Source organism: Antedon mediterranea, chromosome 6 (genome assembly GCF_964355755.1).
Source record: "Antedon mediterranea chromosome 6, ecAntMedi1.1, whole genome shotgun sequence".
Taxonomy (NCBI): Eukaryota; Metazoa; Echinodermata; class Crinoidea; order Comatulida; family Antedonidae; genus Antedon; species Antedon mediterranea.
In genome coordinates this window covers 20,470,081-20,685,978 of record NC_092675.1, presented here as the reverse complement: position 1 = coordinate 20,685,978, position 215,898 = coordinate 20,470,081, and the positions used below count along the sequence as shown (strand labels likewise).

Below are 215,898 nucleotides of genomic sequence, written 5' to 3'. Positions count from 1 at the left end.
CACCAAAAAGAGGAGAGGAAGGACACATTACCATTCCTTCCACTGTACCCCATTCACCACCCACCCACCAAAAAGAATACAGTACTAAGTAATATACAGTATCACATGAACAGCAAATATTAATCAATTGTTCTCATTTTATCTAAGTCAACAAATCTAACGCCCACATTATTTTTACAAAACTCTTGAGTTTGGCCATGTGAACAGCTGCTTCTGATATACGACAGAGATAACATTTAGAAATGTTGTTTTGTTGTAGAAAATACATTTCTAAAAAATGATATATGTATCATAAATAGACAAGATATATTAGTCAGTGTGTGACTTACTACAAAAAGGTCTGAAGATAAATCCAGTAGTGGATTAATTACATAAATAATAAATGTATAAATTATGTTAATGTGAAGCGTACCATGTAATTATATGACAACAATTTCATTCTTGTTTTGTTTTCTCTGCCGCCCCCACAAAATGGTCTCTATCTGCCCCAGCTGATACTCAATTTATTGGTTAACTGCCCTTCTAGGATACTGTTCCTAAATTATTTTAATTTTTGTGAATAAAGCAGCTCATAAATATTCTGATTTCTGTGGCGTACTGTATGTGTTTACCGATTTATTTGTTACATAACATTGTATTACAACTGTATTTTAAATTCCTCATTTATATATATGATATGATATGCAAATTAGCCGAATAAGAATCAAAATACCATAATATGGTATGTTATTAGCATACATTTATTTTAACATCAGGTGTTTGTTACATAAACAAAATTTATAAAGATGAATAAATATTATAAACATTGAAGCAGATGTAGACGTAAACAAATCAAATATTATGTAAGCAGTTATAGTTTTGGTCTAGTTCGTAATACCTTCATTCACAACAGAACATCTAGATTTGTTATTACTAGATCATGACTTAAAAGATCTACATGTGTAAGTCAGGGTTTACAATTATTTATATATGTTTAAATATTTATGTATTAACAGGTTTTATAAACATCGTTAAGCTTACAAGATTTCAAAATACTGTAACATAAATAGCATTTTTTCCAGTTCAAATTAATTAGACTCATCTTTATTTATAAAAATGACAAGTTGTTGTGCTGATCATTTGCTACTTCTAATAGGTCATACATTTTTAGTGTCAATTTGGATTAAGGATTACATTCAAATAAAAAATGCTACTTTAAGTAGGCAGGTATTATTATAAGCATAGAAGATATTATAGTGGTTCACTATAATATCTCTGTTATAAGCTACAAAAACACCAGCAATTAAATATTTTAATTGGCCTACTAATGACACATTATCTCCGTAAAAACATAGTCATTTGACAAAAGGTCTTAAACCTCTATAATCTAACCCAAGATTATAATTTCAAATATGTTAAAAATATTTTATCAATTTTTCATTGCTTAACTGTTGAGTCTCTATATAATTGATCATACCATGAAAGCCCATGGTTTAATAGCCGAGTACCTGCATATAAAACAGGACACTCATGTTCGACATTTTTTTAATTCAGATTTTCTAATATTTAAAATTACCACTGCATTATAGTTTAATAGTCATTTTTATATAACAACCATCACAGTATTTTAATAGAATTATGAGGGTAACTTCTATTAATTTTAAGCAGTATATTTCAAATGCATAAAGACATCTATATTAAACAAAACTATTTGTTTATTTTTTAAATTAACTCAGTATATACTTAATTTTTAAGCATTTATAAGCAAATTATTTTTTTTTTATGAAGCAGCATGTAATTTTTAAAATAATTTAATCTTTTTAAAAGTTATAAAATCAATTTCAAGAAATCAGGTATCACGTTAAATAAGGTTTGAGAATTTGTTACCTTTATTTGTATTAAAGATGCACTGTTACTCCATAAATGTAAGACAAATATTGATAAATGCATTTAACAAAAAATAATATTAAATAAGCATTCTTTTGGGAAGGGGAAAACCTATCCATAATAGGAATTTTACTGTATTAGAAAATACATTTGTCAAAGTACAACAAAACATAGATTAAAAAAAAGTTGATTTACAAACAAGGCCAAATTCTTAAATAACCATCCCTCACATCATTCATATATATATATACATACATTTATTTCTTTTTGAAAGGAGATACAGTGCATCATTAATTATGTGGTAACTAAAATATATAATTTAATTTCAAAGATTTAAGAAATGTTTTATACTATTGAGATGCAATATGTAAAATTATGTAGGCAAACATGTATTTAAAAAAAGGTGTGAGATGATGTAACAGTTATTTAAACAGTGAAATATCCATTCAGTTGGGTTGGCGTTCACACCACAGTAGTTGGATATCATTTTGTCTATCCATTGCTGGTATTGGCTTTTCAGTTTTCAAGATCAAAACTGTAAAACACCCCCCATCAGTTATATGTACAGTAGTGGTGGTGTGGAGATATTTCGAAGAGAGACTACAGCTTCTACATTCACACTAAGCCAAAATTCTGGTCCATTGGCTCCATCAAAAATGGTATTGTAGTTTTTAAGTATAAAGCCTTTCTCAATAACTCATTTGGGATTGTGTACAAACGTACATGTGTAACCGCAAAGCCTGAAAAGCATAACATAGCCCAGGGTTTTCTCCGGTAAACTTACCAAATTTGGGCCCAGTGTCAACGTAGCTGTACAACATGGTGCCCATACTAAAATGTTTTGTACGCTTATAAAGACACGGTCATCAGACTGGCTGAGAATTTGAAAATAACATCAAAGTACATAAAACTTTTTTGGTTGAAAACTATACACTCGTCTATGAAGCTATTCTAGCCAGACTTTTTTGCATTTTTGATTCCGTTTCCCACTGAACCCACCCCTCTGAGAACCACCACTGTTTGACATCTTTGTAAAATTTTAGTATGCCATTTTTTTGTAGTATATACCATTATTTAAGCGCAATATCAAATTGTTTTTAATTGTTATTTGCATTATCATGCAATTTAACCTTTACAATTGTAATCATAATTAATATGTTACATTTATCTTTCCTGCTCTATGTCTGTAGGATCAGATTGTATTATCTGGTAATATATTTGTTTGAAAATATTGTTTTAGAAGAATAAAATGAATACATTTGTAGATAGATACTAACATGTATTTGGAACATCCTTTTGTTATTTACATTTTATACTATAGTGGCTTAACACATATCAAGACACATATTAGTTAATAAACCAGAAGATACACAAATTCCAGATAGGGAAACTCCGAATAAAGAACACATTGAAAAGTTGACGTCTGAATCTATTGGAACATTTTCAGTTTTAAAAACATGGGTGGCATTTCCAATAAAATCTAGCCCTATCTTGAACGAAAAATTTAATTTATTCAGTGAAGTACATCATCAGATATCATGTACAGTATGATTGTGAAGTGAAAGCTGGAAAAGTCTTGGTATTAAGGAAAAGAAAGAAATAGCAGTCAATGACGTATGTAAATTGAGAGTCTCTTTGACAACTTAGCTTCTTTTACAAATCCTGATCTCACACTAATCGGAGCAATTGACCATTGATTAGCAAGAGACATTAAATAAGCTATGACAATGAGAAACACTCAACACACCAGGTAAAGAAAAAACATTGTACCACAACCTCAACAAAAGACTTATTTTCCAAATTTTCTCAATTAATTACCTTCTATTCATAGTTTTAAATTTAAATACAGAAAAAAAAAATTAGTTTTTTACTATTTTGTAGTTATGTAACTTGAGTGGGAGAATACTGTATGCAAAACCTCTTGTAATTTGTAATGCAGCTTAATCTGCATGGTGGATCTGTCCAGGTGTTATGAACTAAATCCACCTTTGGCTACTGTGCCAACATTTTGTTTTATTTTTGTAAAAAATGTTGCAATTCATTGTTCATATTTTCAATTCTTCATGCCCACATAATTCATTCATTCATCTTTTATTTCGGAAAAAAAAAATTAATTCTCCATAGCTCAAGAACAAAGGAAACAAATATATAAATATATTTTAAAAAACCAAACAAAACAAAAAAACGCCACATAGTCACAACAGTAGCTTCATCCAGATGTGGTTTTCTACTAACATGGTGCTGGCACTGCATGACCTAGGTTTATTAAGGAGCAGGCGTAAGGCATTGTTGAAGCACACCTTTAGTGCTTCCATAGATTTTACATTAAAATTTGCCCACAGAGAAGCACAGTATAAGTTATTACAATATGTTTTAAACAAAAAACACTTTATGTTTTTAGAGCATTTTGAGAAAGTTCTACATAGTGTATCTAATACACAATGACCTGTACTGTCGTTTGATATCCGGATAATCTTTCAAATCGGGTGTCAAAGTGTGACCCAAGTAATTAAAAACTCTAACAAAGGCAAGTTCCGACTCAAATAAGTTTAAAGTGGGAAGCTTTGACAATTTCCTGACTGTAGGACAGAATAACATACATACAGATTTGCTCTTGTTATACAATATATCATGCGTTAGTGAGAATTTTTCACACATATGAATTAGATGTTGTAAGGCGGAGGCAGATGGTGCAATAAGTACCATATCATCCGCGTAACTAAAGTTATTTAATTTTATACCGTGTAATTCGCATCCATTGCAAGACATACGTATTATGTGGACATGAAGAATTGAAAATTTGTGGAATATATACACAATTAAAAAATGTTTCATTTGCAACAATGACCATGATTCTTTAATAATATCAACTTTAACATTATTCACAGTTGACTATGAATGTCCGCCAAATGAATTAATATTTATTTTCTAATATCCTCCATCCTCATTAAATTGAAATAGTAATTAATCTAAACCCCTTACCTGAATATTAAATTGTAATTGAAGACGTGAAACAAATAATTAATTCTACTTGGCCTAATAAATGCTGTCAAATTAATATGGCAATGAAGCTCACGATTAGAGAATAGTATCAAATAGAAACTACAAATATGGTAGGTTTTTTAATTCCCAAATAGAGTAGAACCTCTCCTTTGGGACACCAATTAAAGGGACCATGGAACTAACGAGGGGAAATACAGTAGAACCTCTCCTTTGGGACACCAATTAAAGGGACCATGGAAGTAACATGGGGAAATAGAGTAGAACCTCTCCTTTAGGACACCAATTAAAGGGACCATGGAACTAACAAGGGGAAATGCAGTAGAACCTCTCCTTTGGGATACCTATTAAAGGGACCATGGAACTAACAAGGGGAAATACAGTAGAACCTCTCCTTTGGGACACCTATTAAAGGGACCATGGAATTAACGAGGGGAAAGAGAGTAGAACCTCTCCTTTGGGACACCTATTAAAGGGACCATGGAAGTAACGAGGGGAAATACAGTAGAACCTCTCCTTTGGGACACCAATTAAAGGAACCATGGAAGTAACATGGGGAAATACAGTAGAACCTCTCCTTTAGGACACCAATTAAAGGGACCATGGAACTAACAAGGGGAAATGCAGTAGAACCTCTCCTTTGGGATACCTATTAAAGGGACCATGGAACTAACAAGGGGAAATACAGTAGAACCTCTCCTTTAGGACACCAATTAAAGGGACCATGGAACTAACATGGGGAAATACAGTAGAACCTCTCCTTTGGGACACCTATTAAAGGGACCATGGAACTAACAAGGGGAAATGCAGTAGAACCTCTCCTTTGGGATACCTATTAAAGGGACCATGGAACTAACAAGGGGAAATACAGTAGAACCTCTCCTTTGGGACACCTATTAAACGGACCATGGAACTAACGAGGGGAAATAGAGTAGAACCTCTCCTTTGGGACACCTATTAAAGGGACCATGGAAGTAACGAGGGGAAATACAGTAGAACCTCTCCTTTGGGACACCAATTAAAGGGACCATGGAAGTAACATGGGGAAATACAGTAGAACCTCTCCTTTAGGACACCAATTAAAGGGACCATGGAACTAACAAGGGGAAATGCAGTAGAACCTCTCCTTTGGGATACCAATTAAAGGGACCATGGAACTAACAAGGGGAAATGCAGTAGAACCTCTCCTTTGGGACACCTATTAAAGGGACCATGGAACTAACAAGGGGAAATACAGTAGAACCTCTCCTTTAGGACACCAATTAAAGGGACCATGGAACTAACAAGGGGAAATACAGTAGAACCTCTCCTTTGGGACACCTATTAAAGGGACCATTGAACAAACAAGGGGAAATACAGTAGAACCTCTCCTTTGGGACACCTATTAAAGGGACCATTGAACTAACAAGGGGAAATACAGTAGAACCTCTCCTTTGGGACACCTATTAAAGGGACCATGGAACTAACAAGGGGAAATACAGTAGAACCTCTCCTTTGGGACACCAATTAAAGGGACCATGGAACTAACAAGGGGAAATACAGTAGAACCTCTCCTTTGGGACACCTATTAAAGGGACCATGGAACTAACAAGGGGAAATACAGTAGAACCTCTCATTTGGGACACCAATTAAAGGGACCATGGAACTAACAAGGGGAAATAGAGTAGAACCTCTCCTTTGGGACACCTATTAAAGGGACAGTTTCCCATGGAACTAACGAGGGGAAATACAGTAGAACCTCTCCTTTGGGACACCTATTAAAGGGACAGTTTCCCATGGAACTAACGAGGGGAAATACAGTAGAACCTCTCCTTTGGGACACCTATTAAAGGGACCATGGAACTAACGAGGGGAAATAGAGTAGAACCTCTCCTTTGGGACACCTATTAAAGGGACAGTTTCCCATGGAACTAACGAGGGGAAATACAGTAGAACCTCTCCTTTGGGACACCTATTAAAGGGACCATGGAACTAACAAGGGGAAATACAGTAGAACCTCTCCTTTGGGACACCTATTAAAGGGACCATGGAACTAACAAGGGGAAATACAGTAGAACCTCTCCTTTGGGACACCTATTAAAGGGACAGTTTCCCATGGAACTAATTAGGGGAAATACAGTAGAACCTCTCCTTTGGGACACCTATTAAAGGGACAGTTTCCCATGGAACTAACGAGGGGAAATACAGTAGAACCTCTCCTTTGGGACACCTATTAAAGGGACAGTTTCCCATGGAACTAACGAGGGGAAATACAGTAGAACCTCTCCTTTGGGACACCTATTAAAGGGACAGTTTCCCATGGAACTAACGAGGGGAAATACAGTAGAACCTCTCCTTTGGGACACCTATTAAAGGGACAGTTTCCCATGGAACTAACGAGGGGAAATACAGTAGAACCTCTCCTTTGGGACACCTATTAAAGGGACAGTTTCCTATGGAACTAACAAGGGGAAATAGAGTAGAACCTCTCTTTTGGGACACCTATTAAAGGGACAGTTTCCCATGGAACTAACGAGGGGAAATACAGTAGAACCTTTCCTTTGGGACACCTATTAAAGGGACAGTTTCCTATGGAACTAACAAGGGAAAATACAGTAGAACCTCTCCTTTGGGACACCTATTAAAGGGACAGTTTCCTATGGAACTAACGAGGGGAAATACAGTAGAACCTCTCCTTTGGGATACCTATTAAAGGGACCATGGAACTAACATGGGGAAATACAGTAGAACCTCTCCTTTGGGATACCTATTAAAGGGACCATGGAACTAACATGGGGAAATACAGTAGAACCTCTCCTTTGGGATACCAATTAAAAGGACCATGGAACTAACAAGGGGAAATAGAGTAGAACCTCTCCTTTGGGACACCAATTAAAGGGACCATGGAACTAACAGGGGGAAATACAGTAGAACCTCTCCTTTGGGATACCAATTAAAGGGACCATGGAACTAACATGAGGAAATACAGTAGAACCTCTCCTTTGGGATACCAATTAAAGGGACCATGGAACTAACGAGGGGAAATACAGTAGAACCTCTCCTTTCGGACACCAATTAAAGGGACCATGGAACTAACAAGGGGAAATACAGTAGAACCTCTCCTTTGGGACACCTATTAAAGGGACCATGGAACTAACATGGGGAAATACAGTAGAACCTCTCCTTTGGGATACCTATTAAAGGGACCATGGAACTAACAAGGGGAAATACAGTAGAACCTCTCCTTTGGGACACCTATTAAAGGGACCATGGAACTAACATGGGGAAATACAGTAGAACCTCTCCTTTGGGACACCTATTAAAGGGACCATGGAACTAACAAGGGGAAATACAGTAGAACCTCTCCTTTGGGACACCTATTAAAGGGACCATGGAACTAACATGGGGAAATACAGTAGAACCTCTCCTTTGGGACACCTATTAAAGGGACCATGGAACTAACATGGGGAAATACAGTAGAACCTCTCCTTTGGGACACCTATTAAAGGGACGATGGAACTAACATGGGGAAATACAGTAGAACCTCTCCTTTGGGACACCTATTAAAGGGACCATGGAACTAACAAGGGGAAATACAGTAGAACCTCTCCTTTGGGACACCAATTAAAGGGACCATGGAACTAACAGGGGGAAATACAGTAGAACCTCTCCTTTGGGACACCTATTAAAGGGACCATGGAACTAACATGGGGAAATACAGTAGAACCTCTCCTTTGGGACACCTATTAAAGGGACCATGGAACTAACAAGGGGAAATACAGTAGAACCTCTCCTTTGGGACACCAATTAAAGGGACCATGGAACTAACAAGGGGAAATACAGTAGAACCTCTCCTTTAGGACACCAATTAAAGGGACCATGGAACTAACAAGAGGAAATACAGTAGAACCTCTCCTTTGGGACACCTATTAAAGGGACCATGGAACTAACATGGGGAAATACAGTAGAACCTCTCCTTTGGGACACCTATTAAAGAGACAGTTTCCATTGGAACTAAAGCTCTGTTTACACTTTCAAACTAGTTTTAAAAAAAGTGTGATGTGCTCAAATATGGTAGTGTTATGCCTAAATATGGTAGTGATATGACATTATCATGTCTATATATGAGCACATCATATTTTCTTGTCACATAAAGTTTGATAATGTAGACAGAACTTTACAAAGTTAAATAATACAGTAGAAGCCCTTTCTTTTGATACCCAAAAGGGGAAACCCTTTTTGTAAAACAAAGTGCAATACAGTTTTTTTTTCTATATTCTACTTTGACAACTGAACTTCTTTTACAAATTCAGAGCACACTAAGGGATAGGGCTGAAAATTCATCTATTATTACTTTTCAATTTGATGACGTATTGTATAACAAATTAAGGCTTCCAGGCACATGCTAACCAAATTATTCAAACTCAAAATTAATTTTCTTGGTAACCATACATATTTTCCATAATCAAAATAATGAGATATTTTGTTTTTAAGATTATTTTTTATAATATTATTGTGTTAGCATTTCAGACTAAAAAATATAAAAAACTACTTTTCTGAGTCTTATTTGAAGTTAAAAGGAAAACATAATCAACATTGATTGTATTTTAAATTCTGTATTTCAATTTCTGTATTCACAAATTGAAGTTTAACAAATATATAAAAAAATATAAAATAAGTTATAGATATTTATTATCGTCCTCAAGCCTAACTGGAAACCTAGGAAATTCGGATTGGCTCTCTACGTACCTACCATGGAGGTACACGGCAACCAGCAGTGCAGCACCTACCCAGATCAGCTGCACACCAGGAGACAATCCTTACTATATCTTCAAACAGTGTACCAAGTTTTTTACAAAACAAGAAAAAAAATACTGTATTGCTTTAAAAATAAATAAAATAAGCATTGTATATTTACCAGACATTTAACAAGATTAAAAAGATTATCTTCACTCTGTTTCTTTATTGCGAAGTGACAAAAACTAGTAAATTAATCTACAGAATTAACATTTTCACGAATCATTTAACACACATAACCAGCATTTTCTCGACTGGCATTTTTGACACAATGTTTTTATTAAAAATTTAAACATATTTAAAAATACAATTCAATCAAACTCTGTAAATAATTTATTGAAACTACACCTTTACATTGTTGGCATATGCTCATAAATTCACAGTATTTATATTATATTTTTATTATATATTTAAAAACCATACAAATACAATTCACAACAATATGAAAAATAATAAAAAAATTAAAGATACCAGCAGGACAACAATGGAACAACTAAAAAACAGACTCAACCAACAAGAAACAAAAATATCTGAAATAAAAAATAAAAAATGGAAATACACAGTACAAGACTACGTAACAAAATATAGTTGTGTATAATGCTTGGTTCCCACTAGGACGCAACGCAAGAACGTAAGCAAAAAGTGTAAGAGAATATGATCAAACGTAAGTGAATTGATCAATCACAAGCGACAATTCGATCGCTTCGATTTTTCAATTCTCCCTAAAAGCAAACTTTTTGAGGTCCAAAAGCTCCTAATTCTTTTTGAGAACTAATAACTTTTTATTTTGCCTAATATCAACATTTTGAAATTTATCATGTCATCATCTGGATTTCTTTAAAAGTAAAGTTGGATCAAAACTATACATTAAACATATGTATATACAAAAAGCATCAATTTGTGATATTTTAAAGCGTATCGCAATGAAAAGCATTTGACGCAATAAATTACACGTTTGTCAGTTGTTTAACTTGTGCTTTGATTAATACTTATTCTGTTTTTTTTCTTCATTCATAATACCACTTGATTTATGGTAATTTTTTATTGTGACAAACCTATGTAGATAAATGCACTTTTTATCAAAAGCCGCAGATGACGATGGGGATAATCTTTAGTGAGATCGCAGTCTGATCCTATAAATATTTAAACATTTTATTTGAAATACAAAGAGCAAGATTAGGAATTGCAGAGAGATCTTGGGAGTAAAATATAAGCTATAATGTACTCTTTCATATTGACGCAAAAGTATGTATCATTGAATTTACGAAATTGCAGAAAAAAACCATGAAGTTTATTTTACTATTACAGCAAGAATGTCAACCACTGAACATTCAATTGAATTCAGCATTCCAATGGTTTAACGTCTAGACTAATGACTTGTTTTTGTCTTTGTTTAAGCAGTGTAATCAAACACAATTAAGCATCGTACTTATGGTGACATGCCTGCGAGTCAACAGCACTTTTTTTAATAGAATTTGAATCAAAGAGTTTCAATGAAGTTCTATTTCAATCTACTTAGAAAACAGAGATAATTTATTGTTCAGTTTAGATAAGAAACAAGTCATCACAAAACCTAGCATGCAATAGAATCAACTTGTACAATAACATCACTAGGTGTATTTAGATACACATGATTAATATGTGTACTTTTATGTATCCGACTCTTGTGGAGTCACCAACGAAATAGTTTATTATTAAGGCGATTGTTCAGTTTAGATAAGAAACAAGACATCACGTAACCTAGCATGCAATAGAATCAACTTGTTTAATAACATCACTAGGATAAAAATGATTAATATGTGTACTTTTATCCGACTTTTGTGGAGTCACCAACGAAATAGTTTATTATTAAGGCGATTGTTCAGTTTAGATAAGAAACAAGACATCCTGAAACCTAACATGCAATAGAATCAACTTGTTTAATAACATCACTAGGATAAAAATGATTAATATGTGTACTTTTATCCGACTTTTGTGGAGTCACCAACGAAATAGTTTATTATTAAGGCGATCCATGATTCATATGAGCAAGTGCCCCCATAAAAAATAAGCTATTAAATAAAGTTATTAAACCCGACCAGTAGAAACTTAACATTATTGCAAGAATTTATTGAAAGAACTGTACAGCAATATGTGTCATTTTCCCGAAGCATCTAATATAACAAAAACTAATCAAATGAATCGAAAACATTATACACATCAACACAATAAATATACATATCATTAAAAAAAATATATAGTTATAATTATGGTCATTGGTAAAAATAACATTTCTCTGTATCATAGAACATGGTAAAAACTGCATGGGAAAGTGCATCATCATTTGGTACAATCACCACTTTTTCAGTTTTGGCATAACGCTGCAGCCGCTGGTTTAATGACCCTTAGTGGCCCTCCAACGTTGGTCCTTGGGTTTTCTAATCATTTCCGACGTATGTTAATGCCTGTTTTTTATCTTGTTCTTGTTCAGGGGGGGCTCCGTAAGGTCCGGGGCACCTGGATTTGGCCACTGCTGAACAATTATAACCCTTTCCGCCATTGAAGTGACTTTCCTTGTATGCATAACACAAAGATGATTCACATATTATTCAAGTAAGATGATTTTTGACTTAAATCAAATTTCTAGTATAAGGAACAATACCTTAATATGTGTGATGGACTATAGTGTTACCTTCTTCTTGGGTTTCTTATCTGTTTTGGTACTCAAAATTACCTTATAAATTATCAATATAGGTAGGTACTTGCATGAGAGAGAGACTTCTTCAAATTGTCTGTCGATACATAAAATTACAATCATCATTGAAACGTCAAAAATAAATCAATAAATTTAATCCATTAATTAATAACAAGAAAACAAATTATATCATAATTATATACGAAAAATGGAGACTATTGTACATTACATTCTTTATCAATAAATTACTAAAATATATACTGTATAACACCTAAAACTGACATTATGCAAATTACCTTAACTATCACCACTGTAGAAGTGGTCAGGTTCAAGATCTATCCCAGACTTCAAAGCTCGCATTTTCAATAACAGGCAATCTTTCTCTAAATGATAATAATAATCCCAGTTAATACCAGGAGAATAGCCTAGCGACAGATTCTGCACAAACCCCCTATATATTTATAGTCATAGAGATATTATTTCACTATACACTTGCACTAAGAAAGCTCTGAAAATTCTTCTGCCTGTTTTACTTATCGTTTTGATTTAGCTTTTTGCTTATTTTATTTTGTATCTCCATTGAGATCCAGCCAATGTTACCCACAGCATTGTCATTTTTCAGTAATTTGCCTATGGATTTATTGGACTATAATATGTCATATAAATGTGTTCTAACAGAGTGCAATCAACTACAGTACTAAATTGAAAATAATTTAATTTGGTTTCATAGTATTATAAAGGATTGAAAGGGGATTGATACTGGATTAAAGCAAATACAATTATTTTCAATCTATTTAATACATTGTATAATTAATATAATGAAAATGATTCACACAGAGAAAAGTAAAATGTAGACAGCCATAGGGCAGGGCAGAGTGAAATTAATGTCACTCTTCCCAACTAGAGTTACCAATAAGCCCTGTCGTTACTCTGTTTTTTATGTTGGACCTAAGCTCTGGAGTGTTATCTCATAAGAGTTAAAAAGAAAATGTACAGTCTCTAGTTTTAAATACAATTACAAAAAGCTTTTAGTCTCTGAATATAATAAATAATTAATTAGTCTTTTTTCTTTTTAACTTAAACTGTACTTAAATACTACGTAACTTATTATTACTTATGCAAACGCTAAAGTTTAAACACTTATGATTCATTTATTTAATAATTTATACTATTGTTTTTTTTTTGTTTATTTGCTTTTTCAATTTTTTATTTTACTTATGTCTTTTTACTTCTTATTTTATATTCTTACTATGTATATCTTACTCATCATACTTGATTATGCTTATGTATCTTTTCTGGTGAGTGAGCCTTAAAGTTCTTTGAACTTATTTTCCCACCAGCCACACATCTTTTATATATATATATATATGTTTATTGTTAATTAATTATCATATTTATATTGTGTTGAAAATCAATAAAAACAAACAAACAAACCAAATTGTTTCACTGATACTCTATACATAGGGGTGGTTGTTTAGGCAGTAGTTGAACTCTATACATAGGGGTGGTTGTCTAGGCAGTAGTTGAAATCTAGACATAGGGGTGGTTGTCTAGGCAGTAGTTGAAATCTAGACATAGGGGTGGTTGTCTAGGCAGTAGTTGAAATCTAGACATAGGGGTGGTTGTCTAGGCAGTAGTTGAACTCTAGACATAGGGGTAGTTGTCTAGGCAGTAGTTGAACTCTAGACATAGGGGTGGTTGTCTAGGCAGTAGTTGAACTCTAGACATAGGGGTGGTTGTTTAGGCAGTAGTTGAACTCTAGACATAGGGGTGGTTGTCTAGGCAGTAGTTGAAATCTAGACATAGGGGTGGTTGTCTAGGCAGTAGTTGAAATCTAGACATAGGGGTGGTTGTCTAGGCAGTAGTTGAAATCTAGACATAGGGGTGGTTGTCTAGGCAGTAGTTGAACTCTAGACATAGGGGTAGTTGTCTAGGCAGTAGTTGAACTCTAGACATAGGGGTGGTTGTCTAGGCAGTAGTTGAACTCTAGACATAGGGGTGGTTGTTTAGGCAGTAGTTGAACTCTAGACATAGGGGTGGTTGTCTAGGCAGTAGTTGAACTCTAGACATAGGGGTGGTTGTCTAGGCAGTAGTTGAACTCTAGACATAGGGGTGGTTGTTTAGGCAGTAGTTGAACTCTATACATAGGGGTGGTTGTCTAGGCAGTAGTTGAACTCTAGACATAGGGGTGGTTGTCTAGGCAGTAGTTGAACTCTAGACATAGGGGTGGTTGTCTAGGCAGTAGTTGAACTCTAGACATAGGGGTGGTTGTCTAGGCAGTAGTTGAACTCTAGACATAGGGGTGGTTGTTTAGGCAGTAGTTGAACTCTAGACATAGGGGTGGTTGTCTAGGCAGTAGTTGAACTCTAGACATAGGGGTGGTTGTCTAGGCAGTAGTTACAGTATCTAGAAGGTAGTTGCCTACCAAATCATGCAATGAACCTACCTAATGAATAACACTTCTTCTGAAGTAATTCCTTGTCGAAGCTGAGCGATTTAATAGACTGTTTCTGAGATTGTACTATTGTTCTTAACATTAAAACCTCATGTTTAAGTCTTTCCATACAGTGGTATTGAGTTTGGTAAAAGTCTCGACTTCTCTTGGTCAATTTTTCAAATTCAAGCTCCATGGCATCCATGTCTAATAACTCATCGTTCCCCTGCATTAAGGTATGGCCTGAAAAAAATATTCATGTTGTCTGAATTTGTTTTTAAACATATCTAAAGCTCTGTCTACACTATCAAACTTTATGTGACAAAAAATGTCATATCACTACCATATTTGGGCACACACACCAAATACTGGATGGGGAACAAACCTATCATAAATTTTCATAGGTGTAGGTGCTGTTTAGGCCCAATACTGTGAAAGAACCAGGATATAAATCAAATACCCTGTGCATTAATAAGCTACAGTGCCGCTACTTGTTAATTTTGAATATGAAATATATAGATATTTTAGAATTTAATAGAATATACACGGCACTTGGTATGTTTTTTTATACTAGGCTGGACAACCAGTCTTAAATCATTAGTGTTGAGATGGAAGTTGATGTAGGTAGTACTATTTTTGATAGAGAAACCATACAATCATGGCTAAAAATGGATACCAATTTGCTAGCTCTACTCATGGTAGGTTTTCATTCACTTTCACACTGAAACAAACTTTTGATCTTAGACTTTTGACTATTATTGAGAGCATTGAATAGCAGCAGTATGAGAAAAAACTTTGTACCTGTAAAAGGTGGTAAATAACACATCATTGTACTATTCGTCCAATTATCTACAAGTTGTTCATATTTGCTGTTAAGGACTATATCATCTTTGAATCCAAAAGATTTAAAGAAGTCTACTGCACCAGGGTCAGCATATACCACTAACGAATCATATATCCCAACTAATGTAGTGTCTTTTAACATCTGAAAAAAAAATTTATATTTAATAATGATAAATTAGATTTTATGGACAATCTATTTATTCATGCCTTAAGAAATTTGAATTACACATTCCACAAGATATACTGTATGACCACCTGCAGACTGAAGACCACCTGGGTTAAGCATGGGTTTCCCTGGGTCAAGTATGGGTTTCCCTGGGTCAATCATGGGTTCTCCTGGGTCAAGCATGTGTTCTCTTGGGTCAAGCATGTGTTCCCTGGATCAAGCATGTGTCCCCTGGGTCAATCACATGTTCCCTGGGTCAAGCACGTGTTCCCCTGGGTCAAACACGTGTTCCCCTGGGTCAAACATGTGCTCCCCTGGGTCAAGCACATGTTCCCTGGGTCAAGTACGTGTTCCCCTGGGTCAAACACGTGTTCCCCTGGGTCAAACACGTGTTCCCCTGGGTCAAACATGTGTTTCCCTGGGTCAAGCATGTGCTCCCCTGGGTTAAGCATGTGCTCCCCTGGGTCAATCATGTGCTCCCCTGGGTCAAGCATGTGCTCCTCTGGGTGTAGCATATGTTTCCCAGGGTCAAGCATGTGTTTCCCTGGGTCAAGAATGTGTTCCCCAAGGACAAGAATGTGTGAATATAGTGTTTGAATGAAAATAAAAACTACTGCCATAAATTAAACCAAAACATTCATGAATTGAATCAAACATGCTATATCAAACTAAGCTAATCAAGATTAATTTACCTTAATTAGATATTTTCCAATGCCACATTTTCGACATTTCTTTCTAACACCCATTAAGCAAATCTGAATGATCTTCTCGCCGGGACAACTGAAATGTAAATAATTATATGATGATTTTTCTGTTACTTTTACAATACAATACAAATCTTTATTCTGGAATAGCTCTTTCAATACACAAGTACTGGTCTCTTAAAGATGTATTGTTCCTTGAAACACAAAAAATGAAGGTCAAAATATTCTAAATTTAAATCGGCCATATCAAAGTAATATTAAAGTTGTTCACTTTAAGTCGAAAATTTGAGCCAAAAACAACAAGTTTACGTAATAAACAGCCTAGGTAAATTAATTTGATTACATTTCGTCTGGAAAATCGTCGCGAGCGAAAGTAAACAAAGATTTCAAACCATGAGTATGCATTATGCATGATGCTAATTAGGATTGTTTACAACTCGTCACGGTTGAGAAGGTGTTTTCACACAGATCGCGAGGAAGTTTTATGATTATGCATACAGAGTAGCCAAACAAGAGCAATGCATTATGAGATATGTTTTTATCAAAAACTTTGACTGGAAGTCAAAGTTATTTTTTGAACAAAAAAACGTCTGTATTTCAATTAAATGATTTTTTTTTCGACTAATTTTTGGTGAAAGTTAATAACTATTATGATACTTCAAAATAACCCACTTTTTTTCGAAATCTTTTATTATTTATTTTTTTGGAATTAGTCAAAGGGACAATACATCTTTAAGAGGTCCAGATTTGGAAAAATACAAGAAAAATAAAAGCTATAAAACTATGTACAATAGAAGTTATACAAGATTTTTAATTTCAACTTGACTAAATGTCTCATATTTTTTACGGATATGTACAGGAAGATTATTCCATAAGGTTGATGCTCTATAATTAAACATTCTCTTTTCATTCAGAAGACCAACTTATCAAACCATCCAAAGGACGAGGAAATGAGAGTGTATTTCTTAGTACAAAACCAATGCATTCTACATGTTGCTTCAGTGACCTGACAGGAATCAGTGTTTCAATGTGGTAAGGCACTATTTGGTAAAATATATATTGTACTTACATATGTGATTTCTTCCAGGTAGCACATGCTACAATTTTTGATTCAATTCCAACAGAATCTTTTGCAATTGCTTCTCCCTTTCTACAAGCTTTCTGTCGCTTCTCTCGACGTTCATGCACTAACTTTAGAAATGTCTTAAGTCCTGTCGAATAGTCTTCATCTTCACTAATTTCAAATCCAAAAATATAATTTTTCAATTATAAATCTTACATTTTTCAACAAAAAATACCTTTATGGAATAGACTGCTAAAATTTATCTCAAGTATAAACACCTGTTGTAACTAAGATTCATATAGTTATATATAATTTAATCATATGATAATAATAATAATAGATAGATTTATATAGCGCAAATAAACGATGACTCTATGCGCTCAACAATAAAGAGAAAAGAGGGGAAACCAAAAGAAAGAGAACAAAAAGGCAAAAACACCAAGCTACTGTAGCACCCAAACTGGAGTATGGGTAAGGTACAGCAGTAGAAACAGATGTCAAATAACAAAAGTTATCATTTGTGGTTCATAGAAATATTTACTAGATAATTCTCCCTCATCCATTATTACAATTAAAGGATCTGTACCTGGAACTAGAATCTTCTTCATCTTCCTCCTCATCTGTGTCACTAAACACATCATCAAAGGTTCCTGGTCTCTCCTCAACATCTAAACTATCTTCCCCTTCAAATTCTGGCTTTAAAACAGGTTCATCGCCAAGCATCCCATCCTCTGGGGTATATTCTTTGTCATTTGATGTACAGGTTGGATCAGAAGATTTAAAGTCAGTATTTAAGTCATTGGCCTGGCCTTTGGTGTCTGTAGGCTCTTGTTTACATCTTCTTTTCGTTCTTTCTGTCAAGTCATTTAGTAATTCTGCAAGAAAAGAACACTAGGCCTAGTAGTTTAATATCGTCATTAAATAATAATCCCATTATTTTTTTTAAACTGAAAGTGAAAAATGTTTAACCCTGTGACACAAATTTAAAATATTCATATTATTTTTGTAATCAAACTTAAAATGCAACCAACCTGAATTTTCGCGAACTAGAATAATAGTCTTAGCATATTTGCCACACACTGTATTATAAAGTACTTCAGGTGTTATATCTGGTAGGCATACATCGTACAGACCAACAACAGCATGAAGAAGCTCCTTATTGCAAACCTTGAATAATATAAATCAGACAGTAACACAAGATGTACCAGCTAGGCCTATATTTTAAAATACTAGGCCAGGGCTATTAAGCTTATAGTTATACTCATGATGTGGGAGTAGTTTTATATCTAGGCCTTGACTAGGCCAACTACTGTATGCCCAAAGCCCCACACTTACCCCGGGAATCGCACTTTTGTTAGACGACGTCGACGAAACTAGGCCTAGCAACCGTCGAAATTCTATGATGATTGGAATGCACGAAATATCACCACTGCTAATAGTTCGAGCAGACGGTTCATATGAATCTCTGTTATTCAATCCATCTCCCAGTGTTTCAAAATGCTTCCAAATTAGCTTTTTTTGACGGAATTTCACCGTTTCTAAGCGAAACACCAACTGCGACATGGAAGCTGACATTATGACTGATGCATTCTGGGAATGGCTACACTTAAAGGACGCCCTCTGTTAATGTTAAAAAGTTTCTTCGGTTGCAACAATGCAATAATAAAGGAATAATTATATTCTTTTTTAAAACGTATTTTTCTTACCACCGACAAACAAGTATGACATCAATATTCAGATTCTATTGCTAACTAATGTTGACTAATGTTAAAGTTAATTTAAGAGTGAAGCAGTAACTGAATCACAAATGAAAGAACGTTGATCGTTTTTGTAATTCTTTATTATTCAGAAACATCTAAAAATGTCAACATTACAAATACAAGTAAGCACCACCAATATACCAAACCAATATAATTCTACGTAAAATTTCCAAATAATTTACCTATAACAAAATTGTGAACAATTGCAATTGCGGCCTCTAACAACATTACAATACAAAAAACAAATAGATATCATCAAACACATTTTGGTTGTTAAAATCTATCTATATAAGACTTATCCGTTTATGACGGAAACTAACTATAACTTAAATTCTTTCACTGGTTATTCTTAGTAACTGTATCTTTAGTAATGTAGTACTTTTTCTTACACTTGTAGTCCTAGCCATACTTAAACATGCACTGTGGAAGGCTGTTGTCCTGCATATCTTCTTTTTGTTAGAGCTACTCTGAGTGGATCTCCACATCGATGGCATTTGGTGTTAGCTTTACCCTCCTTTCGTGGTATGAACCAACAACTTACGCATCGAATTCGATACTTTTTGTATCTATAAATAACGAAGACAGACACATAATAAACACATTTATAATTAGGCCTACAATATACAAGCAATCGGAATATGGAGAAGCTGGGGGCTTTGTTAAACCGATAGGGCCTATTTGTTTGATAGCTGACAATTTGCTTTGCCAACAAGTTAATTGTGTTCGTACTTTTTCGTTTATTTGTATTGTATTTTTGATTAGGCCTAAGTTTAATAGTTTAAAGACTACCTTATGCCACAGGCATTGCATAGCGGAGTACCATCTTCAGCATCACGCCATAGAGGCGTCTTTTTGGTACCGCACGAAGAACATATCTTTCCTAAAACGGAGGTAACAAAAATACGATTGATTACAAATTTAAACATTGGCTCATAATTATGTTTAGGCTAGTTATGTCAAGGTTTCCAGAATATAAATACATTTACCTATTTCATTGTGAGTGTATGATTTCTTTGGAGTCCTTTTAGAGGGAATTATTTCAAGTTCAGAGATACTGTCTGCCGATGAATTCAATTCTTTGACTTTGTGTTGCTGATACGACTTGTATTTCCGCCTTATTAATCTGTTGTGAGCACATATTAATTAATACTCATAATTAAAATAAATATTTAGGCCTACACAGTAATAATTTCTCAATTTCTTTTCTCATTTAAGCCCCCGGTTAGTCTTTTGAAATAACAAATGATGCCAATTGGCCGGTTTGGGTTGGGAAGTGATAGGCTATACCTATAACTGATAAACTTTTAAATCATTTATACAAATACGTACGTACCCACTATAAGTACGTAAACGTATTCTTCCCTGGCGCAGCTCTAGGTAAAATGCCACACCTCGGAATGTCGGATCACCTTTTACCGCGCTTTTCTGAGGCCGTCTTGGTTTTCGTCTGCCAGCGGTACGGCTTTCATTGGCACGATTATTATCCTCTAAAATGCCTAAATTTGTATTATTAGGATCATCACAGATCCATCCACTTCCTTCATTACTTGATGGTGAATCATTTGAATAAACTTGGAACGACGACGTACTATTGCTATTAATATTACTATAAATACTTATAGGTTGGCTAAACGCATATGTGCCGAATGTGTTGTCGAAAGGAGGAACGAATGGGCGGATATGTTGTGGATGGTTTAAGATGTTAGCCGCATACGACCGCAAGTGCAGCCAGCTCCTGGAAGAGATAAATAAAATTAGCCTACGTAGCAAAAATAAACACAACTCTTTATTTGGGACATCCCTCTATTCAGAGGACATGATACCATTAAACAAACGAAGGGAAATAAATGTTTTAACATTGGACACTCATATCAAGGGATATACTTTTATTGGGTTTCTCTAATAGGCGGTTTATTCTATATGTAGTACACTAACTTGCTATAAAATATATGAATATAATGATAATGGTGATGCGGCAGCGGTGGCATGGTGTGAGTGATTGTGGAGGTGTTTGCGATGACAATATGATGGTGATACTTTAGTGACGATTATGTTGATGACGATGTATGGTACCGTCAAATATAATACTTGGAACACTGGTCCATCGTCTTCCAAATTACTGTAGGACGTGTGCTATATGGTAACTTAATTATTTTTTAATGAATGAATTATAAATGATCACACTTACCTAAGAATTACGTTCTCTGGTGAACAACTAATGTATTGATATACGTCGACACGATTGCCAGTTAGGCGATGCACATTCGACACCGGTAAAACACTACTCAGATTATCACCACGAATCGTCGCACTAGTAGCTGATCTTGCAGACGACAGATTCAGGTAACTATGATAGCTAGGAATTAATAATGGCCTACTATTAACAAAATATTCCATTATATTTGATTTCGGGGCTTAACGATTATGTACAACGCCTTCAAAATTTCAGTACAATCAGGTAACTGAAAGACGCACACGGCACCTGCATCTTCTTGTGTGTATATGCAAATAGCAATTGGTGGTGGAATTTACGATTGATCATTCATAATATTATTTGCATACAAAATATGTGGTAAAAGCGCAAACAATGATGCTTAACGCTAAATTGTTCACAATAAGGACAATCCTAGTGCATATGTTGTAGATTGTGTATCTTATGGGGACATCACTGTGGGGACCAGACCGGTCTGTGCATTGGTCTGTATATTTAATGTGATGCAGACCAGTTCGAAAGGAACCGACTCGATTGAGTGAATACTCATTTTAGTTACTCCATTATAATGATGAATGTCAGCAGGACGAGAAATTATTGTGCATTATTTTTTTCCAAATAACTATGCGTTTTAGATTATTATAATCTTGAGGTGCAAAGTTTTTAATCTTAACAGTTAAAGCAGAGAGTTCTATTCCCTGGTTAAAGATAGGCCTATTTGACGAAAGTTTCAATGTGCGTTAACACTTGATTTTGAAACGTTCGGAATCAAAATTATTGAAACTAATGAATGCTGCCTTTGTAAGTTTCTTGCGGCATATAGCATTCTGGCAGTGCTTTGGAGAATTTTACTGATTAATCTCTATCTATTGGTTCATATCTCAAAAGCACCCATCCTCAATAATCGCAGACCAGTTGTGCTAATAGCGAGCTTTTGTTCAGCGACGGTTGTTGACGTAATACGCGTTCAACTCGTCGCAGTCAAGTACCCTTCCCGAAAAGACTCGCTACTACAATATAACAATACACGTCACTCCTTTCTTTCAACCAAGGATTAATAACACTTTGCCTTAAACGTAACACACATTCCACGCAGCACAATTGAATCGTGCAAATAACGAGCTCTTGTTCAGTGACGGACGTTAAACGCGTCCACTCGTCGCGTTCGGTTAAAAATTACACAATCGATCAACAATAAATACAGGAACGGTATTTTATTACATATTATATACAAAAGATTTATAATCGACTTACATTAAACCTTGGGTCTAAATTAATAAGAATATTGACAATACTAAACTAATTATCAGAAAAAAATACAAATAATTTTACATCTATTCTTAACTAGATTCAATAAGCAGCAAACTTGCATCTCAGAGTCCTTACATAATAAATAATGGTAAACACGTGTCAATAGCATATATACATATTTCAGTATTAGTCACCCACTCCTTGGGTTTCAACGAGTTTGCATATTCTTAAGCTCTGTCTACACTACACGATGTGATGTGCCCAAATATGGTACGATATGACGTCATTGTGTCCATATATGGGCACATCACATTTTTTGTCACAAAAGTTTAATAGTGTAGAACCGAAGTGAAGAGGTTGGTACAGTCTCATGGCCAAATTATTAAAATACAAAAATGTTGAAAAGCTAGGAAATATAAAAACAAAAACACAGGTGAACAATTGTTATGTTATGCACATTTGCATATTTATGCACATTTGCATATATATGCAAGCATGTGGTCTGGTAGGAGCACATGCTTGCATTTTAAGTTCAGTAACTAGAAACAATTTGGCCATATTTTATACATTTTCTTTCTAAATATATATTAATCTTACAATTTCAAAATGTGAAAGAAATACAAAATGGAAACTACTATTATCAAATTATACTATTTCATTTTTAAAGATTCTAACTCATAACTTTAATTTACTGTTTTTTGAAATAAATTCATTCGAAAAAATTAACTGATCCAAAACACAAAAAATATTTCATCAAAAATCCTAATTAAGTAACACATTTACTGTTTTTTATATCATATTTACTCAAAGAAACTTAATAATTAACATTTAATAATAAACAATGTAAAAAGGTATGTCTGTAAAAAAAAATATTCATTCATATTTAATAAATGGCTTATTGCCACCTTAAACTGTCTTGACATATAACCCTCAAATATACATAAACTGCAACCTCAACCACTAGCCAACTACAGTACTGCTATGACTTAACAAATATCAAACTTAATACTGAAGATAAACAAACAAAAAACAAGATTAAAGCTGTGAAGAGTGACAATTTTCAAATGTGAAAACAATTGACATTTGACGAAATTTGTAAAAATGTATCTCTTTAATTTAAGCTCTGTCTAAACTATCAAACTAGACTAAAAAAGTGTGATGTGCCCAACTATAGCAGTGATATGACATCATCATGTCCATATATGGGCACATCACATATTTTTGTCACATAAAGTTTGATAGTATAGACAGAGCTTAAGGCATGAATGAACTGAAGTAGCTATTGTAGTACATATACAGTGGAAATAAGCAAAAAAGGTATGTGACTAATAGACAATTAACTTTATCCAATGCTTTACATTGCATTGCCTTAAGCTGCAGTCCCACCATCGGGTTTGTTCTTCATTCTTCCAAAGGGACTTGTATTGATTGATATGATGTCAGGAGAAGAGTGTTGCGATCCCACAGTTATTTCTTTACTTGGTCACTAATGACCTACTTTTTGAATAGAATGTCTATAAGCTTGCAATTTAGGGACAATCTTTGTATACTGTAGGTATATTCAGAAACAAAAAGCATATAAATGTATCTTTCTTATATATTTCTTTTTTCTAGGCAACACTTATTCTTATTTAACGCCGCTTTTCGTTTATCTCTGTCCTTATATTCTGGCATCAAAATATTCCATAACACTTCTTCTTCCCGATAATAATCAATTAGTTCTGTAGACAATTTTAATTTTGCCATTCTGATTTTATCTGAACTGTGCTAAAAGCAAGTGTATTCACTGGTCACCAAACCAAGAATGTTAATTGTCCTGTGGCTGTTCTTTTATACACAAGGGAGCAGTTAAAATAATAGATTTGACCCTAAAGGTGACTGGAAACAGGCACTTTCCATCAATCAATACAGTGTCCCTTTGGAAGACGGAAGAAAAAACCCGATATCGTGGGACTGGAGCTTTACTGTTGTATTGAAGCACACAATCTGATGAATTTTAAGCTAGTGCAAATCATAAATGGTTTAACCAAACCAAGAATTGAACCTTCAACCCTGGAAGCCATACCATTCTACCATAAACATGAAGGGATTCGTTCCATGTCATACTATTATGCCAGTTGTTAATCCTATGTCACAATTTGTGCATTCTAATTGGAAATCATTAGTTTGGTCTTGTATAAATTACCATCATACATCTAAAACTCCATCTTCTTTGTCTTGGTCTTTTTCACCATCAAACAGTTCATTTGCAGGTTCAATTCTGTGAGAAAATGTAAATTATTATACAAATTAATAACAAATCACACATATATACAAATCAAAAATATTTAGTGAACATCTTGAAATCGACCCTATAAAAGCACAAATAAAATCACTATTTTTAGCATAGATTTTGCCCAGTTAAGTAGCAGTGACCGTATTCACCATTCACACTTAGGCTAAGAGAAACACTTACCCTTAAAATTAAGAAAAATCTCTAAATCTAAAGTGCATACAATTTCAGGGAAACACTTGAATATTCATTAAATTAAGTGAAATATCTCACAGGTTTTCAACAAGACTACATAATTATTTTTCATGGCAAGAAATTTAAGCAAAATATTTATGTAAAGCAGCAACAGGACAAAGCATAAGGTTCAAAGGTTAGAGGGCAAAGAGTAAAAATGTCCAAACTCGAAAGAACTCAAACATTTACAAACAAACTTGTATTTATCACACATCTCTGCCACAAGTTTATGTCATGAGGAAATTGATTGTGAAATCAAATCAGTACTGGGTTTGATCTACTAGCATTCCTGCTTGCAACTAGGCATCCATTCATAGAAGCACTGATAAAGAAAGTCTATCTGGCAGTGACTATAGAAACATGACATACTTTAGCTTTAGTTGATAGAAGATTGAAATGTTTGTGTAAAGCTTTGTCTACACTATCAAACTAGTTTGACAAAAAAAGTATGTGTGATATATATATAGTAGTGATATGCTTAAGTATCAATCAATCAATAATATTTTATTTCTCAAATAAAACAAAAGTGCAGAAAACACTTTCTAAAATAATACATAATAAATGAGAAAAGGGGTACCCCACTGGAAGCTTAAGGTTTAAAATGTGGTAGCGATATGACATCATGTCCATATCATGGAGGAAATATATATATACCGTATATTTCCTCCATGTCCATATATAGGCACATCACATTTTTTAACATACAAGTTTTAAAGTGTAGACAGAGCTTTATAAATAGAGTAATACCTGTTATCTTGTTCTGTTTGGTCGTTTCTCGAGTCTGGGTCAGGTTCTTCTGTATTTTCTAAGCTTAGTAAACTATCTGGTACATGTTGCATTTGTACACTTGGTGCATGTTGTAAACATTTTAGATTATCTTGAACAGATTGCCTTACTTGATCTATGTACTGAAAACATTTTTATGGTAACCTGATTAAATACAGTGTTAATTGTTGTTATTTCTGGCTCTGCACTTATTGTACAGTAAGAAGTAGTTAATCTAGGTTTTAATACACGGCATTATGAGGCGATAACATCAAAGCATCTCATGTCGTGACCCAAGGCTGTGAGAGGGCCTTACCGTGCAAGGAAGCACACAAAAAAAGTGAGTGAGTGGCCGAGCGGTTAAGACAGTGGAACCGTAATTACGTAGCCATAACATCGGCAGGGGTTCGAGGCTCACTCACTCACTCCATGGTTCTGGTGGTAGAACGAGTCTTCTCGGATAAGGACTATAAACCGTAGGTCCAGTGTACACATCTAGCTCGTGTGCACTTTAAAGAACCTAGTAAATCTTTCGAGACGAGTAGGGGGTTACCCCGGTGTATTAGTACATCACACCCACTGATCACCAACTGGGCCCTCTGGGAGACCAGTCTTTGACTGAAGAGGTTACCAAGTATAAAAATAAATTTCAATTCAATTCAATACAAATACAAATAATAGAGGTATGTAGTAGAACACTCCTATTAAGGGGACACTTCCCTGTGAAACAAACAAGGAGAAATATATGTTTTTACAATACATTATTGAGGGAACAATCCTATTAAGGGGACACTTCTCTGTGAAACAAACAAGGAGAAATATATGTTTTTACAATACATTATTGAGGGAACACTCCTATTAAGGGGACACTTCTCTGTGAAACAAACAAGGAGAAATATATGTTTTTACAATACATTATTGAGGGAACACTCCTATTAAGGGGACACTTCTCTGTGAAACAAGGAGAAATATATGTTTTTACAATACATTATTGAGGGAACACTCCTATTAAGGGGACACTTCTCTGTGAAACAAACAAGGAGAAATATATTTTTTAACACTATATTATTCAAGAGAAAATCCTATTAAGGGGACACTATTCTGAATCCTGAAGGTGTCCCTTAATAGAGAATCTACTGTCCTAGGCTTTATATACACAAACAAATAATAGATATATGTATGTTTTCTGTATGCATTTTATTTAAAACAAGAATTTTGACTAATAAAATGGTATTTTTTAATGGCTGTTATACACTGTTGGATGGAAATTAAATAAATGTTTAAAAGATAAAAACATGTAACATATGCATTAAAGAATTAAACAAGCAAGTAACTTACTGCTCTAGAATTGCTGTTTTCTATCCGTGTAGTTGTGTCAGGATGTAGTGTAAAATCGTTCCCAAAATACTCAAAGTAATCTATAAAAACAATAACATATAAGAAGTTATTTCAAATGAGCAAACTAAAAAGTGTTTTGAAAATATTTCGAATAACTATTGAAAAAAAAAAGTGTTATTCAGCTCAACACCTATTAATAGGGTACTTTTGATTTGCGATGACCGACAATGTACCAAGGTCAGGTCAATCGATGTCGTCTGGACCTAGAAACAATCAAAACTGTGTTGAAATGGGGAGCACGGAAACTCAATATCCCTGTATGCATACAATGAAATGGCATAGTTTGGTTTGTCAGTTGTTGCATATCAAAAGCTCTCTAGTAATTAATCCCCCAAACCTCTAATTACTTCTTACCATTGTACGGAAGTTCATTGTTAATTTCTTCATCTAGCAGTAAAGCAGTTTCATATGTCCTAAAAAAAGGGATTATGAATTAAATTAATGAAAAGCAAAACAACATGAAAATATAAAGCTATAAGAATTACTTATTTCACACTAAACTAAGGATTTAAATTAGTTTTTTTATGGACCCACAGCAGCCACACAGTGCATTGGCTATCATGATAAAGTTGAATGCATATAAAGTAAATTTATTAATAATCAAAAATTGTAACATAAACCCTGTGAATACTTACCAACATCTTGCAACGTTTTTGACAGTATAGCCGCCACCGCCTAGTACTAGTAGAGGTAGGTTAAAAGATTTGATGTAATTGACACAGTCTCCGTGTCCTTTGATACTAAGATTGAAACAGCCCAGTCTATCACAGCCAAGGGAATCTGCTCCACACTGAAATAGCATACAATACAATTACCTTTTAATGAATACGCAATTTAAAGTATAAAATGTGTGTGTGTGTGTAAAAAATAAACTAAAACAAACTAATAACTATAGAACTCTCCAAGAATCAGACTTTTCTTGAGGTCCAAAAGCTCCCAAATTCTCTTTTACTATTAAAAACACATTCTCAAACTTTCTGGAAAACCAGGCAAATTTAGACCATCCCAAAAGTGTCCCATATTTGGGAGTGTTGACTGTACCACTTTTCAATGTTTGTTATAATTAAAGACCATTAAAGACATGCCTAAATATTATTTATGTGTGTATCATATTTTCACTGGCCAACAACTTTATTTCTAAACACTGTGAGAGATTGAGAGAGTTCCATCAAGTCTGATAAAACAAATTCAACCAATCAACATTTAATGCTTTGTTTCTATCAATGGTAAAGCAATACATAATACTGTAGGTACAGATTAGTAAGGACAAGAGTGTGGTAACATTTCACTATTTTTTGCACTGTGATTTCTTAAATAACAGTAGATGTAGTACTTATATGAATACCGTTATAACATAATATTAATAGTAAGAACAAGTGTGTTGTAACTGTAACATTTCCCTACTTTTTAGCACTGTGATTTTAGATGTAGTAGTTATATGAATAATAACAACAAGGCTTATTTGACTATTTAAAGAACTTACTTGTAAAACTATACAGGTTGGTCTGTAATACTCCATTACGCTCTGTATGACTGGTTTAAAGAGGTCTGAGTACATAGCATCATCAATACCATCTTTTAATGGCACATTGACTGAATAATATCGTCCACTTTCCATTCCTATTTCGTACATATCTCCTGTGGACAAGAAATTAATGTATTCTATAATAGGTTATATGTCTGAAATTGGGGAAACCAGGACCAATGAGTTACTAAACAAGCCTTGAATTATCTGTTTACTTTTGACATTTGCATTTTACTTACAAGTAAGCCTAAAAGCTCTGTCTACACTATCAAACTTTATGTGGCAACAAAATGTGATGTGCCTATATATAGACATGATGATGTCATATCACTACACAATATTTAAGCATAACACTACCATATTTAGGCACATCACACTTTTTTTTGTCAAACTAGTTTGATAGTGTAGACAGAGCCTTACAAATATAGCATACCTGTGCCAGGGAAGAATTGGTTACCATACTTGTGGAAGGAGACAGTCATGACACGATCTGTGAGGTAAAACGCTTCTTGAACGCCATCTCCATGGTGAATATCAATATCTATATATAGTACTCTGGGATGGTATCTAGGTAAAGAAAATAATTATACTGATTTCAAGTGATAAATTGTTTGCTAGCAAGTTATTTATTTGGAATACTGTATTAGATTTACGACCCTTCTTATTCTATTAAGTTGCCGAATTAAACAAGTTGCAGATTTTGTAACTATAAACCTACCTTCCTAGGTAAGTGGCTGTGTGTGACAGTGGCTGTGTGCGACAGTGGCTGTGTGCGACAGTGGCTGTGTGCGACAGTGGCTGTGTGCGACAATAGCTGTGTGTGACAGTGGCTGTGTGTGTGACAGTGGATGTGTGTGACAGTGGATGTGTGTGACAGTGGCTGTCTCTAACAGTGGCTGTGTCTAACAGTGGCTGTGTGTGTAAAGTCAGGGAATTTTTCCATGACATGCTTTCTACTAAATTACATTCTAAGATATGAACATTCTTGTTGTCCAACATACCACATTTTGGATACATTAAGATAAATTGCTAAGGTTAATAGAGGAACACAACTTGTCTTTACTATAGCAATGGTCTGACAAGCCCATTTTATAGCAATTTCAACAGTGACACTAGTAACAATGTACAAAGAAACAATTTACATAGGATTAATTATGGCACAGTAGAACAGTTAATAATTAAACTGATAAAACTCACTTCAATAATTCTAATATTGCAATAACTATGTCATTAACATAGCAAAACCCTGATGCTTCAAACTTTTTGGCATGGTGTAGCCCTCCAGACCAATTGATAGCTATGTCGCACAGCTGCAAAATAAAATATATTACACTTGAATTAAGACTGTTATTCATTCATCTTCACATTTATTTCAACAAAGATACATAGTATATAATTGTTACAATTACAATATAAATTAAAACAGGCAAAATCATTCCTTTATCATCTTAAGGGAGGTTATAGATATATTGTCCGCTAAAATTTTTTTAAATTTTCTTTAATATGCCATTTTAATGTCGCATATAAGTTATTTACTTTGACCAAAAACTGGATTGAAATAAAAAATCAGTTACCTGAATAAAATGTAATTTAAAAATACGAAAAATACTTAAATTATTTGTCAGACAACGGTTTTTGGTTAAAATTAAATGTTTCTTTTGTTTTCAGAAGTGAATATTTAAAACTAATTTTATTAATCTTCCTTTAAACAAAAATTCAAAGATAAACAAAACTTACATTGTTATTGAGCTTACAAGCACCTTCTAGGGAAGCACCGGTGTACATCGAACAAAAATCAAAGAGTCCGGGAAAGACGGGACAATCGTCTCCTACATTATAATGACTAAGACTTTTGGTATAATTTTGTATATTTTGGGGAGTTACTTTCTGCAGAAAGTCTATGTAATCTTCGGAATGAAACCGACACATATCATGAACAGTAGCTTTGTATGGTCGATACACCTAAAAGAGAGAAAAGATAAGATAATTATGATTAATTATAATAAAAAATATATTTTTGTTGATACATATATTTATTTAGTGCATGCAATGCCCTACAAAGGTTTATCATTAAAAAAAATTGAGGAACCATCTTCCCATGTACTGATGGAAGGCAGTGCACTGTGCCTGTATCATATTAATTGTACAGTATAACAGTATACATTAAATTTGTACCTGTAACTTTTTGTATAACCCATAATGGAGTACCAAGTTGTGTGTCAAGGCAAGACGATGTGGTTTCATCGGATGTCCAGGACCTGGAAAATAAGAGAAAATACTATATCGTGTCAATTTGTTTTCTTTGTTCATATTTTTCTACTACTATTCAACAGATGGTAGCGGTACAATTCGGCCTTGCAGACGATTCGGCACACTTAAATTTATCGGCTTTGATATGCATTTTATAAGCATAAAATAAGCATTTTCCCCCAAACTTTATTTTTAGTGAGACTATGGGGTAGTACTAGTAGGGATAAAGATGCAATAAAGCAAACAAGTTACAAGTTTTCGAAGTAATAAATTGAATATAAAATCACGTTTTTTAGTAATTTATTTTATATATTAGTATTAGGCCAATATCAACATTGTCAATATCAAATAAAATACGGATTGTTAAACACCTTTAAAAAACGTGACAAATGCCAACAAAACAAATTCGGTCTAAAGTGAGACGTTTCGGCCCAAAAGTGGTAACAGAGTGTATATAGGCCTATCAATATCATCATAATAAATGACTGACAATTGATGATTAATTCTAATTACTTGGTTTCATGCTAATTTAATTGACAGACAGGGAGAGAGAGAGACCTTGCTTGGTCTTTGAATGGATTAGAAATTGAAGAACATATAAAAACAAAGCCTAATCATACCAATCACAATATACTATGGCCTAGGCCTAGCTAGTGCCTATCCTACTACCCGTGAATGCTATCCCAATTAACTTTCGCCCGGATGCCCAGACTGACCTTTGTGGGCCTAGACAACACAGACATAGGCGGTTTAATCATTTATACAATAACATTTCTTTTCATACGAACCATAGTGAAAGTTCCCCACGTCAGCATCGTAAAAGTAAGAAATAGTCTTTTTGGACATAACTATTTTTTATCACTGAAATCTGTGATTTTTACCCGAAGCCGCTTCTTTTTTGACCGCAACATTAACAACAAAAAGATTCTTTTAACAAAAACTTACTATGGCACGCAAAAATGGCATTACTATATTTGTTCATAGAGGGACGAATTCTTATCCAATAGAATTATCCGAAAAGATAGTCACAATTTATAATCAGAGATTATGAACCATTATATGATCATTCATTGTTTTTAAAAATTTGACTGATTTCTTTTCTTTCTCAAATTGTGCCTCACCTTTGATATAACATCCAGGAACAGATAGACCCAGTAAGTAGTAAGTAAGATACTTATTGCTTTCCAAGAACAGTAAAATTTATATAACAGCATAAAATCTGAATGAAAATATAGATACATAGAATACTACAAACAAAGACTTGAGAAAAAAAACTTGGAAGGCCAAAAGGCTTCTTTCAAAGGGGTCCCTACAGGATTTGATGTAAGCACAAAACAAGAAAGTTTTGTCCGGTGGTCAGCCCTTGACTCAGTGATATTTTGAAAACCCTTTGAACCTCCACCACTGCCATCTCTCTTTACAAGCATATAGCCATATCATTAATACATGGTTTGCTCATCACATCATCAGCCTGTCACTAAGACAGTATTTATGAATAAAATACTGTAGGCAAGTACTGTATATTCAGGGCCGTACGCAGGGGAGGGGGGTGGGTGTGACCCTCACCCACAAATTGCAAAAGGTCCACATTTTATAGGGTCTTAAAATAAATAAGTACTCAATATTATGAAAATGGTACAAAATATATTAATCCGCACCCACCCAAATAAAATCCTGCGTACGACCCTGATATTCATACACATGTCTGTAAACAAGTTGTGTTCCTCCAGAGACAAGTAGGTTCCACCAATATATTAAAACAAATTACAAACAAACAAAAAACACAATTTTAAATAAAGTGTTAGAAATTTATTTCATTTTTTGAAGTACATAAAAAGCTAAGCATTTTATTTAGGGATATTTGGGTACATATAAATAACATACCCAGTTTGTTTTATTAATAGTATTTAATGTATGTACATACAGATATTTCAAAGTAATATTTAAGCATATATACACATATAGGCGCATCAAAAGCCAAATTAATTAGATACAAAAAGAAAAACATGAAATGCATATATACATATCTACAGTTTTATTACCTAAATTATAAACAACAATATTTTGCATTAAACCGGACAATTGATCAAAGATAAAATGTAGATTAATGCTTATTTTTTAACATGTATTGCCTATGGGCAAAGTAATTGTTAACAGTACACTTTATTTAAACTGTGTTTTTACAACAAAAAAGACATTATCCCATTTAGTTGTCAAGTGGCATTATGTGTCTAATTAGGCTGGAGCTGCATAACACATTTTACATCACCAAGAGTGAGAGAATTTGGGTTACTATGCTGCATAAATGCAAAAGCTTGTTTAACATAGCTTGGCTGCTTATTTTGATACTTGTTATAATTTATAAAGAATATCCTCAATAAGAATAAAACAAGTACATAATTTGTTTTGATTGATGCAGTTAACATTACAAAGGAATGCGTTAAGAGGGGCATTTAGGGTTATCTTTAATAACCTACTCATTTAATGTTTAATTAATCTTTAAAACGGTGTCCCTTTAATAAGATATCCATAATTTCCCTTGCTTAGTATGCTGCTTTAAGAGAGTGTCCCTTTAATATAATAAGATAGTCCATTGTATCACTTTAATAGGAGGCCCCTTTAATAGGATGTTTTCTTATTATGATGTTCCATAGCATGTCCCATTATTAATTTGATAGGATCCTTGTAAGATGTCCCTTTAATCTTCTACTAATGTATCCCTTTAATAGTATCTGTTTTGTATAGGTCTCCATCTCTATAGGTATAGTCCATTTAGCCTTTAATTAGAGACCTTTAATGTCTCTTTAATAGACGTATCTCTTTTTGGGTTACCCATAGTATTACCAAACACACCAAAAGGTAAAGATTATCTAAACTCACATCGTATAACTTAATCTTAATTTTACATTTATTATAACATTAACTTTAAATTGATGCAATTTCATATGGCCATGAATATATATCTTGAAATTTTAACAACTCTTAAAAAATGCATACAAAGAATTCAATTAATTTTGTCTTTGATAAATCAATGTTTTTTTCTCTGCTTCTTGTTGTTCTATGTAATTTATGCTTTTTGTATTATTGTTTTATTTTTCTGGATAATAAATGAATATGAATATGAATATAATATCATGAAATCACATCTGGTTAAAGCAGCCTAACTGTATATATTTCGTATGGACAATTATAATATACAAATTGAACTACGTGGAATTTTTATCGCAAAAATAGTTGAATAGAAATACCGATTACTTTCAATTTTAAGCAATAGTCTTCTTTAACTATCAAGAATTGTAATCTTTCATTATCTAAAAATAGACCTACTAATTCATCATACAAATTAATGTAAATTTTGGAACATTTTTTGCCACTAATAAAAGTTAGTTTATTAATCAACAAAAACAAAGACACATTATAAGTATTTAATTTAATAAAAATAAATACTTGGTTCCCACTAGGACGCAAAGGTAATTAAGGTATTATTATCGTCCTCAAACTTAACCCAAATCTGTTAAATATAATTGTGTACCATACTCCATTATATTTCACAACAATGATGATTTGGAAATAAATAAATATTGTAAATTTTCCTATTCTATGGTTTTAGAAGCCAATACTTGAAATTAATATTTTAAATGGAATGTCTAAGTTTTTTTTCCTAATGGGTTTAAAATATATTATCTTGCTAATGTTTTGCTAATTTCAGTTATAATGTCCATTTAAACCCCTTCAAAGCTTGTGATTGGTCAATTTGTGCTGCGTGTACACAATTGGATTGCGTCCTAGTGGGAATCAATCAATACTCAATCAATAATCAATCAATAATCAATCTTATACTGTTACTTGTCTTGTTATTAAACCTTACAGTACAATTTTTACACTTTTACCATTTATTCAATTTCAGTTCAATTCAAAATAACATTTATTTATATGTGGACTTTGTTCTTAAAATAACTTATCCATTTGTTCCAAACTAATAATAATGCATATTTCAAATTGATAGGCACCGAACAAATTCCAATAATAGGGTAATGTATATAAATATTGATGTTATACATAATAGGTGGGAATGAATCTTTGAGATTCTGTTTAAAATGGAGACAAATAATTGTAAGAAATCTTTAAAAAATACTGTTTTGTATTTAAAAAATATTTATTATATCAAGATATTGGTGGGATTGTAATACAGTATTAGACAAATCAAATTAGAAATACTGTATTTGCATTTCAATTAAGGATAAAAAACAAAAACAATACTTATGTTGTTTTAACAGTACAGTACATATATACAATAACATATTCATTGCACCTCTTATGTTAATAATACAACTTAAAATAAGGCAATGTACTTTATATATTAAAATTCATTCCTTAAAAAAAACCCACTTTAATATAATGAAAAACTATGTTAAAATATTGTGATCCCTTTACCCCTTATCTAACATTATTATACAATACTGTTTAAATATTTAAAGATTTGCATGGCAAAAACACTAGTAATCTATCATGTGGTGGGATGTATATGTATGTGTTTGGGAATGCCATTGGTGGTGTGGTTAATCAATTATCTCTTATGTCATTCTTTCCATCTTGATGGATTACTAAGTATATCAAGGTGTTCTTTGGCAGACAATACTGTAGAGAAGAAATCTTCCCGGTTTTACGATAGAATAATACTTAAGTAAAACTATACATGGACATTGGTATGTGGTCTCTGCATTGCCAATTCACTCTGTTTATACCCATGTCTGCAGTAATATCTTTGTGGTCGCTATAGCTATCACATTAGGTTGAAAATGTAGTGTAGTATATTACAGATAAAATAAAACCAATGGCATTTATTGTATAGTTTTACAAATAATTACAAAAAAACTTTATATTTCAGTAAACTTCTATATTATAAATTGCTAGATTCTCAACTGGGCTACCCTGTTTGTAGGTCAGTTAATTTCTGATCTAATGGGGTTTGGGTATAAACTTAAAAATGGATTACATGACATTATACAGTATTTTTGCTATAATTCTTAACAAAGATAATAGAGGTTTTTGAATTGCACAATGAGATTACCAAGGCTACAAAGCACATGCACATGCTCACAAACCATTCTATGTTATGATAGCTTCAATCACTACTCCAAATCTTTAGTGTAGCATCTAAGTCTACAATAGTTCTCTTATTTAACCATCTACAGTATGATATTCAATATTCTCGCAATATTCAAACCCTAAATGTGTTCTCTGTTTTTACATATTTTACAATACTATTCTTACAATGTTACATATCTTATTACATAACAATAAAATAGCTACTATTTAGTTTTGGTCAAACATCGGTTTGTTCTGTTGGGTCTACTTTGGCTGTTCCAGTTGAACGAGTTTTCGATGACGATGCAACAGAACTCTCTGACATTGCTTTTTCATTGTTCAGGGTTACTTTCATTGGTTGTGGCTTGTAAGCCGAACAGTGACTCTTTGAGCTTGAACTGTGGTGCGATTGTATAGGCGATGCGGGCCCAAGTAACGGCGCTGTACTTATGTCGTTCTCCGTTGTATACAGATGCGTACCGTTATGATTTGCAGTTGGCATGCCGTCCCAAGATCGCAACTTTGTATAAATGGCTTTAAAAGATGGCCGACGTATAGGCACCTCTTGCCAGCACTCGGTCATGAGGGCGTATACGTGTGGAGGGCAACCGCTCGGACAAGGCAAAATATGACGTGTCCGTACCATTTCAATTACCTCTTGATTTGTGTAACCAAAGAACGGCTGTAAGCCATAATTGTAAACTTCCCATAAAACAACTCCAAATGCCCACACATCACTCTCTGTAGAGAATCTACCATAGAGAATAGCTTCTGGAGACATCCATCTAATTGGTAATAAAACCTGACCCTGCATGTGATAATAATCTGTAGAATATATATCTCTTGACAGACCAAAATCTGCAATTTTAATTGTTAAATTGTCCCCAACAAGGCAATTGCGTGTAGCTAAGTCCCTATGTACAAATCTTAAATTTGATAAATAGTCCATGCCAGCAGATATCTGGATAGCCATTTTAAGAAAGTCGGCTTGATCTAAGGAAGACAACGTATCATCATCTGCACTTCCGAATCCAACATCAGAATTAGGCGAATGTCGACTAAGGAATTCTCTAAGATCACCTTGGTTGACATATTCAAACACCATTGACATTGGCTGACCTCGCATCACCACTCCCAAAAGTGATATTATATTTGGATGCTTAAGAGATGCCATGACTTCAGCTTCATGGTAAAAATCCTCTTGCATTTTTGGGGTCGTGTTTGGTTTCAGTGTTTTCAAAGCAACAGGCGTTACGCTGTACTGGTGCTCGTATCCAATCAGGTCACCGCGAAATACATTTCCAAACGTACCTTGACCAAGCACTTCATGAAATTTGACAGCAGCTCGAGGAAATTCATGTACCTGAAAGCAATATAATAACATAGGTTTAAATACAGTATAACCTCTATTGAGAAGCCACCTTCACCAACAAACCATCTACTTAACTGGGTGTCACCTGAATAGGGGTTGGCTGTAGTGTTAACACATATATTGCCTATTGTTGGTTTTTTTAGGAAAGTTTCTTCCTAATAGAGGTGTCCCACGAATAGAGGTTGGCTGTAGTGTTAAAACATATATTGCTATGGATATGTTTGCAGGAAATCTTGACAATTTTACAATAGAGATCAAACTAAATTTGGAGATATCAACTATAATCATAATACCTTTTAAAATGTTTGTTTCTCTTTTAGTAATTACTTACAGAAGGTTTTTGTTGCATGGCAACAGCTTCAACTGCATTGTGGTCTGTCTGTAACAATCTTGACTGTCTCATACAGAAACATATACACATGCAGATGACTATTAGCAGTATCAATGCAATAGCTGGTATCAATATGTAAAGTATGTGACTCTCACTAGTTGAACCTGTATATGGTAAAACAACTGAAGACAAACATTTTAAATGTTTAAAATTTTGAATTATATATTAAATATTAAATTATTAATTATATAACATATATATTTCTTTATATTTATGCAACAAAAAAGCCCTAATAATAACAAAGCCAAAAAGATATTTTTGTTTTTCATTCAAAAGTAACATGCAGTCAATAATTCAGTTGTGTACAAATTATCAGATACAACGGACTCTCACAAAGCCGGACTCTCCGGAAACGAGAAACTTCCCTATTTCTTACTTTTCTTGAAGTCCAAAAGGTCATAAATTATTTGTTACCATTAAAAACACATTTGCAATACCAGAATTTCTGAAACACCAGACATATTAGACAAGCCCAAGGGTGTCCGTCACTGTTTTTTTTATTTTATTTTATGTCTTTAGGCAATGTGGCCAAGGATTACCAATAGTAAATTAATCACTGTCCTATCAGATAGGTGGTAATCCCCCTGATACAGGGGCTATTTTGTGAACCAGTTCACCGGGGTAACCCCCTAATCTTCTCGAATGATCTGGTTTCTTTAAAGTAGACACAGGTTATAACTGTGTATACTGGACATACGATTTATAGTCCTTATCCGAGAAGACTTGTTCCACCACCAGAACTAGGAGCGAGTCAGCCTCGAACCCTTGCCGATGTTGTTGGCTCTTTAGGTACGGTAAACGGCGCCCTGCCTTAACAGCCATTTGACTCTTGTGATGACACTTTGCGGATAGCCTAGTCTTGCTTAATGAATTTAAAATAGTACAATGTGGGGGTAGAACTGACTGATTCCGACATCTAATACTAACTTCCATAATTTGTTGAGTTCTAATTTCTACAATTTGGCCCAAAATGTTTCAATCTCTATGTATATCTCAACATCACAATTCAAAAATTCAGTTCTTGTCTCTGATCATCATCATACTTAAGTTTGGTTCCCATTAGGATGTAACACAAGGACGTAAGCGCAACACAAGCGAGTTGACCAATGGCAAACGACAGTTCAAATAAAACATCGCTCGTGATTGGTGAAATCCCTTACATTGCATTACATCGTTTTGTTGCGTCTCTAGTGGGAACCAAGCTTTAGAAGTCCTGCTAACATTTATTTATAGTTTTAAGAACTTACAACATTTTGGAACATCACATAGCTCTTGATAATTTTTGTTAACAGGATAGCACCATGGTCCTGCCAGTTGCCTACCAGGGTTACGACAATAGTTATGACCTCCAGCCAGTTCTGGGTACTTCCCTGGACTTAAACGTGGTACTTGCTGTACAAAATAATAAAAAAATTTTAACACTAGAAATATTACAGTTGAAAATGAAATGAGATTGGTCAGTCAATGTTCTACTTGTTTTTATTATTATTTTATTTAAACAAATAGTGTTATGACTGCCAATAGTGAATTGTTCACTCTCTCAATGTATATGTAAAAATTCTATACACAGAACAAACATACAGTACAAATATGCTCTAGTTTAAACCTTGTATAGCTTTAAACCACTTTACTCACCAAGTTTGTATTCCACGGAGCACATACCAGCCCAGATTTGGTTATATTCATTCGACCCAAGTAGTTCTCACCACTATTGTTATAACATGTATCATCTAAGAAAAGACATAAATATTTATTTCTTTAATTTACATCCAGAAAAATGAAAGAAAAAAGAAATTTTGAATATTCAATTTTAAGAAAATCGATTTAAAAAATGAGTATGAAATAATTAAAAGTACAAAAAAGAATGTTTTGGGGAAGTCTCTATACGCAATGATTCTTTTCCATCAAAATTGTTTATTGAAGAATGGGTATTAAACATTGAATACAGTAGAACGTATACTAAGGGACACCTTGAGACCAACAAAATGTCCCCTAGAGTTCGTTTCACAAGAGAGTATTCTTGTCCCTTAAAAAGTGGTGTCACCTGAATAGGTGTGCGCCAAGGGTGGATTTCCACTGTAATTGTAAATTACTAATCTGTTTTCTTACTTCGAATCACTTTAACATGAGGAATCCCAATACGTATGCAGTTTGCACTTTCTTTAGATCCGGCAACTGGTAACAATTTACATTGTGGTATCAACTCCGATTGGGCAATAGCATATTCTTGCCGACATGTTACTTTCTCGAGCATTTCACATTCATCTCGACAGATTTCTCGTGGTTGACCGTTCTCATCGCAATATGGGAATGTGTAATGACAAAGAGATGGAATGACATGGTTGGAACAATCCGGACTTAGATCTTTACTTCGGAAAAGAAAGGAAAAGGCAGCAGTCAAGCTACTGTCTATGTCTGTCAATGTATGCCCTCCACCAATAAACACAGTCCTATTAGTCAGGATCTTAGAACACATTGCTCCATTGTACACCTGGCACATACCATAATCTGGTTTTCTAAAGAAATGAAAATATAGAAATATTAATTAAAATCATCGGATTCAGCCATTTGCAAAATTTATTTATTTATTTTATTCAATCGAAAGCAACAGCGATAATTACCACCACTAACAGGTTTGATACAAACAATGCCAGGACTGTTTAAAGCACCTTGATTGGTCCTAACATTGATCAAGGACTTCTCTCGTCTAGTGCCCACCTTCACCGGAGGAAAGGCAGATACTAGATGCAGGGGCTGCCATAAGAGTCAGCAATGCACCATTTCACCATGGGTGGATCCTGGGAGTAGCCCTTGGGGCTATTTTGATATCTATTTTTATATAATATCTATTTTTGCTGTTAATATTAAATGTAGCGCTCCCTCGTCCGCCCTGTAATTGTGGATTGTGTGGATCCGCCCTTGTTTACAAAATGTAGAATTGTGTAATCCAGTTTATGCACAAAGGCAGAAATAGTTGCGGCATAGAAAATTTAACATGGGTATAAGTCAACCCAGGACATACCTATTGTAATATTTTATTTTCATATTATATAAAAGAATATCAATTATTTTTGTGCAAGTGTACATTAGCTTTACTGAATAAAAATTTGAAATGCATTCAAACACAAATGAAGGGGTGTCTAGAAAACTCAGATCTCAGATATATCTGAGTTTTCTAGACACCCTAAATGAAGGTGTGAAAAAGGTATGTTATAAAACAGTCAATAGTAATTAAATATGAAAACACTTACCCTTCTTCTGGCCTGTGTGGAGCTGTAAACAAAACAAAATAAAGGCAGAGAAGAGTTAAAGAGTATTTACATAAAATTTATTAAATGCGGTATTGTCTGTCATGATTTTGAAATAGGGAGACAGGGGCCTAAAAATTGTAAAATTAAGTTCTGAACCTAATGTCCTATCTTTTGCATTGTAATTCCCATAATTTAGGAGGAGCGACTAGGCCCCACTTGTATCTGCTTACGTATGGAAACTGTCATTGTTGTCTTAAATTTATGATAAATTTCAAAATTCCCATGGCCTACACTACATGGCTATATCATCATTTTTCAGAAGAAAAAAAACTTACCAATTTTAACATAGAGTATCCCAGTAACTGATCGTTTTCCAACGGAATTTGTAGCATCACAGCGATAATAGCCAATGTCAGTTGTTTCTACGTTTTTAATGGTCAGTCTTGAACCCCACTCAAACTTCTGTATCTTAATGCGTTTACCAGTCTGTGGTTCAATCGGTGCATCATTTTTGTACCACTGATAGTAGGGTTGTGGATTACCCTGTATAGCACACTTCATAGTGGCTTTATCATTAGCGTTCAATGTGGTATTTTCCATATTGTGTACAGTATGAATGTACTTCCTAATCAAAATCAAATAAATAACAATCAATGAATAATTAGATGTTTTGCCCAACTAACTCTGACGTAATTTTTACTTTATACTAAGTACATTTGAGAATACTTGCGAAAAAATTCGCAAATAGTTCTCGGGTGGGACTCGAACCCACGATGATTGAGTAATTAGATGTTTTGCCCTACTCCCTGACGCAAAAACTACATTTACAATCTTGTTGGTGCAGTACCCGCTGCTTACTTGGGCTCGAATCTAACCACTAGCCATCAGCGCAAGCTCGGTGGTCTAGAGGTATGAACGCCAGGCTAGTGATCTGGAGGTTGTGGGTTCGAGTCCCCCTTGAGAACTACTACTAATTTTTTCGCAAGTATTCTCAAATGTACTTAGTATAAAGTACAAATTACGTCAGAGTTAGTAGGGCAAAACATCTAATTACTCAACTCCCTGACGCAAAAACTACAATTACAATCAATGAATATGCATGAATTAATACATTTTAAATTTTAATAAAAGAAATAAATAAATTAAAAACAACAGCTCGAATCTAGTCTAGTCTAGGCAAGCATGGTGGTCTAGAAGTACGAGTGCCAGGCAAGTGATTTGGAGGTCTTGAGTTTGAGCCCAACTTAGAATTTCTATTCTCTGTATTCTCAATTGTATAAGGTACAGTTATGTCATTATTATTTATTATGAAAATGGTGAGGTGAGACAATTCATTTTAAATCCATCTTTAAATTTTGCCCAAAATGGGAGTAGAAAAAACTCTTAAAAAAAAAAATTAATATATTACATCACTTACTCATCTATTGGTGGTCTCCACTCATTAGTTACATCTGTGAAAATAAACATTCAATAAAAAAAAGGTATTAAATGTTCCATATATGGATGTCATAAAATTATTTTTTAAATACAAAACACTCCTTTGGGACAACACTATTCATTTTTATGTTTTAACGCCAATTAATAGATATACCTATTAAATGGACAATTGATTGGCTCCCAAAGGTGTCCCCTTAATAGGGGTTCCACTGTAGCAAGAAGAATGCTTGTAAAGCTCTGTGTACACTATCAAACTAAAAAAGTGTGATGTGCCCAAATATGGTAGTGATATACCCAAATATGGTAGTGATATGACATCATCATGTCCATATATGGGCACATCACATTTTTTGTCACATAAAGTTTGATAGTGTAGACAGAGTTTTAAATTACCTATTCAAATACACAGGTACAGTTTAATTCAGTTTTTAAAGTAGCATATTTAATTAACAGTGGCTTCCGCTCGCAAAACATAATAACGATCTGTCATAGATCACTGTGTATATAGACAACATTGATTGACAGCGTGATATTTTCACACGATGAGAATGCCACTAGTGGTATTTGCAAGTTCCGAATTAATTGTAACGTGATATAAATTTGAAAACACCAATATGTCTGGACAGGAAGAATACAGCTATAATTTCAGTTATTTGAAATGTTAGAACGTGGATCATAATGTCATTGCACACGATATTTCCTGATCCAAATTAGACGCCACTATTCTATCAGCCTGTTTCTACTAACAGCAAATAACTGATTATTAACTGTGTGAATAAATGAACCCCAATTTCTTGGCAGGAGGATAGTCGGACAAATTTCAAATAACTGGTTTAAAATCTCATTTTTTAACTCCGCCATGTATTAGTCGATCGCGTGTTTGTTAGCAGGATTACTCAAAAAGTTATTACAAGATGTTTACCAAAAAATTACAGATAGATTTGAGGTCAAGGACCACTCCATTAAATTTTGGAGGCAATCCGGACCACGGTCCCAACTCTGGACCACTTTTTAGTATTATTTTCAGACCTGCTAGTGTTAAAAGATAGGAGAGAATTTTCAAAAGCCGGCGAGCAGTCTTAAAGTAATAAATAAATAACAAGTAAACTGAAATTGCATTTTCTCGAGAAAAACTTCATTTTTGCATAAGAGGCAAGAATTATAATTTGTGATTTGTAATTTTAAAACATAATTTGATTTAATTTACAGGTTTTTTAATACGGGTAGTTTTAAAAAACCTATTTCTTTCAAATTTACCCATTTGGTATTAGTTTTACTGTTCTATTGTTAGTTAAACTATTGTTAGTTGAAAGGCTGGTGTCCCCTGGGGGTGGCTATAGTGTTAAAACATATTTTGGCCTTTGATCATATCATAGGAAAGTGTACCTTTAATAAGAGTGTCCCAAAGGAGGGGTTCTATCGTATTATTAAATGATCTATGTCATATCCTTACTTGTTAGAACAGGCTGACATAGGTTACCCTGAACTGATCCAGAAAATGGCAGCTCTGAGCATACAGGTAGCATTACTGACAGAATATCATCATGTTGTTCATCGGCATAAACATACAAATTGGAGCAGATGTCCCTTTCCAGTTGCATGCAGTCATTGAAACATAGTTTATGTACTGTGTATTTATTAGAGGCTTGTTGAGTACACAGTGGGAACGCATCAAGACACATTGCGTGCATGATTTTCTGCCGGCACGATGAAGACACCATGGACAAGTCATTGATCTTGCCAAATGCTTCTTGAAGATTTCTCTCAATTTCCTGCTGTATTGTGTTGGCTTTCATAAATACGGTTGTTTGTATAAATTGAAGTACACATACATCTCCTTGGTATGACTCACAGCGTGCTTCAGTACTGTAAAGAAAAAAACAAAACATAATGCGTAAAACAGCTATAATAACTGTTTGATTTGTATGTTGAATAATACAAAAGAGATTTACAAGTTTTATTTAATGTTGAGTGTATTTGTCTGTTCTTAAATTACTACCTGTAGCAAAATTTCATTAATTTACATGATTTCTGAAAAACAAGGTTCTGTTATATAAAAAATAAATAAAAACCCTAATGTATTATATACCATATAAACATCATTCATTCATTCTGTACATGAAGAGTCTGGGTTACTTCATCATGTTTGTAATTTACAAAACTGTGATGGTTACAATAGGCTAACATTAAAATTAAATATCTATATACACCAAGCTATCAATCAATTTGTTAATCTGTTAAGACTCAGAGCAAAAACGTACAATTTAAATAATAACTGAAGAAGACAAGGGTGTATTAAAAACTGGTTTGTCTTGTTTTAAGGGTACAAGTCACTATGAGATTTGATTCAATGTTAATATTGTTTGTTACTTTAATGTAAAACAGGATTACAAAATATTTTGGTAATAGACCAGTTGTCTACTGGGCCGAAGAGGCGCAAGAAATCATGGGTTGGATCAATTCTAGAGGTTTTGGAAGAGAATGACTTGTATATAGTTATTAGAGTGCACTTTTGGTGTGTGGAGTAACTGTTTGCAAATTACACCACATCAGGCCTTTTTGATAACATGATTAACTTGGAAAATAAAGTTGCAATCAAGTTGTTTTATTTAATACAACCAACAAATTTCCATAATGATGAAATCAAATTAAAAAATATGATTATCCTCTATAACATAACCCTATAATAAATTGCTTTATATTGTAAAACCATTCCAATCTTTACAACTATCCTCTGGCACTTTGACCCAAGGGTTGTGTGATATTGTGTGAATAAGCTTAAGGGGCTCAATAGCATTCAGTAATTTCTTTTCCTTGGGGATTTCTTCATTTCTAAGTTATCCAGTATACATGCTACCAGTCTGTCTGTACAAACAAAGTAGGCCTGGGGTAAAGTTTGTGTACATGTCTGACGAAAAGATTAACTCATGCTTGTGGTCTCATACATGAATAGTTAAGATTCACTTTATTCATCATCCATATTTGGTAATAAATGATAACCAAAAACATTTGTACACAGTAATTTATTTGCCAAATAATTGTAAAGATTTAGTTTTTGTACATACCGGTAGTAATTCATTTGCCAAATAAATGTAAAGATTTAGTCTTTGTACATAGTAATTCATTTGCCAAATAATTTTAAAGATTTAGTTTTTGTTTTATGTTTATGATTTATCTTACCTTGCTACTTCTTCTTCTGTTACAATATCTTTAAAATAAAGAAGGTAAAATACATAATATTAAAATGAAAAATGAAGGAAACAAGAGTTAGAGCATTCCGACATTGTAACATATAAAATAAAACATTACAAAATAACTATTTAGTTTATATTCAGAGATTTGTTAAATATTACAAATGCAAAATGTGTATACTGTATTTTTCTTTCCACCCTACCCCCATTTGCCAAACTTCTCTATAACTTAGCATGTTCTAAGTTGTGACTATTTAGGACTACATATATTTTGACAAGAGTCAAATATCAGTATCTTGCAATATGGGAATCAATTCAATTCATTTCAATGGCGGTGCCTGTAAGGGGTGGAACTGATCATGTCCCAGCCACAGATAAACCCTTTGATCTCCGGAGTTCATTATACTGTTGATAGATTGCATGGGTTTAATACACTTACTTGGATCTACTGACAAAAGTGCTACTGATTTTTCAATTCCAGCATCATTTCTTGCTGTGCACTGTATAGTTCCTTCATCAATAATATCAATATTTTTTAAAGTAAGTCGTGATCCCCAATCATACTCTTTAATAACAAATGATCCAGTGCTTTGTATTAACAACTGGTTGTTCTTGTTCCATGAAAATTCGGGCTGGGGGTTTCCAGATGCTTTGCAGTGAAACTGAGCACGTCCACCAATAAATGCTGTGATATTGTTCAATGGTTGATCCATGCGAATATACTGAGATGATGGACTGTTAAGGCTGAAAGAAAATAAATTTCACATAGAGTGAGTTGCCGGGTGGTTAAGAGACTGGAAAAGTAATCCATAGCCTTATGGTAAGGGTTTAAGGCTTACTCAATTCATGGTTCTGGTGGAGATAAAACTATGAACAATAGTGTACATAAAATGCTCATGTGCACTTTAAGAACCTAGACACAAGAGGGGGTTCTGCAGTTTCATAAAACCACTGTTGTGGACAGATGAGAGAGGGGTAGAATTAGGAGTACTGATATGACATGACTCTTAGGGCATGTTTCTATTGAAAATAAAAAAAGAACAGTTTTTTGGAAACCGGTTTCGGCTGTTGTTTATAAATAAAGATCGCGTTGCAGCTCAATTTTTAGTCCAATAAAACCGGTTCCGTCCATGTGCGTTCGTTATGAATGACGTCATTATATACACCACAATGCACTTCGTTAGGCGGAAGCGCGATTGGATCGAGGTTATGTTTACTTTTTTTCGCATAGCGCTATCCCCAAGAAATAGCATCCATTTCATCATAGAAGGGGGAATTATTACCTGAAACGTTATTGTGGTCCTTGGTTAAAGTATAAAAATATGTAGGCCTAGGCCTACGTGAGTCTTTCTTCCGACTCCTGACAAGTCCTCTCATCTTCTTCCCTTCACATATTTTTTACGAACCTCAATGGCATCGGTCAACATTTTTTAGTTAAATAAAATACTCACTATCTAGAGAAATAAAAATGACTTAGGCCTACCGTAGGTCCTATCGCGCGGGTTTGACTGCAAGTTGACCGCAATCGTCCCAGTGCAGCAGACTGCAGAGTTCAGTTTTTGAAGTGAAATTGAGACCGTGATTGTGTTGCAGCTAAAAATTGCTCCGTGTAAACCGGTTTCAGAACGGTTCTTTGCGATCGAGACAGCAATCAATTGGGGTTTTTGAAACCGTTTTTAAGATCGGTTCTTTTTTGTGGTTTTTTGTGGGGACCCATTTCTGCTGGCATGAAAAAACGGTTCTTGAAAAGAACGGTATTCAAAACCGTATTCTCTGCTCTATAGAAACAGGCTCTTAGAGGAGAAGCATGTAGTTGAAAAGTGTATCACCCAAGTCCACAGCGCCAAGTTTAACATGTCCCTATTCCCCAGGAGTATCAGTGTCTAAAGGGCTCCAACAACTACCAATAATAGCGTAGACATTTGGTAAAATCTGGTAAAATCATTAAATAATAACTGCTCTCACATTATAGCTTAAACATTTAAGTACATATAATTATATATTTCTGTAATTATAAGCTAGCTAAATATTTCACCTATAGGTTGGAGTATAACTAAGTGACTCCGTCAGACATCTGCTTGGAAGGCATTAAGCAATGCAAACCAAAAGGCTTTACAAGCATGATTTGGTGTACTGATTGATTTCAACAGACAGTTTCATTTATTCTGTGGTTATGGCTCACAGAACTTTGAATGAACAACTGGCATACATCATATATGCTGTCACAATAACTGCTACTGAAGTAACATTGTATCAAGCTGTTATTTTCATACTCTTAATTTGTGTAATTTCACAAAAAAAAAATCTGAAAACAATGAAGGCAAGGCGAATAAGGAGTGTAAATGATAAATGTTGTGGATTACCGTGTACTAAAAATAGAATACATTGAAAACAAGTGCTTTAGGGTATATATGGAAATCTGGGACGTTAAAATTATCAATACAATTATATATATTATATAATATTATATTATTATTATTTTATATTATTATTATTGGACAAATACCAGATATTAAAATGTAAAAATATGTGATATATAATGTATGATAGATACAAGAAAAAAAATAATGAAAAAAAAACAAATAAAAAGGGTTATATTATAAAGATGCCTGCTTTGACATCCCGAGGGAATGACATTTTGCTCGAGGGAATATATATTTTCCAAAGCGCAATTGAGGAAAATATATTTTCTAAAGATCAAAATATCCTTCCCGAAAAAATATCATTCTGATCCTTGCAGCGGTAGTCATGTGAAGCAGTTTCAACCAATCACGTTCATGTTTTTACAAGGCTATGTAATATAAATATATATGCCTAAAAAGGTATACACAATTATAGATGGTAAATAATTAATGAGTTTATTACACTTTGTTAGTATTATTGTAATGTATGCTTTTATGTTGAAATGAAGTAAAAGTGGGACACACCAGCAAAAGGCCCATTATACAGCTCTACAATTACGTAAACTTTAAGTATCAAAGTTCTAATAAAGATTTGATTTAGGTTTGAATAAGATTCTCACCTTGTAATTGACTGCACAGTGGATGGTACAGACATATTTTGGCCTTCAACTAACACCTCTGAAAATAAAAATAAAACAGAAATGAGCTAATATTCTACAAATGATTGGATTATCATCATCATCATCATCATCCTACAGTATACTGTGCAGTACCTCATTTTAAGTATAGTCACACATTGAATTCAATTTTATTTTCATAAGATACATCATATATAATATAGCATAAGAGTTTTTTTTTAAAGTAGAATGCACTGGAGAAACTTAAATTGAATTGAAATGACCCCAGAGTGTCCAGTTATAATGTGCACTAGTACACTGGGGTACTCGTCTTGAAAGATGTACTAGGTTCTTTAAAGTGCACATGAGCTAGATGTGTACACTGGACCTACGGTTTATAGTCCTTATCCGAGAAGACTCGTTCTACCACCAGAACCATGGAGCGAGTGAGTCTTGAACTTTTGAAGATGTTATGGTTACATAATTACGGTTCCACTGTCTTAACCATTCAGCTACTCACTCACTCACTTGTCACATGTGTTTTGTAAACATTTAGGAAGGACATAACCAAATGACATCCCTTTCCTCTTTCCCACCTGTATGACGCGCTATACACCTGAATTCACATGTGTACAAGACACATTTTCACCTGGTTTATATGTAAATATAGGCAAGAAAGTTTCTACATAAGAACTTTCCTCCAAATACATATCAATAATTGGAGACAAAATTAAATGATTCTTAAAATATTGGATATTGGAATTATTTATATATATACATAAATCCAAAGGAGAATTACTGAAAAAATGACAATGATGAGGTGGATATCAATGGCTGGATCTCAATAACATAAGCAAAAACCTAAATGAAAACAAAAAAACAGCCAAACTATTTCTTCGTTTACAGTTCATTATTCTGTGACAAAGGTGAAAAACAACATTTTAACAAAAGCTCATAACAATTCCAAATGTATCAACCATAATTGTTAATAAATAAATGCCCCATTTAACTGACAGTAAATATAAACAGAAAATTATCAGAGCATTTCATCTGCTTTGTACGGTTAGACATTTAAAAATGAAAATCGATTTTTTGAACGTCAACACAAAATTATCTCCTAGTAACATTCATTATGTGTTGCAGGTTCTCTCAATAAATTGCTTTGTTTATGTTCATTCAAACCATTATTACTTTGTTGAAAATATTTTCTCTCAAGTGCCACCTGGAATCTTGCATTCAAACTGCAGATATGGATGCAGGTTCAACCTAGAGTAGCATCGAATGAGCAGTGTTGACAGGTTTGATGAAAAAATGATGCAATTACATGTCTAAATGGGACGCAGATGAAAAATTAGGACCACACAGTGCAAAATAATGCATACACAGTGGATGATATTACATAAACATTAGAGGAACGTTGATGAGCAAACATTTTGATGTGACATTTGTCAGTGAAGCGAATGACATTGTCTCCTTGAGGGATAAGAGCAACTAAATCAGGGCTTATCATCTAATATTGCTTTCAAATTGTTGTTGCCCGACCCAGCCGACTCAACATTTGTGGAAATCTAGCGTCGGCTTTGTGGGTCCAGCAAAATATAGGACATCAGATTAAGTTCAGCAATTCATTTCAATAATTTTACGCCTTGTCTCTCGTCCCATTTTCAAATTATAGATTTGCCACTTTTTAAGTTCTTATCTTGATGATTTTGTGGCTATAGGTTATAGTGCCACTCGACTCAACGTTAAGGATCTTTATATTTTGTCACAATTAATCACAATTTAACAAAGGATTATAGACTCAATTTGCTAAAAAGCACTTTCCAGCATGCATCACATTCAATTCTTCTAAAACCATCCATTATGTCCAATGACAAAATCCTATGCAAATTTAGACTACAGATACAAACTGTATTGAAAAATAATGACCACTCCAAGATTAAATATATTGAATAAAAAACCATTTACTATGTCATTAAAAGAAAATTATTATTTATAATATTCATACAAAACAGTCTCATGATTGTTATTTCAAAACATGATAAAAAACAATTATAATCACATCAGTGAATTTCCCTACTTAAAAACAAAAATAATTGACAGTGTTGTTGTACTAGACTGATGATAAATTATAAAAATCTCATAATGTCTTCGAGTTGACAGCATAAAAGTCAAGAAAGAGGGTTATAATAAAACAAGAAAACATCTGGTGAAATTAACAGTGGCTTTGGGAATTTATTTCCAACAAAAAGTGAACCACAAAACATATCAACGGCCAGGCCAGTTGGCTACTTCATGTTTCTATTGGCCATAAATCAAAAAAGAAAACAAAAATAACAATGTTTCCAACTTTTACCTACTTGTGTCTCAGACGGATCAACATAGTTATTGTGTAATAATAAGATGTATATCATATTGTATATCAGATGGAGCCCATCTGATCTGATGGCGGATCCCACTTTCAAAGAAGATGAACTCTCAGATCCAAACTTTGATGCCTGTTGGTGGTATATCTACTACTATACCCCAACTGGGAAAGGCTTGCAAGGCCAACATCACCATTAGTACCTCTAGACAACTAAGGAGATTCCCAAAGGCAGTGTGCTATTAACTTCATTCAGGCATGCGTAGTAGTACCACATCACTGGACATCAGTGAGACTGCTAGATATTTCAGATGCAGATTCATGAGAGGCTGACAGTGACAAAAATATCATATTTATCCAAATACTGTATGAAACAGATGCATAATGAGAATTAAAAAGTGCAACTGTTAAAACCTAAACAAGAAATATTTCTTACAAAAAACGCTGCTCGACATTTTAAAATTAATCATTGTTCTTTCTTCAGATATATTTATGACTAATTATTTTTTAAAAATACATACAAATCAAAGATAGTTCTTTAATTATGAATCACATGCCCATTTAAAAATGGTCAATTTTGAACTTTAATGTGCTGTGTGTGGGTGTGTGTGTGTGTGTGACCTCAACCTGTAGGCATGCAACTGAAATTCCTCTAGAGACAATGTGACTTCACAGCGGTAAAAGACTCTCTTAAGACTCTCTTTTCCTTGACGTTTTTTAGGTCCAGCAGCTGGGATCTATAAATTATAGTCGAGTTTACAAAGTCGCAAAACTGTCGGCCTTAGATACTGTAACTGCTGCTTGCTTTAGCTTCTGAATGAGTAGTCCTCATGGGACGTAGCTGGTCAGAGCTCAGCAGCGTAAAAACCTATATCTAAGAAAGCTAGCACTGCATCATAAACATCTTAGTCCAGTCTGTATAGTACTTAATATAATGTTATCCTTTATCGCAATTAGATGAAGTAGAAGCTGCCTACAAATGATTATTTGGTTCACAGTGACAAGGCGTTTACACTATTTTCTAGAGAAAGTATTACATTGAATCTCGCAAATGTTATCAGGCGACAGTGAGTCTTGTGTTCTTTTTCTTCTTGAACTTCCTACCTGTAACAGTAATCAGATCTTAGTAATCACAAGATGATGCTGTAATATACCAATTTCCTACTTAAAAGCAATCAATTTAAAAACAGCACATTTTAAACATTCTCTGAGGTCAAATAAAAACGATACAATATATTTTCAATTACGAGTAATGTTTTTTCTGATAATTATATAACAGTATCTATATAGTATTGATAATTTAACTGAGTTGATTGAAGTGGAATTTTATTTTTCTAATTATAGCGGTGTTATTTGATCTGTCTTCCTCATTTTAATGCGTTTTCTATCTACTCATGTTTTTATAACGCTAGTAGGAATTTTATTAAAGCCACTTGCTTTGTGTTGTCTTAAAGGTATCAACAATCAATAACAAAAACAATCATAGATATACCATTATTTCAGTGATTTAAAATGTACCGGCATGGCATGCTGTGTAATGAAACTATAGTGATAGCGAATTCAAGGGTATTTATATCTTATCCATCAGTATCATTCAACATCAAAGCAAGTGTAAGGTTGATACTAAATTGCCTGGAGACTGTTAGGTTCTAGGTGGCTTAAAAACCCTTCACTTCCGAGCATCAAGTAATTATATTTTCAAAGTACATTACTTTACTTTGGCAGATGGAGTGTAGTTTAAATATATAACGCATTAATATGGACATACACCCTAAAGGTACTTACTTTAAGCTTTAAATATTGAATTTCAAACCATATCATTTATCGGATGAGTTCTGTTGGGGGAAAACGTATGCTATATATATAAAGAGTATAACCAAACTAGATGTTTGCTCTTTACTCTAAAATGTCAGATTCCTTGTATTGTTAAGTGTTTAATTGCAGTTATATGTTACAGTTTATGGCGTTCACGATACTGGCACAAATGTAGTAAAAATCTTGAAGTTTAGTTTTCAACCAAATTTGAGGTTGTCGAGGAAATAAAAATCATTTTGTTTATTATGATCAAGGAGGTATATTAAATACTAGCTAATTGGGAATGATTGGAATGATACTGGAAAGATTTTAAACTCCATTTGAAACACGTCTTGGTACAGGAATCTTTGAAATATAAAATAAAAGCATATGTACCACATGGCTTGGCTCAACTTTTTACTTATAAAGTACCCCAACACATCCAACGGCATTTTATTAAACTAATAATACATTCACAACAATAACACACTTACTGATTACTGTAACTAATTCCTTTTTTAATTTAACTGCTTCAGACATTTTAATCTATTCTCATTAAATCTTCTTCTCAACTTAGAAGTCAATTCTGTTTATAATACTTGGAGTAATGATACCAATTCCCCTTACAGCTAAAATACCAAAAATAAGCAACACATTTAATATTCAGAATTAAAATAATATTGAGAAGGTGTGAAGATTACGGTACAAAACCACCTTTGTGTTTCTTGAAAAAAATAAAATTAATATGCACAATGCACAATCTTAATTGTTAAATGAATCAGTAGAATCAATAAATTTAAAATGGAAATACCTTTGGCACCAGAAAAGTACTATCTTCTAATAGGAGAGTCTCTAGAATAGGAGATGGTCGTAATTGGAGAAAACTTTCCAAGAAACAAACAAGAGGTATGCTTTAACACTACAAAACGGGGCAAATAATATGTTTTGCTATTATACCCCCAATTCAAGGGGACACTCCCAAGAAATGAACAAGGGGTCATTTAAATGTTAACACTACAAGCAACCCCTATTTATTATTTATATCTCCTTATTAGCCCCTTATTTCTTTTTTTTTTTTAATCTCTGGCCGATACAAAAAAAGAAATCAATAAAACACTATAACAACTTCCTTTATAGTATATAAATCAGAGAAAACTGTTAATGTAATTATACCATCAATTTTGTGATAACAGGCAAGTTGACATGGTCTTTGTGTCAAACGCACTCATTTACAGAATAGAATCTACATGTTATCCAATATAGCATATTACTATTTCCTTAGGCTAGATGAGTCATTAATAACATTCTTCTACTAGTCTTTCTTGTCCTATGGTCACAATTACAATATGATTCTGTATTTGCTTGACACTGCATTGTGAAAATAGCTGACATATCATTACAGAAATCTGGAAGATCCTTGATATGTACTTGGAAAATGTTACAAATGAAAATTGAATTATGATGTTTTCTGTGATTAAATAACATTTGTGTGTCCTATTTTTGTAATAATTAGTCAAAAATTGCAAACTGATATCGGTGAACATTGTATCATTTTAAATTTACCTGGGGCAAATCCAGTGTTTTACAATTAAAGAAAGTTGATCATTTATTTAAACAATTTTATTTACCAGTATTTGGCATAAGATCTAGTGGTAACATTTACCAATCACATACATTAGATATTTGTATTCACTTTTGCATGGGAATTTTAAAATTTTAAATGTGTTTTTCTTAGCCGAAGTGTAATTGGTGAATACAGCCACTGAACTTCTAAAGCATTTGGAAAACACTATTCCTTCGTCAGGGGTATTATGTGATAATATATTTTTTAAATTATTATGTCAATAAATGTCAATAAGCTAATGCAAAATCATATATTATAATAGTAGAATTTAGTTTTTTCCTAACTGTAGATTAGTTTATTCCTATCAAATCAAATTTTCAAAAGGTTTACAGATATCTATGTCAGTCACATGTCCAATTTCATTTCACAATTTCAGTTTACTTCATGTTGTCAACAAAGTATAACATCAATGCTGTAATTACTGGAACTGCCACGGATGATCTAGCTATTGTCAATGGTCATTCCATCTATTCATTCAAAATTTTACAGTTGTAAAAATTAAGAGTAGAAAGAAAAAGAGAACTTCGATCGATCTCAACAAATTTACTGCTAGTTCTAGTTTGTGAGATGGTGACAGAAATATTTCATAGATTTTAACACTAGTAATAAACATTCACAAGATATATATGTTTTTTTCTAAAACCAAGAGTTAAAGACAAAAAATACTGAAATGGCACTATAGTATATATACAGAGTACTGTAGTAAGTGAGGCTACTCAATTTGACAGGGGAGATCGGTTATATGTATTTAGTATGTAGTCTTGGGACTAGTAACCAAAACATTTTTATTGTATTTATTCTCGTTGAAAGTGTGTCACTTATTAAAGGGAATTGTAAGTGATCAATTGCAACTACACACAACATAACAAACGCACATCATACGTACAAATTATGGACGTACGCACATACAAACATCCGCTTGCTTGTTACAATGGTTCCAATTGACATAGGAACCAAAAAAACCATGAATATCTATCTATATCAGTGTGATTTCCGTTCTTTGTGGGATGGTGACCGACAACACAGCCATGGATCATGCTGGTAATAATTAATTGCATATCAAATTAAAACAATGCATCATTAATGCATAATGTGTAAAGTAAGGCTTTCGATATAGTAATGCATCATTTTCAGCAAGATATTGCCTAATGGAATTTCAATGAAAGTGACCACAGAATGGCAATGAATAGAGAAAAATACTGACAACATAAAAGCATGAATAAACCTAGAAAGACTCGTTTGTATATACTTTAAAGTGAAAATATAGAGGTACTACTAATGGACGCTACTTGGAATTTAATTTATACATCAACCCTGGAAGATACATCACTAGTAGATAAAAGTTTGGAAGAAAGCATTAGGAATCAAATCTAATGTATCTTTGTCATATATAGGTTCAATTGAAATAAGCTATAAATAATTGGAAATCATCATCAGACTTATTGCAAAAATACTAATACGTTTGTTTGTATATAAACTTCCATAATCGTATATTTCACATATGATTTAGAGTATGTTTGCCATAAGAACAGGATTTAATTGTTATGACTGTTTTTTGGTTAATTAGATGTTAGATCTTCTAGGTTGTTGAATGGGAAAGATAGGGTGAAATATTGGCATGAAATTTCCCCATTATTTGACCTCAAAGGGAGTGGGATAGGGAAAGGAAGAGAAGAACTTAGCTTTTCCCCCACACCCCTTCTCGGAATTGATTTAGATTGACATAACAGCAGAAATAAAGACATGCTTCTTCTACCTTTAGTCTGACATTGAAAGATTTTCTATTTGAGGATATTAAACATTTAGAGCATTTTTAGATTAAAAATTACACTCATGCAAGAAAAGAATAGTTTTTGAGTAGGATAGTCTATACCCGCTCAGTCATAAATATTGAAATATACCATATAATAAAATTACATAAATACTAAATATAGGTTACATCTAATGTGAAATTACTATTTTTTTTTTCATTTACAATACTCAAACGAGGTTCTGTAAACTACAGGAAGATGATGATGATGATTTTCTTTTCTTTAATTATTTGCTTTGCCTCATCAAATGTAAATAAATTTCCCCTGTGGTGGTTATCATTATTACTTAAAAAACTCCATGAAATAAGCTTTCTCAACTTGGGACTTAAGATTAGTTATTTAAGTTAATTTCATTTTAGTCATTAAAAATGTCTGACTTGAAAGGGGAACCAAGAGTACCTAAAGGGCCGATTGTGTGTCTCTCTCAGCAACAGGTTATACAATCAAAGGAAAAGTTAGTTAAGCTTTAAACCTGAAGTTAGAAACAGAGTTTGAGAAATATGGGTTGTTTTTATTATGGAAAGGTAGGCTATAAATAAATATAAATATATATTATTAATGTGTCATTTATTATTAACCATGTAGTTGAATGAATTTCTAATAACTGTGTTGCTTTCTCTTGATTGAAGAAAGGTATAGGACAGTATGTAAAGTTTAGCTGGCCTCATTTAAATAGGGAATTCACATGACTTTATTTTGGTTAAGGGATTTAAAGTGTTTATTATCAAAAGTAAAACTTTGCAAAAACATTAGTGACAATAAACTAATTATTTTTTGTCAGCAGTAGCATCGTGAAATATGCGTTTTTATTTAAAAAGTGGTGCTTCAAGATTTGTTCATAATGTTATAAATTTATAGGAATTTTTCTGATTTTCAATGACTTACAGTTATAACATGTTCCTTACAAAAATGTTTCAAACTTGCATGAATAACTGAATTTCCTATCTTATAACATTACGAAAAAGTCCTTAGAACCTCTTTTTGAAAAAGTGGTTTATTTCACAATGCTCATTCTATTTTACCACTGACGAGAAAATAAATAAATAATATTATACCTACAAATGCTTTAAGCATCATGGGTGATTTCACCGCTAGAATACAGTAAACCAATTGTGACCTGAAGTTCGGGTTATGCTAAATGAGAATACTAAAATCACAAGCTGAAAATTAATGCTTTTACTACCAAATAAATTATAATAAATATTTCAATAAAACGATCAACCGGTAAAACCTTTCCTGAATGTTTCAACCCACATTTTTTATCAAAGTCATTATACTGCAACCTAATTCGACCTAAGGTTATGCTGAACAGAAGACGAAAATGTAATAATAAAAGAGGAAATGTTACACATTAGAAAACAAACTCCTCAGAGATGCATTTAAATCCTTGAGCATGTGTTAACCCAGGCTTTCAAAGTAAGAGGTTGACCCGAATTAGGCCTAAAGCTAGCATTTTCGTACAATTACAAAGTACTTTATTGTTCTTATAGACATGGTTCATTTGCCATGCACATCCATCACCTGTCATAGACATTTGTCATATAATGCATTGCTAATAGTTGCCAGAACGAATAACAACATGGTCTTTTAAAGAATTGGCACAGAAATGTAATTGAGTTAAAATGTATGTTCTGTGGATGCTGAATGATTCATCCTACTAAACATTAATAGACCAACTAAAAGAAAAACATTCATTTTAGGTTTTCTATATATTGCAGAAAAAGTGCAAACACGGTTAGTTTCGCTGAAACAAAACAGACTCACTACGGTTTTGTGTACAGAGACATACTGTATACGTTAGACAGAAAATACATGACTTGCCAATTACAGGATGGGAAAGCCATGGCAAATCAAATCTTGTATTAAGCTCTATCTACACTATTAAACTAGTGCCCAAATATGGTACTGATATGCCCAAATATGGTACTGACATGACATCTATGGGCACATCACATTTTGTTGTCAGAGCTTAAGGCTTTGGTAGCGATGCTGTATTGGTTGTAGGATTTGAACAAGGAACCTGGAATTATTACGCAAGCATGTTGACCATCAAGTCACAGTTGCACTACTGTATCATTAGTATTAGATGGTCACACTTTTAATCTATTAATCTATATAATATGGCACATTACATACGTTTGTGATTAGAATGCAGTGATAACAGGCATGACAAAAATAATAATTTAAAATGAATAACAATTGTCAATGTAAGAACTGTAGGCCTAACTAGCTTAGCACAATTTCTGGCTATGCATAGAGTCCATATAAAAGATAATAAATAATGGAGGGACAGTTTATTTGATGCTGTCTGTCCAAATGTGTCAACATGGCTTGAACATTTCTTATTACGAATATTAATGAGTCTGGTTTTATTATTGATTTATAGATTGAATATTTTCAATATCCAATCAGTAATCAAACAACCATTATTGCATTAAATCTTTTTACAGTTAACTATTAAATACTTTCAAAATACACTACAAGGTCAGATTCATTTTACCCTCACTTAAGAATGCGCAACTGTATCGCCAATGCGACTGGCTGTCTGTCCCCATGAATAAAAACAACTAGACCATTTCATTTGAAATATCTAGACAATATCTAGACAATGGTAATTATGCATGTGGGTCTGGATTTGTGTTGAAATACAATTATAAAGTATTATTACAATATATCTATCATTAGGTAATGGTATCTAGAATTACATGGTATATAAATTGGTCATTCTTGCAATTGTGTTTGGTGTTTTTTCATAAAATTATTATTAGGAAAATACAGTAAAGCCCATATTGAACAGAACACCTTCAGGACCCAACAAAGTGTCCCTTGAATAGGAGTTGCCTGTAGTGTTTAAACATGTATTTCTCCTAGTTTTTATATTATCATGTCCCCTTAATAGTGGTGTCCCATAAGTAGGCGTGTCCCAATGGAGTGGTTCTACTATAAAAAACTAAAATGTAATTTTTTTTTAAAGAAAAAAAAACCATTTGTGTTTTAATTAATAGTAAACGGAATATGCCACTTCCAACTTTAAATAGGCCAACTGAATTTGGTATATTTTATGTTCCATTTTGTCATTTGAAAGAATAGAGCATGCCTTTAGTTATTGAATGTCTAGTGCCTAGGTTGAAGCCCACTTAATGGCCATATCTTTTTAAACCAATATACACACTAGATAATAGGGAAGCTAAAATAAATACTAACATTTGAATAGGTACAACACTTTAAAGGCTTAACAATGAATTTCTTTAGTATATCGTCAACCAAACAGTTTTTAAGATTTTAAACGTTTTAGGTGTTTGTACTTCAATAATCTCTATTGTCTATAATACATTACTAAATAATTTACATCCTAAGATTAGACCAGTAAACGTTTTTTTCTTTTTCTAGCCAAATCTAATTTTAACAAATATGACATTTACTAGCCAAAACTGGTCAGATAAGGTATTTTTACATGACTGTAATAGATTTTACTGACCATCGGCCAGTGGACCTATACTAAAGAGAACGTTGCTCTAATGTGACTTGTTAAGAACATAAAAGCAGGCGTATTTGCAAATTTGTACAAATGGCACTCCTCAAGTCATTCACATTTAGTTTGTAGAAGATTTAATTTTAAAGAAATTTAAGATGGGCTAAAAATCATGCACACCTCAGAGGCATTTTAGGAGTGTGCTAAAGCGAGTGAACACACTCCCACGCCTCATGAAACAAGGCTGGTATAAGTCAATTCAATTGAAATTGAAAAATTTTAACCAAACATTCAATATCATTTTGGCATTTATTTGATAAAACTATGGTTATTGTAAAAGGGTATTTCAAACCAGAAATTCGTAACTTTTAAGTTATATGCAGTGAATGTAACACAATCTTGGAGATGTTGGAAATGTCCAGAAACATGTTATAAATCGAACAAAAAAGCAATTAGTTTGTGTGCTGATGTACGTGCAATTAATATTATAAATCCCATTTGCTGGTTATGGTAACTCCAAATGCACATCTTATCATTATTATTTACCTGTATGCAATCAGTAAATAAATGATAGGGTATTCAAATTGTTAGACTTAGGGTAGTCAATGGTTTGAGTAAAGTCCAAACTACTGTACAGTATATTTTAAACTAGAAGAACAAAATTACAATTTGATATATATTTTATTCGCATTATTAAAGATAAAATCAGATAACAAAAATAAAGTAGGTTTGAATTGTTAATAATGATTTTATAACGATGACAGAAGCAGATGCACAGATATGATTTGATATTACTTCTGAAAAGCAGAAATAGAAAGAGAATTAATATTTAATTTTTAAATCAAAAAGTTGATTCATTTACTGATTTATATTCATGCAATTAAAAGAGTGACATAGACAACCCAGATCTAGCAGTCCTGCAGATATTATATATGAATAAAAGTTATTTTTATTTTTATATTATTATTATAAGTTAAGTTTTTTGTGATGAAATTTTGTATTTTTGTATCTAAAGTCTTGCACTATAAAACTTCAAACAAAAAAATGTGTTGTGCCCATATATGGACACGATGATGTCATATCACTACCATATTTAAGCATATTACTGCCATATTTGGGCCCATCACAACTTTTTTTTTTTCAAACTAGTTTGATAGTGTAGACAGAGCTTAACAGATTCAACTGCACCTAAACATATACAATCATAATGGTTGCATAAAGGTCTTTAATCATCAGAACAGGAAACAATTTGTTAAAATAAATAATATAAGAGAGAACGTTACGGGGCACTGGGGTAGAAGTAACTACAGTAACAGGACTCCATCGCGGCTATCGGCATTTTCAGCACAAGCTTTGCTTTCTTAAATCTGTGCCTCCTTCGTCTTGTATATTGTAAGAAATTATATTTATGATTGTTTATGAATGAAGGAAATAAATAAATTTTTCGTGAGCGCAGGTATAGACTGTTCTAAAGCCCTAAATAAACTTTAGAAAATATTTTTGCTTTTCATATACTTTTATGTTTAATTTCGGTATATGTTATACAATTTTCTGCCTCTAATGTAGGCCTACTATTAAACTGAAGTTAAAAAAAGAAGGCTGATTCTTGTAGAGGAACCACCAAGTAAATATGGCTTGATGGCCCACCTCAATACATTCATGACAAAAGTGACTTTGTTGCTTGGTATATTTGATTTTCCTTCACCTCACGGTTCTTCAGAAATTCCATGTCATATTACAACCTCTGTGCCACACTGGCCAACAAATCACATTTATGTTCACATGTCAGCACATTTTCATAAAGTACATTGCCATAAATCACAAGTTATGATAAAAGTAACAAACTTGTGTTTCTATCAATCAAGATATGAAACATCATCTCAACTGGGTAAATGACATTAATATGATCATACCATTGAGGCATAATTCATAAGCTACATTTTTAGATATAATAAATCTTTTATAATTTATGGATGACTAACACTTTAAATTAACTGGAATGCTTTAAAAATATTTGAAATATTGTTCAAATATAATCTGAAATAATATTTCCATAAATGTCTATTTTATTTTTATTATACTAACTTAACATTTGAAATATTCCATTAATTAAATACTCAAAAGAAAATCGGTATGTTAAATGTTGCGTCCCCCAATCGAATATTCAAAATGAATGTTTTAAAAGAATGATTTTAAAAGATAGTAATCTTTAACAGTCAAAATTCAACAAAGAACAACCAGTAAAATTACAAAACTGTGTTTTACTATGGTGTTTTTACTGTACAAATTTCTGTCTGACAATGTAAATCCTAAAATCTGCACCTGGTACATTTTCCTTTCATCATGGTATTGATGCATAGCCAACTATATTAGTGGTACATTTGCTGGGTCATGGGTTCGATTCCCAAAGGGGTTAATAATATGCTTTTTAAATTTCTGGAATTTTGGATTACCCTAGAAGTCGACATCTAAAATTCCAAACTTTTATGTCATGTAGAACACGCTAGGAACATACAGTACTTTTAGGCATATTATATTATTTATATAGTAATACACTATATGAATTGCAGTTATATAGAGGCATATTGAATGTACTGTATTATATCATTATTTTAAATGTAATACAATTTTAAGCTCATTTTCATTAAAATATCCTATTTCTAAATAACTATATATATATTTGTTACCAAAAATAAAAAAATATATATCAGAATAACAAATTCCATTGATATTTTCAATTGGTACATTTTTGTGTTCAATTTATTTTATTTCTTAAGATTTAAATTTAAACGAAAACGAAACGAAAAATCAAACTAAAATAGGATTTTCTTCCATTTAGTAAAGAGATTTGAAGATTGTAACCTACCTAACAAGATCATTTTCACTCTTATTCTAAAACCATAAAATAAAATAGATAGGATAGTGATTAAATGTGCTTTTGGCAATTCTTGGCAACATTTATCCATTGTGTCAAATGTATGGTAATCCAGGACCAAAAAGTTTCCTTTGGGAAGTATTTCCTGGTTTCTGTTAAATTTGAAACAATACATCCAGAAATTAAAGACATCCTATAATTTGTATTGGTATATTACACTGTATATTATAGTTAAAGTGCATTGTATAGACAATGCTATTTGCATACTTAAGATCCAAAAACTTCCTTTGCCAGTTCAATGTTCAGTTACATCTAACACAATTGCTTAAGTATTTTAGGAAATTACAAATGTTCGTAGAGTACAAACAATTATAAATAAATATCATAAATATATCACTTTAATTCAATTTAATTAAAAACATAATACATCTAAATGTTAACATCTCGTGGCCAGAGGTCAAATTGCTAGTTACAAATTACATTAGTAAAATTAAACATTAAAGAAAAATGAATAAAAAGAAAGAGTCTGAGAGAAGAAATTAGAACACTCCTTTGGGACACCTCTATTAATGGGACAGTTGGTGTAATACAGTATATGTTTTAATACTACGGCCAATTGTAGGGAGACACCTCTATTAAGGGGACATATTGTTAGGCCTTTGAAGGTGTCCCTTTAATAGAGGTTCTGCTGTATAAACTGTAATATACATCTAAAATCTGTTTTTATTTATTTAGAATCTTAATTGAGATCTAACTACTATTACTTTTAAACCTACAAAATGCATTTTTCAGTAATTTCCATTTGAATTAGTATACAATTTATTTTTGTATAAAATGTATCCAAAATTGAATGTACTTAAAAAGCTAAATACAGTTTACTCTATTTCTTCTGTGGCATTAACAATTTTATGATATCGTATTATGCAACTGTATCCTTTCAATTGAATTTTCAATTTCCTATCCGCTATTGTTCTCATCAGATCCGTTCATTCATGAACTACACGGATTCATAATTCCTTTGTGACGAAGTAAGAAATTATATTTTTAATGACGATGCCCGTGTAGTATAATACTAATATATGTTATTATTATATATCATATAATTATATTATAAGATGTGGAAAATAACTAAAACAGTAATAATATTTTGATGATATTGGGGAAAAAATTATCTATGGCCTATAAATATAAAAAAATTAATTACCAATATTTGGTGATAAGGCAATAATAAATAATAAACAAAAGGAGGCAATACATTGAATACAGTAGAATATCTATTAAGGGACACCATCACAACCTAACAAAATGTCCCTTTTATAGGAGTGTTCCCTGGATAGAGGCTGACTGTATTACTATATATTATGTTTTTTTCATTTAAAGAATGTCCCCTTAATACAGGTGTCACAAACTAGGGACTATACTGTATTCCTAATAACATATTTGATGGTATATTAATTTATATGGGCCATCAGTATGAAGATAAATTATGTACTTTATTTTTGTTTAAATGTGGTACAGATAAATTATGTTTAATTAATTCTAAAATTCAAATTATTTTTATGAATAAAATAGAAAAGGTATAATAATAATAATTTAAATTTAATTTAAAAACTATAATAAATTATAAGTTTATTAAAAATACATTTGTAATGTCTACAATAAGGTTGACTTCATCTTCACCATAAGGCTGACTAAATCCAGCATAAGGCTCTGTAGCAGTCGAATGGAAATGATCATTATTCTGTATTTACACTGAAGACAATTTAGGCTGCCTAAGGACAGAAATTCAATAAATCCAGCCATTATCAATACAGACACACATTGCCATAAGGTAAATTATGTGTGCTTTCCTTATAAAAACATGGCAACCATATTTAGGGATGTTAAACCAGTACACTAGGAAATAGTGATACTCTATGAGAACAAATTGACAAAGCAGATGTAGATCTGTATACTTATACTAAAAGCAAATAATATAGCAAATAATAAAACAAAGAAATAATTTTAAAATTACTGATACATGAAAGCTAATAGATGTTACACAATTAATTAGAATGTAAAATAATATGGAGTAGAACTCAAAAAAGACATCCCACAAAGTGTTCCCTTTAGGGTTGTCTCAAAAGAGCCATTCTACTGTATAAATCTAAAAAGCTTCCTTAGACACCCTTTTGTCCATTTCAGAAACTCACCACAAATAAAACAATATTTATAAGAAGTACATAAAACTCAAGGAGGCACATCAATTACAGATTTTACATAGATTTATATATAGTTACATATTATAAATAACACATTTCGGGCAAACAAAAAGAACAGAGTTTTAAACAAAAAAAATCATTTAATTTATAATACTAACATAATATGACATAACCTTGTGGAGCATAAGTTTTTTAGAATAGAAGAAGCATTAGTAAGTCCAGTAGCTATTTTAGTATAGCACCGCTATAGGATTTTTCTTCTACCTATGTTATCAACAGAAATGCTCAACCTCCAAAACTGAAATCATACTAGCACATTTATTTATCCTCCATTTTGTCGATGGGCACATGTCAATGTTTTCTATCAATCCATAAACCTAAACTAGACATGTAACTCGTCACTTTGACGAGTTAGTTATCCGCACGACAAAGGCCACGTGCACGTCATACGTTAGAATATTGCACACAGAAAAAGATTATGGCAATATGACCTGAACTGAAGAATATGATATGTTGTTATTGCTGAATTCTGTTATTTTTTGTCATATAGTATACAATATAATCTGTATACATATTACATACAGTGTAGAATAGGTGAAATGACTGGACCCGCCATTTATTCCAATTTTTAACATGGCGACGGTATCAAAATGAAACACTAAGATAGCAATTTCGGAAGGAAATTATCTCGGCAACAACATATTAATGTGTAGAAGAAATTTAAATACGTAAAATATTGATGCGCGCTCTTTTAAATGTAATAAATTATGACGCAAAAGATGAAAATACGACTTTTTTTATTTAACTAGTCATATGATGACATCACAACATCCGATTGGCAAAATTTTCACATGATTTCCTATCTACAATCCAATAGCTACTAGAAAACGTTTTAATCGTGATTATCACATTTTATTCTTACGAGCTATAACAGATTAAAATTTACTGTAAAGATGAAATTAATGCCACACGTAATTTAAATTTTTAGGCATGATGACGTCATAAAAATTAAAATATTTTTAACTCATGCGAAAAATAGTTGATTGACCTAGACAATATAAAAATCGGGGTGAAAATGGAAAACGGCTAAGTTGAGATGCGCTCTATTAAATGTGATGACCTATAACGAAAGATACAAAAATCATTTATTTTATATTTGCGTGGCCATACGATGACGTCATAATGTCCGGTTAGCCATATTAATACATGATCCGATATATACAACTAATCAACTTCCAGAATATGTTATCCACAAAAAGTTGACGGTGCAGTTTAGAAATTACGACTGTTTAAAAAAAGGCATAATTTTGACAAATTTTTGAACTTTTTCATCAAAAAAGCGCACAAATTGTTCAATTCGACGTGCTCATATGACGTGATTTTAAGTCGAAATTGTTTAAAAGTTGATAAAATTACTAAAAAAAGCTAGAAAAACATAAATCACGAGAAAAAAATATGCTTTCAACGCTACATGCGCACCGCGCACCGCGCACGTAAAAATTTGCGGGTGCGTGGGAATTTTTGACATGCTTAAAATTACATGAAACGCGTAGAAAGTTGATTAGAAATTAATTTTGCGCATTGTGAAATTTTAAATGCGCGTGCGCGCGTAACTTTGTGTGAAACATGCCATTTTTAATCCACAGAAAATTGACTTTTGATATAAATTAAATTTTCACCAAGTCTCAATACAAATCGACTTTTGGTTTTTAATCTATGATCAATCATTTAAATTCATGAAATTGCGTGCAAGTCACGTTGCGCAACTCTGACGTTTTTCAAAAATAGGAGGTGCACAACTTCACGTAAATGTCTATATTTTGACAAAGTTACGATATGTTCTGTTTACACATTTTAGAGAAACAGGGCTCACAAAAAAAGGAAGAAAGACAGAAGAATAATACAGAAAAGGAAAAAGATCGCATACAATAACAAGGAGTTATCCGCCAAGTGCGGATAACTAATTAGAACTTCAAACATCATGTGGTTTTATAAAACCTCACTACACATGCTAAAGAAGATGATGATGTCTACCTCGACAGCTGCCACACAAAGGAAATCATTTTGTTTACACTAGTATCAATATTGCTTGAACAGGATAGTCAAAATGACATAAATGTTGTACTTATCTATATTAGAAGGTCTTTATAATAAAACACAACAGGACATTTTATTATCACAGCATATATGAGGTAAATTAATGTAAAAAGTACACCAGACAATAAATAACAACACATCCTCTATTTTGCTATGATAATATCAGATGTTAGCCACCCCCTTAACCAGTACATTACGTTAAGCCGGTCTGGGCGCATTACATATCCTCGCTGGAACACTGAAAGCCTACATAGATCCTTTCTCCCATCTGCTATGAGGCATTTTAATGTAATGTGGAAAAGATAAACGCAATATATATTTTAGCCGCTGTATTTTTAACTCAATTTGTATTTTTTGTGCCCTCTTTTAACTTTTTATATGACATCTTGTTCTCAGTTTTATGTGATTTTATTCTTTTTTACTGTTTGTGCGACAATGTTTTTAGACAATTTTAATGTGTGTACTTTCAGCCTAAGTTTCAAGCCATTCATGAGTTTGACAATAAAAGTTTATTGAATTGAATTGAATTGAAGAAAGGGATGTCATCCACGTACTACTAACGGTTCTTAGAGAAATTTATCTTGTGTCTAAAATCATTTTATATTCTTAATTCTATCTGCTTTTTATGTTATTTCTTTAAAATAAGTGCTGATTTTTGTTTTTATTTCTGTTGGAAAGTTTGCTAGCCTTATTACTGACTTCACCTTGACCAATTCGGTCACCAAACAAGAAAGTAGACGTTTGAAAGTACAAGACAAGAAACTTCCAAAAGCTTCCAAAAGAGGAAGCAGATATCAATTATTTTTTATATTTATGTAGTTCTATTAGATTTAGTATATTGTTTTATTTCAAACAAATATTCTGCAAAACAAATTTCTTCTAATAGTTTTAGTATCTAAAATAAATTATCTTCAATTGGAAAGTACATAATTTCAAGTAACTTTATTTCCCATTAAGTGTAGCGTAATAAAAGCTGTTAATCTGTTATCATACTCATTCAATTTGTTGTGCTTATGACCTATTTTATGACTGTTTGGATGTAGTGTTAGTTTAGTAGTAGTACTTTATGTCTATAAATACAAAATTAACTAGTTTTGAAATTGTCATTCACAAGAAGTTTGATGATTTGTGTAAACTCCATGTACACATGCATAAAGTAATTTAAATACAGGATGTATCAAAGTATTGTATTATGTTTTCTTTACACCCATTTCTTAAGAAAGCAATGTTGCATGATTGGACACGTATGTGAGAAACATGAACTTTGGACCATATTAATTATATATCCAACAGAATATGCTTTACCTTGTCCTTTGGATAACAACCTAGGTACTCCCTTGTCCTTTGGATGTGACATAAAGTTGTTGGTACTTGTACATTCAATGTAAATGTGAATGATAACAAACTGGGTATGCTATATATTAGACAATATGCTTTAATCTTAATTTATCATCCTTCAGATGAGATGTAAAGCTGTTGGTTTTGTGTACATACTGTACGATGCACACATGCATGATAAAGAACTTGATACGCTAAAAGAGTAGGGGATTATCACCCAGTCTGATGATGATAGGCGCTGTGACTGTCTGTAGAGGGGCTAATCCAAATATCAACTGAGGCTGAATAATTAATGACGATGACATTTCTAAGAAAAACAACCTGAATATGTATAATAAATATAAAGAATGGATAAAATGACATTTCTAATATTTTCTGAGATGGTTTGTAAGAAAAATAATAACTTTGCTAACAAAGTTAACCCAGATAGTGAATAATCCTAATGAATGTATTACCTGTAAAATCAATTACAATCATAACTATAGAAAACAATCATAATTGCATTAGATACAAAATAATCGTTAATAAATTATTGTATGCATGATTAACTGTCAAATTCGTAGTCCCCTTGGACTTTAGCCTGCGGGGACAACTACCAAAGTGATGATAATTATGCAAATCTTAATTTATTAAACATTATAGAAGTCTAAATTTCATTCTAGGATAATTGTAAATACAAGTTTCTCTCTAATCAAGGACCATAATTTGGACCATGACCATTTGTTTTTTAAATTTTGATCTCCATTTTGAATAAATACATAACTAAATGTTTCTTAGATTAAATAAATTATATAGGAGCAGTATCATGTCTAGTGACAATAAACTTCACACAGTATCGAGTCTTCTGACAGAAACGTTCATCCTTTATGGGTTAATGTATAGTGTCTACAGACAGCATTTTTTTTCATAGGTTTCATACTTTCCAATTGGTAGACCTTGGTTCAAAACCAATTTCAAGTCATTGAAAAAAGACCAATCGTTACATTTTTTCCAATAAATGCACCATATTTTAGAATAATTTATTATACAAAACAATTAAATAATTGACATTTTGTAGTCTGTTATCAAAAATTATTCTTTATTCGTGTAGGACGATCAATTTTATTTTGATCCCCATGTATAGCCATCTCACAAACTTGACCAAATGTTAGAAAGAGCAGATGGACATGAATTTAAAAGTACATCACACATAAAAAAACAAAGGCATAAATGAGAAATCAAAAGCAGAACAGAATATAGTGGTTACCATTTCACAAGCTGGAATACTCCTTTAGAATATTATAAAAAGATATAGCCTAGAATGATAATGTGATTCTAAAATAGCCTACTGATTATGTGATTATTACCGATTGCAGATTGACAGCAGTAAAGGCAATTTTAAAATCTGCTTCCAAATGACAAAAAATAAAGATTGATGCGTAATTACGGGAAAAGCGAAATCAAGTGTATATTGACTGGCGCCAATAATATAAATCCCACAAAAAAAATCAGCCACCTGCCTTCATCGTTACTCTTTTAAATGACAAATGATAATATATTCTTTCCTCCAAATTTAACATTGACAAATGTAAAAGAAACATAGCAATATGTTATAAGATTAAATCAGGAGGGGGGTCAGACAAAGGAGGGTCAGATAAAGAAGGGATTAGACAAAACAGAGACATACTCCTATAAACATACGGTAATGTAAGCTTTTGTCTGTTTGTTATTTTCCAATGTTCACAAATAAAATGCTGATTGATTTATAAAGAAACAACATATTCCTTTGAGTATAATGATAACAACATGTTGAAAATTAATCCATGGTAATAAATTGACAATGCAAACTTAGTCCGAATCATCATTATATCTGGATTAAGTTAATCCTTTTGCTATCATGAAGAAATAAACAGAAAAAAATAAATATTAATACAATAAAGTTAGAACCGGAGACACCGGATCCCTGAAAAGATGAAGACTTAACGGATGCTAACTGGGGTACTTACACACTGTTCCCAAGTTAGCGGTTTGGGTGTTTGCTTGGTGGTGTTCTCTTTTTTCTCTCTATTGTCGAGCGCATAGAGACATCGTTTATTTGCGCTATATAAATACCTATTATTATTATTATTGACTAGAGCTTAAAAAATCTTTTGAATTACTGTTGGGTTTTAAGAATTGTCTGTTTTGTTAAACAGTAAACCAGTAAAAGCCTCTTTTGTGATATCCTAAGCAAATTCAGGGGACACTTTATTAACAGGACAATTTCCCTAGGAAAGAGACATACTGTAGCTAGAGATTCCTATTCATGGAAAACCTTTTTATTAAGGAGACATTTTCTATGAAATGAGCAGATCAACTGTATTTCTACATAGTATGTTGTTAGGTTAATTTTTTTTTCTATACAGATCAGGTGATCTATTTATAACTATTAAATACAAAAGGTAATTTTATTGTTGAAATATGACTTGTAATGAAACTGTTATAAAGTAATCTGGTATAATTAGAAAAGCAAGAGATATCAGACGAAATGTCATTTTCTCCTTGCTTGCGCATGACATTCTATCTGGCGCCAGTCAATGATATTAGTTAAATGGACAAATCATAGGTCATTAACCGGTCATCGTACGAATGGGCTGAAACATAGAAGGATGGGTCAAATGACAATTTAATACGTCGTTTATGACAGAAGATGGAAAATACATTATATAATACTTATTGTTCTTGAAAACTGTAATGAATGATAGAAGTTCAAAAGAGTTATATTATATGAATTTCCTGAGAAATTAGGCGTGGGTTAAACTGCAAGTTAATACATCATTTATGAATAAAGAAAATAATAATATTATAACATGTAGTGTTCCTTGAAAAGAATAATGGATGAGAAAAGTTTATAGGAGAAATAAATGAACGGAAAGCCAGAGGGATGAAATGTATTACACAATGACAACAAAGCAGATAAAAGTTAAATGTATTATTCAGGGGGAAAACAGTTTGGAGGTAGAAATTGTTTTTAAATGATAATACAAATGTGTTTAGGATAATTGATATAATTTATACATTTTAATCAAAACTCATTCATCATTTGATTCTTTTGTAGCATTAAAGAAAAGGAATTAGTTGAGAAAATGCCTCAATAAAGTATAAAAGAAAATTGTAACATAAATAGCGATGGTGCCTTTAGTTTATGAAATCTCATTTTGGCTTGGCTTTGCTCCATCCATGCAAAAGGTAGAACGTTAGTTAGTCAATTCAGTATTTTTTGGCCCAAGAGCATGATCTATCTATCTATCTTAGCTTGACTTTGCTCCATTGGGGTGGGAGGGGGAGGGGAGAATAAATTTAGAGGTATTTAGGGGTAGAACTTTGGGTTCAGTTCAGCCGTTTTTGGCCCACCCTTGTTTTTTAAACCCTGGATCTGCCACTGAACATGTTACTATTATTATTCGTCCATCTTTTTGATACAGCATTTTGTTTCTACTTTTTTATCTATATAAAAATTATAGCAATTCAATATGAATTAATTAATTGATACTTCTTTGGAAGTAAGTAAGGAGTCTAATTTTAAAAGAAAGATTTTAGACGCTATATAGTTAAGTAAATGTCAAAATCTATAGAAAAGTATTAATTATTATAGGAAAAAATATTAAATTATTCAAAACTACAATGTAATTGCTACCTTTGTAAAACAAAATAAAAAGACCTTGAATTAAAAAAAAAAAACAATGAAAAATAATTGAATAGAAAGAACGGTTACTCAAATTGAAACAAAATACAGTATTGAAATATCAGGTTTCGAAAAACAGTATTTGATTTTATAAAATAAAAATTACAGCTTTATAGTTATATTAAATTATCTTTTAAATCAAATTTACATTTAATTTTGTTTGTATCTTCATCATTTCCACCTACTCTATACCAAACTATAAAATGCTTTTAATTTATTTATAGCTTTATATTTATTTTTCAAATTATATATAACTACGCAACACAATACAAACAAATAAACAAATATTTATATTTTTTAGTATTTTTAGAAAAGATTAAATCACTGAAACCGAATGTACTGTAGAGTACAGTTTAACTTTACACAGAATCTAGGGCACTTACTTTTATATCCACAGACTACCTTCGTACTTAAGACAATTATTTTATAATCAAATGTTTTACTCAACAATTATTTTAGTCATACTTGTCCATTAACCATTTATTTCGCTAAGTTGTTTGAATGCTCAGTTCACTTTGATATTACTTTACTATTTTTCAAATGCAACACTTTAATGTATTGGTCAAACATGACGTTATATTGAGACTCAAATAAACGCAATGAGATTCTAACAATAGAAACATTACCTTCCAATCTAAAGCTGCACTATCAAACTTTATGTGACAAAAAAGTATGATGTGCCCATATATGAACATGATGATGTCATATCACTACCATATTTGGGAACATCACTACCATATTTGTCAAACTAGTTGATAGTGTAGATAGTTCATAAAGTATCATTCTGCTCAAATAGCTTTTGCTGATAGCCTAAGAAATTGTGACATTATAAGTGCTGAACTTAAGTTATTTATTTCCAAAATTTATGGGGGCTTAACTGCGTATACTTTTTGGTTCCCCTTCTTTTCCCACGTTTTGACCCACCCCTGTTAACAGGCACTAAATACATTTTTTTAGTAGATTGGTTTCTATATTAATATATTAATAGATATTGTTATTGGTAATCTTCATGGTTACGCATAGTTAATTAATTGACAATCTTACTATAAACACCACTTTAGATAATTACATTTTTATTTTATGAATGACAAAAATCAACAAAGAATTAGGTTGGCGGAGTGACCTCATATCAAAGACTTTTTGACTGAATGACGTGAAATGCATCCACAACAAAAAATTAATCAACATTATGATCAACTATGCTTTTCATCAATATGCCTTTGATGTTTGCAATATGAAGCTACCACAATACCAGTAGGTTTGTATGGAGTTTTTCCTCAATTTCTCTTAATAAACAAGTGACAGGGGCGCCAAAAGCGTAGCCGTAAAATCGGCACAAATTCAAGGCGCTCCTTTACCATTTCGGAAGCCCAGTATAGACATCTGGCTAGTGTGCAATTCATATAGTATATTCATAGTATATCTTTCGTAAGAGTAGGGTGTATGCTGTTGTTACTGATCCATTTCAGCCCCTGTCCAACGTTGCAGACAGACAAACGAGCGCCGTTTGGTGGCTGCTGAACATGAAAGTACCCTCAAGTGGCGATGTAATTAGTTGTGTAACATTTATCTACTGTAATGGTTATCATTGTATAAAGCACATAGCAAACACGTATCCAATATCTATCCATTAAAAGACAAATATGAATATGTTACATGAACAATATGTCAACAACGAAAGTGCACAAAAAGACGTAAGGAAAATGTATGGTCAAAAAGTACAGTATTAGTTGATTACACTTTTTTCAAAGAAACGCCAGTATGGAACTTGTGAATGGTACATGTAACATATCTTCCTTAAAACTTATGAAAACACATTTAATTTTACAAGACCCAACCCATTCCATGCACTAAGTTTTGGAATTGGAGTGGCACACATTTCTGGTCCATCACCTCTCATACAAACAGATTCCAGAATAGTGTTTACCCATTTGTCATTAAGAGCACTGAACGTTAGAGAATGGTGTGTCAAGGTTTTTGTACTTTCTATTTTTTTTATTGTATTGTGCTATTTCAGAGCAACACAATTTTTCTATGTACAGTATTTTATGCAAATACTATAATAAATGGAATTGAATTATAGCTGTAATGCAAAATAATTCCTATCATGGTTTTAAAAATAAATGTTTTTTTCATGATAAACAACAACATTATAAATTTGTTTTAAAGTTATTCTCTTTTCTTAATATAGAATCTACTAAATTAAAAATCTAATTAAATTAGAATTATCAATTTTCAATCTATAATACTATTAATAGATTGCAAACAGACAGAGGCATATCACATGTAGAATAACAAGCAATTACGGATATCATAGCCACAAACATTGACCTAAGCAGCGCTGATGCAAATTTATTGTGAAGTGGATATGCCAGGAATCATGCTGTTTTTATAATGAAGTAAAATGAAACAGTTGCATTCTTCCACAGTTCAGTTGATGTATCTTAGGTAATGTTTCTATTTTATGGTTGATTTGATGGCATTTTAGATGAACTTTTTGTTTTACACAGTAGTTAGAACTGGGTAGGAATATTGGAGAAAGAGACAGCTGAGCTTGATTAGTACAAAAACCCTGCTTGTTTTGATCGTTAAGGATTAAAACAAAGTCTTAAAGTGATGTGAAAACAATTGAAAAAGATCAGGAAGAATGAAGAAGTTCAGGAAAAAGGAAGAAAGTAAAGTTCAAGCCAATACACAAATAAAAGTATGGGGATGCATTCTTATCACCAACCAGGGTTCAAACTAATGAACATTTATACCACCCCTAAATGTATCTTTACAATTTGATTGGTTGATTTCGTATGATGTATTTTCTTTCATTTCAATGGTTGAATCTACTACTATGCATGTTAATATTTTGTAACAAAATTGATATTGTATGCAGTTAGCCTAAATATTTTTTATTTATTGAAAGTTTAGAAAATTCATTTTTGTTCGTTGAAATCCTATCCTATTTAACTTTGCTTTGTCTCATTGAATATAACATTTGATTTTTTATAGCAAAGAATTATTCTCCTCAATCCACTCATAAACACCCATTATTTGTATACTATAAGCCTGCAGTTGACAAAAATGGTTCCAAACTTTCAAGTATGGATGTTTCAAGGAGATTAAATAAGACAAATATTTCCTCTAATCCATTTATCATACAGAAAAGCTTGCAAACAATCGAACTCATTACTCATGAATCAGTATTCAAAAAATGCTTCACATCATGCTAGCGCCATCATTTGTCAAACACAAACATTTGTCACTGCAACTGATCTTGAATATGTCTCGCATAGTAGTAATAAATAAATGCAAAGGAGACACATTAAATTAAAATAAATACACTTTTTCTAAATTAAATAGATATTTGATGTTTCACACTTTGAGCTTGTTTTCATTTTCTCAAAAATGTCGCAGCTTCCCACAAATAGTTGTTAATATTTGTTAAGTTAAATTATTTGTGCTAAATTCTTAAAATAGTGCTATAAAGATATTAATCTGACAAATCTTTCTAAGAATTTGCTATTAAGATTAATTAACTTTGTTAACGCTCTTATGGTAATCTAAGATATAAAAAAACTTTGAGCAATGATATGGAATTATTACAACATCTACGAAAAACATTACTGATCTTCAAGAACTGCCTCATTAAATCTCAGATTAACTTTGCTTTACCAACAAGTCAGTTAATCCCCAATGCTCCAATCATTTTGCAGAAACGCTCTCTTTCCGTAACATGCAGAAAATGAAAATCCAATTCTGCATTAAGTAAGTAATGCAAGGAGGTTCTTCTTTAAGTTTAGATTTACTTTCTCAATTTATTGAGTTGCAGATGACCTTTTTATGTTTACTCAAATCATAATTAGTTTTTAATTTTCGACACAGATCCAATTATTAAAGACCGTGTTTGTTCGTTGCTTCTCTTGAAACAAATCAATTAACAGCAATCCAATCGGATAAGGTAATTATAATTAACCTGATTCTTAAACATTTCTAATCAGTTTTGAAATAAGCCGTAAGATGATTAATTATTTAAGTATGAAGTAAACGAGTTCTGGTTACAAAGAAGATTGAAATAATTGTTTGATGGGCTTTAGGAAAACCATCTTCAACTCCATCAACAAAGTAATGACAATCTATATATAGGACAGTATTCATACAAGTATAAAACAATTATTATATTTTAAAATATCTTGCAACTAATTATTTTTTTAATATGACAAAGAATGAATCACAATATTTGCAAAGTAACATATTTGAATGTGGAAAGACATCTATTTATATTATAATTATATTATACTTATTATTTTTGCAGTAGAACCCTTCATTTGAGACACTCCTATTCATGGGACATTTAAGGGGGAAAAATGCCATGTGAAACAGTGAATATTTCCTGTGAAACTAACAAGGGAAAGTTATATACTTTAATACCTCTTGAAGTGACACTTTGTTTAATTCTTTAAACTTTTAATTGAGGTTATTTTTTATTTATCAGTAGAATGTTTGGAAAAACTCCATCTCTTTATCTTAAATTCATAAACAGATTTACATTAGGTATGCAATTGCATTAAAGATAATTAACATCAAGATTTATAAATTATCATAAACTATATTCAATACAAAACTTGTTTACTAAGTTGTTTCATAGTGATTTGAAATACTATATTAAGATTAAATGTATTTAATAAAATGACATCATTTTGATGACTATCTTGAAAAGTAGGACACCAAAAGCTCACCTTTTCAAGCATTCATACGATTTTAACAAGCTGTAGACAAGCTAATGGCGTAAAACATCTTAAAGATGATATTAAAAGCCTTGAAGGCATCTCAAAGATGATATTAAAGCGATTGAAGCCATCTCAGAGATAATATTAAAGGGCTGGGCAGCTACTAATGAAATGTAGCAGCCAGTTTCAATGGTCAATTGCGTATGTGTCAATATTTGGTAAGACCATTGAGCCTGCAACTTTATCCTTTTTAAACGTAACCTAATATGAAGTAGAATGAGTCAGGCCTTTATTATAGCCAATAAGTCCATTACTGGACTAACAGAATTAACAATTCTCTAATATAGAGTAAACGTACTATTCTTAAGGTCAGTGTATAACATATGTAGTCTGGAAGACCAGAAAGTTTTGTTTGTAATATCTTGCAAATTTTAATGCTAATATTCAATTATTCAGTTAATATTTGTATTGGTATTAACAGTTTATTAGTGTAGAAGATCACAATAAATCTAGAAGAAAACACAAACCACCTAGATATATATATATAAATCATACTGTAAATTATAGAAACAGTGCTCATATTCGGAACATGATCTCATAATCGCGTCGAGAGGTTGCAGGTTCGAAACCAGCCAGAGACATTTTTTCATACAACTAAAAAATACGGAACTTTCGCCAATGAGCTATGCTCGACACGATTATGAGATCCTGTTCTGAATATGAGCACTGTTTCTATAATTTAGAGTATGATTTATATATAATTTACACAGTGCTACGCAAAACAATTGATTTAGATATATATATGTTTATGGCTGTGGCTGTTTACTTTATCGTTTTGATTTAGCCTTTTGCTTTTTTTTTGTATCTTCATTGAGATCCAGCCACTGATACCCACAGCATTGTCATTTTTTTTCAGTAATTTGCCTTTGGATTTATATATGTTTAGTAACTTTTGTTTATTATGTCCGAAATAAAGAGAAATTAAATGAAATATACAGAAAATTACTTTATTTATAAACTTTGAAGATAAGAAAATCTATAAGAATAAGAAAAAAACCCAAACCGATCTACAAATGCAGAATCTTCAACTTCATAACATATCAGACATTCTACTATAATAGACAACTGGGCTTTCATAGTATAGTATTGTTCAAATCTGATTGGATAGTGATTTTTGTCTATTCTCATCTTAGTAAAAGGTACGTGGAACAGCACTAGTTCTCAAATGTAACAAACAACAAAAATTAAATCCAAAGAGAAGAGACATTTTTTTACATATAAATTTCACAGGCACGTACATAACCTCTTTCTAGTTGGAATAATCCTATGTAGTAACTTAAAGTTAATTTGTTTGAGCTTGTTTTCCTTAATTAATTTTATTTTACGCTCCCAGGTTAATTTCCAATCAATTGTAGTATTAAAGTACAACTGCCATTTTATTTGACATTTTGGTTCTATACCTTTTTTTCTAATAAAACAGTTATACATTTGCTTACTTATTATTTTACATAATTTAGTAGCAGACTGAAACTTAATAAATTAATAATAACATTCTTTTTTATTTAACATAAAATTTTTATTTAATATATATATCCAAATAATAAATATTAATATGTCCAAAACATCTGTGTTTAATTCTTCTTTTATAATAGTTTAATATTAGAATATCTAGAAAATTAAGACATAGATAATTTAACTTTATGAGTTCAAAGGATATCAAATGGTATGTGTACTATATTTTGTGTCTGTTTAACTCCTCCCGATGGACTGTGCTGTCTACTAGGTTTCTCATGATGCATTGATGTAGACAATTTATGATAGAGTTGAGTATAGAAGATGTGATGTACTAAAGTGAAATGAAAATTAATTCATTTAAAGTTGACTTGAGGTAAATGAAAAAGATGATTAAATTTAAACTTTACTTTATCACTTCAGCAGGCCGTCACCATCTCCTTACACATTTATAGAATAAGATCGTAATGTTACACTTTAAAATGAAATGTAATTTTATGATTCAATGATTTCAATTTACAAAAATAATAAAACATAATATATTATATTAATTATACTGTCTTTGGAGTTTATTAAATTGGCACCAACTAATCTCAATTTAATTATACAACCACTTTAAGTTAAACGGTATTACTTGGATCTTATAATTGAATTTGATTATCATTATACAGCATTAGTACAAACATTAAATAGATGATTCTACTAAAACAATACATTTGACATTGTTTCTAAAACTGTATCTTTTTAAAGCATTTTTTGCTAAAACCTCTTAATTGTTATTCTAATTAAAACAATTTAGTATCAAATTATAAATGTTTCAATCAATTATAAATCACGAAACACAATAGAATTTTAACTGTCTTTTATTTAAGCACTTTAAAGAATTTAATGGGAGTGGTATACAGTGCAAACAACTCTAAGCTGTGTAAATTGTCCTGCATATAGTTGACGTCCAACCCAATTCACAATAAATGTCTGATGTTCTAAAAATCAAAGTAAAATAAAATCACATTGTAAAATAAAATCATGCCAAACAGAGGTAGAAACCCTGTTAAAGCGACAAGTTTGAATAAGGGATATGGAGTTAAATATCATATATTGCTTTGGTATGTTTCACAGGAAAGTGGCCCTCAATATGGGTGTCAATTGATGAGTTTTTCGGATTAGAATTTAGAATGTCATATTCTTTGATGTATATGACTTATTATCTAATAAATATTACTATTAACATAAATATGTGTTGTAAAGCTTTTGTTCATAAGATGAGTCAGACCATTATACAAATCAATTCTGACCATTAACCTTATATCGAATCAAACTTCTTTCGTTTGCTAATTAAAAAATATTTTATACAAATATCAAAGATAGTTTAAATGTCATAAATTTTAATCAAACAATATTCACTTTCGAAAATCATTTGAGTAGGCTGAATACAACAGTAATTTATGAACATAAAATATTATTTTACAAATCTTTATGAGTTGAATGGGGAGAATATTGTTATGACTAACTTTTCTATTTAATGAGTAAAATAAGACTGAATGAATTTCAATTATTTGTATTATAACACACTGATGTAAACTTTGATTCACTATTCAATTAACCCCTTGTTTCTATCTTTAATCAATTTCTAGGCCATTCAAAAACAGTGCTCCCATTTTTGTCAAGCTGAGATAATTACAGACAGCATACACTACAGGTTGGTTTTAAACATGCAACTGACACTAGGCTCACATTCTCACATTGCACAGAATTCTAAAACCATAGTACAAAAAATTGCTGCCATCTGCCATGTAATAGAATCATTGAATAGAGCCATTAAATGGAATTTTTTCCATGGAATAGAACAGGCAGTGCACATTACAAGTTGGTTTTAAACATGCAACTGACACCAGGCTCACATTGCACAGAATTCTAAAACCATAGTACAAAAAACCATGCCCATCTGCCATGTAATAGAACCATTGAATGAAATTTTTTGCCATGCAATAGAACTAATACTCATGTGTGTGTTATAATAAACCAAGTAATGTTGACCCATCTCCAAAGAACCCATTTTATGAATATGATATAAATGATAAATTACCCTTTGGCATTTCAAAGCCAAACCAGGATATTGTGATGAGCATAAGAATCAAAAAGCTATCTGCTAATAGTTCAAAGTATCAAAATAGATGATTAATTTCTCTTGATCTCAATATTTTCAGAAATGAAGCCTACATTTTGGATCATGAATGTTATAGATATGATTCTAATTGATTACCTTCTGTTTTGATGTACCGACAACCTGTGTTAATGATCACAATTAGAAGCAAAACATTCATCTCAACTTACTCTATTCAACATATTGTAACCATGAACAATGATTAACCTATAGAATGCACACTAATTTTACTGCAAGGACTTTTTAAAACAAGTGACAAAAAGTCAAATGATCTTCGATGATTAAATTTTGTATTCAAAGTTTTTGAAAGAAAAATTCAGTCGGCTTAGTTGCGGCTACATGATTACTTTGCTTGAGGATACTTTTAGAAAGATGATAATTACATCCGCAAAATGTATAAGATTTAAGATGTTATATAAAGGTGTACAAAGAAGCATTTTGAAAAAGGGTTTTACCATATTATATATCTATAAATTAACTAAATTAACCAACCTAGAAGTGGTATTGGTCGTTCACGTGTGTCTATACCTACACTAGATAAACTAACTGTTCAAAATCATATCTTCTTCTCAATGATAGATTTATTAATAATAATTTGATATGACTCTACTACAATAAAACCTCTATAAATTGGACCTAACAAAGTGTCCCCTTAATAGAGGAGTGTCCTCTGAATAGGGGGTAGTTATAATTCATTTGTTTCACATGAAATTGTTTTTAATAGGTGTCCTCTGAATTTCTACATAAGTATATTCTTTTTCCACATAAAAGCAAACTTTCTTTCTTTCTTTTTCTTCAACTTTAGATACTGTCAGATCAACTTACATTTATTATAGTTTTAATTGAATATTATCTATTAGTCTCAAAATGTGTTGCATCTAGTCTTCATCAATGCACCTGCTTCAGTTTCTTATATTCACATCCCATTAATAGATTGATGCTTTTTTATCTGTTAAGTTAAAATGGCAGTACTACATTACGCCATTACAATAATACAAGCCGACTGACTTCGTGCAGCAACATTAAGTAATGTATATTGATATGTAATGCTTAATAATGTTTTAACAATCTAGAAACATGTGAAATATGATATCAGTAAATGTTATATGAATGTAATATAATATTAAGATGGAACATTACATGCTTTAATTAGAAAGCAATTATACTGTAAAACACTGCAAAAACTAGTAGAACATTGTAAATTTAAGTATGAGAATATAAGATTCACAAACACAACACCCCTTCCTTTTCTTCAGCTCCCACTTTCCTTTTTAATCTGATTAAGTTTTAAAATAAAATTGATATCTAAATATATATTAGATAAACTAGATGATGTGGATGTGGAAAGCTAGTTTGGTATCTTAAATATATTTGTATTGGTATATAGTAGGCCAATCTAGGGAGAATATTCTTGGTATAATTTCAAACCATCACATTATAACTTGTACACAGCTATATTGCAAAGTTGTTGTCTTTTTTTAGGTAGAGGGGGGTGGGAGAGGGGTTGTGTTTTGCTGCTGTTGGAATTTGACTAAATCAAATTAAATTATTTAAACTGGTTCATAAAACATAAAACTTTAATTCACAAACTAAACAAAGTTTGACCTTGCATTTGCTTATGGTTAATTTCTCTTTTCTCTTTTAATTCTAAAACTCCAAAAATGAATTCCTTATATGTACACTTTTTATTCCAATCATATAGGGAAAGTAATTTGTCTATGCTGCAATCTAGTTTATTCATAACTTGTTTGTTTTCTCATTATCATCATCATTCACCGCAAACAAAAGAAATTAACACATTTAAAGTTAAGCTTCCAACTTCACCACCACAGCACTTAAACATCACGTCCGATTAATCAATTTTATGCCCATTGGTTCCAATATTTAATTATTGAGATGGAAAAGTGATTACTTTGACAAGCATCGTGAGAGAATATTGAAGGAATTCATTCATTCACACGTCATTTCGGTTGTCTTAATGGGTTCCGATTGGTGATCTATCTACACACGGGAGCAATCACTTAATAAATGTTTACAAAGTTATCAAATATTAAATTATTTCCAGTTTTATTATGAATTATCAAATTGTAATTTAATTTTTCTTACAGGGATGAATCAACACCAAAGAAATTCGGTCTTTTCAGTTAGATACCAAATTACATGAGTATAAAATTATTTAAATTGGATTATAATTTGAAAAATTACATACAGCATATTGGGTTATCTATATGTGGTGTAATTTAAGAACATATATTAAAGTTATTTTAAAAGAATAAATACATTTTATTTCAATCATTTTGATTGATGAAATCAATAAATAAATTTAAAAGTAAATAAACAATAAAACATGATTAGTCATTTAATTTGTAATGTACGCATGTGAAAATAAAATATCAGTTGGTTTCATTTATCATTTTAAATTGTAGTATAATAAAACATTATTTTTCTCTAGAGTGCTATCTGCATAATACTAATAAAATAAAAGTGAAGAATGATAACGCAGCTAGTCACAAAATGCTTTAATGTTCGTAACAAATGTTTATAATGTAAGGTGTGTGTAGTCTAATGGTTGACATGCTTGCTTAAATCCCTAGAGTCATGGGTTCTAGTCCTGAGTCACTATTTCACATTGTTACTACATAGTAGGCCAACCTAAAGATTATACACAGAATTGGGTTGGGAAACAAAATGTTGTATAATTATACTTAATGTCTCATCATGTAAATTGTTGATTAAATTTCACTTTTATGATCTTTTTATCAATATACATTGTATTGTTGACCTCTCTGTTACCTGAATGTTTGACATGAAAAGATGGCTTAAAGTTGTCTTTTGAAGAAATTGGTCTAAAAACATATGTTTTACTATATTCAAAAGATGCCATTCTAAAATCTTTTCAATTACTCAAAATAAACAATAATAATATATCATAGGAAGGGCTTAAACGTAGGAGGAAGGCACTACTGCTAATAATAATATTTTTGTTACTGTTATGTATATGTTAAGGGGGATGTGGATAGAGGTGCTTTTCACCTGTTCATCACTTTCTTTCCGCTGTTTTTGTATGCAGTGATAAAGTTTAATAAATAAAAATAATAATAATATTGTTAATAATTATTATGTAGGTATGTATGTATAAAATCTGATAAAATGGAAAATTTGGGACAATTGGGAGGTTTCGCAACCTTACGAATACGATAACGAAAACGGATACGTCATACATTTGTGAAACTTTGAGCTGATCCCCATTTCATATTCGTAAAGCGTATTCGTGTTGACGAATATCACCAGTCATATTCGTAACTACAAAACGAGTATAGTTTTTTATCTATTTGCACATTTTGCATTTGAATCAGGAATGATTCATGATTATAATATAATTATACTTTCATTGAAAGTAATTTACTAAAGTAATTTACTAAAATGCCAAGTCAATTTTGATAAATAGCAGTTTTTAAAGTCCTCACTCGCTTTGATGTTACGCTAGGCCTAGGCAGCCAAGCACCAAGCTACACGTACCTGCGCTTTGCTCAAATTTACCGCAGTCATATTTTGGACGCGCCTCAATATTTCGTTGCCATGCGAAACAGATTTTTTTATGGCTTACGAAAACGAATACGTGTGCGTGACGTATCCGTTTTCGTTATCGTATTCGTAAGATTGTGAAACCTCTCTAATTGTATCAAAACAAAGAAGCAGAAGAAGAGTTTTTCTCTCAACCATTGTAGGTACATTTGTGACTTTAACTGATGATGAAAAAGAGTAAGTAAATAATATTAATTACATCAGAAGATAACTTTACTTTAAGTACACCACCTCAGACAGTATAACAGTTATTGCAGCCAGACAAGATTTACTATAAACAGTCATCGTTAAATGAATATTCTATAAAAACAAATGCAAAGTAAATTAAATCCAAAAATACATACATTTATGTATAGACACACAATTAGCATTTATTCAAGTCATGTTTATTAACTGGGGACAAAGGCAATTACTATACAAAAGGGTATATTCAGATAGTTATTAATTTTTAATATTGGATACAAATATCATCTTAGATATGCGAGTATATTTGTTTTATTAACAATAATATCATTGACATAGACAAATGTCTTCTTAGTTCATAGCAATACTGACAGGACAAAAGCAGTTTAGGACATAAGGAATAATAGCCGGTAATGTTGCTATGGAGATAAAGCATGATGTCTGAAAGCAATGTGGGGCAAGGTGTTAAAGGGTGTTCACACATGGAAAGTTTACATTTACTATGATACTAAAACAGCAATTACACATGGCTAATGTTCAAAAGGACATTTAACAAAGGCATGAAAAGAAACTACTTCTGATAGGCAATATTTCATTTATTGAAAAATGTAACAAACTGGTTTGATTTCTGTTTGAAGATTCATTAATTTATTTTCTGTACTTTTTACTTTCCCTTTAATATTTAATTAAAAGGAAACTTTTTTATATTCTAACAATCACGTCAAATAGTGCAATGCTTTACACTAGTAAACATCTATTTCTGATCAAATTTAGAAATCGATTCAAATTCAATTTTACGTCTTGTAAAGAAAAGTGCATTTTCACATCTTCTACTATATATTTAGTACATATGGATGTGAATTCAAGGGTACATTTCTAGAAAATTATTCTGCTATCAATGACTAATAGAACTAGTAAAAACTACACCAATGGAAATATCTAGTCTATGGGCCTGTTTCTGCTGTATAGCGCCAACATTTTTAGGCCGACCACATTTCTGCTAAATTATCTGTGCCCTATAGAAAATGTGGTCTGAAATAAGGCTTAATGTTCACTTAAAAACAGATACAAACAGGAAAACATTGACAGTGATGTAGCCACAAGAAATAAAGTGGTGCAGTTGGCACGAGAAAAGAGAACAATCTCTGTTCAATCCACTATGTTGTCAAAGGCCTCTGTGAAAAAATGGTTAGGTTTATCAACCGTACTGGTGGCTACGGCCCTGCAAATAGATCTTGATACACAGGTTGCAGTACCTTAACCAAAGAAAATACAGTACTTGAAATATACAGTACCAAAGAAGTGCAGAGAATGAATATCGTGTGTATGGCATTTGATTGATTCTGTATCCAATAACATGGGGAGTATGTCGCCGACAGTAAATTCATTATAAGATTGATATGAATACCTTATAAGATTACAAAAAAATAACCCCATATTGTTATGTTAGGATAACATGGGAAAATGTTGGCGTCTACAATATGCGTTTTGAAATGCGCACCTTACAAGATTACAAAAAATAACCCCTATTTAAATTGGATAAATAGTGCATTGTCATTCTATCACTGATAATAATGTATATCTATACAAGATTAATCCAAGAATTCTAAAAGTACAAGATATGAGAAAGTTGAAATTTGAATAAGATGTTGTTGTTGAAATGATGCATCTAATATGAGAATATACTGAAGAGGTTACCCAGTATAAATATATATATTTCAATCAATCAATCAATACTAAACCAATGGTTTAATGGTTTAATGGCTAAGTGCACATCATTTTAATTTGAGTGATATGTTCAAGATTTACAAAACTAACCCCATTTTCTGTAGTTCCCCTTTCACATCGCCTAGCAAAACTCTGTTTATACACACCCGAGCATTAACACAGGCATTTTGTACTGTAATGTGTGCCCCAGTATGTGTAAACTCCAGAGTTTTGCTACAGAATTTGAAAGAGGTATAAGAAAGAGGTAATGGTCACTAAAAAGAAATATGGTATCAGAAATGGAAAAACTGTTGATATGAATTAATATAAATATGATGTATTTTGTACATATTGAAAATTAATGCAACATATTATTTCTCCACATTGGAGAATTAAATGGATACCAGTACCAAATTATTGGCAAATGGCTACAAACAAAATTTAGTATCAAAATATTAAGAAGACAACGTCCAACGAGTTGTCATGAATATCAACCAAAAAAAAATAATATAATACTGTATATTATTACAATGTTTGACTGATACATAATAAATGCTGGTTTGACTTGAAATTAATTTCAAAATTTAATTGAGTTGTTTACAATGATATTAATATTGACATCAGATAGTATGATACCTTTGCATATAGGAGAATGTGTTTAGTAGGCTTTCAAGCTACAATCACTTAAGCCTATAGAAGGGTCAAACTGTACATGACTATGTATCATCAGAAGCATACATTATCAAAATGCATATAGAAAATCCTCTTCATCATGAACTAGTTATTAAACACAGTGTAGCACACATGCAACCAGAAAAAACATATTTATAGAGTAGGGGAGAGGGGGGGGGGGCATACAATTGTAAAAACAAATGAATTGTGGACATGGTGTCATGAATCACGATTTTTATCTTCTTTAATTAAAATTGAAAAGACACATTTTTCTACATTATACTTATTTTGTCATTTAGTTTTTATTAAGAAATGACAACACACTACCAACCCCGTTCTGGTGGTGTTTAGCGTTTAGCCCATGTTGGCATCATTTTTTCTTCTTTCCATAGTATAAATAGATAAAGTAAGATAATAATTGCATTGTATATAAAAAGGAAAGCCCTGAAATACCATGTAGGCTACTCTCTTAATAGTACACAGCACAGGTGATGTGAAGAGATACAGCAAAGAATATGAAAACTCTGTATTGTATTGAGAATGAAGTTAGCCAAACACATACCTGAAAGACAAAAAAAAAAATATAAATAATTATATAAATCATTAGATTATTAAAAAACAAATGGGAATCTATCAATACACTACTTTATGAAAACCAGTAAATCTTTCAAAACCAGACTTCCAATGGGTTCTAAACTATTTAATATGATATTAAATTGAACACACACAATTTCTGGAATAGCATCTGTTTCTGCTGCATATGCATGAAATAAACTGTTTATTTCAAAATCAATTTAAAATATAATCAACTGCATTTATGCTATATTTGTGCTCCAACCATTTAAAATCGTTGACGGAAATCGTTGGCACTACCCAAAATGCAATGCAATTTAAAGTCATTGCCGTGTAATTGACTCAAGGTCAGCGGCTGTCAATCAAATAATCGTTATTTTGCGCTGCAACTAAAAGTTTCATAACATTACTGTTAGTTAAATGGTGTACAATCAGAGAATCAATTGTGTGTTTTTAACCATTATTTTCATGCTGCCATTTAACCGGTTACTGACAATTTTCTGTTTCTTCTGCCAAGAAAATGGGGGTAAATTTATTCATAAGCAGTTATTTTTTCACAGCAGAAACCGAACCAGGTCAAAGATGGACATGCATTGGGAGAGTTGACTATCACAAGCCCCTTGGGATTTCTTAGAGGTCCATTTCATAGTTAAAAATATGTTTTACTCCTTGCTTGTTTTTGTTTGTTTATGAGATGAATAAAGAGATTTATGTTATATTTCTGTATCTAATAAAAAAACCATTCATAATAACATTTGTCTGTTTTGTGGGCAAACTAATGTTCAGTTGTTGACAGCATCTTTTTTCAAGAAAAAATAGAGGAAGTATGTTTACAGAAACTGTTTTTAAACCTTGCTATTTTCCTTATAAACGAGTTCAATGTATTCATAATTAATTTTTTTAAGCAGACTATGCTATTTTAAAATCAATATGACGTTAAATACACAGACTCAAACACCTTTTGTATATTCTTATGCATTTGTTGTTGTTGCATTGGAGCGAAATCAATTTTGATTTCTGACAAAGGAAGAAAAATGTTTACTTTGTAAATATATATAACGTTCTATCTGGAATATTGTAACAAATGAAAGAAAATATTGCATGGGAGGTAGAGAGATAACAATTTACAGTACAGAACATTTACATTACAAACAACAAATACTGTTTATCTTTAAAATGTATGGTAACAAAACAAAGGCATTACTGTATTCGGAACAGTGATGTTTATCTGATGAATCTGTTATATTTTATATCTATAATATTGTAAAGAAAGTTTGTTATATGTTATACAAATTTTCCTACAATACAAACCCATACACATGAGTATAATGAAATACATACAACTTAAAATTGTCAGAATTTATGACAAAAGTGAATAAGTTAAATACAAATGATCTTCATCATTCTAGTTGTTTTATTCAATTGAAAGTAGGTGACAGATAGTTTCTTTGAATATCAAGCACATTATAGAAAAAGAGCTCATAAACCTAATTTTAAACAATCTACAAGTATGCCATCATAAAAAAAAACATGTTGACACGTTTTTTCTTACCCAATACCAAAACCATTTTCCATTAGGGTACTGTGTAATTATTGTTTATAGTCATAAACATAGAAATGCATTCCTCAGAGAAAAATAGCTTAACAAAACATTTTTCCTAGGGTCTGTTTCTGCTGAAAAAATCAAAATAATCGATTTTTTCCAGTCACCGCAAACCACAAAAATAATCGCGTTGCAAGTGAAAAATGCTACGACTTTAATCGGTTATTCAGGTAATCGGTTTTTAAAATCACGTCATCATTCCCCCACAGCGCAGTTCAAGTTATGAAGGGCCGATGAGAGTTGGTTTGTTTACATCCTATCGCTGCCTAAAACTCTCACATGTAGGATTAAAAATTACTTTTACGTAAAGCTATTATTTGTAAAATAAACATCTAGGCCTACTACCGTATCACATACAACAGAATAATGATGTTATATTAATAAGGACACGTCGGCGAGAAAAGTTTGTTTCGCCGTTCGTTGGTTCTACCTCCGGCCAGCTAGGCCTATATATATTTCTACCGAAACAAGTCAACAGACAACAGGCCTAAAAAAGGACATGTAAAACATTGTTAGCCTGGACTAAGTGGGATGTAACGGTGTACTTGTAACACACAATCATGGAGTCTCTCGGTATAATTCTCCCCCACAAAATAATACAAATCAAATGTTAACATATGATTGTTATTCGGTCTACATCGCGATCATTGTTTTGCGGATCGTCGTCGATATCGCGCAAATAAACAGCATGCTTTGTGTGACGTGAATGAGTTTGCCATACTCTAGAGGTCAGAGTTAGGTCAATAATCGCTATTTGTGTTGCAGCTCAAAACTGCTCCGCAATAATCGGTTAAAACAAGAAATAATCGATTAAAAACGCAATGGATTGAGTGTTTTTAATCGGTTATTTTTAATCGGTTATTTTATTTTGCGCCGTTTCTGCTGCCCAAAAATAATCGATTAAAAAAATAAACGGTTAATAATCGATTATTTCTGCTCAGCAGAAACAGGCCCTTAGAAACAGCATCAGAATCAATATTAGTGGAAAGACAACCATTGTTAATAATGAGATTTAATATTAAGTAAAATGTTAAGAAGATATCTCATATAGGATAACAATTTTCAAAATTCATTTTAATGCCATACGGTAGACTCCTATATGTGCTGATCTGGTAGGCGCTGCACTGCTGGCTGCCGTGTGTCCGGGACGAGGGACGAATTTCCTCAGTTTCTAGTTAAGCTGGATGACCAAAATAGTACATTTAACATTAAGGGAACAACATCTGGAACCCCTTTTAGGGTGGCCTCTGAATAAGGATTGATTGAAGTAGTGTTAAAACAAATTTTCCGTCCATTGTTTTACAGAAAATTGTCCCTTAATAGGCAGTGCCTGTGTTATGCTAAATAATATACTGTAACATCAATTTTTTTCTAGATTTTGAAAAAAAGTACAGTAACCAATATCAAACCTACTTTTAATGAAGGACATATCTGAATATGTAAAAACAATAGAAATTAACTGGAATTTAGATAAATTATTGTCATTATTATGCATATATGCATTTAAAAACCATAAAATTAAAATTCTGAAATTTAACAGAAGTTGTTGGAATAGAAACTATCATTTAGGAAGTCATTAAAAGTTGTTATAGTGAGATCAGTTATTCGCATGTATATTGCAGGTGAATTACAGAAAATAAACAATAAAAATGTATTTATAATCACGACTAACTTTTATAGTTATTACCATATAAGGGCATGTTTACAATAACAATTACCTCAAAATACAGTATTATTCAAAAGGATTGAAATACATTGGTTATCTTGAAGAATCAATTTTTACTACAAATCATTACCCATAATGCGTTCATTAAATGTAAAAATATGAACAATTTCAGCAATTCTCTAGCATACTACAGGGACATCAACCTCGCTGGATAAAAATGGATAAAAATAGTTTAATAAATGAGGCTTTTTCATCAATTAGTTTTCAATAATGTCACAGAAAAAAGTCATTTGTTGGTTATTAAGAACATACTTAATCATTACACTAATGCACTACAACTGTTTATTACCTATAAATTATAATACAACATGCAATATTAAAAAAAATCATAAGTCTGGTTAAAATATAGGTTATTTTGGTTTTTATGTTGTAGTAGTTCAATAGTTTATAGCATAATATTCTTGAAATGATGCTGGTTGTAAGGTTATTCCAAACATCTTTATATTAAAGTGGAATGTTTACTCCAAAAGAAGCTCAATTCCTCAAGAAAAATGTATACTGTCATGGCTACTGAGCGAATCAGATGCTACTTTAAAATGCCTCTCAATCTCAGACATGCACCCGTCCCCATGCATATACGTCAAGAGGTAATACCGTATGTAGATAATTACCAAGGAAGTGTGTTATTCCAACTTGAGAAATATGGGTTGGTATAATATATGGATAGGATAATAAAAATAAATTTTACTGAGAGATTTAAAATCTGTGATGGAAATTCCCAATTAGATGAGGGATGGGGTCTCAAGCATTTTTTATACGATCCAGGGTCAGAGGTAAAAATATCTACAAGGAATAATCATTGCCTTAATTATCCTAAAATTATTTTTAAAAATCACTCATTGTGCCAAACTCGTAGCAAAATTATGATAACACATTTGTTCCAAAAAATGTAATAAAAAATCACCCAAAAAATGGCAATGGTTGCTGACTATGGTTCAAGTTTTAGGCACCTTCGAAAATGAACTATGCCCATCTTTACACTGTATACATTGAGGCCACATCTGAAAATTGAGGTTAAATCTTTAACAAAAACCTATGTATATTTATAGGCAAATTGTTTTATTGATTTGGCTTTTGCAGTCAGTGACCGTAACTACTGATGTGTGAATTTTGAAACATTATCAATATCAATGTTAATTTTTGTCTGGCAAAAGCTGGGTATTGAAAAAAATATTATCTCATTTTATATATTTATTTATGGACAATAATAAACCAGGGTCAGTTAAAAGGGACGCACTTGGGTTTGATTGGCAACTGTCCATTTAAATTACATTTATATTTTTCCAGTAAAAGTGATTTCTTGTAAAATTCTTTGCTGCTTCTACTGATGAAAATGTTTATATCTACCAAATTTCTGCTAAATCAGTAGGTGGATGGTTGTCAGTAGGTAGGTGGGTGGTTGTCAGTAGATGGGTGGTTGTCAGTAGGTAGGTGGTTGTCAGTAGGTAGGTGGTTGTTGCCAAAAACGTTATTAAATAACCAAAATGACGCTTAGGTGGTCACATGTTCAATATGCTACATCAGTTGACTCAAGGTCAAAGGCGGTCAATCAAATAATCATCATTTTGCGTAGCAACTAAAGTTGCTCCGTGATGAGTGGGTGCTTTTACAGCACAGTTTTTTTTTATACTTTCTGTCTTTCCATCAGTCTCAAGATGTTTTGTGTTGGGCCATGGCCCGTGGTGTCCTCTTGGTCGGTTTGTGGAAATTTTTAATAAATAAATCTACACTTTGGTTGTAACATCTATAATACAGCTGTGTAAAATTATGAATCAATGTTACAAATACAATTTGCTTGTAGAAAAACATTGACATTAAAATTACAGATAAACCTTTATGCGCATATTCATAAAGAACTGTCTGTTAAATGAAGAATGTTACACTCAAATCTTTAAATCTTTTAACACAAGTCGCAGTAAGATTATAACTTGATTAATCTGTCTGCTAGTCTTGATTTTTGTCAGAAAAAGTTTTTGATTTAAAAAATGGATTTATAGAAGTAGTAGTACAAAATGTATTGTTCTACTGTACTGTATATTACACAAGCGTAAATACCGAGGGACAGTCTCAATCAACCACCTCACCTTATTCATTTTTATATCCTATATGTACCTGTATGGATGCATGGATATCTACCTATAAAATTTCACATTAATCTTTGTTCTGAGTGTTATTATGAGAAACATATCAATAATGTTTAACATTTTCTCAATTTTGCCTTAAGGGGAGTCAGTTATTTTGCCCTAAGGGGAGTCAGTTATTTTGCCATAAGGGGAGTCAGTTATTTTGCCCTAAGGAGAGTCAGTTATTTTGCCCTAAGGGGAGTCAGTTATTTTGCCCTAAGGGGAGTCAGTTATTTTACCAATTTTACCTCAGGTAGGTCTACTGTACCTGAAAAGTAGGGCTGTAGTTAAATTGTAGGTGAAACATCTGTCTCATATATTGCTGATGGGTATGATGTTTATTAAATTAGGAATTTAAAGTATTCTGTACAATTTTTTTTTATAGTAAATCCAGATGAGTTTAATAAAAAAGTTGAAGTGAAATGACAAATAGATGTGGTGATAGGTTTGTTTTTTTCTCCAAAAACTAAAACATTCGGGGATGTTGAAGCTAAAGGCTTGGTAACTAAGGGCCTATTTCTGCTGGATATCGCCTATCGTTTATTCCAAAATAGACCTAAACTTGAATTTCAATATCAACAGCATTTCTGCTAATTTTGTGTTTCCAAATAACAATTCAGTGGTTGAGGAGTGGGAAGGCGGATAATCATTATAAAATTAACCAAAATGCAATGCTCTTAGTGTATTAACAATTATTTTCTTTATTTCTATTTCTAACAAAGGCATTTACAGTATCCACACCAAATGTCACAGTCATCAGTTTACACACAAAAAAAGTAGTTTTATGTACACTTAAAAATCAATGCTATATATTTTAATAATACATGTGCCAATGATAATTGACAATTGCCAAAGGTTATGCCACTTCATAAAAGACAATGAATGTATCATAAATTTAAATTAAATGTTCTGGCAATAAACAAACCATTCTGATGAATATTAATGACTTGTCTACAAAATTCTGAAGTGTCTGTTAAAAATTAAAGTTAAATTTCTTCGATTTTTGCTCCACGGCTTCTTGTAAGAAATCAACAATTTTAAAATGAACTTGTAATCAAATTGTATACCACTCATACTGTAATGTTCACACCAAGATGTTGGCTTTTGTTAGGCCTAACATTTGCAGATGCAATCTTAAAGCAGCCTGGACATTGTGAAAGGGAACCACTCTGTAACGCCTGTTTATACAATGAAGCATAGTCAAATTATGGTCAAACAAAGGAAGTCCAGTCAACAATTCTCCACATTTATTTTGCAATTTTTGTTGTGCAGCTTTTCACATTGGAAATGGTAAAATGAAGGGGTCTAGATATGCAATAAGAAAACTTTTGGTTATTTCAAAACTATAGCATATGCATATACATATGGTCATTTAAAAAACATAACAAAATCGTTGGTGCATAACAAACATTAGGCCATTGACTTCCATTAAGCCGCCATCAACTGATAGATTAGTTTAATCCATGTCCATAGTGTAGAGCAGGTGGTTTAAGTTAATCTACTACTTTGTTATACAGCAAAACATATTCAAATACTGTAAAATACACAATATTGGTCATGAATTGTGAACATTCTATATAAAAATTCAAGCTGATGCTACAAACGAAAGTAATACTTTTTCAATCATCTGAATAATTTTGTTTTAAATTGTCAACATATGCTGCTAAATTATTGCCGTTTATTTATATAGGGCCATATAAAGCAGTCTGCTAAACCACAAAACACACTGATTGTAAAATCAAATGAATACCACTTATATTGACAAAATTTACAGTTATACTGTAATAAAACCTTTCACAGCAAAGTTCTAATGAAAAAAGTCTTATTTCATTGCAATAAAATGAAAATAAACAACTTAATTCCTCATCCTCATCGTCTCTTGTTATGAAAGCCAGTTTAAGCCATAAATCTATTGTCCACAAATGTTTATTTTGCATTTATTTATTTTAATTTAATTCTAAATCTATATACTATAACTTAATTTATAGGTCCATGAAATACTGTAGCTGCGACAGTACTATTGTACATTTTAAGCCCAAGACCAGTGTAATCCTCAGTGTTACCTATTTTCCAATCCTCTGTGTTAACCATCTTCTACATATCTCTTATTCATTGTTTTAAAAATATCTCATTTATTATTAGAATTAAAGACTTCGTGTTTTAATAAATAAAGTACAATCAATACCAAACACGTTTATATGTCTGGTTTTCTAAGAAGTGGTTTGGAATGTCTTTTTAATGGAAAAATGATTTTAGGAAAGTTTTCGGATTTCAGAGAGTCCAGTATTGGGAGAGTCGACTGTATAACCATCTTCTATTACACTGACCACCATACGTTGTATATATTTAATATGATATTCACAGAACTGGTTTGTGTAGAAATCACTGTCTTTAGTGGGTATTGCTAAACCTCACAAACCTAAAAAAAACATTTGATTTCTACACAAAACCGATCTGTGAACTCTCATTATAGTACTGTAGTTCCAAAAATGTAAGGCAACCACATTGAAAATGCGTAAAATTTGATAATAGGAGCTAGTGGACAAAGAAAAAAAAAACATCTGGTGATCACTGTCTGGTAGTAATGTCTGGTAATGTTTTTTATAAAACAAAATATAGGACGCATATTTATTAGAGGATATTTGTGGTTGAATGTCTCTTATGCAGCCATCCATCATCATCCTCCTCATCACCATCAGTCAACAGGCTAAAAAACCACAGCCTATAATTTGATTTACATAACCCATACTACAAGAACTACTTGAATTTACCAGTCAATATCCAAATTATGAGAAAACGGTAAACAAATACAAATGAAGTACTGTACACGCATCCTGCTTCCGTGGTGGTGACCAAAAGAAAAACTATGCATATAACCTATATTTATAATAAAGTCAATTATTAAAACTGTATGCATTAAATGTATTTTAAAGCTGATTAAAATAATCAATCATAGATTATGTAACGTTCTGAGTGTTAAAGTCAAAAGAAAGTTTGTATGGTACTGAGTCATTGAGTCAAGTCATTTATAATCAATAAATCAATCAATCAGAATATGTTATAGAGATCTAGGACACTTTTTTAACCTTTTGAGTGCAAAGTTGCATTCACACCCCATCCGTTTGTGATGCACATCATCTAATACACATTTCATTTTAATTGGTCTTCTTTTTTCTTATAATTTAGGTTACGCTGACTTGAAAATATATCTTGCGCCTTTATTTGGAGTACAACATATTTTGTTTTTATATAGTTTAAAGCACAATTTGCCTATGGTTCTTAGTTATATCTACAAAAATAATACACTAGTAAGTAAAAATGTCTATGGGCCAATTAATTAGCTAATGTTCCCAGCATTATATTTGGCAAGTAATGGCCCAGTGGTCTTAGCTGTCAAAAAAGCCTGAATTTGTAAGATGTTTTTAACTTCTCTCAATTTGCAAAAAAACATGCTTAATTAAAGTCTTCAAATATATATTTAAGATTATTTCATTTACATTTTCATTTTGCATTTTATAAGTTCATTTTTAGCACAATAACAACTGTACAGTAGACCCCCAGTAATAAATTATATGTGAGACAAAGTCCTATTATTACTGTATTATCACAGTAGTCTACCCATATACTCAGGTTCATTATTTTGTTAACTAAGTAATTACAAAATGATGCATTACAATAAACACATAGATACAAGATATAAACCTAATCACAGGTTGTAATCTGCAGATATTAACAAAGAGATGAGTTACAATAAATCTTAAGATTAAAAAACATTAATTGCAAAGTTAGTAGCTCAAGTTGTAGCACTTTAGTTCTATAAGTTACTGTATTTGGTCGGATGTTTTTGATCTACAGGTCGTGGGTTCAAGTCTCACCGGAGTGTTACGAGTTACAGAGTACAGACTCCTATTCAGCAGACTTTCCCAGGAAATGAACAAGGAACAATGCGTTTGACCACCCCGACAACTCCTATTAAGGTGATACTTTTTAAGGTCTGAAGAGGTTCTAATCTACTACTACATTATATCAAAGTGGGCAAAACTAATTCCTCCCTGACACAAAGCTATACTCCACAGTAGTTATACAATTATTATCACTGTATTGTTGGTTTTTTAAAGATTACAAAGATTAATGTGTTGATACTTGACTTTCTTTGTTGTATACAATGATATTAATGAAGGTATTGTGATTTTTTTGTTGCATTACTTTCATTGTATTTTTTATTTTGTTGTGTTTCATTGTATTTGTTATAGGCTACGGGGTATAAGGAACCTAAAGAAGATTATAGAAATCTTAAGGAAGATTATAGAAATCTTAAGGTAGATTTGATCAAGAAATTTATCTTATCACAAACATTTTTAGCATCCTATTTTATAAAAGGGATAAATATGACAGGAGAATTTTTGTTTACAGTATACCTTTATCATAATATTAAGTCTATTTTGTGCCTAGCTTACCTGTATAAACCGACAATATCCCCCTGCATCATAATGGACTAGTCCACAACCACGCCCTCATCTTGTAATGTTCCAACGTACCACCTTCTTCATTTTACCTTCCCATTGGTGATTTTTAATGTATGGTAGATTTCACTTTATTAACATTTATTTCCATTAATGGTGCATAGAAAAATTATTATATAAATTATGAGCATAGAATCAAGTTCAAAGCGGTTTGTTGTTTAATACACATATGGCTCAGGTCTTTAGAGTAAATAAAGAATTACCACACAAAAACATATAAACAAACATATACATATAATATTAAACGAACAGGCTGTGCCTAATAGTGGAATCAACCCGAGATAAATACAGAAGATCAATGTCGATTACTCAAACAGTAAGAAAGGAGGCTTATAAAGTTGATATAATGATTTCAGACATGGATTGTTACAGTCCGATCCTCTGGTTCTAATGGTATTGAAATGTTAGCACCATTTCTGTATGTTGGAGCAACATATTTTCATTAGAATACCGTTTGCCCTAGGCTACAATAATGTTTGAAACAAAGTATTTTCCTAGCATAAACCAATTACCATGAGTATCGCTGCATTGCTCGCTGTAAGTGACCAACAAGGGATCACAGTTGATTAATCAAGCTTACTTACAATAACATTCATAGTAGCTTTAAGCTCTGTCTACACTACAGTATGAAACTTTATATGACAAAAAAATGTGATGTGCCCATATCTGAACATTATGATGTCATATGATTACCATATTTGGGCATATTACTACCATATTTAGGCATATCACTACCATATTTGTCAAACTAGTTTGATAGTGTAGACAAAGCTTTACACCGAATATCTTCGTCAGTTTAGCATAGCGAAATGCTACATATAGCACCATAATATTGCAGATTTATCAAACAGATAGCAAAACACACGATTTTCTAGACTTCAAATTCAGATTGTTATGATCTAATAAATAAAAATATTCCTTGGCTTACTCAAAATCTAGAAAATAAATGACAACAGACAGGCTAACATACTCTATTTTGAGTGGTTAATCAACAATACAAAACCAAGTTTTCTATTCCAAAATTGATCAGTAATATGGCTAATCAAATGTTATGGTTTTAATGAAAGTATTTCATGGCTTACTTAAAATCTAGAAAATGGCTAGAGACTTCAAAGTATGGATAAACAGTTGCAAGGTTAATAGATCTATCATACTTTAGGTTGAGTTTAGCTAGCAATTATTACTGAGGTATGGTGCTCCTGTTTTGACAACTCTGGGCTAAAAGTGCCTATGAACTCATTAGCTACCACCCCTGCTGAGAATCCATATAACACACACCAAATAAGGTACTAACTTATAAGTAATTGCCCTCTGATAAAGTCATTTATTGACTAATTATTCTCTACTGCACACTTGCTTGACTTTTACCTCTTAAACTTGACAGCAAGCCTGTTCTTCAATCATTATTTATAGTGACATTTGTATGACTATCACAAAGTTTGTTCATAATCATGGTTATAATTTTACTAGGCAATGTAAAGAATAGCTATATTTTCTATAAAAAAAGAAGCAATTTATTTAGATAAATAAAAAGTATTAAACTAAATCTAATCATAACAACAACAATTGTATAAATTTGACACTTTAAAACAATTGTATAAACTTGATTTATCTAGCAATCAATTAGTGATGATGATTCACTCTCGGTTTTGGGAATGGAGCATTTATGTTCATGCTTGCAGACCTTGACATTACTCCCGGATTTGTATGACTAATAAGCTCCTCACAATAATAGGCCTACCCCTTAGTCATGGAAATAAAGAAATTAGTGGGGAAAGTTTGTTTACAATTTTTTGGAGAATGAAAGTTTTGCCCAAATGTAAACATTAAATTTGTGATAGTTATTTGTGTTAGCTGTTCTTGGCCCTAGTCGCACTATTGTAATGATGCATAACAGCGTAGCATATAAAAATTTACTACTAAAAAAATAATTGACTATTAAAAACACAAATATTATCCAAGATCATCATTTGCCTCTGGTTGTACCCTGGCTTTCGAGTTAAACTCGAACCCACCACTTACCCTTTGCCTACCTTTAAGATGAGTAAAATAAAGATAAATATTAACTATAATATAAACATACCTAGATAGACAAGTTTTCTTAAACCTAATATATTAACTTAACCTTTATACTTAATCTTAAAAATAATTCTAAAATATGAGAAAAGATTATGAAGTTTATTCGTATCTTTGATGGATATGATGGATTTCAGTTTATAATCTGCTTATGTTCTTGTATGCATATATATTAGAATACAAAGCATAAAATGAATTTCCCAATATATATCGACATACTTACACACTTTAAAGTAAGGCACTTACAAACTACTGTTGTGTCACAGTAAGATTTCAGTACCATACCATACTACAGTCAACTCTCCCAATGCTGGACACCTTTGGGCTTGCCAAATATGTCTGGTTTTCCAGGAAGGCTGGTATTTGGAATGTGTTTTGAATGGTAAAAATGAATTTGGAACTGTTTAGACTTCAAGAAAAGTCTGGTATTGGGAGAGTTGACTGTACTTTTAAAAATTAGTACAACATGGAGGGAATAAATATTTATTTCATCTATGGTTACAAGGTTAAGAAATATAAAATAAACAATAAAAATAACTATTGTACTATATATATTATTTATTTATTCTTGCTTTTGTCTTTGTCATTCAATTTTTTAACAATATAGTACTGTACTACTTTTCAAAGTGGTCTAGTTACATAAGGTTAAAAAGTACAAAATAGACAAGGTTGAATCTTCTTAATATTTTCTGATGGTATGTTATATAGATGGCTGTCCAATAAATCAATAACACTTAATTGACTGACAAATTTAGATCAATAAAGAACAAAACTGGATTGTGATTTATGAGGTACTGAATAAAACTCTTCATTAGCTCCATAAACTCCTTTTCACACTACTGTTAAATCCTTGTTAATCTCTTACATTAACCAGTTGTTTACTAATGGATGTGCAATATTGTGCCATGATAGATAATACAGGTCCTGTGTCATGGAAGTGTACTATTAAATTTACAAAGATGAGTGGTAATGGTAATACATAGCATAAAATGAATCCCAATGCTGGACACCTTTGGGCTGGCCAAATATGTCTGGTTTTCCAGGAAGGCTGGTATAGAAATATGTTTTGGTATACATATATAGAATCTATGTTATTCTTAATATGACCATTTACAAACATAGATTCTACATGGGACAAGCTAAAGCAGTTTTCCGCTTACAATTACCTCTCATCTGTGTAAATTGGCCTTTATATGGTTTGATATTCGTGAGGCCTATAAATGTAAATACTTGGCGAGTTATAAATATGCGAGGACATCCAAAAGGGACAATTTTCTTGGTTCCAAAGGTGTTTCACTGTATTTTAAATTAAAATAAATTGATATTGACATTTTATATATTGTGTTTGTAAATATAGTAACAGATTAAATATTTCACAGTGTATTACCATAAATTTTATGTTTCAAAAAATGACATCAAGGGTTCAATACCCCTTTTGGTTTTTAAAACACAGCACAGCACAGACCATGCATTCTATTATAATAATATACACCTTCTTCTCAATTTCATTATAATATCGAATGAATGCATTTGCCTGAGATTATAATAAATAAAAAGGATTATATTCATTTGAGTAAATTTCAACAAAAACAAGAAATAAAATCCCTTCAAAGTGGCATTCCTTTTATGAAATTTTAAAATAGAAATTTCAAGGCTATCATGATAACAGTCAGTAGTTTTATTGTTTTCTGAATAATGCTTGTTATCTGTCGGCGCCTTTTTATATAGGACACAGTAAATATAGTTGATTATACTTTATAGGTCAATAGATGCAGGCCTCAATAAATGACACAAGTTCAGTGTACTGTACTTTTACTATGCAGTCAAATATTACCACTGGTACTACTACTAGGCTTAAAGCAAATAATAGTAACCTAAATAATGTTGATGATTGACATCAACCAACCACCTTTGATGTCTAGTCTAAACTTAATTACTCAGCAAAATTCTTCTTCTTATTTGGCTATTGTATAATACTTGCTTTGAATGTATGTTTGTTTGCATGAATGTCCACAAAAAAGTTTTGAAGTTGTTTAATTGATTTACTGGTGACATCACAAAGGTTTATTATTAAAATCTTGTGCTATCTGCAACTTCAATATGGGTCGAAATATTAAATAGCACGACCTCTGTCGCTCTCTGCATTTTGGCAAGAATTTCACTGAATTCACTCAATAAAATGACATTTATAACCCAAATATTCCTTATTAAACTAGTTTGACATCATCATGTTCATATATAGGCACATCACATTTTGTCATATAAAGGTTGAGTGTAGACAGAGCTTTATATATTTGATTCTGCTGTAAACAAAATTGAATAACTGGTGTAAATTTTCTTGCCAGCAAAAACTGAACCAATTAGCTAGCTAGTGAAATTCTCACAGTAAAGTAAAGAAAGACAACACACCAAGCCTTTTTTTGTATGTCATTACTTTATAAATTACTGCATATTTTAAACAAAATTAAAGTTCATCATTATTATCATTAAACATCTGCTGATAAGAAAATCTATATTTTAAAATAATAAATAAAACTACTAAATATTAGATCTAAAATGTTACAGCTGTAATTTTCATATTTTAGCCATAATAAAATAGACAACTTTCATTGAGAAAATGATTTGCTTTGTCATATTAGAGATTACAAAAATGGCATGAGTTCGGAATTAACTGACGACCTTTAGGTCAGGGCTTGTGGGTTGCTAAACATTCATTGTGAAGTCACTCTGCTAAATCCATATCTACATTAGCTTTTTCATTCATATAGTATCAACAATGTGTTTTAAACAGAATAACTGTTTAAAATGCATACTTTTCAGCAGCATTGAAATTGACACTATTATAATCAATAATAATTACTTGATTGAGGAATTTGCATAGCCTATAAAATGAATGCTTGGTTTTTCAAATGACATAAATAAATTGTTGAACCTAGTACATCTTTCGAGATGAGTAGGGAGTTGCCCCGGTATACTAGTTCACACAGCCACTGTTGTGGACAGAAGAAATAGCGACCTAGTTGGCAGCACTGACTTCGTATGACTCTTAAGGGAGAAGCATGTATTGAAAAGTGTAAGTCGACAGCGCATTGAGATGACATGTGGATGACATTGTGGAATGCATTATATACATTTAACAATCATAAACATTACATACTGTAGTAAAACTATACAATCATTGATACAATAGAACATTCAGACCCAACAAAGTGTCCCACTCTGAAAGGAGAATTTTATTCTAACTGTAATTACAAATTTGACAAACAATAATGGACTCTGATGACTAATACTAGTGTTATAATCATGTTTAAGTAAAAGGATTTTATAAATATACTATAGAATATTGATTTTATTTAAAGTTGAATTCATCTTCGCAAAGAATCACATTAAAATAAATTGCGTGGCAGAAATGACCCATACTAAGATTCGGTGGAGCCTGTGTCTAATTGCTAAAAATACTGTAGTAGGCTGCTGTGAGGTTACGGACCAATGAATTCTGGCATGCTATTAAAGGTTCAAAGAAAGTACCAAGAAATTGTTACACAGTGTGTTAATGTACTGTACTGTTTAAAGTCACTGAAATATTTTATTTCCCCCTTTCCTCACAATAATACTAAATAAGAAAGATGCAGGTTCAATTATTTTCTTTTTTGTTTTATTCGTTTTTTATACAAATATTTTATTTCCCCTTTCCTCACAATAGGAAAGATGCAGGTTTAATTATTTTCTTTTTTGTTTTATTCGGTTTTTATATAAATCAACTGTCAAATTCTGTGGTTTATTACATTTTTTAGCACAAAATCAAACAAAGAAAGTGAGAAAAAAAATTATACAAAGATAATCAATCAATATTTCTTCAAAATGAAATTATTTTCATTTTCACTTTTATCAAACTAGTTTTAAAGTTCATCATTTGTGGGTGGGGATATTGGACAGTAATAGACAAAGACACCTTTAAATATATAACTACTGATTATCAATTATAAGCAAATTTACTGTGATCTTAACCTAGTTTTCTAATCTATTACAATAAGTACAATATAAAATCTATATTTATTTATTAGTCATTAATCTAAATCAATAATTGATCTGCACTTAGAAATAGAAAGTTTTTCAGGTTCTACTGTATTTATAATATTGTGAATAATTTAATTACATAAAAATTAATGTTTACAAAATATGATATCCATTGTTGAGCTAGGGCCAGCTGTACTTTCGTTTAGTGAAAATTAACAACTCATAATATTGCCCGAAGTACTTAGAAATATATAATAGGAATATATTATTATATGAATAATAGAAATTCAATTACATGTAATGTTTATGAAATTTTCATTGTTGAACTAGAACCAGTTTTAATCTTAATTTAGTGAAAATTAACATATTGATACTAACCACTATTCTCTCGATTACTACTCTAGGAATATTTTATATAAATATCAAAAGAATTTCAATATATGTTTATGAAATTTTCATTGTTGAACTAGGACCAGTACTTTTCGTTTTCATTGATAGAAATATTAATATTCATCCGAGTTGTTTATGAATTCATATGTTCATGTGATTAAAGACCAGACTTATTTTTTTTTCATAAATGGAAATATTAATATTCTCACAAAAGTAGTTATTAAATGTTTATGAATTCATCTTTTATGTCCATACAGTATCAAGGACATGCAGTACTTTTTTTCATAAATGGAAATCATTTAAACTTTTATATGCTGGTTACATTTGTATGATAATAAAGGACACATCTTTATTTACTTTTAATATGTACCTGCATTAATAATGTTTTGTCATTTTTGTCTTGTTTTTTTTATTCAATAGCTTTAAAATTAAAACTTTACACTATTAGTTCTGTATTAATATTTAGTTGTTGTGTTTGTAATATAAATTATATTATTTATTATATATAAAAATAATAATTATAATTTTCTTATTTATTATTATCATAACCATTTAGCCTATTTATAATTAAATTACTACTGTATGGTAAAACCTCTAATGAAAAAACGTATGTTTACTACCACATAACAAGCAACACTTTCAATAAACATTATTATTATTTTTAAAACATCACAAATTTCATTGGTTTATTTTATTATATTTTTAATCTATGAATCATAGGCAAGCTAGTAGATTATTAAATCTTGGTTCGTATCTTAAATGACGACAATCTAGTTGAAATTCCTATGGTTTAGCTTCTAGGCTAATTTCCTAAACTTCTCCACAGGTTCTTTTGTCTACACTTATCGTAGATATTTTATCAGTGGGCGGTCCAATGACTCTGGCACACTTCATGCCTAAAAATATAGTAATCATTTAATTATATACAGTATCATCTTTACTTTAAAATTTGATAATTAGAAGACAGCCAACGTCGGATCCACGATATTGAGGGCGGGGGAAGTAGGGGGACTAAAAAAATTTAAAATTGTGCTTACAGTAGCTCAACCTGATGTCCTATATTTTGCATTGTAATTTCAGAAAGAGGGAGGTGGGGAGGGGAAAGCGCCTAGATAATAATAAGATGGCAACGATATCTTTAATATCTAAAAAATACCATGATTAATCTTATAATATTTGGTTTATTTTGTAGTTGTGTACTGTGAATGTTAACCTGCCCATTTCTTGCAATCCAATACTGTGTACATCATTGCTTTTGTCAAAGGAATATTTAAAATGTTACACCAATATGTACTTAAAACCAAACAACAATTCAGACAAAATAATGGATAGGTTGTTTACTGTGTAAACAATAGCTACTGGTTTGTTTGATTCTTCTCATCAAATAACAAAGTTTGAGAATGCTAATGGTTTAAAAACAGAAATATAATTCAGTCTTCCCTGGGTACTCTAGTATCACTACCTATGTATTGTATAATGATTATATAATTATCTACTTTATGAAGTAAATAGTATACAAGATTTATGCTGAAATCACAAATTAATAACAAAGTTGAAAATAATCTGATAAATTACAATTACAAAAATGTTTTTTTCTTTTTGGCTTTGACAAGATTCGAACCAAGCACTTCTCAAATCAATTAGACAGATTTATATGTGCTATATGTCAATATGTTTTTTGTTTTGCAATTAAGGCAGAAACGAAGAGACAGGCAAAGATATTTTGGTTTGGTTTTTTTGGTTCTAAGCCTAGACTAGAAGCTTTCTAAAATCATGCATAACAAACAAATGGTTTCCCTTATTTTTCTACAGGTCTCCTGACTGTCAAATCTTTTTAGCTACATGTTTGCTTTACCTTGATCCTTAACAAAAATCCTGCAAACGAATTAGTCATTTTAGATATTAACTAGGTAGAGACTAATAACTATTACGACAGATAATGAATGCATAATAAGCTAAAGTAGGTTGCTCTTAGTTACGACATGTAACGCAGCGCATGTTCCAATGAAAGCACACATGACATACGTTGTCAATCGATACAGTGACAAAAGTTCAGTACAATCAGGGGATAAATACTTTAGTTTTTCCTTATAATTGTAAAGTTATATATATTTAACTTCGAGTTAGGATTACTGTAGGATAAGTGCCACGAAAGAGTGTAAACTTCAACTAGCTTCAGTCTGCTGAGTAACTTTATTTGAAATTAGTAAAAAAAACAATTTATTTATATTACTGTATACCAAATTTCACCATTGAAATCCAATGTGCTCAGGCATTCAAAATGATGGTAGTTTGACTTAACAACATTATAACATTTTATTTCCTTCCAAAAAAACTTGGGGTAATTTATTATGGTTTATAATATTCGCAGAAACAGGCCCTACTGTAGGGAGAATGATTGACTGAAATTTGTTTTAATACTATATTCTAAATAAGTTTATCAAAAAGTTTATGAATTTATATATACAGTAAAGGACAATTGAGCCAATAATCATACCAATAATATGCATAAAATATTCTTACCACTAAGTTGAATTAATGTGTTTATAACACAAAAACTTAATAATATTACATTGTTTTAATATTTAATAATGTTTAAATGATTTTTTATTTTTTGAAATTTAAATGCGTTTTTTCCAAAACGACTGAAAGATACACAACAAAAATAGGACAGACATAGTATTATGCCCGAGGCTTGTATTGTTGAGCAAAAGAGTGGTTTATAAAGAGAATCAAGATATTCTCATTGGTGTCAAAAGACTGCTGTTGACCCCTACTGCCCTGGTATATTTATTACTATATTTCGAGGAGTGAGGGGGGAGGGGGAGGGGTGTATAATGCATATGCATGTTAATGTCGGACTGTTCAATTAATTTGCATTGCCTTTCCCCATACTCAATGGTTGCTCAGAAAGTGAAGTTCACGAAAAAGTTTTCTTTGATTTTCGATTGATTTATTACTTCATTTACTATACTAATTTTAAAAACGGGTGCTAATCGATTCTATTGTATTAATAAATATGATTAAAAACACGTTTTATGAACAATTATCATGTTAAGTGACCTGGAAAAATACCTAAGCAACAACTCTCACATGGCTAGGCTAAAGAACCTGACACTCTTCTCAAGTTCTGGTGGTAACGGGCTTAAAACGGTATCGCTTACCTGACACGATGATGATGGTCATGAAAATCCAAACAAAATGTCCATTAAATTGTCGGTACATGATAATCTCTTGGTAAAACAGAGAACCTGCTAGGATGTTTATGAAGAATGCAGTCCACACAGCATCTAACGATTTAAATCGTGCGTAAAAATCTAACAATTTCCGTTGTTCATTCGATCGTAAGTACTGCTACCACAAACTAAACTTGTTTACAATCTTCTGTTGTTCAACTACTGTTCAAGCGAAAGAAAATGATATAGAGGGCGCATGTGCGTTAATTTAAAAGTTTTCACTTATTTAATTACAGAGATATGTAAGCCGGCTATATTATATCGTTGCTTATTTATCATGAAGCTTAAAATATTTATATTAAAAGATAAGATTTAGATTGAAAGTTTTTTATATGCATATAAATTAAATAAGAAAAGGTCACTAAACACACAATCTATTGATAAATTTAATAAAAAATTAAATTTGGATTCTACAAGTGCATTTATTTACAACCAGAAATACATAATCCAGACAGTAAATACATTATTAGTACAACCTATTAATATGTCTTAAATAAAACCGAACCAGATTACATTGTACTGTACTAAATATTTAAACAAATGAGATTTACAAACCATCAACCAAATATTACTGATCTATTTTCAGTGAATTTTTAACATAAAAATGGTTCAGAATTGCCATATTGTAAAGACCTTAAAATGTTTAAAGTTTCTTTAGACCATTTTGTTGCTAGTGGTTTATCAATTCTGGATCTCCTCCCCTAAGACATATCTCTGAAACCTCATTAACTGTCTTTAATGATGGGATTTTAGAGTTCATATTAAATCGAAAATAAAGCAATTAATTAATAGATAGATAATTGTAACCATCTTTACTGTACATTAGAATAATTATTATCTGTTGCAGACATCTGAATGTTTCTTTTTAAACACAATTATATGGTACACTTTTCTATCTATATATCAATATCTCAGGCCCTTGCTTATGCAGCTTTCCATTATTGTAATGAGACTACAATAAATATAAAAAATCTGGAGACCGCAATTTGATGATGAGTTGTTTCACTTTGTCCAACTGACTTTGGGAATATCATAATGTTCTGATAACTTGTCCAAATTTTGATTAAATTCCTGAAAATATAACAATAAATATTATAAATATTATTTTGTGGAAAAATACTGTCTGGATTATGTATTTCTTTTACAAAAAAGCAAAAATTACAATATATATAAAATATTGCTACCTCAACTCTTTCTTTGTGTTTTTTCTGAGCTTTTTCTAAAATTCTCTGTGCTTTCTGTAAAAAGAAGTAAACAAGTACAAAGTTAAGTATAATATCTGTTTAGCAAATAGAAGTAAAAACTTAATTTGATATAAGCTAGTAGTATATTGGAATATTGAATCATGGACAAATTATTGTTTAGATAATTCCTCCATGATTGAATGTAATAAAGTATGAATTGGAAATACAAAATATCAATATCTACATACTACTAAACGAATAAATGTTTATAAATGGCAGTGTTGAGACTGTGTAATCAAAGTAATGTTCTGAATAGTGAATAACTGACCCTTTTCTCTTGGACCCTATCAAAGGCAATTTCCGCTGGGGTTCTTTTTTCTCGTTTTACTTTGGTTGGGACGTCTTCCTGTGAATCTTGCGCAGTTGTTGGTACTTGTTGCTCTAGTTTCTTCAGCTTCTTACCTTTTTTCTTCTTTCTAAAAATATGACAAAATCATCATGAAAATTGCTTTAAAAGTATGTTTATTATTTATGAAAATTAACACTCTAAATTGATAATGCTTTACAGTAAGATTTGGTAGGGCCTAGTGTATATTAGTAGTAAATATTATCACAAGAACAAATCTTTAATTGCATTTTGTAGGCCTTACACTTACGGGAACTTACAGTTAGTTACACAAAACAACAACAGCTGCATGCTGAACTTCATTTTTTAACAATGTCCTTTTTTTAAACTTACCTACCTTACCTTTAGTGATATTAAAACTCTTCTCTTAGTGTTTTTTTTTTTTTTTTTTTTTTTTTTTTATTCAGTATATTACACAGAGGCGCCTTACAAGATGGAACCATCTTAGCTTCAAGGCGCCTCAGATTAACAAATACAACATTTTAAAATAACTAACAGAAACATCAATTAAATCTTCCAGAATTAACAAGAAATTGTTGTACATAATAAAATAATAAAGCATTTTCACAATTCGAAAGAAGATCGGAACCAAAAATAAAAATTTCACTTAAAAATGTAAAATTAAATGTTAAAGAAAAATCCTTGGCTAAGATATCCTCAATAATTGAGTTAGCGCTTACAAGTAGAATATCTCTTTGTGTATTATAATTAGGGCAGTAACATAAGAAATGAAGCGGATTCTCAACATTAAAGCCACAAGTACAATTTGGATTGTCCCGAAGTCCATGTAAGAATAAATGCGAATTGAGACAGCTGAAACCAAGTCGGATTCTAGTGTGAATTTGGTTAATCTTCTTATCACCTGTATCATAATAAGAACGTTTTTTTGTTTCAAACAAATTGGATTTCAGTAGCAATTTTTTAAACTCAACAAGAAATGAGGAATTTTTTATTTCATTATTTAACTCATTCCAATTCGTTATAATAGATGGGACAAAAGATAAACGATATGATGTGGTCTTACAAAATGGAATTATTATATTTCGGATGTTACGCAAGTTATAAACTTCAATATTGTCAGAAAAATTAAATAAGGAGTAAAGATACACTGGTGTTAACTTATGAATAATTTTAAAAAACAGTATTAGGTTAAGAAATTGTCTACGTTTTTCCAATGATAACCAGCCTAATTCTTGTCTTAATGCATTATGACTTGTATGTTTCCACGCACCAGTACATATTCTACCTGCAGAAATCTGGATATTTTCTAGTTCATCACTTAATTTAACTGGGATATTACACCAAACAGGAGCTGCATATTCCATTAATGGTCTAACGTGTGATATGTAAATGTGACAGAGAGCCTGTCGAGGTAGAATATGTTTGACACGACGTAGCATATTTAAAGATAAAGACGCTTTGTTGATTACAGAGTGTTTGTTATAATAATAAAATATAGGCCTAGACTAGGCCTATTTCTGTCAAAAAGTTGTTTTTGAATGTGTTTACTGACTGAGTGCAAAGAACAACATAATTAAATTAGGTATAGAGTTCCATAGATTCACAATTGCTCTGGGACTTACTTCTTTATGACGTGATCTGAAACACCTTTTAGTTTAAGACTTCCTCCAGCACTTTGGTATGGATTGGACATTTTAATTTTTTCTAGGCTAGCCAGCTAGGCTAAGCACTACCAATTCTCTAGAAAACTACCAGTACAGCACAAACGCCACAACACAAACAAAATTGCCATCTGAATTGGATAGCCCCCTCTATAGTTCTAGGCATGCATGCCGGCACTCTCTCTACACACCGTCGAAAAATGTCGTTGTTTTCGGCGAATTTCCCTTGCTAACAAAATCGTGTTACTTACCCTGTTTAAATTTAAGTTTAGGAGGGCCTAGGCCCATTACAAAGGCTGCTTAATGGCTAGAGAGAATAGGTAAGTCTATTTGATATTACGACCGCAGCAATTATAACAAATTCCGCTTTTAAGTAGGCGGTTTATTCTAAGCTCCTCAGCTGGCCTGCGTCGATTGTCGGTATCTGCGACACCGGCAGTCCTCACCTCATATGTACACCCTCTCTAAGCTTTGGTGGTTGATTCGCTCTTTTGAGATAGCTGGTCATTCAAACCGATGTTATTCAATTTTTGCTAGACGCATGCAGCTTTTTACATTAGTTTATTATTACTGTTGTGATGTTTAATATAATTCTAAATATGAATTTTCCCACTCGCACTCTAAAGTGCATAGTCTGCTATCTCAGTGATTGGCGCATTCGCTGGTCGTATCTCATATAAATAAGCCATAAACCATGATGATATTTTTGGTGTATGCTTTTAATCTTTCAGACAGTACCGTAAACGATCGCGGTCAGCCAGTAGTGAATCTGATTCAAACAAAAAGAGCAGCAGAAAACGTTCACGGTCTCGTAGTAAAGGTCGCTCAAGAAGTCGTGAAAGAGACAGAAAACGTTCCCGCAGTAGGGACAGAGAAAGAAATCGTGATCGGGGCAGAGACCGTGATAGATCTAGAAGATCTCGTTCTCGATCGTATGAAAGGCAACGCAGAAGGTGAGAGGTTATAAATATTTAAAAATTGTCATAATATTTTTAATTTATGATGCATCAAATGGTACAGTACATATAATGAATATGTAGTATTAAAGTCTACCTAATAAAATAAACAATCTCATTTTTATTCTATTTTCAGCAGAAAAGCTAATTACTACTGTAGTTGTTGAATGACAGCTTGCCACTCCTCCAACAACTTTACTTTTGTTTTTTTAGGAACTTACCGCAGACAACTTTTATCAGACGCTCAAGAAGTAAAGACAGAAGTCGAAGAAGGAGATCAAGATCCAGGAGTAAAGATCGCTATCAAAATAGTCGAAGTTATGACAGACGACGATCTAGGTCACCACGACGTGACCGACGATCGCGGAGTCGCAATAGAGATCGGGATAGAAGATCGATGTCTCCCAACAAAGACAGAAATCGTAGCCGCAAGTCTCCCTCAAAGGGCAGAGATAAATCTCAGGAAAAGGATAAATCAACTAAGAAAGATGATCTGGTAAAAGAAGAGAGCTTTACGGTCAAGGAAGAAAAAGACGATGATAAAGGAATGATGTTGGTAAGTTAAAGAGTAGAACTGACCTTTTAGTGACCTTTTCTGGCCTTTTAGTGACCTTCTTCTACTGCTGGTAAAATTGTGAAATATTGGATTACATCATCATAAATACATTTTCCATGCTTATTTGGATAAAAAGATATTGGCATTGCCCTATCTGAGCTATTCAAAAGTATGGTCTTTGAACATCCTTTGAAATAAATGGTAACCACTCTACTACTACTATACTTTTTTAGGAGCAAAAGCGATTGGAAGAGATTATCCAGAAGCGAAAAGAAAGGATAGAAAAATGGCGCTTTGAACAAAAGAAGTCTATAGATGTTAAAAAGGAGATTCTTAATATAATTCCATCATCCAAAAAGAAATGGAGTTTAGAGGATGATGCAGACGACGAGGAGGAAGATGAACAGGTACTGTAACACTTGGTTGGTTCTAGGTAATAAGGATTTTTTTGGCGACCTATGACCAAACTAGGACAGGTCAATCAATGTTTTGTATGACCTCATCATTCATTCATTCAGGCTTATCGCCTGACTTTATTTACTTTAGGCCTCTGGCCCCTAGTAATTAACAAAAGAATAATTACATTGAAAAATAAAGCAATTTATGGTCACAAGATAAATGAATTAATTAATTTCGTTCTCTAAGCAAAACATATATCTTAACTTATAAGCATGATAAATATATTTAGATAGATTATCAATAATTATTGGATCCTGTGATGACATTAAACGGCAGAATTTAAAAGTATTTGGATTTTCAAAAAATAAAGAAGGTATAAATTTTGTTCTGATTTCCTTGTAACGAAAGCAAACCGTAACAAAATGATATTCATCTTCAACTTCATTTATATTACATGTAAGCCTTCCAATAATAGAATCTGTGATCTTGTTGACAGCTACATAGTCATATTCATATTCCAGTTAAACATGAGGTTCAACTGTATGATAATAGTACCATTTACTGTATGATAATAGTACCATTTACTGTATGATAATAGTACCATTTACTGTATGATAATAGTACCATTTACTGTATGATAATAGTACCAGTTAAACATGAGGTTCAACTGTATGATAATAGTACCATTTACTGTATGATAATAGTACCAGTTAAACATGAGGTTCTACTGTATGATAATAGTACCAGTTAAACATGAGGTTCAACTGTATGATAATAGTACCATTTTTGTGTAGGTAACTGAAGAAAACCAAAATGAGAAGGAAGGAGAGAAAAGTATTAAAATAAAAGAAGAGAAAGAAGATGAGAAAGAAGTAAAGAAAGAAGAAAAAGACGATGACATCGATCCATTGGATGCATTCATGCAAGGAGTCCAGGATGAAGTGAGAAAAATCACTAATACTGATCGTAGCCAGAAAGGTCTACCAGCTATGGAAGAGAAAGAAGATGTAAGTTATACAGGTCAATAAAATAGCTGTTATGGGCGCAATAACATTCCCCAATAAACAGAAAGGTGTCAGATGAATGAGAAAGAAATGTAAGTTATACAGGTCAATAAAGTAGTCGGTATGGGCGCAATAACATTCCCCAATAAAGAGAAAGGTCTTAGATGAAAGAGAAAGAAAATGATTGTAAGTTATACAGGTCAATAAAGTAGCCGGTATGGGCGCAATAACATTCCCCAATAAACAGAAAGGTTTCAGATGAAAGAGAAAGAAAATGTAAGTTATACAGGTCAATAAAGTAGCCGGTATGGGTGCAATAACATTCCCCAATAAAGAGAAAGGTCTCAGATGAAAGAGAAAGAAAATGATTGTAAGTTATACAGGGCATTAAAATAGCCGGTATGGGTGCAATAACATTCCCCAATAAAGAGAAATTTCTCAGATGAAAGAGAAAGAAAATGATTGTAAGTTATACAGGTCAATAAAATAGCCGGTATGAGCGCAATAACATTCCCCAATAAAGAGAAAGGTCTTAGATGAAAGAGAAAGAAAATGTAAGTTATACAGGGCATTAAAATAGCCGGTATGGGCGCAATAACATTCCCCAATAAACAGAAAGGTCTCAGATGAAAGAGAAAGAAAATGATTGTAAGTTATACAGGTCAATAAAATAGCCGGTATGGGCGCAATAACATTCCCCAATAAAGAGAAAGGTCTGAGATGAAAGAGAAAGAAAATGTAAGTTATACAGGGCATTAAAATAGCCGGTATGGGCGCAATAACATTCCCCAATAAAGAGAAAGGTCTCAGATGAAAGAGAAAGAAAATGATTGTAAGTTATACAGGGCATTAAAATAGCCGGTATGGGCGCAATAACATTCCCCAATAAAGAGAAAGGTCTTAGATGAAAGAGAAAGAAAATGTAAGTTATACAGGGCATTAAAATAGCCGGTATGGGTGCAATAACATTCCCCAATAAAGAGAAAGGTCTCAGATGAAAGAGAAAAAAAATGTAAGTTATACAGGGCATTAAAATAGTCGGTATGGGCGCAATAACATTCCCAAATAAACAGAAACGTCTCCGATGAAAGAGAAATCGTGTTTGGCAAAGATGGGCAGGAATTTTCCCCATCTTTATTTCAGGTTCCATGTATGTGTAGGCTATGTGACATATTCTACCCTTATAAATTAATCAGAACTCTGTGAATTTAATAATAGATTATTTGTATCTTATCTTTTTTAATCTTATTCTTTAAATTCACTTTTGTGTTATAGATGCCTCTTGGTACAGTCAGTATTGTAACAGGAGTTGCTAAAAAGTTACAAGTACCACACACTTCTAAGATACTCAACAAAGGAGAGCTCATGATAAATGATCAGGATGCCATGGAGGTAAGTGAAAAGTTAATTTTGACCTTTAACCTTAACAAAATTTACTGTCCATGTTACAGGCCATAGTGAGGGGTTAAAAACAGACAAAGCAAAGATGCTTTAAATATAATTATTTATATAAAATATGACTGTACTGGGGAATTGGGGTGGGTGGTGAAAATTGGATATTTCAGGCGAGGTGAAAGCCTTGTCTGCCTCCTGTATATGTAGTTTATGTTTTTAGTTACACCAAATTTTTGTGGATGTTTTAGTATTCTTCAGAAGAGGAAGAAACAAGTTTAGCTGACACGATGAAGAATGCACTGGAACTTAAAAAGAAAAAGGAGTTAGCGCTCGTAGACCACACTACAATCGATTATCAACCATTCCGCAAGGATTTCTACATAGAGGTGCCTCAGTTGGCAAAGATGACAGCAGAAGGTGGGTGAAATAAAATTGTAGATTAAAAAGTTATTCAAGAATGCCCAATTAAATTTTTATGCTGAGAACAAATTCATACTACCCTTTTATTATTGTCACTACATGAATGAACACCTGATTTATGTATCTAAAGCTTGGTTCCAACTATCGACGCAACGTAAGAAAATGCCCTTCCAATAATTGTGTTTGCCCCCGCCTGCGTGAAATCAAACCTGCGAAATTTGCAGCACTGTTGCGTCATCGGTTCCCACTTGTGATTACGTCTGTAGTGGGAACCAAGCTTTACTAAGCTGATCAATTTGCTTGAATGATTATTAATGTGTGACAACACATTTCATGAGCTCTGATTGGTTGGGTAATTTTTTGCTCAAGGAACTTAAGGGAGATTTTTAAGCATGGCGTAATGGCTATGTGCGCTCACTGGCTAAACCCAGGGGCCCCAAGCATGAGCCCAATGCAACTACCCAGTGTTGAAGAGCCCTGAGTGCTCAACCTGGGGCAAGCATGAGCCCAATGCAACTACCCAGTGTTGGAGAGCCCCTGAGTGCTCAACCTGGGGCAAGCATGAGCCCAATGCAACTACCCAGTGTTGGAGAGCCCCTGAGTGCTCAACCTGGGGCAAGCATGAGCCCAATGCAACTACCCAGTGTTGGAGAGCCCCTGAGTGCTCAACCTGGGGCAAGCATGAGCCCAATGCAACTACCCAGTGTTGGAGAGCCCCTGAGTGCTCAACCTGGGGCAAGCATGAGCCCAATGCAACTACCCAGTGTTGGAGAGCCCCTGAGTGCTCAACCTGGGGCAAGCATGAGCCCAATGCAACTACCCAGTGTTGGAGAGCCCCTGAGTGCTCAACCTGGGGCAAGCATGAGCCCAATGCAACTACCCAGTGTTGGAGAGCCCCTGAGTGCTCAACCTGGGGCAAGCATGAGCCCAATGCAACTACCCAGTGTTGGAGAGCCCCTGAGTGCTCAACCTGGGGCAAGCATGAGCCCAATGCAACTACCCAGTGTTGGAGAGCCCCTGAGTGCTGCTCAACCTGGGGCAAGCATGAGCCCAATGCAACTACCCAGTGTTGGAGAGCCCCTGAGTGCTGCTCAACCTGGGGCAAGCATGAGCCCAATGCAACTACCCAGTGTTGGAGAGCCCCTGAGTGCTCAACCTGGGGTAAGCATGAGCCCAATGCAACTACCCAGTGTTGGAGAGCCCCTGAGTGCTCAACCTGGGGTAAGCATGAGCCCAATGCAACTACCCAGTGTTGGAGAGCCCCTGAGTGCTCAACCTGGGGACTTTTCCCCCTGCATTTCACCACTGTTTGCCTAGTGGAAAACATTTTTGATGTTTAATGAAATTGTATAGCGCATTTCACAGTGATGAATGTTTCAATGTATTTATTCATTCATTCAGCCAATTATCCATATCTAGAGTATTTCTTTCTGTCTACACTATCAAACTTTATGTGTCAAAAAAATGTGATGTGTCCATATATGGACATGATGATCATACACTACCATATTTGGGCATGTTACCAGCATACTTTGATACATCACACTCTTGTTCTCAAATTAGTTTGATGGTTTAGACAATCAATTGTTTGGGGGTTTTTTTTCAGATGTTGAAGCTCTACGTGAATCAATGGAATCAATCAAGGTACGTGGGAAGAATGTTCCAAAACCAATTAAAGAATGGGTCCAGTGCGGAGTCTCGAAGAAAATTCTTGATGTCTTAAAAAAGTATGTTATATTAATAATAATAATATTTTTAAATAATAATATTAATACGTTTTTTATATATTTATATTTATATATATTTATATTTATTCACATCATACAAACAGTACAATATGTGTAAACATAGAGATATTATATAATATCTCTATGGTGTAAAGGAGCCAAAAAATAGCTTTTGCTAATCGAGGATTGACTCCTATCACAAAAAATAAATTAGTCAAAATGCATAAATGTTATCGCTTATTGCACAATGCTTCTAAGCGCTTCACATTATTACCCCAGTCTTTTGGACCAAACACGATGGAAGCATACATAAATTCATATAAATTTACAATAGAATCTTTATTAAGGAATAACTTTGTAATATGTATGTCAACAATATATATGTAAATGTACATAGTAAATATCAGTGAGAGTGTTATATGTATTTGGGTTTTATTAACAGGAACAAGTATGAGAAGCCAACACCGATCCAAGCTCAGGCCATTCCAAGTATTATGTCAGGTCGAGATTTGATAGGAATTGCTAAGACTGGCAGTGGGAAGACAATGGCTTTCCTCATCCCAATGATGAGGCACATCCTAGACCAGGATCCCTTAGAGGCAGATGAAGGCCCCATTTGTAAGTATGGACAGAGGTCATAGATTAAATTGACCAAATTCACTAATGACCAAATACAGTGGATACGGAGCTTATAAGCATGCCAAGATTGAAAATATTTGTCTAATGTATTCTTCCATGTTGTTTACTTGCTAATATCAATCAGAAAACATTTTTTGTTTAGGAAAATTGCTAAGGATAACTATAAGCAAAGAACTTATAACACAAGAATCTCCTGCTCGTCCGAAGCGCGTAACAATTTCGAAAGGCATTGTGGGATAGAATAGAGCTAATGGGTGGCGCCATTGTGAGCCATGGAGTAGCGCGCCCGCATCAAATTAGAAAGTCAAAATCATAGAGGGGATCTGCTAATACTATAGGGGGTATAGAGTAATTGACTGAGCCCTCTATAGGAATTAATAGTTTTGACTTCCTAGTTTGGAGGGGGCGCTGCTCCATGCTGTGAAATGGCGTCGCCCAGTTTGACCTTTTAACCCTGTACTTCCGATACTGTGTTTTGAATGCAAATTGAAGAATAGGAGATTCTTGTGTTATAAGTTCTTTGCTATAGTATAAGCGAATTAATTCACTATCCTTCTTAAATGTTTCAATCCTGTTCACATGACAAACATATAAACAAGTTGTTATTACAAGTCTTTTGATTGATTGTTTTATAGCGTTTATATATGTATCTTATGTTGTTCAATGTTATGTTGTTACAGCAATGATTTTGACACCAACACGTGAGCTAGCCATGCAGATTTACAAAGAATGCAAAAAGTTTACCAAGTCACATGGTCTAAAAGCTGTCTGCGTCTATGGTGGTACTGGGATTAGTGAACAGATTGCTGAGCTGAAACGTGGAGCAGAGATAATTGTATGCACTCCAGGTCGAATGATTGATATGTTAGCTGCTAATAATGGTATGATAACTATTATAACATAATATGTAACATGTATCCTTAGCATTTGATTTTTGTTAATTCGCATGCCGTTCAGTATTATTTCCATTGCACAGCATAAGTTCTATTTAATGGTTCTATTACACCTGTGTTTTTTACATTAGAGTTTGACGCCCCAAAATAAATGAAAAGTGGTCAACGTTTGCCCATTGACCCCCTTAAATCTATGTTATGAAACCACTCTTAATTTGATCACCTATAAATGCACATATCAAAACCACCTCCTGGCATGGTAATTATGCACCATATTATTCCATCACACCCCACCCCCAAGAATCATCCTCAAGCCGCTGTAAACTTGTTTAATTCCAATATTATCATTTATTCATTATATATTTATTCCTTTATTATTATTCATTTATTCTTATAGGGCGCGTTACAAATTTGCGACGATGTACATACCTAGTATTAGATGAAGCTGACAGAATGTTTGATATGGGTTTTGAACCACAGGTATGTTTGTAACTTCAATAACCAATTGAAATATAGAATACTACATGGAGAATGACCATCAGGACAATGTAGTAGTTTTATTAGGGGCAGTTGTCCAAGGGGTTGTTTTCCAAGAGGTAGTTGTCCAAGGGGTAGTTGTCCAAGGGGTTGTTGTCCAAGGTGTAGTTGTCCAAGGTGTAGTTGTCCAGGGTTGTTGTCCAAGGGGTAGTTAGGGTTAGTAATGTTTTTCGGGTGTGAATAATTAAAAATAAAAATAAATTAAATTTGTAACATTTGGTAATTCAGGATTTGAGGTAAACCAAGATAATCAAATATTATTGACTAATCCAAAAAAAAGTTTTAATATTTAATCTAATGTACAGGTATGATATTGTTTCAGGTTATGAAAATAGTTGATAACATTCGGCCCGATCGTCAGACAGTCCTCTTTTCAGCAACATTTCCACGTCAAATGGAAGCGCTAGCTAGAAGAATATTAACAAAACCTGTTGAGGTACAAGTTGGAGGGCGTAGTATCGTGTGCTCCGATGTTGAGCAACATCTGGTATGTCAAAATATATTTTTCAGATTTTCTAAATATTTTTGTCTTTCTCTCTGTCTCTTGCCAATTTTATAGAGTGTTGGGACAATGGTTACTCCAACTTCACAATTTAGTTGGATGGATATTGATAGTTACAGTGGTTTAATCCATGATTTTGAAATAGGTAGTGGTAGACTGAATTGGTTACACCCCCTCCCCCCTGAATCCGCTAATGAAAATTTATAACTCAATGAAAGTTTACTGGGGAACAATAATACAATGCTGTGCTGTAGATATCTCTATCAAGATATTTAATAAATAAGCAAACAAAATCTAAACATACTGTAGGAGTAAAAGAAACAAACCACAATATTTTGTTTAAACTATACCTTGTCAAGGCCTTTCATTTCATTATTTATTCGGTCTATTTCAGTATATACATAACAAACAAAAATTGGGGAGACCAGGGTCAACCTAAGTGAACTTAAACACTGTAGCTGAGCATGATACATTCTTATTTACAGATTATTCTTGAGGAAGAAGAACAGAAATTCCTGAAGTTATTAGAGCTGTTAGGTATCTATCAAGAGAAAGGCAGTGTACTTGTGTTTGTAGAAAGGCAGGAATCTGCCGACAGGCTGTTAAAAGATCTAATGAAGTCATCGTACTCTTGTGTTTCACTACACGGCGGTATTGACCAGTACGATAGAGACTCTATTATCCAGGTATAGTTTGTACTAGTTATATTATACTGATATGTTTGACTAGTTGATTATCCTATTGTATCTAGGTAAATGTCATAATGAAATTTGGAGAGTATCATGGACAAATTCTTACAACACTGTCATATGTTTTACACTAACCCTTAGTAGTATTTCTATTGTACAATTCCTTTGTATTCTAACAAGGTTCTTCACAGTAAATGATGGTGATTGACGTTGACATTAAATCTGTTGATTTTACAGAACAAATTTTATCTTTATGAATTAATGAAGCAATGTATCATACCTATAGCTTGGTTAGATTTTCATCATTCTCTAATAAAAATCATCTTAGACTATCCAGTCTATACCTTCCTTCCCCAGTGACTCAAAACTTAACATCCAGTTAGGTAAAAAATGCCATAGGTAGTAAGTTTACTAAATTTAAGAGGAAAATAACAGTTTTTATGACATGACATTCTACATACATAAAAATGTAAACGATTATTTAATTTGACTAAAATGATTAAAATTTACTCAATTTCTTTTGTAAGGATTTTAAAGCAGGTAATGTTCGTCTGATGGTGGCGACATCAGTAGCTGCTAGAGGTCTAGATGTAAAGCAATTAATCCTAGTTGTCAATTATGACTGTCCAAACCATTATGAAGATTATGTTCACAGATGCGGGTAAGAAAAGAGGATGCTTTATTATAAATTAAGTTTTTTTTGTATTGTTTCACACAACACAATATACAGTAACAGAACATAAATAAATTAATAAATATAATTGTGTGAGAAGGACGCAATAAGCCAAGGCTTTAAGTTTGGTCCTCCAGATAAACAATCATTAATATTCAGTAGAACCTCTCCTTTGGGACACCCCTTATTAGGGGACATTTCTATTACAGGGACACTTTTATTGTGAAACAAACTGGGGGAAATATATGTTTTTACACTACATTGCTAACCCCTATTCAGGGGATACTTTGTTGAGTGCGAATGGTGACACCTTTTACTGTATTCATTTCCTTTAAAATGTTTTTCCAAAACACAGTGTTAATAATTATTAAGTTTTTCTTTAAAAACTACTACTGAGCCAAAATCTAAAAGAAAGAAATACGGTTATGTAGAAATTCTTGTTTTAAAGAAAAATGAAATTGTAGGTATTTTTAGGTTTATAGAACACTGTACAGTTAATTTTACTTAATACTTGATATCTTATTTACACTATTTGTATTACAGGAGAACTGGTCGAGCTGGTAATAAAGGTTTTGCCTACACATTTATATCACCTGATCAATCCAAGTTTGCTGGTGATATCATCAAAGCATTTGAAGTCAGTGGCCAGAAGGTTCCTACAGAACTTAGTGATATCTGGAAACAATATGTTGAAGACCAGAAAGCAGTATGTTGATTGTGATAAAGTTACCATATATGGTCAAATATAATCTCATGTTTGAGTATAAACCCAATCCTTCAATCCATTGCTAATGCAATCTTGGTATGACCCCACTGCCTAATGTCAGGTTAAGTATTGACACAAGGCATATATACAGTAGGTAGTAGGTTATGGCACCAAGTCTAGGACCTAGGTCCAGTGTGTGTGATAGATTGCTTTGCCTTGTGGACTAGCTTGGCAAACCTTGCTCCCGATCCTTGTAGGTAAACAAGGCCATATACATGGCTGCAGTCGCATGCTCAGATTTGAGTTAGTGTTTACCTACCTAAGTTTTTTTAATAGTTGATATTTAGATGCAATGAATGGATATAATTTTTTAATTCAACAGAAAATCTTTTCCTTTAATTCTTCAATCTAAAGTCTCAACATTAATTTATTGATCAATACAAATAAAAAGGAGCAATTTGATTAATTTGGATGTACTAGATGAATGTTCTAAACCAATTTGTGTTTTTTAATTAGAGTGGTAAAGAAATTCAAAAGAACAGTGGATTCAGTGGTAAAGGTTTTAAATTTGATGAAACTGAAAGGGAGCTTGCAAATGAGAAGAAGAAGTTACAGAAGGCTTCATACGGATTGCAAGATTCGGATGAAGAAGAACTTGGACTTGACGTAAGAACTAAAATTATTAGTGTTTTTATACACGATTTGCCTTTCATTATTATTTTTTTTAGTAACCTAAGGAGACCTGTTTTTGTTCTGCATGATTTAAGCTAACCAATCATAATAAATCTTAAATACACAATGTACATCCTTAGGCTGTTAAAAATTGTTCAAGAAATTTGTTAAGGCATGTGTGAAAGGATAAATCATCTTGGGAGATCAAAATTGTTAATGCAAAGTTAATTAAGTGTGAAGACGCTATTAAAATATTTAATACATTTTTTATTTTGTTTTTATAGATCGATGAGAAAATTGAAACCATGTTTGCAGCTAAAAAACGGGTGAAAGACATTTCAGCAGCGGAGGCTGCAATGGGCATCTCAAAAACCGTTGCTACAGACTCAACGACGGGTGTTAGCACAGTCAATCAAGAAAAACTTGAAAAGGCTAAACGATTGGCAGAGAGGATTAATCGTAACTTAGAGGGAGATAGGCACAATGTCGTACAGCAAGCAACACAAGCAGTGTTGAAAGGTGGAATTATCACTGCTCCTACAGTTTCGGTAAATTACTTTTTTCTTTTTTTTGTGTATCAGGTTTGTGTAGTGTGAAGGTAATTTTGTAGAGAATTTTAGAGATTTTACAGTGGTCCCCTCGGGACAAAAAAAACACACTAGTGAGAGGCCTGTTTTTTTTTTGTGTTCTGAGATGTTCAGAGTTGTTGCATGTGTAATTTCCCTGGTATGTTACTGCATATATAGACCTACTTACCTTAGTATTAACTGACCAATCATAATTATATGCATAAAAATCAAATAGCACCCTAACTATACAACAATACATTCTCCCAAGATTTGAGAATGTGTGTATGAAAGCATATGATATCAAAATATGCTACAACTTGTTGAAAGTTGTAATAAGCAGTGTGAAAGGGGTATAAGAATACCAATTTGATAAAGTTTACACTATCAAACTAGCTTGACAAAAAAGTTTGATGTGCCCATATATGGTAGTGATATGCTTAAATATGGTAGTGATTTGACATCATCATGTCCATATATGGGCATATCACATTTTTTTTGTCACATAAAGTTTGATAGTGTAGACAGAACTTAATAGTAGTAAAATACTAATTTGAAAGTGTGAATCTGTTTCAGGCTAAGACAATAGCAGAACAATTAGCAGAGAAACTAAATGCCAAGTTGAATTACACTCCCAAGATTGAGGAAGAGGTTGTAGAAGAACAGAAAGAAACTTGTAAGAAGTACGAAGAGGAGTTACAGATAAATGACTTCCCACAGACAGCAAGGTGGAAAGTTACATCTAAGGTAAATTCAATTAATTGAAATTATTACTATTATTAATAAGACAACATATTACTTCATTTTAGACTTAATTCTGTTTATTATGATAAAAAACTAAACAATTTCAGACACAGGGATATAGTAAAATATAAAATCATAATGTTTTTATGAATATTGTTTAAAATAATTTTTGTTATTTAGGAAAATTTGGCACAAATCCAAGATTACAGTGATGCAGGAATCACGATTCGAGGAACGTTTATCCCTCCTGGAAAAGAACCCAAAGAGGGAGAACGAAAACTGTACCTTGCGATTGAAAGTAAGATTTTAACCATCATATTTTGTAATATTTCTAGTTTAAATTATTATTTTATATTACAACTGTGCTTGTTCTTTAAATAAATCCTTACTAAAACTCTGCATAGTTTTGCTCAATATCGTACAAGAGAGCTTATTTAACTATCTTCGTTAATATTAGTATACAACTATACATATTAATTATGCTGGGTAGAGGTGCCAAAGACATTCAAAATAGTTCCTCCATTTAAGCTTATTTTAATGCCTTCCACCCAAACTCATTTTAACCCCAGCTAAAAAAAATGCCAACCTTTAAAGATTTATTGTCCCCCTGAAAAATAATGTTTTAAATTGTTTGTTGAATATGCCATTTTAATGTTACATAATAGTTATCCACTTTGACCAAAAATTGGATCTAAACAAAATTTATTTACCTGAAAAAAAACTAATTTAAAGCAAAAAATGGTCAAATTGGCTGCCAGTTACTGGATTTTTGGTAAAATTTAACTATTATGTTATTTTATAAGTGAAAACATTATTTTTTGTTGTTTCTATGGAAGTGATTAACTTTATTAAAACTACAAAATAACCTAATCAAAGTGTGATTTAATTAATCTTCATTTTTCATGTTTTTGGGGGATTTGGAAGATTTAATTTTTTGACCACCACTCCTAACCTTCTTAGCCACACAAACTACTTAGCACATACAAGTAAACTATCTGCTTTTGAAACAGAATGATTTTAAAAGAGTAATTATGTTTTTCTCGTAGGTATATCAGAGTTGTCCGTACAGAAAGCAAAGGCAGAAATTATACGACTTATTAAGGATGAGCTTATTCGTTTGGTAAGTAAACACTTTTTCAAAGCAAGCAGTCATATAGTAAATACATCAATATTAAGATATATATGTTATTATATTTATTCTACCTATATAATTATGATATAATTATTATGATATATTATGATATATATGATATATTATTATTATTATTATATTATATTATGATATAATTATGTTTGCATCCTCTCAACTATTTTATGTTTATTTGAAAGCAGCAAACAATTTTTACGTGACCGAGTTTGATTTAGAAATGTCAGAATATCCTGATTCTGGCATGTATTCAATAAAACTAGTTTTTTAGGTGTATTCATTTCAATTTTGTTGTTGACCTCGTAGAATAATTTATTCCACATGAAAAACATGTCAGGAATTACATAGTTTGATTTGATTGCAACTAAATAACAATTTTTTGTACATTTACTTTTTCATTTTCAGCAAAATTCATACCAACCAACAAATAGAGGTCGTTACAAGGTTATTTGAGGTCATCTACCATGTCAGCTACATATTATTCCTGTCTGTATTCTTGTCACCAAAATCATAATTGTTTTAACTGTTTATCAACACCATCTATGACTTTGCTTTAGAGTGACATTTGGCATATGCATCATGTCATAGGTCACATTTGGTGTAGGTTAGTGTATTGGTGATATGCATTACAACACTAAGGTCCCAATATAATTAGTCTTTTTATTAAATGTTGTCACATTGAAGGCTGTGACATGTCCTCTAATGATTCCAGAAGCCAACTGAAATGACTATGAGCTGCGATACCCTTTCAAGGTTGATATGTAGTTCATTACAATTTAGAAACTAACCCCATTTCTAAATTTACAATGGCTACTATACTATTCCAAGTGGTATATTAGATTTCATCATTAATAGTTAAATCATGCTAATTGATAATACAGCTGCAAATAATAAGCTACTTTGATAACTGCAGAGGGCAGCATATTTAAAAGCTCAATCGGGACAAACATTTTCATCTAGGCTAGCGCAATGATGTAACTTGCGCACCTAGATCGGACTTTTTGTCATGATTGACCTTTTAAATATTGCGCCCTGTGGAGTTATCGAAGACACTTATTGAAATGTTTTTAAAGATATTTGGATACAATTAAAATGTTGGGTTGGAAGGAATATATATTATATTATGACTGTCTAAGAAATAATAAATTAATTATTAAATCACAGTGATCAACATCAACAGTGAGCATTCTCTGAGTATCATTTTGTTTTAATCAGGGGGGAAAAGATACATAATTTGGGATGAAAATAATTTATAAGTATTTAATGAAGTAGAGACTGGTGATGAAATAATTATATTTAAATCCTCTTTTTATGTCGCATCAACTTATTTTGTAATAATAGCCAAAACTTATTATGATCACCTTTTTAGAAATCTTTTCTATAGTCTAGAAATATTTTAAGTAAATGCAGTTTTATAAACATCAACAGAACATACAGTACAATACAAACTATTGGTTCATAGAATTTAAAAAATGTCTTGAAAATATTGCGTTTCATTATAATACATGATGTGTGTGGATAGTGTGTGCATAATGAGTGGACATAATAAAGTGTGTACATTTTTGTACACTTGTTGCGATAATTTTATCAATTTTTACTGTCATTTTGAAAGTAATATTAAATAAGATTGACAATAACTTTGTACATGATTGTTCAAGTGTTTTTATTTATACACTGTGGTTTGTTTGTTTGTTTTTTGTTTGTTGCTCATTCATCAAATACAATATCACATATGTACAAATGACACTTTTCAACCTATACAATTTTGGAAGTTGATTTGGTTACCCATCTTTATCGTGACAAGAGTAAACGTTTTGCCAGAAGTGATGGATTATTATTATTATCCTTAGTTTTAGGGGTTTTTTCAATTATTTTTTACGCAAAAACACTAAAAATATATCTTATAGCTCTCTGTCTACACTATCAAACTAGTTTGACAAAAAAAGTGTGATGTACCAAAATGTGGTAGTGATATGACATCATCATGTCGAGTGGGCACATCATTTTTTGTCACATAAAGTTTGATAGTGTAGACAGAGCTTTAGACATAGTTATTGTGCAACGTTATTCAATTACCCGTCCTCAACAAATAACATACTTTACTTTGTAATTTTGTCAGTGATAGGCTCTCTGCTATTAGAAGTGAAATTAAATAAATAATAAATAAAGCCAAAAAACTTGTATTAACCATTTAATTTAATAGCAACAGGAATATAACAAGAATTATTTCTTTTTAAAAAAAACGCCGCTTGTCTTTTTGACAACAATTTTAATTATTGTTCTTCAGAAATAATGATTTATCAAACACACAAAGTATCATAATTGTTGTATTCATTGAACGTCTGTGCAAACAAATATACATTCCTGTTATTCATGATTCATTATTAGGTGTATATGAACTTTGCTTTATGTTATAGAAATGATTGATTAAGTAGTGTGGTCGGATACATTACAAGGTGCACGTGTGGTTCACTTAATGTGAATCAATTCAATCATAGAACATGAAACATGGAATGTAAAGTATGTATCTCACGACTACTGAATGAAATATATCAAGCCATTTAACTTACCCCAACTGATGTTTGTTCATATAGTTGAATGGAAACATGATTGGAATTTATTTAGTAATTGTAATTCTGACTTTCAATTCAAACGTTATTGTTGTTTTATGTAGTTTTTATCCTCAACTGGTCTACATACACTAGAGACTAAAGCTTTGCTATTGTGGACTTCAGCAAACCTCTGCAGTTTGCCGAAGTTGAAACAGGTCTACACTAATGTTTGCCGAAGTTTGAAACAGGTCTATACTACTGTAGCAAACTTTGCAAAATTCTTCTTCTTCTTCTAAATCTGTGTACAGAAATGAAAGAAGAGTTTGTAATCGCCAGTTTATACATTGTCCAGAAGAGAAATTAAAACCATTTCTTCGAAACATATTTTTCTTTCTTTCCTTTTGAATTATATAAATGTTACATTAAATTAAACAGGACAGATGCTTGAAATGAAATACGTCTATTTGTTTTGTTATTAGTTTATACATTTATTTTAGACAGCGGTACAAATTATTTTATATATTACATTTATAAAAATACAAGATTTTCTACCTGATATTTTTCTGTATATCTACGATTTTGTTTCTATATTACGATACAAAAATAATCTAATAACAAGTTTTCAAATTTACAATATGAATACAGTATGTGAAATGTTATGTTAACATCCGAATCATAATCCCCTAATGTCCATCAATCAATAATATAGACGCTCAAACTTACTTAAGTTTCACAATATTTACCATATATTTACAATCATATATGAATATGTAAATTGTTATGTTGACGACTCCAGAACCCCTAATGTTCAACAATACTTTAGACAGAATACAGAAGTTTAAACTCACTTAAGTTTTACAATTTTTATACAGTATTTATAATATGAATATGTACAAAATCAGGAGCTCCCTAATACGCTCAAACTTTCATAAAATCTAAGCATCGATGAAATCGAGCATATATCTGGTCTGCTAAGATTTAGAATACCGAACAAACTAAATCGAATAACCTAATTGTGTGTATGAAATCAGTCAGAAGTATCCGTCAAATATTGGAAATTAAAGAAGTTACCGTACATTTGTACAAAATAAGTATAGTATAGTATTGTTTGTTCCTTTTAAAATATATATAAAAAACTGAATGAATCGGTAGAAAATGTTAGCATTAGTGATATTAAGCAACAACTTTGTACTGTCAGAGACAGTGCTGAGTTGCTTTTCATGGCTGGTGTACCCCGGTAGCCTGGATGCGATCTTACTCCTTGACAAGTTTGGTTTAATATTTTGTATATCTTTTTAAGAGACACTTAATCACAGAAGTAAGCGACACTTATTCACAGAAGTAAAAGTCTGAAAGATTTATTGAAACATCTCCTAAAAGTTTTCTTTCCTGAATTCGAATCCAAACTGTGAGCTCTTTTTACTGATGATGTCACCGAGTTCTGGTACACCACAAAAGAAAACCGTTACTTTTCCTTGTTTTGTATTTCGAATATTTGTAAAAACCTATAAATAAGAAATATAATATGCCGATAATATGGTATCGCTACTGTAAACACATTTATGAGGAGAAGAAAAATATGGTAATAAATCATTAGTACAACGTAATTAACCATGTTTGTATACTATATATGTAGTTTAATAGTACTCTAGTTTATAATAAAGCTAAGTCTACACTATCAAACTGGTTTGATTAAAAGTGTGATATGCTCAAATATGGTAGTGATTACCAAACAACCAGATGCCCAATCACAAATTGTCATCCAGATCAAAGATTAAAAATTATCGCATTTATCCGATAATTATCCGATTTGAATGAGATAATTATCGGTTAATTTTTTTTTACATGGAATCGGTTAAACCCCGTTTCCACCGACAGTTTATCGGTTATTACCTGGTTCCAATCAGGTTTTCCTGGCTGCGTCCGCGTCATCAGTCCCGTGATGGTGTCTCTATTGCTCTTCTTATGTAACAGATCAAGTGCCATGTGCAGACCAATAGCTTTGACGTCATTCTTGTTCAACGCTGATGTCATATAAAGGTGAATGTTCAGGAATCGGTTTGATGGTTCAATAATTTGCTGTTCCACTTCAATCTGGTTGAGCAGACTTATAAACCACTCGAAAGATTTCTGGTCCCGATTAATCCAAATAAAATCAACCTAAACGACATAAACACGAAATTATAAGTACTTCGTCAATATTGGTATTTTACAAAAACATACAATGTTGATAGTCTTTAAACGGAACTGTCCGAAACAGAAGGGACATCTCAACAAAACATCCGATTCTGCAGCTGTCATAAGGTACAACTTAACTGACTATTGCAAGTCATTTTGATACACATAGGTTTTTTTCTCAATGACTTACTTACAAGTCAGTTCAGTTGTACCTAATGACTAAGATGTAAAATCGCGTGCTCTTCTCATATCAGATAAATTCATGAATATTAAATACCGTTTATTTCCTTCATTGCTCATAAGCTCACTTTAAACATGCAATGGTTTGTAGTCTTTCTGAAATACATTGTCAAAATCTACCTTCTTTAATCTCATAATTGTTGTCGTGTCTTCGACCCATGCGTGTTTGCAACTGGGACACGTACGTTTCGCTACTTTGTGTCGTTCATGGATACTTTGAAGGATTGATGCAAATGGTGTTACGCCAATACCGGCCCCAATCAACACGGCATGCTCTGCTTGGAAAATATGCTGAGATGGCGCACCATATGGACCGTCTATGTAAATCTAAATAAGAAATCAAAACATCGTGATTAATACAATTTAACTCAAATTATTTTTTTAAATCAATGTTTCTGCTCTCTGACTCATGTCACTTTACTAAGTGATTCAATTCAATCAAATTCATTTTTTCTTTATTCACACACAGCACGTCATATAAAGTGGATAGTCTTCCCTTTTACATGACACACACTATTTAATGTGTATGCAGTTGTGTCCGGAGAGACCAAATAAGCCCCAAAAAACTTTAAGATTGGTTCCAACAAAGACAAAGAATGAAACTTAAAAAATAAAAAATATACAAATTTGAACAAAGCTTCTAGACAGGGACACTAGACAGAGGTTACAGACGGTCACTATACTACCAGAGAGAAGATGGGCGATTAATGTGATAGTAATCCCGAGTTTCAGATATCCAGAACCAGAAGTAGCCTACATCGTTGTTGTTCTTTCCATTTCAATTTAAAACTAGAGCTTACCTCTATACCTGTTCCACACGAAGACGCGCCTTCCAACGCAACATCCAACGAGTGTTGCGTCAAACGTCTTCGTAACGGCTTTGGTTTCTTCGGTTTGACAACTTTTTGATTTGTTCCACCAACCTCTTTTCGTTCACTCGATGTCCTAATACTAGGCAGTGCATTTTTATTATAATCAGAACGCTGGTTCATTGAATCAGTTGCACAAGTCGGATGTATTTTGTTTAATTTAGATTTGTTAGCTTTTGGTTTTACAATTGTCTCATTTTCATTGCGCACAGAAATACCAGCAATCGCATTCTTCCGGCGTGGGGAGCGTGGCTCTGGTTTTGCCGTCGTGTTCATAGACTCTTTATTAACACTGTTTGGCCTACGCGCTTTACTTTGAGGTTTCTGAATGTTTGTTTTTAAATTTTGTGATTTTGACAACTCATTTTGATTCTTGTTACTTAATATATTATTACTTGACAGAGTTTTGTCTGATTTTACACTCTCTCCCCTTGAAGTGTTTTCTACATCATTACATATTTCAGATGTGACAACAGAAGAACAAGATCCTCGAATGGTAGATCGAGAGCCGCAGTTTGATGCTTCTTCTGCAAGTGTTGTTAGATTATTTTCAACATCTGTTAATTGTAAAACATGCGTTTGTTGTTCTTGACAATCGTTTATATGTATCTCAGCAATATGGTTCGCATATTTTACATCAAACTGGTTGTATAACTTCTTAGTCCAATTTCCCATTGAACGAATATGCACAGATAGAAAATCTGCAATGTAAAAAACATGATAATGATTGTATTGGATTTAATTGAATAGAGATTCAATCATGTTGATTATTAGTGAAAATGGATGTTTTTTTAACTATCGATAATTTGATAAGCTTACGTCTTCTATTAAAATTCTTACACTTACTTTGTTGTTCTGGGGCGCTACTGACAGTAAATGGATGCCATTCATGACGTGCTATGCTTGGGATGTTGATGTAAATGTACTCTCCGGCTTGGAAAGTGAAGTTACTAGGCCTAGGAATCACAAGATGTAGCACCTTCGAATTAAATAAAGTGGGATTTCAATTCAATGTATTTTAACTTTATAATATGCTAGAGTTAAAAATTAAAAATGATAAGAAAGAGATTGTTAAGCAAAATTAAAAGATATAACAAAAAAAATAATTTGCAATTGATAAAATGATAATATTAGTACTATAATAGCCATATTGTATTACCTTGTCGGGCAGTACCACGGCTTGATTAATACATATCGTTCCAAACTTTGCTTTTCTAACGGGTTTCATTCTAAGTACACGTTCTACAACATAAATCCCTCCTGGAAGCGTGAACCACATCCAGAACCTCTGCGCATGTACAATTAAGAGTAACCACCATATTATAGATAATTGATGAGTCCAATAGAATACCTATGGAAGAGTGAATAACATGGATTAGTAATTTTCCTATGATTCTCTAATTTAGATATATACCCAATAATGCCTCGTCACTATCACTACTTTTAAAATCGCAATTTCACAAGTTGTTCGAAACTTCGAACTCTAAAAATTGCAAAGCAAGTAACCCATAAGGATGCAGTTCCAATCATGGTACTATGTTGATTATACAGACCTTAAAAATGAAAACTTAAAGCAAACATAATCATAGACGCTTTTAAGGCTTAAATAAAAATGAGAATAGTCATTTTCAACCACTAACAATTGTGTGACTTTGATCTCAACTGAAATTTATCATCATGTTATGCATGAACCACGTGGGTTATAAGAATACTTACTTGAAAATAACCTTTCTGTCGCACCAACGATACCGAACATATAGATATAAAAATAAGTAATACCAAAAGTAATACTCCGGTGATATTTGCTGTTCCTGCTACCCATCCGATATCTGACTTAAGTGTGAACAGGTACTCTATTATCGACAACGCCGAGTTCTTATTGTCACAGTTCACTAAAAAAATAACACATGTGTCTGACATCAATTCAAATCAGGCGCGCTAGCCAGGCTACCATAGTTACAAGATAATCAGTGGCCTACGGTACTTACAGAAATTCATGACGTGTGCACCAGTGTGAATGGTCGACAGTAGAATGATTATGCAGGCTACTGATTTGTGAAGACAGATATGCTGATCAATTGGTAGATAGTGAGCTAAACGTGTCCCTCGTATCAACGTTAAACATTTCCTCAACATTAGAAACAGTAGCAGACTGCCATTGAAGTCTAAACACGCGCCTGAATATAAATACAAGTGATATATTATTTATAGAAGCAATACAGGTAAGATAGTTTAGGAAGGGCCAGACCAAAAAGCCACACTACTGTACTCACATGAATTTTCAAAGAAAAATTGCAATAATTTGGACATATTGCCACACTGGATTGAGACAGTCTGGAGAAAATGATATGTAGAAACATTGAGGAGAAAAAGGACGAGAGAGGAATTATGTGATGTAGCAAAACTCTATGCATAATAAAGCACAGTATTTCATCACAACGACAACTAGTATAGATAGAAGACGTTGATTAAAGTTTAAACACACTCCTTAATATAAATAATAATACAATACTTTGGCAATCTAGATAAGATAGGGTTTTGAAAACCCAGGCTAATGGAGGTAAACTGACAAAAACCAAGACGTATAACTCAAAACTACCCAAGAAAGAGATAAGTCAGAACAAGTTATAAGAAAGTGTAAGAAACCCCCTCATAGATGTAAAAAGAGAGCTACAAAAACAAATGCTTTAACTGTAGACATAGACTTAATAGTTTTTACAGTACTCCTCATACTCACCACATCCTTTGGCAATACTAAGCCAGAAACACCCAATATTCATTTGTGTAATTCGCTGATAAGCTCTCACAAAGAGAGCTACATTTATACAAATATAAACCACAATAAAGACAAGCAAAGGCAAATTGTTGCGAATGTATTTTCTTCGGAAACATTTTACAGAGGGCTTACAACGTCGCTTTACTGGCGGTGGATGTAACCATGTTGCAGCACTGTAAAATAAAATAATAACGATGCATGCATTGAGGTGTAGATTTTATTCTCACTTTGCAATTTTCATGTTCACTAAAATCATCATTTATCTTTATGACCCTTCTGTTCCCTGTTGTATCACCCAGTAAGTTGAGATGGGTATAATATATTAATTATCTATCTATACATTACGTTTATTAGGGCCTATTGTACTTTTATAAAATAATGAAATATCAATAAGTCAACTGAACTAAAAAGACCAACTATAGCATAGTTTACCCAAATCAACAAATAGATATATATTTTAAAATATCCTTTGGATATATACATTTATTTCTAGCCTACATGTTATAGAAAACATACCGTATATCAACTTATAGCTGGATGTACTCACCTTACAGTTAAATCAATAAACTTATAGCTAGATGCACTCCCCTTACAGTTAAATCAATAAACTTATAGCTAGATGTACTCACCTTACAGTTAAATCAATAAACTTATAGCTGGATGTACTCACCTTACAGTTAAATCAATAAACTTATAGCTAGATGCACTCCCCTTACAGTTAAATCAATAAACTTATAGCTAGATGCACTCCCCTTACAGTTAAATCAATAAACTTATAGCTAGATGTATCCACCTTACAGTTAAATCAATAAACTTATAGCTAGATGTATCCACCTTACAGTTAAATCAATAAACTTATAGCTAGATGTACTCACCTTACAGTTAAATCAATAAACTTATAGCTAGATGCACTCCCCTTACAGTTAAATCAATAAACTTATAGCTAGATGTATCCACCTTACAGTTAAATCAATAAACTTATAGCTAGATGTATCCACCTTACAGTTAAATCAATAAACTTATAGCTAGATGCACTCCCCTTACAGTTAAATCAATAAACTTATAGCTAGATGCACTCCCCTTACAGTTAAATCAATAAACTTATAGCTAGATGCACTCCCCTTACAGTTAAATCAATAAACTTATAGCTAGATGTATCCACCTTACAGTTAAATCAATAAACTTATAGCTAGATGTATCCACCTTACAGTTAAATCAATAAACTTATAGCTAGATGTATCCACCTTACAGTTAAATCAATAAACTTATAGCTAGATGTACTCACCTTACAGTTAAATAAATCAACCTATAGCTGCATGTACTTACCTTACAGTTAAATTATCAGTAATATCAGGATATTTAGCGAGCTGAGTTTGTAATTCGTCGAACGTGATTGCACCGTTATCGTCTTCGTCAGCCTCATCAAATAAAATGCTTGTAAGTTCTCGTAAAGTCTCATCGCTTAGCTGGATTGCACTTTCAGCCATACACGATTTAAGTACTGTATATAACTCGTCATAGTCAATGGTCCCATTACCTGTAAAGAATAAAGGCGTATCGAAAAACTTCCAAACCAATTTGGATTCTGAACAATTTTATTTGTGATGTAAAGCAAAAAGTTCAAGAACTTGTTTCCACAGTTCTGGCAATAACTCGTCGTAGCCAATGGTCCCGATGGAGGCCTATCGTAATACCGCCGTTCTTTTCATGTTGGCATTATCATAACTTTCTTTCTCTTCAGTTAACCTCCAGTATTTTTTTTCTCATTCTGTATTTCCTGATTTTATTGATAATAGAAAATGAACAGGAAACATAGGAACTAAAAACATAATTGCTTTTCATACATTGCGTGTTGAGCACGAACTTTTGAAGAAACGACGCATGCGTAATGATTTAAAAATAAAGCAGTAGAAGTAATGTAGGCCTACGGTTTCAATTCAGCTTCCCTAATTAATTAAAAGAACTAGGTTTATACCACAAGCACTATTTTTTTCCATACTCACCGTCTACATCATAAACTCTGAACAGAAAGTGTAATTTATCCCTAGATGTTCCGTGAAGTAGAACGCCCAGTGCGTCTAGTAGTTCGCATAAACTTATTCCGCCTGACTCGTCGGTGTCAAATAGTTTAAAGAAACGTTCGGCAAAAAATGACTATTTTTTTTAAAGAGGAAAGGAATAATTATAATTGTGACTTAACAGATGGTATGATTTTTTCCGCGTCAGATCGTCGTAAATCGTGTAATGTAAAAGAAACAACAAAATTGAAATAAAATACAACATGGGACAGAAATCTGATAAATGTTATCGGAGATAACAGATTAGGAAAATTAACTTTAAAGGCCAACAATAGGCAAATTTCAACTCCAATTAATGTCTTTTTTCCATGAAATTAAATGGTACAAGTCACGTGAATGTAGTTTTTCTAGAAACAGATGCCAAAGTTGATCAAAGACAGGTGTGGAATGTCCGTTCACATGAGCTACAGGTAAACTATTAACGAAGAACACAACTAATGTTATTCATAACTATGAATAATAAAAGAAAGATTCTAAATCATATTTAATATTTCGGCACAACACACGGTCTCATTGTAAAACACTATCATTTATATTGTTCAAATTACCGTGACCCGTCAAAGTGGTATAACAACTTTACAGGTAGAGTTATGATCGTCGTAAACTGTTAGCTATAAAGTTAACAGCGATTCTTTACTTCTCACAAAGTTATATCTACGGGAAGCCATTGGAACATGTTAATTTATCATCACACATTAATTAAGTTAATACAACATAATTAATTCAAATACTTTTGTGACCTCACATAACGTAACAGAATGATGTGTAGGATAATGTGTGCACTTTGATGTTTACATATTAGGCCATTTCGAAATTAGGCCTACCGAGATGTAGGCCTACTGCAGTCTCTTTGTATGGACACAAATGTTAAATAAATATAGCAAAAATGTCTCGTACTGCGCCCCGTATACGTCTCTCTAAAATATTGCATTACCTGTCATAAAATTAAAAGGTCGGTGTATAAGTCGAGTGTTTATGGGAATAAACGAATTCCTTCGAGAACACATATTTTAAACGTAACACAACAGAATATAAATCATCCGCACGTAAACATGGTATTTTAACAAAAAAATATTTCTTGAAATTTATTATCTCTGTTTATAACTTTGGATAGAATTATGAAGCTTATGAATAGAAGTAGTGTTTTCCGATTCCGACAAATTCTTACCAAAGTTTCTTTTTTTCGTGATAAATTGCTATTTCATATTTTAATAGGCATAAGAGGGCATCATGAATAAGGCACAATTTGAATAAATAAAAGCCTACGTAGTAGGACTATACGCTCTTTTCAGTATCCTTTTGCATCGACGTTATTGCGTTTTCATTGCCCCACCCTCCTCCCCGTCACCCCCTTCACTGAAACCAACAATACATTTGTTTATCTGTCGAGTCAAACACTAGCTGATGGTTACATAAGTGGTAGAATGTATTATTTACCTTTATACATGTATATAGGCTATGTTCACATTACACAATGGTTAATGATCTATAGGCCTAAGTGCAAACATAGAGTTTACTATATGGGTATAAAAGATAACGATGTTTGAGCGATTTATCAGTTTATGATTTTCAAATTTTAAATTAAAATACCTTTTTGATGTTGAGTGCCTTTTGAAAGTCATTTAAATAAATTTGACCATCTTCGTGTGCCACCTGTCGAAATTGTTTCTCGCACCATGACAACCATTTTCCATCATCCTTATCCATAACAATGTTCTGCACCAAAGTAAATAAATAAATAAAATGTCTTATACAGATTTCGCTTCATTTAAAGTGGAATTACATTGTATATATGTATAGAATCTTCGAGTGAGTTGAGATATTTTTTTAATTTTTGTCGGAAGGTCACATATTTGATTTTTTAGCATCCACTCGTATAAGTGACGTAGGCATAACAATAAATCTTGAAGAAATAATTATTTTTAAAAGTTTATTATTTTTAAAAGTCACACTTTGTATAGTATGTTCATTATACCAGTGAAGAGTGTAATTTCACTCTTCCTCGATTATACATATGTATACAGTATGTCCAACCTTGTATAAAATTAAATTCCCTAAATTATACCATAACTATTTTAAGAAATAGCACAATACATTGTTGTTAGCAAGTTCAGTCCAACAGTCTTGGGACCAATTTTAGATAACTAGATCAACTAAAAAAGTTCCCATAACAAAAACACCACTCTATCCAAATCCGAGGATCCTGGCCTCATATATTATTTTAGCATTTTTAATCATACAAGATGGAGTAAAAGCAGTTTTCTGTTTGGGCTTATGCTTATTACTTGCTCCTATGAAATGTAAAAACTTTTTCCGAATAAATATTATTATTATTAACACATGGAACTATGGTATTTTAAACGGTGGTGATTGTAGACGGCATTATAGCTGTTTTTTAAAGTTGTGTCTTTTTAGAAAATAATTAACTATTTAAAGCAGTGTAGTTAATTTGCATACTTTCAAATTATTATAGTTTGTTGAGACCATGGAGGTATAATTATACCTCCATGTTGAGACTAGTGAAAACCTAGGGTCCATGATGATCTAATTTGCATCATTTGTATGTTATGACATATCTAAATAAATGGTTATGAATACAATTTAAATTAATTTGTAATGTTTTTAATTTCTATGAAATCAAAATATATTAAAAGTGAAAGGTCACGTCAGAAAGAGGTATATGGATTTATACAGTATAACGAAAGTAGAAATCTATATAAACACCATAAATATATATCAGTAGGCCAGATGTCAAAATGCACTATACTGTATATCAAAATACGCCTAAAGAGTATATAGTGTATAGTCCTATTATAAACAGTTGTTACATATGGATTAAATGAAAACGTACATACCTGTGAAGAGTGGGCGACGTCGTACCTCTATAAAAAGAACTAAATGTTGCTCATTAGTGGAAAGTAATAAGTGACACAATAGCCTGTTGTTCTTGCGAGCTGACTGACCGTGAATGTGTTACGAGCCTTGTACTTGTACCGTGAAATACGTGCGCGTTAGAGCATAGCGTGTGACACTTGAACCTATTTTATTGCGTTCCCCTGTAACTCTATCGTATTTTAGACCTTTACGTCAGATCTTGAAATACGAGCCATGCGTACAAGTTTGCTAAATCGGGCTAGTTAATAGAGGGTATTGTTTAGGTGAACTTAATTAGTTGCAATCGTCATATTTATTACCCCGTAAACCAAAAATATAAAAAAATCGGTAAAAACAAAAATTAAGAAACAAATTAAATGTAAAAAAAGAATAGTCACGAATGCGAACTGGAAAAAATAGCCTCAGGAACAACTAAGTGACATGACGTATTGACCCACGGACAGTCAGCAATTGACCGAAATTAATGAATTTCTCAATTTAATGTAAATATTTACAGGGTTTAATCAGAGATGCTACAATCTTCCTTCTTTACTTTTATAGGCAACATATTATATTTTTGTTTATTTATATGGATAACGCCTTGACCCAACAACAGCTCGAAAAATTTATTTCTTTTCGCATATACCACGTAAAATTACAAATTCTTTTCTAAGTAAAAGAATTTTGGATAATATAATGAGTGGTCATTATACTTGACTGTTTCCAGTTAATACACATTTATAGAACCGTTAGTCAGAGATTGATTCCACGATTTGTCAATTATTTACCATAAAAGATACTTGCTAATTACAAATTATCTTAAATATATCTTTCAGAGTAGGCCTATACGTCAAATCTATACAAACACACGTTTAAAAATTAAAAAACAACTCTTATATAATATTCAAAAGTAACTTTTTTTAAATAAAAAAAAACGTTATACTTTAAAGTAATTTTTAATGGAAAAAGTCAATTCTTTCCATCCAACACCTCGTGGGTTGTCGAAATAACAAAAAGGCACATTTTACCTTTTGGATAAACGTGCTGATCAGCTTTAAATAAAGTTTATCTTTGTTCTTCAGTAACTATTAGCATCTTGAGCTATTTAGCCTTTAAACTGATGATGTAAATAATACCGACCTTTCCTCCTTGGGTCATGATAGGCTACAATGTAGCCCCGACCATGTGAATTGTTGCTGTATAGTTATTACATTACATTAAAACTTGCATACTACTAGAATGTTCTGCTCATAAACTTTTTACTTAAGTATCCTTAACTTAAATTACATCATTATGAGAATAATAGGTCATGATAATACTCCTTTTGTCACCATGAATTCCCTCGGGCCCAGTAGATGTTATCTGTGTTTTTATTAGGAACGTAATAATTCGATTTTATTGAAATATTTATTTAATATATCAATTAAATAAACGACAAACTGAACACTCAAATACAATGGATGTATAACTGTATTATAATATTCAACAAATCAAAATAATGTAGAAATATTGGTGGCGCTCTTTATCACAACAAAAGTTGAGATAGAATAGAAAAGGTATAAAACTTTTAATTTGTTAAAAGTGAATTAGATTTAGAGCTACCTAGACCAAATAAAATAATTGTATTTAAATAAATAAATAAATTATGTCATACTAGGCCTAGGCATGGCATGCACAGGCAGTAGGATCCTAGGCTATAGAATATTACGTAGGCCTAGCCTAGCCCTTATGATAAGCCTGTCAGGCAGCAGGAAAAATTAAAGAGAGTCGGCAGGAATCCGGGACGATTCGGTCCTTAGAAAATTAGGCCCAAAACGCCTAACATTTTTACTGAGCTATATAATGACATTGTGAAGGATTTCTGTGCACTGTACAACTGTAAATATGTATACATGTTACATTAACCTAAAATTAGTCAAGCTGTTCTTTTTAATTTGCTCCATTTTGCTTTTTGAATGATTAATTAATTGTGTTTAGTCATGTCTAAATTTATCCACTGATGACAGGATATGGTAATGGTTGAATGAGCAGAGGCAACACAACGGAATCATCATAGGCATGAAGAGAATTGGTATTTTTTTTCAATGTTATTTTATTCTCCTTTTATATCATACAATGAAATTACATCTATTTTTTAGTAGTATATTATTTTTTTTAATTGCATCACCATATTAGTATTTAGTTCAGTGTTATTAATTACTGTTTGATGATGTCAGTGATAAATTAAGCATTCTGATATGTTATCACTAAAAAATACCTAATCTAAACCTATGCCTTGTTTTCTATCTTTGTAGCAGCTTTATGTTCAACTTAAACTTTACAGAAAATGACATCGTCAGAAAAACCACTAGAGTCATCCTTTACGGAAACCCTCAGACAGTTATCAATAGAAACTGAAGACCAACCCAATGAAGAAGACAATGACTTAAGTACATCTCTTTCACCAATACCTACCACAGATGAGCCTCTGCATTTGTTAGTTTTACCTACAGAAATCTTACTTGTCATCGTGGGCTTTTTGGACCCAAAGTTTGTAATTGGAAAATTAAGTTTGGTATGCAAGCGGTTTCATAAACTCGTTTCTCAGGATGCTATTTGGAAGATGCGTATTAAGAAGACATATACAGGACAGTATCCAGTCATAGCAGGTACAGTAGTGCCCCTCCTATTCAGGGACCACCAATATTTATTTGGATACTTTCTGGTGAAATGAACAAGGAGCAATATTCATCACAGCCAACCCCTATTCAGGGGACACCATTATTTAAGGGAAACTTTGTTGAATCCCAGTGGGACTTATTGGATGCCAACAGTGTTTCTAGGGTTTTTAACAGGGCTTATTAGACTAAGGTTTCTTGTTTTATGTAGCTTGATCAAATGAGAGAAAAGTTACTTTGTTCGTTCGACTGTAAAAGTTTCAGACATGTATGCTGTATGTCTTTGTATACCGGCAATATAATGTGTTGTGTTGTAATAAAAGCATACAGTAAGTACAGTACTATGGAATTATTGGTCTTTTTTAAGCTCTGTCGACACTATCAAACTTTATGTGACAAAAATGTGATGTGCCCATACAGTATATGGACATGATGATGTCATATCATATTTGGGGATATCACTACCATATTCGGGCACAATACACTTCTTTTTATCAAACTAGTAATAGTGTAGACTGAGCTTAAGCCAGATTGAGATAGATTATACAAATACGTTTTCCTTCTGATAGTTGATGATGGTAATTTTGATTGGGGTCAAGCCTGTTACCAAATAGAGAAAGATTGTTCACTATGGAGTAATTATAAAGAAAATATGGACTTTTATTCTTTAAACTGTGGACATATAGCATCAGTAGATTCTGTGTGTCTGTTGCAGGTGAATATGAATATTTTTTAAACATTGTAGTCTTTATCAAACAAGAGAAGAGAATTCAGTAAATTCTTTAATATATTAAAAAATATGCTATGATATGAAAATATCTAGAAATAGAAAAAAAATATTTTCAGAATGACTAAGATGAGGGTATATCAAATAATTATAAATGTACTTTTAAAGTAAAAATAACTTTTAACATAACATGACACGAATGTCCCGTGGTTCAATTTTATGATATATCAAGCAGAAAATTCTGAGTAAATCAACTGTTTTTACTCTCACATATATTTTCTCATTTGTACCATATTACACATAATTTATCAGAACTAAACCTTTCCTGATATTTTTATGGTGCACCTGTCTTACCCGCTAGATACTTTTGTTTAAAACTTAAAGTTTATTTTACAGAATGGTGATATATGCGTGTCAGGGTCCCGTGACCGTACTATGAATGTTTGGGACCTTCGTAAATTAAGTAAAACAACAAAAGCAGAAAGTGCTTCTGTGAAATCCATCCAAGCACATAAAGTAAGTAAATAATGAATAATTTCATTTCTGTGAATTAAATTTATATAATCAGATATGTTTCTATTAATCATGGGAAAATGGGATTAACGTGGTTTAAAGTTCTGTCTACACTATCAAACTTTATTTGACAAAAAATGTGATGTGCCCATGTGCAGGTCAAGTCGGCCCTAAACCGTCTCGGCCAAAGTCAAGTCGGCCCCAAGTCAACTCGGCCCCAAGTCAACTCGGCCTCAAGTCAACTCGGCCTCACGTCAACTCGGCCAAAAACTAATCGGTCAACTCGGCCACAATAAAGTATGGAATGTAAAAAGTGCTTAATATTATTATGATTCTTACTATCCACGCTTTAAAAAAAATGAATAAAAAAAAATATATAATTAAATAATATCATATAAAAAAATGAACTCATTGCCAATATGAATATAAGTACCCGCGTGTTACAAAAACACGTGCAGGTACCGCATTTTAGTAAATCGAAGACGGAGGCCTACGTTCCACCATTTGGCCATAGAAAAAATGATTGTACATCGTTTTTGTCCATGATTTGCGTTTTAAAAAAAGGGGAATCCCCCGGTCAGTGAAAACACGTAGCAGTTGTAGATATCGAAAAAGCTGCCAAAGGCGCAGGGAGGCGCAGCTACGAATTGTTTTCAATTGTGCAATTTGAAATTTTATTAAACGTATTAATAAAGGAAAGTTGGTGAAATCATTCCTATTTTTTTTGCTAAATATATTATTGTCTAAATATTAATATTCATTAAAAGTCAGAATTATTTATAGTTAAAAAATTGTGAAGAAATATTATTTTATCAATCCCCTTCATTTGCACTTTTTGCGTTCCATACTTTAACGGGGCCGAGTTTACCGATTATTTTTTGGCCGAGTTGACGTGAGGCCGAGTTGACTTGAGGCCGAGTTGACTTGAGGCCGAGTTGACTTGAGGCCGACTTGACTTTGGCCGAGACGGTTTAGGGCCGACTTGGATCGAAACCGGACATAATGATGACATATCACTATCATATTTAAGCATATCACTACCATATTTGAGCACATCACACTTTGTTGGTAAAACTTGTTTGATAGTGTAGACAGAGCTTTAAGAATCCTATTATATTGAAGTATTCTTGCTTCTAATTTGATTCCTAGAGTGTTATGCATGAATGCATTTTCACATTTTATTGTAAAAGTATGTCCTTTCATATTTTGTGTAACTGTAAGTTATAACTTAAATTTGTAGGGATGGGTGTGGTCAATGACTTCATTTGATAATATACTGTGCTCGGCATCATGGGATTGCTGGTTGAATTTCTGGGATATTGAGGCAGATTTCAAGAAAGTTGGTCAATTGAGGTAACATTTTATAATCTTTTATAAAAACTTGATTTAATAGAGACATTTAGGTTGAAAACATGACTGAAAAATTGATTTTTATTTTTTATTTTTAAGAGGTAATTCTGCTTTTCTATGTCCAGTACTACAAAAGGATGTTGTGATGTCAGGATCATATGACAAGCAAATATATATGTATGATAGAAGAAGTAAGTCATTATAGTAATATTTGCGAAAACCTGGCACCTCACACTGATATGTCATAGGTCAACCTGGCACCTCACACTGATATGTCATAGGTCAACCTGGCACCTCACACTGATATGTCATAGGTCAACCTGGCACCTCACACTGATATGTCATAGGTCATCACCTGGACTTTACAAACCATCAAACTGTGTCGAGGACTAGAGCTAGGAAGCACATCCTAATTTCTCTGCATGCGCTCAATGAATTAACATGATCTAGTTTGTTCCTAGGTCATCTGTCCTTGCAAATAGAAGCTCCTTATTATATAATAAAACTTGTAATTGTATAAAAGGTTAAAGATAGAAATAAATAAATAATTCGCAATATTTGCCTGTATTTATATTCTGTTTCCATTGCCTTTTAAATTGATTGCTAATTCATTTTATTTGTGTTACTAACTAAAATGTAATTTACAAATATATAATTACATGTATTTAGTATTCATTTATAGTCATCACATTTTTAGTGTATCATATTTTTATAAGTCTATTTCTCTTTTTATTGTGTACTCGTTTTTGTAATTTTAACGTTTTTTGTTTTTGTCGCTTAAGTTTATGATAATAGGACCCCATTGGAAATAAGTTGTTTTTTCTGACTTTATGGGATTTTCTAGGTTTCTTGTGTACTGTGCAATACTTTACATGTTTCTATTTGTATTTTTAATCTTTGTCTTGTCATTTTATGTTGAAACCTGAATAAAATAAAATAAAATTAATTCTCTACATTTTTAGCCGATGCTTTGATTTCCAAGCTTCGTCACCACAAGAAGCCTGTTTTGTGTTTGTCAGCGGATGAACATTACATCGTGAGTGGCAGTGAAGATAATACTATCGGTGTGTATGACAGGAGAGCCAATCGCCTACTCAAGAAAATCAAGGTAACTTTATGTAAAGTAAAGGTGAGTCCCGTGTTCTCTGAACGTAGGAGAATGATCTGTTAGGAGCTCATTGTACTAAGCCTCAGCATTATGTGGTAGGGTGGCCAGTTCTTTCCACGCCGCCTTTTTTCTCCCTAGTATTTTCAACCAGGTACTCATTTACAGCTGAGTGGACTGGGAGTTGTCGGGAATTGAACCCGGGTCTATCTGTATGTCAGTCAAGTGTCCTAACCACTCGGCTATCCAACTCCGGCTTTATGTATTTACTGTATTTTTAAACATATGTATGTAAGGCATGTATACCTGGTTTATAAAAAAACACATTAATTACATACATAGTTACTGTATACACCACCTGGTTCAACAGGTGAGACAATGTAGGGAACAGCAAATGATTCAAAACTCCCAGCCTTATTACAGTTTAAAAAACGCCTTAGTATGGTTAAAAAACTTTAGTACTTTATGTTTAACCAACTGACTCAAGGCATATATTTGCATATTATGGTAATTATGATAATAATGTATATTATAACCCTAACCCCCATATCCTAAGGATGTTCACTCACAGCATACAATAGGCTATAGTACTATTATTATTATTATTATTTATTGCCAAAAACCAGTTACAAACAAACAAAACACAGAAACTAAGGGAGTAGGCAGGAACCTAAAAGTGAACCTAATCACTATAACAAGAGTTCAGGTTCCGTAAGTACTAAGTACTAACATTTTGGAAAAAAAAAATTGTAGTTTTACACCTTCAGTTCATGTTAAAAGGATTTCGTTCAGTGCACACTAACACCATCATGAGTGTTTCATACCTTTATTAGTTCATTGTCTATATAAACTGAATTGAGCAATAGTTGAAATATTTATAATCTACAGATGGAGGCTTTTCCAATGAGTATGTCCTACTCTAACGGTCAACTATGGGCCGGACTTCGCAATGGTGAAATTAATGTTCTTGACCCAACATATGGAAAGTTTGACATTGTTCAGGTAACCATTACTATATTAAGCCTATCAAACTTTATGTGTCAAAAAAGTTTGATGTGCCCATATATGGTAGTGCTATGCTTAAATATGGTGGTGATATGACATCATAATGGGCCCATCACATTTTTTTTGACACATAAAGTTTGATAGTGTAGGCAAGGCTTTAGTCATAATCAGTATGTATTTTGTTGAATTTAAATCGCCATCAAAATCATCATAGTTTCTAAGATTAAGATTTAATTTATTCATTTCAGAATTATAATATAGGACATAATGGCAAGATCACAGGTATAAATAACAACACTGGCTGTATTATCACAGCAGCCACTGATAAAACATTAAAGGTAAAGTAAACTTCTCTGCTCTTGCGGCCAAAATCCGACTGGGTAGCCTACGACATTCGGTTTGAGATGTAAACGGCTGATTAATTGAACAAAAGTTTACTCTAGAATAGTAAACATTATGTAAAACAATTATGAATGTTTTGTACTGTTCTATTCAACTGGACTACACCTCATTGAATAGAACAGTTAATCAACTTATGAAATCATTCTCCCCATTCAACCCACATAAACATTCATTATTTGTATAATTATTGTTTAGAGATGGTGATTTAATGTTACAGTCTTCATTGAAGTTTCTTTTAAGTTAGTTTTCTACAATTCTATAAATTATCTTTTATATTCACACCATTATTCTACTTTACAGGTGTTGTCACCATGTCATCCTGTGTCTGAATTAACCACCATTGATGAGCAGTTGCAAGAGTTGACCGACCTACACTATCTAAACGGTGTCTTAGCTTGTGGCTGCAGCGATTTTACATGCGGTATATGGCGACCAAAGTCATTCTGAAACCTTCACACAGATTGTGCAATATGTTAAACTATAATAGAACCTCTCCTTTAAGGAAAACACCAATTAAAGAGACTTTCCTGTGAAACAAACGAGAGGAAACTATACTTTGTTGGGTCCTAATAGGTGTTCTAGTGTAGCTAGTTTTTTCAAAGGCAATTAAACAAATGGATTCCTAATCTTAGCTTTAACAAAGATAGCATGTAGTACATATGCAAGGGGTTCCAGCTACCTCAGTCTTTAGATAAATTTTAATGAAGCAATATTAATGAACAATCATTTTTGGGCTGGTTTATATAAATCAAAGAAAACAAATTAGGGTCACAGCATGATGTTAAAACGGCAAACATTTGTTGAAAATGATTATTACTATAAAGTACTGTATATATGAGTATTATGTGCCAGGGATGGGGTGGTGAAAATTCCAGATTAGGCAGTCATGCTCGCTACAGCCTCACAAATAATTGACCAAAAATATTTCAATCATTTATTATCAGTCTTATTGATTATGGTGCTTGCACCATAGCATGTTTTTAATTGTGTCTCATCTCATAGTGTTTGCTCCCACCATTATTACATATTTTACACAAGGTATGATATTGATGTATATTATAAATTTTATGAAATAATTGTTAACATATTTTTACTTCTAAGTTCTAATACAATAGCCATCAAAGTATACCAAAATGAATTCCTGTTACTTCAGTCATTATGCTAGGCCAGGGTTCCAACTCTCTGGTTGTTCATGTGCCAGTTTGATTGTTAGCTTGCAATGTTACAAAACTCTGTTTATAATTTTAAAAACTTAGTTAATTTTAGTTGTATATCTGTTTGTTTTGTACTAAAGTATTTGCAAATAAAATACACATCAAATGCAACAATTGAGATTGAATATTTATTTTTCAAATGTGTTAATCTTAAGACTAGATAATATTATTTAGGTAAAACTAACTTACTCTACTCTATGCTTGATAGTTTAATGGAATTCATTTGATTGTATTAAAATTATCAATAAAGTTGTCTGAATGTACATACAGTATACTGTACATATAATGATACTGGACATGAGGAAACTATAAAAGCTTAATAAATAATATGAAATTAAAACTAGAATATATATTTTGTATAACATACTAAAATGTAGAGAAACACTAAAGCACACACAGTGATAATGCTGAAACACTATTTTAACACCTGTTTAACACCAAGTACATATAGGCCTATTGCTATTTTCACATTACCATAAATTAGAAAATTGATTGAGATTGTTCAATCTGATATCAAGAATAGTTTAAAAGCACCAAATTATTTTTATTAAAAAATGTTATAAATAAAATAATTTATGATCCCAGTTGGACATGTATTAAACAGACACCTTTGGGACAGAATAAAGTGTCCCCTGAATAGAGGTTGGATGTAGTGTTCAAACATATATTGCGCCTTGTTCGTTAAACAGGAAAGTGGTCCCTTAGGTGTAGGGGTTCTACTCTAATTATCATTATCCTGTCATTCAGCAAATTATAGATTTAAAGGCAACTTTGAAATGAGTGTACAGGCAGTTATAACTTGTATTAATACGGTATTAAACACCTGCTCATAGCAAGTTGCTCCTGAGAGTCACTCAACAAGTAACTTAAATGTGAACACTTGCTCATGAGTCAGTTATGAGTGACTTATAACTTGTGAACACCTACAATTTTGATGAGTCACTCATAAGTGATGAAAACATGTAAATGTACTCATGAATGGGAACGGACATTAATCTATCCAAGCCGGTCATGGATGAGTAGTTGCTCATGTGTGACTTACAACATGTGAACATGACCTACAGTACTTGCGAGTCACTCATAAGTGATAGAAAACATGTAAATGTACTCATGAATGGGAACTGACATTAATCTATCCAAGCCGGTCATGGATGAGTAGTTGCTCATGTGTGACTTACAACATGTGAACATGACCTACAGTACTTGCGAGTCACTCATAAGTGATAGAAAACATGCAAATGTACTCATGAATGGGTTTATTGAAACTGACTCGCACTAATCTAGCCTGTCATGAATGAGTAGTTGCTCATGAGTAACTTACAACATGTGAACAACTGCTCATGAATGACTAATACCAGGAAAAGAGTTATAATGTCATTCTTTCCTGCTAATACAAAATGTAAATATGTCAAATTTGGAGTACAATTTGTTTTTTTTTAAGAATGAGGCAAAGCAAATCTAAAACCTATCTAACATGCACCATAAAGTTATTGCCAGTTTTTATGATTTGTCCACATATATACTACCTTATCTTAGTAGTTAAATTATAAAGCAAGTAGCTTTGCCTTTAAATCAATCATTTTTTAAATATTAATTATATAGAAAAACATGTATTTATGCAATGTTACAAATGTAAACAATATAACTAATGCATAGCAATTTTAAATAAAATGTGCATATAAAGTGTAGATAATTTTCCATTTTTTTAATAAATAAACGGCAAAACAAAAAGAAAATTATGAAAAGTTTACTAAAATTTTAAATTGTATAACTACTAAATCATAAACAAATCAATATTAAGGTCATTAAATTTTCGTGTCAACGATCTTTTAAAAATCACAAGAGGAATGCTAGAGGAACACACTGTAAATTACATTGATTTAATAAATACACTACACTATCTATGTATTGAATTATACAGCACATTTCAACTTGTCTATTCACACTTGTTGTCTATTCACACTTGTTGTCTATTCTCACTTTTCATTCACCTTCTATTCTCACGATTTATTTCGCACTTTAAATACACTTCTTTGATTGGCTAATAATCAGGTGATTCATTCTCCACTAACTCTGCATGTATAGTTGATATATCCATGAGCTCTGCCATGTGAAACTCATGTTCATCATTCTTTTTTGTTTGTGTCGGTAAAAGAAACAGAATGCCGACTGCCATGAACGCATGCCAAATACTGTGGATATATTGATAATTGTCTTCTTTCTCCAGAAGCGCGTACAGTAGAAAGCCGATACCAGCTAGGCACAATCCTGGTAGCAGTCGAGTCAACCACAGCTTCTTCGAAGGGTAGCATGCTTTTAGTCTACGGCACTGGTAACTCTGTAAAAATAAATCCACATTTAATCACCTCTAAAATCAATATATCAATATTCTTATGGTAGAGGTTATTGGAACAGACGACCATGCATGTTTTCTATAGATCTGCTGGAACGTGAGTGTAAATGCATTATTTTCTACCGACAATGTCGACCATGCTTTGTCATATCAGCACACTATGAAAATAGGCACACTGTCGACACGCCAATAGAAAACTTTACATTAGAAACACACCATGCTAATTCCCTTTTTATACACAATATAAAAATATTAGCATTATTTTATTAGCATTATTTTTATATTATTTAAAAGTAAGTAAGTTTAAAAGTTTAATTTCTTTCATGGCTGTGCAATTAATTTTAATTTAATTTATTAATAATTCATGCGGTTCAATGTTTTCACAAGTAGCCACAAATTCTATCCCCGTACTTGTAACTAACACAGCCTTGAAGTCCTGTGCTGGATGCATACATTAACACCATTACTAATTAATACCCTACCACTTACCCATGATACAATCACTATCACCAGGCCTGTTACGGTGGGAACTAGTGCCGCCCACAAACTAAACCTGTTGTAATTAACACCTACGGTGATTCCAAACACAGCTGAAATAAATCAAACCAAGTACGTAACAATCAAAAGGGTCAGTACAATTATATAAAAGTTTCATTTTCTCTTCAACTGTTAATTGTGCTATTTCCATAATACTCTTAGTATTGAAAATCGTTACAATTTGTTTAAACTTACCTAACATTGTAAATGTCTGCTTTAAGCTGTCTGGTAATTTAGCCATACAAAGCAGTGTGCAAAATATAGCCATAAACGATGCGTAGAAGTCACAGTATTGGTGTGTGTTATAGTCCATTATACAAAAATTGCCAGCGTCACAAGCATGGTAAAACTAGGTCAAAAATGTGAAAAATAAAGTTATACTTTATTTGATTTATTTGAAAAAGCACTAAAATTAGGTTAAAACAAGATGTATTTTGTTTGGAAACTCTATTGAGAGGAACTCAACAAAGTATCCTTTAATAGGGATTGACCGAAATGGTTAAACATTTTTTTTGTCACATAAAGTTTGATAGTGTAGACAGAACTTTCGAAAAAGATACTTACAGTGGAAAAAAACATTGTGCAGAAATACACAACAGCCTCTGGAAAGAACCTCCTGTATATGGCCAAAATAATTGATGGAATGAAAAATAAATTACTAAGAGTCAACAGTAACACTTGAACTAGGAAATAAGTCCTTGACCAGGCCTCAGAATCATCGGTACAGCCCCAGCCACGATAATCTGCAAAAGAAAGACAATTTTTTAGCTCTGCTTACACTATCAAACTAGTTTCACAAGAAAAGTGTGATGTGCCCAAATATGGTAGTGATAGACTTAACTATGGTAGTGATATGACATCATCATGTCCATATAATGGCACATTTGTTGTTACATAAAGTTTGATAGTGTGGACAGAGCATTAGATAGAAGAGCAAGGTTTTCTTCTTGCATTGGACTAGAACCTAGGACCTAATACACATTGTGTCGTTGGACCAAGAAATCAAATGAATTAATAGTATTTGCTAGGTCTTGGGTCATCACAACTTTGGTTTCAAGAATTCTTACCATTTTTGCAGGTGCAATAAGCATATGAAAGACCAGCATCATAACCAACATGACAAGTGCCATATTCTCCACAATCATTGATGCAAGGAATTAAATGAATATCCAATATTAAGAATATATCACCCTCACAATCCATCTCATCGCTACAAAGAAAATCAAAATTGATTCCAGTAATTAGGTTAAACAATATAAATTTTTCAACTTTAACGCAAGGGAGGAAATTACTTGGCATGTGATTTATCGGAACTCATTTTAAAAGTGGCGGCCTAAACTGAACTTTTACATGATTGCACTTAAAATTCAATAAAGCACAAACAGTAAAACCCTGGGGAACCTATAGAACCACAGTGTCCCCTTAATACGAGTGTCTCCTCCTAAGAGGTGCTTAACTCTAACTGTATTATTTAAAACTTTAAAAAAACTGTTTGATTATGGAAGTTTTCATTCACCCAGGTAGAGACTATCAAAACAACTGAACTTTACGTAATTGTGTGTGGTAATATTTCACTTCATTCATTTCCAAAGAGGTTTTACCATCCCCCTGTGACCTTAACATCCGGTCACAGGTCAATAAACTTTATTCACTTAATATTATACCCTAGTTGGCCTTATAATGCATCTTGGACAAAACATGAAACACAATTTTTTTTTTGTTTATTTATATTTTTTTTTACTTTTTAAAACATGTGGATGATGGATTTGTGGATGGCAAAAAAAAACACATTCTATAAATAAGAAACTTACTCATCATCGTCGCATTGTGCCGACGCAGATATATACCATGTCCCCGATTCAGGAAATGGAACAAACCATGTATCTTCTAAGTCAGTATTATTTAAGTATAATATGTTTTCGCTGGGACAGTCTATTTCTCCATCATCAGTGATAGGTGGTAGCGTATTTCTATGCAAGCATAGCTTTATTGATAGAGCATCTGTACTATTCATCTGAAAAGGAAAATGTATATAAATAATAATATTACATCATAAAAAAAAAGAAGGGAAATAAAAGAACTGAATATCAAAACAACAAAATTAAAAATTATGATAAATCAAAAATATAAGGTAAACAGCTGGAAGAAAAGATAAAATTATGAAATAAGAAAATGATTAATATTAATATTGAATCAGCACAATGACTTACCGTATTTTGCTATTTAGTGAATATTTTAATTTTTTATATGGAATTTTTTATACACTTTGGGTTTAATAAACTGATTTATATCATTTAATAATAGTTTAAGGTTTTTAAGATTATATAAATGTATCTATAACATACCCACTATTTGTGCCATTATTACTAAATATGCTTCATTCTTTCACAGATCTCGTTGTAGATATTTATACCAGAACACTCATAAGTATATAATCCTAGTTAAAATTATTTTGACTATGGCAGAACCCCTCCACACTTTCCCAAGACAGAAAAGGAAATATATGTTATAACACTAGGTACAACCCTATTACTGTATTATACAGTATCAAATTTAAAATAAAATATCTCAGATATTACCTCTGTATCAAATATTCCAGCATATATCTTGAGAGTGCCACCAATATCAATGAAAGGTCTTACTTCCAGCGAAGTGATTAGAGGTTTTTCAAAACTAAATTGATATAGGTTTGTACCATTCCCTGTAGTTCCGTAAAAAGCAATGTTAAAAATAGAAGACAGGTCATGTGACTCTAACTGGATCACCTCGGGGCACTGCATTCCGCCTGTGTCCAGGTCGTCGGAGGACGACACTTCATACTGTACATTGTAAAGGTACAAGTCCATAATATCCTTAAACATTTTCACGTCTGTTCTTGAGGCACTGTACCCATCAGCCTCATAGTTTGTGTAGTATTTATTATTCTGACAAACTGAAAAAAAAAAAGAATAAAAAGAATTTTTCATCAGGATTATCAAATAATTTAATTTTAGCAGCTATCAGAGATCTTTATTTAAAAACAATACAGATAATAAAAAGAAGAGCAATTGAAATCGGTTTAGTAGTTTTGACATAATCTTAGTATAAGTAACAAACGAACAAACACACAAACAGACAGACAGAAAAAAAATACTATTTCAATGCTAAATTTGTGTTATGATCTTTTGTATATGCTACACAACTAAATATTTCTCTTACCTGTAGCTTGTAGGGTAATATTAAAAATCACAGTTTGATTCACAGGTATTTGCTGGGAAACCTCCACCAATAAATAATACCACACTTTAGTCTCTGGATATTGGACGTCTATTTGACATTCACCATCATCCTTTACTGCGGACGAGTTACAGTATACTGAGCCTACGTTCATTGGTAATGCATTTGCACGTGTGGTTATGTTCAGGGGACACGCTTCATCGATTTTACCATCTTGGTGTTTCACATGACAACCACTGACCATGAATTTAATGCTTCCAATCGTGGGCGCAACAAAATATCTGAAAAAGTAAGTAAGAGTTTTATGGTACAGTAACTAAAAATCACAAAAGGTTGGAAAAGTGAAGTATGGCCAAACAAGACAAGGCGCTCTACAAATTCAAAATAAACCAATTTTAGGCTTCCACTCGAGTATGTAAATGTGAAATGTGTTTTCATGTTGTTAAACAAACTAAAGCCTTGTCTACACTAACTTTATGTGACAAAAAAATGTGATGTGCCCATATATGGACATGATGATGTCATATCACTACCATATTTTATAGCATATCCCTACTACCATATTTGGGCACATTACACTTTTTTTGTCAAACTAGTTATAGTTTAGACAGACCTTAAGACCTAGTATTAGAGACTAAATAATAAATTTAGAATTATAGAACACCTGAATATTAATATACAGTATATATAATGATATTGTAATATAATGATTGTTATCACCATCGTGAAACCGTTTGTAGAGTGCAACAAAGTTGTTTTAATTTTAGTAATTTATTTATGTAAACATTATAGGAATAATTGTTTCGTTCCAAAGCAATAACAACAAATTGCACCCTAGCAGGAGGTGTGAGGATGACCCGAAATGTCGGGAATCTCCCACGATTATCTTGCATAGTGTACCTAAACATGGTAGCATTGCGAGCAGCATCTAATGAATCTTCAACAAGAGCTGAGTCTATAAGTGTTGTAATATCAGCCTCAAGAATACTTAACATCTGTACTTCTATCCCATATTCACAATCCTTCCCAAGGCCCTGTACAATAAAAACAAAAAGATGTAGACATAAAAATGAATTTGTCATTACATATTGTCAATTAAGTAATCAAAGGATAGAGTCTAGAACTCCTAGGATCCAAAAACAGTCTGGTCTTAAAAACTAACAAGGATATGTAAACATATTTAGTAGTCTTAGGGCGATAATCAGTGTTATTTTTATGTCTGAGGACCCCAATGGAAATAAGTTTTCTTTTAAACTTTCTTGGGTTATTCCTCGGTTCATTCTATTAATATTGTTATCTTGTGCTTTTTTATATTTTATGTTTGTCTTTGTATTTTTGAGTGAACCGAATAAAACTGAACTGATATTAGTGGATTGGTGAAGATATTTGCTTACCAATGATTTAAGCTTTGTTCTCACTTGGATGCAGCGCAAGAACATAACACCAATCACTACGCAATAGATTATCTGTTGCTTGGTCAACTCACTTGCGTTGCGCCTACAGTATGTCATTGGGTTGCATTCAAGTTTGAACCAAGCTGAAAGCTCTGTCTATACTATAGTTTGACGAAAAGAGTGTGATGTGCCCAAATATGTTAGTGATATACCCAAATATGGTAGTAGTATGACATCTCCATGTCCATATATGGACACATCACATTTTTTTGTCACATAAAGTTTGATAGTGTTCTTCTTCTTACCTCCTGTTTGATACGATCATTTCCATCAGATTTGATATACGCCCCTAAGAACCAGTAGCCAGGGGTAGGATTGTCAAACACTAACGTCATATTAGACTTCATGGATTGTTGGTCGACTTCTGATGGTCGTAGGTAGGTGTTATCTGGAAATGATGATCCATCTGGATTGACTACTGGAAAACTACCTTGATGTATTTCTCTGTGAAAACAAAAATTAAATTAAGAATTTATTAATGTTGAGCACTCAAGTGTAATGTAATGAGACATTTATATAGAGCCAGTTCATTAAGATCAGAGCACTGTGGACTTAGATTTTACATCTTTTCAACAGAATTCTTCTCCCCTAAGAGTTCCAACCTGTCACCGGCAACCAACTATGGCGCCATTACGTCTGTCCACCACAGTGGCTCAAAAATATTTAAAGCGCCATAGAACTCATTCTCTCACAGAATTCAGAATGTCTACAAAAAAAAATACTTACACCGTCAGGTCAATAGCATCGCAATTTTTCACATCACTTACTAGTTGCGTAAACACCATACACATAATATTGACCTCCGATTGAACTGGGAAGTGAAACAACCCAATGTTATGATAGTTGCTATAGGTACGGAGTTTCTTGCTTTCTTGGTACATAAGGGTGTAAGCACTGCTTGGAGAACCTAAAAAAGATTAAGGCCATGTCATGTCATGTATGCGTGTAATTTAAAAATAATAAATAAAATGCACATTTGACCATACCATTTGCATGGTTGACTGCATCGAAAGTTAGTTGCCCAAAAACAGTTCAGTCGATCTCCATGCATGTAAATTAGTTATATTTTATCGGGGACTACAGTATTTGGTGTAAAGGATATCAGTTTATTGGTATTATCGGAAACAGAGAACTAGATCTGTGGCAATTGAACACACACAAACGTGCGGATAGAAAATAATTACAAACAATCTATACCATTTTGGTTGGCTGTATTGATTGTCAATTTGCCCAAAAGTTATTACCGTATTTACCAGTATTTGAATAATGCAGGAACAGTTATTGTTTATTCGAGGGAGGTATTTATTCCAAACAATATTTATGGCAGACGTTTAATATTCAAAGAGGGTATTTTATTCTTCAACGAAGGTGTGTTTTGTATAAATACAGTAAAATTTAATATTTATAATATTGACTGTAAAACAAAGAAGATTATTATTTAATTAATACGTACATAAACAAAATTCTGTTGGAATAAGAAGCAGCAAAACACCAAAATGCCAAATAATTGAAGACATTTCAACAATTATTTACTCTCTTTCTGCCAGCTTGTCTCTCCTGTCTGATGATGATGATAGCCAGAACCTTAGTTCACTCACTCAGCTTCTTCCTTTCTGCGATTAAACAACAAATGCTACATTTTGCATTCAAAATAAATAAAACTGATGTTCAAAGTCCTGGTTGCTTAATGACGTATACTACTGAAAAACCATGTGACTCATGAGTAGTAGGGCCAATATTTTATAAGTTTATTAATTTCTTAACCTACAGAAGATACCTTGAGTCACTGGCGGATAAAGCAAAAATGTCCCTTACAATTGGTTATAAATGACACATAGGAAATAGGCCTGGGCAAAAGGGTAGGCCTGCAAAAAGTCAACAAACCACCGCGGTTGGCATTTCCCATCTTCTTAAAAAAAAGTATTTGGTAGTGTACAGTATGTGATGCTGCCATCTATGTTTGCTGCCCTCTCGCGACCTATGTTCACAAAAAGATGGCTGCTTCCATGAAATTGAGAATGTGGAAGTCAGGTGGAGGATTTTTCGGTCGGCAGCTCCAAAAACTAGGTAAATAATTCTAGTAATATCTTACCCTTTTAAATATGACATGATCCCTTATCCAATGATGATATATACAGAGCTCGGCATTGTTTAATATGTTAGATAGGTAAGCCCCACTCACTCAACCTACCATGCAGCCAGGCTAGGCTCCGTATGATCGATATGATTGATAACCCGCGATGAAATGGGAAAACTAACAGTATTAGTACAGTATCGAGTCATTTCGCCCCAATGCACATTTTATACTTCTCTGCTTTTTTAGTTAATTAACGCCGAGTACTGTATTATTATTAGAAAACTCAATACATAGGCTAAATTTATTTTTTTTTAGACATAACTTTAACAAAGATAAGATATTAATTATTATTATTATTAATAGTATTTAAATTCATTTAGGCTAGGCCTACAAAGAAGGCCTACTGTATCTTAATCATAATAATTAATAATACTATTACTAAGCTCTAGGCCTATGTATTCTCTATAATATTATTATTTTTTGTTTCAATGTAATAGGTGAATACCTGAAAGCACTTGCCTTGGACTACAAAAATGTTGCCAAAGATACTGTAAGTGATGCGAAAGCTAGGCCGATAAAAGCAAGCATCTACCTTATAGCTGCTGCCAGTTTAGGTTATGCAGCTCACCGTAACCCCAGTTTAGAATTCTTCAATCAAGAACTCTGTGAAGCGTCCAATGATCTGCTCCTTGTAGGTGATCGAACCAGGAACTTGCAATCAAATAACCATGTGCAAATGTTATTAAAATACAGGAGTAAAAACATGATTCGACGCCAGAATTTTGTGTTCTTCAGCTTAATATGGTATGATAATTACGGAAGTGAAGTTTCACTGTATAATGCAAACTGCAAGCATTTGTCTGTTGGGTGGTTGGATTTGTATGACCGTTATTTGGATGTTGGCGTTCTTGGACGATGGCTTTTCTTAGAGAAGGCAATGAAAGATTATGATATAAATGATGAAGAATTTAAATGAATTCTCAAATGAATTCAAAACATTTTATGTATTAAAATTATAATTGTGAATTGTAGTTATTGTAAATGTTTTTATTATAAATACAAATTACTGGAAACGATAGACAAAGCAAAAATATAAAAACATAAGTTGTGAGAAAATAGTGTGAAGATGATTAAAACACAAATAAAGAAATTGTATTATTAATTATACTTTTGTATTAAAATAATTAGTTGTTTTTTATGTATGTGTATTATATTACTATCAATCAGAAGATTTTCAGCAAGGGCAATATTTTCTCATTCTCGCATTATCTTCTAATTCTCACATTCGCATTATCTTCCCATTCTCACATTATCTTCACATTCTCACATTATCATCACATGCTTGCATTATCTTCACATTCTTGCATTACCTTCACATTATCTTCACACTCTTGCATAACTTTCACATTCTCGCATTACCTTCACATTCTTGCATTACCTTCACATTCTCACATTATCTTCACATTCTTGCATTACCTTTACATTCTCACATCTTCACATTCTCGCATTATCTTCACATTCTTGCATTATCTTCACATTCTCACATCTTCACATTCTCACATTATCTTCACATTCTTGCATTATCTTCACATTCTCACATTATCTTCACATTCTCACATTATCTTCACATTCTTGCATTACCTTCACATTCTCACATTATCTTCACATTCTCACATTATCTTCACATTCTTGCATTACCTTCACATTCTCACATTATCTTCACATTCTTGCATTACCTTCACTTTATCTTCACATTCTCACATTATCTTCACATTCTCGCATTATCTTTACATTCTTGCATTACCTTCACATTCTCGCATTACCTTTACATTCTCACATCTTCACATTCTCACATTATCTTCACATTCTCACATTACCTTCACATTAACTTCACTTTATCTTCACATTCTCACATTATCTTCACATTCTTGCATTATCTTCACATTCTCGCATTATCTTCACATTCTCACATTATCTTCACATTCTCACATTACCTTCACATTAACTTCACTTTATCTTCACATTCTCACATTATCTTCACATTCTTGCATTATCTTCACATTCTCACATTACCTTCACATTAACTTCACTTTATCTTCACATTAACTTCACTTTATCTTCACATTCTCACATTATCTTCACATTCTTGCATTATCTTCACATTCTCACATTATCTTCACATTCTCACATTACCTTCACATTAACTTCACTTTATCTTCACATTCTCACATTATCTTCACATTCTTGCATTATCTTCACATTCTCGCATTATCTTCACATTCTCACATTATCTTCACATTCTCACATTACCTTCACATTAACTTCACTTTATCTTCACATTCTCACATTATCTTCACATTCTTGCATTATCTTCACATTCTCACATTACCTTCACATTATCTTCACATTCTCACATTATCTTCACATTCTTGCATTATCTTCACATTCTCACATTACCTTCACATTAACTTCACTTTATCTTCACATTCTCACATTATCTTCACATTCTCGCATTATCTTCACATTCTTGCATTATCTTCACAATCTCACATTATCTTCACATTCTTGCATTATCTTCATATTCTCACATTATCTTCACATTCTTGCATTATCTTCACATTCTCGCATTATCTTCACATTCTCACATTATCTTCACATTCTCACATTATCTTCACATTCTCACATTATCTTCACATTCTTGCATTATCTTCACATTCTCGCATTATCTTCACATTCTCACATTATCTTCACATTCTTGCATTATCTTCATATTCTCACATTATCTACAAATTAACATTAACTTCACTTTATCTTCATATTCTAATGTTGTCAACATAATATAAGGTAAGAGCAGTCGTAATTTTTATCTAAAACTCTGTTCAGAAAAATATAAAACACGTTAAATTGATTTGTTTATAGCTGTGTAATACAGTCATTATTATTTGTGTGGTGGCCTGTATACAATGAATACACGTCTAAAATCAATAACTAATAAAGTGTTTATTTTTAAATTTTGTTTTTCATTGATACACATGACGGGGGAACACATCAACAATCGACACCAAGCTGTCAACATTTTAGGTAAAAAGCGTCACAATTATTAACTACAACTCTATCCACCAAACTGTCATTTATTTGTTTTTAAGTGTGTAATAATTTTTATTTTTTTTATAAATACTTTCTGATGGTGACACGACATAATCAAGTCTATATTAACATTTTAGGTATGAACATTAATCACGTTATATTACTGTAGTCTAGCTAAGGCAATCGAAATTGTTAGAGCCTTTATCAAGTTATACCCACATTTGTATTGTTTAATGTTATTATGTTTAAAACTATGATAATTCTTTATTTTCATTATTTGGCGAGACTTATCAACAAGAAGTCGATATGATGATGTTAAAGCAACATTTTTCAACATTATAGGTAAAGACATTACATTTTTTTTATAAATTTGAGTTTGAATTAAACTGAACAACCTGAACACGTTTTAACAAGCACGAATGTGCAATACTCGGGGTACAGCGAAAGAAGCTGTATACAGACGTATACAGTTAGAAAGTAAAGAAAATAGGTTTCGCCAGGGCTCAAACCGGGACCTTCTGCGTGTTAAGCAGACTTGACAACCACTACACTACGAAACCTCTTACATTAAAAATGTGGGTTACAGAAAGTTTTTTAATCCATTTAAATTACAAATAAATGGTAATAAGCACAAAGCAAAATAAACATGTGTAAAAGTGATAATTACCGATTACACAAAATAAGTATTTTAAAAAATAATAAAAATAAGATATACTCTGTATAATTATCATATTGCGTATACAGTACTTTTCACCATAAAGTTTAAAAAAAAGGTTTCGTCCTCGAACCAGGTACCTTCTGCGTGTTTAGCAAACGTGATAACCACTACGCCAAGAATCCGCATATAACCATATAACTACATAACGCTGTGGTGTGTGTCACACATTGTGGCTTCTTAATTAAACAAATTAATTAACAAAAAATTAAAAATCCGGCTCTATAGCTTTGAGGACATGTCCCTGTAGTATGTTCATGCCAAATCCCAGCTCAATACTATAACGAATAAGGGAGGAGTAGTACTTTAAAAATCGCACTTTTTACTCAATAGTGTCCAGATGGAGGAAGAGAAGGAGAAAATGAGTAAGTACTAGACTCGGGTACCCCGAGTAAAAATATAGCCTACAAATGCTAGTTGAATTAGCCTATGCGTTTTACATTACATTTTAGGTAAATACAACCACTGACGGTTGATGTTTGAAAATTCCATTTTAGCTTTTAAAATTAAATTAAACGTTTTACAAATATATAAATGCTTGTTTTGTTTATACTTTGAAATTCTTTTTTTCTTTTTATGAATTCGCAAATTCATAACCAAGAATTTAAAGATGGGGTTTTAATATTTCAGGTAAAACAACCAGTCACAGTTAAATTCAAGTCTAGATTGTGACATTTCAACAATACAATTATGTATTTTGTTTATACTTTATATATTTTTTTCTTTTCATCTACGGGAAACAACTCATCACCAATAATTTTAAGATGGTGTTGTAATATTTCAGGTGCAACCACCAGCCACAGTTAAATTCGAGTCTAGCTTGTGAAATTTTAACCATGCAAATATGTATTTTGTTTACACTTTATAATTATTTTTTCTTTTCATGTACTGGAACCTATACCCAAGAAGGTAATACCAAGTGACCACAGACTAGTTGTTACTTTAACGTTGAGTCTTACCTTGCTTACAGATATGGCATTTATTTTATCTGTCTTGTCTTTTCATGAATACGTTTTGATGGAACTATCTTACAAACTCATCAAGTTACTGTATATATTATCAAAGAGGACTTTTTATTCTTTTCTTAAATGAAAATCGGCCGAAGCAAAATCTTTTTGCTGGATGCACCAGAAAATTTACATGCAAACATAACCAATAGCACATTTAAGTATCTGTAACATTTGAATGTATTTATTTAGGTGGTGTATATGTAACAGAATGAAAGATGAGAATATAGAATCGTGGTATTTTAGCTGGTATGCCTAAAATGATTGAATCCCCTGGACATTTTAGAAGTGGAGCTGTGGCTTGGTGGTTATGATAGAAGTGGAGCTGTGGTTATGATGCTTGGCTACAAATCTAAGGCTCCTGGGTTCAAGTCATGTCATATGTCAGGGTTTTTTTCTCATGAAAATTAACAACTCCACTCCCAAAGAATATTAAGTCTTTGTTTATTTAGAGCATCTTGTGTATATGTTTGTCATGTGAATGGGATTGCCACCTTTGAGAAGGATAGTGAATAAATTCACTTTTGGTTATCCTTGGCAATTTGCCTAATATGAGAATAAATAAATAAATATGTTAATAATAATATAGTACACTAACTGGTAACTGTGTGATGTAGTATATACATTATAGCAATCGATTTTTTTCTATATATTTAATTTCTTCTACAAATTGATGTAAATAAATATTGAGCTATAAAAAGCATTAAAATTTGCTCTTTTTTCGGGGCTTCCCCTAAATGTACGTTCGCATTGAACTGACCGCAACGCAATTGTTAAATACTGAAGTGAATGAAATCGGCAACAAAATGTTATATATCATTCTGTAATTAGTCACGTGATTAGAGGGAAAAGGTATGATCGTTTTGCTCATTGGTAGCATGCTACATTTGAGAGTGTATTTTCCTTCAAATTAGAGGTGCTATTTATCATGAATTTTATGTGCGCGAGAGTACGGTACCATTTCCGGGCATCTTGGGCGTCATTTAACAAGGTTCGCTTCGCCACAGGTCCTGTCGACGGCCCTGGACAAGCACCTTTTTCCGCCATGTGCACAAACGATCACGTCTTGCGCGAAGCGCTATGTTGTGACGCTTTTACTCAAAATAGGCCTATGGTGAAAATGTCACCCTTTAATAGGCTAGTACCTCAGTTTCCAACCAACCAATCGACCATCTAGAAGTGTTATAATTTCAAAATCGTCTCAACTATTATAATAGATTAACTTACTATTAAAATGAAATATTAGTTTTTATTAATATTAGTACAATGTATTTCTATGAATAACCTAGGCCTATAACTTGTTAATTTAACACTATCATTACTACAAAGATCTACCGTTTATAGTAGTAGTTTAATATTTTAAATAATAACAATAACTAGATTTAAACTCGTCACTTTGACGAGTTCGGGTTATCCGCGGAAATGCAACATGCACATACGTTAAACTATTATAAACGTCGACAATTATTATGCCATCCTATGACATGCTTCCAGAAAACTGAGGAGCTATAATAGATTCAAAATTGGCATTATTTTGACAATATTTCTAACTTTTTCAACTAAAACGCGCGCAAATGGTATAAATCAACGTCATATAACGAAGTTTCTTGCACATCTACAGCTACAGGTCAATCTTATGACAAAGTTATACAATCATATGTTGACCAGAATTAGAGATACGTTGCCAATAAAATTCCGGGAAAGAAAGAAGAATAAGATAGACAAAAAATGTATGTACCTGGGGAAAGCAATAGCCATGCTTGTTTAAAAAATGCTCTTACTCTATTATTAATTATTTAATTATGGCGTTCTTGGACGATGGCTTTTCTTAGAGAAGGCAATGAAAGATTATGATATAAATGATGAAGAATTTAAATGAATTCTCAAATGAATTCAAAACATTTTATGTATTAAAATTATAATTGTGAATTGTAGTTATTGTAAATGTTTTTATTATAAATACAAATTACTGGAAACGATAGACAAAGCAAAAATATAAAAACATAAGTTGTGAGAAAATAGTGTGAAGATGATTAAAACACAAATAAAGAAATTGTATTATTAATTATACTTTTGTATTAAAATAATTAGTTGTTTTTTATGTATGTGTATTATATTACTATCAATCAGAAGATTTTCAGCAAGGGCAATATTTTCTCATTCTCGCATTATCTTCTAATTCTCACATTCGCATTATCTTCCCATTCTCACATTATCTTCACATTCTCACATTATCATCACATGCTTGCATTATCTTCACATTCTTGCATTACCTTCACATTATCTTCACACTCTTGCATAACTTTCACATTCTCGCATTACCTTCACATTCTTGCATTACCTTCACATTCTCACATTATCTTCACATTCTTGCATTACCTTTACATTCTCACATCTTCACATTCTCGCATTATCTTCACATTCTTGCATTATCTTCACATTCTCACATCTTCACATTCTCACATTATCTTCACATTCTTGCATTATCTTCACATTCTCACATTATCTTCACATTCTCACATTATCTTCACATTCTTGCATTACCTTCACATTCTCACATTATCTTCACATTCTCACATTATCTTCACATTCTTGCATTACCTTCACATTCTCACATTATCTTCACATTCTTGCATTACCTTCACTTTATCTTCACATTCTCACATTATCTTCACATTCTCGCATTATCTTTACATTCTTGCATTACCTTCACATTCTCGCATTACCTTTACATTCTCACATCTTCACATTCTCACATTATCTTCACATTCTCACATTACCTTCACATTAACTTCACTTTATCTTCACATTCTCACATTATCTTCACATTCTTGCATTATCTTCACATTCTCGCATTATCTTCACATTCTCACATTATCTTCACATTCTCACATTACCTTCACATTAACTTCACTTTATCTTCACATTCTCACATTATCTTCACATTCTTGCATTATCTTCACATTCTCACATTACCTTCACATTAACTTCACTTTATCTTCACATTAACTTCACTTTATCTTCACATTCTCACATTATCTTCACATTCTTGCATTATCTTCACATTCTCACATTATCTTCACATTCTCACATTACCTTCACATTAACTTCACTTTATCTTCACATTCTCACATTATCTTCACATTCTTGCATTATCTTCACATTCTCGCATTATCTTCACATTCTCACATTATCTTCACATTCTCACATTACCTTCACATTAACTTCACTTTATCTTCACATTCTCACATTATCTTCACATTCTTGCATTATCTTCACATTCTCACATTACCTTCACATTATCTTCACATTCTCACATTATCTTCACATTCTTGCATTATCTTCACATTCTCACATTACCTTCACATTAACTTCACTTTATCTTCACATTCTCACATTATCTTCACATTCTCGCATTATCTTCACATTCTTGCATTATCTTCACAATCTCACATTATCTTCACATTCTTGCATTATCTTCATATTCTCACATTATCTTCACATTCTTGCATTATCTTCACATTCTCGCATTATCTTCACATTCTCACATTATCTTCACATTCTCACATTATCTTCACATTCTCACATTATCTTCACATTCTTGCATTATCTTCACATTCTCGCATTATCTTCACATTCTCACATTATCTTCACATTCTTGCATTATCTTCATATTCTCACATTATCTACAAATTAACATTAACTTCACTTTATCTTCATATTCTAATGTTGTCAACATAATATAAGGTAAGAGCAGTCGTAATTTTTATCTAAAACTCTGTTCAGAAAAATATAAAACACGTTAAATTGATTTGTTTATAGCTGTGTAATACAGTCATTATTATTTGTGTGGTGGCCTGTATACAATGAATACACGTCTAAAATCAATAACTAATAAAGTGTTTATTTTTAAATTTTGTTTTTCATTGATACACATGACGGGGGAACACATCAACAATCGACACCAAGCTGTCAACATTTTAGGTAAAAAGCGTCACAATTATTAACTACAACTCTATCCACCAAACTGTCATTTATTTGTTTTTAAGTGTGTAATAATTTTTATTTTTTTTATAAATACTTTCTGATGGTGACACGACATAATCAAGTCTATATTAACATTTTAGGTATGAACATTAATCACGTTATATTACTGTAGTCTAGCTAAGGCAATCGAAATTGTTAGAGCCTTTATCAAGTTATACCCACATTTGTATTGTTTAATGTTATTATGTTTAAAACTATGATAATTCTTTATTTTCATTATTTGGCGAGACTTATCAACAAGAAGTCGATATGATGATGTTAAAGCAACATTTTTCAACATTATAGGTAAAGACATTACATTTTTTTTATAAATTTGAGTTTGAATTAAACTGAACAACCTGAACACGTTTTAACAAGCACGAATGTGCAATACTCGGGGTACAGCGAAAGAAGCTGTATACAGACGTATACAGTTAGAAAGTAAAGAAAATAGGTTTCGCCAGGGCTCAAACCGGGACCTTCTGCGTGTTAAGCAGACTTGACAACCACTACACTACGAAACCTCTTACATTAAAAATGTGGGTTACAGAAAGTTTTTTAATCCATTTAAATTACAAATAAATGGTAATAAGCACAAAGCAAAATAAACATGTGTAAAAGTGATAATTACCGATTACACAAAATAAGTATTTTAAAAAATAATAAAAATAAGATATACTCTGTATAATTATCATATTGCGTATACAGTACTTTTCACCATAAAGTTTAAAAAAAAGGTTTCGTCCTCGAACCAGGTACCTTCTGCGTGTTTAGCAAACGTGATAACCACTACGCCAAGAATCCGCATATAACCATATAACTACATAACGCTGTGGTGTGTGTCACACATTGTGGCTTCTTAATTAAACAAATTAATTAACAAAAAATTAAAAATCCGGCTCTATAGCTTTGAGGACATGTCCCTGTAGTATGTTCATGCCAAATCCCAGCTCAATACTATAACGAATAAGGGAGGAGTAGTACTTTAAAAATCGCACTTTTTACTCAATAGTGTCCAGATGGAGGAAGAGAAGGAGAAAATGAGTAAGTACTAGACTCGGGTACCCCGAGTAAAAATATAGCCTACAAATGCTAGTTGAATTAGCCTATGCGTTTTACATTACATTTTAGGTAAATACAACCACTGACGGTTGATGTTTGAAAATTCCATTTTAGCTTTTAAAATTAAATTAAACGTTTTACAAATATATAAATGCTTGTTTTGTTTATACTTTGAAATTCTTTTTTTCTTTTTATGAATTCGCAAATTCATAACCAAGAATTTAAAGATGGGGTTTTAATATTTCAGGTAAAACAACCAGTCACAGTTAAATTCAAGTCTAGATTGTGACATTTCAACAATACAATTATGTATTTTGTTTATACTTTATATATTTTTTTCTTTTCATCTACGGGAAACAACTCATCACCAATAATTTTAAGATGGTGTTGTAATATTTCAGGTGCAACCACCAGCCACAGTTAAATTCGAGTCTAGCTTGTGAAATTTTAACCATGCAAATATGTATTTTGTTTACACTTTATAATTATTTTTTCTTTTCATGTACTGGAACCTATACCCAAGAAGGTAATACCAAGTGACCACAGACTAGTTGTTACTTTAACGTTGAGTCTTACCTTGCTTACAGATATGGCATTTATTTTATCTGTCTTGTCTTTTCATGAATACGTTTTGATGGAACTATCTTACAAACTCATCAAGTTACTGTATATATTATCAAAGAGGACTTTTTATTCTTTTCTTAAATGAAAATCGGCCGAAGCAAAATCTTTTTGCTGGATGCACCAGAAAATTTACATGCAAACATAACCAATAGCACATTTAAGTATCTGTAACATTTGAATGTATTTATTTAGGTGGTGTATATGTAACAGAATGAAAGATGAGAATATAGAATCGTGGTATTTTAGCTGGTATGCCTAAAATGATTGAATCCCCTGGACATTTTAGAAGTGGAGCTGTGGCTTGGTGGTTATGATAGAAGTGGAGCTGTGGTTATGATGCTTGGCTACAAATCTAAGGCTCCTGGGTTCAAGTCATGTCATATGTCAGGGTTTTTTTCTCATGAAAATTAACAACTCCACTCCCAAAGAATATTAAGTCTTTGTTTATTTAGAGCATCTTGTGTATATGTTTGTCATGTGAATGGGATTGCCACCTTTGAGAAGGATAGTGAATAAATTCACTTTTGGTTATCCTTGGCAATTTGCCTAATATGAGAATAAATAAATAAATATGTTAATAATAATATAGTACACTAACTGGTAACTGTGTGATGTAGTATATACATTATAGCAATCGATTTTTTTCTATATATTTAATTTCTTCTACAAATTGATGTAAATAAATATTGAGCTATAAAAAGCATTAAAATTTGCTCTTTTTTCGGGGCTTCCCCTAAATGTACGTTCGCATTGAACTGACCGCAACGCAATTGTTAAATACTGAAGTGAATGAAATCGGCAACAAAATGTTATATATCATTCTGTAATTAGTCACGTGATTAGAGGGAAAAGGTATGATCGTTTTGCTCATTGGTAGCATGCTACATTTGAGAGTGTATTTTCCTTCAAATTAGAGGTGCTATTTATCATGAATTTTATGTGCGCGAGAGTACGGTACCATTTCCGGGCATCTTGGGCGTCATTTAACAAGGTTCGCTTCGCCACAGGTCCTGTCGACGGCCCTGGACAAGCACCTTTTTCCGCCATGTGCACAAACGATCACGTCTTGCGCGAAGCGCTATGTTGTGACGCTTTTACTCAAAATAGGCCTATGGTGAAAATGTCACCCTTTAATAGGCTAGTACCTCAGTTTCCAACCAACCAATCGACCATCTAGAAGTGTTATAATTTCAAAATCGTCTCAACTATTATAATAGATTAACTTACTATTAAAATGAAATATTAGTTTTTATTAATATTAGTACAATGTATTTCTATGAATAACCTAGGCCTATAACTTGTTAATTTAACACTATCATTACTACAAAGATCTACCGTTTATAGTAGTAGTTTAATATTTTAAATAATAACAATAACTAGATTTAAACTCGTCACTTTGACGAGTTCGGGTTATCCGCGGAAATGCAACATGCACATACGTTAAACTATTATAAACGTCGACAATTATTATGCCATCCTATGACATGCTTCCAGAAAACTGAGGAGCTATAATAGATTCAAAATTGGCATTATTTTGACAATATTTCTAACTTTTTCAACTAAAACGCGCGCAAATGGTATAAATCAACGTCATATAACGAAGTTTCTTGCACATCTACAGCTACAGGTCAATCTTATGACAAAGTTATACAATCATATGTTGACCAGAATTAGAGATACGTTGCCAATAAAATTCCGGGAAAGAAAGAAGAATAAGATAGACAAAAAATGTATGTACCTGGGGAAAGCAATAGCCATGCTTGTTTAAAAAATGCTCTTACTCTATTATTAATTATTTTGCTGCTGTTACAAATAAATCAATTTTATAAATAAATTACAAGACTTTCTTTAAAATAAAATGAAACGCATGCTTATAATTTGTAAATCATTTCATTCATTACAATATATATTTAACACCTAGTGTCTTATTATTCATTTGCAGAACTTGTAAGTCGTCTGTAGTGTTAGTAGAGCGATTCGCAGTATCATGAATACAGAATCTTCCACGATGACTGATTACAGTATACAATGAAATAGGATCAACATTTTAATTTAGTGGCAGAAAAAAAACATTTATTTTGAAATTAAGGGTGTTGCCTGGGTCCGCCCCTGTTTCCCATTGCAGAATTATATCGAATCCAAATATAGTTTGATGTATTCTAAAGCCCTGTCTACACTCTTAAACTGACAAATATATATATCTCTTCGGAGATCCAGCCTCGTGAATAAAAATACTGAAAGATGAGGGCGTATCAATTTGATCTCTGGTGCGCGTGCGTACAACTGAGGACTAGTGCTGTTCCGCCGTACCACGCCGAGAATGTTAAAGAGTCGCTATCCAATCGAGTTTGAACAATACCGTGGTCTAATGGTTAGGACATCTGCATATCAAGCAGGCGGTCCGAGTTCGAGTCTCGGTTGGGGCGACTTTTTCTCATTCTCACAGATTTCCTCATCTTTATCGTTTCAAATTAATTAATTAAATTTCAGTATATCACCGGGCGGTTTCGAATTAATGTTCATTGCCGGCCTAATGTGTTTATATATATATATATATATATATATATATGCATATCAGTACCATATTTGGGCACATCACACTTTTATGTCAACGTAGTGTAGACAGAGCTTAAGATAAGTGACAGTAAATTTAAAATAAATCACATGGAAGACATATAAATTATAAACATTGAATGATGGTAAGAGTTTAATGTCCAGAATGCAACACGTATACAGTATATAACAATTATAAATCATACTACACAACTAAATGGTGAAAGTACCGTACAGTAATAGAAGAAAAACTGAACTTTACATCCTCTTGTTTTTCCCGAAAATTATTTTGAAATTAATAAGAAACGTAACTTAAAAAGTATAATGCTGTACCTCTAAATACTAAAAAATAAAAAATGTTGTTTTCTTTACAATTTGAAAACTATTCTAACAGATCTTTACCACACATGATGATCACGCAAAACCAACTGGACGCAATCCGGACCAGGGATCTCAATTCTGGACGACTTTTTATTATTTAAATCTTGCTGCAAACCGTTGCATTGTGTGACCGTCTTTTAGATCTTGTTGCCACCAAACTTTGCGGTGGGAAGCAGATATTCTTTATTGCGTGTCTAAACTTCTTGCTTATTAATCCATAAACAATCGGGTTTACAGAACTGTTTAAACTGGCTAGAATTCGATTGATATAATATATAATCCAAAAATTACTTGGCAATTTTAGATCTAGAAAATGTTGAAATAGGTTTAACAGCCGATATGGTGCCATACAGAACGCATATATCACCACGATTGTCATCAAGATCTTTATCATACGGGCTTTTGCTTCGTGCGCTGCGCGTGCGGAATCTTCTGAGATGTGATCTTGGCCAACACGTCGCAGTTCCATGATCATAAGTATGTGTAGAGTGATTGATATTGGAATAACTATAAGAACCAGTAGCTGCTCAGTTACAAACAATGTCACGCATGATCCTCTTGTTGGATCACATGAATACAGATACATTACATATTCCGGAAAGTCTATGCCATCGCTTTCGGGCCATATTATGCACTTTTTCTCCAGATGAGCAGTAAAGAACATACGACTACTGTATAAAGACGTCAGCAGCCATATAGCGATGCATACCTTAATTGCTGTTTTCTTTGTGGATGTCAAAGATCTCATGGGCTTGCAAATGCAAAAATAACGATCAAAGCTTACAGCTATTATGATAAAACACGATGCTAAAATACTCGAGCTACGTGTAAACAAGAACAATTTGAGTACACCAAAAGGTATACCCGATGAATCGGCTTGAACAGGGCTAGTGGCATACTGGACCCAGCCTCGTAGATTTTCCGACAAGAGATAAATAATGTCCGATACGGCTAGAGCTAGTAGATACATGTTTGGGGATGTGCGGAGAGTTTTGTCTTTTGTGATAAGAGTAATTATAATGATATTACCAATTATACCAATGGCGACGACTGTTGGCAAGAAACAAAATAGAAACCAGCGGTCCAGACTTGAATACATGTAATAATTTAGTTGGTCGTGATAAACCGTTTCACACACTGTTGTTGCCTCGGTAGTTAGAACATCATTTGCTCCGTATCCTGATGAATTCCAGAATGTAGTCTCCATCTATAAAAAAAAACAAATTGTAGTTCTCTTTTTAAATCAACTAATCAATCAATTAGAATCATTGTATTTGTCAAAATAACAAAACATTCAATCAAAATAACATTTATTTCCATCATTCATAAACAAAATACATATCTTACAATATACAACATGGAGGAGGAGAGCACCGGTCTAAAAAAGTAAAGCTTATGCTGAAAGTGCCAACAGAAAATAATACTTGCAATTTAAAAACAATAACTTTTCAGTAAATGAATAAAACACAACAAAACAAAAAAACTACAATAAATTTCTTTAGGCCTAATGTAAACAATAATAGTGATGCAAACAAATCCAACACAGCTTACAAATTCTAGGACCAACTCCAGGTAAAACTGACAACAAAATCCAACACAGCTTACAAAGTCTAGGACCAACTCCAGGTAAAACTGACAACAAAATCCAACACAGCTTACAAAGTCTAGGTCCAACTCCAGGTAAAACTGACAACAAAATCCAACACAGCTTACAAAGTCTAGGACCAACTCCAGGTAAAACTGACAACAAAATCCAACACAGCTTACAAAGTCTAGGACCAACTCCAGGTAAAACTGACAACAAAATCCAACACAGCTTACAAAGTCTAGGACCAACTCCAGGTAAAACTGACAACAAAATCCAACACAGCTTACAAAGTCTAGGACCAACTCCAGGTAAAACTGACAACAAAATCCAACACAGCTTACAAAGTCTAGGACCAACTCCAGGTAAAACTGACAACAAAATCCAACACAGCTTACAAAGTCTAGGACCAACTCCAGGTAAAACTGACAAAAAAATCCAACACAGCTTACAAAGTCTAGGACCAACTCCAGGTAAAACTGACAACAAAATCCAACACAGCTTACAAAGTCTAGGACCAACTCCAGGTAAAACTGACAAAAAAATCTAACACAGCTTACAAAGTCTAGGACCAACTCCAGGTAAAACTGACAACAAAATCCAACACAGCTTACAAAGTCTAGGACCAACTCCAGGTAAAACTGACAAAAAAATCCAACACAGCTTACAAAGTCTAGGACCAACTCCAGGTAAAACTGACAAAAAAATCCAACACAGCTTACAAAGTCTAGGACCAACTCCAGGTAAAACTGACAAAAAAATCCAACACAGCTTACAAAGTCTAGGACCAACTCCAGGTAAAACTGACAACAAAATCCAACACAGCTTACAAAGTCTAGGACCAACTCCAGGTAAAACTGACAACAAAATCCAACACAGCTTACAAAGTCTAGGACCAACTCCAGGTAAAACTGACAACAAAATCCAACACAGCTTACAAAGTCTAGGACCAACTCCAGGTAAAACTGACAACAAAATCCAACACAGCTTACAAAGTCTAGGACCAACTCCAGGTAAAACTGACAACAAAATCCAACACAGCTTACAAAGTCTAGGACCAACTCCAGGTAAAACTGACAAAAAAATCCAACACAGCTTACAAAGTCTAGGACCAACTCCAGGTAAAACTGACAACAAAATCCAACACAGCTTACAAAGTCTAGGACCAACTCCAGGTAAAACTGACAAAAAAATCCAACACAGCTTACAAAGTCTAGGACCAACTCCAGGTAAAACTGACAAAAAAATCCAACACAGCTTACAAAGTCTAGGACCAACTCCAGGTAAAACTGACAAAAAAATCCAACACAGCTTACAAAGTCTAGGACCAACTCCAGGTAAAACTGACAACAAAATCCAACACAGCTTACAAAGTCTAGGACCAACTCCAGGTAAAACTGACAACAAAATCCAACACAGCTTACAAAGTCTAGGACCAACTCCAGGTAAAACTGACAACAAAATCCAACACAGCTTACAAAGTCTAGGACCAACTCCAGGTAAAATTGACAACAAAATCCAACACAGCTTACAAAGTCTAGGACCAACTCCAGGTAAAACTGACAACAAAATCCAACACAGCTTACAAAGTCTAGGACCAACTCCAGGTAAAATTGACAACAAAATCCAACACAGCTTACAAAGTCTAGGACCAACTCCAGGTAAAACTGACAACAAAATCCAACACAGCTTACAAAGTCTAGGACCAACTCCAGGTAAAATTGACAACAAAATTAAACTACATTATCTCATATTTAAACATAGTTCAATAATCTTTTAAATTAGAAACAAAATGTGCTTGGTGGATGAATTATTGATGATTGAATGAACTGAAATCCATAACTAAATATTCAGGCTGAATACACACATAAATTATCAAATAATATTGCCGAATGAAAAAAATAACATCAGAGAGCAAAAGAATCCCATAAACACAATTTAAACTGTGCTCATTTATATATTTATATTATTTAGAAACTTTGGCTACTTTATCAGGCCAGTAAGTTAACAAAAATGGTCCTTCATAGCTTTATTCCTCTGTGTTTCACATTTTTGTTTTTACATCTTGTAAAACGTATCAATGCATTATTGTACAATCTACATATATTTTAATATATTCCTGACTTTAACTAAATTGTATTTTATTAGATGTGAGTATTGTCTATTACAATTCTGCAAACACTTTGTGAACTTAATTTAATTTCAGAGTAGACGTGACTACATTAAATTGTTGTCATTTTCAATCCTGCAAATCATCTACTTCTTATTATTCTTAACATAAATACAATCGCAATAACTGTGACGGGTATAGCAGAACCCATTAGTGGAAAAGACGTTTGAATCATTATGCATGATAAAACGTACTCGTTCCCATTAGCCTACTAGTTATGGAAAATCTCCATTTTATGGATAAAAAGCATCTTACTTAGCACTTTATAATAGTCGTAACAAAATTATATTATGTTAATTTAAAATATAATACACTGTAACTATTGTATACTGTACGCTTAAATGTAAGGATAACGTCATCAATTAAAGATCACTTTTATTATGTTTTTTCAATTATTTTTATTAGTATTATTTAATTGGTGTAATATTTTGGTTTTACAAAACCTAATATAAACTATACATTTGTTTTTACGATGACATAAGCGGGAGGTAAGAATAAGGGGGTTGATTTGATTATGGATTGGTGTTCTGTCTCGGTTGTGTGGTAATCGGAAGAGAGCACGGAGGTTAGATTAAATAAATAATGATCTTGTTCCATCTTTGTTTCGTCAAAAGTAGATTTAGAAGTGAGAATGAGGCCGGTATAATAGAACATTCATTCTCGGAGTTTGAAGTTCAACTTTATTTATCAATTATTGTTTTCATATAGTTAATCATATTTATTTTTTTAATTAAAAAAAATAGTTTATCCTATTTATATAATATAAAATCTATCATGTATTTACAATCATCATTTGATGACAATAATTTTGAACATTCTGAACAATGTAAAAAGCTGATACCTTTCTATCTACGAAATGCTGTTAGCTAAGGCTAATTATACATTGTGGCGCGCATTTAGGCCTAACGTTTCATCTCCAAGTTCAAAGTGAATATGCCTATGTAAACAAAGTCAGTATTCAATATTTGTATAAAGTCTTATTTATAATTTCATTTCATTTTCTCCAAATTATCGAGTTAAAATTAAATGAAAGGTACAGTTTACAAACTGATTCATTTGTTTGTACTTCACTGTATTGCTACGTTGATAATAACATTTATTTCTTTATTAATTTTATTTCAATATTTTACGAGGGTGGTCCATCCAGCCGAAGCTGATCATAGGGACCCTAAAAAAATACAACATGATTAAACACACCATGATATGATTTTAAAACTAATATGTTACATAAACGATAACAAGTAAGTATAACTTACGTTTATTTCTTACTGTTGCTGCCTTCGGATATAGGAGTTTGACAGCAGTAACACAGCAACTGTGTTGTTGACGAGCTTGTGTTTGGTATGCTAGTGATTCGTATTTCCATGAAGAGAAAAAAATTCCTAACCAATAACTTGAAAGATGAACTTATTTCCTCGAGCAAATGGTGGACTGATTGAAGGTAACACAACTCTATCACAATTGATGAAAGAGTGGAGATTATAATGAAATTTGGCCCGTTATGCATTAAACAAGTCGGCTTCTTTGACGTTCAGTCACTGTATATTTATTACGATCATGTACTTCTAATTTTTAAACTGATTCAATTTATTGATTGTAATTTCTTACGAGTGGGCCTGACACAAATAACTCCCGGACGCACCAGACCAAAAGAAAAAAAAATGAAATACGTTCACGGAATTCGAGTTTTATCCATGACCTGAGCGTGAACTAAAACTGGGTTTACATAACGTTACGTCACCGGAGAAATCTACGTGACGTTGCATTTTTAATGTTTAACCACGATGACGTCAATAAAATAAACTTGAATGATGGTAAAATTTATTTTAGTCTTAGCAATTACATAATAAATATTGTAATTTGGAAGAAATCGAGCACTTGACACTACAAGATTATTTGTTTCATGAGTTCCAGTTTGTTGACTGAATAATTCCAGAGGGACATTAAACAAATGAATATCTCATGGGAAGGCGACCTTTTTAGAAAAGTGAGTTTGTGTTCCGCTCTAGCCTTTTCGACACGAAAAAAAAAAACTAGACCTGATGATGTTGAATTGAATCAGTGTTATAATTTTACGATCTTAATTATTGCATAATAAACTATTGTGGCGCCATATGATTAATATACAACAAATCATTCCATATTTCATAATTTAAAAATCTTTCACGTATACGCAGATTTACTACTATTTGAGTAATAAAAGTATAAAGAAAATGAACGATTAAACGAACTAAAAAGATACAACAAACCATATTCCATATATTTCATAATTTAAAAATCTGTCAACTATCCGCAGATTTACTACTACTTGAGTAATAAAAGTATAAAGAAAATAAACGATTAAACGAACTAAAAAGATACAACAAACCATATTCCATATATTTCATAATTTAAAAATCTGCCAACTATCCGCAGATTTACTACTACTTGAGTAATAAAAGTATAAAGAAAATAAACGATTAAACGAACTACAAAGAAACGAATGAAAGAATTAAAGAAAAAAACATCAATAAAGATAGATGAACGTGGAATAACATGAACTATTCATGTCATTCTTCTTTACGCCATTCTTCTTTAGGCCATTCCCCTTCAACGTAAATTTGTCATGTTCCAATAACCTAAAAAATAAATCTTCGGTAGCCTACTTGTCCTCCAGTCAGTAACAGCTGGTGGGAGCTGACAGCGTGCTAATAGGCCTATATGTTTACTGTCTACAGTCTACGTCATACATCAAACGCTATCCCTACAAGAAACGTTCCAAGAATTCTGCCTAAAAACCATGTTGAATAATGAGTAAAGTAATGTATTTATTTAAACACACGTACCCTACCCCGAAATGTATTAACATCGTAAATAAACTCTCTTTCCTACACTTCTTCCCATTCATATACAATATACAATAACACTTGAATTAGGAAATTGTGTCATTTACATTTTAAACGCCCACCTTCGAATAAACGTCTCCCCTAAAACCCTCCTGAACGTTTATTCCAACGGTATAGCCTTCTCATTTATTACATTATTAATATTATATTCATTCATAACATATAATTAAGGATGATGACATCCATTCAAAGAAAATGATATTGTATATGAAATAAGTAACAAGCGTATGCCTATTAACAGATGACCTCTCTTATATTTAGTAAAGTCTTAAATTTCATGACATTATAGCAGGCAATTTGGCTTGACTTGGTTTGATTAGCGCATTAATATGGAAATTGAGTATACCGCATGATTATTAACTATCATTACAATCACTAATGTTATTGTTCCTCCTGGCATGTTAGGATTACACGTTTGAATCTACATATTATATATTAATTCTATAGTGCAAGTGCTCGATTTGTTGTAATATGATATGTATAATAAAGAATATTGAAAATAAATATGGTCTCATTAAGTCAACTGTCCTGTTTTTATGATCATGCTTCAAAATCAGGTCGAATTATTTATCGCTGAACAATTTTATGGGGTTAATAAATTATAGGCTACAAACCGATCAAATACATTTTTTACAATAACGATTGATCAGGTAAAATTGCCAATCATATTAATATGATTCATCATCATACACAACCAACAAATCAATCTAAATCTTGAATACATAAATATTTTTAAATATTTATGTTTTAATATTTATGTGTTAAAACAATCAACCAATCACAAACGTTCGATCGTGAGTCACTTTTTAGCGGCCTAATGTAAAATTTCGCACTAACGCATCATTTAATACCACATGTGCGACCCAGTAGTAACCAAATTAACAAAAGTTTTTTAGCATCAGAAATTATAAAATAAAGCCAGTACAGTACACCTGGCAATATGACACATAATGAAGAAAGAACACATTGGTTAAAGGAAGGAGCCATAGGCTTAGGAGGTAACACTTCTTATTTAATATGTTACATTTTGAATTGTTCCCATCATCATCTAGCTTAGTACAGTCTAGGCTAGGCCCCAGCTGGCCGCATACCGGTGGTACTTTACTCGCGCCTACAGCGGGCATGTGAGTGTGGTGTACTGTGTGGCCTAGGCTAAGTGGTCCCAGACTTTATATATACCGGTAAGTTCATTATCTATGTCTACTAAACAAATCTTGTTATTTACAGGTTTATTGGTGGTGGTAATGAATTGACACCAATAATTTTGCAATAACGTTACTTTCCACAGACTTCTCTATCTGTGTGGTAATTTAAATAAAGAATTAAAGACATGAAAAAAGGAAAAATTGTGACTATGGCCGTGTTTCCGCAGGCATACAAAAATTATCAGTTGATTTTTTAACCAATCAGATCAGATCAGTCATCACCGAACAACTAAAGTGCCCACCACACAGCACAACAATTTGTACTTCAGGTCAAAGTTTAAAATTATCTATTTATTTAATATTTGATAATTATCTGATTTGAATTTTTTTTTTCTCACAAGCGGAATCAGTTAAACATCGTTTTCACAGCTTTTATTAGTTAATTATCGGTTAATATATTATGTTACAGTTGGAGTGCTATATGGTCTTACAAGCGTGTGTGTTGGTCATCCCTTTGACACGGTCAAGACCAAGATGCAAGCTCAGACTGGATTTGAAAGTGGAGGCATGTACAAGACATTCACTAAAACCATCCGTAATCAGGGATTCATTGGTTTATATAGGTAGTATTAGTGTAACTGTGAATGTCCAAATTAATAACTGTTTTCAGAGTGCCATTACCTAAAAGCTTCAGTGCAAGCATGTAGCCAGATGGTTTGTGGGTTCGAACAAACGACGAAACCCCCTTTTCCTGAAGTGGAAGTATGATAAATTTGCCAAACAAACTACCTCATGATGATTTTTTCCCATCTTGTGAAAAAAATGAAAACCCCCTTTAAAAATCCTAGCTACATGCTTGCAATGCATTGTGCATAAAAAAAAGTAAGTTGACCTTTTTCTTGGTCATGTTGAAGAATTTCATAAAATGATCACCATGAAGCAGCGCATTTCTACAAAGCAATAATTTAATAACTCTTGAGGTTTTAGATTTGTTCATCTACTCACCCATACAATTTGTTGTTTTTTTATTGAAAACAAAATATTTTTTTAAAAATAAATTTAAACATTCTTTTTTTTTTCAGGGGTGCAATACCACCACTTTGGGGCTCAGGAATCTACAGATCGACGCAGTTTGCTGTCTTTGAAGCAGTGTAAGATTTGTTTAAATCCAAGTAGTAAATTAAATCATTTAAAGACCCCTTCCCTGCAATTTTGGACGTTTTTTGGAAAATAATACATATATATCACTTTAAAAACATTAAACCATGTCATTCCTTGTCTTAAATGTACGTTTTATGGTAAATTATGATAAAAAGTGAGAAACAATGCACTACCTAAGTAGCTCGCGGCGATCGACCTCTCGTGGACGGTCTTAGGCCTAGCCTGGCTAGGCTTAGTTTTTTAGGCCTAGCTGGTAAACATCGGTAACGTACGAACATCGTACGCTAGCTATATACCTAGCCTGACGTTGTATAGTTGCTGCATTAATTGTCTTTCTATTTTTGCCAGACTCCGTTGATACAAATTGGGGAAAACCCGATATTTTCGCTGAAAAGTTAGGAGTCTTCCATTTGTTTTGGCCTCACGATCGATCGAAAAGTGGGCGAATTACAGGTGAAAAACAAAAATATCAATCCGCGCGCAATGCATTTTGGGATTTATAGCGGGCCGCTATAATGATTAAAATCGACTTATTTTTCACATTTTTAACCGTTTAAAGACGAAAAAAGTTATCGCAATAGGACCATATAGTATTATTTTTACATTAAATATAGTTTGTGATCTTAAATTAGATCTAAAAAACGTAGGGAATGGGGCTTTAAACTTAAACTACACAATAAAATATCTATTCTTTTGTACACAATTGTTGTAAATAGAGAGGCATTATAAAAAATTATGCAAAATAAATGGTGTCGTAAAAGATTTTATCATGTCTGTGTAAATATGGGTAATATAACTTGAATTTTACGTTTCTAGTATTTTTATTCAACTCCAGTGTTTTATTTCATGCTACAGCAAAAATTATCCACCATATATCCACTATCTTTTTTCACCTTCTATGTCACCAGACATGTTATTACATTAGGTTAAACTACCTAACTACTGAAAAAAAGTCTTGCTGGTTTTTATAGCAGAATTTTGCCAAATTTTGTATTTGACCATTTTAAGGGAAATACATGTTTTTTTCGTCTTGATTTCTATTACAAATATTTGATTTATGTACAATTAACCAGATGTTATGTTTAAAATTTATGGATGTATCTGAGCTTTAAGAGTTAAAAGATTAATTTCTCTAAGTAATGAGTCAGAGCAATATTTCATAGAATGGAAATATTTTCTTTATTCACTGAATGCAAAACTTTCATTATTGTTTTATATAACGATTTTTCTTTTTCGGTTTATAAGTTTATTAATATGGATATTTCCAAGAAAAAAAAGAAATTGAATAACACACCTACTGTTTTAAATTAACTTTTATTCCATGTACTCATTGCAAATCATATTATTTTTTACATAATGTTTTTAATGTTTGGCATTACTGAAAATAGTGACATTTGTTGGTTCTTTTCTTGGTCAAATAGTATTATTTATTTATTATCATAGAGGTTACATTTTTTGTTGGCAAGATAAGATAATAATATTAATGTTAAAATTCTTGCTTTTGATAGGTACACATATTTAGATACACCATGGGCCAAAACTGAAATTCCTCTTACTGCAGGCCTCCAAGTGTAAGTAGAAATAAGTTTTTTAAAGAAATTAAGAAAATAGGTAATTGAACTGCCTCTAGTCTACAAAGTGTTGAGTCTGTTCACCACACAAACCAAATCAAATTTTAACTGTTTAAGTTTTTGGTGTTTCTAGCCGAGTTTGTATCGCTGGGGCCTGTGGTTCAACTGCACGCGCAATAATAGAGACACCATTAGAATTAGCAAAGGTTAGTACAGCAACATATATTCTAAATCGATTTAAATTTAAATAATTATTATTCAACAAGCATTCATAGATTTATGAAATAATTTATCAATTTGTCAACAGGTTCGACGACAAACACAACAGACATGGGAGTTTAGGGGTCTTTACAAGGTAAGTAAATCAAAACAAAAGTCACTATTTTTTATTCAGTAAATTGAAATTACTTTATGTATTCTGATGACATATTTCCAATAAGAATTAATGTGTGTTTTGAAGGTGGACGATATTAAAATACAATATATATCCCCACCTAAACGATTTGTTGTGTAGACACTCTAGCCCTTGAGTTGGGGTGTGGGGGTGGATGTTGGAGTGTGGACAAGTGTACCTGATAAAACCAGTCCTCAAAATATGTATTGTGCTATGTGCACTGATTTACAATTACAAAACAGGAAATCTGTTGTACGAAAAGAATCCGAACTGATCAACCATGACGTATTGTTTTGGATACACAGTCACAACAGGAAGCATTGTGTGACGTGAACATTTTGCAAGATTTGATTTAATCTCTTTATAGGGCTTTGGTGTTATGTGGTGTCGCACTATGGGTTTAATGTGTACATATTTTATACTAATTGACACTGGACGAAGGCATTTTAATGATCTTTTTAAACGTCCTATTCTTGGACCATTCCTGGCTTCTGGATGTGCTGCAACATATCCTTTTATAACTTTATATAAATTATTATATATTAATGTAATATTATAAATCAATAATTGTAAATTAATATAGGCCTACGCAGTTTTAAAAAAATAGCAAAATCAGCACTGTTGTCATGTTATAAGAGTTGTCAAAACAATATATAATAATAATATATAATAATATATAATAATAATATATAATAATAGATTATCTGATAAAAAATCCTAGAAAGTAGGAAACCTTTTGCCATTTTCCCCCTGACTGTACTACAAGATGAGTGCATATTAATTTCATCTCTGTTGTGTGTGCATATCAATTACTAGTGATGCTCCACTATATCTCACCAAGGGTGTTATAAAATCACTGTTCAATCAGGTTTTGAAGATTCCGGGTTCGAATCGAACCTTGATTGGGGCGGCTTTTTCTCGTCGTTGGACTGTGTACTATGTTGCTGGTTTTTCTACTTAAATCATTATATAGTTTTTTTCCTTAATATTGTAAACGTTTGCTTGGTGGCTTGTTTGGCCTTTAGAATATATGAAGAATCAGGTACAAGGAAATTATGGAAAGTGAGTATAGAAGTATTTGAACCAAAACTGTATCCAATATACTCAATTCATTTCATCATTATTAATTTAATAAGGCCACGGAAATTATGTTTTAGATTTGCGTCCACTGCCCTCATCAATAAAATCCCACTGCACGTAAATTTGTCATAATTCATTTATATTAAAAACTCAAACTGTTTAATTACTGTATTTATATCTGCTTATGTTGTGGTAGTAAAAAACCACATCACTACTGAGGTAATGACTGGCCAATAGGAAACTAAGAAATTGCCGCTTACACTGAGTACTTTTACAAACATAATGAAAAGAATGTCCTGTGTGTTTAACAATATATATTTATAACATTGTAAATATCATTTTCTCAGAGAATTACCTGTATTGAAAAGAATGCAGCTGGTGATACGAGAACGGGGAGGTTTCTTTGCGCTCTACCGAGGACTTGGACCTGGAACTATCAGGAGCTTTTTATCAAATGGCACCAGCATGGTGGTCATGATGAATGCACAGAGACTGGTAACCGAGTGGGGTTTACGAAAATGAAATTTCAAAGCTTAAAACCAAACTTTATGTAAAAAGCCAACTTAAGGATGCAATATATTTTTTATAAGAGTGCTTTTTAAACAATTATTTTAATCTATTTGTCTAATTTATTTTCTTTAATAAGTTTCCCCTTCCCTAATTAACCCCATTTCATTTGCTTCCATTTTTGTCATGTACTGTATCGTTAATTGTTACTGTATTTGTAAAATACCAGGCACATATAGCTGGTCATTTTGCTATAGTGTGTTTGTTTTTAAACAAATAAAACAGGGTAAATATTAGTAGTATTAAGTGTAGTAATATTTTATAGATAGTTTTATAGTTATTAGATAGTTTTCTAGTCGGCAATCAGACTTAAGTCCCCATTTGCATTTGTGTCCTAGGCCGCTTCTGAACTTCCTCGAAATGTGGTCCACTTCTGTGTCTATCCAAAGGCCTGCGTCCATCCCAGGGCCGGCCTAACTTTGTGAAGTATTCAAACTTATTGATTGCCACCTGGTAGCCAGCCCTATGCCAGCTGAAATGAAAGTATAAATTGGGTCTGTATCATATTTACTAAATTTGAATGCTGCCATGATTTAAATAAGAAATGTTTTTACATTTAATTCTTTTATAGGTATTTTCAGCAATTAATCCACCAAATGTACAGTGGACAATTGTAAATACCTGATCCCTGTATTTTTGTGTTCTTTAAGATATACTGAACAGGGTGATGACATTTTAATATTTATTTATTCATTTTTAGAGTACAGTAAGAGATTGTACAGATATTAAATATTTATTAATACAGTACTGAAGGATGTGTAATATAACATGTTATGACAATTCAATTGCAGTAATGTATTTTATGGCAAGCCTCAGCTTTTGTGAGTCTCTTGAGGTTATAAACATAATTATTATATGGGAATACATTAATATAACCCAAATTAATATTATTATACAGTAAATGAGTATTATGTCCATAATACTGTATATGTTTGTTTATGATATATTAAAGTTTATAGTACCGTTGACTCTCCCAATAACTATACTGGACTCTCTGAAAACAAGAAACTCTCCCAGAAGTAGACCTTTCTTGGGGTCCAAAAGATCATTAACATTAAAAAATTCACAATACCAGATTTCCAGAAAACCAGACATATTAGACCAAAACAAGGGTATCCAGTATTGGGAAGTTAACTGTATGTAAATTGAAAAATGAATGCAGATATCTATATATAAATTTACGTAAGGGCAAAATTCGGTAAATCGCGCCTTACTTTTAGAATTTTTACTCGATGGTATGTAAAGTTGGTTCGTACTTTCGGTACTGATTTTAACCACCTGATGTAACCCTGTTTACTAATTAAATTAAGTTAGATAATTAGTTATTGACGATTAAAACGAATTTAGGTTCAAAGATTTGCCCCAAATAGGGGTGTTTTCCGATCGTGGTATACACTGTCTAATGGATGTCCATCTTGAAAAATACCCGCCACAAAAATGCGAGGAGGCTTCGCATTTTTCTATCTCCTCCTACGATAATTGTTTTTAATAGCTGAAAACCGGTTGAACAGTTCGAGTACAGCATCATAATGTTGAAGACAGGCCGATTTTCTTTAAAAAATACTATTTTGTTACATTTAATATACGTTTTTACAAATGTATTGATTTGTGATGAATGGAACATTCCAAATTATTTGGTTTAACCATACAGGTATAGATTTAGATTTATGGGCCTCCTTGGAGAATAAACATAAATAGTATTGCAATGCTGTACAATACTGTTAAGGTATTAACCACTTTTGATCGCAATTTGAATCGCAAATGTCTTACTGTGAGTGTTGGTACTGTTAGATGTAATATAAAAATATATACAAATAAACTTTATTACTGTGAGTGTGGGTAGGCCCTACTGTTAGATTATAAACATATAATATACAAATAAACATTCCAAATTATTTGGTTTAACCATAGAGGTATAGATTTAGATTTATGGGCCCCCTTGGAGAATAAACATAAATAGTACTGCAATGCTGTACAATACTGTTAAGGTATTAACCACTTTTGATCGCAATTTGAATAGCAAATTTCTTACTGTGAGTGTTGGTACTGTTAGATGTAATATAAAATATATACAAATAAACTTTATTACTGTGAGTGTGGGTAGGCCCTACTGTTAGATTATAAACATATAATATACAAATAAATAAACGTTATTACTGACAGTTGCTTCTCAACGTTTGTATTAATTAATAATTTAAAAATATATAAACGTCGTAGTGGTGTATCGTTACATGTACTTTACTATTTCAATCGACTATGACAGTGAGAGTTTTAACAAAGTACCGTATTAAATCGTAAATGTTTTACTGTATTTAGTGGTATATTATTTATAGGCCTATAAAACATTAAAAACAATATTTCGTTACTGAGTGGATAAGAATATATTTTAAAATGTTTCCTCTTTGTACCTATCTTCTTTCCCCATCCCTCAACCCTTAATGTTACATACAAAACACAAATTGGGTTTGTTTAAATGAGTCCGAATAAAAAAATTTGTTTCTCTCTCGGAAGTAATTCCCAGGGTGCTAATTTTGGTTGACTACATAAATCATTGTGTATATTTATTCGTTTCTGTAAACGACAATGTATTATAGTCCTGCGGTACGTACATTTGAAATCTCCATTTTTTTCTCGCTGGAAATACTGTGTATTCGAGAACCATCTGTGGGCACGACCTAGATGGTACGCGAGCGAAGCGAGCGTGCCATCTAGTTTATATAATAATGAATCCATGAAGACAAAATAATATGCACTTTGCGATTGTAGTAATATTTTATTGATAAGTTTTTTTCAAATAAAGATAGAATTAAATAAAGCCAGACATTGTAGTAAATATTCAGTATTTTGGCAGTGTAAAAATATTATGTGTTAATTATTAAGAATTCATCCAAAATCTATATTTTAGTGACCTAAAATTGATAACATAATGAGCTCAATTGTAGAGAAAATAGAAGAGTTAAATAGTGAATTACAGTAGGACACACCGTTTTAAAGGAGACTTTCTCGTAAAACAAACGAGTCCCAATGTGTTTGGAGAACCTTCATTATGTTGAATAGGTTTTTCACTGGTATTCCCACATCCATACAAGATATATTATATATACATTTGTATATACAGTATCTGTATTTGAATGAAACGAGGGAGAATATGTGCAAGTATACTTTTAACAAAATATGGAATGTTGCGCAAACAAACCAGAAGTGGACGACAAGCTTTTCAATTAATGACTAATACATTTTTACTACATTATAATATCAAATTTGATAAATTTATGTATACACTATCCCTTTGTGACTAGAGATTTCTTTTAAAAAACGTAATCAGTAAATTTTACAGATGACCTGTACTATTATAGTACTATCCTATAAATCAAAATCACATTTTAATTAGAGCATATCTTAACACCTAATATAAAAAATATTTATATATCAACAAAGCTCAATTTTACCTTTAAGTATTATGGGATTGAGGTATTGAAATCTACAATGCATTGAAAATACAAAAATCAACAAATCTATAATTACTTTTTACTCTATATTGCAAACACATTTTAATACACCAATAATATTAATAGATTAAATTTGATTTTGAAGTCCATAAATGTTTCTTATTAAAAAGGTTAAACTACTAACACCAGGATATATTCACTTTTAATCTTTCCTCAGATATAAGCCCAGTCTGAGGTATAATCTCACTGTAAATGGTATATGCTTATTATGGGTACAGTTGACTTGCATGAATTTTCATCATTACGTATAAGCCCACCTACTTCCTAAACTTCACCAAATATTGTGTAGGAGGAGGATGGGCTTTGGCAGTTGATTCAAGGACCTACCGTAATACATCCTGTTCACTTTTACTACCTATCCTCTCCTTGTGTGTCTCGCATAGCCATGGCCACACATAACAAAATGTACAATTCCCAAGACTTCAAATGATTAATAGAAATTACATGTCAGTATTAAATAATTAAAATATATTAAAAGCATAGCTTTACAATATCCACAGCATATGTATAAAATGAATAAAAATCATAATTAAAATGTTTCAATATGGCACGCATAATTAATATATGTAGGCACAAAATTCTATTAGGATATACTGTCCTTTGAAAATAATAAACTAATTAATTTTTTTAAATGATCATTTTGAAATATAACAATTTACAAGAGCATTAATGATTGACACATATGAATATGAAAGCCAATGTAATCTTCATAATTTATTTATTTTTAAAATTATAGACTACAATCTAGTCTAGGTTTTAGACAGCTTGTGTGAACTTGCTATTGTTTCTAGCTTTCAAACCAGTCCCACCCTATTCCACATATATACCAAGTTTTCTGTTCTTTCTGCATTCTCACTCCTCACGATCAAAGTATATTGATCGAAATGTCAAGAAACCCAACAGTTCTTTTCAGAACTAATACACATGGTGTACCGCACACTTTATATCAACATTTGATTTCGCCATGCAAACCTTCAAACAATATGTCATACTATAAAAACGCCAGCTGTTGTGCTACGAATCAATAGCTACAAATTCATGGAACATCTGTCTACCATCCAGAGATACTTAATTTATTATTGTTCAGTTAAAAAATAAGGTAACATTTAATGAATCAATTAATCAAATCAATAAAAATGCTCAATGTTTGTTATACTTAAAAATAAGCACATACATTCATGTTGAATGAATTTTTCGTTAATTTCAGATGACAATCTATATCCACACACAAGTATTTAAACTAAGATATAATTGCTACTAAGGTTGACAATGTGTAGCTTAAGAGCCAAACTCTACCGTGTTGTCTTCTATACGCTTGTACTCATACGCGCCACGTCCATCAAACTGCAGGTAGAACTCGTGGTACTTCCACAGTGACTTGCGATGAGAGACCGTAAACAACGAGATGCCGACTTCCCTGGCGTGTTTGTAGATGTAGCCCTCAACGTCAACGCTAACTGCACTCGTACACTCGTCCAAGATAGCAAATTGGGGCTTGTGATAGAAAAGACGTGCCATCTGTAAATATTAAAGATAATCATAATTAATATAATAATTCAAAGGCAAATTACTAAATAAAACAAAAACTTTCTACGTAACAATCACCAAGCTAAACTTTATGTAACAACAAAACGTGATGTGCCCATATATGATGTCATATCACTACCATATTTGGCCACATCATACTTTTTTGTCAAACTAGACATAGCTTAAAACACATGTAAACAACTATTCTAATGTACAGCTATTCTAAATGTACTATCACAAAAAAACTATACAATTACTTACGGCAACTCTCTGCTTCTCTCCTCCACTCAACACATCCATCCAGTCTTGTATGGCCTCCCATCCTCCTTCACGATCAAGAATGTTTGCAAGTTGAACCTTAAAAGTAAACAAACAAATGGTTATTAAATAGAACCATTGAATCTCACTTTATCATTGAATAGAACAAAATAATGCACATGATGTGCAATAAATCAATCAAATGGCAAGGTTATACTTGAGTGTTTTGTTATTAAATGGATAGCACTGCTATACTATCTAAAACGCTGTCTACACTATCAAACTAGTTTGACAAAAAAGTGTGATGTGCTCAAATATGGTAGTGATATGACATCATAGTGTCCATATATGGGCACATCAAATTGTTTTGTCACATTAAGTTTGATAGTGTAGACAGAGCTTAAACTTGGACATGGGATTAATAACAACCTGTTTGAACTATTTACCTTTTCCATTGACTCTGCTAATTGTTGATCAGTAACTCCTTTTCTCATCATATCTTCTTTAGTATCTGGATATATGATTTGATCACGTAGTGTTCCTAATGTCATGTATGGTCTCTACAATTACAAATAACAGGTAAAGAAATATACAGATATAATGATGAATCGAACTTTCAAACTTGTTATACACATACCCACAAATTTGGGAACTATCCTAGTTCTAATTTGATGGCTCTCAAACTCTCAAAATGGTACAGCAAAGCTACACTATCAAACACAAAAAAGTGCGATGTGTTAAAATATGGTAATGATATGACATCCTCATGTCTATATATGGGCACATCATTTTTTTTTGTCGCATAAAGTTTGATAGTGTAGACATAGCTTTACAAAATACAAACCTGTGGAACGTAGAACAGCTTACAAGCTTCAGGCTTTGTCATTGTACCACCAAACAATGGCCATAGCTAAAAATATAAAGACAAAATTAAGTATTAAACCAACCAATTAAATATCACAAAAATGGAGTGGATAAATGTGGTCATTTGGAGTCATCTATCATTTCTCCTGGTTTAAAAAAAAAATTACCATTAAGAGAGAAAAAAAAGTATTAAATATACATAAAACCGTATTCTAGTTTTGTATATTGCAGTCCCATTCTTACTACAGTCTTTCAATATGCCCAAAGTATACAAACAGATATTAATAGGATAAATTGACAGTACTGTATAATAAAATGTTATACCTCTCCTAGAATTCTGAAGAGTGAGCTCTTTCCACACCCATTTGGTCCACATACAAGTACATTCATGCCACGAGTGACCTCAAAGGTCATGCCCTTAACAAGTACATCACCATTTGGCGTCACAAGAGGTACATTATCAAATCTATAAAGAATGAAAATTATCAAAAATAGACAACTTTGAATAAGTAATGTTTATAGTATTTTTGATGTTCTTATATGTTGCTTTTAAAATATTAAATAATGTATCCCATGTCTGTTTTTAAATATTTATTTATTTATATTTATACTGTGCGACCTCTTCAGTCAAAGACTGGTCTGGTCTCCCAGAGGGCCCAGTTGATGATCAGTGGCTGTGATGTACTAGTACACCGGGGTAACCCCCTACTCGTCTCGAAAGATGTACTAGGTTCTTTAAAGTGCACATGAGCTTGATGTGTACACTGGACCTACGGTTTATAGTCCTTATCCGAGAAGACTTGTTCTACCACCAGAACCATGGAGCGAGTGAGCCCCGAACCCTTGCCGATATAATGGCTACGTAATTACGGTTCCACTGTGTTAAATTTACAATTTCAAATGTTGAATTCTGGAAGAAGATTATTGATTTGAAGGTGTCCGTATAATATTATAAAAATGGACGATTCAGGATTTTTTTACATTTGGAAGTAAAAATTAGTAAATGTATATACCATGCTTTCTGCATTGCTGATTACATTACTTACTATCCAACCTAACACTAAAATGTAACATTTCAATGTAGCAATTTAGCCACACCTGCTCATACTACCATATTCTCTCTATTACCTTATAACATCATCTTTAAATATAACTTCTCCACTTCCTGGTACTAAAGGTTCACTGTCCTCTTCACTATCAGAATCTAAAGGAAGAAAAATACAACATTAGGCTATTGAAGAGGGCACAAGAAAAACAGAAATTTATATAAATTTATGCTATTATGTACTGTATGTTTTATCTATACTTTACTTTTACTAACTTACTTTATCATCTATGAAATTGTTTTGTAAATTATAAAAGAAAAAAAGTACTGTATTAAGCTATACTAAGTAACACTAGAATAATATATGCTAATTAAGCTCAGATAATGCATGATCGTGGAATTAAGTAGACTTATCAAGCCACATGCCAGACAAGAACTAGTTTTAATACACTCAGCCCTCATTCAAGCTGTTTTCGGCACCCCTGCATTATCATCATTGCTATACAAAACACAGCTTAACTTTGCATAAACATTGTAATACCTTTTCCCGTAGCTGATACCATGGTACGTTCATAGCGTCCAGTGTTCAAGTCTTTCAGTACAGTAATTAGTTCTGTAACCCTAGCTGTAAACCTTTTGTATTGGAGACAAAAATAATCAATAAAAATACCACATATTTGAACCCTGTTCATATATCGTCAACTTTGACCATGAAGGAAGTTAAAGACAGCAAAAATTAAGACTATTTGCTCTGCAAGCATGACTTGAACAGTCAATAGCCTGGTTCCTTAAACAATGTCATAGCTCACTTTAAAAGGATGTTCACTATTTTTGAGCAGTTGATAAAAAAATGAACAACATTAGCAGAATAATCAATTTACCAACATTATACACCATACCATTGTATACTGTGTTAAGCTATGTCTACAATATCAAACTTTATGTGACAAAAAAAATGTGATGTACTCATATATGGACATGATGATGTCATATTACTATCATATTTGGGCATATCACTAACATATTTGGGCATATCACTACCATATTTGAGCATATCACTACCATATTTGAGCATATCACTACCATATTTGGGCATATCACTAACATATTTGAGCATATCACTACCATATTTGAGCATATCACTACCATATATGGGCATATCACTACCATATTTGGGCACATCAAATTTTTTTGAGAGTGTAGACAGAGCTTTAAAATAACAACAAACTTTAGTGTGCTGAAAAGGTAGGATTGCTAGCAAGCAGATAATGTCACAATGTCACTTTTCGCAATACATGTCAACATGTCACATTACAATTGAATAAAGCAATATTAAAAGCACTAAATTACAATACAGTACATTACAAAAGCAAACAAAACAGTAGTGTTTAGTGTAAATATGTTAGTGTTTTCATACAATTCTCAAATCATTTAAAGTATTCACTTTGGCAGTCGGGAACAGCACAATTTTGTCACTAAAACTCCAATTAAACACTCACCCTGATAATCGTGTCATGTCTCGTCCAGCGAGAACAATTCTCCCGACTGCCTGAGCCATACGTAACAACATTCTCCCCGCCTGATAATATTCCTAGTTGATGACAAAATGAAATGATGTTGTTATAATTCATTGTAATTAGTTATGTATGATCTAAAAATTGCTAAATTTATCTGTAGTGATTGTAATTACTGCAGTAATTTGTTAACAGTAAATTTATTGCAGTTTAATATCTACTGCACAATATTGTTAATCTAACAAAAATTATAGTTTTTGTATACAAATTGTTGCAAGGTTAATTACATACAAATATTTAGTATATATTTAGTTCTCTTAAACTCCCGAACAAAAAAATAAAGACTCATAGACCAAGTATCAAATAGATAGATAGATAGATCTGGAGTAAATAACAAATATACTGCAGTAAACGCAATAGCTACAGTCATGCTAAAACATACAGCCAGCCCTTTAGGCCGATAAACATGAAATACACAAACACAAATGTTAGAACGATGCACTAAAGTATACATAAGGATAGGCATTGCGTGGCTGACAACTTACCCGGCCAGCCTTATGGCCTCTCGGCCAGCAAGTACTAAACGACCTATTGACATGGCCATTCTAAAAAGCATGTAACCTGATCTGTAGTATGTCTAAATAAAGTAATAGACGATTATTTATTGAACAGATTTAGAAATTTAAATAACAATAAATATTAAAGACAATGTATTATTACATCCAGTTATATATAGTGTAATAACATCTAGTTTTAATTGCAGTAAATTAAACAAGTCACTTATACTATATAATAGATATTTTTTTTAAAAGGAGGTTTGACTAAAATTGTCATTAAAAACAAAATACATTGTTACATAATAAATAAAAAATACATTAAAAAAATTATCAAAGTTATGTAAGTTTTCAAGGAGAAGTATAATTAACAATATTAAAATAATATAAATAATAAGATTTAATGGGTAAAATAAGGTTTTAAGTAGTATCATTTTTGTATAAGATTTCTGCTCTATTTACAATACATTTATCCTCAAAAAACATTTCTTTTATTCTGAACAAAATAACTTTTAGGTGAATGTAACATACTGTACCATTTAATATGACTGGTAGTACTACAGTAGAACTCTTCCTTTAGGGCACCCCTATTTTCACCTACCCTTAATGCACCTTACACACTAGTCATTATATTTATGATATAAATCTTATGTACATTTTTCTAATGTATTGATAATCTACAACTTACCTCCATGATTTCTGAGTGATTAAGATGCAAGAATGGTTTGTGCTGTAGGTTTAGGAATGGTCTACTAACAACAAGATACCCAACAACAGTTGCAATATCTATCAAAAGAAAGTCAATAAACACAATTAAAAAGATTATAATAGTATACCATGCTACTTGTCAGTTCAAATGGTCAGTAGCAAATAAAGAAATATGACAGTGATAAAAGAAAAAAAAGTGTACTAAGTTCTCACAGATATTAATAAGCAGACAACACCAAAGAAAAATAATCAATATTTGATGATGGATTGATAGAATGAGACTCTGAACCAGGTCACAGGGACATCTTAAGTAAACATCAACTTAAATTGCAATTTTAACTTACATTTTGCAATTATGTTGTCAATAAAACCCATTGAGAAGCGGAAGAAAATAAACTGATGTAAATGATCAACCTAAAAAAAATGGTGAAAAATTAAAGAAATGTTTTGACATGTTATAGTTCTGACATAAATGAAATATCTCCAAAAAATATTTCATGGATACAATTTAGCATTTTAAGTTCTATCAACTGCAAGGTAATTTAATAGTTATATTGTACAGAAAAACCTTATACAAAATAGGTTTGGTTCTGAAGATTCTAATTTAGTATGGCAAGGCAAAACATCAGAAGATACATTGTTATCCAATAAAAAGACAACCTTTTTTAACTGCATGTTGCTTGTTCTACTCGGATATCTTCTAAACACAAGGAGGGTGTGTTACTTATTGCAAATGTCATGGGGCTAATGTATATAATTAATGTAACAAAATGATTCCATATTTCTTGGTTTAAAAGGCTTTCAACCAGAATTATACCACATAGAGTATTTAAAGAGCTACAACACAATCATACCAATTTCTTGAACGTGTGATAAATAGTCCTCCTTTCACACTTGTTACCTTGATAGAAGGCAATTTCTTCACTGTTTGTAATCAAGCGAGAATTGACAAATCGAAACTCTCCTTCAAACTGTTGTTCCTGTACAGTCATCCTGCCAACAGGCCTACGTAGTCTATCAGTCAAAAATGAAATCATAATTGAATGCGATATTATATATTTGCAGTGAAGACATTTTTTTTTATAAAAGTGGATTGCTTCATTTTAAAACTGTATGCATAATTAGTCCCCATCAGGGCTGGACCTTATACATATTTTTGCTTAAGTCAGGATAGTTAAAATGTGCTTAAATGAAAAACAAAGCCATTTTATCTATCAAACCAGTTCTATTTAGATTATAAAATGGACTCTAACATCATCCAATATTTCCGGAAAAATACTTGCTTAGGTCAGGTGTGGCTTAGGTTATTTTGACTTTGATAACAGACTGCAGTAAAATTAATGGCAACAAATATTTTCTGCTAAGCAGAATCTGACCACAAATGACAACGAGTAACATAACTGATTTAATTGACATCTACGAGTTGTTGATTAAAGATAATTAAAAATATGAATCGGCAAGTATTATGAATACAACATACCTTGTAAGTACTAGGCCAGATATAGCTAAGTATAGCAACATGAAAGCTGGCCCTTGAGCACCTATAGATGATGCCAATACACGGGTGTAGATCAAGATGTCAAGTAAGGGCTGAAGAAGAAATAAGTATAGAATTCCAAATTATGGTTTGCCAAATATCAAAATTGTGATTTCCAAAGGACAGCATTTTGAATTTTATAATATGGCCAAGATTTATTTAATGGGGCAGCGCTAACATACAAAAGTCTGTCAAAAATAGTATCAAAAAGTAGTTCATAATTTCATTTAAACTGTCAAAATGGAGGAGTACGCACTCTTAAGCTCTGTCTACACTGTCAAAATAGATTGAAAACGTGTGATGTGCCCAAATATGGTAGTGATATGACATCCTCATGTCCATAAATGGGCACATCACATTTTTTGGTCACATAAATTTGATAGTGTAGACAGGGCTTTAGTGCTGGATACACTCCCGATAACAAATCTTAAGCTCTGTTTACATTATCAAATGTTATGTGACAAACAAATTTGATGTGCCCATAATGGACATGATGATGTTATATCATTTTTTAGCATATCACTACCATATTTAGGCACATCACACTTTTTTGTCAAACTACTTTAATGTCTAAATATTTATTGATATCCTTTCTAAATTACCTACATTTTAACAATTTATTCTGAGCTTGTGTTAATTTAAATATTTATTGATGTTAAACATAATCTTAAAATACAAACAGATGAGTTGTATATTATAAAGATATTTACCTTGCTTAAGTTTGAGTACAAATCAGCTACACTGTTGCAGAATTTCTCCACGTCTTGCGTTAATAGCTGATCAGCATTTGCTATACGATTATCAAGGTTGCTCATTTTGTAGTATGTGAACCCTCTGTAAATAATTACGGCATTAGGAAATATGATATGTTTGTTTATGTAATAAAATTATATAATAGCAAGCCAATGCAGAGGGAATTAAATGAATAAAACAGCAGCAAGAGGTTGTTTCTGCTGAGAGAATTTGAATAAGTTTCTGAGCAGAAGAAATGGAACAAATCTCAAATAACCACTTAAATGATGTCAAACTAACAATTAAAAACACCCAAGTGATTCTTAGTTATAACGCAGACTAGGAATATGCCAGGCCTAACGCTTCTACATCACAAGAGTACATAAAAGTTTGATTATTAAATATAATATAACTTATGTATGTGTTATTAAAATTACCTGAGGTATTGATCATAGAGGAATGATGTCAGCCTTGTTCTGAATAATAACTTTACTTCATTCAATCCATACTAAAAAAACAAAATAATTATTGTTTAAAAAAGGTATTAAAAAGAGGCAATAGCAATAACAATATGTCCAATCTTCTATATAATTAATTATTATTGTTTCTACAAGTAATTGCAAATTAAAATTTAGACTTACTTTTAGCAAGTTGTTTATCAGTGATATCTGAAAAAAGAATGAATGAACAATTAAAATTAATGGCCAATTTGATTCGATACTACACATACCAGAGGACCCAAGTTGAAAAAAAAAAATGTTTGGATAAACAATAGAGGGTGTGCTATAATAATTAACAATTATATAGAGGTCGCTGTATAAGGTAATAATAATAATATTAAAATCTTTGAGCGTACACCATCTGGGATATCCAATACCAAATTGACTAGGCCTAGGCCTACCTACATATGTTCGATAATAAACAATGGGTGAAGTCTGACACCTTTCAGAATACTTACAGCTGGCATGGCACAAATGAAATTAAAAAGATATTTCTTGAATAAGCCAACATCTCGACCAATTATAGAGCTAAAAGAAAAAGTATAAAAGATGATTTAAATTCTTATTTAGCAAAAAATTATGCATTGTTTCATTTACAAGAGCATAAATAATTAAATGAATATGTATTGTGAATAGTAAGTCATTATGAACACTGTACAGTACGTCTTATGACATACCGCACTTAACTCCTCCAATCAGAGTGAGTATTGCCCAGGGTGTGCACATAGACTTATTTATTTTTTTTTTCATAGCCAGATTCTGGGGGCGAGTTTGGGGCCTCCTGTTGGTCTCTTGACTTTTCTCATAGATTGGGATAGAGCTCTTTGCACTTGGATATCCGAGTCTAGACCAAGAAGTAAGTATTGTTTGTTAATTTTTAATTATAGTATTGCTAATTACAAAACCCAAAATGTACCTTTCTATGGCAGTTCCATTTTGAATCATCCAAACATCACAATATGTTCTTGCAGCCAAGGAAGCAGCCACTATTAGTAAATAAAATGTCTGAAAACAAAAATTGTAACCATTAAATTTGAGTGACACGCTTAATCCTTGTTTAGAAGATTTTTGGCTTCTTTTGGAACCCCTTGACAGAATAACATTTTTGTTTAAATAAAAAAAAAAGTAAAAATAACAGTTTTATGATTTGTATACAGGAATTATTATTATTATTATGTAACAACATTTCATTTAATATTATTATTATTATTCTTATTTTATTTATATAGCGCTTTTCCAAATTAGTATAAAATGATAAAAGCGCTTTACATCAGCAGACCCAACAATGAGTCACTTCTTAGGAAATAGATGTGTTTTGAGGGCTTTTTTAAATTTTAGAACCGTGGTTTGTTCCCGGATCACAGACGGGAGTTCGTTCCACATGACCGGTCCAAATTTTGAGAAAGTATTATTTCCAGAGGTCCGCTTTTCGAGACAGTGATCCAATCTAGTGTGATCTATCTCGGACCTCAGGCCTCTCTTAGCACATCTATACACCCGTAAGAGATTGAGGCATGCGAGTGCAATCACACACATAAATGTGTGCCATTTACATTTACAATTCAATTTTGTAGGCTTCTACACACCAAGATACAAACAGCATACCTACAGCACATACAGTATGTTGAGGAGTGTAATTTGTAGCACACCTTTTCAAAATAATAATATTTTAATACATTTCTAAAAAAAAAACCCAAATCTATAAATAAGAATCTACTACTAAAGTCCATCTAATACAATACATTATAGTTTTCTATGAAAAACAAAAGTCAAGGACAAGTATGTATGATTTAAAAAGAAATTCTTAATCCTGCACGCCATAATCTTTTGTAAAATACAATTTAACAATTTAAACCACTTGACCAATAAAAGCCCTATGTGAATAATCTATAATCTAACAGGATATTAAAATAACCTACCAATTATTTTTTACTGCCACTACATAAATTATAAGGAGTATCAACAGAGTAGTAATTAAACAGAATGTTCCAAATAAAACATGTAGAACACAGACTGTATATATAATATGAACATAAATTAGTTTTAAAAAGTTAAAGCAACTTAAAAGTGACATGTGGTTAATTCAACATTTGGATATTAAATATTAATGTTTTAAGGTTATTTTCGGATTTCATGCTACCAGCCCGCAGTTAGTTCAAATGTTTGCACGGCACCTCAATGTTACGTTGGAACAGACTTTCATATGCATATGAAAGTAAAACAATACCCATGTGATGTTATATACGTCATATCAAAATAAGCTGTATATATATACAGTATGTATTACCAAATAAACAAACTTGGAAAATACTTACTTCTTTGCATTTTAACCTTGGTACTAATATCTTAATAATTGAAAATAATCGTCTACAAAATGAAAAAAAACATATTTATAAAAGAGAGCTGCTGTTACATATTATACCAGTATATCTTGTTTTCTATTTTATATGATGTAAAAGAAAATAAATGTTTATTTGAAATGAAATTCAAATTTATGGGTCCTGGGTTCAAGTCCTGTCACATGTCAGGATTTTTTTCTAAGGAAAAAATTACAACTCCACTCCCTAAGACTTTGTTTATGTAGAGCATCTTGTATATGTTTGTCTTGTGAACCTCTGAGGGTCCCTAATGATCAGCAATGGATGGATGGATTACCCTCATTAAAATATGGTTAAAAAAAAATGTAAAAAAAAAATTGAAATCAATACATAGGAACTAGTATTACTTCAGATAATAGCATAGAAAGATAATGATAAGAAAAATATTGAGAGACCACGTAAAATTGCACAACGTATTATTAAAGCTGATCTTACGCCTTGTTCATTTATATATGAAAAGAGTATTCTAAAAAAAAAGTAAACAATATTATGAAAGACCCCACTCATCCGTTACATTGTTATAACTTAAATAGATCAGGCATTAGGCTACGACCTCCAAGAGCAAATCTTTGTAGAACTAGAAAATCCTTCGTTGTAAATAGCATTCATATTTTTAATTCTAATGTAAGACGTTAATGCAATTTTTAATTCTAATGTAAGACGTTAATGCAATTTTTAATAGTTTTACATTTTTAACAGTATTTTTAACTTTTTATCTTGTATTTTTAATCTGTTATAATACTGCACGTTTTTAAATTGTTGCAATATTGTTGTTTTAATCTACCAAGCAAAGTGAATTTCCATTTTTATGGACAAATAAAATTTCTTGAATCTTGAATAGAACGGAACAGGTACTTAATACTAATGTGTTAATTGATTCTTAACATTGTAAGTTTTTGCAGGCATACAATAGAATGCTTACAGTGTTTATTCTATTTTATGAATATGTTATTCACTGTCAATTATACAGAAAACAACAATTTGTGTAGATTTTGGATAATACTTTTTGCTAAAAGTCTTACCTGAAAAATACAGAATCTACAGCAGCCTTTTCTTTTGATTGTGCTTTTGATTTTCCTCCCTAAAAAAAACAAACAAATTTTCTAAATGGAAAATGGGTCAAAAGAATGTCAGGTATATTTATGTCCCTTCCGTCACAAAAAAAATTTAACATATTTTTTAATTGAATGTTGCCACTAACGGCCGGGCAGATTTAAGATAGCAAATAGTTAGAGTTATAGTTGTTTTTTTTTTCGTCATTGGTAATATTCAATCTGGGAACTTTTTTTAGCAATTTCATTTATGACCCATGGGTTGGCAGGTCTGATTTACTATATTATGTCATATTATTTGTTAAAATGTTATTGTTACCCAAAAAACAGTAATGATTTATACCTGAAGCACCACAGGGATTTCTGATATACTGAAATAAAAAAAAAAAGAGTTTCATTTAGTAAAATTGTGTGAGGTGCAGTTACTTGCTTATACAATAGTATTACCAATAATACCACTCCATGTTGCTGGTACTTAATTAAATACTTATTTATTAAAAATAGATATGCATGCATATTTAAACGTAATTATTTATATTATGAATCAATGTACCTGCAGATTAAAGAGCCTGTAAAAAATATCCATATTATTTTGTTAAATTTTTTAACACAATCATAAAATTAAATAATAATATCAACAATAGGTAAAGCTATAGGCCTAGCTAGGCCTAATTTTACTATTTTAGACTAGGCACCATAGGCCTACAACACAACAAGCAATTGCCAATGACATTGCAAATAATTTTTTTTATTTTATTTTATTTTATTCAATTTCCAGGTAACATTAAAAAATCATAAACAAGGCACGGCATCAATCAACAAAACAGAATAGGTTAACAAAACAAATTCTTTTAATGTTAAGTACTAAAAAATAATCAATTTTTAAATCGAAAGAAAAATTTATATTGTAGGCAGCCGCATAAGCCTAGCTAGGCCTACTGCACAGTCTAGAATCACGTCGGTTAATGCCAGGGAATCCCCAGCCGCCGCCGGCATGACAGTTAAGTTGGTCACGCCAGGTAACAACCTGTCTACCTGGCGGCGTGCAAGATAGGCATCTAGGCCTAGGCTATCTAGCCTACTTAAGGGCTAGCCTAGCTAGGCCTAGGCCTAGCCTAAATAAAAGTGTTACCTTTCAGTTCGTTTCCGCCTCCCTTTGTTGTCCTTCGAATTATCCAATCTTTTCGCTAAGTAATATATGCTAAAAGCACTTGATATTGCTACAGCCGACGTTGGGCTATACAAAAGTTTACTCATTGACGGTGCCATCTTTGTCCAAATGGCTCCTCTACTACCCGATCTGAACTGTGTTTCAGATCGTATGTCGCCGCGCGCGAGCCTATCTATCCGCTGGGTTGATTGTCGATGTCGTCGAGTAGTGTGGCCAAAAGAGCAGCCTAGAAAAATTACTGGGTAGTCCGAACAACCACTACTCCGAACAACGCGTATTCCCCATGAGTCCGATCTTTTTGCCGTGTGATTAGTATTATAGGGGGCAGTATATCAGTGTGAGACATGTGCGTAGTGTGGTACAAGTAAACAAAAAGAAAGGCGCGACATGGGCGGGGCTGTTCTTCTTCTTGTCAGCAACTGAAACCACTCAAAAATAATGTATGCTTATAGGCCTGTTTACATAACAAATATAAACTGCTGGAGTCGACCCACTACTAAACGGTTTAAATTATAAATTTTTAAAATCTTTCAACATTTTAGGGTTTACTTTTTATTTCATGATCACTGAACCATGCAATATGACCTCAGTTTCGAGGTCGAAAGAAAAACAAAACAACAACACAACCACGAAGTGAAAAAGAACTGGAATGAACCAGTAGTAAACCATTGATCAAAAATATAGCATCTGTATGCAGAGCAGAGATTTACGTCCCTGGATTAGGTAGAGGTAAAACTATAAGCTTAGCCTAGCTATTTCAAAATGTTATGTAGAGCCTAGTAGTAGGCCTACGTGTAGACATATTTTAATACTAATTAGAGTAAAATACAGTATTGGCTTGACTGACCTGCAGTCATTATGCTAAACCATGGAGTATGGCTAAACCAAGATATAGAATATATATAGATGGAAGTGGAAGATGGGTGGCTGGGCGCACGCGTGGAATGATTGATGGTGGTGGTCTGGTGGGTGGAGATTATTGCTTCTGCCAATATAATTATTATTAATAAATATGTCATTGGCCTTGCAAACTCGAAATGATCTATATTGTATACCTTTAATTAACTTGTCTACTATTGTATATGTTATGCGCGATTTGAACGATTTGCGTAATTTGAGGTTGCGCAAAAAATTCCTTGCGCAATTTGAAATTGCGCAAAGAATTCTTGCGCAATTTCAAATTGCGCAAGAAAATCCTTGCGCAATTTCAAATTTCGCTGCACAATTTGTAAAATTGTCAAATTGCGCAGCAGAATTCTACCAGAATGCGTGCTAAACGTCGACGATCGGTTAACAATAATAATTTATTCGAAACTAATAACTCAAAATGAAACATAATAAATGCGAAGATAACATGTGTATAATACACAACATAAATTCTTCGCGCAATTTTAAATTGGGCAAATCGCGCATAACATATACACTGATGTAACTATTATTAAATTATTACTGTATTACTAATACTAGGCTAGTATAGTTGTTTAAAAAACACTTATAATTTGTTGTAATCACCAGAGTTATCACAACTGGTTTAGTTTGTATTGTTGCACATCTACTTTATAAGTTGGTCATCCTTTATTGCAAGAGTCACACTTTTAAAGGGTAGCCCCAGATTTTGTATTAAATACATTACCTACACATTATAATAACATAAAATAACATATTTTTAGGCATTTTTTACAAAAGTATATAATTTATAAATGAATATTTTACACAGGAAAATACTTTTTTATAAGAATAGTTACATGCTAGCAATGCATTTGTAAGTCATTGAAAATTGGTAAAATATTCCTATCTTAAAACATGAAACATAACATAACATGTAGCACCACTTGTTTAATGCTTTTAAGTGGGGTTATTGTCAATAAACATAAGACAATTTATACCCGGAGTGACCGGAGTATTGCTACAAAATCAACCTTAAATTCAAGGTACAGAAGCAAATGATAATACAGTACTTACATGATGTTATTTTACACTTATACAATGAACACATACCAATATGTTTTTTTATAGAATTGAAGCTTCAATATGGCAGGGACTATGTCACGAGTAAGAAGTCTTTCAAGATTAGGTCAAAGTCATCGCATTTGGCCTTTAACGTCTTCTACTCAATCAGTCAAGTACACAACACAAAGGTAATTGAGAGTAAACCAAAGCCCATACATCAGGTCATCTTAAGTAGTAGTTTAAGGAATTGACCATCCTAACACCGGTCGGTCCCTCCCTATTTACTGTATTAGACATATCCTTCTTTTCAATTAGGATATGACACCCCTGTGTAAGATATGGTACAACAGCAGTGTTTTCCTACACCCCATTACACCCCATTTTTTAATCTTCACGTTGTTTTTAATGTTGTAATTTTGTATTTTATTGTCGGATGATTATGTTTTGCTTTGGAGACCCACTTGATAGTTTGATTTAGTTCGCTTTTGGGAATCCTGTCTCTCTATTGTTTGTTATTTTTTGTTATAAGTATGTGAGACGAAATAAATGAAATGAAATGAAAAAATCATTTCATTAAATTAAGTACTTTTTGATAGCATAAAAATACTATTCTCACTGTGCGTTTGTGGTTATATGTTACTGTATGTGTATATTATATGTACAGTTACTTTTTGTTTGTGGTTTAGAGTGTTGGAGAGCTACAATCCTGAGAGTACTCTGTTCACACTTGTTGTTATACATAAAAAATAAAATGACTAAAATACCATAGACATAACATGGCCATGATAAGCTAATATTAATTAATAAATTAATACTTTTTATGATTTACAATGACTAATGTTAGTTTCTTACCTTTTCTATGATGTCTTGATCTTTGCAGTAGTGATAAGAAAACAACAAAGCCTCTAAACAAACGCTTAAAAGACACAGCTGAGGTTGTTGTGATAGGAGGAGGTTGTGTTGGAGTCAGCACTGCATATCATCTGGCTAAAGCAGGCATGAAGGATGTAGTGCTCTTGGAGAAGACTGAGCTCACTGCAGGTTCAACCTGGCATGCTGTAAGATCTATGATAAGCCATAACAAAATGCAAATGCTTTCAAATCTTGCAATGTAATGAACATTGTCTGTTCTATTTAATGCCTACCTACAGTGTTTATTAAAAATCCAGAAGTTCTAGTTTTGTATTTATTTTATTTTTTTCAACAATGTTGTACGAGGGTGGTCAGTCCAGAGGAAGCTGAAAATGAGGGACCCTCACAAAAATGCAAGACATATAGACATGTACTGTCATCATAATTTTACCAATCTTGTTCATGGTGGTTAAGAGATTTATGTCATTGAATTTATTATCTAGTTTATTTTAATTACTGTATATGCCTTTCAGATAGCATGTTTTTTTTTTCTAGGCTGGTCTTGCAACATACTATCATCCAGGTATTAATTTGAAAAATATTCACCATTACAGTATACGGTTGTTCTCAGAATTACAAGAAGAGACAGGACAGGTATGATTTAGTTATCAATAGTAATAATAATAATAATAATATCCTGGATTTATATAGAGCCTAATGTTGTGAAGCACTAAACATTACCACACCGGTCATTTTTGCATCAAACACGTATGGAAAGATACTCCCATAATCAGAACAATTTCACTTTTAAATTGTTTGAATAAAGAGGGCTATTCTTATTGGTCTGACATTGTACAGTATGACCCAGTATGACCCAATATTAGATCAATGCACATAAGATAGTATTCTCATCCCTAATTTAATTTCTTAAGGATTCAGATTATATGGTTTAGGCTCTGTCTACACTATCAAACTTTATGTGACAAAAAAATGTGATGTGCCCATATTTGGACATGATGATGTCATATCACTACCAAAACTTATAACTACCATATTTGTCAAACTAGTTAGATAGTGTAGACAGAGCTTTACAGTTTAACAACAGATCATGTATTGCGCAGAATCAGGTCTATGTAACTTAGTGCAATTTAAAGTGATTCCAAATTGCTTTTCAGCAAAGGTCACCGAGCATTGTCAATACAAATGTGGTTGAAGGTTTAAACATGCATTTAATACCCCATGCATTCGCCAACCAGTCATGTCACCATGCATCATTGCTCCTGCTAAGAATTTTTGTATTGGTGAACTTTCACCCAAGGGCATGCATTTTAAATTCACAATAGCTACAAATGTTGCAATGCAAATCTACTATATTAAGGTTTCTATTCTTATACATTTTAACAACTTTTATTTCTTCTAATTTTGATGACAGGAGGTGGGGTTCCACACACCTGGAAGTTTAAGGATAGCCTCCACTCCAGAGCGTTGTGATGAGTTTCACTACCAGATGCAAAGACAGGCTTGGCAGAAGGCACCGCAATGGCTCCTAACACCAGAGGAAATCCCAGAAATACATCCACTGCTAAATATGGACAAGGTACTCATGGATGTAATTGTGTTGGGTGGAAGTGAGCTAATGTTTCCCACCCATTATTGTAAGGTCTAACACCCACCTGTAAACTGTAAGTTTTTTGAATAAATAATACTGTAGTGCCCGGTGTTAAATGTATGGTGTGTCTAAGAAATCAAAATGTATTCTTACAAAACAACTGTGATTTAAAGATATGATTTTTGACATGCCATATGTTGTGTTATCTTTCGAAAATGTTTGAAGATTTGTCCTTGTACAATGAATGTGTGTTGTCATGGCAATACCTAAAGGTAAAGAGTGGTGGGTGGCATGCACATTATTTGTAACCCCCTGAGAGGAAACTTTTTCGTTTAAAAATATGCAAAGACAACAATTGCATGAGTCTTAATGGATGCCATCTGGCCCATTGTACACTTTGCTCTAAAATGGTGACTTCGAATAGGTTTATATCTATCAGATGAAGAATTGATAGAAATGACTCTTGTACAAAATGTGCTGCGAATTCATTTGTTAAGTACTTGATGAATATTTTTATATAAAGTAATCATAGATTTTTAATTACTTCACTAAGGTAAGATGGAGTAGAGTAACTCTGGGCCTACGGACTACAGAATCATTTTAGCTAACAGATATTGCCTTTATATCGATGTAATATAACATTTGATATCCCCTTTTGAATTTTTTAATTCCTAAAAAAAATATATCATTTCTTTGATTGATCTCAAATAATGGATATCTTTGTCTTTTTTTAGGTTTTATTGGGTCTTTTCAATCCCAATGATGGTCATATTGATCCTTATTCACTGACACAAGCTTTAGCAATTGGAGCTAGAAAGTATGGAGCGGACTTGTATCAACATTGTCCAGTGACGGCTACTACTCAGCGGGCAGATGGAGGATGGGATGTTGAGACAGAACATGGTACCATCAACGCCAAGCGGGTCATCAATGCTACAGGTTATTAAAACTTACCCTCTTACTTACTCTCTCGTACAAATAGGTTTCATAACAGCTTTTATCCCACTTGCTGTTCGGGCACTGAATGCTTTTCAGTATACCGTAAGAGAGTGATACAACACTTTGTAATTGATTTTGTTAGTTTTTTATTTACCTGTTTTTGTGTATATTTTATATGCAAATGACAATAAATGGAAGTAATTTTCCACTGATGAATGAATGAACGAACTGTTATGAATTTAAAAGTTGTAAAAACCAGTTCTAAAAAATGTGTAAAATACTGTGAATTTTTAATTGAGTATAAATGTTTTGTAGGTTTTTGGGGAACTGAAATTGGAAAGATGGCTGGTGTAGATATTCCGCTAGTTCCCATTCATCATCAATACGTAGTAACCTCTACGATTCCAGAGGTTAAAGCATTGAAGAAAGAGCTGCCAGTAATCCGAGATCTGGATGGCTCCTACTACCTAAGACAAGAGCGGACTGGTCTGCTTGTTGGTCCTTATGAAACTGAACATAAGATGAGGTTACAAGATGATTGGATCACTGAAGGTGTTCCACCGGGTATGAATTACATTTTGTAATATAATCCAGGGTTCAGGGACTTTACGAAAAATGACGGGAAGCCATAAGACGGTGCTCATGAATACTTTATGCATGAGCTTTAATAAAGTGGGCGGAGCTTAGCCTGAAATTCTTTTTGAGGACGATAAAGTTGCCGTTTTCTCGTTTACGAAGAACGACTAGAAATAATGTACATTATAACCTTAAATATACAATTCAAATTACACTTAAATTTGCAAATTTAAAAACTAATATTTGAACGTCTAATTTAATTGTTTAACGAAATAACATTTTTATTGGGTTAAAATGGCTGTGTTGAAAGCAAATACGTTATGCGTGGCGTTTGAATGCGAGGCACCTAGCTAGGAAGGCTAGGCCTATGGTGTATCACCAGAGCCAAGCGATTCAGAAGGGCCACATGCCACGAGACAGGGGAGGGAGAGAGTTACTGCCGGTCATCGTCTTCGCGTAAGGGTGCGTAACTAATAAAACTGTATATGATTTTACACTCTAGAAAACACGGGAAATACGTCGTCCTCCCCCACTTTGGATGAAGTACCTTCAGAACAACTACTGTACCTTCAGGGCAAATTAACAAAGTTGTCCTAATAGGAGAGTTCGAGGGTACAGTAACTGTTTTTGGGGAGTTGCCTAAGGAGTTTGTTATTTTTCCTAGTCAATTAATTAATTGAATACCTGCCTGAACTTGTTAACTATTTGAATAATTTTAATTTAAATGCAGATTTTGGACGTGAATTGTATGAAAGTGATCTTGATAGAATTAGCGACAATCTAGAAAGTGCCATGGAGCTGGTTCCTGTGCTAGCCAAAGGTGACATCCAGTCAGTGGTTGCTGGACCAATTACCTACTCACCTGAAAATCAAGCACTGCTTGGGCCATGCTATGGTGTCCATAACTACTGGGTCATGTGTGGTTTTGGGTAATTACTGTATATTGCATTATATCCCCATTGTTGCCAACAACGTTTTCTGGTCTTGCTGATCATTAGGGACCCTCATAGGTTCACACGACAAACATATACACAAGATGCTACATAAACAAAGTCTTATTACAAGTCATTGGGATTGGAGTTGTAATTTTGTCGTTGGAAAAAATCCTGACATGTGACGGTACTTGAACCCAGGACCCTTGGAGTGGTAGCCCAGCATTATATCCACCAAGCCACAACTCCACTCATTGAGCAATTGTATGTCAAAATGAATTTCCTTCTGGACAAATAATATTATTAATTTTGTGACGACTGTTTGAAAAGCGATGCTCACTCCCAAACCCTTGGTCATAGCATATTTCCTTTATGGTCATATGGTCTTGTTTGACTGCCATTTGACCTCCTTGATAAAAAGCAAAAACCCTTCAGAACAAGTATGACTAAAAATGTGTCTAAGTTACTAAATTTAAAAATTTTACTTTTTCTCATGGCAGATATGGTGTCATCCAATCAGGTGGGGCTGGTAAATACATCACTGATTGGATCATGAATGGTGAACCACCGTATGACCTCATAGAGGTCGATCCAAATCGCTACGGCAAGTGGTGCAATAATGAATTTATATTCAAGAAGGCCCGTGAATCGTACGGTTTAAACAACCTTCTAGGTTATCCTAAAGAGGAGAGACCAGGTGGTAGGCCTACAGAGAGGATCTCTGGAGTCTACGAGACACTTAGACGTAAAGGTGCCGAGATGGGATTTCATGCTGGTTAGTAGAACAATGCTATAAACAAAGTTTAAAGGCCAGAGGTGGGCAAAACATTTCTATTTATCATACATTCCAATAATTATCGATCTATAGTTTCCCGTATGTTTCATAATTTATGGGATTTTATTTGTGTTACACCAGCTTGTTGAAAATAAGTGGGGGGATAGGTCAAATTACACAGTAAATCTCTATTCTCTATTAGAGATAACTAAATATAGGTAAATTCAGTAGAGGTACTACCTCTACTGAAAAAAATATCTTCCTTGTTTTTATAGCAGAAATGTTGTATTTGACCATTTTGAGGGAAATTCATGTTTTTTCATCTTGATTTCTATTACAAATATTTGATTTATGTACAATTAACCAGATATTATATTTAAAATTCATGGCTGTACCTGAGCTTTAATATGTCCTTATCTAACTACCTTGTAATTAGTGACCCAAAGACTATAATATGAATATGATGGCTTGTCATGATTATAAGATGATTGATGATATATATAATTAACCACTACTTTGCATCAGTGAGCCTGAGAATACAGTAAGTGCCTCAGAGTAGAGCAGATCTTAATTCCCTGACACAAACCTATTTCCTAGTACGGTAGTAGTTTTTATCATAGTTAAATCATATTAAGATGGATGTAATGGTGGTTTCAATTGAATTATACTAATGATGTTCATTTTTTAGGTTGGGTATGCAGTACAATTACATCGGAGTACAATTATTTTTTGTTTTTATGTGATTTTTTTTAGGTTGGGAACAGCCCAACTGGTTTGCACTTGAGGGTGATGAAGCAGGCTACAAACCAAGTTTTAGACGAACAAACTGGCACAAACCGGTTCTACGAGAATGTCAACTAGTCAAGGAAAAAGCAGGAGTCATTGACCTTACACCGTTTGCTAAAATTGAGATCAGTGGTAATGATGCTTCAAAGTTTTTGGATAGACTTGTGGCTAATTCTCTTCCAAAGGTAAATCAAAAAATTCATAATTTTGAGGTTTGATACAGGATAAGATACATATAAAATTAATTTCAATTCTATAATGTTTTACCGTAATAGGTTGGTTCTGTAAATGTAGCTCATATGCTAACCCCGCGAGGTCGTGTTTATGCTGAATTAACTATCACTAGAGGCGAGGAAAACAAATATTTTGTAATCACAGGATCAGGCTCCGAACTACATGATTTGAGGTACTGTATGGTATTGTGAATTTTAATATGTATAGAGATTTTAAAGAGTGGCTGATCTGTAGAACCTAAGCCGCTTCGTAACATGCAAAGTTGCAGTGTCCCATCCAAATACTATTCAGACCATTATAGATTTGTAGAAAAGATCAATAAAATTATCAAACATTTATTATAATATAAGCTATTGAGATAAGTTAATTAAATTGTGTAGCTGTAGCTTGTTGGTTAATGTGCTTACCTTCCAATCCCAAGGTTCAGGGTTCAATCCTGACATAGTGCCAGGGTTGTAACTCATTCTTTCAACTTCACTCCTTAAGCCTTCTTAATGAGACTTAGTTTATAAGCAACATAAATTATAAAATAGTCATTGACAATGACATGTTACTCGCTGTTGGACGCTAATGAAATACATTGCCTACCTTCAAAACCCAAGGCCCAGCATTTAATTCTGACTTAATGCTAATGCATGGCTGATTGCACAACACTACCCAGATCTCAAATGATACTTAAAAGCATATCTGTTTTTCCAACATGCAATGTATAAGATGTATGCAATAAACTAAATTTGTTCCAACTATTTCAGATGGATGGAAGAAAAAGCTTATGCAGGAAAATATGACGTCCAATTTAAGAATGTAACAGATGATGTCGCTTGTCTAAGTATAGCTGGACCACTGTCAAGAGATATACTAGCCAAAGTCACTGAGTCCGATGTCAGTCATGCAGCATTTAAATTTATGACTTGCCAGAGCATTAAGATAGGTGACGTCACAGTGAAGGCACTGCGTATATCATATACAGGTACAAGAGATATAACATCATTGTCAACACATGTGTCTTATATGAATATGTCAATTAACATATACTGTACATTTCAAAAATTAAAAATCGTACCTTACTATAAGTTTCTTTTTTTATTTCTTTTTAGGTGAACTTGGATGGGAGTTCTATCATGATAAAGGAGACACAGCGAAACTGTATGACACATTGATGAAGGCTGGTGAACCATTTGGTATTGGAGATTTTGGAACGTATGCCATCAATGTGATGAGGTTAGAGAAAGGATTTAGGATGTGGGGAGCAGAGGTAAGCATTTGCAGGCTACACTACATTTTGAATAACTGTTTGCACTATCTTAAAGATGTATTGTCCCTTGAAACACAAAAAAATGAAGGTCAAAATATTCTAAATTTAAATTGGCCATATCAAAGTAATATTAAAGTTATTCACCTTAAGTCGAAAATTCGAGCCAAAAACAACAATTTTACGTAATTAACAGCTAAATTAATTTTGTCTGGATAATCATCCCGAGCGAAAGTAAACAAAGATTTGAAACCATGAGTATAAATTATGCATGATGTTAATTAGGATTGTTTACAACTCGTCACGGATAAGAAGGTGTTTTTACACAGATCGCAGGGAAGTTTATGATTATGCATACAGAGTAGCCAAATAAGCGCGTTTCATAATATGAGATATGTTTTGATAGAAAACTTTGACTGGAAGTCAAAGTTATTTTTTGAACCAAAAAACGTCTGTATTTCAGTTAAATGATTTTTTTTCAACTATTATGATACTTCAAAATGAGCCACTTTTTTTCGAAATCTTTTTTGTTTGTTTTTTTTTTTGGAATTTGACAAAGGGACAATACATCTTTAAGTATGCGTAAGTACCATACTCTGTAACTGTAGATCAAGGGGGGACCCTACTTCCTTCAATCACTCATTAAAGCAGAGAATTTATAGATGGTGCAATTGTTTAGTTTTATCATAGAGTTATTATGGTTCACTAAATATCTCTATGTAATATCTTTATGTAACTGCCTATTGCATGGCACAAAGATATCAAGCTGACTGCATACTTACAGTAAGAGAAAATAACAGCACATAATATAAAAATCAGCCAATCAAATAACAAGAGTACTGTGTTGATATGAGGTGGTGAAGCAATTCAAACAATTGTTCTTTTTTTGTTCAGATGTTAACAGATAACAACCCACTAGAAGCAGGTCTGCAACCATTTATCAAGTTAAAAAAGGTTGGTAGATTTAATTAAAGTTAAATAATTCTAGAAAAAACTCAAATGTATGCTTGGAAAACTATATAATATGTAGACTTTTTCTCTCTCTTTGCCTTTTATACACTCAATTATTTTCAGCATTTGCCGCTATATGAGTTCTTTGTTTAAATTACTAAATATCATACAATACAGTACCGTTTTGATTACGATCAATCGGGAAATTACCTCACGATGCTAAACTGTAATAAATCCACGATTAAAGCTCTGTCTACACTATCAAACTAGTTCGACATAAAAAGTGTGATGTACCTAAATATGGTAGTGATATCCCTAACTATTTTAATGATATGACATCATCGTGTCCATATATGGGCACATCACATTTTTTTGTCACATAAAGTTTGATGGTGTAGACAAAGCTTTACATTGTAATAATGTTTTATCAGGAAGCTGATTTCATTGGTAAAGATGCTTTAATAGCACTCAAGGAAGAAGGCTTAAAGAGGAAGTTAGTTTTACTGACAGTAGATACGGACAACGTTGACCCTGAAGGAAACGAAACAATACGCATAAATGGAGAGGTGAGTTAAAGAAGAAGGTAGATTAAAATCAAATCGGTCATTTATTAATTATTTTAAGCAAAATTTCCTACGTTTTTTGGATCTAATTTAAGGTCAGAAACTACATTTGATGTAGAAATAAATACTATATGGTCCTATTGCGATAACTTTTTTCATCTTTAAATAGTTAAAATGTGAAAATAAGATTCTAATAATTTATGTGGCCCGCTATAAATCCCAACACGCATTGTAGGAATGGGTCTTTAAACGTCATAAACTATTCTGTAAACTGGTTCTAACATTTTCGCTTTTTAGGTTGTAGGGAATACCACATCAGGTTGCTTTAGTCACTATTTAAACAAGAGTATTTGTTACGCATATTTACCATCTACCATGACAGAGATTGGTACACAGGTACAGGTAGAGCTACTTGGTAACCAGTATACCGGCATCATAACCAAGGAACCATTACAAGATACTGAACCAACTAAGACCCGCAAGGCTATGAAAGCTGCCAAACTAAAGTAGACTGAGGATATTAGAAGTGCTTATTTTTACAATACATTTAGACATAAAAAGAAAACAAGTATTATGGACAAAAAAGCATTTAAAAGTCAACTTGTATAAATAATAAAAATTTACACAACTAAAAATAACTTTATCATATACACCACATTACATGAAATGCTGTAACAACTTTGTACTGTATACACAATACATGAAATGCTGATTGACCAAAATTATGACCTTGAGTTGACTAAATTAATGTTATTTGTAGATTTATAACTTAATTATTAAATATTAATCATGATTTTAAGGTTACAAATTTTGACTACATTATGTAAACAGAAAATATTGCCTCTATTGACAAGATTCTAAAAATGAGAATTAACATAATCTTGATGGATCTTCTGTAAAGCTCTGTCTACACTATCAAACTTTATGTGACAAACAAATTTGATGTGCCCATATATGGACATGATGATGTCATATCACTACCATATTTGGGCATATCACCACCATATTTGGGCACATCACACTTTTTTGGTCAAACTAGTTTGATAGTGTAGACATAGCTTTAGACAGGTAACAATTACATAATGTATTTTTCTTGACCTGACCAATAGGATATGCAGCTGGTAGTAATGGTAGATGCATGTTAATATCAGGCAAACAGAAAAAAATACAGAATTAGTATAGAATTAGGTATATTATTAGTATATCACAAACGATGATCTGCCTAGTGTTGATCACCTAATCAGAAAGCATCACTTTTAGACCAACAACTTCATTACGCCAATTCATAATGATCACAAGTAATATATGAAAGTTCTATTGTAGACTACTGAATATTATACAAATAATGAATGTTTATGAGTGCAATGGTACAAATAATGGCACGAGGTGAATGATGAAAGGTTATATCAACGAGGCAAAGCCGAGTTGATATAACCTTTCATCATTCACCAAGTGCCATTATTTGTACCATTACACGAATACAAAACATTCATTATTTGTTTTATATAACATCTAGACGTTTTTTTTTCGTACACAAAAATGTTTCAAAAAGTACTATTTAACGATCGTTGAATAGTGCGTACTATTGCACGCCATGTGACCCACATTCGTCCAATCAAATGACAGGAATTTATATAGGTGTTATATAAAAGGAATTATTTTATGGTGAATTTTAATGGGGGATATGGAAACAGTAACTCACAAGTCAATGGATATGTACACAATTTCTTTGTTGGAATTGAACTTAATTTAGTACTACTGGCTAACTTTGGACAATTGCCTGTTGCATAGATAAAGAATAGATTGTATTTACAGCACAGTACTATATGAATTAAAATGCTAGGTGTGATAACATTTATATTATCCACTACTTATATTTGAATGTCAAAACTTGTAATTTTTTATTTTTGTTGAACTTTTATTTAGGCCTTGCCATTAAAAATTCATGGATAGGTATTGGAATTACTATTTGTATCTCAAGGTATATGACTCATTTTGCATGAAATTGAATATAGGCCTAAGGTTATGAAATCCTGATGTTAACTATATTTTTTTCTTTGTTAAATAAATTTCTGAACATTATGTATAGACTATTGACTCATTTTTATATTTGTGAGTAGAGTATTCTTATACAATAAACATTAAACGCACCAGAGATGATCATAACTGTAGATGCAGTAAATTGAATGTCAATTGAATGACTGAATCTCAAAATGATACTATTTGTTTCAACTAAGAAAGGCGGACTGAGGATGAAGTTTATTTACTTAAAATGTTTGGTTAAACTGATTCAACATTTAACAAAAAAGACACTGCTTATACGATTAAAATTATGTTACTGTAAAAATCAAAGAAAGAATTATTATCATGAAATTAATAACGGATTGGCAACAGATTAATAATTTTTTTTTTAGCTTTAGAAAAAAGAATTTTACTTGTTATTGTTCTTTGTATCTTGTATGTATACTCTTTTCGAAGTTTCTATATATATATTTTAATAAATACCGCATTTTGTATGTGCGATTGATTCAAAAGGTGAATGGCTGAATGGACAAATAAAATACAGTAGTAGTATTGTTTCCCCGAAATGTGATCACGTCCTCTTGCGGCGGCAATAAATTACATTGAGGAAACAAACACTAACAAAAAACCAATCGATTAATGAAACTCTACGCAGCCGCAAAAGTTTTATTTGTTAATGACGTCATGCTTTTCCGGTTTGTCAATTTATTTTAGGACATAGAAACTCCCTTATAACTTTCAACTTTTTACATCAAGTGGGTTTCTATATCTATTAAATTTTTAATTGATTTTATGTATCTTAACTGTAAGTTAAAATATATAGTAATTGTGTCGTATTATTTGGAATAGAGAGTCGATTTTCAATATGAATGGGCTAAGCGTAGGTGAGTTGTGTTGTCTCTTTTGTTGCCCACCTTGCCCGTCTCGGATCGCAGCGAAGTTAGCCTTTCTTCCACCCGAGCCTACATATGAACTCACTGCTGTGGACACTACAGAATCAAAGTTTGCTTTAAAATTATCAGAGCGAGCAGAATGGCAATACGGAGAAAAGGAAAAAGAATCAATTGAAGTATTTTCAACTAGGAGCAAACGTGGAAATAAAGTAGCCTGCATGTTTGTGCGTTGTTCCCAAAATCCACATTTTACCATTCTTTTCAGTCACGGGAATGCAGTTGATATTGGTCAAATGAGCAGTTTCTATCTAGGACTAGGTACCAGAATTAATTGCAATATATTTAGCTATGATTATTCTGGGTATGGAGCTAGCACGGGCAAACCATTGGAGAGAAATTTATATGCAGATGTTGATGCTGCATGGCAAGCGTTAAGGACTCGCTATGGAATTAGTCCAGAACATATAGTTTTATATGGACAGAGTATAGGTACGGTGCCGACAGTGGATTTAGCTTCCCGATACGAGTGCGCCGCTGTCATCCTGCATTCCCCGTTAATGTCTGGCATGAGAGTCGCTTTCCCAGAGACAAAACGAACATGGTGCTTTGATGCATTCCCAAGGTTTGTATTGTATACATTTATATTTTAATAATAATTTATGTATAATTTTTACTTTTTAAAATACAGTGTTTATATATTAATAAAGATTAAAGTATCGTAAAGATTCATAATATTGTGTAACTTTAACAATATATCTACAATCAATTGTTTATTCATTTATGTAAATAATTTTTACTTAAATAATGTGTTTATATATTAAATAAAGAATCATATTATTGTAACTTTAACAATGACAGCAATCAATGATGTTATCGTTAATTCATACCAAGATATTTTGCCTTGATTTTGTACTGTTACACTCAATTCCGGTAACACTGCACGTTTTAATATATTCAATTGAATTACTGTAAAGAAAAAAGAGAAAAATATTTATTTTGCAGTTTCATTTTGATGTTTCATTTAGAATACACTACAGCTAATGCTTAAAAACTAAATATTCATTATTATACTATTTTATGAACTCTAAACATCCTATGATTTGGATCTTCATCCAAGTTACATGAGTGTCTGGACTGACTATGGACCTTACTGTAGGTCCATGCTCAGACCATTGTACTTTGACATCCATTAATACTGTACACTGATGTTCTATGCAAGAGTAAAAAGAATTTTGCATAAAAACTGATTTGTTTGCCAAGAAACTTAGTACTGTACTCTATACAGACTGGTGGTAACTTTTATTCAAGATGTGTACAATAGACTACAGTAATGTACAGTAAACTTTTTTAAACACATTTTTTCTAACTGTATAATTACATGAAATTTATTGGATACTGGTATCAGAGAATGACTGCTTTAATAATCTTAGGCATTTTTGTCTTCAACAATATTTGACAATGAGCATAAAATGATCTAATATAATTTTGTTTACATTAGTATCGACAAGATAACCAAGGTATCATCCCCTGTGCTAGTCATTCACGGAACAGAAGATGA

At 32.5% G+C, this 215,898-nt stretch overlaps 15 protein-coding genes across 23 annotated transcripts in view; 6 read left to right on the top strand and 9 right to left on the bottom strand.

Moving 5' to 3' along the window:
* Positions 1 to 9,758: 9,758 nt before the first annotated feature.
* On the bottom strand, positions 9,759 to 19,101 carry LOC140052473 (uncharacterized). The gene is made up of 9 exons (XM_072098081.1): positions 18,862 to 19,101; positions 18,558 to 18,693; positions 18,113 to 18,401; positions 17,533 to 17,697; positions 16,452 to 16,539; positions 15,552 to 15,735; positions 14,763 to 14,993; positions 12,613 to 12,699; positions 9,759 to 12,413 (listed from the first exon to the last, which is right to left on the bottom strand). The coding sequence occupies exons 1-8, from the start codon at positions 19,099 to 19,101 to the stop codon at positions 12,614 to 12,616; spliced, it is 1,419 nt and encodes a 472-aa protein (XP_071954182.1). The 3' UTR covers positions 9,759 to 12,413; position 12,613.
* A 296-nt stretch (positions 19,102 to 19,397) lies between these two features.
* On the bottom strand, positions 19,398 to 21,773 carry LOC140052199 (uncharacterized). Its single transcript, XM_072097651.1, has 5 exons — positions 21,475 to 21,773; positions 20,620 to 21,021; positions 20,273 to 20,409; positions 20,076 to 20,166; positions 19,398 to 19,852 (listed from the first exon to the last, which is right to left on the bottom strand). Exons 1-5 carry the CDS (start codon positions 21,681 to 21,683, stop codon positions 19,696 to 19,698), a joined length of 996 nt encoding a protein of 331 aa, XP_071953752.1. The 5' UTR covers positions 21,684 to 21,773; the 3' UTR covers positions 19,398 to 19,695.
* Positions 21,774 to 22,697: 924 nt separating this feature from the next.
* On the bottom strand, positions 22,698 to 32,103 carry LOC140051434 (histone deacetylase 3-like). Of its 3 annotated transcripts, none has more exons than XM_072096647.1 (11): positions 31,982 to 32,103; positions 31,119 to 31,201; positions 30,681 to 30,905; positions 30,141 to 30,253; positions 29,377 to 29,510; positions 28,902 to 29,056; positions 28,054 to 28,208; positions 27,773 to 27,831; positions 27,359 to 27,438; positions 26,003 to 26,163; positions 22,698 to 25,009 (listed from the first exon to the last, which is right to left on the bottom strand). In XM_072096647.1, exons 1-11 carry the CDS (start codon positions 32,037 to 32,039, stop codon positions 24,937 to 24,939), a joined length of 1,296 nt encoding a protein of 431 aa, XP_071952748.1. In that variant the 5' UTR covers positions 32,040 to 32,103; the 3' UTR covers positions 22,698 to 24,936. The 3 variants fall into 3 exon arrangements, with proteins under 3 accessions (XP_071952748.1, XP_071952749.1, XP_071952750.1); XM_072096648.1 differs by having other exon boundaries at positions 31,910 to 32,090; XM_072096649.1 differs by lacking the exon at positions 31,982 to 32,103 and adding an exon at positions 31,814 to 31,869.
* Positions 32,104 to 33,043: 940 nt separating this feature from the next.
* LOC140051181 (inactive tyrosine-protein kinase transmembrane receptor ROR1-like) lies at positions 33,044 to 107,143 on the bottom strand. The gene is made up of 13 exons (XM_072096315.1): positions 106,959 to 107,143; positions 48,946 to 49,003; positions 46,363 to 46,667; positions 45,913 to 45,940; positions 44,186 to 44,598; positions 42,713 to 42,746; positions 41,631 to 41,920; positions 41,296 to 41,317; positions 40,154 to 40,560; positions 39,680 to 39,774; positions 39,292 to 39,436; positions 37,985 to 38,166; positions 33,044 to 37,644 (listed from the first exon to the last, which is right to left on the bottom strand). Exons 1-13 carry the CDS (start codon positions 107,017 to 107,019, stop codon positions 36,520 to 36,522), a joined length of 3,165 nt encoding a protein of 1,054 aa, XP_071952416.1. The 5' UTR covers positions 107,020 to 107,143; the 3' UTR covers positions 33,044 to 36,519.
* A 289-nt stretch (positions 107,144 to 107,432) lies between these two features.
* LOC140050901 (protein FAM32A-like) lies at positions 107,433 to 110,364 on the bottom strand. Its single transcript, XM_072095895.1, has 4 exons — positions 110,204 to 110,364; positions 108,543 to 108,690; positions 108,215 to 108,268; positions 107,433 to 108,101 (listed from the first exon to the last, which is right to left on the bottom strand). Exons 1-4 carry the CDS (start codon positions 110,272 to 110,274, stop codon positions 108,033 to 108,035), a joined length of 342 nt encoding a protein of 113 aa, XP_071951996.1. The 5' UTR covers positions 110,275 to 110,364; the 3' UTR covers positions 107,433 to 108,032.
* Positions 110,365 to 110,397: 33 nt separating this feature from the next.
* LOC140050900 (probable ATP-dependent RNA helicase DDX46) lies at positions 110,398 to 126,123 on the top strand. Its single transcript, XM_072095894.1, has 21 exons — positions 110,398 to 110,562; positions 110,974 to 111,195; positions 111,412 to 111,754; positions 111,988 to 112,161; positions 112,948 to 113,160; positions 114,433 to 114,549; positions 114,801 to 114,969; positions 116,579 to 116,699; positions 117,142 to 117,317; positions 118,019 to 118,219; positions 118,629 to 118,711; positions 119,091 to 119,255; positions 119,756 to 119,956; positions 120,487 to 120,620; positions 121,176 to 121,338; positions 121,855 to 122,004; positions 122,295 to 122,558; positions 123,153 to 123,323; positions 123,501 to 123,618; positions 124,367 to 124,440; positions 124,873 to 126,123. The coding sequence occupies exons 1-21, from the start codon at positions 110,546 to 110,548 to the stop codon at positions 124,918 to 124,920; spliced, it is 3,324 nt and encodes a 1,107-aa protein (XP_071951995.1). The 5' UTR covers positions 110,398 to 110,545; the 3' UTR covers positions 124,921 to 126,123.
* Positions 126,124 to 127,575: 1,452 nt separating this feature from the next.
* LOC140051385 (NADPH oxidase 5-like) lies at positions 127,576 to 136,867 on the bottom strand. The gene is made up of 12 exons (XM_072096586.1): positions 136,751 to 136,867; positions 135,086 to 135,236; positions 134,409 to 134,619; positions 133,044 to 133,255; positions 132,295 to 132,483; positions 132,023 to 132,198; positions 131,466 to 131,657; positions 131,153 to 131,285; positions 130,238 to 131,007; positions 129,558 to 129,764; positions 128,913 to 129,179; positions 127,576 to 128,524 (listed from the first exon to the last, which is right to left on the bottom strand). Exons 1-12 carry the CDS (start codon positions 136,865 to 136,867, stop codon positions 128,393 to 128,395), a joined length of 2,757 nt encoding a protein of 918 aa, XP_071952687.1. The 3' UTR covers positions 127,576 to 128,392.
* A 2,703-nt stretch (positions 136,868 to 139,570) lies between these two features.
* LOC140051249 (F-box/WD repeat-containing protein 9-like) lies at positions 139,571 to 147,104 on the top strand. Of its 3 annotated transcripts, none has more exons than XM_072096393.1 (11): positions 139,571 to 139,590; positions 140,041 to 140,105; positions 140,329 to 140,682; positions 141,261 to 141,406; positions 141,815 to 141,934; positions 143,172 to 143,284; positions 143,381 to 143,472; positions 144,244 to 144,389; positions 145,275 to 145,388; positions 145,640 to 145,729; positions 146,094 to 147,104. In XM_072096393.1, the coding sequence occupies exons 3-11, from the start codon at positions 140,361 to 140,363 to the stop codon at positions 146,238 to 146,240; spliced, it is 1,290 nt and encodes a 429-aa protein (XP_071952494.1). In that variant the 5' UTR covers positions 139,571 to 139,590; positions 140,041 to 140,105; positions 140,329 to 140,360; the 3' UTR covers positions 146,241 to 147,104. The 3 variants fall into 3 exon arrangements, with proteins under 3 accessions (XP_071952494.1, XP_071952497.1, XP_071952495.1); XM_072096394.1 differs by lacking the exon at positions 139,571 to 139,590 and adding an exon at positions 139,815 to 139,912; XM_072096396.1 differs by lacking the exon at positions 140,041 to 140,105 and having other exon boundaries at positions 139,579 to 139,590.
* Positions 147,105 to 147,167: 63 nt separating this feature from the next.
* Positions 147,168 to 156,463, bottom strand: LOC140051247 (post-GPI attachment to proteins factor 6-like). 3 transcript variants are annotated; one of them, XM_072096392.1, is made up of 13 exons: positions 156,383 to 156,463; positions 156,021 to 156,180; positions 155,294 to 155,474; positions 154,813 to 155,011; positions 154,014 to 154,147; positions 153,096 to 153,394; positions 152,477 to 152,829; positions 151,709 to 151,911; positions 150,965 to 151,107; positions 150,462 to 150,640; positions 150,093 to 150,246; positions 149,850 to 149,950; positions 147,168 to 149,345 (listed from the first exon to the last, which is right to left on the bottom strand). In XM_072096392.1, the coding sequence occupies exons 2-13, from the start codon at positions 156,082 to 156,084 to the stop codon at positions 149,049 to 149,051; spliced, it is 2,307 nt and encodes a 768-aa protein (XP_071952493.1). In that variant the 5' UTR covers positions 156,085 to 156,180; positions 156,383 to 156,463; the 3' UTR covers positions 147,168 to 149,048. The 3 variants fall into 3 exon arrangements, with proteins under 3 accessions (XP_071952493.1, XP_071952492.1, XP_071952491.1); XM_072096391.1 differs by having other exon boundaries at positions 156,345 to 156,453; XM_072096390.1 differs by having other exon boundaries at positions 156,021 to 156,453.
* Positions 156,464 to 156,560: 97 nt separating this feature from the next.
* LOC140052180 (mitochondrial import inner membrane translocase subunit Tim29-like) lies at positions 156,561 to 157,794 on the top strand. The gene is made up of 2 exons (XM_072097618.1): positions 156,561 to 156,634; positions 157,142 to 157,794. The coding sequence occupies exons 1-2, from the start codon at positions 156,562 to 156,564 to the stop codon at positions 157,618 to 157,620; spliced, it is 552 nt and encodes a 183-aa protein (XP_071953719.1). The 5' UTR covers position 156,561; the 3' UTR covers positions 157,621 to 157,794.
* A 12,071-nt stretch (positions 157,795 to 169,865) lies between these two features.
* Positions 169,866 to 175,476, bottom strand: LOC140051642 (neuromedin-U receptor 2-like). The gene is made up of 2 exons (XM_072096917.1): positions 175,111 to 175,476; positions 169,866 to 171,306 (listed from the first exon to the last, which is right to left on the bottom strand). The coding sequence occupies exon 2, from the start codon at positions 171,304 to 171,306 to the stop codon at positions 170,197 to 170,199; it is 1,110 nt and encodes a 369-aa protein (XP_071953018.1). The 5' UTR covers positions 175,111 to 175,476; the 3' UTR covers positions 169,866 to 170,196.
* Positions 175,477 to 177,601: 2,125 nt separating this feature from the next.
* Positions 177,602 to 183,348, top strand: LOC140050860 (mitochondrial substrate carrier family protein S-like). The gene is made up of 9 exons (XM_072095823.1): positions 177,602 to 177,737; positions 178,354 to 178,507; positions 178,967 to 179,035; positions 180,554 to 180,616; positions 180,750 to 180,822; positions 180,924 to 180,971; positions 181,378 to 181,517; positions 182,007 to 182,072; positions 182,438 to 183,348. The coding sequence occupies exons 1-9, from the start codon at positions 177,680 to 177,682 to the stop codon at positions 182,610 to 182,612; spliced, it is 846 nt and encodes a 281-aa protein (XP_071951924.1). The 5' UTR covers positions 177,602 to 177,679; the 3' UTR covers positions 182,613 to 183,348.
* Positions 183,349 to 185,395: 2,047 nt separating this feature from the next.
* LOC140050859 (ATP-binding cassette sub-family D member 3-like) lies at positions 185,396 to 200,200 on the bottom strand. 2 transcript variants are annotated; one of them, XM_072095822.1, is made up of 21 exons: positions 199,968 to 200,200; positions 199,179 to 199,206; positions 198,806 to 198,864; positions 197,721 to 197,772; positions 196,322 to 196,410; positions 195,864 to 195,933; positions 195,547 to 195,573; positions 195,343 to 195,413; positions 194,884 to 195,007; positions 194,117 to 194,226; positions 193,491 to 193,650; positions 192,981 to 193,050; positions 192,617 to 192,714; positions 191,920 to 192,011; positions 190,402 to 190,493; positions 189,944 to 190,019; positions 189,140 to 189,281; positions 188,796 to 188,861; positions 188,398 to 188,511; positions 187,955 to 188,050; positions 185,396 to 187,684 (listed from the first exon to the last, which is right to left on the bottom strand). In XM_072095822.1, the coding sequence occupies exons 1-21, from the start codon at positions 200,102 to 200,104 to the stop codon at positions 187,445 to 187,447; spliced, it is 2,013 nt and encodes a 670-aa protein (XP_071951923.1). In that variant the 5' UTR covers positions 200,105 to 200,200; the 3' UTR covers positions 185,396 to 187,444. The 2 variants fall into 2 exon arrangements, with proteins under 2 accessions (XP_071951923.1, XP_071951922.1); XM_072095821.1 differs by lacking the exon at positions 191,920 to 192,011 and adding an exon at positions 191,360 to 191,451.
* A 424-nt stretch (positions 200,201 to 200,624) lies between these two features.
* LOC140051653 (dimethylglycine dehydrogenase, mitochondrial-like) lies at positions 200,625 to 212,758 on the top strand. 2 transcript variants are annotated; one of them, XM_072096931.1, is made up of 16 exons: positions 200,625 to 200,735; positions 202,023 to 202,144; positions 202,837 to 203,014; positions 203,364 to 203,462; positions 204,241 to 204,405; positions 205,152 to 205,356; positions 205,672 to 205,920; positions 206,663 to 206,861; positions 207,365 to 207,639; positions 208,393 to 208,610; positions 208,701 to 208,831; positions 209,412 to 209,629; positions 209,757 to 209,914; positions 210,806 to 210,865; positions 211,294 to 211,428; positions 211,723 to 212,758. In XM_072096931.1, the coding sequence occupies exons 2-16, from the start codon at positions 202,038 to 202,040 to the stop codon at positions 211,933 to 211,935; spliced, it is 2,610 nt and encodes an 869-aa protein (XP_071953032.1). In that variant the 5' UTR covers positions 200,625 to 200,735; positions 202,023 to 202,037; the 3' UTR covers positions 211,936 to 212,758. The 2 variants fall into 2 exon arrangements, with proteins under 2 accessions (XP_071953032.1, XP_071953033.1); XM_072096932.1 differs by having other exon boundaries at positions 200,649 to 200,729.
* Positions 212,759 to 214,189: 1,431 nt separating this feature from the next.
* LOC140050910 (alpha/beta hydrolase domain-containing protein 17B-like) overlaps positions 214,190 to 215,898 on the top strand; it is a 7,589-nt gene continuing 5,880 nt past the window's right edge. Inside the window, exons 1-2 of the mRNA XM_072095907.1 lie at positions 214,190 to 214,962; positions 215,839 to 215,898. The exon at positions 215,839 to 215,898 is cut by the window's right edge and continues 305 nt beyond it. Of these exons, the coding sequence (XP_071952008.1) occupies positions 214,313 to 214,962; positions 215,839 to 215,898 (710 nt within the window). The 5' untranslated portion in view covers positions 214,190 to 214,312. The remainder of the gene's footprint in view (positions 214,963 to 215,838) is intronic.

Excerpts from the sequence above, each read along its gene's own strand:
- LOC140051653 (XM_072096931.1), top strand. The coding sequence starts at position 202,038 with ATGGCAGGGACTATGTCACGAGTAAGAAGTCTTTCAAGATTAGGTCAA. Across the intron at positions 208,832-209,411 it reads TCCGAACTACATGATTTGAG|ATGGATGGAAGAAAAAGCTT; the intron begins GTACTGTATGGT and ends CAACTATTTCAG. Across the intron at positions 209,630-209,756 it reads ACTGCGTATATCATATACAG|GTGAACTTGGATGGGAGTTC; the intron begins GTACAAGAGATA and ends ATTTCTTTTTAG.
- LOC140050860 (XM_072095823.1), top strand. The coding sequence starts at position 177,680 with ATGACACATAATGAAGAAAGAACACATTGGTTAAAGGAAGGAGCCATA. Across the intron at positions 178,508-178,966 it reads GGATTCATTGGTTTATATAG|GGGTGCAATACCACCACTTT; the intron begins GTAGTATTAGTG and ends TTTTTTTTTCAG. Across the intron at positions 182,073-182,437 it reads GTACAAGGAAATTATGGAAA|AGAATTACCTGTATTGAAAA; the intron begins GTGAGTATAGAA and ends TCATTTTCTCAG.
- LOC140051247 (XM_072096392.1), bottom strand. The coding sequence starts at position 156,084 with ATGTCTTCAATTATTTGGCATTTTGGTGTTTTGCTGCTTCTTATTCCA. Across the intron at positions 153,395-154,013 it reads CGCAATGCTACCATGTTTAG|ATATTTTGTTGCGCCCACGA; the intron begins GTACACTATGCA and ends TTACTTTTTCAG. Across the intron at positions 149,346-149,849 it reads TGATAGTGATTGTATCATGG|AGTTACCAGTGCCGTAGACT; the intron begins GTAAGTGGTAGG and ends TTATTTTTACAG.
- LOC140050900 (XM_072095894.1), top strand. Across the intron at positions 120,621-121,175 it reads GATTATGTTCACAGATGCGG|GAGAACTGGTCGAGCTGGTA; the intron begins GTAAGAAAAGAG and ends TTTGTATTACAG. Across the intron at positions 121,339-121,854 it reads ATGTTGAAGACCAGAAAGCA|AGTGGTAAAGAAATTCAAAA; the intron begins GTATGTTGATTG and ends TTTTTTAATTAG.
- LOC140050901 (XM_072095895.1), bottom strand. The coding sequence starts at position 110,274 with ATGTCCAATCCATACCAAAGTGCTGGAGGAAGTCTTAAACTAAAAGGT. Across the intron at positions 108,269-108,542 it reads ATAGGGTCCAAGAGAAAAGG|AAAGCACAGAGAATTTTAGA; the intron begins GTCAGTTATTCA and ends TTCTTTTTACAG. Across the intron at positions 108,102-108,214 it reads AACACAAAGAAAGAGTTGAG|GAATTTAATCAAAATTTGGA; the intron begins GTAGCAATATTT and ends TTATATTTTCAG.
- LOC140052180 (XM_072097618.1), top strand. The coding sequence starts at position 156,562 with ATGGCTGCTTCCATGAAATTGAGAATGTGGAAGTCAGGTGGAGGATTT. Across the intron at positions 156,635-157,141 it reads TCGGCAGCTCCAAAAACTAG|GTGAATACCTGAAAGCACTT; the intron begins GTAAATAATTCT and ends TCAATGTAATAG.
- LOC140051385 (XM_072096586.1), bottom strand. The coding sequence starts at position 136,867 with ATGGATAAGGATGATGGAAAATGGTTGTCATGGTGCGAGAAACAATTT. Across the intron at positions 133,256-134,408 it reads ACTGATAATTTAACTGTAAG|TGCTGCAACATGGTTACATC; the intron begins GTAAGTACATGC and ends TTTATTTTACAG. Across the intron at positions 131,658-132,022 it reads GACAGAAAGGTTATTTTCAA|GTATTCTATTGGACTCATCA; the intron begins GTAAGTATTCTT and ends ACTCTTCCATAG.
- LOC140051642 (XM_072096917.1), bottom strand. The coding sequence starts at position 171,306 with ATGGAGACTACATTCTGGAATTCATCAGGATACGGAGCAAATGATGTT.
- LOC140051434 (XM_072096647.1), bottom strand. The coding sequence starts at position 32,039 with ATGTCCAAAAAGACTATTTCTTACTTTTACGATGCTGACGTGGGGAAC. Across the intron at positions 28,209-28,901 it reads CAACCTGTATAGTTTTACAA|TGTGGAGCAGATTCCCTTGG; the intron begins GTAAGTTCTTTA and ends ATGCTATTTCAG. Across the intron at positions 27,439-27,772 it reads CAATGAACTTCCGTACAATG|ATTACTTTGAGTATTTTGGG; the intron begins GTAAGAAGTAAT and ends TTGTTTTTATAG.
- LOC140051249 (XM_072096393.1), top strand. The coding sequence starts at position 140,361 with ATGACATCGTCAGAAAAACCACTAGAGTCATCCTTTACGGAAACCCTC. Across the intron at positions 141,407-141,814 it reads ATTCTGTGTGTCTGTTGCAG|AATGGTGATATATGCGTGTC; the intron begins GTGAATATGAAT and ends TTTATTTTACAG. Across the intron at positions 143,285-143,380 it reads AAGAAAGTTGGTCAATTGAG|AGGTAATTCTGCTTTTCTAT; the intron begins GTAACATTTTAT and ends TTTATTTTTAAG.
- LOC140050859 (XM_072095822.1), bottom strand. The coding sequence starts at position 200,104 with ATGGCACCGTCAATGAGTAAACTTTTGTATAGCCCAACGTCGGCTGTA. Across the intron at positions 195,414-195,546 it reads TGATAAACAACTTGCTAAAA|TATGGATTGAATGAAGTAAA; the intron begins GTAAGTCTAAAT and ends TTGTTTTTTTAG. Across the intron at positions 188,512-188,795 it reads AGCTGTTCTACGTTCCACAG|AGACCATACATGACATTAGG; the intron begins GTTTGTATTTTG and ends TTGTAATTGTAG.
- LOC140052199 (XM_072097651.1), bottom strand. The coding sequence starts at position 21,683 with ATGGAATATTTTGTTAATAGTAGGCCATTATTAATTCCTAGCTATCAT. Across the intron at positions 21,022-21,474 it reads CCAGAGAACGTAATTCTTAG|GAGCTGGCTGCACTTGCGGT; the intron begins GTAAGTGTGATC and ends TATCTCTTCCAG. Across the intron at positions 20,167-20,272 it reads ATACACTCACAATGAAATAG|GAAAGATATGTTCTTCGTGC; the intron begins GTAAATGTATTT and ends CCTCCGTTTTAG.
- LOC140052473 (XM_072098081.1), bottom strand. The coding sequence starts at position 19,101 with ATGTCAGCTTCCATGTCGCAGTTGGTGTTTCGCTTAGAAACGGTGAAA. Across the intron at positions 18,694-18,861 it reads ACAAAAGTGCGATTCCCGGG|GTTTGCAATAAGGAGCTTCT; the intron begins GTAAGTGTGGGG and ends ATATTATTCAAG. Across the intron at positions 14,994-15,551 it reads TTATTTACCACCTTTTACAG|GCCATACCTTAATGCAGGGG; the intron begins GTACAAAGTTTT and ends TATTTTTTTCAG.
- LOC140051181 (XM_072096315.1), bottom strand. The coding sequence starts at position 107,019 with ATGTACCGACAATTTAATGGACATTTTGTTTGGATTTTCATGACCATC. Across the intron at positions 44,599-45,912 it reads ACAGAAGAAGAAGTAGCAAG|TACTGAAGCACGCTGTGAGT; the intron begins GTAAGATAAATC and ends TTTTCTTTACAG. Across the intron at positions 41,921-42,712 it reads TGGAGACCACCAATAGATGA|GAAGTACATTCATACTGTAC; the intron begins GTAAGTGATGTA and ends GATTTTGATTAG.